General features: G+C 41.3%; 1 protein-coding gene and 3 non-coding genes across 7 annotated transcripts; 2 read left to right on the top strand and 2 right to left on the bottom strand.

Annotated features, from left to right (window-relative positions):
* Positions 1 to 69,926: 69,926 nt before the first annotated feature.
* Positions 69,927 to 221,831, top strand: SGK1 (serum/glucocorticoid regulated kinase 1). Of its 4 annotated transcripts, XM_064360662.1 has the most exons (14): positions 69,927 to 70,652; positions 115,540 to 115,755; positions 181,478 to 181,553; positions 216,475 to 216,550; positions 216,980 to 217,055; positions 217,504 to 217,608; positions 217,713 to 217,796; positions 217,915 to 218,046; positions 218,297 to 218,409; positions 218,753 to 218,876; positions 219,324 to 219,419; positions 219,891 to 220,046; positions 220,154 to 220,243; positions 220,635 to 221,831. In XM_064360662.1, the coding sequence occupies exons 1-14, from the start codon at positions 70,584 to 70,586 to the stop codon at positions 220,800 to 220,802; spliced, it is 1,581 nt and encodes a 526-aa protein (XP_064216732.1). In that variant the 5' UTR covers positions 69,927 to 70,583; the 3' UTR covers positions 220,803 to 221,831. The 4 variants fall into 4 exon arrangements, with proteins under 4 accessions (XP_064216732.1, XP_012329811.2, XP_012329809.2 ...); XM_012474388.3 differs by lacking the exons at positions 69,927 to 70,652; positions 115,540 to 115,755; positions 181,478 to 181,553 and adding an exon at positions 213,523 to 213,709; XM_012474386.3 differs by lacking the exons at positions 69,927 to 70,652; positions 115,540 to 115,755; positions 181,478 to 181,553 and adding an exon at positions 215,320 to 215,490.
* LOC135268601 (small nucleolar RNA U13) lies at positions 182,072 to 182,175 on the top strand. The gene has a single exon (XR_010336904.1). It is a non-coding gene; the product is annotated as a small nucleolar RNA U13 (small nucleolar RNA).
* Positions 221,832 to 231,094: 9,263 nt separating the features above from the next.
* On the bottom strand, positions 231,095 to 231,235 carry LOC135268440 (U4 spliceosomal RNA). Its single transcript, XR_010336768.1, has one exon. It is a non-coding gene; the product is annotated as a U4 spliceosomal RNA (small nuclear RNA).
* Positions 231,236 to 263,272: 32,037 nt separating this feature from the next.
* Positions 263,273 to 263,339, bottom strand: LOC135268560 (small nucleolar RNA SNORD58). Its single transcript, XR_010336865.1, has one exon. It is a non-coding gene; the product is annotated as a small nucleolar RNA SNORD58 (small nucleolar RNA).
* Between the last annotated feature and the right edge of the window lie 25,019 nt (positions 263,340 to 288,358).

Here is a 288,358-nt window from a genome sequence, read left to right on the forward strand (position 1 = left end):
TACAACACTTCGTATATGTAGACAAAACTGAATACCTCGTTTGGTAGAAGAAAATGGGCATAACTAGAACATTAGCATTCCTCAATTCCAAACTTGTTCAGTCAATAGTAAGCAAGAGTGTATGAAGACACAGAGAGGTATTTAGCTTAAATTTGCATAAAGAAAAAGACTACTATGCTTTTAAATTATTGGCCTTATAATTTTTGAAATACAAGAAGAAAAAAGGAAGGAAGAGAAGAAGAGAAGGAGAAGGAGGAGAAGAAGGAGGAAGAAAAAGGTTGTTTCAAAGCATGGAAAGAAGCAGATGTGAATCAGGTAAAAATTTCAACTGCAGTAATCCGAACATGCACTTCTGTGCCCATTGCATATTTGGAAGACAGTTACCTTGACTTTCACATTTTCTAGTAAAAAAGGGCTGTTCTGTCTTAGCTGTCCTGGAAACACCTGCATCTCTTGTGTAATATTAATGAGCTTGAGTTTGGAGTGCTAGCACTGTACCTCTCTCTATGCATAATAGGGCACATATAAATGATTAAAACAAGGGAACCAGAAACCTCCCTAGGATCAAATTCATTTATCAGCCCACCAAGGTCACTGACCTCAATTACCTAGGGCCTAGCTACTAAAATGATTAATTGATCTATTCTTTCATTTCACTTATTTAATTTGAAGAGGGCTGAAGTGAAAATATTTTCAATGAATTAACCTGTAAACAATTGTTTTTAGCTTGCTGGATCGTCTAAAACACACATTAGTGGTAGTGAGAAGCATCAATACATGTTACTACAGAGATAAAAGTGAACAAAGAAACCACAGTGAGGCAGGAGAATAGGGTCTGGAGGTGGGGAACCTAAGGCCGATTTGTGCTGACTTCCTAGAACTGAATCAAAAGGAAAACCCTACCTCTCCACATCGAAGTAACAAAAGGATCAGAGGCTACTCCCTTTGCACTGTTTGGCAAATGATAAAATGGAAAGTATCTCTGATTGGTCCCCTCCTCAAACCAGTCAGACTGGTTGTGGGCCTAGTCTTCATTTGCATAAGACTGTAACTTTGTAACTTCACTTCAGCATCTGATTGGTCACCTTCTGCAACCATTCAGACTGGTTGCCATTCCTTCATTTACATGGAGTGTAACCGGGTAACCAATAGGAAAACTCTAGAGGGTATTTAAATTCCAGAAAATTCTGTAACAAGCACTCATTAACTGCTTGCTCCTGTGGCTTCCTCTCTGTGGAGTGTACTTTTGTTTCAATAAATCTGTGCTTTCATTGCTTCATTCTTTCATTTCTTTGTTTGTGGATTTTATCCAATTATTTGTTCAAAATGCCAAGAGCCTGGAAGACTTGCAGTCAAGACCTTCCATCAGTAACAATAGATTTTCTTATACATCTTCCTCATGTTACTTAACTTGTTATCCCTAGTTTAATCCTCTCCTTACAATTCTTTGTACTATTCTAACCTTAAAAGGTGTACTGATATACAAATTGAAAGAATATACTAGCAGATTTAGAGGTTAAATTGGACTTCTATAGAGGAAATATTTAAGAAATTTTAAAAATGTGTTTATATTTAGTTGTTAGTGAAGACTGATGCCTAATGTTGAGTAAAACTACTTACTTCAAAATTGCTGGGTTAAAGTTTTTTGTTAAAAGTTGGCCAGGCATGGTAGCTCATCCCTATAATCCTAGCACTTTGGGAGGCTGGGGTGGGAGGATCCCTTGAGGCCAGGAGTTTTAAGACCAGCCTAGACCCTGTCTCCACATAATTTTTTTAAATTATGTTTTTGTCCAGGCCTGGTGGCTCATGACTGTAATCCCAGCACTTAAGGAGGCCAAGACAGGTGGATCACCTGAGGTCAGAAGTTCGAGACTAGCCTGGCCAACATGGTGAAACCCAGTATCTACAAAACATACAAAAATTAGCCGAACATGATGGCACATACTTGTAGTCCCAGCTACTCAGGAGGCTGAGGCAGGAGAATCGCTTACACCCGGGAGGCAGAGGTTACAGTGACCCAAGAACTCCAGCCTTGGAGACAGAGCAAGATTCCATCCCCCCCGACCCTCCAAGAAAAGTTTTCTGCAAATGATACTGCTTTATTATCTTATTGTTTTTCCTTGGATCTACCTCATCTGTCATATATTGCTTCCTTCATGTCATGGGAGTGCATAGAGAATAGTATACATATATACTAGTTTATTTTCATTGTAGTGATCAAATAACCAGAGTGTCAATCTGTTCTAAGCATCTAGACAGCATCTTACAATATTGTTGAAATGATTCAAGTGTATGTACACTTAGTGGTATATTGACAAATATTTAACAACTGGTTGAGAGGTAAAAGCTCTGATTTACAGTATGTGCTGATTTCTGTGGAGTAAATACATCTACCGTGACTGATTTCAAGCCACCAATATGAAGTCACTGAAAATGGAGTTACAAAGAGACGTGCTGTAATGCACTATTATATAGTATTTTCTCCATACAGAATCTGTTAGAATTCACAAATAAAAATCCAGGATGTCATCTAGGCACAGTGGTATGCCTGTAGTCCCAGCTACTCAGGAGCTGAAGCCAGAGCACTACTTGAGCCCAGGAATTCGAAGCCAGCCTAGGCAATATAGGGAAACCTCATCTCTTAAAAACAAACAAACAAACAAACAAAAAACTAGGATGTCCACTTAAATTTTTAGATAAATGACAAATAATTGTTTGGGTAAAAATATTTCCATGCAATATTTGGACATAGTTATATAAAAATATTATTTGTTGTTTATGTGAAATTCAAATTTAATTGGACATCCCGGATTTTATCTGGCAATTCTAATACAGATACCATAGACACAACTTTGAGTATATAAATAATTAAAATGTAGTGATGAGTTTTAAGTGTTCATTACTTTTCTTTTAAATACAATTTAAATTTTAAATTTGAATAATTTTATTTTTAATAATGACTGTGTTTGACAACTGTCTCACAAAAATCATGAAAATTTAACAATCAGCTTTTGCAAGCCCGTTGGAGCACAACAGTGACATTATACTTAACAGCTCTACACCACAGTTAGACCTTGAAAATGCAATGAGAGGACAAACTCTAAAGTGTATCTCATCTTATAATATTACTGTGATTTTAAAAGAGCTTATAAATATAGCTTCATTAAATTTCATATGAAGTCAATTTCAGTGTGATCAAACTCTCCCAACCTTGCATCCCCCGACCCCAACGCTGGTGACATTTCTTTGTACCAAGGAAGAATACGTGTTTCCATATCTTCCTTTCTATTTTTAGGGATTTGTAAGGTTGTCCAGCCCTCCTTAGCATTGGGTGATTTTAATTTAAAAAAGTAAAAGTTTCTGCCATGTTTACGTGGAATTGGAATTTATGTTTATGTTAACTGGAATTTATGTGGGGTGTGAGACAAAGCAACGAGTAAACAAGTTTGCTCATTTCCACATGCCAGCGTTATTTCACAAAGCCCTGACTCTGTAAGGACGTTTAGCTCTCTGGAGGGATGCTTTGAATAGAGAACAGAGGACTCCACACCTCATGTCTTTTTTTTTTGAGATGCGTTCTTGCTCTGTTGCCCCAGACTGGTCTTGAACTGGCCCCTCAGCCTCCTGAGTAGCTGGGATTAAAGGCATGTATCATCACATCCAGCTCCCCAACCTCTCTTGCTTGAGTCACTCTGTTCCTTAAAAGATAAATGACCCGGGGTCTGTTGGGGGGGAAATTGGGGAGGGACAGCAGGGGGCGGGGAGCTAGGGAGGGATAACATGAGGAGAAATGCCAGATATAGGTGATGGGGAGGAAGGCAGCAAACCACACTGCCATGTGTGTACCTATGCAACCATCTTACATGTTCTTCACATGTACCCCAAAACCTAAAATGTGATTAAAAAAAAAAAGATAAATGACGCTTGCTGCCTTTTTCTACATGTAACATCTAACGACGGGGTTAGTGATTATGCCTCTGTGCACTATTACAGATGGACTCACAGACAAACTTAGATGTGATTTGCACTTGCTAAATCTTCACCACCTGTGTATAAACTATGAACTGAAATCCTGTGTTGGAGCAGTCTGACAAAACCTCTCTGAAAGGCTGTTCCCAGACTACAGGTCTCAGTCCACAGTCCTCAGACTTCTGAATAAAACTAATCTGAATTCTAGAAAAGCTTGAATTTTTTTTCTTCAGTTGTGGGGTGGAGGGTGGGGTTAGCGAACTTGAGTAGAAGGTCATTTTGTTTTTGTGTATAGCTGACAACTTTCATCAGATATTGGTAGGACAAAGATAAGTCTGGAATTTTGTTTAGAGTAATGGGAAAAAATCTGCAGTGATCAGCAAAGTCATCAAATTAGGAGCATGTAGGCTTATGGTTAGGGGAAACAAACATTATTAAGATGAGCTTTAAAGAAGAGGCTATGAAGAGGAAGCAAATTTATTTAATTTTTTAAAATTTCATAAATAAATAAATTGTTAAATAAATGAAAAAGATGTCCTTCACTTTAGTTAAATAGTATGTTCAAAAGGACTTTCAAAATCAATTTTCTTTTTGACATTTGAGACATTCCTATTTCATGAAAAAAGCTTGATATCATCCTATGTATTTAAATATTTTTTATCAAGGTGGGTTTTATTTGGGGTTTTCTTCAAGTGAAATAGAACTTGTATTAGAACCCCTAATACAAGTTCTATTTTACAATATAAATGTTTGTATGTTTTAGTCTAATTTGCAGTGAACATTTGCCCTAAATAAGAACATAAAATGTATATTAAATGTAGCATTAAAAACAATTGTTCGCATTTTATGTCACAGCTTGTCCTTGACAAAGACATTTGCATGAAAAGTAGTAAATCTGGATATCAATAGCAGTAACCAGCTACAAAGTTCTGTAAATTACTTCCTCTTGTGAATTCCTTGATTTTATTTATTTATGTATTTATTTAGAGATGAAGTCTCCCTCTGTCACCCAGGCTGGAGAGCAGCGGTGCCATCTCCGCTCACTGCAACCTCCACCTCCAGGGTTCAAGTGATTCTCCTGCCTCAGCCTCCCGAGTAGCTGGGATTACAGGATTGCACCACTATACCTGGCTAAGTTTTGTATTTTTTAGTAGAGACAGGGTTTCTCCATATTGGCCAGGCGGGTCTCAAACTCCTGACTTCAGGTGATCCACCTACCTTGGCCTCCCAAAATGGTGGTATTACAGGCATGAGCCACCATGCCCAGCCCCTTCATTTGTATTAGAAAATTATATCACAAATAGGAATTTGAAGTCTCTGCTATTAATTTAAACAGTAACTCAGTAAAATATTGAGTCTTTAAAATTATTTGTAAACATTATTTACTTTTTAAATTGAGTTCGATTATACCAGCAAGTTGTTATGTTATTGAAAGTAATTGAGCTAGATAGAATTAAATTATTTCACTGTGTAACAGAGTCTTAAAAACTTCTTTTAACTACTTGATTGAACTGGTATTGATTAGCTCAAAGGAGCAATCTGAAATTATTATTAAACATTGCATCATTTGTCAAGCTCTATTACCTAGGATGCTAAGTGATCAAAATTCATCCTTCCAGGCTTTCCTTTTATAAGATAAATTAAATGTACTTCCATTTTCTCAGTGAAATTGAAATAATTGTGCCAAACAGAAGCGCAAAACTAAGTCAAAACTTTAAGTAAAATGTATCATAGATGATGTGGAGAAAATAAAATGGTAAAAATACAAGAGAAAAAAAAGAAATTATTTTATTTGGGACATTCTCTCACAAATACAGTATTATAATTGTTGCTGTTATTTACTCTCACAAATTTTTATCTAAACCTACTAAAGAGCATTTCCTATCATGCAATAATGAAAATTATGAAAATGTAACCAAATCATAACCAAGAAGCCCAAGTTCACCAACCAGCTGCATGACTTTGATAAGCGCCTTGCCTGCCTGGGTCTGTTTCTTCCCCTGGATTTCTTTCTAAAATTCTAAGATTCCTACTTAAAAATCCTGTGACACTGAACTCCGACATCCAAGCAGAAGAGTCAATGCCTTAAATGACTCAGCAACTTGCATGCAGGAAGAACGCTTGCTGAATGACAAGATTCAGCATTCCTTTTTCAGTTCTGTTTCATGAAATGAAAATCTTACTGTTTTTTTCCTCCAACAAGAGCTTCATAAGAAATCAGAATATTAACTGCAAATCAACAGGAAGTTAAAAAAATGATTTTAAAAAAAGAGAAATCAGAATGTTAACAAATGCTAATTCTTGTTCTGAGTCCCTTCTGGCAAAAAACACCAACACACAAATGTTAATGTAATAGGGTCGTTAGGGGAAAGTGTTCCCTATTTAGAAGAACTTTATCACGGTTTCTACTTTAATCCCAGAGCAATGGATTTGTTACCCAGTCACAAACACTAAACATTACATCCTTTGCAACAATTTAATACTTTGATTTTAAAATAATATGTCAATCAAAACATATGCAAGGGGGCATGTAGTTTTTCAAAGTTACTTCAAGGAGTGTACCAGAAAAAAATCGAAGACTGCTGATTGGAAGAGTCTTGTTCAGTGCTTTATTCCTAGAGGCAAGCATAACTAGCCAGCTACATGGTAAGCTCTTACTAAATTTATTAAAATAAAATTGATAGAGTATCTGATTTGTCTGAATGACTTGAGGGATGTTCACAATGACATAATTAGCATAACACATAGCCAGGTACAGTGGCGTGCACCTGTAGTCCCCGTTACTTGGGAGGCTGAGCTAGGAGGATCCCTTGAGTCCATCAGTTCAAGACCAGTTGGGCAACATAGTGAGAACCTCATCTCTAAATTAAAAATAAGAATTAGTATATAGATTAGAAAATTAAGCAAGTAAGACACTTACTTATGAAAGAACAGAAAGTAGTGTAGGTAACATAAAAGTAGTAATACCCAACAAATTGTATAATTTTCAAAAAATAAGAATATGCATAGCATATTATAAAAGTGGTGAGAAGAAATACAATAATAAGGCATTGTAGGACATAAGGAAAATATGGTTAATTTAGATTTTTAGATCTGATAAAACAAAGGCAGATGGTAGAGTATGATTCCAAAAATGCTTCTCCTTCAAGTACTTATACCTGTGGATACAATGTCTATCACCATAACTTTGACTCCTGAGCAAAAGGAGAGAGATCATAAGTGGAATCCCTGGTAGATGTATCAATCAGGGCCCCAAAGCAAGTGGCATACTCCAGGAGGGTTGAGTAAAGGGACCGTTGAGAGGGTGTAGGCAGACATGGGAAAACCCCAAAGAAGAGTGAGATGTTCGGGCTAGACACAGCAGATGTTACAACCCTGAGGTCTAAAGGAGCAAGAGGAGAGAGTGTGGAAAGGGTCACCTTGAGAGGAGTTATGGTCTTTGCTTGTGATCATGCAGCCAGCCCAAGCCAGCTCTGTAGGCAGGAAGCAGGGGAATGTGGGACATGACCTCACTGTGTTCTACCTTCTGACCTCTTTGTCCTCTGGTTGACAAAGCCAACCAGAAACCAGAGGACAAGTGAGCTTGTTAAAGTAATTATACAAGTCTGCCTCCAAGGCAGACAACTTTGGTCCAGAAAGCAGCAAAGAGGCAGAGGCAGGAGGGTGGAAATGCAAGCTATTTGGCACCATGAACACTTCATGTACTAGTCCATATAATAACTTTTATCCCACTTTGTTACCGCTAATTACCACATTAAAAAAAAAAAATACCTTGGCCTGGCATAGTGGCTCATGCCTGTAAAACCAGCACTTTGTGGGGCCAAGGCAGGAGGATTGATTAAGGCCAGGAGTTTGAGACCATCCTGGGCAACATAGTGAGACCTTCCATCATCATGGAAAATTGTCCACTTTAATTTGCTTCAGATATAATGAAGCCTAATAATAATAATAATAATAAGTCTAACTTCCTCAAAAACATTGCAATGAAGCATTCTTTGGGCACATTCTGATCACATTTGGAAATAAATAAAAATACTTATGAAGATCATTAATTCATTGCCTTTTGGATGTGACTACAGGCAGAGAAGACAACATAGCATAGAGAAGGAGCATGAACAAGAGAAGCTTTTAAAATGCATTTGAAGGACCTAATTAAATATCCTTTGGGAAGGAAAGGAAGTTGTTTGGTTTGGTTTTGCAATTGGATTGAATGGATGGAAGAAATCCTCATCATATTGTAGGTAATGCTACCAACACTGTGGGTAGTGCTACCAACATTACCTGCAATAGGACAGCTTCACTATTTTCTGATTCTGAAACAACAGAAATCTGACCCTAGCTTTGTAAATATGAGATCTTTGCCACAAGTATGTTACTATTTATAGACACCATTCAACACTCAGTGCCAGGCACCATTCTAGGAGCCATTGATACTGTAACCAATAAGATAGACACTATCCAAGCATAGTATAAGCTTTGTTCAGACAAATCCTATGCAGAAATTTACTATATTTACATAAAAGTTAGAAAGTGAATAATGAAAAAAGTAGAGCTGCTATGGTTTAATTACTTACCTGGAGCCTGGAGCCCTCTTGGCTTTCCCATTCCTTCTGCCCTTTGGACCTAGTACAGTAGTATGAAATCACCGTCATGAGCTTCCCACAATGTATCATCCTCAGGGTTACGGGATCTCAGTGTCTCCTGGAAAGACTAGGCTCAGATCTCAGAAAAATGTTTGCCTATAATTCTCATTTAAAACTTTTAGAGAATTATTTATGTCATTAAGTTTGGAATACTTTAGCTTTACCATTAATTCATTCAATCATTGACTGCCTTCTACACGTAAACACTAAGAACCCAGTGGTGAAAAAGACAAGAGTCCCTGCCCTTTTGTAATGTCCAAGCTAGGCTTTAGACATGTAATAACACAGTTATTTAATTGCTGTTGTGAAGAGTGTTATGATGGGAAAGTGTAGGATTTTTTGTGGAGCTACGAAAAGTTTCCATGAGGAAGTAGCATTTGTGCTTTACTGGTTGATTAGTAGAAATTAATTAGTCCAGAGATTGCAAGCTCAAATTCCTTTAAGAGATCAGGCAGGTAACACAAATGTGTGCATCTGGCAGGGGTAAGAGAGCAAGAAATATTAGAACTGAAGGCCCGCTGGAGGGAGTCTACTGGCCTTAAGGCATACACATTCAAACTTCAGTAATCTCTTGGCTGGCCAAACAAAAGAAGCCTGCAGTCAAAGACAGCAGAAGGGCTGGCAGTCTGCAGCGATGATTCGGGCAGGAGGACAGCAGGAGCAATGGCCCTGAGGCAGGAAGAAGCCCATCTGTTTTGATGAACTAAGATCATAACGGCAGGTGAAGTACAGAGCCCTTGGGAGAGAGAGTGACTCCCACAGGGCAGGTGAGGGCTTTGGTCTTTATCTCAAGTCCCCTTGGATGCACTGAAGGGTTTCAAGCAGAAAAATGAATTAATTAGATTGGCATTTTTGAAAGCTCACTGAGCAGCAATGTTGGAAAAGTTGGAAGCAAATAAATCAATTAGGAAGCTGTGGTGGCTCCTCATCTCTTCTTCAGTTTTTTTCACTTACGTTATTTACATAACTGGGTTTGTCTTGATGCAGTCTCAACCCTGTATTTCTCACTCCAGAAAACCAAGATGGATATTTTCTTCTTAGTTCCTATCTCTAAGGAAGGAAGTAGAGCATGGGGGTCTGTGACCTGGAACAAAAAGAAGTGAAATGCAAACTCAGTACCCCATATACAGAACCTTCTGTCTCCTGGCTATTATTAAGTGCTGAAGTGTCGGCAATGATAATGTAAATCCTAAGTATTATGGTAGCACTGAGAACAGTTCCCAACCTGCTGGAGGTGGGAAATCAGGTAAGGCTTCACCCACAAACCTAAAAACATGTGGACTTTATCATTTGGTTTAGCATTTTAAAATTCAATTCTGGCCAGTCAGGGTGGCTCACACCTGTAATCCCAGCACTTTGGGAGGCAGAGGCGGGTGGATCATCTGAGGTCAGGAGTTTGAGACCAGCCTGGCCCATATGGTGAAACCCCTCTCTATTAAAAACAGAAAAATTAGCTGGGTGTGGTGGCAGGTGCCTGTAATCCCAGCTACTCAGGAGGCTGAGGCAGAAGAATGCTTGAACCCAGGAGGCAGAGGTTGCAGTGAGCCAAGATCGTGCCACTGCACTCCAGCCTGGGTGACAGAGAGAGACTCTGTCTCAAAAAAAAAAAAAAATCAATTCTTATTTAAATTAATTCTTAATTAGCTGGGTGTGGTGGTGTGTGTGCCTGTAGTCCCTGCTATTCAGGAGGCAGAGGCAGGAGAATCACTTGAACCTGGGAGGTGGAGGTTGCAGTGAGCCAAGATCGAGCCACTCACTTCAGCCTGGACGACAGAGTAAGGTTCCATCTCAAAAAATAATAATAATAAAATAAAATAAATAAAATAACCCTTATTGTTTAGGGATTATCTTGTTCAGACTTTTGTCAGTTAACATAAATGTATACAATTATATTACTTGTGTGTATAAAAAACTTACATGGTTAGCTTGTTCACCCTCCCAGGAGCATCACACTTGGTTCTTAAAGAAGTAAAGAAAAGGGAAGTGCTGCCCCAGAGGCTGACTGTGAGTCAGCAAGTCTCCCTGATGGTTACATAAACATGAAACTTGAAGTTAGGAAAAAAGTGGAGTCGGCTAGACACATTTGCTTCTCCTTTTAAAAATGGAAATGACAAGCTCTTGCAACTTCCATACACAGCCGGACACGATGTATTTGCGTTTTTGAGGTTATTGTACAAGACAAAGTGGGTGAGTGATTTGAAGTTAAAATTAGCTCATTCTTTTTTCAACTTATTTATTCATCGGTATGTTTAGGCTCGAAATTAATTTCTTCCCTCTTTTTATCTCCCTGCAACTTTGTATAAAACAGGTTCATATGACATTAATTCCACAAATAAACCATTTGGATTAGAAGTCATTTCCTTTGTGAAAATTACCTTCCTTGACATAGGAATCATTACTTTTTATGATGTCTCTAAATCTAGATTCAAAATATTCTCTAGGCTGGAAATAAGATTTCATTTTAGAGCTATTTTGTCCTTGGTTATTGACACAGAATCTTGTGGTGCTGAGCAAGGCAAAGGCTGTGTGCTGCAATCTCTGCTGGGGAGGAAGATTGCCGGTGCTCTGCATCAGGAAGTGATCACATCGAAGTTTCTTTAACACAGGAATGTGCATTCAGGTTTCCCTGAACAGTAAAGTACAGTGGTAGAATGGCAGATCAGTCCAGAATTCGGTCAAACAAGAAAGGTTACCATCATGCTGACTGATTCTTTTTCACAACGTTGCTCTGATGCCTCAGACACGAGCCCAAACATCTACCAAACTGCTTCCTCCCTCCAAGTGACAAAAAGAAAAGAAAAGAAAATGACAGTTATCATCAGCCCACTTTTTACCCTGATCTATGCAGTCCTTAGCAACCAGAGTACCTACACTGAGGCACGTTGCAGTGGTTGTCATAACTTTGAAGAAAACAAATCTTCAAAGATCTTTTTGATCTTTTCCAGGAAGACGTGTCAATCCTTTGATGGTAAAAAGCATTAAAACCCCAAATTGAGAGGCAAAATATATCATATCCCACTAAAAACTCCTTGAGCCAGATAACTGACAGCATGTACAGTTAGAAGGGTAATAATAGCTAGTGACTGCTGTGTGGAATGTGTTAAGACTTCTAAATATATTATTTCATTTAATCCTTGCAACTATAAATAGTAGAAAATAAGGGGACTGATGTTAAACATGTTAGTTTCACCTGCACTAAAAGCTTAAAAGAATTAATAATGAGATATGGGACTTTTAGTATAGTATCTATCATATACAAAGTATCCGATGTATTCATTTATTCAAAAATGCATTTGTAAATGAATATCTCAAAGGTGTCTTTGAACTGACATCTCTTCTGATATGGCTAGTTAGTTGTCTTTAAAGCAAAAAGTAAATGTCGAGTGGTATTAAGTAAGGTAAGAGTTCTCCTTCCTAGCTCTTGCAGGCCTATACATTTAATCTGACAAATGCACTGTTCCAAAAGTAAGCCATGGGAGCTGGGCATCATGGCATGTACCTGTAGTCCCAGCTACTCAGGAGGCTGAGGTGGGAGGATCCCTTGAGTCCAGGAGTTCAAAGCTGCAGTGAGCCATGATCATGCCACTGCACTCCAGTCTGAGTGACAGAGACCTGTCTCTAAAACAAAATAAAACTAAAATAAGCCACGGGAGGTAGATGTGGCAGAATGGGAAAAATGGAAATACTAGCTTTGAAGCCCACACTTACCTTCTACTCATGAGTCCTAGCTAGCAATGAGGCATTTGGATACAGGAGAGAGAGACAAGAATATTTCTCCAAATAAGAGCAAAATGGAATGCTAAAATCGTAGGCCAGTGGGCAGAGATTGAAGGGGGAGCTTCAGGCACCCAGATGGTACATGTGGGTGTATGGACCTTCAGAATAGGGCTCATGGCAGCCAGGGGTCAGGGGCTTACCACAGGCACACCAGGTCCAACCTAGAGAAGGCCAAGGCTGTCAAGGTATTCCCTGTCCTAAAAAGACTTCGCTCAATGTCTCTCTGGACCTAGGCATCTAAACTGGTAAAGTTCAAACTCCTTAGCTTGACACTAAAGGACTCTTGGGATCTTGCTAAAATGGTGTTGTGAGTTGAATAGTGTGCCCCCAAATGTCATGTCTACCTGGAACCTTAGAATGTAACCTCATTTGGAAAACGAGTTTTTGCAGATGTAATTAGTTAAGTCATATGAGGTCATACTAGATGGGGGTGGGCCCTACCTCCGATTTCACTGGCATCCTTAGAAAAAGAAAAAAAGACACACCGAGGTACACAGACATACAGGGAAGAAGGTCCTTCGAAGACAGAGGTGAAGCCTGGAGTCATGTAGCTACGAGCCAAGGAGTGCCGAGGATTGCCGGGAGCCACTAGAAGCTGCTGGAGGAGACCAGGGTGTGTTCCTCCCTAGAGCCTTCAGACGGAGCATGGCCCTGACTAACGCTTGGATACCAGGCTTTCAGCCTTCCAGCTCCGTGAGAGAATATGTTTCTGTTATTTTCAACCACTTTGTTAAAACAGCCCTAGGGAACGAATACAACTGGTGAAATTCAAACTGGTGTCACTCCTTAGTGACACCAAAGGACTCTCAGGATCTCGCTGTAGTAGAACTTAATTCTCACAACTCCACATCACAGCCAAACAGCCTGTTTAAGGATCCAGATGCCATATCTTGTCAATTGGTAAAATAAATAAATTTTTAAAAGGTCCAGAAAGTGCTCAGCACTTTTCCAGGGGCCTTATCCCACCTCCTGGGGTGCCCCATCTCCACCCACCACTACGTGTCCAAAGCTCCCTCCCTCTGAGCTCAGTGCAGAAGGCATCCCACAGAACACTCTCTGATCCCCCAAATCAGACATAATCTTACTGTCTTCAGAAACCTCGAAGCGCTTTCTTTGTATTTCACACTGATGGTTTCTACTTTGAATTGATCATGTGTCTCTGTAGCTTAATCTGCTTTCGTAGACTAGAAGGCCCTGGGAGAGTGATCAGGTCTTATACATTTTTATATTGACCACAGTACATGGTATCAGTGCGTTAAATGAAATTGTTACCTAGTACATGCTATTGAGGTGATCACTGTCTATTTTGCTGGCTTGCCTGTCTTTTAATCTTTGAGAATGAATAAGTAACCATAATCTAATTGTGTGTGTGTGTATATATATAAACATATACACACCAGTTTATTAGGGAAGAATGACAAAAGTGGAGAAAGCAGACCCTTATACTACAAAGTCTAAATGGAGATACACACACACACGCGTGCACAGACACACGCGCTCACACCAAATACACAGTATATGTGTTTAAATTGATATAAAATGTCTCTAAATAATATGACTCTTACTAAAAGGTAACAATACATCTATTTATTATTAACCACAGTACTGATTTTCTGAAAATCTGAAAGGTATAAGAGGAATGAAGTGAATGGAGGGCTTGAAGACAGTAATTTCAGACTCCCACTGGAGTGGGCGTGCTGAGAGGCAAGGCAGCCCGATTCTCTTCTGCAGTGGAAATGTGTCCATATTATCCTATCATGAAATTCACTGCTGCGTGGCTCCAATCATTCCTACTCTACTGAGAGCAGCAGAGTGAGAGATCACAAGGAGCCTGCTGCCTACTTTACCCCTGTCCTGGGGCCTCCACGGGAGCCACACAGGGACTGCCTCCCTCTCTCCCCTGGACGTTTCCTTGCTGGCACAGGCTGCCCTGCCACACCTCTACTTTCAATGGAGAGAAACATCAAGGCAAAGGGACATTCAGATATGTCAGGAGAAATTCACCACGACATCAGCCTAGCTAATCATCAAGTCTAACTAGTAGGCTCCATTTATCCGGTTTCCGTGATTTGCATAAAGTTCCTTGTATGATTGTGCAAAACGGATTTTCATTCTGGAAATGACGATTTCCTTGTTGTGGGATATGTTGTCAAAGTCCTCCAGGCTTTTGCCTTTGGGAGTGTCAGATGCCCTTGAGAAGCTATGTCCTGCGGCACAGGTAATGAAGGCTCTCATAGTTACTCAGAAAGCAGAGCCTAGCCTACCCTGCTGCTAGGGAGAGGACCAGGGCAGTGTGAGAGCTTTAAAAGTCCCCTCAGGTCCTCCTGTTCTATGACTCAACCAACCAGTGAAAGAGATTGCCTTTGGAGGGACCTGGGTCAGTTGACCCTGGCTGACGCAGAAGCTCATTTTTACCCTGGCTGACGTCGAAGGCTCTGAAGGAGAAATGAACAGATCTCCATTGCTTCATACAAGGAGAATTGCTGAACCCAGGAGGCAGAGGTTGCTGTGAGCCAAGATTGCCCCACTGCACTCCAGCCTGGACAACAGAACAAGACTGTTGCCTTAAGTACAGAGAGTCAAAGCACACATGGAAACACAGATAATTTAAATGAGATCATCTAAAGTATAAGTCTGATTAAATTAAATAAACCTAATCCCACGTACTTTCATTCTAAAACTCTATATCCATTAAATCCAATTACATCCCCCTGTGGCTTTGACTTTAAATGGATGTTAGCAATGATCACATTGGATTCCTGCTCTCTGCCAACCTCCAACAGCTTTTATGGCAAAGGTGCAGTTATTAAGTGATTGCAGCTGCCAAATGCAAGTGCCCAGTTTCGTAGGACAAGGTACAGGGGCAGGACATAGATAAGGACACCATCTAAATGAATGCCTTTTAAAACAGAGTTTCTTTTGTTCTTTTTTTCACTCTTATTCCCCTTGTCCCTTACCCTCCAGGAAAGGTTGATATACCTGTGTTCCTTGGGCTCTCCAAGAAGTTCACAACTTTCTCTCATAAATTATTTACATTTATCTTCCACCAACATCAGAATCTAGCAATTGAACTCACAAACTCATTACATGAAACTGAAGAGAGAGAGCAGCCATTAGGCAGAAAGATCTCGCTACAGCCCTCCTTGCAGCTGAAGGTGTTCAATGAATCTGCCCTCTATCAAATGGAACCTGGTGGAATCATTATCCAAGGCAGTCATTGTCCACAAAAGCCAAACCAGTCTCATTCTTGCCTGCTCTCACTCTCATGAAAGTTATTAGCTTAGCCAGGTGTGGTGGCAGGTGCCTGTAATCCCAACTGAGGCGAGGCAGGAGAATCTCTTGAACCCAGGAGGCAGAGATTGCAGTGAGCCAAGATTGCCCCACTATACTCCAGCCTGGACAACAGAGGGAGACTATCTCAAAAAAAAAAAAAAAGAAAAGAGAAGAAAAGAAAGTTATTAGTTTTATTAAGTTATTAGCTTTATTTTATTAAAGGACATAAACATGTGACAAGACGAAGGTTTCACAGCTTCAACTGGTTCTGTGGGCATAGATCTGCTGCAGGCTAAAGTCCCCAAAAATCAATTAAATGTAACCTAACTGCAAAGATATCACAGCTGATGTTGTTACACTTGCTAGATTTCATAGAGGCTAAATCCTGTAAAGCTTTGAGTTTAGAAATTCTATGAACAAATTGCTTCCTCTAAGCAATTTTGTTGACTGAATTTCCTGCTGAATTCTGCTAGTCAACAATATGAATATATAAATTTGGGGGCCGGGTGTGGTGGCTCATGCCTGTAATCCCAGCACTTTGGAAGGCCAAGGTGGTCAGGAGTTCAAGACCAGCCTGGGAAACATGGAGAAACTCCATCTGTACAAAAAATTTAAAAAATTAGCCAGGCATGGTGATGGCCACCTATAATCCCAGCTTCTCAAGAGGCTGAGGCAGTAGAATCGCTTGAACCTGGGAGGCAGAGGTCACAGTGAGCTAAGATCACACCACTGCACTCCAGTCTGGGCCACAGAGCTAGACTTTGTCTCAAAAAAAAAATACATATATATAGGGGGGATTGTTATTACTCTGTCACCAAAGTGTGATGGAAAATCTGGAATTTTGTGTCACCTAAATTGTGGAATATAGTCAAATCTCCCAAAAATCTCAAGACAAGAATAATGCCTGCACAAGCTATTCAGCTAGTAGGATACTGTCAAATCAAAGAGTTTTGTTTGTTGATGGTGGTGGACAGTTTTAATAGAATTGACTTTTATACATCTTATATCATAAAGCAAACAGTGGTTCTCCTCTTTGGCTACACTTTGAATCACCTGGGAGATTTGAAAAATATGATGCCCTGGCTCCACCCTAGACCAATTCACTTGAACTCTCTCTAGGGGTGGGTATGGGTGTTAGAAATTCTCAAAGGTCCCCAGATGACTATGATATTCAGCCTGGGTTAAAAACTGCTTTGCTGTAGCCTGAAATGCAAATTTAAGAGGGGTTATATGTGAAAAACAGGAAAGACAGCATAATTAACTGTACTTCAAATAAATTCCTACATATCCAAGTCCCCAAATTGATATTTTTGGGGACAAAAAGAGAGCCAAAGCATTTTGTTTGTGTGGATTATGTGGTGGCAGAGTGAACATGTTAGAGAGCTAAGTGAGGCCTTCTATTCCAAGAAGACAACCGGCATTCCCTTATCCAGTTTTCTCCTTCCAATGTTTGTTAGATCTCAATGATGAGCGGGAATTAGGAGACTCTGGTGAAGTGGTTAAGACCATCCCTTGACTTGGGATGACTCCATTTGTGGAAGCTCCTCCATTTCGGGCAAGGTCATAGTTACAAATGAGGGCTTCATCTGCTTCCAGGAAAGGGTTGAATAGCATCCACAGGATTTACCTGAGGAGTTGCTGTTATTTCTTATTTTAAGAGAACTCCTTTTAAAATTACTCATTAATCACTACAGCTATAAAAGTCGATTTTGAGAAATGATAAGACAACTGAAAGTTTAGGTAACATTATGGATGTATGTGTAACATCTCATTGTAATGGTATAGTCAGCCCTCTGTATCCAGAAGTCTTGCGTCCAAAGATTCAAGATCAAAAATATTTTTAAAACAACAACAATAAAGAGTAACAATATGACAATAAAAAAAACAAATAAAAAATATAAAAACAACATAGCATTTACATTATATTAGGCATAATTTAGAGACTATTTAAAGTATATGGGAGGATGGCATAGGTTATAAACAAATACTATACCATTTATATAAGGGACTTGACCGTCTGCAGATTTTGGTTTGGGAGGGGGCCCTAGAACAATTTCCTCACTGATACCAAGGGACTACTGTATTTGAGCAACTCCAACTTTACTGTATGGCACTCTCAGATAGGGAATGGGCCCTGTTCAGGCCCAAACGCCAAAGGGCATTGACTGTCTAACTCTAGGGTACATCAGAATCACCTGTTGAATTTGAATGTTCATTTTAGAGTCATACCCCAGGTATCCTTGATGGAGTAGACAGTTCTCAGATTCTTGTTTTAGAAACCTATAAAGGAACTTTGGGCATTTTGAGCACAAGGGCAATGACTGTAATATCAGTTACCTCTGTAAATGATCTCCTAAAAATGAATAGAATTCTTTGTCGGGACTTATTAATATGGCCAGGTACAGTGGCTCATGCCTATAATTCCGGCACTTTGGGAGGCCAAAGTGGGTAGATCACCTGAGGTCAGGAGTTTGAGACCAGTCTGACCAACTTGGTAAAACTCCATCTCTACTAAAATAATAATTTAAAAAATAATATGAATACATTTCATATTCATATTATTATGAGGCATCAGAGGCTGGCTTAAATCTCCAAGGGAAACAGTAAGAACCGTGATCTTCAACCAAGGAATGCCTACAAGGCCCTTCCTTCACTACTACAATTACTACGGTATTCCATGTCTGACTCCTTTAGCTATTTGATAAGAAATTATAACAATATGTGGTGTCATTAGAGTTTTCCTTTACTTTAACGGTTTTATTGACATATGGGTCACAAACACAGTGTTAGAGATTTTGTAATTTGCATTTAAAAACCCATGTCTACATATATAGTAGTTTAATGGAATTTTTATTATTATTATTATTATTATTATTATTATTATTATCATGGTTGTCTTGACATGTTCCTTTTGTGGAGGCAACTAGAGTGCAGTTCCTGAGGGCTTGAACATACAAACACTAATACAAATGTTCATGCATTGATTGCTTGTCAAGTGAGAGATTTGACTAAATGTTTTATCTGATATCTGAAGGGACTCTACAGACCAGGAACTGCAGAAGTTCAGGACCTGACTGTAGGAAGGATCAGGAGGTGAAGAAAAAGTGCATGGTGATGAAGAACATTTTCATGAAGAAAGAAGTTACTTGTGAAGTCGAAAGACCTAAACAGGAGGCTAAGGGTGCTCCAGAAACCAAAAAGGTCATTTTTCCTAATGAAGAGGGAATAAAATGGGGTCCATGAAAGCCACTCAGGGCTCATTGGCAGTTCAGGAGGAAGCCTGCTTCCCTCAGCACATCCCTGACAAGTGGATCTGAGGAAAATAGGTTTGGGAGATCAATAAATAAAGAAAGAGTTGAGCTACAGATAGAGATGTGAGAGAAAGGAGAGAGAAGGATGGTTGGTAGATAAAATAAAGATTCTAGAGCAATACAACTAAACCGATTGCATTTTACTCTGGACACTAATAGTCACATGACGCAGGAACTTGAAATAAGGTGCAAAAAGCTTAAGCAATTTGCCCAAAGTCCTACTGAGCTGCAATTCTAATAAGCCAGGAGATCTGACTCCAGAGACTACTCACTTAGCTGCTCTGCTTTAGGACTGAGGAAAAGACAGCTTGCAGAGAAGGAATGCACTACTACATGCTGTATTATGGTACCCCAGCTACCAAATGTATCATCATACCTACAGCACAAATAAATGGGGAGGATTTAAAAACAGTGATCTGCTTTAAAATATGCAGAATGATAGGATCCAGCAGCTATTAATTAAACAAACAAAATAAAACAAAACAAAAAGCCTTCTTCCTGCATCCCAGTAATTTTAAATAAGGGAACAGGCCGAGGTGGTGGCTCACGCCTATAGTCCCAACACTTTGGGAGGCTGAGGAGGGTCAATCGCTTGAGTCCAGGAGTTGGAGACCAGGCTGAGCAACATGGCAAAACCCTGTTTCTAAAAAAAATACAAAAAAATTAGCTGGGCATGGTGGCCGAAACCTGCAAGGGTTGCTTGAACCTGGGAGGTGAAGGTTGCAGTGAGCCAAGATTCTACCACTGCACTCCAGCCTGCACTAGTGAGACCCTGTCTTAAAAAAAAAAAAATAACAAGGGAACAGATATTAAGCCATGAAGTGGTGATGCTTTGTTTACCCAGACATCATCAAGACAGTTAAAACTGGCCCTGATTGCTCTCTTTCTGAGTGTTCTCTGTATCTATGATAAATAAATACTAACAGATCATGTTTGTTTATTCTAAATCAGTAATCCATGGAGTTGATTTATGTGATTTTTTTCTTAACATTATAGAAATTTTCAAATATACAGCAAGTTTAAAAGAATTTTTCATCAAACCTCTGGTATACTCAGCACCTAGGTTTCTGATGCTGATTTATCTAGCACAGACCTTGGAAACAACCTTCTCAATTGATCCTCAGCTTCATCTCTGAGTCATCTCACTGTGCCCAGCATGATGCTTCTTATTAGTTGAGTCATTTGGATGGATGCTGACAATTTACTCTGCCTTAGGCAGAGAGGTAAGTGATGAGCAACTGATCAAGTACAGAATCCAAAGAAGCAAAACAAAGAATACTTTGTATGCTGTGCATGTTATTACTGGTAAGCTTTCGGTACATACTTACGATCAACAATCACCTGGTGGTACAAGTTTTGAAAAGTTATCAAAGTTATAACATTTGCACATCAAACTGAGATTTCTTAGAACTCTTTTTCTTCCTTAATTTCACTCTTGCTCTTGCTTTTAGGTCACACTGGGTAATAGAATGGAATGGAACTCACGTGGTGCATAAAGAGACATTAGCTTACACATGCACTGGCCAAGTAATCCCAGTGCACTTGAACTTTTATTCCAATAATAACCGTATTAGTCCATTCTGACATTGCTATAAAGAAATGCCTGAGACTGGGTAATTTACAAAGAAAAGAGGTTTAATTGGCTCATGGTTCCACAGGCTGTACAGGAAGCATGGCAGCATCTGCTTGGCTTCTGGGGAGGCCTCAGCAAACTTACAATTATGGTGGAAGGCAAATGGGGAGCCAGCACTTCACATGGCTGGACCAAAAGGAAGAGAGAGCAGGTGGGGGGTACCACACACTCTTAAACAACCAAATCTCACAAGAACTCTATCATAAGAACAGCATCAAAAGGGGAAATCTCTCCCATAATTAAATCACCTCCCACCAAGCCCCACCTCCAACACTGGGAATTACAATTTGACATGAGATTTGGGTGGGGACACAGCTTGAAACCATATCAAATACTCCAGGCTTGCAGCAGCCATTTGAACATGGATGCCATATTTACAGACATCTCAATCTCCTCTCTTTGGGGGTTGACATGATCAACCTCACTGAGATACTGGATATATTGCCAGGATGACACACACTACGGACCACAGTTCTGAGAGCCATTGGCTGTCATTTAATGTGATCATTGGCTAGGTGTAGATAAAGATTGTTATAAGTTGAATTGTGCCCCCGCTCACCAAAAATATGTGTTGAAGTCCTACCCTCTCATACTTTAGAATGTGGTCTGATTTGAAAATAGAGTCTTTGTAAATTTAAACAAGTTAAGATGAGGTCAATTGAATGGATTCTAATCTGCTATGACTGTTGTGCTTATAAAAAGGGGAAATTGGGATGCAAACACAGACCAGCAGATAAGGAGAATGGCATGGGAAGGTAAAGGCAGAGATTGGGGGATGTGTCAGCAACTACCAGAAGCTAAGAGAGGCTTGGAACAGATTCTCCCTTACAGCCTCCGAAGGAACCAACCCAGTTGACACCTTGATCTCAGATTTCTAGCCTCCAAAACTGTGAATCAAAACATTTTTCTTATTTAAACCACCCGATCTGTGGTACATTTTTGTTGTCGTTATAGCAGCCCTAGCAAACAAATATGAGAATGTTGGCAGGAGCTCAAAGAAAATCACCTTTGAGGATATCACATATGGGGTTAAAAGCAGCAGTGAGGAAAGGAATCAGTTAGAGAAAATGTAATTGTACAAATTTCCTTCCAATGATGAACCGGCATTCTGAAGATCATCTTTAAAATGAAAAATTTTAAAATATATTTTAAAGTGAGTTTAAGAGACCATATGCAATAAGTGGGGTGTGTTTTTTTTTTTTTTTTTTTTTTTACCTCTTTAGCATTTTGTGGCTTATTTCTGTTTTATCTGAACAGGTGAATGTTCAGTGTTTTCTCATAGGGATAAAAGACTAAGTCCCGCGAAGTAGAGATGTATGATGGGTAAGCTGATCTGAGTAAGACATTCTGCATTCTTCCAGCTCAGCAATGTCCCTGTTTCTTTCTTAAGGTATATGCATTAGCCTTAGCAGGAGGCAAGGTGCTAGACATTTTTTAAATAGATAATTCTTCACCAAAAAGCTTCGGATGATAGTAGAATGTAATTTTCAGATCTTCCTACATCTACACCTAGAGATTAGGTAAAACAGAACAATTCTAATGACCGATGCTTCAGAACTGGAAGGCTTCGTGATCCTTAGTTACTACCAACTATTACAGAGGAATCAGAATCCTCTAGAATGGCTCTTTCTTTCAGGTTCTTTATTCTTTTGCCTAAAACTGTATTTGCTGTTTAGTCTCTGTCCCCTTCCTCTCTCCTGTGTGCTCCAGTCCTTAAATACTGGAACTTCATTCAAAGTCATCCAGCTCATGAAACAGCTCTAATTCTGCTGGGTCCGGTGGCTCATGACCATAATCCCAGCACTTTGGGAGCCTTTGGCGCGCGGATTACAAGCTCAGGAGTTTGAGACCCACCTGGCCAACATGGTGAAACCCCATCTCTACTAAAAACACAAAATTTAGCCAGGCATGGTGGCACACGCTGGTAGTCCCAGCTACTTGGGAGGCTGAGGCAGAACAACCGCTTGAACCCGGGAGGCAGAGGTTGTGGTAAGTTGAGATTGCACCACTGCACTCCAGCCTGGGCAACAGAGCAAGACTCCATCTCAAAAAAGAAAGAAAGAGAAAGAAAGAAAGAAAGAAAGAAAGAAAGAAAGAAAGAAAGAAAGAAAGAAAGAAAGAAAGAAAGAAGAGAGAGAGAGAGAGAGAGAGAGAGAGAGAGAAAGAAAGAAAGAAAGAAAGAAAGAAAACAGGTCTAATTCCACGGGGTGCTCTAAGATAACTGGATTTTGACTGTGGAGAGCCAGTAGGGGAGCCCGGAGCCGGTTACTACAGGCACTGATGCTGTCCTAGCAGCCATCACAGTAAGGATGTGTCCTAGGGACAGTCAGAACCTCTGGCACCGAGAGCCAAGACTGCATCACACACATAAAGGGGGACACTCCTGCAAACTCCTTCATCCCCAAATGTTACATAAGCTGGGTCAGAATTCACTGAACTTCTGTTGAGTTTTCTACAACAGTGAAGAAAACTTCAATAATTGATAATTTCAGTGATTATTTGCCTTTGTGTCTTTTTTCTTTTCTTTTTTTAGAAGACAGGGTCTCACTCTGTTGCCCAGGCTAGAGTGCAGTGGTCCAATCACAGCTGACTGTAACCTCAAGCAATCCTCCCACCTCAGCCTCCTGAGCAGCTAGGGCTACAGGTGCATGCTACCATGCTGGGCCAATATTTTTTAATTTTTTTTTTTTTTTTTAAGAGACAGGGTCTCCCTATGTTGCCCAGGCTGGTCTTGAATTCCTGACCTCAAGAAATTCTCCCTCCTTGGCCTTCCAAAGTGCTGGAAGTATAGGCATGAGACACTGTGCCCAGACTATGTCTATTTTGAAAGAATATAAAATTATACTTAGTGACTGGGCTTAGTGGCTCATGCCTGTAATCCCAGCACTTTGGGAGGCCAAGGCAGATGGACCACTTGGGGTCAGGAGTTTGAGACCAGCCTGGCCAACATAGTGAAACCCCATCTCTAGTAAAATAGAAAAATTAGCTGGATGTGATGGTGTGCACCTGTAATACCAGATACTCTGGAGGCTGAGGCATAAAAATCACTTGAACCTGGGAGGAGGAGCTTGCAGTGAGCTGAGATCCCACCTCTGCACTCCAGCCTGGGCAACAGAGCAAGACTCCCTCTCAAAAAAAAAAAAAAATATATTTCATTTAGGTGTGTGTATGCACGCATTTTATTTTTAAAAATAAAGAGCTCAGCATTTTGCTTTTGATTGTCACGTGACTGTTGATAACAGTCACATGATGAGGAATGATGAAGAAAAGACAAGAGTCAAGGATAACAACTAAGTTTGGGGTTGAGCAACTAGGTGAAGGGTGGTGGCATTTACTGACATGGGCAAGCCTGAAGGAGAAGCAGACCCATGTACACAGCCCAAGGCTAGGTGTGGTGGAAGATACAAAAGAAAAAAATAAAGAACCATCCCTGACCCAAAGGAATATTCACACTTATTGAATAGACAAAACTAATTCTCTTGTCACAGTCAAAGTCACATTATTGCCAGAAGCTATGGCATGTACTGTATAGAAGTATTTAGCTATAGGTAGAACAGAAACCAAAAGAAAGAAGTTGGCTTGACTTCAACAGAGAGTACGAGTTCTACCAAGGACATCAGATGTGAGCTGTCTTAAAAGAGAAAATTATAAAGATAGGCTGAGGGAATATTACATGGTGCAGAACAAAAAACAAAGACATGGAAATGGGGTTGGGCACCATCTGTGCTGAAGGATTAATTTATTGGATCTGAGAAGGCTCCAGATATGGATGGAGGCAAGAGGAAACAGGTGTCTCACAGACAGACGTTTGTCTTTCTTTTATCCTTCATATTCTTTGTTTCCTTCAACAAATACTAACTGAAGGCTTGTTAAATGCCTGGCACTTTTCTAGGAACTGGGGATAGGAGACATCATCCTCTGTCTTACAGCCTGCATTCTGGCCAGGTAGACAAGCAATGACAAATATACAATGTTAGACAGTAGTAAATGCTATGAAGAAGTTATCAGGGTAAGGTGATGGAGACAGGGTCTGCTCTTTTATAGACAGGATAGTGAGAAACGGCCCCTAAGAAGAAGAGACATTCAGTGAGAAAATGAGGAAGCAAGGATATTCAAGAATCTAAAAGAAAAGTATGTTAGTCAGGGAAAATAATATAGAAAAAGAACATAATATAGAAGAGAATTTCTGTGTTGAGGGAGCAACAGTAAGTCCAGTGTGACCAGAGTTGAGTGATCAGGATAGAGGAGGTAGGAGATGAAGTCAGAGAAACTGACAGGGGCCTGATTACGCAGGAGTTTGGAATTTGTTCTGAGTATGATGTGAAACCATTAGAAGATTTTATTTGTTTTACAATCTTATTTTTATTTTGAGGCAGAATTTGCTCTTGTTGCCCAGGCTGGAGTGCAATGGTGCAATCTCAGCTCACTGCAACCTCTGCCTCCCGGGTTCAAGCGATTCTCCTGCCTCAGCCTCCCAAGTAGCTGGGATCACAGGCATGTACCACCACACCTGGCTAATTTTTGTATTTTTAGTAGAGGCAGGGTTTCACCATGTTGGTCAGGCTGGTCTCAAACTCCTGACCTCAAGTGATCCGCCTGCCTTGGCCTCCCAAAATGCTGGGATTACAGGCATGAGCCACTGTGCCTGCCTTGTTTTACAATTTTCAAAGATTGCTTTAGCTGCTTATCTAAATAATTTATTTCAAGTTACAAGATATCATTTTGGAGGTTTTTTCCAACATTCTAGGTGAGAGATGATGGATTCTGGCACTAGGGTAGCAGAGGTGTAGGTGGTTGGCTGAAGTCAAGGTAATTTTTTTTTCCTTTTTTTTTTTTTTCTGACACTATCTCCACCTGGAGATAAAGGTAAATTTTAAAAGTCAACAGGACTTGTTTATGAATTGGATGAGGAGAATGATGAGGAAAAGACAAGAGTCAAGGATAACAACCAAGTTTGGGGTTGAGCAACTAGGTGAAGAGTGGTGGCATTTACTGACATGGGCAAGCCTGAAGGAGAAGCAGACCCAAGATAATGCAATTAGGGTTAATTTTGAAAAGAAAGGCTCTAGAAGCTTTCCTGTATTCATGGAGAGCTCCACCCAAGATGCATCTAAATGGACCAGCACTAGCAAACAGACAGGCTACCCCAAGAGAATGAAGCCATGTCCCAAAATTTTCAAGTCTTCTCCTCACTAACTCCTCCAAGCTTTTTATTTTTTGCTGCTTCTAAATTGCTAAAAGTAGGTAATTATTTGCAAAAGTTAAAGTGCATCCTAAGAAAAGGAATTACTGCTCCATACACCAAGCTCTTCAAATGACTCTTCCACTGGACCATAAACTACATTACCTAAGTATGAGACTTATACTGAGTAATCTACAAAACAGTACAGTCTATTCTTTACAGACTCTCATATGCATTTATCTTATTCAATCATCACAAGAATCCAGTGTGAATAGGCAGATGGAGAAACTGAGGCCAGGGAGTTAAGTCGCTTTCTCAAATTCACATAGACCCACAGATAGATAGCCTGAGAAGCTAATGAAAGTTAACTATCAGGACAGTCTTCCTGAATGGCTTCTTCTAAGCTCCTGGAAAGGGAAGAGGCCCGCCAATGTGTTCACATCATCATAAGTGTCTATAAAAGTTGTAAGAGTGAGACATTCTATTCTCAATTTATGATTATATCACAATTGGTAAATATTATTTTTCTTTCCACTCCAATTTTACCCCCCCATCAGATTTTTCTTCACGTTGGATGGCCTTGAGCATTTTAAGGAGCCAGCTAATGAAGTGTTCATTTGAAGGTAATGTAGTTTTATAAGATCCATTTAAGTGGCCCGAAGTCATTTATATGTATAGTTACCAAATTGTAAGCCTTTCTGGTATAGGGCCGGCTTTGAAGAATTGTACTTCCCATCACTCTATTCACTCTGACCCTTTCTGTGTCAACTCTTCTGGCTTCTACACAAGATTGTAGGGCTACAGGTAGTCCTATAGCACCTGGCACCAGAAGTGTAAGGATATGGGTAGTGGGAAAGAAACAAGGTTTTACTGACTTCTCATTCCATGCCATTTCCTGTAAATAAAAACATTACCAAATTGGCCGGGCGCCGTAGCTCACGCCTGTAATCCCAGCACTTTGGGAGGCCAAGGCAGGCAGATCACCTGAGGTCAGGAGGTCAAGGCCAGCTTGGTCAAGGAGAAACCCCAGCTCTACTAAAAATACAAAATTAGCCTGGCATGGTGGCACATGCCTGTAACCTCAGCTACTCAGGAGACTGAGGCAGGAGAATCTCTTGAACCTGGGAGGCAGAGGTTGCGGTGAGTGGAGATCACACCATTGCACTCCAGCCTGAGCAACAAGGGCAAAACACATTCTCAAAAAACAAAAACAAAAACAAAAAAACCAAACTATTACCAAATCATTATCTTTTGAAGAGGCATTTAAGAGTATGCAGCCAAAAATGATGGGAAAAGAGTATTATAGAAGTGTGTCTCCAGGAGCAGTGGCTCATGCCTGTAATTCCAGCTGAGGTGGGTGGCTCACTTGAGGTCAGGAGTTTGAAACCATCCTGGCCAACATGGTGAAACCCTGTCTCTAGGAAAAATACAAAAATTAGCCAGCCGGGTGTGGTGGTGAGTAATCCCAGCTATTCAGGAGGCTGAGGCGGAAGGATCGCTTAAACCCAGGAGGTGGAGGTTGCAGTGAGCTAAGATAGCACCACGGCACTCCAGCTTGGGTGACAGAGTGAGACTCCATCTCAAAAAAATAATAAATATAAAAAACAACCTGGGAGGCGGAGGTTGCAGTGAGCTGAGATGGCGCCACTGCACTCCAGCCTGGGCAACAAGAGTAAAACTCCATCTCAAAAAATTAAAAAATTTAAAAAATTAAATTAAAAATTAAAACAATAAGTGTGTCAGGCAGTTACCTAATAAAAGTGTTGTGTTGTTTTTATGGATTTTATGGATTTAATGATATGGAAATGTGATACACATGGCATTTGCCAGCTTTAAAAATAATTAGATTTCTTTTCTCATTTTAAATAGATATTTCATTTCATATCTAATTTTGCATTTCTAATTTATATTCTTTCTCTTAAAGAAGACCTTCCCCAAGTTGTATAAGCCTTCACAATACTTGAAAAGAAACCAAGTATTCTACCTCCTACTTGGACAAACTTGGGGCTACCCAGTCCATCTACACGGTGTTAGAACCAGAAGTTACGGTGGAGAATCTGAGTGGTAATTTCCACTAAGAGTAGGCCTTTTCTTTTTCTTAATGATTTATCCATGTTGAGCATTTTGATGCCATGAAAAGATTGAGAAATTCTCCCTTCCCTACCCTCAAACCACCACCCCAGTAGTTTTCCCTTTCACACACGCCTCTTCATTTCCTGATTCTGGCCTGGACTTGAAGCAAAGGTACCTGAGTCCAGCCAGAAACACTGTTATTACAGTAGTTTTGGCCTAATAGGGGCAGGAAATACCAACAGGCTTATGTGAGCTCTTCCCCAATGGAGAGCCAACCCAAATGCATACACTCAGGGTCCTTGCATAATTCAGACGATGTTCAGATAAGAGCTGGGCATTTGGAAACACTTTTCCTCCTTAGCGTCTGAGGTCACTGGGTAGATAAGGAATCCTCATGATGAAATTATGAAATAAGAGACTGTAGTAACATTTTTTAAAAATGTAAGTCCCTGAGGAACAATAAATAGCATTTCTACTAGGAATATTGTTCCAAATACTGACTTTTTCAAACATATAGAAAAAAATTAAGATATTCAGCAAAAATAGAAAAGATTCAGGTTTCCCTACTTAAGAAAAAGCATCAGATTTATTATCCAGTCCATACATAATTATGTTTACTTCAGTCCCTGTCTCCCAAGTAAAACAAAATAGAGTTCCTTTTTCTGGTGCATTATAAAGAAGAAATTCAAAAAGGGGAAGAGAGAGAGAGAATTTACACATACAAACTCCCTGATCCCCCCTCAAAGACCATAAGCCAATTCATAAAGTACATACCGCAAGGGTATGCATCTTTCTTTCAGTCAACCATGTTAATGACAAACTGAAGTTCCCAATATCTGTGTTATAAAGTCTGAAACATAATCCTGCTTTTTCAACATTACATTAAATACCTGATGCAGGTGTTTATGATAAGCTCCCTCTTACTTCTACCTTAGGCAATGTTGAAATCCTGATTGTCATTTGGACTATTTGACATAGTTGTTTTGTAGTTCTCTTTACTATGCTAGTAAATATCATTCTGGTGAAACAAACATTTCAGAATTTGAATTGGCTTTGTTGTGACCTGCCTAATGAATCACGCTGGATTCCCAGCATTCACACAGGGCTATTTCCTGCATTAATTGGGGAACCCTGTTTACACAGATTCAAGTACATGCCTGGGCTGGGCTATTGGAACTGCTTCAGGGAAGAGCACTAAGGTAAGGCCTGTAGGTAGGTTAGACTCCCTCCTAGAAGTCTAAATGGTAGGAGGAGGGGGGGGTATGGGACGGGATTTTCAAAACCACTCCCTCCACAGGAAGCCAGTGCCTTTTCTCCTTGTATGGTTAGTTCTGAGTATAATTCCATGACTTCTATTTGCTTAACTCCAAATATTTTGGAGCTGATGCATCGACCATTGGGGATGGTCACAGAGCAGACAATGGGACTGACCAGAGGGATGCCTGGTGACCGGAGGTGGCCCAGCTATTATCCATCTCTTGCAAAGTTCCTTGTGCAGAATAAGAACCCAGCTCCATGTCTGTGAATAGATGATTGATTGAATAAATGAATGAACACACTAAGGAATGAGCAGAAATAGAATAAGGAGTTAAACTTTATGGGCAATGAGGCCCTGCCAATTCCAGAGGCTCATTTAGACGAGAGCCTGCTAATCCTAATGATATCTTGGTGTGTGATCAGGCCCCACCAAACAAGCCAGGTCAGAAGTAAAGAAGGACATTTCTCTTCTTAATTGTATTATGGTTAAATCAATACAACTATCACTGACCATCAGTTCTACTGAAATCACTATATGATTCACTTCATAATTGTTAGCCCCTGGCTGCTATTCCTCTACCTTCCCACTACCTACCTTTCATCCTTTTGACGATTCATTCCAATCTCCTCCCAAGTTAAAAGGGTTAGGGAGGGGTTTTGAAACCAGTTTTCCTCTTCATTAGAAACTCTTATGAAAATGAGACCAGGAAACGGAGCGGGTAGGGGAAGGCAGTGGTAAAGAAAAGAGGTTGTAAAGCAATTTTGATGTAGCTATGAATCTCAGGTTGTCATAGGGCAACTTCTCTCTAGATGCCAAGTTAATTGAAAATAGAAGTGGCTGGACATGGTGGCAGAATGCTTGAGCTCAGGAAATCGAGATCAGTCTAGGTAACATGGCAAAAGCTTGTGTCTACAAAAAATACAAAAATTAGTCAGCCATAGTGGCATGCACCTGTAGTCTCAGCTACTCTGGGAGGCTGAGGTAGGATTGCTTGAGCCCGGGAGGCAAAGGTTGCATTGAGCCACGATTGCACCATTGCACTCCTGCCTGGGTGACAGAGCAAGACCCTGTCTCAAAAAAAAAAAAAAAAAAAAGAAGAAGAAAAAGAAAAGAAAATAGAAGAAGAGAAGAAGTAAGGAATATCAATTCATTTACCTTCTTTAATAAACCTTGAGTTTATCCATCGGTCAGGCTCAACTTGGTTATAATCTGAATTCTTCTAAATCTGTTGGTGGGATGGGGTGGGGAAATGACCGGAGGCAAATGGAACTCACTTTATTACAAATGAATAACAAAACCAGGGGAAGAAAAGAATTAACCTGAGTTAGGAAATAGAATTTTGTCTATATACTAAATAGATAAAGACAAAAGAACTATACAGAAACATTATACTCAGCAGGGTGTGGGCTCACGCCTGTAACCCCCACCCTTTGGGAGGCCTAGATGAGCAGATCACCTGAGGTCAAGAGTTTGAGACCAGTCTGACCAACATGGTGAAGCCCCCTGTCTACTAAAGAACACAAAATTAGCTAGGCGTAGTGGTGAGTGCCTGTAATCTCTGTTACCTGGGAGGCTGAGACAGGAGAATTGCTTGAACCTGGGAGGTGAAAGTTGCACACCACTACACTCCAGCCTGGGCAACAAGAGCGAAGCTAAGTCTCAAAAATAAACAAATAAATATTATATTCAAGTAAATTTGTGTTTTTCATGGGTATGAGTTAACAGTTCTGAAACTATTTTATGTGTATACTAGGATTGAACAAAAGTAAACCTATTGTAGATAAAGAGGACCAGGTTTCTCACCGTGAGAGAAAGGAGTTACAAATTAGGAAAAAGAAGGGGAAGCCAGAATAAATCCTGTGGATCAGAAACAGGTATCAGGATCAGAATGAACTGGTGGATTTAAGTGTGTGTGTGAGTATGCACAGGTGGACTATTTTAGCAGTGATGACCCACAGCCCAACTCCCTTACTCCACCTCTTTTTGGAGGACTCGTCTAGAATCCTCAGACAGAGAAGAAAAACATATTCTGTCAGTGTTTTTAAAGGAAGTAGATACCAGGCTCACACTGAGAAATGCTACTTCAGGTGGGGCCGCCAAGGCACAGGGACTGGAGCAGAACTGAACAAAGGAAGAGGAAAGCTGGAAAATGCCAATCATAGATAGGAAGGACTCTGCTCCCAAGACATCTCCATCCAGGAACCATGATCGAGGCACTGCAAACTGCATTAACTGCATTTCAACTCTCACAAACAGTCTAAGTTCAGAGACTACAGCTTAAATACTCTTGGTCTGTCAAACTTGAGTAAAGAGGAAAAGTCTCCTGTTTAAAATTTGTGGGAGAAAAGCAAACTTCAATGTTTAGGCCACACTTAAGCCATTTTTTAATTAATTAATTAATGATCAAGATGAAAAGCACAGCTATGGCCAGGTGCCATGGCTGATGCCTATAATCCCAGCACTTTGGGAGGCCAAGGCAGGCGGATCACCTGAGGTCAGGAGTTCGAGATCAGCCTGACCAATATGGTGAAACCCCATCTCTACTAAAAATACAATAAGCTGGGCATGGTGGCTAATTGTAATTACAGGGCACCTGTAATCCTGGCTACTGGGGAGGCTGAGGCAGGAGAATTGCTTGAACCTGGAAGGCAGAGGTTGCAGTGAGGCGAGATTGCGCCACTGCACTCCAGCCTGGGCGACAGCGAGATTCTGTCTCAAAAAAAGAAAAAAAAGAAAAAGAAAAAAGAAAAGCACCACTATTCAGAAGCAGATCTCAGAGATTCCTCAGACAGGTAGACTCAAGAAACTCACAAGAAACCAAGTTACTTTTTCCGGGGAACCTTCCCATCTATTAGCCACTTGCACATCTTAAATGAGAGATTAGTCAAAGAGCTTCGATGCCACATGGAATGACCCACTTTCAGTTGCGTAGAGTCTCTGAGGGGTACTGACAAGCAATTCACTCCTCTGTTCCAAAGAAGAACTTATTTATGCATGAGTTTAAGAAGAGAAGATAACTTCACATCAAACTGAGACTTGAATAAGAGAATGGGCAGGTACCCAAAGACCTGTGTTGATGGAGAGTGTTATGGCAGTTACTCCCTACCACTGGAACACCATTATTTCTCTGACCTAGGATTTTCTTATTTCGGATTTACCACTGTGAGAAGTTCCTACTCTACAAAGTCTCCCTGTCCTGTAACTTCTCAATGTGACTGGCAGCTCCAAGAGACCACAGGGTTTAAAGCAGACTTCAATGTGTTTATTCCGTTTTCCTGATTGTGGTTAAGCTGTCTAAGCGGTTGACAATAGAAATATAATGGGAATTCAAAAGATATAATCATACCTAAATTGCAGGGTCAAAGACTTAGCCAGGAGCTAAAGTGATTGTGCACAGCCCTGTTTTAGATCTCAAAGCTACAGATCTAGGAAGAGCATCACTACTTACAAAGTTTACTCTACAGTGCAGCTGGGGGTTCAGATTTTGGAAATGTACTGACAAATTAATTTCAATGAAATACATGAAAATTTATTGAGCATAGAATAATTGCTAAACCTAAAATCTAGGATTCACTAACCCAAAAATATTGATTGATTATAATGTACCAGACTCTATTTAGTTGCTAGGGAAAGATAGAAAAATCAAATGAGCTTAAGAATGGGAAGAGGACACATAAATAAAATGAACCAATGATCTGATATAGCACAACATGTGAGAAAGATCCAGAACACTTTAAAAGAAGAGGTTTTAACCTGGGGGTATCGGGTGTGATGAAGAGAGGGCCCTGCAGAAACTGACACCTGAGCTGCTTCTCAGGAGGAAATAACAGTCACCAGGCAGCCTTAGGGGAAAGGAGAGAGGAGGGAGGGGAAGCCACAAGGCTTTCTTGGAAGCAAAGAAAACAGCAGGTGCAAGAGAGGCATGAAACAGTATCTTGTCCTATAAACTTGAAGTCAGTGTTACTGATGAGTTGGATGAGGAAGCAACAGGCAGCAAAGAGATGACTGGGATAACGGGAGTAGGTGCGGCTGGAGGGCCAGGAGCTGGCCAGGGCCCCCTGTGTCACACCCACTCTCATGCTCAACCTTGATTCAGCAGGCAGTGGGAGGCCAGGAAGGGGCTTTCAGAAGAGCCATGGTCAGACTTGCATTTTGGAGGGATGTCTCTGGGTGAGAAACAAAATGAGAGAAACTATGCTGACAGCATGTAGCTTTTATAGTCTGATTAGAAATGTCTCTCACCAGTACCGTTTTAGTCTTCTAAGTCATGTTTAAGAGCATTAGCCTGTCTTCAGATCCTTCGTGTCCCATGCCAATTGCTAATTATTCCCTCAAACACAATCAGCATCAGTGACATGGAGTGGAGGGAGGAGGTTTTAGACGACCACCAGCTCCAACTCCTTTTTACTTACTTCTTCAATTACCCCAAGTAATCATTTCTTCTCAATAAAGCAATTGTGCTTGCTCTGCAGTGGCAGCTTCAAGACAAAGTTCTGAGCCCTCTTTCCAGCCACTGGCAGCTCTGAGTCCCTTCAACAGAGTATAGAAATCCTGGAGCATCCGCTGACTCTCAGCAAATGACTCTTAGACTCACAGGTAATAGTTAGGTTCTTCAAGAAAGAGAGGTTTTATAATGTTCTTGTGCAAGGCTCTAAGGGAAACTTCTCATCAGAACCCCACTAGTATAAAATGATTGGGAGAGGCCTCAGCAGGTACAGCCTACACAGAAAGTCTTCATTCTTCAACAGTTAGTACCATTGCTCCTGAAATTGGCAACAAGTGATTTGGCCATTGGCTAAATCCTTAGCTGAATTCCCCAAGAGTCATTTCAGGTATCAGCTGCCACATAATCATATTCTATCTGAAAAGCCAAAAGTATAAAACACAGTGTTAATGACTAGCTGAAAAACCAGAATGAATTTCCTGTAGTGCTTTCAAAACATAAAGCTGTTACTCATAAATACCTTTCTTTGTTATATAGCTTTATTTATTTATTTATTTTTCAGACAGAGTCTTACTCTGTCACCCAGGCTGGAGTACAGTGGCGCGGTCTCTGCTCACTGTAACCTCCGCCCCCGGGTTCAAGCGATTCTCCTGCCTCAGCTTCCTGAAGAGCTGGGATTACAGATGTGTGCCTCCATAGTCAGCTAATTTTTGTATTTTCAGTAGAGACCAGGTTTCACCATGTTGGCCAAGCTGGTCTCGAACTCCTGACCTCAAGTGATCCGCCCACCTCAACCTCCCAAAGTGCTGAGATTACAGGTGTGAGCCACCAAGTCCGGCCTGTTATATACCTTTAAAATAATTTTGGCTAGATGTAACATCACTTCTATTTATTTTCTGAGACTGTGAATACCTTATGTCAGTTTACCTTTTCTTTCCTTCTTTCTCATTCATTTTTTCACTTTTATTTTCTGCTTAGCTGTTACCAAGTGGTAGATTATTAATAAAAAGTTATAATGACTTTCTGTTTTGAAAAAAATTAGTAACAGACAAAATAAACAGGTCCCCTCCCTTTTTCAAATCTCACTCATAGGGTTGCAGATTTAGCAAATATAAATACAGGCCCAGTTAAATCTGAATTTCACACAAATAATATTTTAGTATAAATATATCCCATGCAATGTTTAGGATATAGTTACATTTTTAAAAATTCTTGTTATTTACCTGAAATTCAAATTTAACTGGAGATTCTGTATTTTATTTGGTAACTCATTCAAAAGGACCTTAGTTTTATTATTATTTTCATTTTTTATTTTCAATGACTCTGTGTATAAAATGGAAAAGGACCTTTGTTTTATTTCATAATATTTTGGTTAGAATATCTGACCAGAAAAGAAATTTTCTACTCAGCTTTATAGAATAAAGTATGGAAATTTTTTATTAAAAATAACTTGGCCGGGCGCGATGGCTCATGGCTGTAATCCTAGCACTGTGGGAGGCTGAGGTGGGTGGATCACCTGAGGTCAGGAGTTCAAGACCAGCCTGTCCAACACGGTAAAACCCCATCTCTACTAAAAATACAAATATTAGCTGGGCATGGTGGCACATGCCTGTAATCCCAGCTACCCAGGAGGCTGAGGCAGGAGAATCACTGGAACCTGGGAGGTGGAGGCGAGATCCTGTCACTGCACTCCAGCCTGAGCAACAGTAACTCCGTCTCAAAAAAATAAAAAAATTTAAAAAACTTGATAACGGCCTGTAATCCCAGCACTTTGGGAGGCCGAGGTGGATGGATCACGAGGTCAAGAGATCGAGACCATCCCGGTCAACATGGTGAAACCCCGTCTCTACTAAAAATACAAAAAATTAGCTGGGCATGGTGGCGCGTGCCTGTAATCCCAGCTACTCAGGAGGCTGAGGCAGGAGAATTGCCCGAACCCAGGAGGCGGAGGTTGCGGTGAGCCGAGATCACGCCATTGCACTCCAGCCTGGGTAACAAGAGCGAAACTCCGTCTCAAAAAAAAAAAAAAAAAAAAAAAAACTTGATAACGGTAGAATATTTGGCGGCCATTGCAAAAGATGTTTTGTGATAAGTATATCCTAAAATAGAAAAATGCACATTAAGTAAAAAGAGCAGAATGCCTATATATAATATGTGTTATTATTGTATATAGTAGTATATAAACGATATATGTAGTACTATTACTATTATATACTGCTATATATGCCATATTATAATTATACTATATAGTAATACTATTATAATTCCTAGTATAAAGATGAAAACATTAAAGCCCCAAGCAGATTTTTGTGCCTGCTAAATATTATATATATATGCATACATATAAACAGTATGTTACCAAAAAGCAACACAAAGAAAAAAGACTAGAAAAAAATATAAGCTGTAACACTAATGTTTTGTATAGGAATATAATGACTTCCAAAATCTTCTTCTTGTATTTTCTGTATTTTCCATAAGGTATCCATTGCTTTTCAAATAAAACAATAATATAATTTAAATGAAAAACAAATGTTTAATTGGAAAACTCAGTTCCCATATTTTAATGCCCTTGGTGCCTGCCTACATCACACATTATAAAGATAGTTTAAAGGGGATGTGTCATTCCAAATTCTTTCTTTTTTTTTTAAATGGAGTCTCATTATGTTGCCCAGGCTGGAGTGCAATGGCATGATCTCAGCTCACTGCAACCTCTGCCTCCTGGGTTCAAGAGATTCTCCTGCCTCAGCCTCCCAAGTAGCTGGGATTACAGGTGCCTGCCACCACGCCTGGCTAATTTTTGTATTTTTAGTAGAGACTGGGTTTTACCTTGTTGCCCAGGCTGGATTCAAACTCCTGACCTCGAGTGATCCACTTGGCCTCCCAAAGGTTACAGGTGTGAGCCACTGGGCCCAGCCTCATTCTGAGTTTTGACCCCCCAAGTCTTCACTGGGCAGATATAGGCCTCTGTCTTATACTGTTTCTTTTTTGAGAGGGAATGTGATTTTCACCACCTACCTCCTGTCTTCTGTTGAGTTAAACTCTGTTGCTCAGGCTGGAGTACAATGGACATGATCACAGTTCACTGCAGCCTCAACTTTCTGGACTCAAGTGATCCTCCCACCTCAGCCTCGCAAGTAGATAGGCATGTGCCACCATGCCCAGGTAACTTTTTGGTCTTTTGTAGAGATGAGGTCTCATTATGTTGCCCAGGCTGGTCTTGAACTCCTGGGCACAAGTGATCCTCCTGCCTTGGCCTCCCAAAGTGCTGGGATAAGAGGAATGATCCCCTTTGCCTGGTTTGGACCTCTGTCTTTTAAATTGAGGCTCTACCTTTGTAATTCATCAGCTAATTCAGTTCCATACTCTGGTCATTACACATTCCAAAGTTCTCTCAAGCAAGACCTGCGGCAGAAGATGAAATAGAAAATATATCAGCCTAAAAAGAAAAAAAAATGGAGTTCTGTGGCTTTTTGTAGACATTGCATTAGATAGAGCAATGCTGGCTTTACAGCCAGCAAGGAAAAGTACAAGCAATTTATACATGCCTCTAACTCATCCCCTCAGCGTGTTTTGAAGAATCAGTCAGCCTTCAGAGACTCATAAGCTCATCCAAGGTGAGGTCATTATGTTGATGTTGGCGCACAGGGAGCTGATTTTGTCAGCATGTATCAGAGAAAGGGCCTCGGAAGGGCATGGGGCAGGCTCCAAGCTAACCATGAGTGGAGATGGGTTTCAGTGGCTCTTATGTCATCCCTAATAAGAGAGTTATTTTTACAGGAGACTGTCACCAGCAAAACTTAAGCTGCCTTTTACTTTAAAGGAAAGATGCCAGCTTCTAAGCTCATCATTTAATTGCCTTGTACGTAACAGAAGATGTTGTTAGTGTAGTGAACACACCAGAACAGGGATGTGGGAGCCAACTGTCTCTATTCCAGCGATGGAAAGTTCAATGGGAGGTGTGGTCTGAAGCCAGCCAGAGGATGCAGGAGATTGGAGAAGAGCCCTCCTTCCGTTCAGGCCCACGGCAAAGCAGGTTGCCTTCTTTCCTTTGCAAAATAACCACTGGGTACTTCTCAGAGAGATGCTATGGAGATGCTTCAGCCTTGGACACCAGTGAGTCACGGTTTGTACAACTCAAGGGTGCTGCCAGCCCGCCATTGCTCTCCCTCGCGGTTTTTGTTTTCTTGGTATGATAATTAGCTGTTGGCTCTATGAATGTGTCTCCTGAGGAAGAAAAATGTGGGCACCTGTTATTTCTGGAATGAGTGTTCTATGTGTTCTATTGAGGTAAGCTATTCATTCAGAGTCCAAGAGGCAGCTGGCATATGGTCGCCTAACGCAGACCTCCACTGCCCTCACGCTACGTATTCACTGGACCAAGAGGAGAGAATGTGATTTTCACCTCCTACCGGCAGTCTTTGGTTGAGTTAAACAGAGCACAACTGTCTTGATGGGTTGGGGGAACCTGGGGGAAGGAGTTTTAGAATTAGCAAAATCTTTCAAAAAAAAGTACCAATGCCTGGGCCTTTCTCCAGAGCCATGAGGCCAGCTAGGGCATTGGTGTTGTTTAAGCTCCCGAGTGCTTTCAATGAACAGCCCAGGTTGAGAAGCACTCAACTTGTCCATCAAGGTCTTTCCAGATGAAACAGAGCCCAGAGTGGCTGAAAGACTGCCCTAGGGCCCCACATCTTGTTAGCTAGTGTACGTTTATCTGTGTGTCTGTCTTCTCACAGACTACGAAATCCTTAAGCACCTAAACCATGATGTTGATATCTAAATCCACAGCGCCTCCAGCTATAAATGTGTGATGAGGTCAAAAGGCTAGAAAGGAAAGGAAAACCAACCTCTCTTTTTCTCTTGCTCCACAAAGTCTCCCAAGGACAACTATTGCAGAGACAAACTTACTGTGAACTTTTTAACCCCAAAACTAAGTCATTAAATATCAGATTCCCAAAATTTATGACCCATTCATTACTGGAAAAACTGCATGAGTCAGAAAGCCCCCCCAAATCCCAACCCAAAGACTTTACCCTAATCAATCCAGCTGTTTTAAGCTAAGTGACCTTGTTCAATACTTCATGCCTCACTAAGCTCTCATTTTGAGGAGTCTCATTTATTTCCCTAGTTAAACTTGACACTTTCAAATTAATAGGCTGCTCAAAGTGGCATGTCTTCCTTTGGTATCAAGACTCTGGAGTGAAGGAAAGAACTATGGGAAGTGCATGCTGTGAATGAGATGTAGGCTTAGAGCCTGAGCTATTGCCAGGGCCCCAGCATAGAGTTCTAGAATGTTCTTTGACTTTTCTACCTCTATCCACCACCAAGTGAGCATCTTTTACCTGCTAGTCAGGTGGGATTCAAGTCAAATCCAGCCAGTGTAGTGCAGTGTAGGAGCTCAGAATCAGGGTTGTAGAACTTTGCAGCAGATAACTCAGTGCCCGGCTCATGTCCTCTTGCCCTGACCACTCAATGCAAGCCGACCACCATTCCAAATGCCCAACTTTCCACACTTGCATTCCTTCACCTGAGAGCTGTCTCTGCACCCACTGTACCCACGCAGGCAGCAGACTAGAGGTGCCAGAGAATGAATATCACCTCCCCACCCCTACCATGGCCTTCAACCCAGTACTAATAAGAGGAACTGAGTTTCATGTGCCCTTTCTCACTTCTTTGCTGGCGTTTCCTAAGCCAGTCCCCAACATAATTGAATCTTTCTGTCATGATCTGCTTCTGGGGAAACCCAAGGAAGACACAGTGGCCCATCAATGCAGACATTTGATTTTTGATTTATGTGTTTATTTTTGAGACAGAGTCTTACTCTGTTGCCCCAGGCTGGAGTGCAGTGGTGCAGTTACAGTTCACTGCAGCCTTAACCTCCCAGCCTCAAGTGATCCTCCCGCCTCAGCCTCCTGAGTATGCCAATACACCTGGCTAATTTTTTTATTTTTTGTAGACACAGGACCTCCCTAGGTTGCCAGGGTTGTTCTCAAACTCCTGGTCTCAAGCCATCCTCCTGCCTCAACCTCCCAAAGTGTAGGGATTACAGGCATTCCAGGAATGAGCCACAATGCCCAGCCTGATAGTTGATTTCAGGAAAGTCAGTTAACCTCTCTGACAGTCGCTGTCCTAGAGTATAAACTAGGGAAAGAATTTTGAAGGCCCACGTCATCATAACAGCACGTAAAGGGCTGCATCACATGGCTGCTAATGCCCTCCTTCACTGACCCTTCTTTCTCCCTGGCCTCGCCTCCCAGTGTGCCTCGCTCCTGCACTCCTCTCCAGCACAGGAGTTCCTTTGAATTCTTGTAGCATGGCCCATTCCCACTTGCCTTTGGGACTCACTCACGCTGTCCGTCTGCCTGGAACACGCTTCCTCCTTCTGCTTGCTTGGCTCAGTCTTACGTATCCTCCAGCTCTCAGCTTAAATATCAGTTCCTGTAGGGAAGCCTTTTCCGACACTCAGTCTAGGATATGCTCCCAAATATAGTGCTCCCCTCATGGCGCTTGGCATGCCTAGTGCAATTCCCGTTTACTCTCCTGAGTCCACCGCGCTCCCCAATCATTGTCATCGCTGGTCTTTAAACTCCTTGAAAGCATGAACCCAATTTATTATGTTGCTCTCAGCTGCATCTCTGATACCCAGCCCAATGCCTTGCCATAATTGTTGAAACAAAATGCATGCTTGTCTATTGAAAATCTGAGTTGGAGAATAAGAGGATTTTGGAATAAAAATGAAAACAAAGCTCCCCAACGTAGGCTCCGCTTTATGTAGCTTGTATCTGTGGCAAAGTACGGAGTTGTCTTCCATCAACTCTGCTGCCTGAAGCCCAGGGAAAAGAGTGTCTGTAAAAGACGTGCTTCCCTGTAGCTAGGAGCAACTTTATCTTTTTATCCTAGTCTGGGATATCATTTTTATTTTTATTTTTTTTAGTCACGGAGTTTTACTATGTTAATGTTGCCCAGGTTGGCCTCGAACCCTTGGCTCAAGTAATCCTCCTGCCTCAGCCTCCTGAGTAGCCAGGGATCTATGCATATACCATCACACCCAGCTTATCATTTCTAACATGAATATTTAAAAGTTAGACAGCACTGAGTTAAAGTAATCCAACCCAGTGCTCATAAAAAGGTAAAGTTGGGCTGGGCACGGTGGCTTATGCCTGCAATCGCAGCACTTTGGGAGGCTGAGGCAAGCTGACAGCTTGAGCCTGGCAGTTCAAGACCAGCCTGAGCAACATGGCAAAACCCCATCTCTACCAAAAAAAAATAATAATAACTAGGTGTGGTGATGCGCACCTGTGGTCCTAACTACTCTGGAGGCCAAAGTGGGACCATCACTTGAGCCCTGGAGGCAGAGGTTGTAGTAAGCCAGGATTTCACCACTGCACTCCAGCCTGGGCGACAGAATGAGACCTTGTCTCAAAAAACAAAACAAAAACAAAAACAAAAAAACAAACAAACATGGAGTTGGAATTTGGAGAAGAAAGTAGCTATTCAAGCACAGTAGCTGATACTTCTAATCCCAGCACTTTAGAAAGCTGAGGCAGGAGGATCACTTGAGGCCAAGAGTTTGAGACAAGCCTGGTCAACATAGCAAGACCCTGTCTCTACAAAAAGTTTTAAAAATTAGCCAGGTGTGGTGGCATGCACCTGTAGCCCTAGCTGCTCAGGAGTCCAGCAGGTCAAGGCCGCAGTGAGCCATGATTGCACCGCTGAATTCCAGCCTGAGTGACAGTGCCCAAGACTCCATCCCTCAAAAAAGAAATAAAAATTAAAATCAAATTTAAAGACTGGGAGTGTTGGCTCAAGCCTGTAATCCCGGCACTGTGGGAGGCTGAGGTAGATGGATCATTTAAGGTCAGTTCAAGACCAAGCTGGCCAACATGGTGAAACCCTGTCTCTACTAAAATACAAAATAGTGAGCCAGGCATGGTGGCGTGTGCCTGTAATCCCAGCTACTCAGGAGGCTGAGGCAGGAGAATCACTTGAACCCTGGAGGCAGAGGTTGTAGTAAGCCAGGATTTCAGTGAGCTACAGTGAGCCAGATCATGCCATTGCACTCGAGCCTGGGTGACAGAGTGAGACCCTCTCTCAAAAAATAATAATAACAATTAAAGCTTTTAAAAAGTGAAAAAAAATTTTAAAACTTTTTCTAATGAATGGTTACTAGCAAACATATGTTTTAAATTGTTTTATGTTTATTTTATAATTTTTAAAATTTTGAGATGAGTCTTACTATGTTGCCCAGGCTGGTCTCGAACTCCTGGCCTCAAGTGATCTGCCCTCCTGGGCCTCCCAAAGTGCTGGGATTATGGGTGTGAACCAGCCACCATGCCCAGCCAAAGGATGAGGCTATGTTCAAAATCCCTCTTTCAGCCTTTTCCAATCACCAATAGACCCAAAGTCCACATTTCTCAGCATGGCACAGAGGCCTCCCGGGGCCTAATTTTGCCTACCTTTCTCTCCCAGCTCATCTTCCTCCATAGTCTGCCTCAGACTTACCTTGTGTATTTATTTGCCAGCATAATATCATTTCACGTCTCTGTGACGTTGTCCCTCCTATTCACCCAACCACAGAACTCTTCCCCACCCTTCCGTCAACTTTGCTTGCCAACTCCCATTCATCCTCTGAGACTCAACCCAAGCCTCAGGGCAGGCGTCTCTGACTTCCAGATTCGGAAGCTCCTCTCTGGTTCCCACTGCCTCTGCTTTTTCATCAGCATATTTCTGTGTTGAAAACATTCATTTGCTATGCCCCCCCTGCTCCATCCTGAACCACTCTCTAAGCTTTCAGAGGACAGGATCCAGATCTTCGTCTTATTAATGCCAAGCACAGCACCTATTACTATTCAATAAATGTTTGCTCAAATATACTTATTTTGGTATAATCTAGCCCTTGCTTGCCTACCAGCAGACACACTTTCAATAAGTAACCGATGATTAATTTACTAAGAGATAATAAAAAAAAGTTTTTGCCGAATGCTTTTTATTTTACGTGCATTCAATACATTTGCACAGATTGGAAAAAGAAAATGTCTTGGCTTAAAAAAATGTCCTATGATGTGCACTGGTCTTTCATTTTGAATGCCGTTTTCACGGACAGCAGTCCTGATATAAACATCTGGGCAAACGGCAAGCTTTCCAGGCATTGCACTACAAATCCTAACTTCTTTCGCATGTATGCGAATGTGTGGCAAGTATGTATGCTGATCATTCCTAAGAAGTCTGTATTCTATTTTAATCAAACTGCATAGGAGTAGTTCCTTGTTAAGATGAATGAAATCTGCAGTTAGGCACTGGAATTCATTTCCAAGGGAGGGGTTCTCCAACAAGGCTTGCGCCAGCTCCACCCTGGCGCCTGTCCTAAGGGCGCCTGCCCGAGGCCAATGTGTCCACACCCCGGCCAGGAAAGGGCAGGTCCCATTCAAGGTTCAGCGGCAGCCCCTGGGGACCGGAGGCTGCTAACACCACTGGGCTAGTCCCAGGCTCTCTGCACAGCTTGAGGTTGGGTTTCTGAAACTCTGGCGTCTACAAACCTGGCACACTCTCCACATCCCAGGTAAACTGTAATACTACTATCTAGTGAGCTGCGATCAGACAATTGCTGCACATTTGCATAATAACTACCCTCCTTGCACAGGTGAAGTAACTGAAACAATTTTCCCAAAGATGGTGCATAGCCATCCTGGGGTAACACCTGGAGGAGCTGATGCCAGACCTGCACAGGTGATGAGCGATGTATTAAAGCTGTGCTAATCATTATAGCTTTTAAGTTCTTCACATATATCAGCTCATTTTATCCTCACAAAACCACTACTAAGAAAAAGGTGTCGGCTGGGTGCCGCTTTGGGAGGCCAAGGTCGGTGAATCACAAGTTCTGGAGTTCAAGACCAGCCTGGCCAACATGGTGAAACCTCGTTTCTACTAAAAATACAAAAATTAGCCGGGTGTGGTGGTGTGCGCCTGTAGTCCCAGCTACTTGGGAAGCTGAGGCGGAAGAATCGCTTGAACCTGGGAAGCAGAGATTGCAGTGAGCCAATATCACTGCCACTGCACTCCAGCATGGGCGACAGAGCGAGATTCTGTCTAAAAATACAAAGAAACAAACAAACAAAAACAAAAGAAATAAAAAGATGTTCTCCTCTTACTGATGAGCAAATTGAGAGAGAGAGACCAAGTGAAGGCTGGAGAGGGCACTGCCAGTAATCATGTAGTGAGATGGGGACAGAGACCCATGTCTTGTCTTGATTCAGAACACTGTCTACCCCTTTTCACACACACACACACTTTCCTGCACACACGTAGACATACAAACACACACATAGAAATGCTTCACTCCTGGGGAAAAAGGGAAGGGACAGGTAGGAAGAGAATCTGTGAAGAACCAGAAGTGTGATTTACATAAAACGAGTTTTTCCTAAATATACCAGGCACCATAAGAAATAAATTGTAAAATCAAGCCGAGTGCAGCAGCTCACGCCTGTAATCTCAGCACTTTGGGAGGCTGAGGCAGGTGGATCACTTGAGGCCAGGAGTTTGAGACCAGCCTGGCCAACCTGGTGAAACCCTGTCTCTGGTAAAAGTGCAAAAATCAGGCCAAGAGTGGTGGCCTGTGCCTGTAATCCTAGCTACTCTGCAGGCTGAGGCAGGAGAATCACTTGAACCCGGGAAGCAGAGGTTGCAGTGAGCTGAAATGGTGCCACTGCACTCTAACCTGTGGGAGACAGCGAGACTGTCTCAAATAAATAAATAAATTATAAAATCACTCACCCATATTTTTATTACCAACTGAAAAATCTGATAGATCCCTAAATTGGCACACCATAAAGATGGCTGAGTTTTACCCTCATTTCTATTCTAGTTTGCTCTAATGCATAGACTACAAATATAATATAATAAGACAAATGTGTTTGCAGTTTTAAGCCAGGCAAGGTAGTTTGTACCTGTAATCCCAGCTATTGTGAGGGTCCAGGAGTTCCAGGCTATGTGAGCTATGATCCTGCCACTGCACTTCAGCCAGGGTGACAGAGCAAAACCCTGTCTCTTAAAAAAATTAATAAAATAATAAAATAAAATATGGGCCAGGTGCAGTGTCTCACACTTATAATTCTAGCACTTTGGGAGGCTGGGGCGGGGGCGGGTAGATCACAAGGCAGGAGTTTGAGAACAGCCTGTCTAATATGGTGAAACCACATTTCTACTAAAAAATACAAAATTCAGCAGGGCATTAGACCAGGCATGGTGGCTCACACCTGTAATCCCAGAACTTTGGGAGGCCACAGCAGGCGGATCATGAGGTCAGAAGTTTGAGACCAGCCTGAACAACATGGTGAAACCCTGTCTCTACTAAAAATACAAAAATTAGCCAGGCATGGTGCCATGCACCTGTAATCCCAGCTATTCAGGAAGCTGAGGCAGGAGAATCGCTTGAACCTGGTAGGGGGAGGTTGCGGTGAGCCAAGAGTGTGCCATTGTACTTCAGCCTGGGCAACAGAGAGAGACTCCATCTCAAAAAAATAAAATAAAAATTTAGCCAGGCGTGATGGCGCACACCTGTAGTCCCTGCCACTTGGGAGTCTGAGGCAGGAGAATCACTTGAACCCGGGAGGCAGAGGTTGCAGTGAGCTGAGATCTTGTCACTGCACTCCAGCCTGGGCAACAGAGTGAGAATCCGTCTCAAAATAAATAAATAAAATAAAATAAAATATGTTTGCAATTTTAGAAACATGAATAAAAGCATTCAAACTGAATTCTCCACTAACACCAGAAATTCGGCCTTAAATGAAGACTCACTGTCTCTTGCTGTGAAGATGATATGATGTCTTAGATATAGGAAGATCTCAAATGTCCACTTAGTTGAAGACTCAACTGTTACTGTACTGTAGTAATAAGAGAGAGGCTGAGGAAAGAGTTTAAAGATGATAGCTCTTGCAAAATGAGCTACTGGTCTCATAAGACTTTCACAGGAAGTGAAAGGCATAAGGAATGACTTAAGCCTGCATAGAAAATGTCACCTTCATCTATGAAGCAACTTCGTTGGCTCCTATCACTTGCCCTGATATGACGGGTGTTCATCGTGGATTAACATCACGTTGATTAGTGGTGCCAGTTAAAAGTCAAGGCATGTTGAATGTTGACCCCATTGAAGATTGCAAAGTTATGTATATTTAATAAGGGACATTAGAAAGGGTGCAGAACTCTGAAAAGAGTTGTCTTGATGCTCTTGGTAATCAAGTATTTACATCAGCAGGAGGTCAGGTCATGACAATTTCTGTCTTAATTTGTCAATAGGCAATCACAAATTGTAATCACTGGCTGCTTCACCACCAACTTCCTAGGTGCCAGTTGGCACATCCCTTTGCAGTATTAAAGAAATTGCCAATCAGGCTGGAATGACTTAGTACTCTATTTTCAAAGAATAACATAATACTACATAGAAAAAACTTAGGTCAATATTTAGCTTAAGCATCTTCTGGCAGAAAATAATCTTAAACACAGAGGGGATGTATATTTTACCTTAACCAAAGGCTCATCATGTGTCATTTGCCATTACAAATTGATCAGCCTTTACGTGCCATAAAGTAGCTCAGGGTCTTTGCCCCTGCCATAGCCGTGTGGGAGCTCTTCCCCAGTTAGCCACGTGGTCATGCATGGTCCTTCAAGCCTTCACTCCAAGTCACCTTCCCAGAGGGGCCTTTTCTCCACCAACTCTAGCACTACCCATGCTGCTTTCTCATTTTCTTTTTCTCTGTAATCTACTCTGCTTATTTTGTTATCTTGCTCTCCTCACTAAACCATAAGCACTATGAGAGCAGGGATTTTTGTCTTTGCTCCCCACTGCTAAATTTCTGCTCATAGATAAATTCCTAATACGTAGCAGTCATTCAGTAAATATGTGTTGGACAGATGGATGGATGGACAGGTGGGATGGATGGATGATCGCTGGAGCCAGGAACTCTCTCAGTTGGCTGGAATCCAACTCTACAGGTCCAGAAGTAAGTAAAGAACAAGCATATTTCTCAATTCTTCTTTCTCTGCTTATTGGCAGTCATTAAACCATCCTCTGTACAAGCCAACCCTACCATTTCAATCCTGAATCCCTGTGTTGGTCATATCCCTGCATGGTAATTTCTTCACTTATCTTGGACAGACATGTGGTAATGATCCTTTGAGGAAATCCTAAAAGAATAGCATTTTCTGATTTGGTAAAAGAGATTAGAGGGGTTACTGAAGATGTGTCTATGTGCAATCTTAATCCTTTACATGTGGTTGAACATAGTATCTGCCCTCCTGGGCAAAACTCTGCATATGGGTTAACAGTTCAATTATCAGTGGCACTTTTTATGTGCTTAAGAACTATTCAAATTGGCTCGTTCTGGCCAGGCGTGGTGACTCACACCTGTAATCCCAGCACTTTGGGAGGCCAAGGTGGGTGGATCACTTGAGGTCAGGAGTTCGAGACCAGCCTGGCCAACATGGCAAAACCCCATCTCTACTAAAACTACAAAAATCAGCTGGGCGTGGTGGTGTGTGCCTGTAGTCCCAGCTACTTAGGAAGCTAAAGCATGAGAATTGCTTGAACCCGGGAGGAGGAAGTTGCAGTGAGCCAGAATTGGGCCACTGCACTCCAGCCTGGGCTACAGAGTGAGATCTGTCTCAAAAAAAAAAAAAGTTGGCCCATTCTAAATATATTTGATTCTAGTTCTTTCTATATATACCCAGGGACAGTGTGGCCACCAATGTCCTCACTCGAAGGGGAATTCCCAATTGGTTGTATTGGGTCTTACTTTGATCAAAGGTTCCTTCTGGATATCACTCCTCCTCATAAGATGTTCGTGAACCCCTTACTCTACTGGAGGTGAGGTAGACTATGGACTTGCAGGAGTTTAGCACCCAAACGTGGCAAGCAATCACAGGCACTGAATAGGTGGGGAAAGAATGAGCCATTATTCAAAGATTGTCAGAGAGTTGCTCTTGGTAGGTCCTTTTTAGACAACAACCTGTGCCAAATCTGCTTCTGCTCAGCTCCCCGGTTCTGGGAGTGGTGTGTCCCTCTTTTGCTCTCCACCCCTCTCTGGCCCTTCCCTCTGTAGTCCCAGTGTCTCATCAGCCCTCTCCTCTCCCTTTTCCAGACCTAGTTTTATTTAAACAGTGAGGTAAACTCTGCTCTGTGAACCCTAAAAGTTCCCATTTAGGATGTGTTTTCTTCTTTTTTATTTTTTTATTATTTTTATTAAGGAGCACTGATAGGACACTGTTTTCTATGAGCCTTTGTTTCTGTTTCACTGTAGCTGCAGGAAGAAGAAATGGCACACCTAGAAATGCACAAATTAATATTGAAAATATAATACTTCACCATGCTTAATAAAATCATCCATATCCTTTACTCTGAGACCTGTGTCTTCCTTGAGCTCTGCTCATCCCACTCCAATATGTGCCAGCCATTTCCTACACAGAATCACCTTGTCTACAACACTCATTTGTCTCCATGTACTAACCACCCCTGCCCTTGCTATAGTTTTTGTTTATTCCTTTTTAATATATTTTTATTTATTTTAGTTTATTTATTTATTTATTTTTAAGACGAGGTTTCACCATGTTGGTCAGGCTGATCTTGAACTCCCAACCTCAGGTGATCCGCCCGCCTTGGCCTCCAAAGTGCTTGGATTACAGGCATGAGCCACCGCGCCTGGCCTTTAATATATTTTTAATCCAGGTTTTGTTTAGTCTTTTTAACTACGTTATTAGCTCCTTCAGAACAAAGAACATCTCTAAAAATACTTTACAAGCAACTCTGCCTTATGCACAGTAAAAATATGCTGATTGATTGAGTCCCATTCTGGAAGAATCTGTGAGGTACACCTGACTAAGGGAGGAGAAACAGTAGTCAAAATGGAATTCATGATGGTTAATTTTATGTGTCACTCAACTGGGCCACAGGGTGCCAGACGTTTGATCAAACATTATTCTGGGTGTGTACATGAAGGTGTCTCCGACTGAATAAGGTATATTATCCTCTCCAGCGTGGGTGGGCCTCATCCAATCAGCTGAAAGCCTGAAAAGTACAAAAAAAGGCTGAAGCTCTTGCAAAGTAAGAAGGAATTCCCTCCTGCCTGTCTGACTTCAGAACTGAACTGGGGCCAGGTACAGTGGCTCACACCCACAATCCCAGCAATTTGGGAGGCCTAGGCAGGCGGATCACTTGAGCCCAGGAGTTTGAGACCAGCCTGGCCAACATGGTGAAACTGTATCTCTACATGAAAAGAAAACAGGCTCTTTCTGGGTCTTGAGCCTGACGGCATTCAGCCTGGAACTCCATCATCAGCTGTCCTAGCTCTGCAGCTTGCCAACCGTAGATCTTGAGTCTTGTCAGCCTCCATAACTGAGTGAACCAATTCCTTATAATAAATCTATATCTATGTCTATGTCCATATCTGCATCTACGTTTATCTCTTATTAGTTCTTTTTCTCCGGAGAACCCTAACTTACACAAGACTTTATATTTAGAAGAACCTTCCTATCCTGAGTATTATCTTTGTTGTTTTTTTAACATTCAAATATTGTTCTTTTTTTCCTTTTGAGCACACCCTGATATTATTCTTTATTTTGTTTGTTTGTTTGTTTGTTTGTTTGTTGTTGTTGTTGTTGGAGACAGAGTTTTGCTCTTGTTGCCCAGGCTGGAGTGCAGTGGCACGCTCTCGGCTCACCACAACCTCCACCTCCCGGGTTCAAGCAATTCTCTTACCTCAGCCTCCCGAGTAGCTGGGACTACAGGTATACCCCACCATGCCTGGCTAATTTTGTATTTTTAGTAGAGATGGGGTTTCTCCATGTTGGTCAGGCTGGTCTTGAATTCTTTTTTTTTTTTTAATTAATTAATTTTTTTTATTGCATTTTAGGTTTTGGGGTACATATGAAGAACATGCAAGATTGTTGTATAGGTACACACATGGCAGTGTGATGAGCTGCCTTCCTCCCCATCACCTATATCTGGCATTTCTCTCCATGCTATCTCTCTCCAATTCCCCACCCTCCGCTGTCCCTCCTCTATTTCCCCCTGACAGACCCCAGTGTGTGATGCTCCCCTCCCTGTGTCCATGTATTCTTGACCTCAAGTGAGCCGTCTGCCTCGGCCTTCCAAAATGCTGGGATTACAGGCGTTAGCCACCACGCCCTGCCTATTTGCTTAATTTTTTAATGTTTTTATTATTATTTTTTAAATTCTTCTGGGTACATAGCAGGTGTATATATTTATGGGGTACATGAGGTGTTTTGAAACAGGCATGCAATGTGAAGTAAGCCTGAATATTATTTTTGGAGGTCCAGATACAAAATGCAAGGTAGGAATTACATAGCCTAAAGAACCAGAGGCAAAGATCAAGAAGAAAGATTACATTGATTATTATTGGTTTTTTTTTTTTGAGACGAGGTTTCATTCCTGTCACACAGGCTGAAGTGCAGTGGCGTGCAGTGGTGCAATCTCAGCTCACTGCAACCTCCGCCTCCTGGGTTCAGGCGATTCTCCTGCCTCAGCCTCCTGAGTAGCTGGGATTACAGGCGTGCACCACCACACCCAACTAATTTTTGTATTTTTAGTAGAGATGGAATTTCACCATGGTAGCCAGGCTGGTCTTGAACTCCTGGCCTCAAGTGATCTGCCCACCTTGGCCTCCCAAAGTGCTGGGATTACAGATGTGAGCCACCATGCCCAACTTGATAATGATGATTATAAAGATTTGACAATTCATGTTCCAGATATTGTTCTAAATCCTTTATGTATATGAGCTCATTTAACCCATACAATAAATAGTCTACATGATCTACATTCATGTTGAGAATGTTCATATGTAGCATAAACTGGATATACTCACAGTGAATAATGTTGGGCAAAATAAAAATTGAAAGATTAACTTTTTGAGTGCAATTTTCCTATTAAAGGTCTTAATACTCACCCTGGGGAAACAGCATATTGCATGATATTAAAGGCATTTGCATTTTGTTGTCGTGCTCTAAAGCTCTCCATTACTGGAAAAAAGGATTTCCACTCAATTAAATCATGAAGCAGAAGATTATGCAGTTTGAGTCTCAAGATATAAAAGGTTTGAAGAGACTGCATATAGGTAAGAACTAATTGAAAAATAAGAAGAAAGGCTGTGCTATGATACACGTTGATACAGGGGCAGTCAGGTTATTTCTTTTCCTTTGTTCCTTTGTGTGTTTGCCCTGAATAGTACAACTTATTTTCAATAGAAATAAATCATGCATCCTCAAATTGGATGTGGCCAATTGGATGTAGAGGGTTTTGGTCCATGAGTAGCATACAGTCTAACATCTGCTGTTGTACTTTGTTTACTTAGAATATAAATTAAATTCCTGAGCTGGTACACAAGCCAGTGGATAGAGAGCAGGCTGAATTTGTTATGGTTGAGAAAAGTAAAACGTGATGTATCCTCAAAAAAACTTGTTAAGATGTAAATTTGGGTAGGATAAATGCTAGTGTATTGATTAGTAAATGTTGTTATTTAATCTGATATTTTCAATAAATTCCAGTTGGTGGAGTTTAAGTGCTCAATGGAATAAGGAGAAATTGAAGGAATAGTATTAAATTCTCAGCCTGCTTTGATTGTTGATTTCCTTTTAGCTCAGGGAAAATATAACCTCTAGGTGGTTCATTTTATTCTATATTTGAAAAAGAGGCTGGGTGTGGTGGCTCACATCTGTAATCCCAGTACTTTGGGAGACTAAGGCAGACAGATCACCTGAGGTCAGGAGTTTGAGACCAGCCTGACCAACCTGGAGAAACCCCTCTCTACTAAAAATACAAAATTAGCCAGGTGTGGTGTCGCATGCCTATAATCCCAGCTACTCAAGAGGCTGAGACGGGAGAATCACTTGAACCTGGGAGGGGAAGTTTGCAGTGAGCCGAGATCGCGCCATTGCACTCCAGCCTAGACAATGAGAGAAACTCCGTCTCAAAAAAAAAAAAGAAAGAAAGAAAAGAAGAGAAAAATAAAGGCCCTGCATAATGGCTCATGCCTATAATCCTGCACTTTGAGAGGCTGAGACAGGAGGATCACTTGAAGCCAGCAGTTCAAGACCAGCCTGGGCAACATAGCAAGATCTCATCTGTACTAAAAATTAAAAAACAAAATTCTGTAACAATTCAAGCATTTTTTAAAATTTAAAAACAAAAGAAACAAACAAAGTAATTAGCTTTGTGTGGTGGCACACACCTATGGTTCCAGCTACTCCAGAGGCTAAGGAGAGAGTATAGCAGGAACCCAGGAGTTTGAGACTGGCAGTGAGCTACGATCATGCCACTGCCCCTCAGCCTGAGCGACAGAACAAGATCCTGTCTTTTTTTTTTTTTTTTTTGAGACAGAGTTTTGCTCTTTTAGCCCACACTAGAGTGCAATAGCATGATCTTTGCTCACTACAACCTCTGCCTCCCAGGCTTAAGTAATTCTCATGCCTCAGCCTCCTGAGTAGCTAGGACTACAGGCTCGAGCCACCAAACCCAGTTTATTTTTTGTATTTTTAGTAGATACGGGTTTCACCAGGTTGGCCAGGCTGATCTTGGACTCCTGACCTCAGGTGATCCATTGCCTTGGCCTCCCAAAGTGCTGGGATTACAGGCATGAGCCACTGTGCTCAGCCTACCCTGTCTTATAGTAATAACATTATGGTTAATTATGGTGTTTCATTTTCCAAGTGAGGCTTTGGTGATTAGCTCATTTGATAAAGCCATGGAGTTCATTAGGACGAGTGTACCCCCCAAACCCATCTGAGCCCCTTTGCCTTCACTGAATATGTACCCAACATATTCACACTGATCGTCACAAGGCGGGTTGATAAGAGCATAAACAGAGCAGTGTGTAGCTGATGCTCATAAAATAGTTGTTGAACAAAACTTGTTCATTTTATTTTTTGAGAAAGGCTCTCACTTTGTCACCCAGGCTGAGTGCAGTGGCGTGATCAAAGCTTACTGCAACCTTGAACTCCTGGGTTCAAGCAGTCCTCCTTCCTCAGACTTCCAAGTAGCTAGGACTACAGGCACTCACTACCCAATTCATTTTGCTTCTTTGTTTTGTAGAGACAGGATGTTGTCATGTTACCCAGGCTGGTTTCTAACTTCTGGCCTCAAATGTTGGCCCTGCCTGGGCCTCCCAAAGTGCTGGAATTACAGGGGTAAACCACCATGCCCAAGAATGTTGATTAAAAGTACAGTCTCAAATGTTACATTTTTAGCTGGGCTTGGTGGCACGCACCTGTAGTCCCAGCTCCTTAGGAGGCTGAGGCAGGAAAATCGTTTGAACCCAGGAGGCGGAGATTCAGTGAGCTGAAATACCACTGCATTCCAGCCTGGGCAACAGAGCAAGACCCTGTCTCAAAAAAAAAAAAATTTTTTTTTTAATGTTACATTTGGCAGTAGTTAGTGATAACCATCATTGTGTTTTAGCTAAATTTGGTTCTTTTACGTTGTAGAATATATCTGAGTATAAAACAATAGGAATCTGAATGATAATAAAAATAGTCATTCACATGTGTAATTGATCTGAAAAGTTCCATGATGCTTAAAATGTGATAAATGCTGTTCAATTCCCAGCCCTCCCCGTCCCTCCCCACAGGCTTCCAGGCCTAGAGGGAACCCCCATCCAGGCTTCACTACACAGCAAAGCTGCCCATTTTGCACCACCTGGGACCCAGACTTGAGAAAAGCACAGCCTGTTTGAAATTGGCTCCCAAGAGCCTAACGATTTCTTTCTTTCTGCTGTCTTTTTGGTGGGGAATTTAAAAGAAAAAGCTGTTATCTATCCCTGGAGGCAATGGAGAGCCTAAAGGAAGACTCAAAAGGCTTCATTGAGCCACAGATGACTTTTTTTATAGCTTTTAAAGTTTTTTAAATTGGGACATTTTACATAAATATATAGTTTTGCAAATTCTCCTGAAATATCAGAGAATCTGGCATCACTGGACCAATATTCCATGAGGCAATGCTTGGTTGGAACTGATTTGCAGCCACCCTTTTCAAAGGTCCCCATTCACCTCAGTTTCTTATAGTGCCTAGCTGTCTCACTCATTTCCTTTACCCACCCAGCCCTTAACAAGTTTTTGTTGTTGTTGTTGAGACGGAGTCTCGGTCTGTTGCCCAGGCTGGAGTGCAGTGGCACAATTTTGGCTCACTGCAACCTCTGCCTGGCAGGTTCAAGCAAGTCTCCTGCTTCAGCCTTCTGAATAGCTGGGATTACAGGCGTGCACCACCATGTCCGGCTAATTTTTGTATTTTTAGTAGAGATGGGGTTTCACCATGTTGGTCAGGCCAGACAAGTTTCAAATTGCTGACCCACCCTAGACACTGGCGGCGAGAGTGGGCGGTCCATAACAGTGAGAAAAACCTCAAAAGTGTCAGTTAATTTATCAATGTGATTATAGCATCGGTTCCTACAATGTCTAGCTATTTGCACTCACAACTGCCCTCTCTTTCAATTTCCCATAGCAAGAAGCAAATAATCGCATATAATTTATTATTGACTTGACATTGTTTCAAAATTCATATATTAACTCATTTCAGTCTCCAGAACAACCCTATAAAGTAGGTACTTTTTAATCTCCATTTTCAGATGAGGAAACTCAGGGGCAAAAGTTAAGTAACTTGACCAAGATCACATTGCCAGTAAGTAGCAGGGCCAGGAATGATTCTGTGTAGTCTGACTGCAGAGTCTTGGCTTTTAGCCTCAACAGTATGCCTCCATGTTTCATATCCATTCAGGGTTAAAAATTCAATTATTGGCCAGGGATGGTAACCCATGCCTGTAATCCCAGTACTTTGGGAGGCTGAGGTGGGATGATCGCTTGAGCCCTGGAGTCTGAGACTAGCCTGGGCAAGATAGTGACACTCTGTCTCTACAAAAAAAAAAATTGATTTAATTCTTCAAAATCTCTCTCCATGTCTATGAAAAGTACTCTGGATACCCAGAGCTGAACTGTTTTTTCCTCCTCAGGGTTCCCAGACACTCTGCGCTTACTGCCACCACAACACTCATCACATAGCCCTGAAATTGCCAGCCAGACTTCCAGTCTAACTTTTAAGCAAGGTGAATATCTTATTCACCAGCACATGGTATACAGCCCACATCCAGTGTTTATTGAATGACAAAATAAAGTGTGTGCTTTTTCACTTTTGTATTGCCACCCTCTTGGACCAAATGGTCATCATGTCAACATTGGACCAATTAACAGGATATTGAATGGTCTCATTGCCTCTGGACTTCCAGCTTTCCAAAGCAAATTATCCGCAAATGCGGATAATAATAGCTTGTTCTCAAAGATGTTGTAAAAATTTAATGAAAAAATGCTTATAGAGTGCCTAACCCAGGTGAGTGCCTGACACTTAAAAGTAATTAACAATATAGTGCTTACTATTGTAGGTAATACTGGAATATTTCATTCAATCTCTTTTTTATGGAGTCACCCCCAGGCCCAACTTAAACTCCTCCCTGTAGTCCTGTACATGTGACTCCTTTCTCATCTTCAACCTGTGTTCCTCCGTCTGGCATAAATGAGAGAGTGCCAAAAGCCACAGAATAAGTAGGTTTCAGCTCCCCAGGAGCAGAAGTTATACAAGGACTTGGGATGCAATGTGAAGGGGGAACATTATTCTATGTTAATGCTTATAAGCATACATTATGGAGTCTACTGCAAAATTTTCAAAAGGTAAAACATAAGACTTAAATTCTTACTTGCAGATGACTGCTCCAGGTTAACACCCCTGGGCTCCTCTGGAAACTAGGTCAACTGCCCTATGGAAGTACTGTCTAGCACCCAACAGATGCCCAAAACTCCCCACTTGCCAAGTCTGCATGTTCCTTTGAAGCCTCTGGTTTCAATGAGAACTTCCTCTATTCATGTTTTCAAGTAAGAATAAGAACAATAATAACAGCAGTAGCCAACCCTTACTGATCTTCTCCCGTGTACCATGCTCCCCGCTAGGCAACTTGTATATGCTACATCTTTAATTTCTAAGAACTCAGAGACATAGGTACAACTATTATCTCCTCTTTATAGATAGAAAACAGGCTTGGAAGACTCAAATAACATCCCAGTTTACATAACATAGCTGTCTTCCGGTGAAGAGAGATTCAAACCCCAGACATGATTACTTTTCGCCATTAGGCCACATTGCCTCTAGTCCTATAACCCACTGTTTCATTTTTTTTTTGAGACAGAGTCTTGCTTTGTTGCCAGGCCCCAGGTTGGAGTGCAGTGGCATGATCTCGGCTCACTGCAACCTCTGCCTCCCGGGTTCAAGCAATTCTTCTGCCTCAGCCTCCCAAGTAGCTGGGATTACAGGCACACACCACCATGCCCAGCTAATTTTTGTATTTTTAATAGAGATGGGGTTTCACCATGTTGACCAGGATGGTCTCGATCTCTTAACCTTGTGATCCACCCACCTCAACCTCCCAAAGTGCTGGGATTACAGGCTTGAGTCACCCTGCCCGGCCCCACTGTTTCATTATTATTCTTTTTATTAAAAATTTTTTTTTGTTTCTACCATGAGGAAAGGATATTTCACTATTATTCTTATGTTTATTTAAATATGCATGTTGAATCCTTGATATAAAGAGGTAAAAGCCTCATGTCCTTAATTTAGACTTTCTCCTTCCTCACCCACTCATTGAGGGTATACATCTAGTAGACTAAATATGGGTTAGCATATATACCATTAAAAACAGAAGGAAGTTTTAGTTTAGATTCTTCTTTTTTCCTGAAGACTTCATGTTTGTGCACTATCTAGGATGCCTTGCAACAAAACAAATTTATTTAAGGAATTTATATATTTATTTACTTTTTGAGACAGGGTCTTGCTCTGTTGCCCAGGCTGAAATGCAGCGACACCATCTCGGCTCACTGTGACCTCTGCCTCCTGGGTTTAAGCAATTCTTCTGCCTCAGCCTCCCAAGTAGCTGGGATTACGAGCATGCACCACCACACTCAGCTAACTTTTTGTATTTTTAGTAGAGCAGGGTTTCGCCAGATTGGCCAGGCTGGTCTCAAACTCCTCACCTTGTGATCCACCCGCCTCGGCCTCCCAAAATGCTGAGATTACAGGAGTGAATCACCGTGCTCAGCCCAAAACGTAAATTTATATTTCAATAGTCCATTTCATTATAAAAATAGTATACACGGGGTAAAAATAAGAGTATTCTAGCATAAATACACTTTAAACCCTTACAGAAAGGCTGAAATATTGGCACTCTGTTCCGCTAAGGACAAGGAATACTAAGCAGCACTCTCTAGAAAAATCCTATATTAAATATTTTAAAAGAATTATAAACTGATAGGCTAGATAAGCAATAAGTATGTTTAAATATAAATAAATAATTAAAAGAATTTTATAAGAACGTTTCATCTTCACTCACCCTATTCAATAGCTTCTGTTCAAATGTGAAGTCTGTACTTCAGTGACAAGAGAGTGTGAAAAGTAAAGCGAAATCAGATAGGAACAGTCACTTCAGTGGGCTTAACCATTTACAATATCTGACCTTTCACAATTCGAACAATTCTGGGTTTTACACAACTTTCCAAAGTAACCAGCTTCTATTCAGAGTACACAATTATATTTTTAACTAAAAATTATTTTTCTGCTTCCATATGGAAAAGTTTAAATTTTTTGTTCAAGTTTTTATAGATCTCTTTGCTTTAGGAACTGATGGAAAGTTTCATGAAAATCCTGTGATGCAAATTCAAATTTTTCTAACCAATAGCAGATTCTGTTTAGATAAATTTATCTCTTAACTAAGAAGTTTACTTTATAGGGAGAGGCTACCTGACTGATATCGCAATCAGTAATGGAAAAGAAAAAGAAAAAGAACAGTCACGAAAAAGAGTAGCTACAATCTCTTATGCAAATTTTGTATATAAGCTACTATAAAAATAAGCACTGAAAAATTAGTCAGAATCTAAAGAAGTGTGACAGACACTTAGCCCTGAACTCAGTGCCTAAGGAATAATTGAGTTCCCAACAAATACTGGTTGTTCTATTGATTCATGAGTACATTTCACCATGTTTTCTGTTTGATTTTGGCTGGATTTCATGTATCTCGTGATTGGCTAAATTCAGAATGGAAATGTTATTCACTATGATGTAACTTTGAGCAAGTCAGTCTCTGTGGGACTCAATTCCATCATCTATAGAATGAAGGGTTTGAATGAGAAGACCCTCAAGTTCCTTGCAGCTCTGCTACATTCTGCAATTCTAGATACTGGCTGTGGTCAAATACTGTTCTTTGTAAATTTCCTAGTACAAGGCATGGTGCCTAAAATTTATCAGATACACAATCAAGGATAAAAGAATAGAAGCTTTCAAAGGAAGAAGTAAAATACCTGGTGAAAATGAGACGGTAGGGTGCCTAAGTAAGCTATAAGATGTTAAGTGTTTTTCAACTTTACTGTAAGACATGCTTGTTTTGATAAATACATTATAGAAACTTACAAAGAAAAAAAATGAGGCTGGGCATGGTGGCTCCCATCTGTAACCCCAGTAGTTTGGGAGGCTGAGGTGGGAGGATCACTTGCACCCAAGACTTTGAGACCAGCCTAGGCAACATAGGGAGACTCTGTCTCTATAAAAACTTGTGTTTTTTTAAATTAGCCCAACATGGTGTTTGTAGTGCCAGCTACTTAGGAGGTTGAGGTGGGAGAATATTTTGAGCTCAGGAGGTTGAGGCTGCAGTGAGCCATAATTGTACCACTGCACTCCAGCTTGGGAAACAGGGTGAGACACTGTCTAATAAAAGGAAGAAAGAAAGAGAGAGAGAGAGAAAGAAAGAAGGAAAGAAAGAAAGAGAGAGAGGAAGGAAGGAAGAAAAGAAGGAAGGGAGGGAGAAGGGAGGGAAGGAACAAAGGAAGGAAGGAAGGAAGGAAGGAAGGGAGGAAGGGAGGAAGGGAGGAAGGGAGGAAGGGAAGGGAGGAAGAAAAGAAATAGACTTCTCCATCTACCTCCTCCTGAAGTAACCAGTTTTATCATTTTGATATATAACCTTCCATTCCTTTCTCTATGCTCATATAAAATAAAACGTTGTAGGGTTTTTTTTTGGGTGTTTTTTGTTTGTTTTGGTTTAATTTTTGTTGTTTTTTTGAGACAGGGTCTGGCTGTGTTGCCCAGGCTGGAGTGCAGTGGTGCAATTATAGCTCACTGAAACTTTGGTCTCCTGGGCTCGAGTGAGCCTCCCACCTCAGCCTTCTGAGTAGTTAGGACCACAGGTGCACCCTATCATGACTAATTAATTTTTGCATTTTGTGTAAAGATGGGGTTTACCATGTTGCCCAGGCTAGTCTGAAACCCCCAGGGCTCAAGTAATCCACCCACCTCAGCCTCCTAAAATGCTAGGATTATAGGCGTGAGCCACTGTGCCTGGCCATAAAATGTTTTTTCTTTAGAAAACATTAGGATTTTGAAAATGTTTAAATTCATACTTTTTAATAGCTGCAAGATATTCTTTAGTATAGTTATACAATGTGTTAAATCATGACCTTATTTTTCCCTAATTCTTGCTGTTCCAACCAATCCTATAGTAAGTATTCCTATACATAGAGTCATGCATACTGGTATTTATATTTTCAATTTATTCTCGAAAGTAAAATTACCAGGTCAGTGGATAGGCACATTATAATTTTGTATAATATTGCTTGATTATTTTCAAAAGTATTTCTACTACTTCCAGCTATAAGCAGAAATACTGCAGAGTTTTGCCTATTTTGAATGCATAACTTTTTAATATTTTCCAGCCTGATAAGTGAAAAAATGGTATCTCACCATTTTAAATTGCATTTTCCTAACCACCAGAAATGTTAGCATCTCTACATATATTTATTTGCATACGTTTTTGATATTCTGCATTATGCCCTTTCTGATTTGCTTTTTATATCCTAGGCATACTATTAAGGTAGCTGGCTTTTTCTTATACATTTATAGGAGTTTTTTGTATAGTAGTTCTATCAACCCTATATCACATGGGTTGACATAGATTTTTAAGACTTTTCCCAATTGTTACTTACTGAGGAAGCAATATAACAATATTCACTTTTGATGTGGAAATTAAGAGTGCCTCAGTACCAGAAACAGTTCCACATGACAAAATGACTGCTACGGACTGAATTATGTCCTCCCAATATTCATATGTTGAAGCCTTAACCCCTACATGTGATGGTGTTTAGAAATAAGGACTTTGAGAGAGAATTAGGCTTAGATGAGGTCCTGAAGGTGGAGTCTTCAAGATAGGATTAGTGACCTTATAAGAAGAAACAATCTTTCTCTCTCCCTGTCATGTGAGGACACAGTGAGAACACAGCTATATACAAGCCAGGAAGAAAGCCCTTACCAGAAACCAACCATGCTGACACCTTTAAATTGGACTTCAGCCTCCAAAACTGTCAGAAAATAAATTTCTGCTGATCCAGGCTATGGTATTTTGTTATGACAGCACAAGCTTACTAAGACAATAATAAGATACAGAACTCAAAGATTATATTGCCTACAAGAGAGCAGCACCTCTCAGCTTCTTCCCCGATTGTTGATTTCAATTTGAACTCTTTCAATCTAAACTATTAGCCGTTACTAATCGAATATGTTTTTTGGTGTCCTTGTACTTTCATGTGTTGAGCATGAACCATGTTCCCAGGAATGAGGAATGGGGCATGAGAGAAGATATAGATGGATGGATGGATAGATACATAGATAAGATAGATAGGCAGATAGACAGATAACAGGCAGACAGACAGACAGATAGATAGATAGGATATATATAATCTAAGTAATGAACTACCTCAAACTTTTTTTTTTTTTAAATTTTATTTTTTGAGACAGAATCTCACTCTGTCACCCAAGCTGGAGTGCAGTGGCATGATCTTGGCTCACTGAAACCTTCACCTCCTGGGTTCAAGTGATTCTCCTGCCTCAGTCTCCTGAGTAGCTGGGATTGCTGGTGCCCAACACCATGCCCAGCTAATTTTTGTATTTTTAGTAGAGGCAGGGTTTCCCTATGTTGTCCAGACAGGTCTTGAACTCCTGACCTCAGGTGATCCACGTGCCTCAGCCTCCCAAAGTGCTGGGATTACAGGCCTGAGCTGCCGTGCCCAGCCTCAAACTTGGTAACATAAACAACACCATGTTATTAGACGCACAGACTCTAGTTTTACTTCACAAAGTCTGGAACTTCAGGTGAAAAATCTCAAACAGCTGGGATGACTCAAATATTTCGGGGCTAGAATCATCAGGTTTTCTACTTATATATCTGGTGCCTGGGCTGGCATGACTCAAAAGTTGGGTTCAGCACAGACTGCCAACCCATCAACCAAATGCCTACTCCTGACCTCTTCATGTGACTTGGGCTTCCTCACATCATGGTGGTTTCTGGCTAGCCAAACTTCTTGCATAGCAGCTCAGGACTCCAAGTGAGAATGTTTTAGTGAATAAGACACAAACAACATGGCCTTTTATAACCTAACCTCAGAAGTCACACAGCATCACTTCCATTCTACTAGATTGGTTGAAGTGGATAAGCCCACATGGATTCAAGGGGAGAAGACACAAACTTCTTCTGTCAACAGGAACAGAATTAAAGAATTTGCAGACATGTTTTAAAACTGTCACATATCCCATATAGTCTAGCATTAAAATAAAAAAAATAAGAGGAAAGAATGAATTTTTATTTATAAAAAAATAATAAAAAATAAAAAATAACTGTCACATATAAATATATGAATAGATATTCATACACATTCACATATGTGTGTATATTAAATCCCTTTGTAATTCCCTTTAATTCTTACAACAAGCTAAATGTTAGGAAGTATTTTGTGATTTTGTTTATTTTAGCTTGCTCAGGATCACATAGCTAGTAAGTAGGAGAGGTAGGATTCAAATCCATTTATACTGAACAACATTGACTTGAGGGGAGAGACCCCATTAGTTCTAATGCTCTTTATTGCCACTCTAATAATTTTGAGTTGATACTATATTTATGGTATCTAATTTCCCTTGAAAACAAAGTGGGCCAGATGAGATTAAATTGTGCTCAATTTAAATAAGCTTATTTTATAAAACAGATAAACCTCAGGTAGAATTCCAGAGAGTTTCAAATGGAAGCCAATCATGTTCAGGAACCAATTCACCTTAAGGCACAGCATTTTCTAGAATAACAGGATGTGAGGCTCCTGGGTAGGTTGTCTCTTTGCTGGGGTGGCTGTCACTACTGGACATACCTGCCCAGCTCATGCTCCCTTCTCTGCAAGTCTCAGCCGATTTGAATTATCTGAGAATTTGACTCAGCTCTTTTGTTTCGTGGTGCACATGGAGAGGTAGCCAAAGATCATGCCTGCAGAGTGGAGAAAACAGGACTCCAGCTACTAATTTCTCCCTAGAGTCTTTCAGTCAATACCAATCACAATAGCCTATTCCATCAGTACACAGCATGGTGAGACAGTTGACAGGAGCAACCCACCCACGTCATGGTTCGTTTGTGCTGTACATAGAAAAGTAACTGATGAACACGTTTTGGACAAGTCAAGTTAAAAATATAACCTTCTATCCTATCAGTTAAGAGATTATTTGAACCTAATCTCAAAGGTTGAATGTTGAAAGAAAAAAGAGAGGAGTAACTAATAGTACCCCCCAAAATGCATCTTACAAAAAGGCTGTAAAATCCACTACCATCTGTAGTTTCTACTTTATTTCTCAAGGTCATTTACAAGGCAGTCCAATTCATAGATGATAATGACCTTAGCAGAATGCTCTGTTCACCTACTTTATTCAAACTGCATGTGTACACATATGTGTGCGTTTATGCATTGGAATGCATGTCTGTATGTTTTCTAGGTCTCTATCAGTGAGATTTACACAATGACAAAGTCTTGCTGCAACACTGAAAATTCCCTGACTGACGAGACAAGAAGTCACTATAATAAGGAAGGTCAGATCAAAAGGGCGTTCAAATGAACAGATTTTCTTTAAAATAAACAATGCTTGCAAGTTCTAAATCCTTTGTACAATTTAAGCAAGGGAATAGAAATAACTGTGCAGATGTGAAATCTGGGAAAGCTGTAAAATTCATTGTTGATGTTGAATGAATTATCACTAACATTCAAATGAGCAATTACTAACAAATTGATTTATCCCCTTGAGCTACATGTTGTCACGTTGCCATAAGAAAGAGCGGATTTCTTTATAGCTTGTATCAGAGAAGGTTATGTCATAAACATATTTGACACCATTTTATCATATAGAGCCAAGGAGAGAAAAAAGAGAGAGGTGTGTGTGGGTGCCTGCGTGGGTGAGCAAACCCAGGTAAAAAGCGAATAACGGAGATATAGGGAGGCGGCATGCATTTTTAATCAGCTGCTACAGTTTCTCTTGAACTGAGGAACTAAATTTTCTAATTACATAAAAAAATGTTTCAGGCAAGAGAGATAAATAAAATCCAGTTTATTATATGATCTGGTTAAGACCGTATTTCTGGAAAAAAAATGGAATGCTTTGCACATGGATTAAATACTATCATTAGATGAAATTTGCCAAGACAAATGCAATCTGTTTCATTGGTTTGTTCTTTTTCTTGTAAGTGTAATGATTAGAACATTCTTCATATTCAATAAAGTGTCCAATTAACACTAGAGATATTGTCTGACCTTTTTGCCAATTAAAATAATAAAATAATTGATAAATGCTGACTCTATATGAAAGCTGTGTATCTACAAATTGCACCGTTTTTGCTAATATAGTGAAAATTGAAACAAACCACAAGTATGGAACACTTTAAGTCTTACGTAGTCTCTTATACACAAAAGGAACATAATCCTTTGCTTCTTACATCTTTTTGCAAAATTCCATGAATCAATTCTGGTATTGATTTTTGTTTTTTTTTTTAACAGATGGAGTCCCGCTCAGTCAGCCAGGCTGGAGTTCAGTTCAGTGGTATGATCGTAGCTCACTGCTTCCTTGAACTCCTGGGGTTCAATCGATCCTCCTGCTTCAGCCACCTGAGTATCTGGGACAACAGGTATGCATCACCATGTCTTGCTTATTTTTTTAAATTTTTGTAGAGCTAGGATCTTGCTATGTTGCTCAGGCTGGTATTGAACTCCTAATCTCAAGCAATCTTCCCACCTCAGCCTCCGAAAGTGCTAGGATTATAAGGATGAACCACCATGTCTGGCTTTTTTTTTTAAATAATAAAAATATTCTTTCATCACCAAAATCCTTCAATGGCTTTTTTATTATTTTGGTTTTTATATCAATATTTCTGTCAAAGAAAACTATATAATGAACTGTTTTAGGGTTTTCTTCTGTAATGTAACATTTCCTCTGATACATGCATAAATTAAGTGAAAAGAGATATAATTTGGTAAAACCAAAACATTTTGAAGTTTTTTAAAAAGGGTCTTTTGGCCAGGCTTGGTGGCTCACACCTATGATCCCAGAACTTTAGGAGGCCAAGGTGGGCAGATCACTTGAGCTCAGGAGTTTAAGACCAGCCTGGGCAACATGGTGAAACCCCATCTCTATAAAAACTATAAAAATTAGCTGGGCGTGGTGACGTGCACCTGTAGTCCCAGCTACTCAGGAGGCAGAGGTGGGAGGATCACTTGAGCCCAGGAGGTTGAGGCTGCAGTGAGTCATGATCAAATCACTGCACTCCAGCCTGGGTGACAGAGCAAGACCCTTTCTCAAAAAAACAAATAAAATAAAATAAAAAAGGGACTTTTGCATGCACACACACACACACACACACACACACACAAACCCATAATCTCTACAAGGGTTTCCTAATTCTTAATTAAATATATCACCACTGTGACTGGAGTTTTAAGCACATGATCAAGTCACTCAGGCCAAAAAGGAATGTAAAACATTTCTCATGAGGTGATCTATTTTTATTCCTTTCTCCTTAGGGACATTTGGGATGCTATAGAAAAAAACTGCATTCTATTCAACAACACAAAACGCTTTGATCTATGGGAAGATAGGCTTTCTTTTTTTTGAAGTAGAGTCTCACTCTGTAGCCCAGGCTGGAGTGCAGTGGCACAATCTAGGCTCACTGCGACCTTTGCCTCCCGAGTACCAGTTCAAGCAGTTCTCCGCCTCAGCCTTCCAAGTAGCTGTGACTACAGGCATGTGCCACCATGCCCAGCTAATTTTTGTATTTTTAGTAGAGACAGGATTTCACCACCTTGGCCAAGCTTGTCTTGATCTCCTGACCTCATGATCCGCCTGCCTGGGCCTCCCAAAATGCTGGGATTATAGAAGTGAGCCAATGTGCCCAGTCAGGAAGATAGACTTTCTAAAAAGCTAAAAAGTATTACAGTACCATATGTCTCTTGCTTTAGTGAAACAAACCAAAAAAAAAAAAAATGTAGAGTTATTTATTATTTTGCAAAGCTCTATCTTTTTTTGGGGTGGGGGACAGAGTCTTGCTCTGTAGCCCAGGCTGGAGTGCAGTGGCACGATCTCACTCACTGCAACCTCTGCCTCCAGGGTTCAAGTGATTCTCCTGTCTCAGCCTCCCGAGCAGCTGGGATTACAGGTGTGAGCCACCACGCCCAGCTAATTTTTTTTTAATAAAGACGGGGTTTCACCATCTTGACCATGCTGATCTTGAACTCCTGACCTCGTGATCTGCCTGCCTCAGCCTCTCAAAGTGCTGGCATTATAGGCATGGGCCACCGCATCCAGTCTGCAAAGCCCTTTCAAATATAATTTGGTACTGACAATTTCTTTAGGACGTAGGTGAAGAAGCATTTTATTATTATTATTTTACAGATGAAGAAACTGAAGTGTTAGTGCATTGAGGGAACTTGTTGAATATTGCACAATTAGGGAATGAACGTTGGGTACAAGATGTTTCAGATCAATGCGGCAGTCTTTTCACCCAGGTACATATTGCTAGTTAGTCCTACCGAGCTGCTTTATTTTATTCTTTGTGTGACAGCCTAAACAATATTGTTAGGATAAAAAGTAAATATACCACAAAAAATTCAAATAGAGGTTCAAGGGATTCTTTTTATTTGTTTGTTCGTTTATTTATTTTGAGATAGTCTTGCTGTTGCACAGGCTAAAGTACATGGAACAACCGTGGCTCACTGCAGTCTCAACTTCCCAGGGTCAAGCAATCCTTCTACCTTAGCCTCCTGAGTAGCTAGACCACAGGCTTGCATCACCACACTACCTAATTTTTTTTTTATTTTTATACAGATGGGACCTTGCTATGTTGCCAGGCTGATCTCAAACTCCTGGGCTCAAGTGATACTCCTGCCTTGGCCTCCCAAAGTGTTAGCATTATAGGCATGAGCCACTGTGCCTGGCCCAAGGGATTCTTTCGTTTGTTTCTTTGTCTGTTTGTTTGAGATGGAATTTCTCTCTTGTTGCCAGTGCAATGGCATGATCTCGGCTTACCACAACCATCGCCTCCCAGGTTCAAGTGATTCTCCTGCCTCAGCCTCCTGAGTAGCTGGGATTATAGGCATGTGCCACCATGCCTGGCTAATTTTTTGTAGTTTTAGTAGAGATGGAGTTTCTCCATGTTGATCAGGCTGGTCTCAAACTCCGAACCTCAGGTGATCCACCCTCCTCGGCCTCCCAAAGTGCTGGGATTATAGGTGTGAGTCACTGCGCCCTGCCAGGATTCTTTTTAACATTGGGATTTTCCATTAAAAAGAAGTGTCATTCCAGGGCTACAATGTCATTGAGACTTAAAGAAGAAATGGTGAGGACTAAGGTCATTTGCTCTGGCTGAAGCTCAGCATATTGACTATCATGGTAGAGAGCTTCATGACTGAAGAATCTTAAAGGTATTTAATGATTCCTGCAAATGGTCTGGTGCCACGATCACTGATGTCAGCTCTACCTACTTTTTTATTTAATACATTTGAGAACCATTTGTTGAGTGCTAGAATGGCCCAGGCACTCCACTGTGTGCTGGTGCTACAAAAATAAATAGGCATGTTTACGGGAATAAGAAGTAAGTTAATTAAATTAAAATAAGTTTGATTTATAACAGGATGTTGCAAGAGTGCAGAGTGGTTTTCTTTTTTAGTATAAGCCAGAACCTATGCTCCTTTCTAAGTATTAACAATGGACCTGTCAAAGGAAACACTTAGTAAATAGTTGTCACTCTGGGTTTACCGAGGGCAGCTTTATTTATGAAAATAGAGGTCAGAGTGAAATAAAAGATGCCTTCTTTTCCCTGAGTAACCAACACAGCACAGTTAATGGATTTCTCTGTTATCGCACCAACCAAAAGTTAGTCCAAAATAATTGGCTGTCAGATATGGTCAGAATCCCTGCCCTATATTGCTCTTCCTTCATCTGGCTGACCTACTCATTCCTTAAGGCCATGCACTAACTTCATCCCTTTAGGTAAATTTCCTGGACCTCTTACCCATCCAGTCCCACCCTTCCCCCCTCCAAACCAAGACAGGCTTTATACACCCACAGACACCCACAGACACACACACACATACACACACACACACACACACACACACACACACACACAGAGTAGTACCCTCTTATCCATGGGGGATATGTTCCAAGACCCCCTGTGGATGCCTGAAACTTCAGATAGTACCAAACTACATATACACTATGTCTTTTCCTGTACATACATACCTATAATAAAATTTAATTTATAAATCAAGCACAGTAAGAGATTAACAACAACAATAACAGAATAATTTTAACAATGTACTATAATAAAAATTATGTTACTGTGGTCTCTCTCTCTCTCTCTGTCTAAAAATATCATATTCTATTGTGCTCATTGATTTTCAGACCATAGTTGACCTTAGGCAACTGAAACTGTGGAAAGTAAAACTTCAGATAAGGGAGGACTACAATATATATTATTCTTAACACACTGTGTATTTCTCTACTAGGCTGTGAGTTTCTTGGTGACAAAAACCATTGATGCTAGGCTGGGCATGGTGACTCACGCCTGTAATCCAAGCACTTTGGAGGCCAAGGTGGGTGGATTACCTGAGGTCGGGAGTTCAAGACCAGCCTGACCAATATGGTGATATCCCATCTTTTTTTAAAAAGTAAAAAATAAAAAAAGTAAAAAAAACCATTGATGCTTGTATGCACCAGACCTTCCATGGGATCTAACATAGATGAAGTGACAGTGGCAGCATCTTAAAGAGGTTGCATGGAGTGAGGGAAAGAGATAGAATTTAGCTTGTCTTTATTTCCTCCCTCATAATCTCTATTCATCATCCCCCTTCACCCCAAATAAATATACATCCTACCTAAAACCAGCGTATTAGTCTGTTCTCACACTGCTAATAAAGGCACACCTGAGACTGGGTAATTTATAAAGGTAAGTTTAATTGACTCACAGTTCAGCATGGCTGGGGAGGCCTCAGGAAACTTACAATCAGAGGGGAAGGGGAAGCAAACACATCCTTCTTCACATGGCAGCAGGAAGGAGAAGTGCTGAGCAAAAGGGAGAAAAGCCCCTTATAAAACCATCAGATCTCGTGAGAACTCACTCACTATCACAAGAACAGCATGAGAGTAATCACCTCCATGATTCAATTATCTCCCACCAGTCCCCTCCCACGGCATGTGGGGATTATGGGAACTACAATTCAAGATGAGCTTTGGGTGGAGACACAGCCAAACCATGTCAACGAGTATGCATGCTAGGCCAATGTGGGATTAAGGAAGAGCCCCTAGCACCTCCTTCTTAGCAGAGTGCTTGAAGGTCCCCTCCTATATATATCACTCAATCTCAATAAATGCCTATTAAAACACTTTTTGGGGAGCAGCAATAGGAGGAACAAGAAAGAGCTTGAATGACCATCATTTTTTAAAATGAGGTCCATTGAGGTATAATTTACATGCAGGAAAAGTTTCCCTTTTCCTATATAAAGTTTGATGAGTTTTTACAAACGCATAGTTATATAACCACCACCATAATCATGATAGAGAACATTTCCATCATCTCAAAATAATTCCCTTTGAACTACCATAATTTTAAATGAACTCTTTAGAAGAACCACAAAAACTTATCAATGTTGTAGATTACATAACATATACTTGCATCTTGGACAACTGAACATGTCTTTCCAAAATGAATAGTTTGTTTTCCCTTGGTTATCATTCCATCATTTAGTTGTATTGCATTTTGTTTTTGGAAACCTCAAGGCATTTAGCAAACAGGATTTCATGTTATTCCCCAAAACTCTGGTCCAACTGTAGAGATTTATAATCCAATTCAATGAAGCCCATGCATTTCTTTCCCAGTTTAAACTGATGTTTCTCTTCTTATCAGAGACTGCCATGAAAATACTTTAACAATGCTAGGCATGTTATATTTAATGAGGTCATAATCAGTTTCAAATTAGCAGTGTGCCTTTCACTTATTTATCAATTATATTCCCTGTGATGACTATGAAAAGCCTCCACATCCTGAGGATACTTGTCACAGATTTATTAATGGAATGAAACAGCAAATAATGAATGACTAAGTAAATGAATGAGTGAATGAATGAATGAGTGGCTGCCTCCATTTTATGGATGAAGCAGTGTCCGAAAGGCACAGTGAGGTCAGGGGATGGCAGAAAGCCACACACCGATGTTGGTGGCTTTCTGCCAGATCAGATGCCAAGTTTATTTTCTTTGCTTTCTTGCTTTGCTCTATGATATAAACTAATCTTTAAAATCATTTCCAAGAAATATCAACATTAAACAGTAAAACTTTAAAAATGAGCCGCGTACAATTAAGTGACTTTTTTAAAAAGAAGCTCAATGTGCAAAGGATAACATGAGTAAGGATTTTTTGGGAAATTTTTCACCTAATAGGAAGAATGCTTTATTCTTTTATTTACCAAACCTTCCTCATCATTAAATGGATTCAGTAATACTTTTTGGTAATAACTCGTGTGTGTGTGTGTGTGTGTGTGTGCGTGTAATAAAATACTTTGTATATGTTCATTGTGTTCTTTTGTAACAAGCTTTTTTAGTAGAAAAAAGACACAATCACCTTCACCATTGCCCACTATATAATGACAAGTAGGGGAGGGGAGGCTAGGAGAGCTTCTGCATAGTGAGAGATCTTCCATTGTTATACCTAGGCTTGCACTTTATTTCATTTTTTTCCCACATTTGGACAGGTAGTGATTAAATGTGATTACATTTCCGTTGAGAGTCTTTTATTCTGGAACAGAATTCAAAAGAATGTCAATGAGCATAACATAAAAACGGTGTGCATTCATATACAACTCTGATTTAAATGGTCTAACTGGAAAAAAAAAGAAAGAAAGAAAGAGAAAAAGAAGCTATTTAAAGTAGCCCTCCCAAGGGGAGTCAACTGCTCTTCAGGGCGTCCTGAGCTGGCTGTGCCTTCTCTCCATCCGCTGCTGCTCAGATATTCATGAATCGTTGCTTCTTCCAGCCTCGCTTTCTCTCTCCCTCTGCCTTTCTGGCGCGGCTCTCCCTCCCTCCCTCCCTCTGGCTTCTGCTCGCTCTTACTCCTTCTCTCAGCTGCTTAACTACAGCTCCCACTGGAACTTGCTCAATCAAAAACAACTCTCCTCTCAAGCAGCCTCCAGGAGCGCATCACCTGAAGAAGAGCGACTGGCTCCCCGCGCCGGCCGCCGAGGAGCAGCCAGGTAGCTGGGGGCGGGGAGGGGTACCCTTCTCCCGCTCGGTCGGAGACACAGCATCAGCTCCCCGAGGTTGGCCGTATCCCACCGTCCGGCCCCCAGGGACCTGCAGCAGTGATGCATGTGTTTCGGAGCAATGATGGAAGGAGAAATGCCGCTGCCGGTGGCCACTGAAAGTGGGGAGAGGTTGCTGCAGTAGCTGGTGCTGCAGAATGCGCGAGTGAAGAACTGAGCCCCGCTAGATTCTCCATCCCGCTCAGTCTTCATTAACTGTCTCCAGGAGGTAAACCGGGGAAACAGATGCACTAACCAGGCGGGTGCCACCCTGGATCTATAACTGCGAATTCCCCACGTTGGAAAATGGTAAACAAAGACATGAATGGATTCCCAGTCAAGAAATGCTCAGCCTTCCAATTTTTTAAGAAGCGGGTAAGGACAGGTTTTGATTATTTCTTTTGTTTTCTGTGCTTCTCTTAAATGCTTTTCAATGTTTGCATGAAGTAAGCCTAAGGTTTGGTTGCTAAACCCTCAATGTAAGCCGTGCTTCTAATAGCAGTGGTAAAGCTAAGAACTATACCTGCCTTGATTCGAATTTGTTGGAGGAGGGGCGGGGGGCTTATGAAGAGTTGCATTGGGAGGAGGGGGTTGGGCTGAGATGCATTAAAAAGGGTTTGAGCTGGGAATGGGGATTTTTCTCTCTTAAGTCACAACAAAGATTACAAGGCAGTTGCAAAGAGAATTGGCCTGAGTACAGTTATGGCTAGTAATTTAGTCAGGGGCTAATTTAGCAGCTTCCTCTCTCTTATCTTTGAAGGGTTCAACTTTTCCACACCTTTCATCCGCTCAGTCTCAAGTGCTGCATTATCATCTTCATTCGTCAGAAGCAGCAGCTTCTGGCTTCCCAAATCCATTCAGCCAATAATTTGCTGTGTCTCTATCTATGGTATAAATAGCAAAGGACTAGAATGACCTTTTGCAGAAATGATGGAATCCAGCATTTAAAATTTTCTATTTTAAGTTGCCTCAATTTTGCTTTTGCTTGGTGTAACTGCCTCATTTTTTATTTTTAGAAGGAGAGAGCAGTAGGAGGTCTGTATTTGAGTGATAATTCAAGGTTATGTTGCTGTATGCATTTATTTCTTAAACTATTTATTCTTCAACTCAAAGTATTAGTAATGTTGCATTGATTGTAGGTGAGAAAAAATGATTTTTTGCATGTATATTTCACAATAAACTCAGTTCACTGGGATGGCCACACTGGTGGTCTGTGTAAATCTGCAAATTTATACACAAGTAGGAGGTAAGAAATGAATGATTGTTAAAGGAATGATGACTGACACTCTTCAGGATAGCGTTTCTTAAGCAACCTTAGGAAAAGGAACATCCTCCAGTCCCCAACTGCCCCATCCTATTTAATACCCTAGGGCAATTTCACCAAAATGGTTTCCTCCATTCATTCGTCCTTCCCTTCATTCAGGTCCTTTCGGTGCCACTCTTGAAACACAGCTCTTCAGTTAACTCATCCGCAGAACCCAGTGAATTTCAGGGTGGGTTATACTACCTCCCTGCACCAAATGGGCAAACTGGGAAGGCAAGGGCTAGAAATGCAGGTAACATGTCAGGCCCAGCCAGAGGGCCAGCGAGGGCTCCCAAGCACCCTGGACTGAGTTCTCATCAATAAAGCAAAAGCCTTCTCAAAGTCTGTGGGCCAAAGCATATGCATTAAAACCGAAACAAAACCAACCTGTCTGGCCGGGTCCCTGGTCTTGGAGTGGGAGTACCATGTGAAATCTCTCACTAGTGGAGCTGCAAGCTGAATGAAAGCAAGTCAGTGTAACCTCACAGAGCTCCACAATGCTTCTGAGTTTTTCTCTGCAGTCAAAATATTTCTTTCCAAGGGAAGAGCCCTTTGTGAAAATTAATTTTCTTTTTTATTTATTTTTATTATTTTTTTATTTATTACATATCTATTTGCTCTGTCCCTCTAGAAATATTTATTTTTTTTAGCGACGATGTCTCTGTATTGCCCAGTGCGGTCTTGACCTCTTGGGCTCAAGTGATCCTCCTGCCTCAGTCTCCTAAATTGCTGGGATTACAGATGTTCACCACCAGGCCCAGCCCCAATTTTCAATTATCCAATTAAAAAAAAAGTCATAGCATTTCAGTGCTTTCAGTATTTAAGCTCTCTACTCCTTTTTAATTACTGTATTTATTTCATGGTATTGGGGATATTCTAAAACTCCTCAGTCAGATGTTCTTAAGCAATGTAAATTTAAGTAACATAAATTTTAAATTATCTTTTATTTTCTTTGCTATCAAAATAAGCTAACAGAAATACTAATTTACCATTTGGTTTTGTTTTGCTTAAAAGCATAATTTACCAATAGACTTCAGTTGGTGACTCTGCAGACCTTGAATTTTGCAAAGAACAACTCAGGGTTACTGATGTCTTATCTGAGTACATGTAGAAAGAAGTTTCTACCAAGATAACTGGCAGGCAGCTTCATCTACCTTCTAACCTGCACCTATCAGTCGCTGGAGACAGGATCAGACATCTCTCCTGCCCCTGTGCTCTCCTTACCCCTCAAGAACAGTTAATTAAGTAGAAGGTGACCTTGTATCAAGTCATTGAATGCCCCAGGGATAAATTCTTTGATTCTTGTCTACTTTGGTTTATTTTACAAGTTCTGTATCCTAAATGTTTATTTCAGTTTGTACCATGACTTTGCTTTTGGTTTGCTTTTTTTGTTTGTTTGTTTTTAATTAACAACACGTAAATAAATATATAAAACATTAAAACAATAATAAGGTATATCCCACCTCCTCTCAAATCCTTCTCCCTTCCCCAGATGTAGCAACTGTTAACATAGTGCTGTTTGTACTTTCCAGACTTTTATTTTACGTACACATTCATATACTAAAATGCCTTTGTTTTCAGTTAAGAATTCATTTTCTTATATTCTGTTGTTGAAGTTCCACACATTTCTGCATATTTTATTTTTAACCTAGTTAGACAATCTTACCAAGTGGATCTTTGTCTGTAGCCCACATTAAACTATGAATAGATTTTGGAAAAAAAAAAACCCATAGGGTCTATTAGGGCTCATTAAAAAGAATGAATTTTGATTGCAGGAGGCTTAAACAGTGCTTCCTATGCTTCTGAGACGTTCCAGAGGGAGCATAAGAAGCTAAAAGGGAATATAGGTTATCTGCCTTGTAGCTGTCAGTCACCATCTATTAGAGCTGAGTATGTTCTAGGTAGAAGAGGCCAAGTGCTTTACATGTATTAGCTCATTTAATCATCACAGTAACCCTGTAAAGTAAGAAACATTACATGTGCAAAGTGTGACTTAGAGAGATTAACCCACTTGCCCAATGCCACATAACTAAAAAGTAGCAAAGCTAAAATTTAAACCTTGTTTGACTCAAAGCTTGTATATATAATCCAGACTTTTTGATTTCAGACCACTCTCCCTTTTTTTTTTCTTTTGTTTCCACAACAGAATCTTCTATCCTCCCCACCACCCCTCACTAAGTGAAATCTTTATGCCACTACTGAAAACCTATAAAGGCGGCCAAGCCTCTTCCAGCTCCTTTCTAGTCCACAATACTGACAGTAATGAGAGGCAGCTCCAGGGAACCCAGATTCTAGGAACATAATCTGAAGAAAGACCGTCCGGATGCTAGTTCTACAAAATCCTTTGGATTTAAGCTTTTCCCCCTCATATTTTAAAAGCTCAACTAAATCAGCTTAATTTCATTTAGCAGAGAATTGCTAAACTAAACTAGATAACAACAGTTCTTTCATTCTTTAAGTGCTCATGATAAATTAGCGTTAGATGTGTATGGATTATATTTTACTCTTGAGAGTCTCCAAAATTTCATTTAAGATGAATGGGAAAATGTCCCTATCAGTTTTATTCTCCCAATCCAAGAGCTTTAAAAGTTATCAGAAGAGCTAAAGGTAATCCATTTTCATGGATTTAAAGATGTGCTCTGTTCATGGCTCAGATTCGTACATAATGATTTAGAAAACACAAACAAATGAGATTGTCTCCAATTTGATAATCCTTTTTGGAAATACACTAGGTATGTGAAAAAGACTTCCATAGCCATGATTACATTACCTTTTATAAAACTATCTAGCCCTGCAGAACTTATGATGTGGAGTGAATCTCAGAAATTCTCCCTCTGCCTTCCCTCTTTCAAAGATGAGGAAACTGAGTACCTGTGGTAAATCACCTGTCAAATTAGAATGAGGCTGAGCCAAAACTCATGTTTTGGGTTTTCACTTCCAGATCTTGTATGCTTTCCTCTTCATTAAGCCATCATCATCAAACTAGTCAAGTTCTTCATGCCGCATTCATTCATTTTTCAACAAATAGAGTAGGAACAAAATAACTACTTTTTATCTTCCTAGTGGAAGAACTAACCGCCTCATGACTACCAACTTTGACAAGACTCTTTCATTTTGACTCTGTATTTTTGTTGTTATTATTGTCTGTTTGTTTGTAGAGACAAGGTATCACTATGTTGCCCAGGCTGGTCTCGAATTCCTGAGCACAAGGGAGCCTTCCAGAGTGTTGGAATTTCAGACGTGAACCACTCAACGTGCCCAGCCTTGACTCCATATTTTATGATTATGCGCATTTGAACAATTCCTTGCGTTGTTCTTTAATAACAGTAGCTTTTCTAATAACTGTCACTTAAATGGCATTAATATTGCTAGGCATGGTTCTAAGAGCTTTAAGTATATTACACATTTTAAATCATCATACACAGCCTGGGTGTAGTGGCTTATGCCTGTAATCCCAGAACTTTGGGAGGCCGAGGTAGGCAGATCACTTGAAGTCAGGAGTTTGAGACCAACCTGGCCAATATGGTGAAACCCTGTCTCTACTAAAAATACAAAAATTAGCCAGGTGTGATGGCAGGTGCCTATAATCCCAGCTACTCAGGAGGCTGAGGCAGGAGAATTGCTTGAACCAAGGAGGCAGAGGTTGCAGAGAGCTGAAATCGTGCCACTGCACTCCAGCCTGGGCGACAGAGCAGACTCCATCTCAAAGAAAAAAAAAATCATCATATATAAAAATAACTGAAGTAGGTAGTTTTATGATTGCAATTTCATAGACAAAGAAACTGAAGTATACGGAAGTTGAGGAACTTGCCCCAAGTCACATAGCTAGTTAGTGGCAGGGTCAGGGTTTGAATCCCAGCACCAGGCTCCTGGGTCTGTGTCCTTAACCTCTGTATATCCTGCCTGCCTGACAATATTAAATAATCCAGGACGAAGGTCAGAGAACTGAAATGATATGACTTCTCTGGCCTCCTCCTTTCTCTAATAACTACAGGAACAAAGGAAATGTTTTTAGCCTAGTTACAGTGTTTACTCTAGCAGAGATGAGAAATTAAATTAAGCTCCTCTGAAGTGCTTATTCTTCACAAGTGTTCCATGAACCGCATCCCTTTACATTTGATTTCCTTTTACTGTTCTATTATGCCTGCTTAAAGTATCCAAATTGGAATAACAAAGGTCCTTTCTTATGGGAAACTTTCGATGACTTCTCAGAGGGAGGACATTGTTGAGCTGTACCCGTTCAAAGCACTCTACTCAGGTCACTCTCACAATCCTTCATTATGCCCACTATATAGCCAAGGAAACTGAGGGTCAGCGGTTAACTAACTTGTTAAAGATCATAGAGTAGGAAGAGGTATAGCCAGAATTCAAATTCAGGGAGTTCGTTTAAGATCGCCAATCTTTACATTTGCGTCACTGGGGTGCACTGAGATGATGCCAACACTGTCGCAGGATTGGCTTTTCCTAATTGGAAACTACTTGTGAGGACAACCCAGAGAGGTGTTTGTTGTTGTCGCTGTTGTTATGGCCTTAGCTACTAAGAGGCAGATTTTCCAAGTGACTATTGAGAGCGGTGGGAATGCTTTCTAACATCTGAAGTCTACCTTAGATTTCTTCAAGATATATTTGATCATACTTCCCAGAACATGGCGGAGACTCCAGTGGCTCCTACTGTGCTTTCTGCAGAATGTTTAAAAGCTAAGCTGTTGAATCCCTCCTGAGCCTGCGCCCACAACACGGCACACGGCCCCTGTGACACTGCACTGTCATATTATTGCCGCTTAATCCTTTGGAGCTCCCACAGGGCGGGAAGGTCTTTTTTTCTTTTCTTTTTTTTTTTTTTTTTGAGACAGAGTCTCACTCTGTCACCCAGGCTGGAGTGCAGTGGCGCCATCTCAGCTCACTGCAACCTCTGGCTCCCAGATTCAAGAGATTCTCCTGCCTCAGCCTCCCAAGTAGCAGGGATTACAGGTGTGCACCACCACGCCCAGCTAATTTTTTTTTTTTTTTTTTTTTAATAAAGACGGGGTTTCACCATGTTGACCAGGCTGGTCTCAAACTCCTGACCTCAGGTGATCCATCCACCTCAACCTCCCAAAGTGCTGGGATTACAGGCATGAGCCACTGCACCGGGCCAGAGGGTCTTTAAGGATGGAAAACCAGTTACCTTGTTCACTACATCCCCTACTTGTCAAAACATATTTGTTGCATTAAAGAATGAATAAAATAAATGAATGAATCCTTCTATTGACTTGCCCTTAAGTCATTGCCCTCTTCTTTCTCCTCCTTCAAACAGGCTTCAGTGGCTTAGAAATCTAATGCATTTTATTTCTATGCTTAGATATGGATTCGATAGAAATTAAGACTAAAAAGTCACCTAAATCTGGCTTAAAGACAAGCTGTCACTACCCCTTCACAGCTGGTGGGTACTTAGGGAATCTTGGCTTCAGCTTGTTTGCTAACCCAATGCCCATACCACACCTTCTCTTCTGTGACACTTTTCTTGTCAGACCAAACAAGACAGGTGTAGCTGTGTTTCACACTAATCTCCTTTTATTTTACATTAATATAAATCGCTAATTTCAATACTATATAGTAGGCTGGACACAGTGGCTCACCCCTGTAATCCCACACTTTGAGAGGCCGAGGTAGGCAGATCACCTGAGGTCAGAAGTTCAAGACCAGCCTGGCCAACATGGCGAAATCCAATCTGTACTAAAAATACAAAAATTAGCCGGGCATGGTGGCAGGCACCTGTAATCCCAGCTTCTCAGGAGGGTCAGGCAGGAAAATTGCTTGAACCCGGGAGGCGGAGGCTGTAGTGAGCCGAGATTGCACCATCACACTCCAGGCTGGATGACACAATGAGACTCCATCTCAGAAAACAAGAACAACAACAACAAAAACTTTATAGTATCTGCATTATGTATCCTCCCAACTAGAATCCTAAAAATGTCTTCTAATTGTTATTTATCCTCACTTTTCAACACGGTCTTAGGAGCCAGAGAGTGTAAGACTGATGCCTTTTCACTTTGACCACTAAGTCTTACAGAGTTTGGATGCGGGAGTTCAGCAGACTGGGTTTGGCAGTGCTGGGGAATTAGTCTCGGTACCGCAGAATGTAGATGATGAGCCATTTTCGTGAAATAGATATTTTGCCTCCCCAGCAGCTCTCAAGAAAATCCTGAGATAGGCTCTTAGCTACAATGCTTGGGAGGGATTTTGAATGGAAATTGTAGCTGAGTTCCTTGAAATTCTGCACCATTTTTTAAAGGGCTGGTGCTGAAATGTTGGTGCCATATGTAACACTGGAGTAAGAGATATTCTGAGCTCACCCATATTTTACGATCCGTAAGTGCTTAAGAAGGTAAAGCAAAACCAAAATGAGGGGGTGGGAGTGAGGAACGTTGTGGGGGGGTGGAGCCATCAAAATGCATGTTGGAGATTTCCAAATATGAAAGCATAAAGGCAGAAACAGTAATAGGAATTGGATCAATAGAAAAGTTTAATTAGTAATTTAGGTCAAGCTAAAGATAGTTTGCTAGAGCAAATATTGTAGACGTATATTTTTAAAGTGTGATTTTTTTTACATAGTAGTTAATTTTTTTTAAGAAATAAGTCCAAAAAAAAGGTAAATATCAACATTCCTAACATTGGCAGAGAAGACTCCTGACTTATGAGTGGGATGCTGTTTCGTGCCTGCTAAGGAAAGCCAGGCTTCCTAGCTTGTCAGCTTGTTTGAGCGTGAAATCATTGGCTCCTCACCAACGCGGGGATGAAGATTTTTTACCCATTCCGTGGGGCTCAAGAAAGTTCAGCTCACAGGGTAAACAGAGTAGAGTCTTCAAAGAGCTTTAACTGAAGGAATATGTACTGTCTCTATAGAGATCCACATTCTCTCTATCAGGAAAGCAGACGGTTCTGGACCTCACCTTCAGTGCTTCCTCCTGGTCCAGAAATGAGGACAGCAGCAGTGACCTACCCTGGTCCTTGGTCTAAGAGCAGGCTTACCCAGCAAGTGGCCAGGTTTCTCCGGCAAACTGCACAGTGATGCTGGCAAGTTGATAAAAGATGGTGTGTGGGAGGTGGAGGAGAAGGAGGTGGAGGAGGTGAAGGACGTGGAGGAGGAGGAGGGCAGGAAAAGCAGACCGCAAGGCAAGCTCGGGGCTGTGCTGGCATCCTCCTGAGGCTGCCATGGCATGTGGAGAAAGGATTATGATTACAGTTTATTTACTCTCACACCTATTTCTTTGCAGCATTCTGAAATGACATTATAAGTATTTACAACAAAGGGAAATGAAAATAAAAGATGTAACTAGAGCAGTAGGAGAATCTTCTATTTGGTAGTTGAAGGTGCCAAAATACTGCTCTAATTGCTTTCTAGAGCCCACTGTGACATTTTTCTGGGAAGAATTCACTTAGCTACTTCTGTAACATTAGAGTAACCTTGGCCTCTTTTTCCCCTCCTAGGTCAGGGCATTCACCCAAAATGCCATTTGCTTCGGGAAATGACTGGTCATGTGGTTCTTCTACTTCTCTCTCTCTGTTGTCTCTGGAGGATAAGCTCACAGCGAGGCAAAAGAGAAAAGCATGAAGTGAAATATTCCTAGGCTTGCCAGGCATGGTGGCAGACGCCTATAATCCTAGCACTTTGGAAGGCTGAGGCAGGTGGATCACCTGAGGTCGAGAGTTTGAGACCAGCCTGGCCAACATGGTGAAACCCCATCTCTACGAAAAAATGCAAAAATCAGCCAGGCGTGGTGGTGGATGCCTGTAATCCTAGCTACTCAGGAGGCTAAGGCAGGAGAATCACTTGAATCCAGGGGGCAGAGGTTGCAGTGAGCCAAGAGGGTACCACTTCACTCCAGCCTGGGTGACAGAGCGAGACTCTGTCAGAAAGAAAGAAGAGAAAGAAAGAAAGAGAGAAAGAGAGAGAGAGAGAAAAAGAAAGAAACGAAGAAAGAGAAAGAAAGAAAGAAAGGAAGGAAGGAAGAAAGAAAGAAAGAAAAGGAAAGAAAGAAAGATAAATATATCCCTAGGCTTGTGCCAATAGAAAACAGAGGATTCTTGTTCTAACCCAGTGGCTTAAGGAACATCTTGCTATCTCTGAGTTTGTGAGAGTGACATCAGCCAGTATGAAAGACTTCAGTAGCTTGAAGATTTTTAGTCTCTAGAAATAACAAGGTTAAAAAAAGTCCCCCGAGTTGTTAAAACATATTTAGACTCAAGTTCCTGTAGGACCAAAATTAAAATATGGGAGGGAGGGGAAAAAATAAAAGTTAATAGTTTGAGAATTAAAAATAAATCAGAATATGTATTTATAATGTTTATTACTCAGAAATGTGATCTTTTCCATAGAATGATCTTTCTGAAAGCAGCTGAATTTTCTTTGAACTCTGAATCTTTCTGGGCCAGTATTTATTTAGGTTATACTATAGAAAAAAATTACAGGAAAAAAAAAAAAAAAAAAAACTATAGCTTCCAGTGTGGTTTAAAAGATTGGGGTAAGGCTGTGGAGGGGCAGTATAAAAATAAAGACATTAAAAGAGAATCCTCTTCAGAGCCTCATATAGCTTCTCTGAAACCTGGAATATACACGTGCTGGGCGCAGGACTTTGTCTGTCTTGTTCACAGCTCTGCGTGCCTGGCACATAGTAGACACTCAATAATATATGCTTGATGAATCAACAGAAACAATGTACTCAAGGAGCTTGGGGAAGAGGTATCATGTATAACTGGGATATCATTACTTGGTTGAATAGAGAGAGTACTGATGAAGTGAAGAAGTAAGAATTTAAAGAAAATCTTGGAGTGATTTTACCTGCTTCCAGGTATCCGTGGATTCTACATCTATGGATTCAACCAATTGCAGGTCAAATATTTGGGGTAAAAAAAAAGGATGATTTCATCTGTACTGAACACGGACAGATCTTTTTTCTTGTAATTATTCCCTAAGCAATACAGTGTAACAACTCTTTCCATAGCATTTATATTGTATTTGATATCATAAACAATCTACAAATCACTTTAAATGTTAGGGAGGTTATGAATCGGCTATATGCAAATGCTATGCCATTTATCAGGGGCTTGAGCATCTATGGATTTTGGGATCTCCGGGGGTCCTGGAACCAATCCCCCGCAGAGACTGAGGGACAATTGTAATAGCAGTCTGTAAATGAATGTCTCCAACGAACGTCAGTATAATTGCTTTCTCCTTCAACCACTTGCCTTCAAAGATTAAATGTTACGTAGAAACAACCAGGACTTGGCACTCTTTGTATACAGGGCCTTAGTTATCAGCTTTGGCAAAACAGTCATATCTAATTTATTTGTGTATTAGTCAGATTTTACGTAAAAGGGCCCACACCTTCTCTGTATTGTCACTAATAAGTCGGTGAAGCCATTGCTAATGATTATTCTTTTGGTGCAAAGCAAACATATTAAATTAGGCAGTTGAGATTAACCCTTCAGAATTTATCTCTATCAGATGGAATTTCAGAATGTATAATTTTTTTTTCCATCTAGTACCTTGGCAGTTACATCTTGCATTATACATTTTATTCTTTTACAAAAATCAGAACAATGCAAATTTCTAATGTGTCTTCATTTCTAAAGTTAATATCCTTCAAATAACAGATTCAGAATTTATTTCAGAATTAATGTTGAAATCCCCCCTTCCCACCTTGTTTTTCTTTGTATTCTCAGCATAAACAGCCAACATGAATGGAGCACTTTGATGTGTCAGGCTTTAAGGTGGAAAACAGAAAATAAGGAATCACAGGCTTCCAGGTCAAGCTCAGAGGCTTATGTCTGTAATCCCAGCACTTTGGGAACTTCGGGAGGCCGAGGTTAGCAGATTGATTGAGTCCAAAAGTTCGAGACCAGCTGGGCAACATAGCAAAACCCCATCTCTACAAAAAATAAAAAAAGTTAGACAGGTGTGGTGGTGAGGGCCTGTAGTCCCTGCTACTCAGGAGGCTGAGGTGCCAAGATCACTTGAACCCAGGAGGTGGAGGTTGCAGTGAGCCGTGATGGCACCACTGTTGCACTCCAGCCTGGGAGATAGAGTGAGACCCTGTCTTAAAAAAAAAAAAAAAAATTATAAGCTTCCTTCACTCCACCACCTCCTTCCCCAGAAACTTGCACTGTGACCCTCGATGATATGCTCATTATAGCTCCCTGTGTTATTTTTTATGGTACTGGTCAGTTTGCAATCGCATATTGGTAAAGATTTTTAATGAAATGAATGTCTTCAGCATTAATTAATGTCCTCCTGGACTATGATCTCTATGAGGGCAGGGACCTTTCTTCTCTTTTACATACAATTAAACACTCAAGATCTGGTCCCTGGGAGGTTAACAATAGTACATGTTGAAACTGAAAACCAAGCCGGGCATAGTGGCTCACGCCTGTAATCCCAGTACTTTGGGAAGCCAAGGTGGGTAGATCACCGGAGGTTAGCAGTTTGAGACCAGCCTGGCCAATATGGTGAAACCCCGTCTCTACTAAAAATATAAAAATTAGCTGCGCATGGTGGCATACACCTGTAATCCCAGCTACCCAGGAGACTGAGGCAGGAGAATCACTGGAACCCGAGGGGCAGAGGCTGAAGCGAGACAAGATTGTGCCACTGCACTACAGCCTGGGCTACAGAGAAGACTCCTTCTCAAAAAATAAAAAAATAAAAGCCGGGTGGAAGCAGTGGCTCACACCTGTAATCCCAGCACTTTGTGAGGCCAAGGCAAGAGGATCACCTGAAGTTGGGAGTTCGAGACCAGCCTGAACAACATGGAAAAACCCCTTCTCTACTAAAAATACAAAATAATTCCAGCTACTTGGGAGGCTGAGGCAGGAGAATGGCTTGAACCTAGGAGGCGGAGGTCGAGGTGAGCCAAGATTGTGCCATTGCACTTCAGACTGGACAACGAGAGTGAAACTCCATCTCAAAAAAAAAGAACCAGAAAGCCAAAAGATTGTGAAATGCCAGCATGGAGAAGAAACAAGGGAGTTAATCCGAAAACCCATATAGAAATCAAAAGTTCTTGCAATTTGTTCCATTTGGTTTATGTTAAAGTTCCATCATGTGCTGTACGTGATGTGTTATACCTGTAATTCCAGCACTTTGGGAGGCTGAGGTAGAAGGATCACTTGAGTCCAGGAGGTGGAGGCTACACTAAGCCATGGTCAAGCCACTGCACTCTAGCCTGGGCAACAGAACAAAACCCATCTCTTAAAAAAATAGGAAAATACATTGAATAAATTTTTTAAAATTCAATCATCTGAGACACATCTTATTGTAAATAACATCTTTTTTTTTTTTTTTGAGACAGGGTCTCACTCTGTCACCCAAGCAGTGGCGTAATCTAGGCTCACTGCAACCTCTGCTTCCCGAGTTCAAGTGATTCGCTTACCTCAACCACCTAAGTAGCTGGGACTACAGACACACGCCACTATGGCGGGCTAATTTTTGTATTTTTAGTAGAGATCAGGTTTCTTTTCTTTTCTTTCTTTTTTTTTTTTGAGATGAAGTTTCCCTCTGTTGCCCAGGCTGGCTGGAGTGCAGTGGCGTGATTTTGACTCACTGCAACCTCCATCTTTTGGGTTCAAGTGAATCTTGTGTCTCAGCCTCCCAAGTAGGTGGACCTACAAGCACCGGCCACCATGCCCGGCTAATTTTTGTACTTTTAGTAGAGACAGTGTTTCCCCATGTTGACCAGGCTGGTCTTGAACTCCTGACTCCAGGTGATCCACCCGCCTTGGCGTCTCAAAGTGTTTTGGCATTACAGGCCTGAGCAACCATGCCTGGTTAAATAACATCTCTTTTGAAGTCATTGTCTCCTCTACCATTCACTACTCCCTGTGAATGATCCATGTAGTAAACTGCTCTTATAATTTAGTAATAGGTTAACAATTTTTCTTTTCTGAAGGAAATCACATTTAGCATGATATAACCTCTTAGGTTTGCCTCATTTGGCAGGAAATCAAAGCTAAATTCAAAGGTAAATTTCAGTGAACAAATTAGACAAATCTTTAAACATAACTTTTTTTTTTTTGGCTAGTCAAGTGGGAGTGGAGAAGGAACAAATAAATCTGTAACTGGTTGTGATCAATTAGTTGTAAACACCACTGCACTCGGACCAGCCTAGAAATAACTTCTTAGTCACTGAATTTGGTTTTAATCTTGTAATTTTATTTTCTTATTTTCACTCTCCTCTTATGTGTTTTTCATTGTAAACTGCCTTGTCTTTTTCTTTTTTTTTTTCCTTCTCTCTCTCTCTCTCTCTCTCTCTCTCTCTCTCTCTGAGACAGGATCTTGCTCTGTCCCCCTCGCTGGAATGTAGTAGTGTGATCATAGCACTTTGACCTTGAACTCCAGGACTCAAGTGATCCTCCCTATTGCCCAGGCTAGAATGCAGTGGTGCAATCTCCACTCACTGCAGCCTTCACTTCCCAGATTCAAGCGATTCTCCTGCCTCAGTCTGCCACTACGCCTGGCTAAATTTTGTAGAGTAGAGATGAGGTTTTACTATATTGGCCTGGCTGGTCTCAAACTCCTGACCTCAAGTGATCTGCTGGCCTCAGCCTCCCAAAATGCTGGGATTATAGGCACAAGCCACTGCATCCAGCCCATATTTCTTTCAAATTGTGTCCAATTCGACTAAATTTATGTTACTATTATTGCAGAGCAAACTACCCAAAATTTGGTGACCAAAAGTCACTGTCATTTATTTGCTCATGATTCTGTGGATTAGGAATTCAGTTTCACTCATTTGGAGGGTTCTGCTCCCTGTGACATTAGCTGAGTCTTTCCTTGGCTGCATTCAGCTGATGGTTGAGCTGAGCCAGAAAGTCCATGAAAGCTCCATGGCTGGTGTCTTAGTGCATCGCTATTGGCCTCTTTCTCTCTCCCTCTAGCTTGGGCATCCTCACAGTATGATGGTCTTAAGATAGACTTAGATGGCTTCTGGCTTCTAAGAGGAAGGGTTCAAGAGAGCATGTGGAAGCTGGAGATCTCATAAGGCCGAGCCCTGGAAGTCATATAGTGTCACTTCCGCTGCATTTTACTCACAGAAAGAAAAAGAAAAAGTCATACGGCCAGCCAGCCCAGATTCAAGGGAAGGGAAAATAAACTTCATCTCTCAATATGAAGAGTGGCAAAAAGAAACTATGTGAAAGTTTCTTTTCTTTTTTTCCCCATCCACTTAGAGACAAGATCTTGCTGTGTCACTCAGGCTGGAGTGCAGTGGCTGGATCATAGCTCATTGCAGCCCTCACCTCCTGGGCTTAAGCCACGGTCCCACCTCAGCCTCTTGAGTAGGTAGGACAACAGGCACCCAGCAACACACCTGGTTGAAAGTTTCTATTTCACTAAAATATAAAATAATTTTTCAAATTGTATTCAACTGTACTGAATTTATGTATGTCCTTTTTTAAAATCAAAACATTTACAGGAGAAGAATATTAAGGACTCCTAATATAAGATCAGACAAACACTGTTGGCCTTTTAACTATATTATTTCCCAGCAAGGTAACATTGGGCAAGGCATTTAATATTCCAAGCTTTATTCTCTCTAAGGCTTATCTGTAAAATGGGTTTAATAATAACACCTCAGGCCAGGCACGGCGGCTCATGACTGTAATCCTAGCACTTTGGGAGGGTGAAGTGGGCAGATCACTTGAGGTTAGGAGTTTGAGACCAGCCTGGTCAACATGGTGAAACCCTATCTCTACTAAAAATACAAAAATTGCTGGAGATGATGGCATGCATTTATAGTCTCAGTTAGTGGGGAGGCTGAGGCAGGAGAATCACTTGAACCCAGGAGGTGGAGGTTGCAGTGAGCCATGATCACCCCACTGCACTCCTCCCTGGGGACACAGCGAGACTCTGTCTCAAAATAATAAAATAATAATAACAATAATACCTCAAAGAAATGCTGTGAGGATTAAATGACATAATACATGTAAAGTATTTAGCCCCAATGCCTGGTACACACTAAGCACTCAAAACATGTTTAGATATTATCAAAAGAGACCTCAAAATTATGACCTACCTCTATAGATTACTTTGCTGAACTTTTTATTGTGCTCTAAGTTGTGATTTTACTGATGAGTCTGCCTGAAGGCAAGCTGCTATGAAATCTCTATGCTCTGGGATTTCATTGATTAAAGGTCATTTCTCAAAAGACCTGCACATGGTCAACAGGTTGATACTCTCATTTAGTTATTTAGTTGTTTCTATAGGCTTAGGAATGAGTGAATATAATTAGTTTATCTTCTATAGATAGTTGTCCCTGGAGCACTGCAATGGTCTAGCTTCAATGTTAAAATGGTATTTCATTTGCACAGGATCTCATTAAATCAAATGACACCAAATTACTCTGCTTTTTTAGTTACATATGCACCAGGCACTGAGGGACGAAGAGATATCAGAATATTTATGTCCAATGTATAATTAATTAGTTATTAATGAGTTTCAACCTAATTTAATAAATTTAATATGAAATTTTGTTTTCTAATCTGCCTTACATCAAGACTTAAAATCCATTTGAAATTCAAAATCATAATCCATGTAACTCATCAACACTCTGAATGATCTTTAGAATCTGTTTATGACTCCCCATTCAGTAAATATTTCTCATTAAAGTCTCAGAAACTTGGAGGCATCCCATCCCTCTGTTTTCTTTAATATCAAGATCTTTTGTTTTGTATTTCTTTTGCCATGTTGACACTTATCCATCCATATCTTAACTTTCTTTTTAGTTCACCAGGACGGTGGTGGTTCATGTCAATGATCCCAACGCAGACGGGATGATTGCTTGAGCCCAGTTCAAGACCAGCCTGGGCAACATGGCAAGACCCCCAGGTCTCCAGGAAATTAAAAAAAAAAAAAAAAATTAGCCAGGCATGGTGGTACATGCCTGTATTCTCAGCTACTCAGGAGGCTGAGGTGGGAGGATCGCTTGAGCCCAGAACGTCGAGGTTGCAGTGAGAAATGATTACACCACTACACTCCAGCCTGGGCAACAGAGTAAGACCGTGTCTCAAAAAGAAAGAAAAAAAAATGTGGTCATTCTTGTGATCCACTCCTCCTTGGAATGCTCAGTTGTGGCTTCTGTGGCCAAGCACTCCAGCCTCTCCTCCTACTTATGGATGATTTCTTAGTTTCCTTTCAGGCCTTCCTGCTCTGTCCTACCAATAATGTGGGCATGGTTCAAACTCAGCCCATGGCTAACCAGCCTCTCACCACTTCCTTGCCTTTTCCCTCTCACTGTAGTTCTCCATCTTTCTCACTTTCTCATTAACTCTCCCTTCTCCTCCACACATTGGTAGGGTGGTGTTTATTCATTCCTGTGCTTTAAATGTAATCCATTATTCAGAAATTTAGTTCCCTGAATGCCAGACCTCTTTTCTCAATTATTTACTAAACATTTCCATTGAAATGCCTCACACACATCTTGAGCTAATCCTGTTCAAAACCCAACTCTTGATTTTTCTTCCTATTTTTCTCTATTTCAGTAAATGATACTGCCACTTCACGCATTTGTAAGAGTGAGAAATTCAGAAATTATTTCTCTTTCTTTTCTCTCAACATCAGTGCAATTCATCAGCATATTCTATTGCGTTTACTTCCAAAATACGTTTCTTGCCTGGGCATGATGGCTCACACCGGGTATTATAGAATCCTAGCACTTTGGGAGACCGAGGCAGGCAGATCATCTGAGCTCAGGAGTTCAAGACCAGCCTGGCCAAGATGGTGAAACTCTGTCTCTACTAAAAATACAAAAATTAGCCGGGCATGGTGGCATGTGCCTGTAATCCCAGCTACTTGGGAGGCTAAGCAGGAGAATTGCTTGAACCCGGGAGTGGGAGGTAGAGGTTGCAGTGTACCCAGATTGGGTCATTGCATTCCAGCCTGGGCAACAGAGTGAGACCCTGTCTCAAAAAAAAAAAAAAATTACTTTTTAAATCCCCTTCTCTTTATCTCCAGGGCCCATCCCTTGGTGCAAGCCACCAGCAGATTTCACATGGACTCCTTAGTAAAATCTCTTAATTCATCTCTCCTTAATCTTCTTTTTCCCCCACCTTTCCTTCCTTAACATCCCTGTGAAAAAATTATAGCACTTTAGACAAATTAACATCTTTCTCATAGTAGTAAGGTTTTCCTGAGGGAACAAGGAATTGAGAGAGAAAAGTACTTCCCTTGAGTCACATAGAGAAATGGCAAATGTGATGTTAGAAGCCAGTATCCTTCTTTAGTGGCAATAAACTCTCTTATTTTCTCAGTTATTTGCTGTGATTTTTTTTTCTTTCTTGCTCTTCTTGACTTTCCTTTTTTTTTTTAAATTAAAGAAGCATTTTATTTTGTGAAGAATTGAGGTATTTGGACCCTCTTGAGTATAGGTGATGCTAACATCCTTTAGCTTAAATTTAATTATCTAACTCCACCAACCCTAGGGGAAAAAAAAGTCACAGGGATTGGAAAAGCTACCAGAGGCTCTAAAACTCTGTCAGAAGGAAATGCCTAAACTAGAATAAGCAGGCATATCCAAACATTGGAAATCCTTTTTCAAAATGGTTTACTAAACCAGAGTATAATAATTATGCTAATAACCATACTTGCTATGAGTTTTACTGTATGTCAGCTAACCACTTTGCATAGTTTTCAAAGTCCTCCCTGTTTTGCACACATCAGCATACCTTGCCTCACCTCCTTTACTCTCAGCATAACTTCCCACCTCTGATCTCTCAGGGACCTCCTTTTGCTCACAACCTCATCCTTATTCCACACTTAGCTAAATTCTACATACTTTTCCAGAGCCAGCTTTAGTTCCACATGATCTATGACACTTACCCAGCTACTACTATTTTGTTTTGTTTTGTTTTGTTTTGTTTGAGATAAGATCTAGCTCTGCTGCCCAGACTAGAAGGCAGTGGCACAATCACAGCTCACTGCTGCCTCGACCTTGCTGGCTCAAATGATCCTTGCACCTCAGCCTCCCAAGTACCTGGAACCATAGGCATGAGCTGCCATGCCTGGCTTTTTTTTTCTTTAATTTTTTGTAAAGATGAGGTTTCCCTGTGTTACTCTGGCTGCCAGCTACTGTGAATTGCACAGATTTCTTTCCTTAAATGTAATTAAATTAAGAGCTGAATCCTTCTTCAACTCCTAGTAAATACTGATTTCTATAATAATCATCCTTTCTTGATTGAGTATAATGAACAAGTAGCATTTCCAAAACATTTAATTGACAAAATGGGCCAGGCATGGTGGTTCACACCTGTAATCTCAGCACTTTAGAAAGCTGAGGCAAGAGGATTGCTTGAGACCAGGAGTTTGAGACCAACGTAGGCAACAAAGTGAGATCCTGGGGTTGGCAATATAGTGGTGAGCATAACTGGCTTCCAAGGTGAGATCCTGTCTCTACAAAAAATGAAAAAGTTAGCTGAGCACAGTGGCCTGTATTCCTAACTACTTGGAAGGCTGAGGCAAGACGATCGCCTGAGCCCAGAAATGGGAAGCTGCAGTGAGCTAGAATTGCCCCACTGCACTCCACCTTGGGCAGCAGAGCAATACCTTGCATAAAAAAAATGAGATAATAAATAAAATAAAAAATTTACAAAATGTCCAGTGATCGTCTCTCCCTTGTGACTCACAATTCAGAAATGCTGGTGTCCTTAGCCTTGCTTCACCAATGAGGATACCAGTCATGGGAAAGCATAAGTAACTTCCCCGTGGTCACACAGATAAGAAGACTCACGTCGACTGATGACATTTGAGATTCTCTTCCCATTATATCATATGACTTCTCTGGCAACTACTTCCCATTATATCACATGACTTCTCTGGCAACTTCTCTGGTGGTTATTCGCTGAGCATTCTATACTGACCATCTATTACAGTAGGAAGTCAAGAAAATTGAAATGAACTTCTTTGTTCTCATGTTTACATTTCAGATTCTTCAGCCTAGGAGTAGAAGGGAATCCATTCTTAATTCAACCTTCTAAATTGCTGTAGGTTCCCACTCCCATGTCCTTACTGACTGTCTGCACTGCCATTTCCCAAGCTCAGGCCACCTTGAACCTTACCTGGAGAACTGCCACCATCTCCTTACTGGCCTCCTGCTACTGTTCCCCATAGACTCCTCCAGGCTGCCATCTAGAAGGGCTTTCTAAAACACAAGTGGGAGCTTGACATCCCTCTGCTTAAAACATGTCAGTGGTTTATCTTGACTCTCAAAACAGAGCCCTAACTCTTCAGCCTTATATTTATATAGCTGAGATGGGGCCCTGGCGCAGCTCTCTGCCCCCTCATCTCTTCTCCCTTCTCCTCTTTCTCCTTCCTCATCCACTGGACTCCATTCTCCAGCTATGCTGAAGAGCTTAATCTTCCCCAACTGCACCATCCAGCTACTTGGCCAAGGGCTCTTAACCCAGCATCCACAAATCCCTTGGGGGCAGGAGGATATCAATGGAGGAAATTCAGAACTTGGATGGCAAAAACCATTACATATTAATTTTCACTAATCTCTGGTTAAAATCTAGTGTCTCTCCAATTATAAAGGTAGCCAAAAACCACAGTAGTTTTACCAGTACCTGCACTTTTGTCACTAATAAAAATTATAGATATTTTCATGTCACATGACCATTGTTCAAGGCACCATAATCCTGCACATTGCTTATGCTCATCATTACTGAGAAATTGACAGTAATTACTAGCTTTCCTCTAGACCTTTTTATCTAACACACACTGGCTGGGCGAAGTAGCTCACACCTGTAATTCCAGCACTTTGGGAGGCTGAGGTGGATAGATCATCTGAGGTCAGGAGTTTGAGACCAGTCTGATCAACATGGTGAAATCTCATCTCTACTAAAAATACAAAAATTAGCCAGGGTGGTGGTGCACGCTTGTAATCCAAGCTACTGGGGAGACTGAGGCAGGAGAATGGCTTGAACCGGGAGGTGAGGGCTGCAGTGAGCTGAGATAGCACCATTGCACTCCAGCCTGGATGACAGAGTGAGCCTTCTTCTCAAAAAATAAAATAAACACAAATTTATAAGTAAAATACTTGGTCACAAAAGGACAAATGCTGTATAATTCAATTTGCATGAGGTACTTAGCTATTTATAGGCAGAAAGCAGAATGGTCCTTGCCTGGGACTAAGGAGGAAGGGGGATGAAGAGTTACTATTTAGTAGGTATGGAGCTTCAGCTTGGGAAGATGAAACAGTTCTGGAGATTGGGTAGTGGTGATGGTTGCCCAACAATGTGATTGGACTGATGCGACAAACTGCACACTTCAAAAATGGTTAAAGTGGTACATTTTATATGATGTATATTTCATCACATGAAAAAAGAATACAGCACAGTATATTAGATGGGAAATGTGCTGGAGAAAAATAAAGACAGAAGGACCAAGGGGTCAGAGGCCAAGATAGGCTTCTCTGCCAGAGGGTTCTTTGCTGTTGTTTTTGCTCAGGATCTGAGATATCTGCACAGCCACATGTTCAGAAAAACTTTGAACATGACGTGAATCTTTCATCTGATTGCCGGTGGGTGCAAAAGTGAAGCTTTTGTTTTGTGTGTTGCTAAAATCCTGAAAACTGAATGCCTTTCATTCCCCTAGCACCTTTTGGATGTACACCGGTGAAATCCTCCAGAGGAATAATGGGATGTCAAACCGTTGCTTGGATGGGGCCGTTTATCTTTCCATTTGTCTGCATTTTAGTTTGACATGAGCACTTTTCTGCCATGCATCATCAAGGAATTATGAGGCCATTTGAGGAGGTGAAGATGACTAGTTTTTGAAAATCAGATAATTATATCTGATTTATGTCTTCAGTGTCTCCATAAATCATTTAAATATTCAGGCTTCCTTGAGTTTGGCTTTATACTATTAACTTTCTCCTAACTCACAAAAAATAACCAATGTGGATTCCAGGTCTTCTTGTAATCTTTTAGTAAGTGGTCTGATTTCTGTTCTTTCTGACATTTAGGTAGAAGTTCTTATTAAAGTAAATATTATCAAATCTTAAGGTTTAAAGGTTTGATATCAAAGTTTAATCTACACAATATCAAAACCTGTTTGTAAAGTGAAACTACTATCTAATCAAGGCTGTATAAATGTCAATCATACAGGCTAGATGTTTTTGCTTTGTTTTTCTTTTTAATAGCAGTTTGGTCAATTAAGAAACACAGATCTAATTCTCTTGTTTGCCCCTATCCTAAAATTTTTACTATCTGGGGACATTGACCAGCAAAGCCTCTTGAAATATTAAGTCTAATACTCCTTTGCAATGTTATCTGAGTAAGTCATAACTATTTAAGACTTTTTTTGAAGTGTACAAATTCTTTTTAATGTAATAGTGAGATTTGTATGTCTGATTAGAAACTGGCAAATTATGAACAATTTTACATTATCTAGATCCTAAAGTATAGATTGCAAGAGCTTAATTCTTCAGAACTTAAAAATATTCTCTCCCTCTTCATGTCTTTCATGGCACTCAGACAAAAAACAGAGTTTATCTGAAATCACAGTCTGGAAACAAGAGAGTTATCCAATTATGAAGATGACATACGACTTAGAGAATCACCTTCCGTGCCCATGGTGCTGTCACTTAATTTCCCTCTTTCATCTTTTTTTATTCTGTCAGATAAGAACTCTGACATTTTGATCATTGTGAAGATGTATCAGTAGTACTTCCAGTCTTCTTTAAAAGACGGGAACATTTAAGTGACTGTTCAGTCAGAACCCTTGATAGAGTAAGTGACCAGCTTAAGTGTTTTTGGAAGGTCAGTCATGTCTACTAACAAAAACTTTTACAGCCATTTATTTCCTATTCAAATGCATTTTGGATTCCTCTTGTCTTTTTCTCTCACCTTTCTACATCTACTTAAATCTAATTTTTGTAAAATGATTGCTTCTCCTAAAACATGTAACCTACTTCTGGGCTTCATTTTCTTTTTTCTTTTTTTTTTTTTTTTTTGAGACAGAATCTCACTTTGTCGCTCAGGCTGGAGTGCAATGGCACGATCTAGGTTCACTGCAGCCTCCACCCAGGTTCAAATGATTCTCATGCCTCAGGCTCCTGAGTAGCTGGGATTAGGGACACCTGCCACCACATCCAACTAATTTTTGTATTTTGGGTAGAGACAGGGTTTCACCATGTTGGCCACGCTGGTCTTGAACTTCTGACCTCAGGTGATCTGCCCACTTTGGCCTCCCTGAGTGCTGGTATTATAGGTGTGAGCCACCAAGCCTGGCCCTGGGCTTTATTTTCAAAACAAATTCCATTTGTGCAGGGTAATGAAGTCTTTAAGGTTTCACTAAAGGAACTTCTCTAGGTGACATTTTCCTCACCTGTAAAATGAGTCTCACTTTCTTTGTCTATGAAAGGGCAAAAGTCTGTTTCACCTCTAAAAGTGTACAAATTCTGCAAAATGATTTGCTCTCTTGCCATAATGTATGTCAAAAAAAAAAAATTTTAACAAAGTAGTTTTTTGTTTGTTTTTTGAAACAGAGTCTTGCTCTGTCACCCAAGCTGGAGTGCAGAGATGCGATCTGGGCTCACTGCAACCTCCGCCTCCTGGGTTAAGTGATTCTTGTTCCTCAGCCTCCTGAGTAGCTGGGATTAAAGGCATGTGCCACCACATTTGGCTATTTTTTTTTTTGCATTTTTAATAGAGATGGAGTTTCACCATGTTGGTCAGGCTGGTCTCGAGCTCCTGACCTCAAGTGATCCACCCGCCCTGGGCCTCCCAAAGTGCTTGGATTACAGGCATGAGCCACTGCGCCTGGCCACAAATGTAGTCTAAAGATTTCAACTGGCTTTATTGCAATCTTAGAATCAGGCAACAGTTCATCCCATAAAAAAGAATAAGTGTTCCAATGAGCTGAGCAAAGGGGTTGGCTTTATATAGAAAGAAGAAGGCCTGAAGAAAGAAACAAATAACAAAGAGTTCTCCGGGTGCAGTGGCTCACGCCTGTAATCCCAGCACTTCAGGAGGCAGAGGTGGGAGGATCACCTGAGGTTGGGAGTTCAAGACTAGCCTGACCAACATGGAGAAACCCCTTCTCTACTAAAAATGAAAAATTACCTAGGTGTAGTGGCGCATGCCTGTAATCCCAGCTACTCAGGAGGCTGAGGCAGGAGAATCGCTTGAATCTGGGAGGTGGAGGTTGCGGTGAGCCGAGATCGCACCATTGCACTCCAGCCTGAGCAACAGGAGTGAAACTCCAGCTCAAAAAAATAAAAAAGAACAAAGAGTTATTAGTCATTTTAAAGCTACTTTCCTTGTGAGGCAGGACAGGGAGATAGAACAATAGAAAAACAACTGATTAACATCAGGTGTCTTCAGGCCACCTTTCTTGCATGAGGATCAAAGCAGAGGAGACTTTATTATCATGCCAACTGAAGATTGAAACTGGCCTGTGTGGGAAATTGGCTGTTAGCTCTTTTTGGATTTCTCCTAAGGTCAGATAACAACTTACTTTGGGTTGTTTAAGTAACTGTTGGAACTTCAGCATGAGTGACTCCATTTTGATTTATGGTCTGGTCTATTGAGGCCTAGTGCAGGAGCTTAGTTCAACAGCCTCCTATAATTTTTATTTTACATGTGTAACTAATGCCTACACCCACCACTCTCCTACAGTAAGGGGATGTGATTAATTCTCCTCTGGACTCCTTCAGAGGGCTCGTAACAGGACGCTTCACTGCCTACCTATCACTCCAAAACATCCCACACGTGGCTGAGCTGCAGCTCAGTATCTAATATGCAAGTCCTGTTAAGACGTAGATCAGAGGCATGGACCTGGTTTGCTCACTGAATTCATTGCAAACCCTTAATGTGGCACCCAAGGCTGTCAGCAACAAGCCCTCAAGCAACCTGTCTTGCCTTCTTATCTTCTTCTTCCCTACCTGACTCTCCAATCACTCATCCATTCACTCCAACATATTTTTTGACAACTGACCATGTGCTGAGACCTCTGCTAGGTGCTAGAAATAATGATGGGCCAAACCTGGTAAGTTCCAGGCAGGGCCCTGGGTTGGAAGACATGAGTAGTGTATTGGAGGTGGCACAGAGACCTCTGTGACTCAGGCAGAGAGCCTGAAAATAGGGGATACGTTCAACAGCAAAGTGGAAAATAAACTAGCTAGGACTTCGCAGGCCTCTTTAAGGAGTTCTGTCACAATCTGAGGCACAATGAGAAGCTCCATGTATTGAACCGAGCTGCAATGCCCTGCCATTTTCCTCCCCTAAGTTAGAGCTTCTACAGGTCCTTCAGTGTGAACTACACTCCTCATGTTTACTGTCTCTGCTTGCTTAACGCATAACCATTATTTGGAACATTAATTTCTAGTGCCATCTCTTCCATGAAAAATGTCCTCCTCTTCCCAGCTTGTATTGCTGTCATGTGTCTTTTTTTTTTTTGATAGAACAGCACAGATTTATTGAAATGAAAGTACACTCCACGGAGTGGGAATGGACTCCAGCAAGTCTTTTTCTTTCTTTCTTTTTTTTTTTTTTTTTTTAGAGGCAAGATCATAGCTCAGTGCAGCCTTGAACTCCTGAGCTCAAACAGTCCTCCCACCTCAGCCTCCCCAGTAGCTAGTACTACAGGTGTACACCAACATGCATAGCTAGTTTTTTTTTTTTTTTTTGAGTTGGAGCTTTGCTCTTGTTGCCCAGGCTGGAGTGCAATGGCACAGTCTCAGCTCACTGCAGCCTCCCACTCATGGGATCAAACAATTCTCTTACCTCAGCCTCCCAAGTAGCTGGGATTACAAGTACCTGCCACCATGCCTAGCTCATTTTTGTATTTTTTTTAGCAGAGACGGAGTTTTACTATGTTGGTAAGGCTGGTCTCAAACTCCTGACCTCAGGTAATCCACCTGCCTCAGACTCCCAAAGTGCTGGGATTACAAGCGTGAACCACTGCACCCCGCCACATAGCTAGTTTTTTGTTTTTTGTAGAGACAGGGGTCTCACTATGTTGCCCAGGCTGGTCTTGAACTCCTGTGCCCAAGTGATCCACTCGCCTCAACCTCTGTATGTCTTCTTCTCTGCTACGTATGAAACCGCCACCAGCTACACCTGACTGTTGAACATCTGAACTGTGGCTAGTCTGAATCGAGATGTACTTTAGATGTAAAATATACACCAGATTTTAGACACTCAGTATGGAAAAAAAGAGAATACAAAATATTTCATTAATAATTTTATATTAAGTATACTTTAGAAAGATAAATTATATGTTTGAAGTTAATTTCATGTTTCTTTTTACTTCATTTAATGTGGCCATTAGAACATTTAAAATCATGTGTTTGGTTCATATTCTGTTCCTATTGGAATGAACTCCTCTAGACTATATACTTCCTGAGTAGTGATGGTTTACCCAATTATTCATCTGTTTATCCCCCAGGGAACACTAGCTTGTTCATAGTGGAAGAATCAATGAATATTGTTTAAATTCATTGCCAATTTTTTGTTCAAATTCATTGCCAATTAAAAAAAATATTTTGCAATTTTAGCACACTACCTCCTTCCCACCTGAAATGTTCGGCTGAACTCCACAGTGAAAATGGGTGGATGAGGGGCCAGAGTTTCTTCCAGCCCCTGTGAAGGCTAAAGATATGGAACATGTGGTGTGGCCACAGAGGACACCGCAAGCCAAGATTGCTGATTCAGACAGGTTTCTCTATTTCCAAAACAAGAACTTTTATTGCAGGGTATGGAGGGAGCATTAGGACAAGAGGATCTTTGTGGTTTCTCACTGTATCTGTGGAAAAAAATCTGAGGTTAAGGTTTAAATTAAACTGACATTTAAAAGAGCCTTTGTAGGCTCTTACTATGTGCGTGTTAGCATCTGTTGCTATAGCTAAACTGACAGCGATTATAACGAATGATGGTTTATGAGTGATGGAATAAAATGTGGTTTCCTGCTTATGGACATTTCCTGGTGTTGGTTTCATCTTGTTTCATGGTGAGATCAAGACTGGGGAGATTGACTAAGAGTATAGAAAATGTATCACAAAGAAAATATTACTAGGATACCAAGTATTTCTGTGATGGAAAAAAAAAGTATTTAGAACTTCCCCGTACTGCCTCTGTAATTTTATGAATTGTTTTGTTTCTGCTGGCTTCTGGTTTTGCAATCAGTTCTCCTTATGATTCACAGAGGCTCCCTCATGACTACCTTCTCATGCGTTCTCCTTTTCGTTGAGACCTCTGAGGATGAACAAATGTATTTCTCATCATAAAATGGATGGGAACGTCTCTTTACCAATTAAAAATCCTAATTTCAAAGAGTTTGTATTTTACCCTTGGAAAAAATGTTTAGTTTTAAACAGGCTTTTCTCCAGGCGTAGTTTCTACTGATTTCACTAAAGAACTTCTGCTTCAACCAGACCTGTCTCCTCACTGTTCCTGGAAATGCCTGCTTCTTATCTGTGTTCATCGCAACCTCTATCCTGTTACTGACCAAGGGTTCTCTCTGAATGTTTTACAGTCAGACTCCACTTAAAAACTTGTCAGATTACTACTGAAGATTATGTATGGAAAGAATTCTCATAGTAGCCCTCTGCATAGGGCAATAGCTCTTTTTTCTATAACCAAGGCACTCCTGTTTTAGCTTAGGCTAAACTTAATTTACCTTCATTTTCCTCAGCTATAAGAAGGGTCTAAATGATCTTTTGGGTCTTGTTAAACACTAACCTTCCTGTCTGAGTCATGCTTAGCCCACATGATCTGAAGGCATCCCAAAAGATCTCTTGTCTTAGTTTATGTTCCTTATCTTTTTATCTGTTAGAGTCACATCTTTAGGTTAGGTAATGAGATGGCATCTTTGTGTAAGATAAAATAACAAACTTGAAAAGCTATGTTTACTCATTTCTGCTTGCCAATGAATTTCACAAAGCTCCTGACTGTGACATCATGCAGCTCTCCAGAAAGATACTTTAACAGCAAAACAAAATAGAGTGCAGGGTCCCCTATGTCTCTTGCATAGTGCAAAACTACTTTCCATAAAAAAACTTTAATAAATGTCAATACAAAAAAATACAATTAATCTTAAAATATACACATTTGTATTCTAATTTGATTAAGTCATTATCACATTTTCCAATCTGTAACTCGCTGGAGGTCTATAATCATCAGTCCCTATTCTTCAATAAGACTCTTAAAGAAAACTGACTTTAATTCTTTAAACACTTATTTTTGTTTAGTTTGGTTTTAGTCAACATTTGTCACAAGAAAATTATTGGTGAAGTCCGACAGTTCACCTTGGAAGCCAAATTAACAATCCCTTCTTCTCAGCCAATGCTAACCAGTTGTTCCTAATATTTGTTTCCCAGCAAATTTTATCTTTTTATCCCTTTAAAAAAATTCTGTCCTTTAGTACAAGTTAATTGTCTCTTATTTTACAGACATCTTTATCCTTAGAGAATAGAGGTGTTATAAGGAAATCAAATCAGAAAAAAAAAAAAAAATGCCTGTAGTCCCAGCTACTCAGGAGGCTAAGATGGGAGGGTCATTTGAACCCAGGAGTTTAAGGCTACAGTGAGCTATGATCACATCACTGAACTCCTGCCTGGGCAACAGAGTGAGACTCTGTCTCTAAAAACAAAAAAACCAAATTGGTAGCCAGTTTCATCTTTGGAAAGCTAACTGTGAATAATTACAACATTAAGTAACCCTTATATGTGTATTTTTCTTTTAAATGCTTGCAGAGGATTCAGATGCCTCCCTGTTACTACCACCTGCTCATTCTTACCACTTGTTACATAGATATACTCATTACTCTTAATGGTTGAGAACATAGATTTAGAGGTCAAGTTAGTTGCTCAAGACCACAATCTAATAGGCGGTAGAAATAACACTTGAAATCAGATCTTCTAACAGTACTAAAACACTGAGATAAACACCAAAATGACCAAAAACTAAGTTATGAATGGGTAGGTGGATGAGAAAGTTGGAATAGGGGCTTTAAAATATGGTTATAATCCAGATTCCAGGAAGCTAGAACAGATGAGCCTGTGAAATTTCCAAAGATTGCATCTGCTATTTCATTTTTGGTTTTTTGGAGATGGAGTTTTGCTCTTGTCACCCAGACTGGAGTGCAATGGCCAATCTCGGCTCACTGCAACCTCTGCCTCCCGGGTTCAAGTGATTCTCCTGCTTCAGCCTCCAGAGTAGCTGGGATTACAGGTGCACACCACCATGCCCAGATAATTTTTTGTATTTTTAGTAGAGACTGGGTTTCACTATGTTGGCCAGTCTGGTCTTGAACTCCTGACCTAAGGTGATCTGCCTGCCTCGGCCTCCTAAAGTGCTGGGATTATAGGCATGAGCCATTGCACCTGTCCTGGATCTGCTATTTCATTCAGACTTCACAGGGTGACAGGTACACACTTCCAATTAATACAACAAATATGTGTTGAACAGTATCATCCATGCAAGACATGGTGCTTGGCATTACAAGCAATATAAAGATGTCCAGTGAAATCTTTATCCATAAAGAATCCGTAAAGAATTTACAATCTAGTGAGGAACACAAATGAAGAAGCTAAATTGACCAGGCAAGGTGGCTCATGCCTGTAATCTCAGTACATTGGGAAGCCGAGGTGGGAGAATCGCTTGAGCCTGGTAGTTTGAGACTAGCCCAGGCAATATAGTAAGACCTCGTCTCTACAAAAAATTTAAAAGAATACACATAAAAAAAAAAAAAGAATACACATAAAATAAAATAATACATTTTTTAAAAATAAGCTAAATTGCCACCACAAAGCATCTAGCCACTCCTTTACTCATCTATTTATTCAACAAATACTTAGGAATTTCTATTTGCCTTCATGAAATATACCCTATATGGAAGATATGTTTTTCTACAGAGAAAAGGCACTTTGAAGATGGAATGAGTCAGGAAGAAACAACTTTTTTTTTCTTTTTTTTTGAGACAAGGTCTCATTCTGTTTCCCAGGCTGGAGTGCAATAGTGTGATCACGGCTCACTGCAGCCTCACCCTCCTGGGCTCAAGCGTCCTTCTACTTCAGCCTTCTGGGTATCTGGGACTACAGGTGTGCATCACTATTCCCAGCTATTTTTTTTTTTTTAATCTTATTGTAGAGATGAGATCTCACCATGTTGCCCTGGGTTGGTCTCAAACTCTTGGACTCAAGAAATCCCTCCACCTCAGCCTCCCAAAGTGCTGGGATTGGATTGCAGGCATAAGCCACCACACCCAGCTTTTCCCAACACTAGGCTTTCTAAGCAAAGCTGAGTGTTTATGTTTTATTTACCAGACTGTAGTATAGTGCTTACTGAACATCTGCTCATTTCAAATTTGTATGTAGAACCAATACCTCATTCATTTTGAGTGTTGGTTTTATATTAAAAGAATGACAAAAAGCATAATGATCAGAAGTTTCTATAATCACCTATCCATGTAAAATTTCATATATGAAGTTCTCCCATATAGCAGAAGGACTTGCAATTTTGGGGGGACAGGCTTAATGAGGGCCATATTAATGTAATGCATTAAATGCATATTTTTGGATTATATACTCCATTTCCACTGTCTTTCTTTAACAAGTCTGTTCATTGATATCTTTTAGAAGAATATAGCATATCTGTAGGGTGTGGTATTACCAAGGATAATGTTGCAAGAATGTTTCTTTGATTTTGACCCTAGGCTTGATTTTATTTATTAATTTATTTTTAGGCAGGATCTCACTCTATTGCCCAGGCTGGAGTGCAGTGACACCATCTCAGCTCACTGCAATCTCCACTTCCTGAGTTCAAGTGATTCTTGTGCCTCAGCCTCCCTAGTAGCTGGAACTACACACATGTGCCACGACACCCAGCTAATTTTTGTATTTTTAGTAAAGATGGGTTTTCACCATGTTGGCTAGGTTAGTCTTGAACTCCTGACCTCAAGTGATCCGCCCACGTAGGCCTCTCAAAGTACTGAGACTATAGGCTTGAGCCACTGCTCCCAGATAGTAACCTTGAACTCCTGAATTTAAGTGATCTTCCTGCCTCAACCTCCTTAGTAGCTAGGACTGCAGGTGCATGCCACCACACCCAGTTAATTTTTTTGTAGAACCAAAGTCTCACTACATTGCCCAGGCTTTTAAATTTATTTAGATTATTTAAATGTAACTGTCCTGAAACATCTTTTATCTTTCTCCATTTACACAGATTCATGGTAACAGTCATTTTCCTCTGTCTCAATTGTATGGAGGTCACAGCGAGTTTTCTTTTCCTTTTTTTTTTTTTTTTTGCTTTTTTTTTTTGCATGTGCTTCTGATTCTATGGTTGAAAACAGTGAGTTTTCTGATTCCAGCAATTTCCATAGGATCGTTGAACATTTGTAATTTATTCTCAATCCATTATTTTATCTTTCATAATTTCAGAACTTCACACAATCCTTGGACATAATAAGCACTTCATAAATATCTTTTTATTAGCTTTGACTCTCTTCCTGTTTTCAGGGAGCAATTAAATCTTACCATTTTCTTCATTTATAAAACATGAAGTGAGAAAAAAATAGAATACAGAAATAGAAATCATTACCAATACAGCAGAAGCATAATTTGGAGGAAAGCTGTTTTTGTATAAAACTGAAATTGAGTGTACTGTGCAATTTCTTTTATAAGAGGACTCAACGAACAAGCAGAAACATCAGAGAGTGGTAATAAGACCCTAGTTTGGATGCTAATCATCTTCCCTTTCATTTACCACTTTCAATTTAATTAAGCAATGTACAGAGCTTTAATAATGAGACTTTCTTTCACTCTTTATCTTTGTGTTTTAAATAGATTTTTAAACAACTGCCCTTAAGAGCATAAAATTATGTTAAAAGGCTTGTGGGGTTTTTGTGTTTGTTTATCTAATGGAGGAAATGCAAAGTTATGCAAGAATGTGATTGGAATGCCAAGCAGGGAAGGGCAAATGTCATTTGATCATTTGGTCATTCAACAAACTTGTGCTGAGTGCTGCACACCACAGAAACAGAGAGTTCCAGCCAGGCACAGTGGTTCACGCCTGTAATCCCAGCACTTTGGGAGGCCAAGGCAGGCGGATTGCCTGAGGTCAGGAGTTCGAAACCAGCCTGACCAACATGGAGAAACCCCGTCTCTACTAAAAATACAAAATTAACCAGGCATGTTGGCACATGCCTGTAATCCCAGATACTCAGGAGGCTGAGGCAGGAGAATTGCTTGAACCTGGGAGACGGAGGTTCCTGTGAGCCAAGATCATGCCATTGCACTCCAGACTGGGCAACAAGAGTGAAACTCAGTCTCAAAAGATAACAAATTAAAAAATAAAAAAAGAAAAGAAATAAGGAGTTCCAAATCACAGTAGTAGGACTTCAGTGAGCAAAGAGCGCTGAATCTGTGACACTGTGACATGGCCAGAGAGGACTTCTTGGATGCTCCAAGATCATCATTTTACAGATAAGCGCCTTCAAGTTCAAATGAATTAAGTGTCTTGCTCAAGGTAGTTACAAAGCTAGAACTAGAATCCAATTCTCTTAATTCAGTTTATTATCCATTTCTGTAGAAAATCCTCTTTATATCTTAGATTTTCTTCTTTGTTCAATAAATTGTCAGGAAATCCAAATCACCTGTAAACCGACTACTTAACCTCAGAGTAAGAGAAAAACAATATTATACTTGCTGCTTAGTAACCCTTTCTGCTCCACACTTAACATTATTCTTACCCATAGAAATTTATTTAATTCATAATATACCCAGGTTATTATGGAGTTTAACAGCTACGTGGTGTTATTTTAGATTGGAGGGATTTGGAGGAGTGGAGAAAGGAAGAAAGGAAGATGTCTTTGAGGAACAGTACTGTAGAGAGCTCCAAGTGGGCTGGGGAATGGCATTTCCACTCTGCCTTATTTATAGGGATACCTCCTCCAGCTGCCCATGCCTGGGTCTGCCCAACTCTCACACCTCCAGGGCCCTGGTCATTTCATGCTCCATTTAGCCTTCCCTGCCCTTCATCCAGGTCACATAGAGCTTGAAAATAAAATTTCAAGATGTTAAAAGCCACTGGTAAGACCATACTCTTATTTTTATTTCCTTCATTTGGTTTTTGTTCGTTTGTTGTTTGTTTGTCTGGTTGGTTTTTGAGATGGAGTCTCGCTCTGTCACCCAGGCTGGAGTGCAGTGGTGCGATCTCAGCTCACCACAACTTCCACCTCCCAGGTTCAAGCAATTATTCTGCCTCAGCCTCCTGAGTAGCTGAGATTACAGGTGCCTGCCACCACACCAAGCTAATTTTTGTAGTTTTAGTAGGCTTCACTCTGTTGGCCAGGCTGGTCTCGAACTCCTGACCTCAAGTGATCTGCCCGCCTCGGCTTCCCTAAGTGTTAGGGTTACAGGCGTGAGCCACTGGGCCTGGGCCTGCCCTAGGTGTTTTTTTTTTTTTTTTTTTTTTTTTTTGAGACCGGGTCTCACTCTATCACCCAGGCTAGACTGCAGTGGCACAATCATAGCTCACTGCAGCCTCAACTTCCTGGGCCCAAGCACTCCTCCCACCTTAGCCTTCTGAGTAGCTGGGATTACAGGCACACACCACCACGCTTGGCTAATTTGTATTTTTTGTAGAGATGGGGTTTTGCCGGAATCTCAAACGCCGGAGCTCAAACTATCCACCCACCTCAGTCTTCCAAAGTGCTGGGATTACAGGTGTGAGCCACCGCGCACAGCTGAGCCTGCATTTTTAAAGCTGTCCTGTGTTACCTGGGTTTGGAGACCCCTGGAATAAGCACTGTCTACAGAGAGGCCTCAAGAAGGCCCATCTAACCCACCTCATCTGTGGGCAGTGCTTATTCCTCTAGACTAGGTTGCTTCTCCCCTGGGCCCAAGTCATTTAGAAGATAGCAAATCTGATCAAATCATGCTAACATTTAGAATCCTTCAGCTTACCCTCCCTGTGAGTTAAGGATGACATTTCAGTATCCAAACATTCAAGTCATTTGATGTCTGACCCACTTAGCTTTTTGGCTTTCTGGCTCACCACACATACCCCAAGGTTGGCCCTTTCTATGAGCATGCTTTGAAAGACGCTTTCCTCTGTCTCCAAAATGCTGCACCTCACCTATCCCCATCACAGCCCCTTCCTACATCCCCAGAGATGAACTCATGCTCGCTTTAACACTGTCTTCCAACAGGTGATTTCCTTGTTGGTCTTTCTTGTAAGGCTCTGAGTTGGTAAAGACAGAATTGCCTCTTATGTGTCATTCTCTGTGCCCTGAAAAATACTTAGCATGGAGCCAATCAGCAAACATTTCTTCAGCATTGCCTGTATGCTGGAAGTTGTGCTAAGCTCTGGGAATGTAATAGTGAGTCTGTTTCCTTGTGAGCTTCAACTCAAAGTGAACACAACAGACCAGCCTGGGCAACACAGCGAGACCCCATCTCTAAAAAGTAAGGAATAGGCTAGGATGAGGGAACACACAGGAGAAACTGTAAATGCCCCACTACTGAATATATTAGAGAAAATAATATCTCAGTCCTTGTGAAGCACATTCTAATAAGGGAAATAGATAAGCAAAGCAATGAATGTGTGCTCCCATTTAAACAAATGAACACCCAAATGGATCAAAGCATGGGTAAGAGGCCAGACAATGGCTTTTGTGACTCAGAGCAGGAGTTTCCAGGTGGACAAGGATGGTCAAGGGAATACTTTGTACAGAATCAAAGACTCAGGAGACCAATCTTTAAGAGAACTGCAAATTAAATCATATAATGGATGTCTGGATGCATTTGAGGCACAGCAGAAGATAAGCAGCTAGACCCTTGGAGACTTGGTCTCACAGGCCAAGATACTTAGGTTTTACCATTTAGATGAGTGTTTTTCAATTTATGTGGCACCCATTAGTGGGTCATTATATCAGTTCAATAGATTGCAATCAGCATTTTGAAAGAATAGAATAGGAGATGTCAGTGCATTTCATGTAAAAAGATAGGTTTTAGTGAGGAACCAACTGTTTCGGTCATATGAGCTTTCTTACAGTACATCAATCCCAATGAAACAAGTTTGAAAGCCACTGCTGCTAGAGATGGGGAACCAACTGAAGAGTATAAAGCTGGATAGCAACAGGACATCTTTTGCATTTGGAAAGATGCTGTCATTTCAATGAGATTAAGATTAAAAAGGCAGCCATGTGTGGTGGCTCACACCTGTAATCCCAGAACTTTGGGAGGCTGAGGCAGGAGGATCATGAGGTCAGGAGTTCGAGACCAGCCTGGCCAACATAGTGAAATCTCATCTCTACTAAGAATACAAAATTTAGCCGGGTGTGGTGGCGGGTGCCTGTAATCCCAGCTACTCAGAAGAATTGCTTGAACCCAGGAGGTGGAGGTTGCAGTGAGCTAGCTGAGACCGTGCCATTGCGCTCCAGCCTGGGCAACAGAGCAAGACTCTGTCTTAAAAAACAAAAAGAAAAAGAAAAACGATTAAAAAGGTAGGCTGGACATGGTGGCTCACACCTGTAAACCCAACACTTTGGGAGGCCAAGGCGGGCAGATGAGTTGAGGCCAGGAGTTTAAGACCAGCCTGGGCAACATAGTGAGACTCCAGCTCTACAATCAACTGATCAATTTAATTAACAAATTACTTATTTTATTTTATTTTTAGAGATGGGGTAAGCCAATGCACCCAGCGACAGATTATTTAAAAAAAAAAAAGAGGGCCAGACGCAGTGGCTCACATTTGTAATCCCAGCACTTTGGGAGGCCAAGGTGGGTGGATCACCTGAGGTCAGGATTTCAAGATTAACCTGGCCAACATGGTTAAACGCTGTCTCTACTACAAATAGAAAAATTAGCTGGGTGTGGTGGTACACACCTGTAATCCTAGCTACTTGGGAGACTGAGGTGAAAGATTCACTTGAACCTGGGAGGCAGAAGCTGCAGTGAGATGAGATCATGCCACTGCACTCCAGCCTGGGTGACAGAGCAAGACTCTATCTCAAAAAAAAAAAAAACAAAAAAAAGATTAAAAGGGGCAGAATCATTTAAGGAATGACTTTAGGAACTGAAAATATATAAGTTGAGTATCACTTATCAAAAATGCTTGGAACCAGAAATATTTCATATGTGGTTTTTTTTTGTTGTTATTGTTGTTTTCAGATTTTGGAATACTTGCATTATAATTACTGGTTGAGCATGCTTAATCTGCAAAGCCAAAATGCTCCAGTGAGTATTTCCTTTGAACATCTTGTCCACACTCAAAGAGTTACAGGTGTTGAAGCATTTCAGATTTTGGATTTTCAGATTTGGGATGCTCAACCTGTACTTAGATGGAGAAAAGGATGTAGTCTTGAGAGCTAAATGTAGATTTGTTGATTGGTTCCTCCTTTCCATTTCCAAAGCTACTATTCTTGTTTGGCCCTTATCATTTCTAATCCATCCCTGACTCATGTAGCTCCTTTGGTCTTGACCATCTTAAATCCATCCTTCACACTGTATTGAAACCACATTTGACCATTCTCCTCTCCTGCTTAAAATGCTTCAGTGAGCTGGGTGCAGGGCTCGTGCATTTAATCCCAGCACTTTGGAAGGCTAAGGCAGGAGAATCACTGGAGCCAGGAGGTCAAGATCAGACTGGGCAACATAGCAAGACCCTATCTCTAAAAAGTAAATAAGTAAATACATAAAAATAAATACTTCTGTTGCCAACGCTTTTGGTGTTTTGGTCATGAAGTCCTTGCCTACGCCTATGTCCTGAATGGTTTTGCCTAGGTTTTCTTCTAGGGTTTTTATGGTGTTAGGTCTTATGTTTAAGTCTTTAATCCATCTGGAGTTAATTTTAGTGTAAGGTGTCAGGAAGGGGTCCAGTTTCTGCTTTCTGCATATGGCTAGCCAGTTTTCCCAGTGGGGGATGGGGAGTTGGGGAGAGATAGCATGGGGAGAAATGCCACATATAAGTGAAGGGGAGGAAGGCAGCAAATCACACTGCCACGTATGCACCTATGCAACAATCTTGCATGTTTTTCACATGTACCCCAAAACCTAAAATGCAATTAAAAATAAATAAATAAATAAATAAAATAAATACTTCAGTGGCCCCTCATTGCCCCATGACCTAAACTTTCTATCCAGCTTTAGTTTTTGCTTCTCCTTTTTGGAGCTTCTTTTCTACCCATCTCAGCAGATTCTTGCCTCTGTATTTTGGCTTCTGCCATCCCCTCTACTGGAAATATTTTTCCCATTTTTCTTCACCTGGTTTCCTTTAACTCAGCTTTTAAGATTCAATTTAACCATCACTTCCACCAGAAAGCCTTCCCTGCTTTTTCCTGACTGGACCAAGTACCCTCCATCTTTTCTCCAATGGCCCTTTGTATAAAACTCTTTCATGGAATGAAGCCATAACTATAATAGCAAATATTTACCAAGGATTCACCTGGTGTCAAGCACTGGGCTTACTTGCATTACCTAATTTAGTCCTCACAAAACCCTAGTGAAGTAGGCATAATTATTATCTCCATCTTACAAGGGCAGAAACTGAGCACTGGGTGTGACACGCTATGATAAACCACAGGCTCCCGTGTCAGCCCGTTCTGAAATGCAAGTGTCTTCACTCAACAGTCAACATTAAATTTCTTTGTGTCCCTACCACATAACGCCAGGCAGACAGTTTTTGAACCCTTGTGAAAGCTTTTAAATGAAGCAGAGTATATGCAAATGAAGTAAGCACAGAGAAATGTCTATTGGATTTGGCAATGAGGTTTATTGGCATCTTTGCAAAAACTCATTTTATGAAATGAGACTTTTGTTATTATGTTCTTCACTTTAGTCCTCGAAAATAGTAAGCAATCCATAAATACTGTTTAATGAATAAATTGCAATGGGTTGAGGAGAAAATGTAAGATGAAGAAATGGAGATTTTTTTTTTTCATGAAGCGTGGCTAAGAGAGAAGAGTTGGGTGGTGGTGAAAGATGGCTGCGGGAAAAAAGAAGAGTTTGTGGGTGTAAAGAGGATCTTGCACTTGCAGTCTGTTCACTAGCTTTTAGAGATATTCCAAGAACAAGGTGTTTAATATGCTGAGAGACAGTAGCCGAGAGAGAGATTTAAAAAAAAAAAACACTGTAACGAGGCCGGGCACAGTGGCTCATGCCTGTAATCCTGGCACTCCGGGAGGCTGAGGTGGGCAGATAACCTGAAGTCAGGAGTTCAAGACCAGCCTGGCCAGCATGGTGAAACGTTATCTCTACTAAAAGACCAGTAAAAATACAAAAAAAATTAGCTGGGTGTGGTGGTGCACTCCTGTGATCCCAGCTACTGGGGAAGCCGAGGTAGGAGAATTCCTTGAACCCAGGACGGGGAGATTGTGGTGAACTGAGATCGCGCTACTTCACTCCAGCCTGGGCAACAGAGCAAGACTCTCCACCTCCTGGGTTCAAGTGCTTCTCCTGCCTCAGCCTCCCAAGTAGCTGGGATTACAGTCATGCATCACCACGCTGGATAATTTTTGTATTTTTAGTAGAGATAGGGTTTCACTGTATATTGGCCAGGCTGGTCTTGAGCTCCTGACTTCAGGTGATCTACCTGCCTTGGCCTCCCAAAGTGTGGGGACTACAGGCATGAGCCACCGCACCTGGCCATGTCCTACAATTTAAAGAAATGAGAAAAACTTCACCTCTATTTCCAAAGAAAAGCTTATGTTGATGAATCCCTGTGCTTTATCTGTTTGACAACTGGCAGGGTCGGATGGGGTGGGGTGGATTCCTCAATGGGGAGGATGAGGAGGAAGACTTTATAGTTACTGAGCTAGAAGAACAGGCAAACACTGTCCTCTGAAGAGATGAGGCTGGGGTGCTGCCTGCTGGGAGCGGCAACATTAAATAGGGTACACAGACACGTCCCCTGTCCTTTTTCCCTCTTCCCCAGAGTCCTCCCCACCACTACATCCTCCGGAGTAGGCCTGGAGAAACAGGCTGGACCCTGAGAATCTAGAAGAGGCTTCAACTAGGTCAAGGTGAGAGGAAAGGACTGGGAGATCCCAAGGGCAACAGCATAGAAGGTCAGAGAATTCCAAAAGCCACTCCATCTTCTCAGGAGGCCTGCTCCAGGATAGGTATTGCAGTGTTTAAAAGAAATATTTAAATACAGCATGTATATCACCTTGATAGAGGATGTTAGCAAAGCATGTTGAGATCTATAAGTAAATACGAAAAGTAATCAAGGTGTTCCTATTTTTATTACCTAGTTTATCTGTAAGACCATACATTCGCCTCTGGGAATTTTTTTTTAAAGCCTAAGAAGCTATTCTCACACTTACAATCCATTGGAAAGATGACATAGGCTTAATAACAAGACCAGCTAGCATAAAAGTCCTGTTGTTTTATATAAGCAATAAACACTACACACACTTAGAGAAAAGACAGTTACATGATGACCATATATAGGTGAGGTGAAGATACCAGATTTATATCACTGAATATTACAGCACTGTTGTATTTTAGGAGACATACTATGAAGCAGCTTCCGGCACCAGTGTGAGATGAATTCGCTTCCAGGAGCCTTCTAAATGACACCCATGTCATAACTAACCTGCTAGCAGGTACCCTCTGGAAGAGGCATAGGGATTCAGGTCTCTCACTCTCTGTTTTTTGAGACAAAGTCTCACTCTTTCACCCAGGCTGGAGTGCAGTGGCATGATCGTGGCTCACTGCAACCTCCAGCTCCGGGGTTCAAGCAATTCTCCTGTCTCAGCCTCCCTAGTAGCTAGAATTGCAGGCATATGCCACCATGGTGGCTAATTTTTGTGTTTTAGTAGAGAGGGGATTTCACCATGTTGGCCAGGCTAGTCTCAAACACCTGACCTCAAATAATTCACCTGCCTCAGCCTCCCAAAGTGTTGGGATTATAGTGGTGAACTACCACGCCTGGCCTCCCTTTTTATAATCTATTGAATTATGCAAGTAATTTCACTAGAAAACTGGGCTGACTATACTGGAATTGAAAGTTATTGAGGTATCACGTAAGCAAAGTCAGTTCTCTATAATAAAAAAAAAAATGCCTCTTTGGAAATTACAGAAGTTGTGTCCAACTTCAACTTCTCTTGGCTTTTTAAGAGTCAGCTCTTCCCGCTGAAAAGAAGGGACGGATGAGAGTAGGTGTTGCCATCTGAGTTCACACCTAAGTACCTAAACACTCTACAATTTTCCTGAATCAGTTGATATCATTATCAGCTCAACTATTTTAAATTAACAGTAATATCTGTTTGCTTTTACATATTAGGAAAAAACCACAAGTGGAAAACCCCTAGAAGTCAGCCAATCTCTTTAATCCCATCTGGCTGCTTTCTAGACTGAGGGATTACTGCTTTTGGACAAGCTTTTTTTTTTTTTTTTTTTTTTTTCCACATAAAGACATTAATAAAACCAAGGTGGAATGGATTTAGCAGAGAATTTGGTTGAGTATTTTGTTTACTCACTGTTCACTCAGAGTTTCTGTCTGGTTAAATGAAGGGCCTGGTTCACCCCGAGGTATGTAGAGGTAGTTGCTTCTAAAAGTCTGGTGTGGTTTGGAGAGCAGGCGCCTATAAACCCCAGGCGAGGGAATTTTTGATTTCTTCAGGATAAGGAGGACGTCTCACTCCATCTATGTTTGTTTACAATGCTCTTCACAAACAGTTGTGTAGCTCTGAATAAAACTGGGCCCAGGTGGCCCAGGAGCCCCGGCTGACATCCGGGCATTCTCGTTTGTCGCACACACAGCTGCTGCAGCTCCCCTCCAGCCATTGTTACTGGTCTCTGAGGGGCTCCCAAAGCCATTCACAGTCGGGACTCCCTCCAGCAAAGCAATTCGCGGCCTGAGGAAGCATAATGGGCCAGTTGTAGCTTGAATTCCCTGAGGGGCCGTGGGAGGGTTTCTTTACTCAGCAGTTTTGGCGGGCACCTTGCTTAACCCCTGTGCACTCGGTCCAGCCACTCTCTCAAAGTAAGTAAATATCGTAAACTCTGTCCTTAATTGGGCCTGTAAAAACCACTTGTGAGGCTACAAAGCCGGTGAAAAGTGTCACGGAGTCACAAAGAAGGGACGCACTGAAGCCAGTATGAGGACTTGGCCAATGGAGATAAAACATTTCAAAACAAAGCATGCAATAAAATTCAGCAACAGCCCTGTTAGACATGTGTTGCAGGATTCGTTTTTGTAAGTAACACCTCTTCCTTGGCGCTTCTGGAGAAAGGGAATATTTCCCCATAGCCCTTGCTACATTCTCTGTGGACAGAGAGGGAGTATCCGATAATATTCTGGTTCAGACTGTTTAGAATTGAACCTTCCCCCACCAACAATCCTGATTACCCGTCTGCTTTATTTTCCTTCTTACTTATGACAGTTTACTCATTTATTTTATTAAATAAATATGACCTTTTATTAATTTTATTTTTGCCGGGTGTAGTGGCTCATCTCTGTAATCCTAGCACTTTGGGAGGCCAAGGCAGGAGGATCACTTGAGGCCAGGAGTTGAAGACCAGCCTGGGCAACATAACGAGACACTGTATCTCCAAAAATAAAAAAATAAAAAATTAGCCGAATGTGGTGGCGCACATCTGTAGTCCCAGCCATTTGGGAGGTGAGGTGAGAGGATCATTTGAGCCCAGGAGTTCTAGGTGGCAGTGAGCTATGATCATGCCACTGCCCTCCGGCCTGGGCAATAGAGTGAGACTGTGTCTCTAAAAACAAACAAACAAAAAAGTCACTATGAACATATTCCGACTGTAACATATTAAAAAAAGAAAAAGAAAAAATAAGAATAAAAAAGAAATAAAAATAACATGAAAAAAGAATATTTTTTTAAAAAGTCTATTCTGTTAGCCATAACTCAAGCTCTAGAGTGCAGGTTTTTAGGGGCTAGGAAGAGATATACATTAAAAGATACAAAGATTCTTAATCAGTCCAGGCTTACAACTTACACATATATTTCAATAGATTTATCATCTACTTAAATTCTGTTTGAAGTAGCCCCAAAGTTAAATCTACTTGGCAAAAGAGTTGTTGAAAGTAAGCCAGGGTAAAACGATGGATTTTAAAATACAACACTGGAAACAAAGCAGTAACAATTACCAAACTTCGAGCCCAAAACCATCTGAATAAGAATAATAAAAAACATTTTCCATCTCTAAAGAAATTAAATACTTTTTAGATTGATCCAAAACACATTTAGTACTAACAAACATTAAGAAGATATGTTCTATTGTAGTCTCAAACTTTCAGAGTTTTATTTAGACTTACATTAATGAATCAGCAAAAGATTTCTTAATATACCTGCTAATGTTCTTAAGAGGCCCTACAGTGCCAGAAATATTTATGGAAACCCACAAATTTTAACTTTAAGATAGTAAACTCAAAAAAGGTATTTTATTTTTTTTGAGACAGAGTCTCCTGTCACCCAGGCTGCAGTGCAGTGGCACGATCTCAGGCTCACTGCAGGCTCATTGCAACCTCTACCTTCCAGGTTAGCGATTCTCCTGCTTCAACCTCCGGAGCAGCTGGGATTACAGGCGTGTACCACCACACCCTCCTAATTTTTTGTATTTTTAGTAGAGTCAGGGTTTCACCATGTTGACCAGGCTAGTCTCAAACTCCTGAGCTTGGGTGATCCACCCACCTCGGCCTCCCAAACCAAAGTGCTGGGATTATAGGAGTCTCTACTAAAAAATATAAAAATTAGCCAGGCATGGTGGTACTTGCCTGTAGTCCCAGCTACTTGGGAGACTGAGGCAGGACAATTGCTGGAACCTGGGAGATAAAGGTTGCAGTGAGCCAAGATGGCGCTACTGCACTCCAGCCTAGGTGACAGAGTGAGACTCCCATCTTGGAAAAAAACAAAAATGAAAACATGATTGCTTTTGCAATTTTAGTTTGTCTTCAGTGTTATTTAAAAAGTTGATTGTAGGCTGGACATGGTGGCTCACACCTATAATCTCAACACTTTGGGAAGCTGAGGTGGGAGGATCGCCTAAGGCTAGGAGTTTGAGACCAGTCTAGGCAACACAGCAAGACTCTGTCTCTACAAAAAAAATTTAAAAATATTAGCCAGGCATGGTGATGCATGCCTGTAGTTCCAGCCACTTGGGAGGCCTGAGGGGGAAGGATCGATTGAGCCCAGGAGGCTGAGGCTTCAGTGAGCCATCATCATGCTACTGGACTCCAATCTGGGGAACAAAGCAAAACCCTTTATCAAAAATAATAATTGTAGCATTACTAACTAAAATTCAGTACTGTGATTTTATTTCTTTGTCCTTTTGCTATAGACTAATTTCACTAATTGGTTGAATATAAAACAATCCTCAGGAGTTTTGAAGAGCATGGAAGTGACATAGTAAATCAAAATAAATTTCGAGCATTAATGACCATAAGTCTTAACAACACTTCAACACTTCTTAGAAATTGCATGCTTATAAACTCTGGATTCAAGGTGCCTGGATCCCGTCTTTACTCCATAGCAACACTGCGCCCTGGGGAAATTTGCTTGACATCTCTGTGCCTTTGTTTTTCCATCTGTAAAATGGGATTTAAAATAGTACCTTTCTTGTAAAACTGTTCTGAGAACTAATTAATTAATTTTTTAATTCTTTATTTACATATTTATTTTCTTTTGTAGAGATAGGGTTTCACTATGTTGGCCGAGCTGGTCCCAAACTCCTGGCCTCAAGTGATCTGCCCGCCTTGGTCTCCCAAAGTTTAAAGTGCTAGGATTACAAGTGTGAAACACCTCGCCATACCTGTTCTGAGGATTAAAAACTGTACACATCAAAACCTTTTTTTTTTTTTGAGATGGAGTTTCGCTCTTGTTGCCCAGGCCGAAATGCAATGGCGCAATCTTGGCTAATGGCAACCTCTGCCTCCTGGGTTCAAGTGATTCTCCTGCCTCAGCCTCCTGAGAAGCTGGGATTACAGGTGCCTGCCACCACAGCCAGCTAATTTTTTGTATTTTTAGTAGAGACGGGGTCTCTCCATGTTGGTCATGCTGGTCTCAAGCTCCTGACCTCAGGTGATCCACCCACCTTGGCTTCCCAAAGTGCTGGGATTACAGGCATGAGCTACCTTGCCCGGCCCCATTAAACACTTTAAAAAGTGCTTTGCATTTTTGAAATGCTATATAAATATTATACCTGTTAATATTAGAATAATGTTTTTTTCTATATTTTATAGGAATTTTACAAGCAAGCAAGATAAGTAGTGAGTTTTAGAACTTTAAAAACAAACTTGAGATAATTTTTTAGCCAGAAGCAATTTCTTTTATAATCAAGGTTTTGAAGAAGTGTATATGGGCCAGACTCAGTGGTTCATGCCTGTAATCCCAACACTTTGGGAGGCGGGAGAATCACTTGAGCCCAGGAGTTTGATACCTCAAACTTAGTGAGACATCATGTCTACCAAAAAAAAAAAAAAAAAAGCTAGTGTGATGGCTCAATCCTGTGGTCTCAACTACTCTAGAGGCAAAGGTGAGAGGATTACTTGAGCCCAGCAGGTCTAGGCTGCAGTGAGTCATGATTACATGATTAGACCACTGTATTCCAGCCTGGGTGACAGAGCAAGATCCTGTCTCCATCATAATAATAATAGTGAATATGATTGTAAACTATGGGATTAGTATTTTCCCTTGTAAGAATAACTAGCAATTCACCTTAGAAATGTGTGAATTAAATTTTTGTCACCATAATCATAATAATAAGGATCAAAGTAAAATAGTCACTATCTATTGGGCATGAAGCATGTGCCAGGCAAAATACTTGAACATTGTAAAACATGGTAACATTTTCACAGCATGGGAGGAAATACTATTACCTGAATCTTACAAATGAGGAGACAGGTCGGGCACAGTGACATACACCTGTCATCCCAACACTTTAAGAGACAAGAGGATCTTTTTCTTTCTTTCTTTCCTTCTTTTGAGATAGAGTCTGGTTCTGTCACCCAGGCTGGAGTGCAGTGGTGCGATCTCAGCTCACTGCAAACTCCGCTTCCCAGGTTCAAGTGATTCTCCTGCCTCAGCTTCCTAAATAGCTGGGATTACAAGCGCCCACCACCACATCTAGCTAATTTTTGTATTTTTAGCAGAGATGGGGTTTCACCATGTTGGCCAGGCTGGCCTTGAACTCCTGAACTTAGGTGATCCACCTGCCTTAGCCTCCCAAAGTGCTGGAATTACGGGCGTAAACCACCGCGCCTAGCCGGATCTTTTTCAAAAAAAAAAAAAAGATATTTTTTGCATAGAGACAAAGTCTCACTATATTGCCCAGGCTGGTCTCAAACTCCTGGGCTAAAGCAATCCTCCTGCCTCAGCCTCCCAAAGTGCTGGGATTATAGACATAAACCACCTCACCTGGCCAGGATAATTATTTTTGTTTTCTATTTTGTTTTGTTTTGTTTTGTTTTTTGAGACAGTCTTGCTCTGCTGCCCAGGCTGGAGTGCAGTGGGGTGATCTCAGCTCACTGCAACCTCTGCTTCCCAGGGTTCAAGGGATTCTCCCAAGCGGCTGAGATTCTAGGCATGCACCACCGTGACTGGCTAATTTTTGTATTTTTAGTAGAGATGGGGTTTCACCTTATTGGCCAGGCTGATCCAGGAGAATCTTTTAATACCAAGACCAGCCTGGGCAACATAGTGGAAACCCTCCTATCTCTAAAAAGAAAAAAATTCTAACCCCACTGGAAGCAGGAGGAACATGAAAAGAAAAAAATAAATGTGAAAAAAAATAAGGAGACAGATTCAGCAAAATGAAATGGCCAGCCATGTAATGCATGCTCTAGGAAAGAGACTGAACAGCACTGACCAATTCGAATTGTGATGAGTTTGAAAGAGAGAGAGGTTGTGAGACTGAGTTCTCCTTTCATGAGCTCCTGTCCCACTAAATTTCCCACCAAATTCCCATTAAACATCAAAGGGAGTCAAACGCATTTGTTTTTCTTTCCTTTTGCACCTTGTAGGTACGAAGATGGATCAAGAGCCCAATGGTCAGTGTGGACAAGCATCAGAGCCCCAGCCTGAAGTACACCGGCCCCTCGATGGTGCACATCCCTCCGGGGGAGCCAGACTTCGAGCCTTCCTTGTGTCAAACATGCCTGGGTGAACATGCTTTCCAAAGAGGGGTTCTCCCTCAGGAGAAGGAGTCGTGTTCATGGGAAACCCAATCCGGATGTGAAGTAAGTTCATGATTGCTCTGGGTCTATACTCCTGGAAAAATTCTGGGCCTTTGTTTTTCTTCTATATCTGCCATAGTGTACCCAAAAAATAATTTTTTAATGCACATTTATAAAGCTTCTGACGAGGACCTCGAATTGTGGTCTTTGTTAGCACATTATATTAATTTTTTAAAAATAGACTATATTTTAGAGCAGTTTGGCCAGGCACGACAGCTCACGCCTGTAATCCCAGTACTTTGGGAGGCCAAGGCAGGCGGATCACGAGGTCAAGAGATTGAGACCATCTTGGCCAACATGGTGAAACCTGTCTCTGCTAAAAATAGAAAAAAAAAAAAAAGCTGGGAGGTTACAGTGAGCCGAGATAATACCATTGCACTCCAGCCTAGCAACAGAGCAACACTCGTTTCAAAAAATAAAAATAAAAATACATATTTTTAGAGCAGTTTTAGGTTCACAGCAACACTAAGCAGAAGGTACAGAGATTACCCACATACCTTTGTCCCCATGCACACATAACCTACTTCGCTATCAGCATCCCCCAGCAGAATGGTATATTTGTTATAACTGAGGAACCTACATAGACATGTCATTATCACCCAAGTCTTTAGTTTATGTTAGCGTTCACTCTTGGTGTTGTACATTCCATGGGTTTGGACTAATGTATAATAACATGCATCCATCATTATAGTATCACACAGTTAATTTTCACAGCCCTAAACATCCTCTGCCCTCCACTATTCATCCCCTCCTTACCCTGATCCCTAGCAACCACTGATCTTTTTACTGTCTCCATAGATTTACCTTTTCCAGAATGTCATCTAGCTGAATCATGCAGTATATTGTATTATTTTTTATGCTGGTACAAGACCAACACAACAATGTGTTGGTAAACTGGCAATTTCTCAGAAGTGGTGTGATCACACAGAAGATCAAGTCTTAGATGATACAAGAAATAGATTGTAATAGTCATTTACAGGTTTGCAGCTTCCACTAAAATACTTAGTTCAGCTGGGCGGGGTGTGGCGTGCCTGTAGTCCCAGCTACACAGGAGGCTGAGGTAGGAGGATCACTTGAGCCAAGGAGTTCTGGGCTGTAGTGCGCTATGCCGATCAGGTGTCCGCACTGAGTTTGGCATCAATATGGTGACCTCCTGGGAGCAGGGGACCACGAGGTTGCGTAAGGAGAGGTGAGCCGGCCCAGGTCAGAAACGGAGCAGGTCAAAACTCCCGTGCTGATCAGTAGTGGGATGGCGCCGGTAAATAGCCACTGTACTCCAGCCTGGGCAACATAGTAAGACCCCATCTCTAAAAAAAAAATAAGAAAAATTTTTAGTTCAACACAATTGTTGCATTTACAGAGCACTATATATACTTTTCACTATTTTTCTCAAGCTCATATATACTCACATTTTTACTAAGACTGATTTTTCCCTGCTACTCCAAGAGTTGTTTTTTAGAAATTCTGTTAATCCAAGAAAACCAGATAACTGATTTATCTTGTAGTTTCTAAGATTTCAAAAATTTTAGATTGTATTTTTAACTTACAACTTAATTAGGCCCATGTTTATTTTGATTTTTAAAATCATTATATAAAAATGCTTATATTATTTTTACCATTATACTAATATAAAAATACAACATTTAGAAGATAGAACATGTTATTACAAAGTGCAGTTTAGTAAGTGATCTTCCAAGTCAGTGCATCATAAAATGATAAATGTTAATAACCACTCACTTTTTCCTTTTTTAAGCAAGGTAAGCATTTTCCAGAGATAAAAGAATTATTTTAGCTGCTAAAAGAAAAGACTGAAGACATTGAATCTGAATTCCCTTTCACTCTGGGTTATCATGCAATGTCTCTGAATCGGATTCATACTTATCTGAGTGCTTTCTTTTTTTTAGTTGTTTTTTTTTTTTTTTTTTGAGACAGAGTTTTGCTCTTGTTGCCCAGGCTAGAGTGCAATGGCACAATCTCAGCTTACTGAAACTTCCACCACCTGGGTTCACGCAATTCTCCTGCTTCAGCCTCCCGAGTAGCTGGAATTACAGGCATGCACCACCACGCCTGGCTAATTTTATATTTTTAGAAGTGACGAGATTTCTCCATGTTGGTCAGGCTGGTCTTAAGTTCCCGATGTCAAGTGATCCGCCCACCTCAGCCTCCCAAAGTGCTAGGATTACAGGCGTGATCCATAGCACCGTCTTTTTTTTTTTTGGTGAGGGGACAGAGTCTTGCTCTGTAATCCTGGCTTGAGTGCAATCATAACTCACTGTTACCTCAAACTCCTAGGTTCAAGTGATCTTCCCACCCCAACCGCCCAAGTAAATGGGACCACAGGCACATGCCAACAAACCTGGCTAATTTTTTTTTTAATTATTTTTTTTGCAGAGACAGTCTTGTTATACTGACCAGGCTGGTCTTGAACTCCTGGCCTCAAATGATCCTCCCAAAATGCTGGGATTATAGGTATGAGCCACCATGCCCGGCCTCCCTGTCTGCTTTCTAAGGTTATTGGAAAAATCAAATGAGATAGATATGAAACGTTTCATAATCTATAGAATGCCATGCAAATATAAATCATTATTGCTTATGTTTGCTAATTTACATAGTAGCTAAGCCCGTGACTCTGTAACACTATTAGACTTCCATGACTGGGTTAGCACTTTGCTGATGTGTGAACATTTGTCATAGTGCATTTGTTTTTTAGCCAGATGCTGACTCGACTCTAGGTTTGTCATGAAAAACGATAAATAGACGCTAAATGCAAGAGCATCTATTTATTGCTCCTGATGCAAGGGTTAGGGCCAACTTTTTATCTAAAGGGCCAGAGAGTAAATATTTTAGCCTTTGCCTAAACTACAGTGTGTAACTTCTTTTTAGCTCTGTCCCTTTAGGGAAAGCAGCCATAGAGAATATGTAAATGAATGGACACAGCTCTCCCACACTGGAGTGCAGTGACACAATCTCGGTTCACTGCAACCTCCACTTCCCAGGTTCAAGCGATTCTCCTGCCTCAGCCTCCCAAGTAGCTGGGATTACAGGCACCTGACACAATAGTACTAATTTTTGGTTTTTGTTTTGTATTTTTAGTAGAGATAGTGTTTCACCATGTTGGCCAGGTTGGTCTCGAACTCCAGACCTCAAGTGATCCACCTGCCTCAACCTCCCAAAGTTCTGGAATTTCAGGCCTGAGCCAGCATACCCAGCCTGAGTTTGCCAATTTCTTAGACTTTAAAGAACTATTTATGACTTAGAAACAGAGGGAGGGTTCTACATATCCTATACGGAGCACACATGCCTAGTCCTAAATGTTTACTTAAGGGCCTACTCTATGTCCCATTTGGTAGGAGCTGGGTTTACATCAATGCACAATGAGATTCCACGCAAAAGGAAACAATAAACAAAGAGCCAGAAGGAATTTAAAGCAACATTGTGATTTACCCCTTTTCTTTATCTCAGATAGCAGGTAAATCATTCTCCAATTTGCAGTCAATTACCCGGTTCTCAGACTTTGCTGGTTTTTTTTCTTAAGGTTATCACAAATCCAAATGACACATACTTTATTTTATTATTATTTTTTTGAGACAAAGTTTTGCTCTGTTGCCCAGGCTGGAGTGCAGTGGTGCAATCACAGTCACAGTTCACTGCAGCCTCGCCTCCAGGGCTCAAGCAAAGCTCCCATCTCAGCCTCCCAAGTAGCTGGGACTACACGCATGCACCACCATGCCCAGCTAATTTTATTTTATTTTTTTTGTAGAGACAGGTTGATCTCAAACTCCTGGGCTCAAGCAATCTGCCCCCCCTTGGCCTCTCAAAGTGTTGAGATTACAGGTCTAAGCCTTTTTTATTTATTTTATTTCATTTTATTTTATTTTTGAGATGGAGTCTTGCTCTGTCACCCAGGCTGGAGACTGCAGTGGCATGATCTCAGCTCACTGCAACCTCTGCCTCCCGGATTCAAGCAATTCTTCTGCCTCAGCCTCCTGAGTAGCTGGGATTATAGGCGCCCGCCACCATGCCTGGCTAATTTTTGTATTTTTAGTAGAGACAGAGTTTCACCATGTTGGCCAAGCTAGTCTTGAACTCCTGACCTCAGGTGATTCACCCGCCTTGGCCTTCCAAAGGGCTGGGATTACAGGCATAAGCCACTGTACTGGGCAGGGTTTTGTTTTCTTTTTTATCATTAAAATATGCATCAGCAGGGTACAGTGGCTGATCATGCATGGAATCCCAGGGGACCCAAGGGTGGGGAGCGGATGGCTTAAGCCCAGGAGTTCGAGACCAACCCGTGTCTACAAATAAATAAAATAAAATTAGTTGGGCATTGTGGTGGACACCTGTGTTCCCAGTTACTTAGGAGGCTGAGGTGGGAGCATTGCTTATGCCCAGGAGGAGGAGGTTGCAGTCAATCGAGATGGCACCACAGCACTCCGGCCTGGGTGACAGTGCCAAACCCTGTCTCAAAAAAAAAAAAAAAAAATCTACATTTTTTTGTTTTTACAGGGATTAAACGATGACATAAATCATTGAAAAGGCAACTCTGGCCTTTTAGAAATTGAAGTTACATGGTGAGAAGATGGGGAGGCCATGAGATGCAGAGGCCAGTAATAAAGACCTCAGGTTGTTCTCCTGGCATCTCCTGATATAGATTATTTTAGGAAAATCATTAATTCATTTCTCCTGCTCAGTGTTCTCTCCTATAAAAATTAAGGTAATATGTGCTCACCGTCAGGTTTCTTTTCAGTAGTTTTTTAGTAGTTTGTAGATGAGATTGTATTTTTAAAAATCTTTTGTAAAGGTAAATTTATGTGCCTGTGCTGAGTCAGGCAGCCCATATTCTTGTGCCAACTCTGCCACAGGTCAATGGATGAATTCAGGCAAGCCACAAAACCTCTCAAACATCATATGATAGGCCTCAGCTAGTTAACCTGAAGCCCTTTTTCATCTGAGATCCTATGGTTGGCAGTTAATGACCTATAAGTGAAAATAAACAAAAAAATGGGGGTGAAGGGAAAAGTACAGTTAAATTAAATAAACTCTGTATTTTGTGTGTAAAGACAAAATATAGAAAACGAGATGAGAATGTTTTAAATAAAATAAGAAGGCAGGCTGGGCACAGTGGCTCACGCCTATAATCCCAGCACTTTGGGAGGTCAAGGCGAGTGAATCATGAGGTCAGGAGTTCAAGATCAGTCTGGCTAACGTAGTGAAACCCCATCTCTGTTAAAAAATACAAAAAATTAGCTGGTGTGGTGGTGTGCACCTGAAATCCCAGCTACTCAGGAGGCTGAGGCAGGAGAATTGCGTGAATGCAGGAGGCAGAGGTTGCAGTGAGCTGAGATCTCACCATTGCACTCCAGCTCAGGCAACAGTGCGAGACTCTGCCTCAAAATAATAAATAAATAAATAAATAAATAAATAAGAAGGAAAATAAAGTGCAAGTCCTTTATGAATTAATAGTGAGTTTTTTTTTTTTTTCAAATTAAAACTAGTACATTCTAAATGCTATATTTAATGGTCACATATTGCTCAGAGTTACATTGCACTTAGTTTGTGCCAGTCCTTGCCAATAGTCTAGTTAGTGGCCTTTAAACATGTTTTTTATGGAAGAAACAAGAGTGTTCATATTGCCAACAAATCACCCAGAAGAATAGCAATATTGTGATGTCACCAGGAGAGCTATCTGAAACAAACTGCTTATAAATTAAACAGATCTTCCTGGGGATGAGATGGGAAAGATGATAACTTAGAGCTGTGTAAGCTGTGGCTAAATAATGCATGCTAGTGGAACACAAGTTGTAGTATTCAGCCTGAAACCAACTTGTAGGCCACAAAGAGATGGAGACCAAAAGTAGTTTTTTGAGAGACACATGGTGACTAAATGTATTCACAAACTCTATTCTCTATTGTATCTCTCATAGCACCTTTAATACCTAGATCAACCAAGCTGGAAGGAAAGGAAAGAAATGTTTTGAAGTGAAGGTGGAGAAGGAAATCTGGTTAAGGAAAACATAGGATTGTAGCAAGACAGCAGCCTGACCATGAATGTCATCTCTACTTTCTGCCTTAAATGACAGAACACACACACACACACACACACACACACACACACACTTTAGCTTATAATTGTGCTAGAAGACAAAGTATACCATTGTGTAGATAAGGGATAAGCAAGTATCTCTGAAAAACAGAAGGCAGGTAGATGATCAGGTTGATGTGGAAACCATAGTCCAAAATGTCACAGCAAAAGCTAGGGACCTTGCAAACTGTGTTTGTAAAAGGATCTGGCAAGTTAGAAAATAATGATGTTCCAGGTAAAGTCTAATACAAGGAAAGTAGTTTTAGCAATATAAATATCAGACAAAATACAAAAAAAAAAAAATTGAAAAGGACCAAAGAGGAGTATTTCATGCTGATGAAAGATATCTACCAAAAAGATAAAACATTCACAAATCTTTATGCACTCAACATAACATGAAAATATTTAAAGCAACAACTAATAAAAATAGAAAAATGTGCAAATTCGTGTCAGAGAAGGACATTTTTCTCATACTTTCTAGTAATAGCCAACTCAAGAAGACCAAAGACAGGGCAAGGCTCACACCCATAATCCCAGCACTTTGGGAGGCCGGAGTGGATGGATCACCTGAGGTCAGGAGTTCGAGACCAGCCTAGGCAACATGGTAAAATCCTGTCTCTACTAAAAATACAAAAATTAGCTGGGTGTGGTGTCAGGCGCCTATAATCCCAGCTGCTTGAGAGGCTAAGGCAGGAAAATCTCTTGAACCCGGGAGGTGAAGGTTGTTGTGACCCAAGATCATGCCATTGTACCCCAGCCTGGACGACAAGTGTGAGGCTCCGTTTCAAAAAAAACAACAACAAAAACAAAAAAAATTTCAAAATCTCTTACCTTTGTTTGTTTTTGAGACAGTCTTGCTCTGTGGCTCAGACTGGAGTGCAGTGACATGATGTTGGCTCACGGCAACTCGAACTCCTGGCCTCAAGTGATCCACCCATCTCAGCCTCCCATAGTGCTGGGATTATAGGCATGAGCCACTGCGCCTGCCTGGGCATCTCTTACCTTTTAATTTAGCAAATCTATGTCTCCACGTCTACCCCAGATTAATACTTGCTTACGTGATAACAGAGATGGGTACAATAATATCCATTGCAATATTGGAAATGGTGAAAAAATGGAAACATCAGGAGATAACAAAATTATAAACTTGTAGGAAGTTATTAATTATGACATATCCATACAATAGAACACTATGCAATAATTAAAAACAACGAAATTTGTGTATATTGACATATCCCAAGGTATATAAGCTAGAATAGCAAGTTAAGATGAACATGTATTAGTACCAAAATCTGTATCAGAAAAAAAAAAAAAGATGAACATGTATATAGCATTATCACATTTTTTTAACTTTGTATTTCTTTCTTCTTGTCTGTATATATGTATGTTTATCTATGAGTGTGAGTGTATATGTGTGGGTAAATGTAAAGTAAAAGACCTGGAAATATATATCAAATGACAGTGGTGATTACCACCTTCCAAGGATTAGAATTGGCCAGTGATTAGGTGGAGGAGACGAGTCAAGGAGGACATTAGCTTTGTTTATGTTGCTTAAATGTTTCAATACCATATTAATATATTACTTGTGGATTTGGGGAAAATACCATGCCCACCAGGAGCCTCACTTGTAAATGAATAGGTTCCTATTGATAGGAAACCAGGCAGCATCACAAATATGGTTTTGCACCATGAGACCATTCCCTTGCTACAAATAAAGGCACTTGGAGGAAAACGGAAAACACACAATATTTATGCTTCCACAGCACCTTGATTGTATTTCTGCCTGTCACTTCCATCCGTTTGCTCTGCCTGTGGGATATTTGTGTGCATGCCCATGTATTCTCTAAGCTCCTTGCAGTTGTGAATCTAATGTGTTCCTTTTCTTATCTCCTCCCGGGACCTTGCAGACATGTGCTAAAGTTAGTGTGCTCTTTTTTCTTTTTGCCTTTATTAGCTAAAACTGACATTTTGTTCATGCAAATCTTTTTTAACATGAAAAGGAGAGACTAGGACAGAAAACTCTGCAGCCCATGCTGGCTGTAAATCACGCACATTCCAGAGGCACTGCATGCCAGGGACTGATTCTCATTAAGTTTGCCCTCTCATATGGGATACATTTGGCTGAGTAAGGATTTCCTTAGAGTCTGCTGTCTGTCTTTCAATTGAAGGCAGCTTGAAAGGTGCTTAGTCAGCGACCAATTGCTGAAGCCAAGGCACCGTGTGCTGTTTTCAATGCCTAGTGAAGCCAGAGTCCTCTGGAAGGAGCCACGAGATTTGAAGTTATTAGCCACGTTACTACAAACAGAAGAATTAACACTGAGTCGTTGACATGATTAAATATAAGGCCACTGCCTCTTCTTTCTCCTCAGTAAATTCAAAAACAATAATACACTTTTATTGTCTAAATAAGGCACTTAAACAATTTTTTTTTATTTTTTTGAGACAAGGTCTCTTTCTGTTGCTGAGGCTGGAGTGCAGTGGCACAATCAGGGCTCACTGCAGGCTTGATTTCCTGGGCTCAAGCAATCCTCAGCCCCCCAAGTAGCTGGGGCTACAGGCTTTCACCACCATGCCAGCTAATTTTTGTTTTCTTTTTTAAATTTTAGTAGAGACAAGGTCTCATTGTTTCCCAGTCTGGTTTCGAACTCCTGAGCTCAAGCAATGCTCCTGCCTTGGCCTAGAAAGCGTTTTTAATTAAGCAGACTTCATACAATTCTGGGATGGATTCCGACCCATGTCGCTGGTTCAGCATTTCAGATGTCTTAACTCCATCTGTTAGGCTCAAGAAGGTGTGTCGTTAAGCCCAAAAAGCTTGGAAGTAAAATGATCAGGTAGGAATAGTTTCCATACTGACTGACTTTTATATTGTCTTGAGTTTTTCTGATCTTTCTTAAAAAGATGCTATAAAAAATATACTTATATATCCGCCAGATGGCTTTATAGATTTCTGGTTTCTTTTAATTTATATCAAAAAAAATTTATATAGGCTTAGAAGATTAAAATAACCATACTTCAAATTGCTCTTTTCTCCCAGTTTTCTGCTCTTGGCATGATGTATTATGGTCTCTGGAGAGAGGAGTCTGGTGATTCCTAACCTTATCACCCATAACAGTCCTTATTTTTCCACTAAATTTTCAACCATGTTATCCTTGAGAAAACACATAAAACAAATGACCAGACTAAATCAACTTAGATTAATTATTTCTACATAGATTTAAATTCCTTTTCAATCCTATCTATGGCAATTTTTTTTTTTTTTTTTTTTTTTGAGACAGAGTCTTACTCTGTCGCCCAGGCTGGAGTGCAGTGGTGCGATCAATTTTTTTTTTTTTTTTTAAATCTGAGTCTTGGTTGTTAAATTTATGAAAATGAACCAGATTTGTTTCTTGTGCTAATAGAGAGAATATCTTTCTCCCAAAAAGATCCTGACCAAGCCTTTGTTCTCAAGAGAAGAATTTCATGTGAAAGCGTTGGAATATAACTGACTTACTGTCTGTGCAATGTGTGCATCGTGTGACCAGCCAGATAACCTGAGAACCAGGAAGCTGGATCCTTCTCCTCCAGGAGTACTTCCATGTTTCCAATCCTGTTTCCTGGGGCTCTTAGAGCCAGGGGGTCACCTCCATTTAAATCAGCGCTGCTCTTCTCTTCCAGAGGTGAGGAGCAGGAATCTAAGGATTTATATCTCGGGATTTAAAGTGTGGAAGGAGATAACATGGACTCCCTTTCTCCCCTCTAAACACCAACCAAATAATAGCTTACCTACCATGAAGTGCATGCTTCTGCCGTATTTAGAAATATAATTTAGCTGGGCATGGTGGCTCACGCCTGTAATCCCAACACTTTGGGATTGTAGACTGAGGTAGGGGGACTGAGGTAGGAGGATCACTCGAGCCCAGAAGTTCGAGACCAGCCTGGATCACATAGAGAGACTCACATCTCTACAGAAAATATTTAAAATTAGCCAGGTGTGGTGGCACCCGCCTGTAGTCCCAGCTACTCAGGAGGCTGACATGGGAGGATTGCTTGAGCCTGGGAGGTTGAGGATGCAGCGAACAGTGGTGATCCCACCACTCACTCCAGCCTGGGTGGCAGAGCAGTACCTCATCTCTAAATAAATAAATTTTAAACAGAGAGACATAATTCAAGTCACAAACATTAAGTTTCAGTGTCAGGACTTTGGGGTAAAGCAAGTTTATGGCTGCACTCGTAGCTCACTTGATTTTTATTTCGTAAGCTCTCCAGTGAATTACATCCCACCAGTGTGCCACGTTCCCAGTGATGAGTCTGGATGGGAATAAGGGACTCCATCCCGGCTATTTAGGACATAAAATGTTCTAGGAAAACTACTCCCTGTCCTCTCCTGGAAATCTCTAACCAGCAGTTACACTTACCCTTGGGGTTGAGCATATTTTGTTGGCTTTTGTTGTATGTAACCAAATCTTTCCTGCTTCTAATTAAATTTATTCCTTTAGTAAAATCCTTCCCAGAAACCATATGGCTATTTTCCATTAAAATAATATCCTGTTTTAGTAGTTTTGAGACTTTTAAAATTTTAAAAGAAGACTTTGTATAAACTACTAAAAATCTATAAGCAAGAACAGAATTTAAAGGATACGCAAAGTTAAACTGCATGCCAATTTTTTTTGCAATTATTTCTCTTTTTCCTCAAAGTTTATCGTTATACATATGTTTTCCTTGGGCTGTTTATTGAAATGGTAGAATTTAATTTACCAAGTAATATCCCTATGGTGTAAACTACTTTATAAAGAACAAATTAAACAAAAATATGAAGAATCTACTGGCTGAGTACAATGGCTCACACCTGTAATCCCAGCACTTTGAGAGCTCAAGGCAGGACGATTAGCTTAAGCCAGGAACCCAAAACTAGCCTGGGTAACATAGTGAGACTCTGTCTCTACAAAAAATAAGATGAAATAAATTAGCTGGGTATAGTAGTGCACACCTATAGTCCCAGCTACCTGAGAGGCTGAGACAGGATAGCTTGAGCCCAGGAGGTCAAGTCTGCAGTGAGTCATGATCCTATCCCTGCACTCCAGTCTGGGCAACAAAGCAAGACCCTGTTTCAAACAAAATTTTTTAAAGGTTAAAAAAAATGGGGGAAAGATTTAATGATAATTTCTTAAAACAGTATAATTTAATCCTAAAGTTCACCTTTGGGGACCTGAAAAGACTCTTCTTACAAATCTTCTACAGAAGCCGGGCACGGTGGCTCATGCCTGTAATCCCAGCACTTGGGGAGGCCAAGGTAGGTGGATCATGAGGTCAAGAGATCGAGACCATCCTGGTCAACATGGTGAAACCCCGTCTCTACTAAAAATACAAAAAAAAAAAAAATTAGCTGGGCATGGTGGTGCGTGCCTGTAATCCCAGCTACTCAGGAGGCTGAGGCAGGAGAATTACCTGAACCCAGGAGGTGGAGGTTGCGGTGAGCCAAGATCACGCCATTGCACTCCAGCCTGGGTAACAAGAGCGAAACTCCATCTCAAAAAAAAAAAAAAAAAAAAAATCTTCTACAGAAAAGGGAAATAAAAATGATTAATATTACCTTGATATTTCTTATTCACATATAGTAAACTGCTTCTGGTTCATTCTGCATACACAAAGAGCCTTGGATAAACACCTAAATATGCTGAGACACACATTTGTCCATAGTGTTCAGGATAAATAAATCTTTCTATTTGGGCCAGGCATGGTGGCTTATGCCTGTAATCCCAGCACTTTGGGAGGCTGAGGCGGATCATGAGGTCAGGAGTTCGAGAGGAGCCTGGCCAACATGGTGAAACTCCATCTCTACTAGAAGTACACAAAGTTAGCTGGGCATGGTGGCGGATGCCTGTAATCCAAGCTACACAGGAGGCTGAGGCAGGAGAATTGCTTGAACCTGGGAGGCAGAGGTTGCAGTGAGTCGAGATTGTGCCACTGTACTCCAGTCCAGGAGACAGAATGAGACTCTGTCTCACAAAAAAGAAAAAAAAATCTTTCTATTTTCACTTGTCATTGATGTTAGAGCCTCTTGTCTTTTTGACCTAGTAAATAAATCAAACTATTTTTAGGCAAGATTCAAGCAAAACTCAATTTGTGTGACATCATCTTTTGGAAGAATCATCACAATCAACCGAAATAACGCTGGTATTATATAAGTGACTCAGCTCTGTTCCATAAGAAAACCAAAGTTTTCTTATTGACCTTGAGTAGCAGACAGTGATATAAGAGCATATTAAAACCCTCTTTAAAGTCAAGCCAAATTCTGCAGCTTGCTATCTATCATTTTAGTTTGCTTTTCCAATGTTCATTGGCCTTGAGAGTTGTAAATACACAAGTCTGTCCTCGATTCACTTTTCTCTTTTACTCTGGTGAGTATTTCCTGTTGTTTTCCTTTTGGCTTGATTTTTTTTTCTATATTTCTTGCTGTCAATAAATACTGGCTTGATTTTTAAATGACCATTTCAGGGGGTTCATCTAGATTTCTATGTGAGAAAAAAATGCAAGGACTCAGCACCTCTGGCTGGGTTTGATGAGTAGCAGATAGGTAGCTCTCTAGTTAAGTAACACAGGGAGCAGGGGTTATAGGTCCTTTTAGAATAGAAAGCATTGAATGCATTAACTTGGTGGTAACAAAAAAGAAAGAAGGAAATTGATGATCATTACGGTTCTCTCCTTGGCTTAGAATTGTATGTATCAGCAGTCCTGAGTTATTTTTAAATCAGGCAAATCTGACACCAGCAGGAAAGTGGACTTTTCAGGTAGTGACCACCTATGTAACAGGGTTACAGACTCCAGAATGCTGAATCCTCTCCCACCCACAGCAGATCCTTGGTTTATTCTCTCAGCTGGTGTTTATTGAGAGTTTCTATCATAGGCTGGGCAGTAAGCACTCTAGGTTGTGCTTCCAGGACAGGGGGAAAAGCCAAGCAACCAGGAAGTTACAACACACTGTGACGAGTGCTAGAAGAGGGGCAGATAGAGACTGCACATAAGAGGGTTCCCATAGCTGGCGATGTGGGGGCCAGTGAATGCTTCTTAGCAGAAGAGAAATCTAAACTAAGAAATGAAGGATGAGTAAGTTAATGAGGTAAGGAAGGGTGAGGAAGAGAAGCCCAGACAGATGGGACAAATAACCAAAGGCCTGGAGGCCTGGAATGACGTAGTAAATTTGGAGCAAGGAAAATATAGCTCAACTGGGAAAGAGAGTTTGGATTATTAAGGGTTTTCACAAGGCATTTAAAACAATTTCTATATGCCATCTTCAGGAGATGAGGATCCATTTCCTGTTTCAATCACAGGAGTGGTATTAGTGAAAACAAATAATAGATGAGAGAGAGTTGAATTCCAGAGATTTTTCCATGGGAGATTTATGGCTTTGGATTAAGGTTTATGGCTCTGACCTCGTTAAGGATAAATATGCTTGAGATTTAATATGATACACTTGATTCTTCTGCAAAGAAAGACGAGGATTCCAGATTTGTGAAACCATAATATTAACTCAGGATCTCTCATTAGCAACATGGGAAAAATGATTAAAAAGAGGAGTCTGAAACCATGTACAATCATGGTTATTTACCGAGTTTGTTCTTGTTGAGGAAAAAAATAAAATTAAGATTTGGGAGAATTGAAAATCTTCAGCGAATAGTAGTTGAAGGAAGAGGGGATAAAGAAAAAAAAAGAGGAAGCACTTTGGTTGTGAGGCAATGGCTTACAGGCTGCAGTTCATTTGTAGTTCATTTAACTTCAGAACTCTTAATCTCTTGATGAGGCAGAGCCTACCAGATCAGAGTTAGGGAGTTCTCTCTGTTGAGATTGGTTGTATAGGAGGAAACAAAACTTGTAAAAAAAAAAAAAAAAAAAAAAAGGGTGGAGGAGCCTGTAATCCCAGCACTTTGGGAGGCCGAGGCGGGTGAATCACTTGAGTCAGGAGTTTGAGATTAGCCTGGCCAACATGGTGAAACCCCATCTCTACTAAAAATACAAAAATTAGCTGGGTGTCATGGCACATGACTGTAATCCCAGCTACTTGGGAGGCTGAGGCAGGAGAATCGCTTGAACCCAGGAGGTGCAGATTGCAGTGAGCCGAGAGTTCATCACTGCCCTCCAGCCTGGTGACAGAAGGACACTCCATCTCAAAAAAAAAAAAAGGCAGAGGAGAGCAGATGTTTCTAAGATGCTCCTGCAAGTGCGTCGTCTGTCTTTGTATGAGAAGGTGACATTATTGACCTTGTATTAATATTGGCTGTGGTTTGAGTTACATTTTGCTGGCATTAAAGACTAGATTTGTACTGATCTGTTTGTACTCTCTTGCCTAATTTTGCTGAAGACTACTAATAGAACAGATTTTCAGTAGACTTGGAAAGTTAATCTAACTGACCTTTCCCGAGCTTTAACAAGGACCCTTTGCCTTTTAGCACATTGCTCTAATAAACTACACTAATCAGACCCACGACTCGTGATACACATAAGGGGAAGAAAATAGCTTATGTGAACAAGTGTTTTTTTAGGAGTGATTTTTAGCCACTGAAGAATGCAAAATTCCAATTTTCTTCATAATTGAAATCATAACAGCTGTGAGAACTTGGCCGTTTATCAAAGATGCAAGCAGAAGCCATAGGCTTTATTTCGTGAATTAAGTCTAAAAGCTGTATATATTTTCATGATGTCACATAGTAGATTGGTAATGGTTATTATGAATGATAATATTTATTTAGACAAGTCGGAGAGACTAAGTATGAAAGACGTTTAAAGCAAAAATGGCATAGACTATTTTACAAATCCACAAGCTGAAATTATCTATAATTTTAGTGAATGGCATACATTGTATGACATAGAGTTGGCTCTGGCTTCCATTTTCATAGCAAGGCCAGCTTGTAAATCAGTGACAATGACTCATGGGTCTCAGGCATGGTGCATCAATCTAGCACCTGTTTTCCCAATCAGTCAAGTTACATTCATATCCAAACACGAAAAACTGTGTTATTAACCTCAGCCACCAAAATTAATCTTTCCGTGTTGAGAGGATGTGCAAGTTCAAGCTCATAGGCTTCATTTCCTACTTGTGACCTAGACTGTGCACTTGATTTCTCAAAACAATGCCATTACTTCCTGTTCAGCATCTCAGAAGCGGTGAATGCCATTTTGAGTTCTGTGTTTGTGGCTTTGTCAGGGGCCATATATAGGTAAATTTTACAGGAGGCCCCAGCAGGTGTGACTTTGAACTGAAGTCATGTGACAAGCAGCAGCCTGCTAGTCTAACCTCATCCTGGGGAAATCCAGGCTTCACAGTTGCTATACAGGATGTTTCGTCAAAAGAGGGATTTTCCCCTCTGCTCTGGAAGACTTTGTTTCCTTCTCCTTCCTCAATTTTACCAAAGTATTCTGAAAACAGTTAGTGATTTACCCTGTCTTGGGCGACTTTATTAGGGGTGGAATGGAGGGACAAGGAATGGGTTATGGGGAAGTTGAGCCCTGGGGCATGGAAGGGACAGTAAGAACAGTAAGAACAAGACCCTTGAATACTTTGGTCAGCCCATCACATCTCTGGGCATGTTAATTGCTATTACCTAATATTAAAAAATAAAAATAAATCACTGGCCCTTGCATGCGTCAAACATGGTTTTGGTGTTAGATCTTAGTTCAAAGTCCAGCTTTGATATTTGCCAGCTGTGTCTTTAAGTTTCCCATTTATAAAATGAATCATAATACAAACTTGGCCAGGCACAGTGGCTCACACCTGTAATCCCAGCACTTTGGGAGACCGAGGCAGGCGGATCACTTGAGGTTAGGAGTTCAAGACCAGCCTGGCCAACATGGCGAAACCTTGTCTCTACTAAAAATACAAAAAGCAGCCTGGTGTGGTGGCACATGCCTGTAATCCCAGCTACTCTGTAGGCTGAGGCAGGAGACTTGCTTGAACCCGGTAGGTGGAGGTGCAGTGAGCCAAGATCACACCACCGCACTCCAGTCTCGGGGATAGAGCGAGACTCCATCTCAAAAATAAATAAATAAATGTGAGAATACAAACTTAACAGGGTGCTGAGAGGTTTAAGTGAGAGAATGTATAAACATTTACTTCATTTCTCTCTGCTTCTGTCCTCCCCCATCTTCATCCTTGCTTCCCATGCCTAAAAGAAATCAAACAAGGGCTGGGCATGGTGGCTCATGTCTGTAATCCCAATACTTTGGGAGGCCGAGGTGGGCAAAGCACCTGAGGTCAGGAGTTTGAGACCAGCCTGACCAACCTGTAGAAAACCCGTCTCTACTAAAAAAAAAAAAAAATACAAAAATTAGCCAGGCGTGGTCTCACATGCCTATAATCCCAGCTACTTGGGAGGTTGAGTCAGAAGAATCGCTTGAACCCGGGAGGCAAAGGTTGCAGTGAGCCGAGATCACACCATTGCACTCCAGCCTGGGCAACAAGAGTGAAACTCCATATCAAGAAAAAAAAAAAAATCAAAAAGCCTCCACCATGAAAATCATATGGTGATTCTGAACTTCTGAACTATGTATAAGGTATCCAATCTACTAGTACCCTTTCTTTGGTCATTTGTGTTCATTGGACACCATCACCAAACTTATTAATTTAAATGTGTTTATTAAATATTTTTGTTCAGCAAAAAGAAGCAAAAAAGGAAGTAGAGATTGCAAAGCCAGTATATGATTAGATGAGCTTGTGCCAGTGTAACTTTTGTAGAACAAGTGAGAACAAGTCAAAGTACTTATTTCTAGCCTTAGTTGTTATGACTTGTTTTGTATTTCCTTTTTTTTTTTAAAAAAAAAAAAAAACGGGGTTTCGCCATGTTGGCCAGGCTGGTCTCAAACTCTTGACCTCAGGTGATCCTCTTGCCTCAGCCTCCCAAAGTCCTGGGATTACAGGTGTGAGCCACTGCACCCGGCTTTGTATTTCTTTTTTCTTTTTTTTTTTTTTGGTAGAGATGAGGTCTCACTATGTTGCCCAGGCTGGTCTAGAACTCCTGGGCTCAAGCTATCCAGTTGCCTCGACCTTCCAAAATTCTAAGATTAAGGCATAAGCTACAGAGCCCGGCCATTTTAAAATATTATTTGTAGAGACAATGTCTACACTATGTTGCCCAGGCTGGTACCAAACTCTTGGACTCAATAATCCACCCACTTTGGCCTCCCAAAGCACTGGGATAACAGGTGTGAGCCGCCATGCCCAGCCCATTTTCATATTTCTTTAGCTAAACCAGCAGGAAAAGTGAAGTAAAAATCTTCAAGTTTGCCCTTCTCTAGGAAAAAATTTTTAGGATTCTTACCCCTGGTTTTGAAGGTTATATTTCCCCTGACTATCTATTGTTGACAAAACCTCAAAGATATTATTGGTCTAATCCAGAATGTAATCTGAAATATTCTCACAGAAAAATAATTCTGGCATTTTTTCCCATTGAACTGCAGCCCTTTCTGGAAGGGCAGATTGGCTATATAATCTCAGCAGAAGGCATCTCAAGCAGGTGTGTCTTTATCTTTAATTCTAAGACATACTCACTTCCTGGAATGCTAAACTATTCCAGCCTGCAATGTAAATAAGCCACGGGGGTAGCATGGTGGCTCACACCTTTAGTCCAAGATATTCTGAGGCCAGATGATCTTTTGACTTACAGGCGTTTGAGACCAGCATAAGCAACATAGTAAGAACTCATCTCTAAACAAACACTACAGGGCCTGGTGCACTGGCTCACACCTGTAGTCCCAGCACTTTGGGAGGTCAAGGCGGGCAGATCACCTGAGGTCAAAAGTTGGAGACCAGACTGACCAACATGGAGAAACCCCATCTCTACTAAAAATACAAAAAATTAGCCAGTTGTGCTGGGGCATGCCTGTAATCCTAGCTACTTGGGAGGCTGAAGCAGGAGAATCTCTTGCCTCAGCTCCCCAAGTAGCTGCGATTACAGGCATACCCAGAAGCGGAGGTTGTGGTGAGCCAAGATTGCACCATTGCACTCCAGCTTGGGCAACAAGAGAGAAACTCCATCTCAAAAAACAAACAAACAAACTACAGGTCCTACAGGTTTTTAAAACTGTTGTTTAAGGCAGGGCACAGTGGCTCATGCTTATAATCCCAGCATTTTGGAAGGCCGAAGCAGGTGGATCACCTGAGGTCAGGAGTTTCAGACCAGCCTGGCCAACATGGCAAAATCCTGTCTCTACTAAAAATACAAAAATTAGCTGGGCGTGGTGATGGGTGCCTGTAATCCCAGCTACTCAGGAGGCTGAGACAGGAGAATCACTTGAACCTGGGAGGCAGAAGTTGCAGTGAGCCAAGATGGTGCCACTGTACTCCAGCCTGGGTGACGAGAAAAATAAATAAGATTTCATCTCAAACAAACAAAAAATAAGATTCCCGGACAAGATGGCCAAGAATAGGGACAGCTCCAGTCTTCAGCTCCCAGCAAGACCAATGCAAAAGGCAGGTGGTTTCTACACTTCCAACTGAGGTACCTATTACATCTCATTGGGACTGGTTAGATAGTAAGTGCAGCCCACAGAGGGCAAGCTGAAGCAGGGTAGGGTGTCGCCCACCCGGGAAGCACAAGGGGTCAGGGAACTCCCTCCCCTAGCCAAGGGAAGCCATGAGGGACTGTGCTGTGAAGGATGGTGCTATCTAGCCCAGATACTATGTTTTTCCCATGGTCTTCCCAACCCACAGACCAGGCGATTCTCTCAGGTGCCTACACCACCAGGCACCGGGTCTCAAGCACAAAACTAGGCAGCTGTTTGGGCAGACACCAAGCTAGCTGCAGGATCATACCCCAGTGGCGCCTGGAATGCCAGCGAGACAGAACCATTCACTCCCCGGTACAGGGGGGTGAAGCCAGGGAGCCAAGTGGTCCTGCTCAGTGGATCCCACCCCCAGGGAGCCCAGAAAGCTAAGATCCACTGGCTTGAAATTCTCACCACCAGCACAGCAGTCTGAAGCCAACCTGGGATCCTCAACCTTGGTGTGGGGAGGGGCATCCACCATTACTGAGGCTCAAGTAGGCAGATTTCCCCTCACAGTGTAAACAAAGCTGCCGGGAAGTTCAGAATAAGCGGAGCCCACCACAGCTCAACAAAGCCACTGTAGCCAGACTGCCTCTCTAAATACCTGCTCTGGGCAGGGTATCTCTGAAAGAAAGGCAGCAGCCACAGTCAGGGGTTTATAGATAAAACTCCCATCTTCCTGGAACAGAGCACCTGAGGGAAGGAGCAGCTGTGGGCACAGCTTTAGCAGACTTAAACCTTCCTGCTTGCTGTCTCTAAAGAGAGCAGTGATTCTCCCAGCACAGGGCTTGATCTCTGCTAAGGGACAGACTGCCTCCTCAAGTGGGCCCCTGACTCCCATGCCTGCAACGGGAAGACACCTCCAGCAGGGGTTGACAGACACCTCATGCAAGAGAGCTCTGGCTGGCATCTTGCAGGGGCCCCTCTGGGACAAAACTTCCAGAGGAAAAAGCAGGCAGCAATCTTTGCTGCTATGCAGCCTCTGCTGGTGATACCCAGGCAAACAGGGTCCAGAGTAGCCCTCCAGCAAACTCCAGCAGACCTGCAGAAGAGGGGCCTGAGCTTAGAAGGAAAACTAACAAACAAACAGAAAGGAATAGCATCAACATCAACAAAAAGGATGACCATGCAAAAACTCCATCCAAAAGTCACCAACAGCAAAGACCAAAGGTAGATAAATCTATGAAGATGAGGAAAAACCAGCACAAAAAGAGTGAAAATCCAAAAACCAGAATGCCTCTTTTCCTCTAAAGTATCACAACTCCTCACCAGCAAGGGAACAAAGCTGGATGGAGAATGAGTTTGACAAATTGACAAGTAGGCTTCAGAAGGTGGGTAAAACAAACTCCTCCAAGCGAAAGGAGCATGTTCTAACTGAAGGCAAGGAAATTAAGAACCTTGAAAAAAGGTTAGAGGAATTGCTAACTAGAATAACCAGTTTAGAGAAGAACATAAATGACCTCATGGAGCTGAAAACACAGCATGAGAACTTCGTGAAGCATACACAAGTATCAATAGCCGAATCAATCAAGCAGAAAAAAGGATATCAGAGATTGAAGATCAACTTAATTAAATAAACTGTGAAGACAAGACTAGAGAAAGAAGAATGAAAAGGAATGAACAAAGCCTCCAAGAAATATGGGACTATGTGAAAAGACCAAACTACGTTTGATTGGTCTGCCTGAAAGTAACGGAGAATGAAACCAAGTTGGAAAACACACTTCAGGATATTATCCAGAACTTCCCCAACCTAGAAAGACAGGCCAACATTCAAATTCAGGAAATACAAAGAACACCACAAAGATACTTCTCAAGAATAACCCGAAGACACATAGTCATCAGATTCACCAAGGTTGAACAAAGGAAAAAATGTTAAGCGCAGCCAGAAAGAAAGGTCAAATTACCCACAAAGGGAAGCCCATCAGACTAACAGTGTTTTTTTTTTGCAGAAACCCTACAAGCCAGAAGAGAGTGGGGCCAATAGTCAACATTATTAAGAGAATAATTTTCAACCCAGAATTTCATATCCAGCCAAACTAAGCTTCATAAGGGAAGGAGAAATAAAATCCTTTACAGAGAAGCATATGCTGAGGGACTTTTTTCACCACCAGGCCTGCCTTACAAGAGCTCCTAAAGGAAGCACTAAATATGAAAAGGAAAAACCAGTACCAGCCACTACAAAAATAGACCAAAATGTAAGACCATTGACACTATGAAGAAACTGAATCTTCTGTATGAAAGTCTTAAATAATTAAAAAAAAAAATTCATGAAACAACTTCAACCTGGTCCGTGAAAATTAAAAAAAAAGAAAAGAAAAGAAACTGCATCAACTAATGGACAAAATAACCAGCTAGCATTGTAATGACAGGATCAAATTCACACATAACAATATTAACCTTAAAGGTAAATGAGTTATATGCCCCAATAGGCACAGAATGGCAAATTGGATAAAGAGTCAAGACTCTTCAGTGTGCTGTATTCAGGAGACCCATCTCACATGCAAAGACACACATAGGCTCAAAATAAAGGGATGGAGGAAGATTTACCAAGCAAATTGAAAACAAAAAAGGCAGGGGTTGCAATCCTAGTCTCTGATAAAACAGACTTTAAACCAACAAAGATCAAGAAAGACAAAGAAGGGCATTACATAATGGTAAAGGGATCAATGCAACAAGAAGAGCTAACAAATGTAAATATATATGCACCCAAAACAGGAGCACCTAGATTCATAAAGCAAGTCCTTAGAGACCTACAAGAAGACTTAGACTCCCACACAATAATAGTGGGAAACTTTAACACCCCACTATCAATATTAGACAGATAAACGAGACAGAAAATTAACAAGGATAGTCAGGATTTGAACTCAGCTCTGGACCAAACAGACCTAATAAACATCTATAGAACTCTCCACTACAAATCAACAGAATATACATTCTTCTCAGCACCACATAGCACTTATTCTGAAATCAACCATGTAATTGGAAGTAAAACATTCCTCAGTAAATGCAAAACAACTAAAGTTTTAACAGTCTCTCAGACCACAGTGCAATCAAACTAGAACTCAGGATTAAGAAACTCACTTAAAACCACACAACTAGATGGCAACTGAACAACCTGCTCCTGAATGACTACTGGGTAAAAAACAAAATCAAGGCAGAAATAAATAAGTTCTTTGAAACCAATGAGAACAAAGACACAATGTACCAGAATCTATGGGGCACAGCTAAAGCAGTGTTTAGAGGGAAATTTATAGCACTAAATGCCCACAAGAGAAACCAGGAAACATCTAATATTGACACCCTAACATCACAATTAAAAGAGCTACAGGGCCAGGCACAGGGGCTCACACCTGTAATTCCAGCACTTTGGGATACCAATGTGGTCAGATCATGAGGTCAAGAGATGGAGACCATCCTGGCCAACATGATGAAACCCTGTCCCTACTAAAAATACAAAAATTAGCTGGGCATGGTGGTGTGTGCCTGTAGTCCCAGCTATTCGGGAGGCTGAAGCAGGAGAATTGCTTGAACCCGGGAGGCAGAGGTTGTAGTGAGCCAAGATCATGCCACTGCACTCCAGTCTGGAGACAGCGTGACTGTCTGAAAAAAAAAAAAAAAAGAGCTACAGAAGCAAAAGCAAACAAATTTAAAAGCTAGCAGAAGACAAGAAAATAACTAAGATCAGAGTACAACTAAAAGAGATAGAGATACGAAAAACTCTTTAAAAAAATCAATGAATTCAGGAGCTGGCTTTTTGAAAATACTAACAAAATAGCTAGACTGCTAGCCACACTAATAAAGAAGAAAAGAGAGAAGAATCAAATAGACACCATAAAAAATGACAAAGGGGATGTCACCACTGATCCCACAGAAATACAAACTACTGTCAGAGAATACTATCGACACCTCTATGCAAATAAACTGGAAAATCTAGAAGAAATGGATAAATTCCTGGACACATACATCCTCCCAAGACTAAACCAGGAAGAAGTCAAATCCCTGAATAGACCAATAACAAGTTCTGAAACTGAGGCAGTAACTAATAGCCTACCAACCAAAAAAAGCTCAGGACCAGATGATTCACAGCCGAATTCTACCAGAGGTACAAAGAGGAGTTGGTATGATTCCTTCTGAAACTATTCTAAACAGTAGAAAAAGAGGGATTCCTTCCTAACTCATTTTTATGAATGCTAAAAACACTCAAGAAACTAGGTATTGATGGAACATATCTCAAAATAATAAGAGCTATTTATGACAAACCCACAGCCAATATCATACTGAATGGGCAAAAGCTGGAAGCATTCCCTTTGAAAACCAGCACAAGACAAGGATGCCCTCTCTCACCACTCCTATTCAATATAGTATTGGAAGTTCTGGTCAGGGCAGTCAGGCAAGAGAAAGAAATAAAGTGTATTCAAATAGGAAGAGAGGAAGTCAAATTATCTCTGTGTGTAGATGACATGATTGTATATTTAGAAAACCCCATCATCCCAGCCCAAAAGCTCCTTAAGCTGATAAGCAACTTCAGCAAAGTCTCAGGATACAAAATCAATGTCAAAAATTACAAGCATTACAATAATAGACAGAAAGCCAAATCATGAGCAAGCTCCTATTCACAATTTCTATAAAGAGAATAAATACCTAGGAATACAAGTTACAAGCAACATGAAAGACCTCTTCAAGGAGAACTACAAACCACTGCTCAAGGAACTAAGAGAGGACATCAACAAATGGAAAAAAATTTCATGCCCATGGATAGGAAGAATCAATATCATGAAAATGGCCATACTGCCCAAAGTAATTTATAGATTAATTGCTATTCCCATTATGCTACCATTGACTTTCTTCACAGAATTAGGAAAAAACACTTTAAATTTCATATAGAACCAAAAATGAGCCCATATAGCCAAGACAATCCTAAGCAAAAAGAACAAAGCTGGATGCATCATGCTACCAGACTTCAAACTATACTACAAGGCTACAGTAACCAACAGCATCGTACTGGTGACAAAACAGAGATATAGATCAATGCAACAGAACAGAGGCCTCAGAAATAACACCACACACCTACAATCATCTGATCTTTGACAAACCTGACAAAAACAAACAATGGGGAAAGGATTCCCTAATTAATAAATGGTGTTGGGAAAACTGGCTAACCATATGCAGAAAACTGAAACTGGACCCCTTCCTTACACCTTATACAAAAATTAACTCAAAATGGATTAAATATTTAAACCTAAGACCTAAAACCATAAAAACCCTAGAAGAAAACCTAGACAATACCATTTAGGACATAGGCATGGGCAAACACTTCATAACTAAAACACCAAAAGCAATGGCAACAAAATGCAAAATTGACAAATGGGATCTAATTAAACTAAAGAGCTGCTGCACAGCAAAAGACACTGTCATCAGTGTAAACAGGAAAGTTGCAGAATGGGAAAAATTTTTTGCAATCTATCCATCTGACAAAGGGCTAATATCCAGAATCTACAAGGAACTTAAACAAATTTACAAGAAAAAAACTTCACTGGAACAGAGTCAAAAAGAAAAAAAAGAAAAAAAAAACATCAAAAAGTGGACAACAGATATGAACAGATGCTTTTCAAAAGAAGACATTTATGCAGCCAATAAACATATGGAAAAAAGCTCATCATCACGGGTCATTAGAGAAATACAAATCAAAACCACATTGAGATACCATCTCACCCCAGTTAGAATGGCAATTATTAAAAAGTCAGGAAACAACAGACACTGGAGAGGATGTGGAGAAATAGAAATGCTTTTACACTGTTGGTGGGAGTGCAAATTAGTTCCACCATTGTGGAAGACAGTGTAGCAATTCCTCAAGGATCTAGAACTAGAAACATCATTTGACTCAGCATTCCCATTACTAGGTATATGCCCAAAGGATTATAAATCATTCTACTATAAAGAGACATGCACTCATATGTTTATTATAGCACTATTCACAATGTTAGACTGGATAAAGAAAATATGGCAGATATGGCTGGATGAGGCTGCTCACGTCTGTAATCCCAGCACTTTGGGAAGCCAAGGAAGATGGATCAACTGAGGTCAGACCTTCAAGACCAGCCTGACCAATGTGGAGAAACCCTATCTCTACTAAAAGTACAAAATTAGCTGTGTATGGTGGCACATGCCTGTAATCCCAGCTACTCAGGAGGTTGAGGCAGGAGAACCACTTGAACCTGGAAGGCAGAGGTTACAGTGAGCCAAGACCGTGCCACTGCACTCCAACCTGTGCAATAAGAGCAAAACTCCATCTCAAAAAAAGAAGAAGAAGAAAGAAAATGTGGCAGATAGACACCATGGAATACTATGCATCCATGAAAAATAAGGAGTTCAAAGATGGCTGAATAGGAACAGCTCTGGAGTGCAGTTTCCAGTGAGAATGCAGAGGGTGAGTGATCACCACATTTCCAAATGAGTTTTTACTGCCCACAGACCAGGAGATTCCTGGGCAGAAAAGTGCCACGAGTCTCCAGCACAGCTGTTTCAGCCAGTGCAGCGAATCTCCACACAAACACTTACACAAATCTGGGCAGCCATTTCAACTGGCACCTGGAATGCCTGGGAGACAGAGCTGCCCATTCAACTGAAAAAAAGGGAGCTGAAACAGGGAGCCAGGTGATCTCGCTCAGCAGGTCCCACCCCCACAAAGACCAGCAATCTGAAACGCTCTGGATTGAGAGTTTCGCAGCAAGCACAGCTGGACCCGGGACGGTCCAGCTCTGTGGGGAGAAGGGAGTCCACCATTACTGAGGCAGTCCACCATTACCAAGGCAGTCCGCTATTACAGAGACAGTCCACCATCACTGAGGCAGACCGCCATTACCGAGGCAGTTCTAACTATACCTCTATAAACAAAACCACAAGGAAGTTCACACAGCAGCTGGGCAGAGCCCACAGCAGCTCAGCAACACCTCTGCTGGCAGACTGTGACTAGGCTACCTCCTCACTGGGCAGGGCATCTCTGAAAAAAGGCAGCATCACATCAGGAACTTATAAATAAAGCCCCACCTTCCCAGGGCAGATCATCGGGGAAGAAAAGGTGGTTAAGAGTTCTGCTGCAGCAGACTTAAATGTACCTGCCCAGCAGCTCTGAACAGAACAATGGAGCTCACAGCTTAGCATGTGAACTCCTATAAGGGACCGACTATTTCCTCAAGCAGCTCCCCAATCCCCATATATCCAAAGACACCTCATAAAGGAGAGCTCAGGCTGACATCTGGTGGGTATCCTTCTGGGACAAAAAGAAGAAGAAACTGGCAACAACCCTTTCTGTTCTGCAGCCACCACAGGTGAACCCCAGGCAAGCAGGGTCTGGAGTGGACCTCCAGCAGTCCTACAGCAGAGGGGCCTGACTGTTAGAAGGAAAACTAAAAAACAGAAAGAAGTAAATTCATCATCAACAAAAAGGACGTCCACTCAGAGGCCCCATCCAAAAGTCACCAACTACAAAGACCACAGGTAGATAAATCCACAAAGATGGGAAGAAACCAATGCAAAAAGGATGAAAACACCCAAAACCAGAATGCCTCCCCTCCTCCAAGGGATCACAACTCCTCACCAGCAAGGGAACAAGGCTGGATGGAAGATGAGTTTGATGAATTGACTGAAACAGACTTTAGAACATGGGTAATAACAAATTTCTCTGAGCTAAAAGAACATGTTCTAACCCAATGCAAAGAAACTAAGAACCTTGAAAAAAGATTTGATGAAATGCTAATGAGAATAAACAGCTTAGAGAAGAATATAAATGAATTGATTGAGCTGAAAAGCACAACATAAGAACTTCACAAAGCATACACAAGTTTCAATAGCTGAATTGACCAAGCAGAACAAAGGATATCAAAAATTGAAGTTCAACTCAATGAAATAAAATGAGAAGGCAAGGTTAGAGAAAAAAGAGTAAAAAGAAATGAACAAAGCCTCACAGTGGATTTCTCGGAAGAAACCCTACAAGCCAGAAGAGAGTGGGGGCCAATGTTCGACATCCTTAAAGAAAAGACCTTTGAACCTAGAATTTCATATCCAGCCAAACTGGGCTTCATAAGCAAAGGAGAAATAAAATCCTTTATGAACAAGCAATTGCTCAGAGATTTTATCACCACCAGGCCTGCCTTACAAGAGCTCCTGAAAGAAGCACTAAATATAGAAAGGAACAACCAGTACCAGCCACTCCAAAAACATACCAAATGGTAAAGAGCATCAACACAATGAAGAAACTGCATCAACTAATGAGCAAAACAACCAGCTAGCATCAAAATGGCAGGATCCAATTCACACATGACAATATTAACCTTAAATGTAAATGGTCTAAATGCCCCAATTGAAAGACACAGACTGGCAAATTGAATAAAAAGTCAAAACCATTGGTGTGCTGTTTCCAGGAAACCCATCTCATGTGCAAGGATACACATAGGCTCAAAGTAAAGGCACGGAGGAAGATTTACTGAGCTAATGGAGACCAAAAAGGAGTTGCAATCCTAGTCTCTGATAAAATAGTCTTTAAACCAACAAAGATCAAACGAGACAAAGAAGGGCATTAAACAATGGTAAAAGGATCAATGCAACAAGAAGAGCTAATGATCCTAAATATATATGCACCCAGTACAGGAGCACCCAGATACATAAAGCAAGTTCTTAATGACCTACAAAGAGACTTAGACTACCACACAATAATAGTGGGAGACTTTAACACTCAACTGTCAATATTAGACAGATCAACGAGATAGAAAATTAAAAAGGATATCCGGGACTTGAACTCAGACCTGGACCAAGCAAACCTAATAGACATTTACAGAATTCTCCACCACAAATCCACAGAATATACATTCTTCTCAGTACCACATCACACCTACTCTAAAATTGACCACATGGTTGGAAGTAAATCACTCCTCAGCAAATGCAAAAGAGTGGAAATCATAACAAACAATCTCTCAGACCACAGTGCAATCAAATTAGAACTCAGGATTAAGAAACTCACTAAGAACTGCACAACTTCATGAAACTGAACAACTGGCTCTTGAATGTTGACTGGATAAACAATGAAATGAAGGCAGAAATAAAGATGTTCTTCAAAACCAATGAGAACAAAAACACAACATACCAGAATCTCTGGAACACGTTTAAAGCAGTGTCTAGAGGAAAATTTATAGCAATAAATGCCCACATGAGAAGCAAGGAAAGATCTAAAATCGACACCCTATCATCAAAATTGAAAGAGCTAGAGGAACAAGATCAAAAAAACTCAAAAGCTAGCAGAAGACAAGAAATAACTAAGATCAGAGCAGAACTGAAGGAGATAGAGACACAAAAAACCCTTCAAAAAATTAATAAATCCAGGAGCTGGTTTTTTGAAAATATCAACAAAATAGACACACCACTAGCCAGATTAATAAAAAAGAAAAGAGAAGAATCAAATAGATGAAATAAAAAACAATAAAGTGGATATTACCACAGAGTCCACAGAAATACAAACTACCAACAGAGATTACTACAAACAACTCTATGCACATAAACCAGTAAACCTGGAAGAAATTGATAAATTCCTGGACACTTGCACCCTCCCAAGCCTAAATCAGGAAGAAGTTGAAACCCTGAATAAACCAATAACAAGGGCTGAAGTTGAAGCAGCAATTAAGAGCCTTCCAACCAAAAAAAGCTCAGGTCCAGATGAATTAACCTCTGAATTCTACCAGACATATAAAGAGGAGCTGGTACCACTCCTTCTGAAAACTATCCCAAACAATCCAAAAAGAGGGAATCCTTCCCAAATCATTTTATGAGACCAACATCATCCTGATACCAAAACCTGGCAGAGACTCAACAAGAAAAGAAAACTTTGGGCCAATATTCATGATGAACACAGATGCAAAAATCTTCAATAAAATACTGGCAAACCGACTGCAACAGAACATCAAAAAGTTTATCCATCACAATCAAGTAGGCTTCATCTGGGATGCAAGGCTGGTTCAACATACACAAGTCTATAAATGTAATTCACCACATAAGCAGAACCAAAGACAAAAACTACATGATTATCTCAATAAACGCAGAGAAGGCCTTCAACAGAATTCAACAGCCCTTTGTGCTAAAAACCTCAAGAAACTAGATATCAATGGAACATATCTCAAAATAATGAAAGCTATTTACGACAAACCCACAACCAATATCACACTGAATGGGCAAAAACTGGAAGCATTCCCTATGAAATCTGGCACTAGAGAAGGATGCCCTCTCTCACCACTTTTATTCAAGATAGTATTGGAAGTTCCAGCCAGAGCAATCAGGCAAGAAAAAGAAATAAAGAGCATTCAATTAGGAAAGGAGGAAGTCAAATTGTCTCTATTTGCAGATGACATAATTGTATATTTAGAAGACCCCATCGTCTCAGCCCAAAATCTCCTGAAACTGATAAGCAACTTCAGCAAAGTCTCACGATACAAAATCAATGTGCAGAAATCACAAGCATTCCTGTGCACCAGTAACAGACTTAAAGAGAGCCCAATCAAGAACGAACTGCCATTCACAATTGCTACAAAGAGAATAAAACACCTAGGAATACAAATCACAAAGAATGTAAAGGACCTCTTCAAGGAGAACTACAAACCACTGCTCGACCAAATAAGAGAGGACACAAATAGATGGAAAAACATTCCATGCTCATGGTTAGGAAGAATAAATATTGTGAAAATGGCCATAGTGCCCAAAGTAATTTACAGATTCAACACTATCACCATCAAGCTACCTATGACCCTCTTCACAGAACTGGAAAAAAAAAACCACCCTAAACTTCATATAGAACCCAAAGAGAGCTCGCATAGCCAAGTCAATTCTAAGCAAAAAGAACAAAGCTGGAGGCATCGCACTACCGGACTTCAAACTATACTACAAGGCTACAGTAATCAAAACAGCATGGTACTGGTACAAAAACAGAGATATAGACCAATGGAACAGAACAGAGGCCTCAGAGGTAATGCCACACATCTACAACCATCTGAACTTTGACAAACCTTACAAAAACAAGCAATGGGGAAAGGATTCCCTGTTTAATAAATGGTGTTGGGAAAACTGGCTAGCCATGTGCAGAAAGCAGAAACTGGACCCCTTCCTGACACCTTACACTAAAATTAACTCCAGATGGATTAAAAACTTAAACATAAGACCTAACACCATAAAAACCCTAGAAGAAAACCTAGGCAAAACCATCAGGACATAGGCATACGCAAGGAATTCATGACTAAAACACCAAAAGCATTGGCAACAAAAGCCAAAATAGACAAATGGGACCTAATTAAACTCCAGAGCTTCTGCATAGCAAAAAAAGCAATCATTAGAGTGAACAGGCAACTAACAGAACGGGAAAAAATTTTTGCAATCTACCCTTCTGACAAAGGGCTAATATCCAGAATCTACAAAGAACTAAAACAGATTTACAAGAAGAAAACAAACAAACCCATTCAAAAGTCGGTGAAGGATATGAACAGACACTTTTCAAAAGACATATATGAGGCCAAAAAAGATATGAAAAAATGCTCATCATCACTGGTCATTAGAGAAATGCAAATCAAAACCATATTGAGATACCATCTCACACCAGTTAGAATGGTGATCATTAAAAAATTTAGAGACAACAGATGCTGGAAAGGATGTGGAGAAATAGAAACACTTTTATACTGTTGGTGGGAGTGTAAATTAGTTCAACCATTGTGGAAGACAATGTGGTGATTCCTCAAGGACCTAGAAATAGAAATACCATTTGACCCAGCAATCCCATTACTGGGTATATGTCCAAAGGATTATAAATTGTTCTATTATAAAGACACAAGCACATGTATGTTCATTGCGGCACTGTTTGCAATAGCAAAGACCTGGAACCAGCCCAAATGCCGATAGATGACAGACTGGACAAGGAAATTGTGGCACATATACACCATGGAATACTATGCAGCCATACAAAATGATGAGTTCATGTTCTTTGTAGGGACATGGATGAACCTGGAAACCATCATTCTCAGCAAACTGGCACAAGAACAGAAAATCAAACACGGCATGTTCTCACACGTAGTTGGGTGTTGAACAATGAGAACACATGGATACAAGGAGGGGAGCATCACACCCTGGGGTCTCTTGGGGGAACTAGGAGAGGGACAGCAGGGGATGGGGAGTTGGGAAGGGATAACATGGGGAGAAATGCCAGTTATAGGTGATGGTGGGATGGAGGCAGCAAACCCCATTGCCATGTATGTACCTATGCAACAATCCTGCATGATCTACACATGTACCCCAGAACCTAAAGTGCAATAAAATAGATTTTAAAAAAAAAGAATGAGTTCATGTCCTTTGCAGGGACATGGATGAAGCTGGAAACTATCATTCTCAGCACACTAACACAGGAACAGAAAACCAAACACCACGTGTTCTCACTCTTAAGTGGGAGTTGAACAATGGGAACATACGGGCACAGGGAGGGGAACATCACACACTGGGGCCTGTCAGTGGGTTGGGGGCTAGGGGAGGGATAGCATTAGGAGAAATACCTAATGTAAATGGCAGGTTGATGGGTGCAGCAAACTACCACGGCACATGTATATGTAACAAACCTGCACATTCCGGACATGTATCCCATAACTTAAAATATAATAAAAAATAAAACAAATAAGTAAATATTATTGAAATAAATAAATAAAACTATTGTTTAGAGTTTTCTGAACTTTGATTTTATTATTCAACCTTAATCTTATCAAGACTTAATTCTCTTTCACCTAAATAGATGAAAATGCAATGGAGCTTAAAAACCATAAATAACAATTATCTTGAGCTTTCTGAGAATAAGCCAGGCAGTACAATACATTAGTACAATTCATTCAGGGTTAATGAATAATGCAGGTTGGAAAATTGGTAACAATTTAATTTCATCAAGGATGATACTTTTAAACTGCAAGTTACAATGAAAAATGTTTCCAAAGGGCGTAATGAATTGTCCCTATTATACTTTCATCATTTATGTTTAATATGCTTCCATCTCAGACAATTTAGAAATAAAACTGACCTTTTTGTATATTAAAGATATGCTAATTATTTTTTATTATTATCTTATTGATTCATTATCATTGATTCTGTATTTTCTATAGCCAGAGACTGCCGGGCATGGTGGCTCACGCCTGTAATCCCAGCACTTTGGGAGGCCAAGGCGGGTGGATCACGAGGTCAAGAGATCGAGACCATCCTGATCAACATGGTGAAACCCTGTCTCTACTAAAAATACAAAAAATTAGCTGGGCATGGTGGTACGTGCCTGTAATCCCAGCTACTCAGGAGGCTGAGGGAGGAGAATTGCCTGAACCCAGGAGCCGGAGGTTGCGGTGAGCCGAGATCGCGCCATTGCACTCCAGCCTGGGTAACAAGAGCGAGACTCCGTCTCAAAAAAAAAAAAAAAAAAAAAATAGCCAGAGGCATAAGCTAAATAGGTGAAAGTACTGACAAACATTTTAAAGTATTTTTGTTTGGAAGACAAGAGAATCATTTTCAGATTTGTTTGGGGGTTTTTTATTTGTTTGTTTTTAACGATTAGTTGAGATATCTATTCAGACTGTCAGTACAATCTACTTCACCCTCAAGGACATATTACCGTTTTGAAAATAAAAAAAAAATTACAGGACAGGCACTGTGGCTCATGCCTGTAATCTCAACAATTGGGGAAGCCAAGGAGGGAAGATCATTTGAGGCCAGGAGTTCAAGACCAGCCTGGACAATATAGCAAGACCCCATGTCTAAAATATATATATATATATATTAAAATTTCAAAAATTTAAAATTCTAAATGCCTGAAGGGCTATAAAGCAACAGTGGGTACATTTCACATGTTCCCAACGACTCTGCTACTGGCTCACCTGGCCTATTTCCCTCACTGTTATTCGTAACTTTTTTTTTTGAGACAGTGTCTCACTCTGTTGCCCAGGCTTGAATGCAATGGTGCAATCTCAGCTCACTGCAACCTCCGCCTCCCAGGTTCAAGTAATTCTCCTGCCTCAGCCTCCCGAGTAGCTGGGATTACAGGCGCCCACCACCATGCTTGGCTAATTTTTGTATTTTTAGTAGGGACATCATTTCACTATGTTGGGCAGGCTAGTCTCGAACTCCTGACCTCAGGTGATCCATTCATCTCAGCCTCTTAAAGTGCTGGGATTACAAGTGTAAGCCACTGCATCCAGCCTTATTCCTAATTTCAAAATTTCTAGCTGCTCCCCTTCTTCCCTCTGCTGTTCATGAGCACTAATACACTGGCCATCGCTTCCACTTGCTCAACCCCTTCACCTAGTTTTAATCCCACCTGTCTCTGGCCTATCCTGTTTCTTATTTAGCCACACCATTAATCCCCTTTTCTCCCTTTCCTCTGGGACTGTTGACAGTAAACGCCATTCAATCATTAAGCTTTCCTCAAAATCCTCCCTTGCCCTCCCATCTTGTGATACAGGATTGTAACTTCATTTAACTACATGTGCCTTCAATCTAAGAAGATAGACTTCTGAGAGCCTGCAATTGGGTGTGTACTTTACAAATTCCCAGGAGGGAAAGGCTCAGCATTTCCCAGATAGATTGAACCAAAAGCATCTTTGGGCTGGGTGTAGTGGTTCATGCCTGTAATCCCAGCACTTTGGGAGGCAGAGGTGGGAGGGACTGCCTGAGGCCAAGGGTTTGAGACCAGCCTAGAAAACAAAGCAAGACTCCAACTCTAAAAATAAAAAATGAAAAAAAAAAAAAAAAGAAAAAAACATCTTCGGAGGCTGGGCCCATTGACTCACACCTGCAATCCCAGCACTTTGGGAGGCCGAGGCAGGCAGATCACTTGAGTCCAGGAGTTCAAGAGAATCCTGGGCAACATGGTGAAACCCTATCTCTACAGAAAATACAAAAAATAACCGGGCATGGTGGTGGATGCCTGTAGTCCCAGCTACTCAGAAGGCCGAGGTGGGTGAATCGCTTGAACCAGGGAGGCTGAGGCTGTAGTGAGCCGAGACCGTGCCACTGCACTCCAGCCTGAGCGACAGAACTGGACCCTGTCTCAAAACAAAAGAAAAAAGAAAAGAAACATCTTCAGCAAAATTCTGCCTTAATTGAGATTTGACTTTTTACTAAAGATGACGCATTTCCTCTGACACCCTCAAGCAGAAATGGCTTCTCCAGTCTTGTCCGGCTCAGAGCCAAGAGTTCAGCGGGCACTAACTTGACTTTCAAGAACTTCACCAACTTTGCTCAACCACACCCACCTTCCTCTGCCCCCACTGTCATAATCTACTAACCTCCAAGACACTTTGTTTCATCTTTTTGGTGCCTGACGTAATTGTTTTTCTCTCTACTTGTTTATAAACAACCAACCACTCTAGGCAAATTCAATATTCATCCTCATGATTCAGCTAACAAGAATAACAGTACTTAGAATAATGACAACTAATATATCATTTTCGAATGTCTACTTTGCACAAATATCTTCATCACTTGACATGCATTATCTCATTTAATGTCCACAACCACTGTATGTAAGAGATTGCATTATTTCCAGTTGCTGATGAGGAAAATACATTATTAACAAGTCCTGGGATATACAGGATATTCAGCAGCAGAGCCAGGATTCTGAACAATATTTAACTGGCCAAAATGTCTTTCCCCATGTTTTAGTGATTCAGACCCTTTCACCATACATCTCTAGCTCTTTTCTTCCATAAATCTACTGACATGGTTATTTGTTGGATCTTATGATTATCCTAAATTGCTCCTCCTCTAGGTGTTTAAACTCTCCAGTTCCCTTTTTGCTTTTCTTTTCTTTTTCTATTTTTTTTTTTTTTTTTTTTTGAGACAGAGTCTCACTGGAGAGCAGGGGCATGATCTCAGCTCACTGCAACCTCCGCCTCCTAGGTTCTAGCGATTCTCCTGCCTCAGCCTCCCCAGTAGCTGGGACTACAGGCGCCATCCATCACACCCAGCTAATTTTTGTATTTTTAGTAGAGACAGGATTCACCATGTTAACCAAGCTGGTCTTGAACTCCTGACCTCAAGTGATCCACACACCTCAGCCTCCCAAAGTGCCGGGATTATAGGCGTTAGCCACTGTGCCTGGCCTGCAGTTCTCTCTTGACTAGGGCTTTCTGTCCCCTGATGCCCTGGATTCCCATCCCTGTCATGCCTTCCTCCCTCTCATGACCTTCAATCACTTCTGTCATCCACTGCCCCACCATCGAGGTCTGCTGAAGCCGCATGTCCGCTTTTCATCTACTTGAGATTCCTGCAGTGTGTTTAATGTAGGGCAGACTCAACAAGCTGTGCATAGTTTCCAGATAGCTTAGAGCAAAGATGACACAGGCTTAATTTGCTCGCATGATGATAAAACACATTTATAATCATTTGCGAGGTCATCTTTGAGTGCAGCCTTCTCCCCTCAGTGATTGACGACATCAAGCAACATGCAGGGGCCACCTTCAAATGTTTGCTGTCATCCCGTGCTCTTCGGTAGTCCATTCTTTCTGTGCTACAGTATTTTCTGTAAAATCACTAGCTGATGGGATGTTAGAACTACAAAGGGTCATAAAATTTGTGTAGCCCAATCTCTTAATTTTACAGATAAAGAACTGAGGCCTGGAAGAGCCCATAGGCTGATATTATCAACATCAATTGCTGAAAGGTTAGACAGAGGTAGCAGAATTTGCTGACACCCTTTCAAAAAGGGATTTATTTCTCAAATATATATATCTCTGACTGCGTCTTATCTGCCAGGTTGGCATGGTTTTAGATCCAGGTCAGCTAGTGAGAACTTTGTACACATAGTGGATTTCTGTTGATTGCTCACCAGTTGAGTAGCTGGTGTATTATCAGAGGGAAGTGGGGCCAGCTGCTTTTCACAGCAGCACAATGAGGTACTTTCTGTGGGGTGGGACACTCTGTCCAGACTTCCTTTGCACCAGATGGCTGTCCCTCCAATGCCCAGAAGCTCCTGGGATCATTAGGATTCCAGATGTGCTAGCTACTGTCGGTCTGAGGTAACGTGACAGCAGCTCTCTTCTTGCCAAGTGTGTGTTCAGCTGTCGGACTGTTCTGAAATGCTATTTAGCATGCTTCTAATATATTTGACAATTATCATCTTCAAGTCTGATCCACAAATAAACATTATGAAGCATTTTAGGAAATTTACGGTTTAATAGTATGGATGATGCGTTCTAAAAAATACATGAGTGGACGTCTGAGACGATCGAGTTCCCAGGTCCCACAAGTCATGGCGTCTCCTTTCTTAATACATTGCACTTGTTCTGAATCCAATTACACTCTTTCCATTTTGCAGAGTAACTCATTTTGTGTTAGTGAGTAAAATGCACTTTGATATTAGGGGAAAAAAATGTTTTTACTTTAATGTGTTCCACATTGGAGACCCTTATTAAGGCCGGTATGCCTTATTTCCCAGTTGTACTAATTAAAAGCACTAATTATTTCCATGCTTATATCTCAGGACTATCTTTTGATGCATGAAAGTTTTGAGAGAATTAAAAAAAAAACAGACTGACTTTGGGAATCATGTGAGAGAATTAATAATCTTTTTTTTGAGAATTAATATTCTTTAGTTCCAATTAAAGAAAGAGTTTTATGTCAGTTCATTAGACTTTCGCCCCTACTTCTTTGGTTTCAAGTGTGTCCTGGATTTCCGCCATGTGGAGAGCAGTTGCCAGAGTCCCCTTTCTTTATACAGCAGTTACCGTAATTAATGCTGAAAAGGGACTTACCTCACTCCTGATGCTAATAGGCCTCTCAAAAGCAGTTTTTGTATCTAATCCTCTTCATTTATGAGGGAGTTAAACTAGATTTCCAAGATCCTTCCTACATCTAAAGTCAATGATTCTCCACGACCTTATGGTCACTTTTCTAATACATAAATCAACCCATATCTTGTTCTCCTGAGAAATAATCCAGGTGTATTTAGACAGGAAGTCGGTTATTCACTTTTCTGATGCAAAAGGTGGGAAAATAGAAAAGATTATCTTTCCAGCTGGAAGTCAATCTTTTCCCAGAGATATAGGTAATCTCTTTCTGAACTCTGGAACAAATATACTCTAAAAAAAGACTCATTAAGTCATACAAATGAAGGGAATCATAATTTTGGGGAATAAGATGTTTTTTACACAGTTTTTCTTGTATAAAATTTTGTGACATATGAATTACTTAAAGTATATTATTCTCAATGACAAGTTTTTTCTAATTTAAATCCTATGGGCTTGCGAATACATAACTTACTTGTTCTCTTCGGTATGCTATTGCTTGAGAGAAGAGAATATTTTGGTGGAAAGCTATTTCAGTGAAATCAGACTGATGCAATAGGACAGAAAAAAACAACGCTACAAAAGAAAAACATTTACCTAGAAAACTGTGTGTAACTGAAATTGAGTTTATTTTGTGAAATTATTTTTGATTGATTGATTTTTGAGACAGAGTCTCACTCTGTCCCCCAGGCTGGAGTACAGTGGCGTAATCTCGGCTCACTGCAACCTCTCCCATCCCAGGTTCAAACAGTTCTCCTGCCTCAACCCTCTGAATAGCTGGGATCACAGGCACACGCCACCACGCCTGGCTAATTTTGTATTTTTCATAGAGATGGGGTTTTACCATGTTGGCCAGGCTGGTCTCGAACTCCTGACCTCAAGTGATCTGTCTGCCTTGGCCTCCCAAAGTGCTGGGATTACAGGCATGAGCCACCGCACCCAGCCTTGTTTTAGGAAAATAAACCAGTGAGAATTAATTTCCGGCCGGGCACAGTGGTTTATGACTGTAATCTTAGCACTTTGGGAGGCCAGGGTGGGTGGATCACCTGGACTCAGGAGTTTGAGACCAGCCTGGGCAACATGATGAAATCCCGTCTCTACCAAAAATAGAAAAAATTAGCCAGGCAAGGTGGCCTGTGCCAGTAGTCCCAGCTGTTTAGGAGGCTGAGGTAGGAGGATTGCTTAAGTCCCGGAGGTGAAGGTTGCAGTGAGTTGAGATGGCACCACTGCATTCCAAACTGGGTGACAGAGTGAGACCCCATCTCAAAAGAAAAGAAAAGAAAATTAATTTCCAAAGTGGAATATATTCACACAAAAATGAGTTCATTTATAAATAATACAGCAGCAGCCTTAGGGATGATTGTTGTGGATGTTTTGACGTTTGGATGTAATGTTGATGGGAGATGTGGGAAAACTTAAAATAGCAGTGATGGCCTCTACCTGAATCTGGTTAGCACTTGCAAGTTCATAGCCTCCTGGTTTTTTGAGAACGGGAGAATTGGAACTCAACAGGTAGCAAACCATTTCATTCTGCAATTAGTCTATCTAAAGTAAAAGACTTTAACATTCAGTGATTAGGATAAGGCTATTTTAGATATTTGAATTGCTGGCAAGACACCCCAAGGTAGTCATCTCTTAATGTTGTGTGTGTGTTTAAAATTTATTATTTATTTATTTTTGAGACAGGGTCTCGGTCTGTCATCCAGGCTGGAGTACAGTGGGGGTGTTCACGTTTCTATGCAGCCTCAACCTCACAAACTCAGCTGATCCTCCCAACTCAGCCTCCCAAGTTACAGGGGCTACTGGCATGTGTCACCATGCTCATCTAATTTTTGTATTTTCCATAGAAATGGGGTTTCACCATCTTGCTCGGACTGGTTTTTTTTTTTTTTTAGACAGAGTTTTTGCTCTCGTCGCCCAGGCTGGAGTGCAATGACACGATCTAGGCTCACTGCAACCTCTGCCTCCTGGGTTCAAGCAATTTTCCTGCCTCAGCCTCCCAAGTAGCTGGGATTACAGGTACCCACCACCATGCCTAGCTAATTTTTTTTTGTATTTTTAGTAGAGGCAGCGTTTTACCATGTTGGTCAGGCTAGTCTTGAACTCTTGACCTTAGGTGATCCACCCATTTCAGCTTCCCAAAGTGCTGGGATTACAGGCGTGAGCCACCACGCCAGCCTCCCAGACTGGTCTTGAATAGCTGAGCTCAAGCATTTGCCCACCTTAGCTTCCCAAAAGTGCTGGAATTACAGGCATCAGCTACTGGCTTCTCTTAATGTTTTTAAAAACCACTTATCTAGGGCTATTGATGAAAGCAAATGAAGCATAGAAGCAATTATAGGAAGAGAAAGTACCCAATATTATGTAAAATGTGTTAGAACTGAGTCATATGTAAATTTGTGTTTAACTTCCTCACTCTTAAATTCTAGTTCCTGGAATCCCCCTCCTTCATAACTGACTCACTATCTATTTTGAGACAAACCTGCCAATACTACAATCCCTTTACTGTACATTAAAATGGATACAGAAAAGTCAAGGACTAATAGAATCATCAAACAATCCCAACTAAGGGACCTCACCCGCATGTGCTAACACTGGAGCATGTGGCCTCAAAATCAGGGCTAACTTAAACTCTCTAGGTGTTAAGAGTCATATTTCCTAAGGCTGTATTTGAAAAAAATGAGTCAATGAGAAATACCTTGTTCACAGTTTAATGCTTGATCTTGTTCTTTATTTAAAATATCTATGGCTGGGTGCAGTGGCTTATGCCTGTAATCCCAACATTTTGGGAGACCAAGGAGGGCAGATCATCTGAGGTTAGGAGTTTAAGACCAGCCGGGACAAAATGGTGAAACCCCCCTCTCTACTAAAAATTAAAAAAAAATTAACTGGGCCTATGCCCAACAGCTACTCAGGAGGCTGAGGCAGGAGAATAGCTTGAATCCAGGAGGCAGACGTTGCAGTGAGCTGAGATCATGCCATTGCACTCCAGCCTGGGCAACAAGAGCAAAACTCTGTCTCCAAAATAGTAATAATAATAATAATAAATAAATAAATAATATCTATTTTTCCACTTCCCGTCAAAACTTCTCTAAATTTTTAATAATGAATTTTATTATTTTAATGTAATCTCATTATTATTTTTTTCTAAACAGGATTTGGAGTTACGTTTTCTTCTTGATTCTAGTTGCTTCCTCCTCCACTTTCTTTACTATATTCCAGTAATTTGATTTCAGAGTTAGCATTAACTCCCTGAATTCAGGAAGATATTCTCCAAGGACCTGAATCTTAACCCTGGAAGCGGCATGAAAGTTTACATAGCACACCTCTCACCTTCAGTCAGAGCCACACAAAGAAGTTGCCATCTTATTATTCATGGCTTTAGAGAAGACTGCACACTCTCCACCTGCATCCTGTTTTGATATTTAGTTAGCCTTACTGTGTCGAGCAAAGCCTTTGTGCTACAAATCCAGCCTGTTTCCCCTTGTTTGATACTCAGCAATGATAACCAACCGTCTCTATATATAAAGCTCTCTGTAAATTCACAGAATGTATTCAATTGTCATTTGGCCTTTTCTTCAAGAGAATTAATTATATCTTGTTTACCTCTCCTCATTGATCTTTTTTTCAATACGTGAATCATTTTGCCATCCTTGAAGTTGTCTTTTAAATAATTTCGAAGTTTTCCAATTAGTTTTTATTATTTATTTATTTTTTGAGACGGAGTTTCACTCTTGTTGCCCAGACTGGAGTGCAATTGTGCGATCTCAACTCACTGTAACCTCCACCTCTCAGGTTCAAGCAATTCTTCTGCTTCAGCCTTTGGAGTAGCTGGGATTACAGGCATGCGTCACCAGGGCTAATTTTGTATTTTTAGTGGAAACGGGGTTTTACCATGTTGACCAGAATGGTCTCAAACTCTTGACCTCAGGTAATCTACCCTCCCCGGCCTCCCAAATACTGGGATTACAGGCATGAGCCACCATATCCAATTAGTCTTTAAACGTGAACTCCAGAAGTTCACATTTCTGAGCACCATTAATTTGAGATCACCTAACAGCTCCTTCACATCATACTCTCATTACATGAATTATTTTTAAATTGGTATTTTCTTCTCTTCTAGTTACAAGCTAGAAATATATTGGTTTTTAATTTTCTTTTCTCTTTTGAGACAGAGCCTTGCTCTGTTGCCCAGGGTGGAGTGCAGTGGTGCAATCTCAACTCACAAGAGCGATTCCGTCTCCTCGGTTCCAGCGATTCTCCTGCCTCAGTCTCTCTAGTAGTTAGGATTACAGGAACACGCCACCACACCTGGCTAATTTTTTGCATTTTTTAGTAGAGATGGAGTTTTGCCATGTTGGCCAGGTTAATCTTGAACTCCTGACCTCAGGTGATCTACCTGCCTTGGCCTCCCAGAGTGATAGCATCATCACAGGCATGAGCCACCAATCTTGGCGAGAAATACATTGGTTTTTTAAAAGTATTCTATTATTAAAACAATTTTTCCTTGCTTACATTTGGACTTGTTTTTAATGCAACTGCTTGGTTTTAGAAAAGGGTGCTATATAGAATAAAGGTTGTTTTACTCTGACACTGATATGTTTCTCTAAATTCAAAGATGAATTTACAGAACTTTATAACTAAAACTAAAATAGGTTTTTCATTCCTCTATTTAATATTTTTTTCTAATATTCTTCCTCTGTTTAATCTTGGATGGATTTTCCAGTTCTGTGTTTTTCCAGCAAATTTCTGTCCAAAAAAAAAAAAATCAGAATCTAGCTGTATAATACTAGTAGAATAACTGTGCCAATTTAATTTGGCATCAGTGTGATTAGGAACAAATTTAGAGTCTTTAGGAATGTTTTGGGCTATTTCTGCATGAATTATATTTAAATCCCATATTTATTGCTTTTTTCTTCTTTTTCTTTTGGGAAATAGGGTAAAAATGATTACAACATACGCAACTATGTAATTTAGAGTTTATTAATACCTTTATGAGGATTCAGGCCTTCAAAATGGTAGCCGAAGATAACCTTGTCTGACATATTCAGTATTGGTCTTTGAGAATTTCAACATAGCGGTGCCCTGGCATGTGGATTTTCATTTACTTTGGGAGAAAACCAAGTCAGTGGGGAAACTAGTCAATAGAAATAATGATTGAGGCCAGGAGTGGTGGCTCATGCCTGTAATTCCAGCACTTTGGGAGGCCAAGGCAGGCTGATGACCTGAGGTTAGGAGTTTGAGACCAGCCTAACCAACATGGAGAAACCCCGTCTCTACTAAAAAAAAAAAAAAAAAAAAAAATCAGCTGGGTGTGGTGGCGCTTGCCTGTAATCCCAGCTAATTGAGAAGCTAAGGCAGGAGAATCACTTGAACCCAGGAGGTGAGCCGAGATTGTACCATTGCACTCCAGCCTGGACAACAAGAGTGAAACTCCATCTCAGAAAAAAAAAAAAACAAAAAAAACAAAGAAAGAAGTAATGATTAATGCTCATGGGACCTAAAGGAGAATCCTGAGAAGGGAATTTTGACACTCTCTGTTCTTCTTTACCCAGTGACACAACATGAACCGTCTCTAGAATTAGTACAGGAGAGCCTTCGTTTTGCAAAAGTCCAGGGAAACTCTACCAGAACACCAAATCAGAATTGAAGACTGTTAAGTGGATACAAATGCATTCAAGTTCATCGGTAGTTTTACACTGAAAGAAGTATGAGATTGAGGCCTCAAATGCATATCTTTCTTTTTTAATAGTAATATGACCTTTTCTAATCATGACATTCATCTCTCTACTCCATTTCCCAAACATTCACAAAGCCATTCTTTTTATATTAAAGTATAGAGATGGAGGTAAAATAAAATGAAATCATAAAGTATGTAGACAGATAAATTTATAGATGCTAGATAAATTTTAAATTATGAATATATTAAAATTTTATTAAAAATTGAAGAAATAGAAAACAAAAGCATCCATACTCCCACTACATGAACACAATCAACACTGTTTACTACATTGATTTATCTGTTCTGTATGTAACTGAAATATATATTTTTTCTTTTCTTTTTTTTTTTTGAGAGATAGGGTTTCACCATGTTGGCCAGGATGACGGTTTCAATCTCCTGACCTCATGATCTACCTGCCTCAGCCTCCCACCTCGCCCTGCCCGAAATACATTTTTTTTGTTTGAGATAGAGTCTCACTCTGTTGCGCAGATTGCAGTGCAGTGGCACAATCTCAGCTCACTGCAACCTCTGCCTTACTCTCCCAAGTAGCTGGGATTACAGGCCCCTGCCACCACACCCAGCTAATTTCTCTAGATTTAGTAGAGATGGGGTTTCACCATGCTGGTCAGGCTGGTCTCAAACTCCTGGACTCAAGTGATCTGTCCCCTTCGGCCTCCCAAAGTGCTGGGATTACAGGCATAAGCCAGAGCACCCAGCCTGAAATACATTTTTTTTACTGTGATTTCTTTTATTTAACATAGTATAAGTACTGTTTCTTCATACTATTTTTTTTTTGAGATGGAGTCTCGCTCTGTCATCCAGACTGGAGTACAGTGGCATCATCTTAGCTCACTGAAACCTCCACCCCTGAGTTCAAGCGATTCTCCTGCTTCAGACTCCCAAGTAGCTGAGATTATAGGCTCTCACCACCACACCTGGCTAATTTTTGTATTTTCAGTAGAGACAGGGTTTCACCATGTTGACCAGGCTGGTCTCCAACTCCTGACCTCAGGTGATCCACCCACTTTGGCCTCCCAAATTGCTGGGATTATAGGTGTGAGCCACCAAGGCTGATCCTCCATACTATTAAAAACACCTTATAGGTAGCAGGTGAATAGTGGATATGCCATACTATACTTAGCCATTTCTCCATTAAGTATTAGGTTGTCTCCAGTGTTTTGCAGTTATAAATAATGTCAAGATGGCTTTGTGCATATAGATTTATGAATTATTTGAGATAAATTACCTAAAGTAAGACAAATGAGATGCATTTAAAGCTGTTAAAATAATTTGTAATAGCTTTCAGATAATGTTTTAAAAATTAAAATTCAATGAGCAACCTATAAGAATACCAGCTTTACTGAACCCTTGCCAGCATTGAATATTGCCATTAAAACATTAGCTCTGTGTGATTATTATGAATGTCCTTTTCCTTTCACACATGCATATTCTAACCAAATACCATTATTGCTAACTCTCTTTTTACAGGGAGGACAAAAAAAATGTATTATTTAATATATGTGGACAAAGCATTTTCCACTTTAGGCTTTCAATGAGTAGACTGGATCATTTGAGGAATGTAATAATAAGCCACTACACAGTCCTAAGTTATCTTTTGGGGTTTTGGACTTTTTTTTTTTTTTTTTTTTTTGAGATGGAGTCTCTGTCACCTAGGCTGGAGTGCAATGGTGGGATCTCAGCTCACTGCAACCTCTGCCTCCTGGGTTCTAGCGGTTCTCCTGCCTCAGCCTCTCGAATAGCTGAGCACATGCCACTATGCCCAGCTACTAATTTTTTTTTTTTTTTTTTTTTAAGTAGAGACGGGGTTTCGCCATATTGGCCAGGCTGGTCTTGAACTCCTGACCTCATGATCTGCCTGCTTTGGCCTCCCAAAGTGCTGGAATTACAGACGTTCTGTTTTTGTTTTTTGTTTTTTTGATACAGATTCTTACTCTGTCACCGAGACTGGCATACAATAATATAATCACAGTTTACTGCAGCATCAACCTCCCCAGCTTAAGCAACCCTCCTACCTTAGCCTCTTAAGTAGCTGGGACCACAGGTGTGTACCACCACTCCTGGCTAATTATTTTATTTTATTTCATTTCATTTTTTTGAGTCAGAGTCTTGTTCTGTTCCCTAGGCTGGAATGCAGTGACGTGATCTTGGCCCACCACAACCTCTGCATCCCAGATTCAAGCGGCTCTCCTGCCTTAGCCTCCCGAGTAGCTGAGATTACAGGCACATGCAGTAGAGGCATGGTTTCACGTTATTGGTCAGGCTGGTCTGGAACTCCTGACATCAAGTGATTTGCCCACTTCAGCCTCCCAAAGTGCTGGGATTACAGACATGAGCCACCTTGCTCAGCTTATTTTATTTGTAGAGATGGGTGATATGATTAGGCTTTCTGTCCCACTGAAACAGAAAACCTAATCTCATCCTGAATTGTAATCCCCCTAATTCCCATAATTCCCACACATCAAGGAGAGACCAGGTGGAGATAACTGAATCATGGGGGAGGTTTTCTCCCTGCTCTTCTCATGATAGTGAGTGAATTCTCATCAGATCTGATGGTTTTTATAAGAGGCTCTTCCCACTTCTTGGCACTTCTTCCTGCTGGCTTATGAGGAAGGTACCTTACTTCCCCTTCACCTCCCGACTTGATGGCAAATTTCCTAAGGCCTTCCCAGCCGAGATGAACTGTGAGTCAATTAAACCTCTTTCCTTTATAAATTACCCAGTCTTGGGCAGTTCTTTATAGCAGTGTGAAAACTAACACAATGGGGTCTGACTATGTTGCCCAGACTGGTCTCAAACTCTTGGACTCACATAATCCTAATGTCTCAGCCTTCCAAAATGCTGGAATTACAGGTGTAAGGTGCCATGCGTGGCTCTAAATTTTGATCTGCCTCAATAATCTTTGAGGCAGATTTTTCATAGCACCAAGGGATAAAGTCTAACTCTTCTCTAGGAGCGTTACATAAACTGTTGTGTTCTGAGCTGTTGTCCTTCAGTCTTTCTCAGCATCTAATTATCAAGGTCAAGTCCTGTTAATTATCACCCAGCTGTATATCAAATTCTTATGCCTTGAGATTTTTTATTTTTATTGTTTGGATATAGGCTTTTTAGTGGCTTTAAGTTGAGAAGAAAGTGTTAACAAAAGAAATATTAAGCTTAAGAAAGACATTCCAAAATTTCCAAACAAGATGTTTTCTTTTCCTTTTTTGTTTTTTGAGATGGAGTTTTGCTCTTGCTGCCCAGGCTGAGTGCAATGGTGCAATCTCGGCTCACCACAACCTCCGTCTCCCAGGTTCAAGCAATTATCCTGCCTCAGCCTCCCGAGTAGCGGGGATTACAGGCATGCACCACCACACCCGGCTACTTGTGTATTTTTTTAGTGGAGATGAGATTTCTCCATGTTGGTCAGGCTGGTCTCAAGAATGTTTTCTTTTTAAGAAAAAAAAAAGATGCTGTGGGAGCTGATGGCCAAGGAAAAAAAAAAGATCTTTTCTTTTTACCTGATATTTCCATTCCTGACCCTGGAACCTCATTCTGGCTGTTCTCTACAGAAAATACAGTCCAGAGAGGTACGTGTAAGCACCTGGGCGTACATGCAAACAAGGAAGACCTCATTGCATATATATTCATGTAATATTATGTGCATGTGAATTTTCTGAAAGGACCCACCCGAAACTGTTGGTGGTGGTTAGGGAAGCATGGGAGCAGATCTTTTCTTCCCCAGCTGCTTCTTTGGTAATCAGAAATTACCTTACCCTTCAAAAACTGATTTTATATAAAAATGGATTACATGCAGGTTGGGCATGGTGGCTCACGCCTGTAATTCCTGCACTTTGGGAGGCTGAGGTGGTCAGATCACGAGGTCAGGAGATTGAGACCATCATGGCTAACACGGTGAAACCCTGTCTCTACTAAAAAAGACAAATAATTAGTGGGGCATGGTGGCACGTGCCTGCAGTCCCAGCTACTCGGGAGGCTGAGGCAGGAGAATCGTTTGAAACCGGGAGGCGGAGGTTGCAGTGAGCGGAGATGGCGCTACGGCACTCCAGCCTGGGCAACAGAGTGAGACGCCACCTCAAAACAAAACAAAAAAAGGATTACTTCCATGAGTGTTCAGAAAAGATATTCATTCATTTTCCTTTAAGACACTAAGCATATGTGTCCAATATAAATGGAACTGGCACATTTGTATGGTCATGGAGAAATGCAACAAGGATGAATGACTTTCGCAGCTGTTTAAGGAATACACTGTTCAGATCCATTTTCCTTTATGCACTTGAGTGCTACAGGCTTATTCTTTTTTAAATTTTTTTAACTTTTTATTTTGACTTCAAATACCTTTGCCACTTAATCCAGGATACAGGCTTATTCTTGTTAAGTTTAATGGGAAGAGAAAGGGACGTTTGCAGACCAAGTCAAGATGACTAACAAGAACAATATCTGTGCGACAAAGCCTTGCTGCAAGTCTGTCTAGTATCTCTCTTCTGCAGGCCCAGTAATTTGTAGCAAGAACAATTACAAGACCTGAATTGTCTTTCCTTTCATAAACAGCATTTGAAATTCTCCATGAGGGATCTCAGGGTACATTAAAAATAAGGTATCATAAGCAAACACCTGTATGTGTTTACATACGATCCACTTCTGCCTTTGAGCAGAGCCCAGTAATAATTTGATCTACAAGTAAAACACATGTTTGGCCGGGCGTGGTGGCTCACACCTGTAATCCCAGCACTTTGGGAGGCCAAGATGGGTGGATCACCTGAGGTCAGGAGTTCAAGACCAGCCTGGCCAACATGGTGACACCCCATCTCTCCTTTTTATAAAAAATAAAATAAAATAAAGAAAGAAAACACATGTTTATCATTCACTCACTTAACAAGTCTCCACTGATCAACTACTATGGCCAATGTTCCTATGCTATTATGCTAAGGCACAAAAATTGGCTTCTGAATAATTCAGGACACAGTCCCTTCTACAGAGTTTACAGACTGGGGAGATCTAAGTTATAAAAAGCAATAGAAATGCTTGTTTTATTCAAGAAGTATATTCTTTTGCCTTCTCTGTGCCCCTCTTATCTTTTTAAAATTTTATGTTCTAGAAATGAAGATTTACCCCTAATTAATATTAACCATAGCTTTGTGGAAATGTTTCCTATTTTATCTTCATTTTCCCACAAAAAATTAATAATTAAAACAGTACTATGTACTATATAGGAAGAAAGCGAATACTGATGCTATCAAGAATGAATTCCAGCCAGGTGCAGTGACTTATGCCAGTAATCCCAGCACTTTGGGAGGCCAAGGTGGACGGATCACCTTACGTCAGGGATTCGAGACCAGCCTGGCCAACATGGCGAAACCCGGTCTCTACAAAAATACAAAAATTAGCTGGGTGTGGTCGTGGGCATCTGTAATCCCAGCTACTCAGGAGGCTGAGTCAGGGAGAATTGCTTGAGCCTGGAAGGTAAAGGTGGCAGTGAGCTGAGATCATGCCACTGTACTCCAGCCTGGGTGACAGAGTAAGACTCTGTCTCAAAAAAAAAAAAAAAATGATAATAATAATGAATTCCATTTAGTCTTCTATTTCAAACAGGTTATTAAGGCAGAAATAAATTCTAGAGTTAAAAGAAATATATTTAAAATACAAAATTCAAATAAGATTTATTACTCATTTACTAGATGTGTATTAGTTGTAGTCTGGCTCATTTTGATGTTAGTTTGTGCATATTTGGAGTTAATATGATGAAATAATGAAAAGCCAAAGCCTGGGTTTGCTAACTGCATTTACTTTTCCCAAGTTATTTCAGTTTCCTCATCTGTAAAATGGGGATGATGACAGTTTTACCTTTCTCTAGGGATGTTGTGAGCATAAAGTGAGTAAGTAAATGTAAAGCACATTAGGACATGCTTTTCCTTCTTAGCTTCAGGTGTAATCTTTTGTCCCAGCCAGCTTCAGCTTGTATATCTGCTTTAAATGCTTTTCCAGCAATGCCCTCCACTCTTCCATCCTGAGTGACAGGCACCTTGCATTAGTCCTTCAGATAGCTCCAGATAGCTTAAAACAGACATACATGTCACAGCCGGGTGAGGTGGCTCACGCCTGTAATTTCAGCACTTTGGGAGGCCAAGGCGGGCAGATCATCTGAGATCAGAAATTCAAGACAAGCCTGGCCAACATAGTGAAATCCTGTCTCTACTAAAAATACAAAAATTAGCCGGGCGTGGTGGTAGACGCCTGTAATCTCAGCTACTCAGGAGGCTAAGGCAGGAGAATCACTTGAACCAGGGAGGTGGAGGTTGCAGTGAGTGGAGATTATACCACTGCACTCCAGCCTGGGCAACAAAGTGAGTGAGATTCTGTCTCAAAAGAAAAAAAAAAAAAAAAGACATACATGCCGGAGCCAGGTACCGGGGACTAGCCATGGAGGCTAACTCCTAAACTGGGCAGGAGGTGGGGAAAGAGCAAGTGAAAACACCACAAAGCTGGTGGTGTTTTTCACAAATGTCTTTTTGGGAACTGGGCGAGGTAGCTCCTTCCTGTAAGTCCTCCCTTGATAAGATTTTCTCTCTTTTTTTTTTTTTTTTTTCCTTTAGACAGGGTCTCTCTTTGTTACCCAGGCTAGAGTGCAGTGGCGCAATCTTGGCTCACTGCAGCCTCGACCTCCCTGGGCTTAGGTGATTGATCCCCCCACCGCAGCCTCCCAAGTAGTTGGGACTACAGGCATGCGCCACCACACTCAGCTAATTTGAGTCGGGAGAGGTTGGTAGAGATGGGGTTTTGCCATGTTGCCCAGGCTGTTCTCAAACTCCTGGGCTCAAGCGATCCTCCCACCTCGGTCTACCAAAGTACTGGGATTACAGCTCACCTCGCCTGGCCCACTTTTCTTTTTACTTATTTTTTTCTTTTACTCCTGGCAAGCAGTAACTGGATAAGATTTGAAAGGTTAACTTGTTCATGACTCCCTTTCCCTACAGAAACGGGACTACTGAGAGTACTCAGTCCTGAGGATCAACTGAGATACTGAGATAAATGTGCCTGGCCTGTTGCAAATATGCCATTAAAAATATTAGTAGTAATTATTATTCTGAACTTCAGTGTAAATTGAAATGCTTGAAATTCTAGATCTAGGGAAACCTCAATACCAGATTGCAGTGGCATTTACTTCCTTTTTTTGGAGATAGCTAAATGTAGCATCATTCTTCCTGAGTAGCACCCTCCTGCCCTCAAATATCTTAAATGTCTGTTTGATCCTTGACCAGAGTCTGGATCCACCATTATACTTCTTTTTTTTCAAGATGATGTCTCACTCTGTCGCCCAGGCTGGGGTGCAGTGGTCTGATCTCAGCTCACTGCAGCCTCTGTCTCCCAAGTTCCGGTGATTCTCCTGCCTCAGCCTCCTGAGTAGCTGGGATCACAGGTGCGTGCCATCATGCTTGGCTAATTTTTTGTATTTTTAGTAGAGACAGGGTTTCACCATGTTGGGCAGGCTGGTCTTGAACCACTGACCTCAAGTGATCCATTTGCCTCGGCCTCCCAAAGTGCTGGGATTGTCAGGCATGAGCCACTGCATCAGCCCGCAATTCTATTTCATAAATATTATAAGATTACTAAGACTAAACCTAGAAAAAAGGAACAATAAAATATAAATTCAATTCATGTAAAGAGAAAAGACACTTGCAGTATATTGCAGTATTTCCCACTGCCCTCTAAAAAGACATAGAAAAGAAAATATAGACTGAAAGAAAAGGCAAAAGTAAAGCTGTGTACGATGCCCTGCCAGAGCACCTAGAGAAAACACACGGAAATGCCGTGGAAAATACCTGCAAAGGGAAGCAACTAATACAGGATCTTCTTGAAACACTCAAAGACTCAAAGACTTCTTGAAACACTCAAAGACTTCCCAGTTAAGAATAACTGGGAATAAAATAACTGGGAATAATAAGAATAAAGACTTCCCAGAAGTTAAGAACTCAAGTGATCTAGCTGGGATCAGAACCTGCACCTCTTAAAGTTGAATACTTAGTAAATCTATCCGCTTCTCCACATGTTATATAGATGGTTTTCATTCCCTGGACAATCTCCCACTTATTTCTTCACAGCCCTAATGACCTGCCCACTGAATACTAAAGAAATGTTGGATAAAGAATCATTGTCGAGATGTATGATTAACTTGCCTAAATGCTAACCCAGTTTTGCAATGAAAATCCTGTATCTCTGCCTTTCAAAACTTTGTAAAAGCTGTATTCATGGTGTTTTTGCTTACGCAGAAAAATGCATTTCACATTTGTCAGGTATTGTTTTTAACATGTGTTTCACATCAAATACAAGAGAAGCCAAATATAATCTTAAAAAAATATTGGCAAGACCTGCTAAGAGTGAGTCTTCCAGCACATCTGGGAACCTCTAAAAAATTAACTCAACATTCTGGACTCTTGGGATGGCCAGATTATTAACTGGTTTAGCAGAAGCACATTTTATGCAAGCCAAGGCATATAAGAAATATTTGAGACCTGTAGATCATTAAATACTGTACAGTTAGCCTACTGCATGAGAAAAACAGCAAGTGTTTTAATGGAGATGTCTAGTTCCATTCGTCATAAAGAAAGGAAACCATGCATTTATTAACAATTGCATGTGGCAGTCTAGACTCTATGGCTAAAGTGTTAATGGAAGATTGAGTATCAGACTTTTTTGCTAAAACAAAGTTAAACATTACAAATTATAGCATAGAGCAAATTATAATCACATTGGCCTTGAATTATTTGACTTAGCTCCTATATAGGAAAGAGTAGGAACATTTCTCCTAGAACTTCGCATAAAATCCAAATCCAGATTTTTGTTTTCCTCTCATGTCGAGTACCTTTTTGGAGTTAAGTCCAAGGAGAAAAACACTAAGGAATATAGCATCATTTGCAATGAGAGATATTTAAAATGTTTCTCTTTTCCCCATACAGCCTAGGAGTGGATGTTTGGATGTTTGTTCATTGTTTAACCTAGGACTAAGAATTTTTTTTTTTTTTTTTGAGACAGAGTCTTGCTCTGTTGCCCAGACTGGGGAGTGCAGTGGCGTGATCTCAACTCACTGCAACCTCCGCCTCCCGGGTTTTTTACTCACTGCAACCTCTGCCTCCCAGGTTTTTTACTCACTGGAACTTCCACCTCCCGGGTATTTTAAGCGATTCTCCACCTCAGCCTCCCAAGTAGCTGGGATCACAGGCTCCTGCCACCATGCCCAGCTAATTTTCTGAAAGTTTAGTAGACACAGGGTTTCACCATCTTGGCCAGGCTGGTCTTGAACTCCTGACCTCATGATCCACCCACCTCGGCCTCCCAAAGTGCTGGGATTACAGGCATGAGCCACCATGCCTGGCCCAATAATCATTTCTTATATTATTCTTATACAGCATAGTGACCCTAACATAGCTGTATTTGGGATCTCGCCTGTACCTAGTGGATAAACACTGCTCAATTTGTATTACGTTCATTCGGCAGAAGTTGGTTTAAGCAAATTAGAGATTTCTGGGGAGCTTGAAAATACATCGATTACCCAGTCTCCCTACTCCCTTTGGATGGGATCTATCACTGTTATTTCATTTTTTAAGTTCCTCATTGTAATGGGTAGCTATGATTGAGACTACTGGAAAGAAATATGCTTTTGATGAGGGCAAGAAAATCTAGTCATAGTTTTAGAACAAATCCAAATAACTTATTGAATTGAACTTGAATCTTTGAAAAGAATTTTGGCTGGGCACGATGGGTCACGCCTGTAATCCCAGCACTTTGGGAGGCCAAGGTGGGTGGATCACGAGGTCAGGAGATCAAGACCATCCTGGCCAACATGGTGAAACCCTATCTCTATTAAAAAAAAAAAAAAAAAATAGTTTTGAAGACTATTTTTTTCCCAGCCCCATACTATGTTATGGTCATAAACAATAATCTGAAAGGTGAAAACAGCCAGTCATTAGACATTTTGTCTAAAGCCGGATGTGGGGACTCAGACCTGTAATCCCAGCACTTTGGGAGGTTAAAGCGGGTGGATCACCTGAGGTCAGGAGTTTGAGATCACCCTGGCCAACATGACGAAACCTGTCTCTACTAAAAATACAAAAACTAGCTGGGTGTGGTGATGGACACCTGTAATCCCAGCTACTTGGGAGGCTGAGGCAGGAGAATAGCTTTAACCTGGGAGGCGGAGGTTGCAGTGAGCTGAGATCATGCCATAGCACTCCAGCCTGGGCAATAAGAGTGAAACTCTGTCTCAAAAATAGAGAATTTTTTTTCTAATGAGTACATTTGGTAGTAGACCACAGCTTAAACAGTTTTCTACATCTTTATGCAAATAAAAAAGTGGCATTGAATTGCAATGTCAGAAGCTACACAGGAGGCCAAGTTGCAGCCTTGCTGCCAGGTTGGGGATAGCTTCTTTCACCTCTAGACATTTAAAGAGGCACCTACTTCTCTGAGGTAACCCCACCCTGTCATATTGTTGCCCCAACACCAGGAATTCAAGAGGATTAAAACACTAGAAGCAATGAAGACACGTGTGTTAAAATACAATGTTTTGGCAGAATAATTATCTCCTTCAATTCTAGTAGTTCAAGTATAGTGTGACTTATGATTCACATTTTTTATTGTTTAGGGATAAACAACAAAAATTTATTGAATGCCAACCAGGTGCAGTGGCTCATGCCTATAATCCTAGCACTTTGAGAGGCCAAGCTGGGCGGATCACTTGAGGCCAGGAGTTCAAGACCAGCCTGGCCAACATGGTGAAACTCTGTCTCTACAAAAAATACAAAAATTAGCCAGGTGTGCTGGCCCACACCTGTAATCCCAGCTACTTAAGAGACTGAAGCATGAGAATCACTTGAGCCCAGGAGTCAGAGGCTGCAGTGATCAGAGATGGTCCCTCTGCATTCTAGCCTGGGTGACAGAGTGAGACTGTCTGAAGAAAAAAAAAAGTATTTTATATGTACCTAGCACCTGTTTAGGACTCATGAAATTCATAAGAGATCATAAACAAAGCAAATAAGAAAATTACTTATTAGGAAGTAAGTGTCATGGAGAAAAATAAAGCAGGAAATGGGAACAAAGTTTCCATTAAAATGTCAAGCAAAGTTTCACTGAGAAGGTGCCATTTGAGCAGATACCTAAAAGAGATGAGAACTTTATGGATGGCTGGGCAAAAAGCAGTCCAGAGTGAGGGCTCCCTGAGTACAATGCCAGGAAAGAAGTCTTTTTACTCTTGCTATAATTATTTGCAAATAGATTATTCAATTGATAGAGCAAACTTTTTCTTTTCTTCAGACGGAGTCTCACTCTGTCGGCCAGGCTGGAGTGCAATGGCAGATCTCAGCTCATTGCAACCTCCACCTCCCAGGTTCAAGAGATTCTACTGCCTCAGCCTCCCGAGTAGCTGGGACTACAGGCGCCCACCGCCATACCCGGCTAATTTTTGTATTTTTGGTAGAGATGAGGTCTCACTATATTGGCCAGGCTGTGCTCAAACTCCTGATCTTGTGATCTGCCCAACTTGGCCTCCCAAAGTGCTGGGATTACAGGCATTAGCCACCTCACCCAGCATTTTTTTTTTCTTTTTTTTAGGCAGAGTCTCACTCTGGCTCTGTTGCCAGGACTGGAGAGCTGTGGCACAATCTTGATTCACTGCAACCTCCCCCTCCCAGGTTCAAGCGATTCTCCTGTCTTAGCCTCCGGAGTAGCTGGGATTACAGGCTCCTACCACCACGCCCAGATAATATTTGTATTTTTAGTAGAAACGGGGTTTTGCCATGTTGGCCTGGCTGATCTCCAACTCCTGACCTCAGATGATCCTCCCACCTTGGCCTCCCAAATTGCTGGAAATACAGGCATGAGCCACTGCGCCCAGCCAGGATCTGTCTATCTGTTCACACCTATGCCCGTGGCTCCTAGGACTGTGCTTATTGTATAATAAGTTATCCACAAATATCTATTAAATGAATAACTGAATAAATTTCAAGACTGAGCATAAATTTTAGTTTTTAGAAACTAGTATCAGTTCTCAGCTGACATCTTAAAATGTAACTCAAGACATGGACTCCAGCCCTTAGTTAGTCCCTAACATAAGTTACGTCACCCTCTGGTCCTCGGTTGCCTCAACCATAAAGCAAGGGGGGAGGTAATAAAAGACCCTTCTCAGGTCCCCAAATCTCTGATCCTCTGAACTCTAGAAGTGGTGTAGAACATAGAAAACATTTGATTTAATAGACGTTTGACCTGAATATCTTGACCTTATGTAGACCAGAGTTTAAATTCAAGGGCTTGCTGTGCCAGGCAGGAAACATAAGTAAGTGAAGTGGGTTGGGTGGCAAATTGCCTTAAGCAATTTGCAGTTTCAAAGGCCAAACTGAAAAGCATCGAAACCAAAAAGAATGCAAATGAAATAAAACCACAGAAGGAGGAACATTTGTCTAGTTGTTTGGCATCACAATCTCTTGAGGGGTCAAGAATTGTTCCTAGGGCTCATGTTATATAAATGTGATTAATGTTAAGCAATCGAAGAAGGATAAATCATTAGCTTGCAGAGATCAAGATGATAAGACTCCTGATCTCTGACCCTGCATTAATCTCTTGACCAGACTCCCACTATCCTTGTCCAAACCATCATCTTTATGAGGGTGGCGGTTATGATACCAAATTTGCGAACTATGGGCATGTTTGCTGTAGTGAGATAATGTGGCCACATTGCACCCTGCGTGTGTGGTGTGAAGTAGGGGACTGTAGCCCAGGGACAGAGGCATGAGAAACCCACTCAACTGTGCAAGTGAAACCCACCACCCAGGATCCAAAGGCAGTATGGTCCGGTGAGTCAGAGATGGAGCAAGCGCTCTCAGGACGCCCTCAGCCGAGCACAGGAACAAGGGCCCACATGCATTCTACAGGCCTGCCACACTAGCTTGAGCACAGAACACTGTGCTTCCTCAAGACATGGACTCTAGCCCTTAATTGGTCCCTAACATAAGTTACTGGAGCTCCTGGAGCTTGTGGACAGCTCTGACCCTCTATGAGCATCCTCCTGGTCACCGCGTTCCAAAGCTATGAAATATTTTGGACTCCATCTTCCCTAGTTTTCAGTCATTCATCGAGTCTTGCAAAGCATTTTTCTAGCCGCTCTCCATACCCATCCCTGCCTTTTCACTTTCATAGCCCCCATCTCAGTTTATGCTCTATTAACTCGCCTTTGATGTTATAGCAGCTCCCTGATGCCCTCAGCTCCTGTATTCTCCAACTCCGTTCTTTCCTGCAAACTGCCAAGCCTTCTGAGTTTCCACGGCATGAAGGACACATTGATATTTAAAGCCTTCCACCACGTGGCTTCCAATCATTTCTCCCATGAGTCTTCTACCCCCAGTGGAATTGTTCAACCAAGTGTTGCCCAAATATCCCTTGTCGAGTTTTGTTCCCACACCTTTGTTTGTGCTGTCCCATCCAGAGAGGACACCCTTCTACCGCCTCCTCACCAATCCAAATGTTGCCAGTGTTTTTAAAAGCCTGTTCAGGTTCTACTTCCTCCCTGAAGCCTTAGCTCAACAACTGTGCCCACATTATTGCTTCCTCCTTTGTTTAAACTCTGACAAAACATTAGCTCTGTTGCATACTTCACATTTAGAGGTATGTGATATCAAGTTCCAGATCTGTTTTGTTGATGTCTGTGTTCTGCTCCTCAATTCAAATGTAATGTCTAGGAATCAATGAGTTAACAACTAGGGTAATAGCTTCTTAAAACAAATGCTCAGTAAAGACAATCTGTGTATTTATTTATTTATTTTGAGATGGAGTCTCGCTTTGTTGCCCAGGCTGGAGTGCAATGGCATGATCTCTGCTCACTGCAACCTCTGCCTCCCAGGTTCAAGCAATTCTCCTGCCTCAGTCTCCCAAGTAGCTAGGCTTAGAGGCATGTGCCACCACGCCTAGCTAATTTTTGTATTTTTAGTAGACAATAAAAATACAGTATATTGGCCAGGCTGGTCTCAACTCCTGACCTTGTGATCCCCCCCACCTCGGCCTCCAGTGCTGGGATTATCGGTGTGAGCCACCAGCAAAACAAATGCGCAGTAAATACTGTTGACTGTGATAAGCCCATCTAAGAGAGTCAATGGAAGACTTTTTTTTCTTCTAGATACAAAGGACAGGATTCAAAATTAGCATTTGCAAGAGGGTATTATATCCTATGATACCAGCCAGCCAGGGGCCATTTCCTAAAGCCTCACTAAAGCAGTTTGAGAAGCAAGCTTTCACTTCCCTAAAGTATTTTTTCTACTTTTGATCATGCAACTTGAAATATGAGAAAATCAACTTCCCTGGCTAATAGGAAACAAACATTTTGAGAATTTCTGTTGTATCTTAGGAAGAACTAATGACTTTAGCACAAATTGCTAAAGTGATTCATGGAAAGTCATGCAAATATTATAAACCAAAAAGGAATCAGAGAGAAACACATAGTTTATATTTTAGTTCTTCTCTATCATCATCAGAGTTGATTTTAAAATTTCAACTTGAGAAAGCTGACTTTTTTTAAAAAAAAAGGAAAAAAGTTTAAAAAATTATGTATATATGAATATATTTATTTTGGTGAAATTTTATATATATATATATATATATATATATTTTTTTTTTTTTTTTTTGAGACAGAGTCTTGCTCTGTCACCCAGGCTGGAGTGCAGTGGTGCAATCTCTGCTCACTACAGCCTCCGCCTCCCAGGTTCAAGTGATTCTCCTGTCTCAGTCTCCTGAGTAGCTGGGATTACAGGCGCGTGCCACCACGCCCAGCTAATTTATTATTATTTTTTTCAGATGGAATTTTGCTCTTGTTGCCCAGGTTGTAGTGCAATGGCATGATCTCGGCTCACCACAACCTTTGTTTCCCCGGTGTAAGGAATTCTCCTGCCTCAGCCTCCCGAGTAGCTGGGATTACAGGCATGTGCCACCATGCCTGGCTAATTTTGCATTTTTAGTAGAGACAGATTTCTCCATGTTGGTCAGGCTGGTCTTGAACTTCCGACCTCAGGTGATCGGCCTGCTTGGGCCTCCCAAAGTGCTGGAATTACAAGCATGAGCCACCACATGTGGCCTGGAATAATATCCTTTAAATAAGGATGAACTGGAATGGAGAAAAATGACCATAACTGCTTTTTCCCTCTAGCAATTCCACCACTATTCAACTGTTCAGTAACTGAAAGCAATTCATAGGCACAGTGGCTCACACCTGTAATCCCAGTACTTTGGGAGGCTGAGGTGAATGGATCTCTTGAGGTCAGGCATTTGAGATCAGCCTAAGCAACATGGTGAAACCCGGTCTCTACTAGAAATACAAAAATTAACCAGGCATGGTGGCAGGCGCCTGTAATCCTAGCTGCTCAGAAGGCTGAGGCACGAGAAACGCTTCAACCTGGGAGGCAGAGGTTGTAGTCAGCTGGCTACTGCACTCCAGCTGGAGTTAGTTGTGATAATGGCACGATGGTTAAACAACAAAAAAAAGTTGTCAGAAACACATTCTGAAGAAATTATAAGCCTCGTGTGGTGGCTCATGCCTGTAATCTTAGCACTTTAGGAGGCCGAGGTGGGAGGATTGCTTGAAGCTGGGAGTTTGAAACCAGCCTGGGCAACCAAGTGAGATCCCCATCTCTACAAAAAAAAAAATTTTTTTAAAGAAATTATAGATGAATTGTCATGATGTCTGAGATTTGATTTAAAATATTCCAGCCAAAAATAAGGCAAGATAGGTAAAAATAAGATTAGCAAATTATTGATAATTGTTAAAGCTAGAAAATAGGTACATAGAGGTTTATTGTACTGTTTACCATTGTGTATGCTTGAAGTCTCCTACAATAAAATATTTCATTCTTTCTTTTTTTTTTTTAATTTGTTTTTATTTTTTTAAAGATGGGGTTTCACCCTGTTGGTCAGGCTGGTCTTGAACTCCTGACCTCAGGTGATCTGCCCGCCTTGGCCTCCAAAGTGCTTGGATTACAGGTGTGAGCCACCATGCTTGGCCTACAATAAAATATTTTTAAATTGCATGTTGTCATTTTACTCTTCTTCTTATATCATCACTCAATCGTACTCCCATGGCATATATCCTATTGGAGAAATTCTCCTTGAATTTTCATTCCAGGGAAACAAAGAAGGAAAGATAGAACCAAAGAACCCATATGGGATTCAGCCAGGAGTCAAACTCCAGGTGCTGGTCACTTCTTTAGCTTCCAACTTCCTGCTAAGCCACAGGTGTCTCATGGAGACTTCATTTATTTATTTATTTATTTACCTTTTTTTTTTTTGAGAGAAAGAAAGAAAGAGAAAGAAAAAGGGGGAGAGAAAACAGGATTCTTGCTCTATTGCCCGGGCTGGAATGCAATCTAAAAATAGGTATTAAAAATCTCTTTTATGCCGATAATTGCGCTTAACAACGGAGACAGGAAGGAATAAGGGAAGAAAATAACAAACAAACAGCCAACCAATATTTCATTTAAGTCTGTGAAATGCTATGCAAATGCTGAAAAGTGATTTACTTCCAATTATGTAGTCACTTTCAAAATAGGTGTAATATGATACTGAGAAAAATGTATGTTCTGTGGACCTGGGGTGGAGAATTCTATAAATATTCACTAAGTTTACTTATTCCAGGTCTAAGTTCAAATCATAGATGTCCCTATTAATTTTCTATGTCGTTGATCAGTTGAATATTAACAATGTGGTGTCAAAATCTCCCGCTATTATTGTGCGAGAGTCCAGGTCTCTTTATAAGTCATTGAGAACTTGTCTTATGTATCTGGGTGCTCCTGTATTGGGTGCATATATATTTATAATCATTAACTCCTGTTGTTGCATTGATCCTTTTACCATTCATTATGTAATATCCTTCTTTGTTTCTTTTAGTCTTTGTTACTATTAAAGTCTATTTTGTGAGAGACGAAAATTACAACTCCTATTTTTTTTTTTTTTTTTTTTGCTCTCCATTTAATTGGTGAATCTTCCTCCATCCCTTTGTTTTGAGTCTTTGTATGTCGTTGCTTGTGAAATAGATCTGGATACAGCGTACCGATGGGTTTTGACTTTTTATTCAATTTACCTGTCTGTGTCTTTGATTGGGGCATTTAATCCATTTAAATTTAGAATTAATATTAGTATTTGTGAGTTCAATATTGTCATTTAATGCTAGCTGGCTATTTTGCCCATTAGTTGATGTAGATTCTTCATTATAGAGTTACTCTTTACATTCTGGTACGTTTTTGGGATGACTGATACTGGTTGTTCCTTTCTGTTTGTAGTGCTTCTTACTTATTGAGGCAGAGTCTTGCTCTTGTTGCCCAGGCTGAAGTCCAATGGCATGATCTTAGCTCATTGTAACCTCTGCTTCCTGGGTTCAAGTGCTTCTCCTGCCTCAGCCTTCTGAGTAGCTGGGATTAGGGGTGTGCACCACCACACCCAGCTAATTTTGTATTTTTAGGACAGGCAGGGTTTCACCATGTTGGCTAGGCCGGTCTCGAATTCCTGACCTCAGGTGATCCACCGGCCTCAACCTCCCAAAGTGCTGGGATTACAGGCCACTGCACCCGGCCAGGACTTTATCTGATAATAAATTTTCTCACTTCTGCAAAGTACCTAAAGCTTTACGAGTTAGTTATAGAGCATTCCCTTTAAACAGTTGGAGTATATATAGTTATTCAAGGATTTCTATAAACCTGTGCTTAAAATTTACTATATGGGCTCGCCAGGTAATTTGCTATGGATGCTTTGGTTCTTGAGAACCATGAAGAATGGTGTGATACTTGAATGATAATGACACAGAGAACAAGCATTCTTGAAGACCCTGATTTTATCAGGAGCAGCTTCAACATGGGGAAGATTTTTTTAATAAACAGTGATAAAGAATCATTCACAAGTAAATGAGACCTGTAAGAATGGCATTTGTTTTATACAAGAGACTCAAGGAGCCTGGCATGTTGGCTCATGCCTATAATCCCAGCACTTTGGGAGGCCAAGGCAGGTGGATCATGAGGTCAGGAGTTTGAGACCAGCCTGACCAACATGGTGAAACCCTGTCTCTACTAAAAATACAAAAATTAGCTGGACGTCCAGCTACTCAGGAGCCTGAGGCAGGAGAATCACTTGAACCAGGGAGGCAGAGGTTGCAGTGAGCCAAGATTGCAGCACTGCACTCCAGTCTGGTCAACAGAGCGAGATTCTGTCTCAAAAAAAAAAAAAAAAGCCCCAAGGAAACAAGGCAATTGGAGCTTAATGCAGGAAAAAAACCTCACATATGGCAATTTTCCCAAATAGGCATATAGTTACTGTAGAAAATCAATTAAAACTTTTTGGCATTAAAAAGTATTAAGAAGTGGCTAAGTCATAAAGCATTCTTTACTCTCATGGTATGTTAGATTTACAGGTGCTTAGGAACATTTTAATTACTCACATGTGGAAATAATGCTGGCTGTCCTCCCTAAAAGCTGTCCCTCAAAACTAGCTCCTTAGTTTGGTGACTATTATCTGGACCTGGCTTGGGAGCCCCTAGAGGACCAGTTCACTTGCCGAAAGGGATATATTCTGCGGCAGAGTGACCTCAATAAAAAGACTTTGAATCATCTTATTGGGAGCAGTGACAGGGAAGAGGGCTGGTTAACTCAGAAATGAAAAGCTAAGGTGAGACATAATAGCTACTTTGAAATATTTGAGATACTATTTTATAGAAGAGAGAGTAGACCTGTTCTTTGTAATTTAAGAGTGAGTTAGAACCAGGAACCAAAGTTTCAAGGACCCAGATTTCAATTCAACCTGTGAAGAGCTTTCTAACAATTGAAGTAGAACTTCAGTGGAGTATCCGGGACGGGATTCTTACTGAGCTTCTTAGTCAGGTAGGAGGGACATTTTACAGTGCTGCTCAAAATGTCATCCATGAAATGTTGCTGCTCCACACATTATTTTTCTTCTTCTTTCTTTTCTTCTTATTATTTTCATTATACTTTAAGTTCTGGGATACATATGCAGAATGTGCAGGTTTGTTACATAAGTATACACATGCCGTAATAGTTTGCTGTACCCATTAACCCATCATCTACATTAGGTATTTCTCCTAATTCTGTTCCTCCCTGAGCCCCCCACCCCTCAACAGGCCCTGGTGTGTGATGTTCCCCTCCCTGTGTCCATGTGTTCTTATTGTTCAACTCCCTCTTATGAGTGAGAACATGTGGTGTTTGGTTTTTTGTTCCTGTGTTAGTTTGCTGAGAATGATGGCTTCCAGCTTCATCCATGTCCCTGCAAAGGACATGAACTCATCCTTTTTTTATGGCTGCATAGTATTCCATGATGTATATGTACCACATTTTCTTTATCATTGATAGGCATTTGGTTTGGTTCCAAGTCTTTGCTACTGTGAACAGTGCTGCAATAAACATAGGTGTGCATGTATCTTAATAGTAGAATGATTTATAATCCTTTGGGTATACTTTCTTTTCTTTTTAATTTCTTCTATGTACAAAGAGCTAGCACAGTTTCTTTCATTGGGTGGATGACTTTGGTAATCTTTTCAAGGAAGATCACTTAGCCCAACGTAATGAAGTCTACCTCTAACTCTGAATACTAATGGAATTAGTATCCTTGCACAGATTCTGGATCAGATCATGCTGGTTGGAGCAGAAGCAACAAGAGTGAGAACCCTGGCCAAATTTTCATGAATGGCTCCTCTAGAGCTGCTATTGACTCATCTTGCTTTCAGGATTTCAATGAGGCAAAGAGGCAAAAGGCCTTTCCTTTTTTCTTAAGATTTAAATTTTATTTTATTTATTTCTTTATTTTTTGCCCTATTCTACCATGCTGTCAAGTTCAAGAGATTTAAATTTTAATAACTTTTTTCTTCAGTTTTACATCTACGATCATGTTTCCTATAAATGAAAAATGTATTACAATTACCAAAAAATTCCACTTGTAAAATGTAGACCACTTACATATGTATGTATCAAATATCTTCTGTTCCTATTCTGACAAACATAGGATGGCAATCTATTCTAGATTTTGTGAGATCTATCCATTTAACTTTTTTTTTTTTTTTGAGACAGAGTCTCCCTCTGTCACCCAGGCTGGAGTGCAATGGTGTAATCTCTACTTACTGCAACCTCCGCCTCCCGGGTTCAAGCGATTCTCCTGTCTCAGCCTCCTGAGTAGCTGGGATTACAGGCACGTGCCACCATGCCCAGCTAATTTTTGTATTCTTAGTAGAGACAGGGTTTCACCATGTTGGCCAAACTGGTCTTGAACTCCTGACTTCAGGCGATTTGCCTGCCTCAGCCTCCCAAATTGCTTGAATTACAGGCATGAGCGTGAACCACCGTACTCTGCCCTTTCAACAATTTTTTAAGTGCACAGTATAATAATGTTCTATAGGCACAATGTTGTATAACAGATCTCTAGAAATTAATCATCTTGCCTAACTGAAGTTTTATACCCACTGAATAGCAACTCAAGCATTTTCCCATTTGCCTCTTTCTGCAGCCCCTGGAAACCACCATTCTACTCTCTGTTTCTATGTGTTTGGCTATTTTATATACCTCATGTAAGTGGAATCATGCAATATTTTTCTTCTGTGACTGGCTAATTTCACTTAGCATAACATCTTTCAGATTCATCTATGCTGTCACATATGGTGTATTTCTTTCTTTTTTAAGGCCAAATAATATTCCATTGTATGTGTATACTGCATTTCTTTATCAATTTATCTGTCAGTAGACATTTATGTTTCTTCCTCATCTTGGGTGTTGTGAATAATGTTGCAATGAACGTGGTAGTTAAAATATCTCTTTGAGATCCCAATTTCTCTGATTTCTACATATTCCTTGATACTGGTCCACAAGAGAAGCAGCTTGTTGTGCCAGACTGTAAATTCATGCGCTGCTTCCTTAATCAATAGAGCTTTGCAGGCCTGGTACGCTGGCCCACACCTGCAATCCCAGCACTTTGAGAGGCCGAGGTGGGTGGACCACCTGAGGTTTGAGACCTCAGGTTTGCTGGTTCAAGACCAGCCTGACCAACATGGGAAAACCCTATCTCTACTAAAAATATAAAAATTAGCCAGGTGTGGTGGAGCACGTCTGTAATTCCAGCCACTCAGGAAGCTGAGGCAGGAGAATCACTTGAACCTGGGAGGCGGAGGTTGCAGTAAGCCAAGATCGCACCATTGCACTCCAACCTGGGCAACAGAGTTTTCTTTTCAAAAAAGAAAAACAAAAGCCTTGTTATAAGGAGAAAATGTCAGTGAAACTAAACAATGACTTAGTGTCATTCTTAAGTATTTTGATTATTGTTGTAATGGAAGGAATTTATCCACTAAGTAGTTAATAAAACTATAGAATATTCACAGTAATCAAATGATCACATTACAAAATATATATAAATGGAAAAGCAGGGTTTTTTTTGTTTTTTGGTTTTTTTCTAAGGCAGGGTTTCACCATGTTGGCCAGGCTGGTCTTGAACTCCTGACCTCAGGTGATCCGTCTGCCTCGGCCTCCCAAAGTGCTGAGATTACAGGCGTGAGCCACCATGCCCAGCCGAAAAAGCAGTTTTAACACTAAGATCTATATTTTATTTTATTAGAATATATTTGAAATCTAATATCACAGTAGTATAAAGTTGTTAAAAAAACATGGATCACTGCTGCTCTGTGGAAACTATTATATGAAATCAATTAATTGTATCTCAGTACAACCACTATGGAAAACAGTATGGAGATTCCTTAAATAACTAAAAGTGGATCTACCATTTGACCCAGCAATTCCACTACTGTGTGTTTACCTAGAGGAAAAGAAGTCATTATATGAAAAAGACACATGCATATGCATGTTTATAGCAGCTCAATTAGCAACTGCAAAAATATGGAACCAGCCCAAATGCCCATCAATCAATCAGTGAATAAAGAAAATGTTATATATATGTATATATATCATAGCCCTGTGAAACTGTATCATGTGTAAGGTGGCCAATTGTCCCGGTTTGCCCAGGACTAAAAGGCTTCCCAGGATATGGGACTTTCAATGCTACAGCTGGCACAATCCTGGGAAAACCATCCTAATTAGAGCACAGACATGCCATATGTACTAGCTTCATTTTACTGGAGTGCAATGGAGAGATATATATATTCTGTGGAATACTACTCAGCCATAAAAATGAACTGGAATCGGAGACCATTATTATTCTAAGTGAAGTAACTCAGGAATGGAAAACCAAATACCGTATGTTCTCACTCATAAGTGGGAGCTAAGCCATGAGGACGCAAAGGCATAAAGATGATACAGTGGACTCTGGGGACTCAAGGGGAAAAGCGAGGGGGGAAAGGGATAAAAGACTACACACATTGGGTCGACTACTACTATGGAAAACAGTGTGGGGATTCCTTAAAGAACTAAAAGTAGATCCACCAAGCTTGGGTGTTGGGTGCACCAAAATCTCAGAAATTACCAATAAAGAACTTATCTATGTAACCAGATACCACCTGTCCCCCAAAAGCCTACTGAAATTTTTTTATAGGCAGGTAGGTAGTGCCAAGAAAAAAAAGAAATTTCTTTAAAAATGAAAAAATACCTGACAGAAAAATGCTCAATAAATATTACTTATCATTTAAAAAAAATGGTCTCTGCACTAAGAGCCCCTAAGTTGACTAAATAATACATGTTCCATATGTACATATGCTGCTGTTTGAAAATATAAAGATTCTATTATGATTATAAAATAAGAATGCAGGCTGGGCGAGGTGGCCTACGCCTGTAATCCCAGCACTTTGGGAGGCTGAAAGGGGGCAGATCTCCTGAGGTCAGGAGTTCAAGACCAGCCTGGCCAATGTGGTGAAACACTGTCTCTGCTAGAAATATAAAAATTAGTCAGGCGTGGTGGTGCACACCTGCAATCCCTGCTACTCAGGAGGCTGAGGCAGGAAAATCGCTTGAACCTGACAGGCAGAGGTTGCAGTGAGCCAAGATCGTTCCACTGCACTCCAGCCTGGGCAACAGAGACTCTGTCTCAAAAAAAAAAAAAAAAAAAAGAATGCATTTAAAGTGCTACTGAATTAAAAGTAGCTTTTAATTAATATGTATTTTCCCAAGCAATATATACTAAAAGTATCATTTCTGTTACATGGAGATTCAAACACTTTTTATGTAGGGAGTGTCTTTACACTGATAAGTTTGCTAATAATCCGGGGCCTCTTCACACAGCTGTGCAGTTTGTGCACTGCACATAGCGCTGGGTGAGCTCCAGCCCTCATGTGCTAACCCAGCCATCAGCTCAGTGAAACTGCATCATGTGTAAGGTAGCCAACTGTCCCGGTTTGCCTGGGACTAAAAGGCTTCCCAGGATATGGGACTTTCAATGCTATAGCCAGCACAGTCCTGGGAAAACCATCCTAATCAGAGCACAGACATGCCATATGTACTAGCTTCAGCCTTGGAATCCTTTCTTTAGAACTATGAGCCTAAAATAGCTGAAATGGTGAAGCCATTTTTATATCACTTCTTTTCTCTTTATGTTTTAAAGGTGAGAGAGCCGTGTAATCCTGCCAACATCCTGACCAAGCCCGATCCAAGAACCTTCTGGACTAATGATGATTCAGGTATTATTGGAAAAATACAATTTGTTTTCTGTTATGTACAGGATGCATTCTATAGTAAAGCTCTACACAAAGGCAAGGTTTAGGGGAAAATTTTATTTGTTTGTTTATTCTTACCTAACCCAACACTTGAATACACTTTGCAATTATTATTATTATTTTTTTTTGAAACAGAGTCTTGCTCTGTTGCTCAGGCTGGAGTGCAGTGGCGCTATCTCGGCTCACCGAAACCTCTGCCTCCCAGGTTCAAACAATTTTCCTGCTTCAGCCTTCCTGAGTAGCTGGGACTACAGGCATGTGCTACCATGCCTGGCTAATTTTTGTATTTTAGTAGAGACAGGGTTTCACCACGTTTTTGCCAGGCTGGTCTTAAACTCCCGATCTCGGGCAATCCACCCGCCTCAGCCTCCCAAAGTGCTGGGATTACAGGCATGAACCACCATGCCCGGCCTTGCAATCAATATTATCCTAAAAGTCTTTTCATTATATCTTCTTTTTAGTATCTAAATCATATATATTAGAGCCCTTTGTCCTTTGTAAGTATGATGATTGGGTTTTCACATTTCTGTGTGAGACATGCCTCCTTCAAACCTTGTTATAATGTTGGCACATTACCTGCCTATCATTAAAATATATAGTAAAATCAGGTACAGCTTTGTGCATTGTGAAGCATACTTAAGTGTTGGGAAGAACGAAGGAATGAGCCTGTTTGCTGGAGTAGAAGATAGAGGAGTAGAATAAAGTGGGCAAATACCTGAGTCTAAGTTTGTCTTCTAGGGGAAGGAAGGGATATGAAAACCTAGGGTGAATCATATTTCAGAATACTTACAGGAGGTGGGGATGTCTTGCACTATTGATATCAGGGCCATACATCTAATCAGAATCAGAGGAATGCCACTTTATGAGATCGGAGAATATGCTTCAGGTTATAAGATTAGAAATTACACTTAGACAAAAGGTAGGGAATGCTCTCATAGGAAATAGAAGCTATTTAAACATTCTTTTTCATGCTGGGCGCAGTGGCTCACACCTGCAATCCCAGCACTTTGGGAGGCTGAGGAGGGTAGATCGCGAGGTCAGGAGATTGAGACAATCCTGGCTAATACAGTGAAACCCTGTCTCTACTAAAAATACAAAAAATTAGCCAGGCGTGGTGGTGCACACCTGTAGTCCCAGCTACTTGGGAGGCTGAGGCAGGAGAATCTCTTGAACCCGGGAGGCAGAGGTTGTGGTGAGCTGAGATTGCGCAACTGCACCCCAGCCTGGGCGACAGAGCGAGATTCCATCTCAAAAAAAGAAGATTCTTTTTCACAAACATACATAAGCCATGAGGCCTAATTGCACAAAGTAGACACTAGAAATAAAAGGGGAGGTGAAGCAAAAAGGAGCTAAAATAATTAAGAGAGTGATAGTAGAGCTTTCACCTTTTCTAATGAAATAGAAAACTTGTGCTGATATCTGATATTTGTATTACGCCTCACACTTTTACAAACGGTTCAGCAGAAATCTAATGTAGTGTTTACAGCAATCCCTTGAAATAGGAGGGACAGCCTTTTCCTTATTATGCCTCTATTAGAAAGGAAACAATAAGCTGAATAGGTTAGCTGCCATATCCAAAGTTCCCAGCCGGAAAATACCAAGGCTGGGAGAATGGAGAGCAGACTGCCCAGTTCTATAGCACACTTCCTAGGAAGAAGCAGCTTTCCTAGCAGAAGCAGCTTGGGCTAAATCTGCACTTTAATCTGTTCTTCATAAAAAGGAGTCAGAGACTGTGCCTATTAGCAGAAACAGGAGGACTTGAGAAGGAAAGTGAGAAACTCTCTGATTTTATTTTTTCAAAGACCAGGCAGGCTCGTGGTCTAAACGTTATCAATTTCATCTGTCAAATTTTTTTTGGTCTTGTTTTATTATGCCTTTTGAAGAAAAAAGAAAAACATAAAAGCAAATTAGCCTATTTACGCCATCATTTCAGCCCATTCGAAGTACACCACCACAATAAACAAGCCATCTGCTATTAAGATCTACAGCACATGTGTTATGAAGAACCAATGTAGAATGAAACATTACCCAAAAAACGTAAATGATTTTTGATATTATGTAAAGAAAATGGAAAGGGAGGGAAATCTGTACAGGACGGGTCTAGAAAATGGTGCTTCACCAGTGGCCCTTCAGGCTGCTCTGTCTATAAAATAGCCATTCTTTATTCTTTTACTTTCTTAATAAACTTGCTTTTACCAAAAAAAAGAAAGAAAGAAAGAAAGAAGAAGAAGAAAGGAAGAAAGAAGGAAAGAAAAAGAAAGGAAGAAAAGAAAGAAGGAAAGGGAGGGAGGGAGGAAGGAAGGAAGAGAAAGAGAAAGGAAGGAAGGAAGGAAGGAAGGAAGAAAGGAAGGAAATAGCCCGCCGTGGTGGGGCATGCCTGTAATTCCAACTACTTGGGAGGCTGAGGCAGGAGAATCACTTGAACTGAGGAGGCAGAGGTTGCAGTGAGCCAAGATTGCACCACTGCACTCCAGCCTGGGCAACAAGAGTGAAACTCCATCTCAAAAAAAAAAAAAAAAAAAAAGAAAAGAAAGAAAGAAAGAGAGAGAGAAAGAAAGGAGAAAAAATAAAATGTTGCTTAGACACTTTTAGAAGCCCAAAGAAATTATATTACAGCTGAATGCGGTGGCTCACACCTGTAATCCCAGCAATTTGGGAGGTCGAGGTGGGCAGATCACCTGAGGTCAGGGGTTTAAGACCAGTCTGGCCAACATGGTGAAACCTCATCTCTACTAAAAATACAAAATTAGCTGGGCATGGTGGCAGGCGCCTGTAATCTCAACTACTCTGGAGGTTGAGGCGGGAGAATCACTTGAACCCAAGGAAGCGAAGGTTGCAGTGAGCCAAGATTGTGCCATTGGACTCCAGCCTGGGCAATAAAAGCAAAACTTGGTCACAAAAAAAAAAAAAAGAAAGAAAGAAAGAAAAAGAAAAAGAAAAGAAAAGAAAGAAAAAGAAATAGGAGTAGAAATATTCAGATCTACTATTCTTTTTTTTTTTTTCTGAGCTGGAGTCTTGCTCTGTCACCCAGGCTGGAGTGCAGTGGTATGATAGATTTACTCATTTCTAAAACATTATTACTTTTCCTTCATTAGTAGGGTTACAAAGAACGGAGTGTCCCTCCTACAAGAGCTCATCTCATGAAGAGCTTCCCAGTCACCAACTTAACCAACTCATAAAGTAGGATCTATGTCTAGAGTAATTTTTTTCCCTTTTTTTTTTTTTGGCCTAGTTGGTCAGTCCATTACTATGAGGTTTTCTTTTTCTTTTTTTTTTTTTTGAGACAGAGATTTGTTCTTTTTTTAAAAAAACGGAAGAAAGAGAGAAAGAAAGAAAAAAAGAATGAAGAAGAGGAAGAAAAAGGAAGAGAAAGAGAGAGAGAGAATGGGAGTATTGCTTTCTTGCCCAGGCTAGAATGTAGTTTAGAAATGGGTATTGAAAACCTCTTTTATACCAATAATTATACTTAATGATGTAGACAGGAAGGAATAAGGGAAGAAAATAACAAACAAGCAGCCAACCAATATTTCATTTAAACCTATGAAATGCTATGCGATTACTGAGGAGTGATTTACTTCCAATTATGTAGTCACTTTTGGAATAGGTGTGAGGTGGTAATGTATGTTTCGTGTATTTGAAGTGAAGAATTCTATAAATGTTTATTAAGTTTTCTTGTTCCGGGTCTGAGTTCAAGTCCTGGATGTCCTTGTTAATTTTCTGTCTCGTTGATCTATAGAATCGTTAGCTCTTCTTGTTACATTGATCCTTTTGACATTATGTAATGTCCTTCTTTGCCTCTTTTGATCATTGTTGCTTTAAAGTCTAGTTTATCAGAGGCGAGAATTGCATCTCCTGCTTTTATTTATTTGTTTATTTTTACTCTCTGTTTGGTTGGCAAATCTTCCTCCATCCCTTTGTTTTGAGTCTGTGTATCGTTGCATGTGAGATGGGTCTCGATGCAGCATACCGATGGGTTTTGGCTTTTTGTCCAATTTGAATATATATGAGTTTAATACTGCCATTTGATGCTAGCTGGCTGTTTTGCCCAATAGTTGGTGTAAATTTTTCATTGTGTTGATGCTTTTTGCTTTTTGATATATTTTTGGAAAGGCTGATATTGGTTGTTCCTTTATATGTATAGTGCTTCTTTCAGAAGCTCTTGTAAAGCAGGCCTGGGGGTGGTGAAATCTGTAAGTACTTGCTTGTTCGCAAAAGATTTAATTTTTCCTTCGCTTGTAAAGCTTAGTTTGGCTGGATATGAAATTCTGGGTTGAAAGTTCTTTTCTTTAAGGATGTTAAATATTGGTCCCCACTCTTTTCTGGCTTGTAGGGTTTCTGCTGAGAGATCTGCTGTAAGCCTGATAGGTTTCCCTTTGTGGGTAACCTGACCTTTCTCTCTGGCTGCCCTTAGTATTTTCTCCTTCATTTCAACCCTAATAAATCTGGCAATTATGTGCCTTGGGGTTGGTCTTCTTGAAGAATATCTTTGTGGTGTTCTCTGTATTACCTGGAGTTGAATATTACCCTGCCTTGCCAGGTTGGGTAAATTTTCCTGAATGATATCCTGAAGAGTATTTTCCAACTTGGATTCATTCTCTTCGTCACATTCAGGTACATCTATCAAACGTAAATTAGGTCTTTTCACATAGTCCCATATTTCCTGGAGACTTTGCTCATTCCTGTTTATCCTTTTTTCTCCAATCTTGTCTTCTCCTTTCATTTCACTAAGCTGGTCCTCGACATCTGATATCCTTCCTTCTGCTTGATCAATTCGACTGTTTAAACTTGTGCATACTTCGCGAAGTTCTCGTGTTGTGTTTTTCAGCTCCGTCAATTCACTTACATTCCTCTCTAAATTGTCCATTCTCATTAGCATTTCGTCAAACCTTTTTTCAAGGTTCTTAGTTTCTTTGCATTGGGTTAGAACAAGTTCTTTTAATTCACAGAAGTTTCTTATCACCCATCTTTTGAAACCTGCTTCTGATAATGGAACACACTCGTTCTCCATTAAGCCTTGTTCCATTGCTGATGAGGAACTGTTCCATTGCTAATCCCCTGTAGAGGGAGAGGCATTCTGATTTTGAGTATTCTCTGCCTTTTTAGGCTGGTTTCTTCCCTTCCTTATATATTTATCCCTCTGTTGTCTTTGTAATTACCAACTTTCTAACTAGGTCTCTGAGCAGATGTCCAACTTGTTGATTCCCAGCGCAGAAATCTGAGCCATCCACTGCGCTGGCCAAAACAGCGGTGTTAAGATTGATGGTGCTTTTCTGCCCGGGAATCTCCGGACTCTGCACTAAGAACTGCCATGCTGAGGCGCCAGCAAAACTGCCGTGTCGGCCACAAGAGTCGCCCTGGCGACCCGTGGGGCTCCTCCACTGGGAATCTCTTGGTCCGTGAGCAACAAAAATTCGTCTGAAAGTGTGGCGTCCTCTCGTTCTCTGTGCTTTCACTGGGAGCTACAATCCTGAGCTGCTAATGATCAGCCATCTTGGATCTCTCTCTCTCTTTTTTTTTAATCTCCACCTCTAGTGGTCTTTTGGTTCTTTTAATCAATTTTTGCTTTATATATTTTGAACATATTTCATTATTAGGCACCTATGTCTTTATGATTATTATTATTTCCTGATGAACTGATCATTTTATCATTAGGAAATTTTTTTCTTTATCTCTGGTAGAAGTCTTTGTTTGAACTCTATTTCTTCTGATAGATTTAGCCAGTCCAGTCTTCCAAAACCTTGTTTTCACATGGCATATATTTTCTATCCATTTTCTTTCAACCTGTGTCTTATAGTTAAAGTGCCTATCTTATAGACATCATGAGGTTAGGTTTTCCTTTTAAATCCTATCTAACAATCTCTGTTTTTTACTTGGGATGTTTAGACCCTTTGTACTTAATGTAATGACACAGTTAGATTTAACTTTACTATTTTGCTATTTGTTTTCTATATGCCCCTTATCTTCTTTGTTTGCTATTCTTCCTTTCCTGACTTCTCTAGAATTATTTGAATAGGTTTTAGAAATTAATATTAATTTACCTGTTGACTTTCTAGTTATACCCTTTGCATCATATTTTCAGTGGTGCTCTGAAGATTATAATAAATGACTTTATTTTATTTTATTTTTGAGACAGAGTCTCAGTCTCTTGCCCAGGCTAGAGTGCAGTGGCACAATCTCAGCTTGCTGTGACTTCCACCTGGGTTCAAGTAATTCTCCTGTCTCAGCCTCCCAGGTAGTGGGATAACAGGCACATGCCACCCTGGCTAATTTTTGTATTTTTAGTAGAGACGAGGTTTCATTATGTTGGCCAGGTTGGTCTCGATCTCCTGACCTCAAGTGATCCACCCGCCTCGGTCTCCCAAAGTGCTAGGATTACAGGCGTGAGCCACTGCACCTGACCTATAATAAATGACTTTAAATTTTCATAAACTATGGTAAAAATTTTCAAACAATGTAGGTGTATCTATCCCCACTCTACTCTCATCTTTTATATTATAGTTGTCATATATATTATCTATATATGTACTAAACCCCTATATATATATACTAAACCCTACAGTACAGTGCATTTTTAAAAAAATAAGAAGAAAATTATCTTTTATATTCATCCAGATTATTACCATTTCCGACGTTCTTCATTTCTTACTGCAAATTTGTTTCTCTCTGGTATCATTTCCCTTTAGCCTGGAAATTTTCCTTTAAGATTTCTTTTTATGTATGTATGTATGTATGCATTTATTTATTTGAGATGGAGTCTCACTCTGTGGAATGCAGTGCAATCTCAGCTCGTGGCAACCTCTGCCTCCCAGATTCAAGCAATTCTCTTACCTCAGCCTCCCAAGTACCTGGGACTACAGGTGCGCACCACCACGCCCAGTTAAGTTTTGTATTTTTAGTAGAGATGGGGTTTCACCATGTTGGCCAGTGTGATCTCGATCTCTTGACCTCGTGATCTGCCCTCCTTGGCCTCCCAAAGTGCTGGGATTACAGGCATGAGCCACCATGCCCAGCTGTTTTTACTATTTTTTTGAGACAGAGTCTCGCACTGTCACCCAGGCTGGAATGCAGTGGCAAGACCTCAGCTCACTGCAACCTCCACCTCCCAAGTACAAGCAATCTTCCTGTCTCAGCCTCCTGAGTAGCTGGGATTGCAGGTGCAAGCCACCATGCATGGCTAATTTTTTTTTTTTTTTTTTTTGAGACAGAATCTCGCTCTGTCGCAGGCACCAGGCTGGAGTGCGGTGGGGCGATCTCGGCTCACTGTAACCTCTGCCTCCCGGGTTTAAGCAATTCTCCTGCCTCAGCCTCCCGAGTAGCTAGGACTACAGGTGCACGCCACATGCCCTGCTAGTTTTTGTATTTTTAGTAGAGACGGGGTTTCACCATGTTGGCCAGGATGGTCTTGATCTCTTGACCTTGTGATCCACCTGACTCAGCCTCCCAAAGTGCTGGGATTACAGGCATAAGCCACCGCGCCCGGCCTAATTTTTGTATTTTTAATAGACACAGGGTTTTGCCATGTTGACCAGGCTGGTCTTGAACTACTGACCTCAAGTGACGCACCCACCTCAGCCTCCCAAAGTGCTGGGATTACAGGCATGAACCATCGTGCCCAGCCAGGATTTCTTATAAGTCTTCTGGCAGTAAAATATCTTAGCTTTTTAAAATCTACATGATATGTCTTTATAAATTAAAATATCTTTATTTCATTCTTGAAGGATGTTTTTGCAAGATATGGAATTCTAGGTGGTTACTTTTTTTTCTTTCATCACTGTAAAGATGTTGACTCTTGTCTTCTGGCCTGTAGAGTTTCTGATGAGAAGTCAACAACGTTTACATTATTGCTATGCTGAATGTAATGTGTAGTCTTTCACTGGCTGCTTTAATATTTTTTTATTATTTGTTTTTTATCAGTTTGACTATGATGTGCCCAGAGTAAAATCTATCCTTCAGGATGTAGACCTCTCAGGTTTAGGAAGTTAAATATTCTTCTAGTTCACTAGTAGCATTTTCACAATTTGAATCTAGGTGATGCAATTCTTCTGTCTGGTGGTTTCTACACTGCAGTATGCCCTTTCTTCTCCAGCTTATCAGCACTCGGAAACTCTTCCTAACTGATTTGAATTCTGCTAAGTGCAAACACAAGCTTGAGCAGCTGCACTGCCATCCATCTGCAACACCTAGTCTTATGAGCCTGTAAATGGATTCTTTACAAAGCCCATGTTCTAGTCATTGCTGCAGTATGAGTTTTGTTATTGTAACTTTTACAAATTCCTGAAATGATTTTAATAATACAAGAAATAATAGGTCAGGCACAGTGCCTCATGCCTGAAATCCCAGCACTTTGGGAGGCCGAGGCAGGTGGATCCTGAGGTCAGGAGTTCAAGTCCAGCCTGGCCATCATGGCTTAACCCTGTCTCTATGAAAAATACAAAAATTGGTTGGGCGTGGTGGCTCACGCCTGTAATCCAAGCACTTTGAAGGCCAAGGCGGGCAGATCACCTGAGGTCGGGAGTTCAAGACCAGCCTGACCAACATGGTGAAACCCCGTCTTTAAAAAAAAAAAAAGAAAAATAAAGAAAAATACAAAAATTAGCTAGGCCTAGTGGTGCATGCCTATAATCCCAGCTATTCAGGAGGCTGAGGCAGGAGAATCGCTTGAACCTGGGAGGCGAAGGTTGCAATAAGCCAAGACTGGGCCACTGAACTCCAGCCTGGGCAACAAAGCAAGACTCTGTCTCAAAAAAATAATAATAAATAAATAAATAAAGGAAATAATACAAAAAATGACAATGTTTTTGTCTTTTTTTGGTCATTTTTTAAAGAATGAAGTATTTTCTTTCAAAATCACTCATCATCGGAGAGTATTTTATTTATTTAATGTAGTGTGTAGTCTTTTTTTTTTGAGATGAGTTCTCACTCTTGTCCCCCAGGCTGAAGTACAGTGGCATGATCTCAGCTGACTGCAGCCTCAACTTCCTGGGCTCAAGCAATCCTCCTGCCTCAGCCCCACAGGCAGCTGGGACTATAAACACATGCCACCACACCCAGCTAATTTCTTATATTCTTGTAGAGACAGGGTTTCTCCATGTTGCCCAGGCTGATCTTGAACTCCTGAGCTCAAGTGATCCACCTGCCCTGGCCTCCCAAAGTGCTTGGATTACAGGTGTGAGCCAGCATCCGGCCTGATCCACAGTTTTTAAATAGAGTTAAATATTAGGGGTGGTTAGTCCACATTGCTTGGTAGAAACAGAAGTTATATATAAACATGATTTTGTGAAGAATTAAGGAATTACTCAAGGCAGTTTCATTACGTGAAATCTGGTAGAATTGCCTAGATTTTTACATTCACTGTCTTTTTGTGTGAGTACCAGAGGACGGGACTAGCATGCTCACGTGAAGATAGATATGGTATACAGTTTGAAAAACAAAACTCATTTTTTAAGTCTTTCTTTTTCACGATTACAACATAAATGTGGCCTACACTCATCATAGGGAAAAGATGAAAAATAAGAGAAAGGAAGAAACTTGATCACCCGAAATCTTACTGCTCACACTTTTGTTCACTAGGCTTAGAATTTCTCGTGCATTCCCAGCATTTGTTCAGACAACAAGCAAACAGGCCGCACAAGTTTAGGTTCTTTCCTGTTATCTTTGTTTTTCGGCTTTGAAACCTGAGTTGTTTGTTTTTGTACACCTTTGATTTTCAATCGCTGGTCCTGCAGTGGCCTGTAATTTCCTCTTGAATTAGAATTTCAAGGTAGAATGAGTTTCTTCATACTTTCAAAATGTGTGTTTTTCCCCAGTACTATTATTGGCAACCCAGATAATGTTCTTTGCTTAGAGAAAACCAGATAATGAAGTGGTTAAACAACATTTATTTGCAAGGACATTATTTTAGCTAGGCACTGGTTTTGCCAGGTAAGAAACATAACTCTTTGATGTTCACCCTGGGCCTTTACTTGATGTCCCTTTTTAAGAAGACAATTCTACCACTGGTTTTTTTTTAAATGTCTAGATTTCTTTCAAGTAAAAATTTAAGAGCAAGAATCATTACTGCATAAATTTTTCCCAGAGAAGAGAATTGAATTTTTCTTTATATTTTCAGGATTGTGCATTGTTCGTGTATGTACACACACATACACACACACACACACAATTTATTTTTCTTTTTTTAAATTTTGTTTTAGGTTTGGGGGTACATGTGAAGGTTTGTACATAAGTAAACTCTCTTTTTTTTTTTTTTTTAAAGAGAGGGTCTTTTGCTCTGTCACCCAGTCTGGAGTGCAGTGGTGCGATCTCGGCTCACTGCAACCTCCACCTTTTGGGTTCAAGCGATTCTCCCGCCTCAGCCTCCTGAGTAGCTGGGTTTACAGGCACCCACCAGTATACCAGGCTAATTTTTGTGTTTTTAGTAGAGATGGGGTTTCACCATGTTGGTTAGACTGATCTAGAACTCCTGAGCTCAAGTGATCTGCCCATCTCGGCCTCCCAAAGTACTGGGATTACAGGCATGAGCCACCATGCTGGGCCAGCATAGACAAGCTCTTGTCACATGGGTTTGTTGTACAGATTATTTCATCACCCAGGTACTAAGTCCAGTACCCAATAGTTATCTTTTCTGTTCCTTTTCATCTTCCTATCCTCTATCCTCAAGTAGGCCTAGTGTCTATTGTTTCTGTCTTTGTGAAGTTCTCATTATTAAGATCCTATATATTTTATAATGGCTCATCACATTAAAAAAATCAGTTCAAGCTGGGCGTGGTGGCTTGCACCTATGGTTGCAGCTACTAAGGAATATGAGGCAGCGGGATGGCTTGAGCCCAAGAGTTGGAGGCTGCAGTGAGCCATGATCATGCCTTTGCATTCCAGCCTGGGCTACAGAGTGACACCCTGTCTTAAAAATAAATAAATACAAGAATAAATAAATAAGGAAAAATCATGCCAGGTGAGGCGGCTTACACCTGTAATTCCAGCCCTTTGGGATGCCAAGGAAGGCAGATCACCTGAGGTCAAGAGTTCAAGACCAGCCTGACCAACATGGAGAAACTCCATCTCTACTAAAAATACCAAATTAGCTCGGTGTGGTGGCACATGCCTGTAATCCCAGTTACTCGCAAGGCTGAGGCAGGAGAATCACTTGAATCTGGGAGGTGGAGGTTGCAGTGAGCCGGGATCGTGCCATTGCACTCCAGACTGGGCGACAAGAGTGAAACTCCATCTCAGAAAAATAAATAAATAAAAAATAAAAATCAGCTTAAATTCCGGGGACTTAGGAATCTCTACTGGTAGCTCACACCTATAATTGCAGCTACTTAGGAGGCTGAAGCAGGAAGATCACTTGAGGCCAGGAGTAAGATGCTGTTTCCAAAACAAAAAGAAAAAGAGAAAAAGAAAAAAAGAATGTATATATATATATATAAAGTAGTATATCCCTATTTACTCAGGAGCAGTAATAGTTTATGTACCAAATGTAGAAATAAAATGATTCATAATTTGAAAACATATGGACTACAGAAATATTTTAGTATTTTATATATTCAGAGAATATATAAAATTGTATGATTGGATTAATGTAAGCAGAGGAGGGACTTCACTACATGAATTTTTTAAAGTAAAGAAAACAATTTCTAGATTTTTTTTCTCTTGAAAAACAAAACGCTCATATTTATAGCTAGAAAACAGTTGCTTGTCTGCTGAAGTATGACATTATCTAGCAAAAAAGAGAAATATATGAAAAGGTAAACATCATCTGCTTACACAAAAATTTTCCATCTGATACATGTTGGCCAATATATTCATGGTAGACTTTGCCTCCTGATATTACAGACAAATTATCTAGTAAAAATCTGCGGACACATGAAAATCCTGTAAGTCGACTAACCTCGTTTACTCAGGTGATAACTACAAAAAGGTATTTATCTCAGTAATAAAATCATCTTCCCCACAGTGAAGAATTCCAAAGTCTCATAGTGTCATCAGTGGGAGCACAGATGAAGCTAGGCTTTGAAAAGAACGAGGACACAGTCATAAGAAGCTAAATTGGCTGGGTGTGATGGTTCATGCCTGTAATCCAAACACTTTGGAGGCCGGGGGGGGGGCAGATCACCTGAGGTCGGGAGTTCAAGACCAGCCTGACCAACATGGTGAAACCCCGTCTTTATTATTAAAAAAAAAAAAAAAAAAAGGAAGCTAAAGCTAAATTATCCTTTGGCCTACATCTTGTATACCCTCCACCTCATTAAACAAAAATTCTTTGCAAAGACTGGCTTCCCGAGAGGTCACTTAATGTTTCTTATGGATGTCCGCCCATAAATTTGGTCCTCCAATTAAACGATATTTGGACTATTTTTGCTATTTTATTTTATTTTTTGAGACAGAGTCTTGCATTGTCGACCAGGCAATGGCTCAGAGTGGCACGATCTCAGCTCACTGCAACTTCCACCTCCCGGGTTCAAGTGATTCTCCTGCCTCTGCCTCCCAAGTAGCTGAGATAACAGGCACTCGCCTCCATGCCTGGCTAATTTTTGTATTTTTAGTAGAGATGGGGTTTCACCATGTTGGCCAGGCTGGTCTCGAACTTCAGATCTCAGTGCTAGGATCACAGGCATTAGCCACCGCGCCCGGCCTATTTTTGCCTTTTATGTGTTGAAGTTTGATAAATAATGACCTCAACATAACAATAACTGCATATTCTTGACCAATTAACTGAACTGGAGATGGTTGGTCATAACTTTTCATGCCATCAAATGAAGGGCCCCCTTAATAGAATGCAATAAAAACATAACACTTTGAGGCAGAAAGAAATGAGAAAAAAATGTACAAATAGTAGTAATACCACATCTCAAGTTAGAGTCTCCAACTCGATAGCTATCTTCCACTACTCCCCTTAATAATTTCCTGTACATTTAGGGGTTTTGTTGTTGTTGGTGGTGGTGGTTTTTTGAGACAGGGCCTCATGTTGTCACCCAGGCTGGAGCAGTGGTGCGATCACAGCTTACTGTAGCTGTAGCCTTGACCTCCCAGTTTCAAGTGATCGTCTTATCTCAGCCCTCCAAGTAGCTGGGACTACAGGCATGAGCCACCACACCCAGCTAATTTTTTTGTTTTTTGTAGAGATGGGGTTTCACGATGTTGCCCAGGCTGGTCCCAAACTCCAGAGCTCAAGTGATCTGCCCGTCTCAGCCACTCAAAATGCTGGGATTAGAGGTGAGAGCCACTGCACACGGCCTTATACATTCAGTTTTTAACAGACTTCCTTGCCCATGGTACATGCACAATCAAATGTGTTGAAAAAATGAATACAATTAGGACTCTCCAAAATTAAGGTAGCTAGAGATTCATTCTGAAGGTCTTTTTGAATATTTAATCCATCAGAAAGAGACCCACTCACTCTATCACTCATTGGATTTTGGCATCTCCTACTTCAACTCGAACTTTTAAAAATCAATTTCTGTATCTTAGAACAGGTAACCACAATCATTCTCAGCTTCCTGAACCACATCTCTTTTAGTCCAGTGACCTCACATCAGAGTTGGCCAGTAGGCCATGCATGGAGCAACAGGAAACTGCCCAGCAGGGTACAATCTGTTGTGGTCGTGTTGTGAACTCTTGAGGCAGGCCTTCTCCAAGCAAGAGTTTGCCACAGATTTCAATGCTTGCTACCTGTGTGACTTTGGACAAATTATTATTATTTATTTTTTATTTTATTTTAGGGCAAATTATTATTTTTTCTTTGTTTTCTTTGTTTGAGACAGAGTCTCCTCTGTTGCCCAGGCTGGACTTGAACTCCTGGGCTCAAGTGATCCTCATGGCCAAGCACAGTGGCTCATACCTGTAATCCCAGCACTTTGAGAGGCCGAGGCAGGTAGCTCACTTGAGCTCAGGAGTTCAAGACCAACCTGGGCAACATAGTGAGACCCCACCTCTTTTTAAATTAAAAAAAAAAAGTGGCCAGGCATGGTGGCTCACACCTGTAATCCAAGCACTTTGGAGGCCAAGGTGGGCGGATCAGAGGTCAGGAGTTCAAGACCAGCCTGACCAACATGGTGAAACCCCGTCTTTAAAAAAAAAAAAAATTAAAAAAAAAAGTGATCCTCCCACCTCATCCTTCAGAATAGCTGGGATTACAGGCACATGCCTGGTTGGGCAAATTATTTAACCCTTCTGTCTTTCTATTTCTTTCACCTGCAAAAAATGAAATAGTAATAGTAGATCATAGAATTTCATGAGGATCAAAAAAGATAATGCAGTAAAGGTACTTATAACTGTGTTAACATATAATTAGTGGTCAGTTTATGTTATGTTAGCTCTTTTTACTTGAAGAAAGAATTATGTCATTTACATGGGATTACATTTACCTAAGATTATACTTTCATGGGCTTTACAAACTATGGTTTGAAACAAGAATGAATTTTATCATTATTGTTACTATTTGATACATTACTGGACCTCAAACTTGTTTTTTCTGCTGAACCATGAAGCTTATAATTTGCTGTGTTCCATTATCTGGGGCCCCAGACACAAAACTGATAAGCTTCCTGGAAATAGACATATGGCTAGACTTAAAATCCTCAAATTGGAGAGAACCTTAGTTGCCTAGTCATTTAGATAAAATATTGCATTCTTAAGCTAAGATCTGTAAAGCAAAAAGCACTTTGTTTTGCATGACTTAAACCATCTACAATGGTTTAGAGGGTTCCAAGTTCAAGGATGGGTTATTTATTCCAGTGAGTAGTGAAATGTTATTTCTAAACTCCTCTGTGTAAAGATACTTAGAGTCATGCTCATCTAGCATCTGAGTTATGTTTGGCAGTGAAAAGTTTGTCAGATCCTATCCTCGCAACTGTCCTAGTGCCAAATGTGTGAATGTGTGACTATAGGCTCAGTTTAGCTCAACACAGAGAGGCCCCTCACTCTGCTTTGGATTATGTAAATGAAGGGTTTAGCTTTCTGAAGCTTTCCAATTGGAGCAAAATCTGTTTCTGCCTTTGTGGAAGTTAAAATTTTCTCTTTCTCTTTGTTCTAACCAAAATTGCTTGTTATTTCTGCTGTTTTACTAAAGGCTAAATTAACAGTGTTTCACAATAGCTCGTTTTGCTAATTCCCCAGGATTCTTTTAAAACTATTTTCATGCAATATTTTCTTGTGCTCATTTTATCCAAATCATTCATTTTATGTCCAAGATCTTTTTTTTCCATAGCCCTAAAAGGCATCTTATTATAGCTAAAATGATACCAGGAAATTTTTTCACTTAAAAAATACTAGGAAAATAGGTGAAATGCAACTTCATGTTTTAATGAATCTACTCTCATTACTTTAAGTCAGACTAATATGGCAGCAGATCAAAAAATTCTAGTGGATTTTAACTGTAGCTAAAAAAAGTCCTAAATTTTATTAAGTTAAGCATGCTGAAATATTCAGCCTTTAATGGCTTTCTTTTTGCCTAAGAATGTTATCTCATAACACAGGATACATAATACTGTGAAAAGAAAAGCTTTTGACAAATTGAATTTAACAGCTTATTTGAACAAAGAGTGATTCTCCAGTCCAGCAGCCATCAGAACCAAAGGAGGCTCAGAGAGTTCCACTGGGCAAATAGGTGGGCAGGGAGCATTTATAGACAGAACTGGAAGTGAGGTACAGAAACGGCTTGATTGGTTAAAGCTCTGAATTTGCCTTATTTGGGCATAGTCTGATCAGTTGGCAGCTTGTGATTGGCTGAAGCTCAGTTGCTGTGATTGGCTGAAGTTTGGTTACTGTGATTGGCTGAGACTCAGCTAGTTGTAACAAAAATATATATAGCATGTTGCTATAACATTGATAAGAAAAAAGAAAAGATTTCCAGCTGGGGCCACCGTCTGTGTAAAGTTCACACATTCTCCTCACGTCTTTGTGGGTTTTCTCCATGTTTCCTCTCACACCCCAAAGATATGCATGTGAGGTTCATTGCCACGTCCACGTTGTCCCAGTCTGAGCAAGCATGAGCGTATGAGTGTGAGTGCACCTTGAGGATGGGACAGTGTCCTGTCCAAAGTTGGTGTCACCTTGTTCCCTGAGCTGGCATAGTAGGCTCAGGTTGTCTACCACCCTGAAGTGGAAGCATTAGGTAAATACTTTTCTTTCTTTCTTTTTATTATAGAAATTGGCTCACATTGGTTGGGCATGGTGGCTCACATTGGCTGGGCGTGTTGGCTCACGCCTGTAATCCAAGCACTTTGGAGGCCAAGGCAGGCGGATCACCTGAGGTCGGAGGTTCAAGACCAGCCTGACCAACATAGTAAAACCCTGTCTTAAAAAAAAAAAGAAGAAAGAAATTGGCTCACATGATTGTGGATCTTTCTTTCTTTCTTTCTTTCTTCTTTCTATTTTCTTTTTTTTTTTTTAAGATGGGGTTTCACCATGATGGCCAGGCTGATTTTGAACTCCTGACCTCAGGTGATCCACCCACCTCGGCCTCCCAAAGTGCTAGGATTACAGGTGTGAGCCACCACGACCGGCCTTCTTCTTTTTTTTTTTTTTAACTGCTCCTTGCAGAGCAGAGCTAACTCAGGCAGTGTACCTGGGGTCAGCTATTAATCCCTCCAGCCAGGGTGTGACTGAGGAAGAAGACCTCACTCAAGTAAACAAAAAAGAAAAACAGAAAATCTAAAACAACAGCAACTTCAGTGTGCAGGAAGGAACATAAGAAAATAAAGAGAGAAAAGAACAAAGAAGAAAAACAATAGCAACTCACTCTAAGTACTGTGGAAACAAACTGGAAGTGCAGCTAGAAAAAAAAACAAAGGGAGAAGATCCCTGTAGTCCCAGCTACTTGGGAGGCTGAGATGAGATCACCTGGGCGAGACCGGGAATTTATTTCAATGTTTAGTGTTTGGAGTGTTTTGGTCTTTATTTAGAAGTTATGTGATGTTTTTATGTCCATAAGTATGCCATGGGAAGTTAATTCCTCTTTATATCAATTAGCTTGTGGTGGAATTGGTTTCCTTATACTTTATTTTGCTTAAGGTTACAATGTCTAAGAACCTAGCTTCCATTTTTAGTGAGGACTTATAACGTAGTCCTAAATTAGGTTTTCAGTTTGTGGACATACCGAGCTAAGCTGCAGTCAGGTAGGGATTCAAGGAACAGAGGTGACCTCAGGTCAAATTTAGTTTAACAATATGAAAGACATGATATCAGCTTATATGCCTGACTTAAGAGAAAAGAAGTAGAAAAGAAGATTTTTGAACACATGCCCTTAATAACAAGTGTTTTATTTGGTTAAATGTAAACACAATTTTTAATATTGGAAGAAAAATTATGTTATGACTTTAAAATTGTACATAGTAAGGAAAATAGGCTCATAACTAATAATGAAAACAGGCTATTCCAGGAATGAAATGCCCACAAAGAGGGGCAGTGAGGGGTAGGAAGTAAGGAGTTAAGAATAGTAGGTGGGCCGGGAGGGTGCAGTGGCTCCCACCTGTAATCCCAGCACTTTGGGAGGCCAAGGCAGGTGGATCATTTGAGGTCGAGTTTCAGACCAGCCTGGTCATGGTGAAAATACAAAAGTGCAAAAATTAGCCAGGCGTGATGGTGCATGCCTATAATCCCAGCTACTTGGGAAGCTGAGGTGGGGGAATCACTTGAACTCGGGAGGCAGAGGTTGCAGTGAGCCAAGATCATGCCACTGCACTCTGGCCTGGACATCAGAGCAAGACTCCAACTCAGTCTAAAAAAAAAGAATAGGGAGTGGGATGGATGGAAGTGGGAGGGGGGTAGGGTAAAACCAGGAATGCCAGAGACAAGAACAGAATTATATTTTAATGCAGAAGTCCCCCAGCAAACTCATGAGAGTTGATTGAAGTAAATCAACTCTAAGATTCTTACTCTAAAACTGCTTTATTTTGTTAAGGTGTAAATTGAAAGTAAAAAGAAAATGCAAAAGGATTTAGGAAAAGATTAGCTCAGGCTGCGCTGGAGTCATTGAAGTAGACAACGATGAACAACGTAGCTCATGAAATCCTGAACCTTCCTCTTCAGAAATGAATGTGGCAGCCAGCATTTCCTACTGATCAAAATTTTGGCTCGTAGGCTGGGCGTGGTGGCCCACGCCTGTATTTCCAGCACTTTAGGAGGCTGAGGCGGGTGGATCACCTAAGGTTAGGAGTTCCAGACAAGCCTGGCCAACATGGCGAAACTCCATCTCTACAAAAATACAAAAATCAGCAGGGCATCGTGGCGCACGCCTGTAATCCCAGCTACTCTGGAGGCTGAGGCAGGAGATACGCTTGAACCTGGAGGCTGAGGTTACAGTGAGCCAAGGTAGTGCCACTGAACTCTAGGGGACAAAGACCCTGTCTCAAAAAAAAAAAAAGAAAAGAAAAGAAAAAAAATTGCCTCTTAGAGGAAAATTTTGTATTAATAGTTAGGCCATGATGTTCCTGTGGATATGAAATTACATAACGCACTTGAGTTTTCTCCTATAAGTAATTTCATCTGATCTTTCCAATCACTCTGTGAAATTAGCGAAATAGCTGTTAACTCTGAGAATACTTGAAGTACTTTGCCCAAAGCTGAACGTTGAATCATAAGTGCTGAAACAGAACTCATAAGTCGATTCTCTTGGAAACTTTTCCAATTCTCTTTTCGCTGCTTCAAAAAGACAAGAGTGGAACTATGCCGTGAAAATCCACTAGCTTAAATGTGGACACAAGTGTTTGTGGCAAGTGAGTTAGCAGAAGATGAGATTCAAACTGCAGTGTGATCTTGCCAGTGGGCACAGTGCTGAAAGGAAAGACATTAGACAAGTACAAGGTTTGTTTTACAGGAGTTAGATACATTGTCTCCCTTTCAGCCCAGCACTTTGCTAGGTTCTGTGGAGAAGAAGGCAAGTTTTCACCCATGAGAGCTCAGGCAGGTAAATTGGATAGATGCAGGTAGAATACAAATAAAACAGTGTAAACACAAGTTAAAATAATGGCAGTTAGCCAGGCACGGTGGCTCACGCCTGTAATCCCAGCACTTTGAGAGGCAGAGGCGGATGGATTGCTTGAACTCAGTTCAACACTAGCCTGGGCAACATGGTGATACCCCATTTCTACAAAAAATACAAAAAATAGCATTAGGTGCATGCCTGTGTTCCCAGCTACTTGGGAGGCTGAGGTGGGAGGATGGCTTGAGCCCAGGAGGTCAAGGCTGCAGTGAGCTGTGATTATGCCACTGCACTCCAGCCTGGGTAACAGAGTGAGACCCTGTCTCAAAAAATAAAATTAAAAATAAATAATAGTAGTTGCCTACAAATAGGTGATGAGCTGTCATTTAGAACAGGTAAGGATGAAGATTATTTCACTGATTAAAAGCAGGATTTTTGGGCCGGGCTTGGTGGCTCACACCTTTAATCCCAGTACTTTGGGAGGCAGAGGCAGGTGGATCACCTGAGGTCAGGAGTTTGAGACAAGCTGGACAAACATGGTGAAACCTTATCTCCACTAAAAATACAAAAATTAGCCAGGCATGGTGATGTGTGCCTGTAATCCCAGCTACTCGGGAGGCTGAGGCAGGAGAATCGCTTGAATTTGGGAGGCAGAGGTTGCCGTGAACCGAGATGGCGCCATTGCACTCCAGCCTGGGTGACAGAGTGAGACTCCATCTCAAAAAAAAAAAAAAATCAAAAAAACAGAAAAAAAACAAAAAAACAATGCTTACAATGTGGTAAAGAGAGAAAAGAGAATACTTTTACTTTTAAAAAGTAAAGTCAGGGCCTATTAAATGCCTTGCTAAACTGGATTTATGTTAGCATATAATAAGGTATATAAACAACATGATTTAAAGAATGAACTTTAAATAGGTCTATTGTGATGATCTGTGCTTGTGTTCTAAGGTCCCCTAGATTTTTAAGCAACACTTTATGGGTTGTGAAATAGAATAACTGTAGATACTAACTGATGGAAATAGTCTTGTCTATTTGGCACAATCATTTGCTCCAAATAGTTATAGAGTACAATGTAACTTTAAGCAAGATGTCATAACAAATAATAAGTAATAAGTAACATCATAGTAGTAGCTTCTTGAATTGACTATATTTATGTAGTTTATAAGGTTAGACATTATGTATGATTCCCATCTTTTGCTCATATCCATTTCATTTCTTCTCTGCAATTTTATTGTGGTCTTATACAAAAGCTTATTTTCATTATTTTAGATTCCATTTATATTTTCTATGAAATGATGATTAGGAAACAAAGTTGATGTTATCAGACACACAAAAATATATGTGTATGTTTATATACACAAACACATATGTATACACACACACCTGTATAACAGAGGTAGTTAATATGCAGTATCTGAAATGCTAAGCCCCAAACCATCAAACAATCCTTTGGGGACAACTAGTCTTATTTGTTAAATAGATTTTATAATCACAACTGAGAAATAAATAGTTTTATAAAAAGTGTCTGGGTTGCATGAGTGACTCACACCTGTGGTCCTAGAACTTTGGGAGACCAAGGTGGGAGGATTGTTTGAACCCAGGAGCTTGAGACCAGCCTGGGCAACACAAGGAGACCCTGTCTCAAAAAAAAAAAAAAAAAAATTAGCTAGGCATGGTGGCATGTGCTTGTAGCCCCGGATATTCAGGAGGCTGAAGTGGGAGGATGACTTGAGCCCAGGAGGTGAAGGCTGCAGTGAGCTGTGATAACACCACTGTACTCCAGCCTGGGTGACAGAGCAAGACCCTGACTCAAAGAAAAAAAAAAAAAAACGTTGTCTGGGTATGGTGGATCTGAAATCTATGTGCTAAGAAAGCAGCAAATGAAGGTGTGGAATCCTCAAGAAATAAAAATCTTAGTGTTTATTGCTGAGTATGAAGTTGGTGGATCACTGCTTTTGATGTCTCTGTGTGAGGTGAAGCCTGTGTGTCACACCCTCGTGCCGTGGGTAACACCACTGAGTTACTGATACTATCTATCATGCATGTATATATCTGTATATATAAAATCACAAAATCACACAAGTGGACAGCTGCAGCACTATGGTCTCTTTCTGGCAGGTCCCTGAAGAACAGTGCTGAAAAGATATCCTCCTAGTAAGTAGAACTTCGAGCAACTGGTTGTTCATTTTGCTTGTAAGGAAAAAGGCCAGATATGTGATTATATACCAATTTATGGGCTGTGGCCAAATGGTTTGTCTGGATGGTCAGAGACTTGAAAGGAACATGATTGGAAAATTGGTGACAAAGAAATTTGGGAAAGCGATCTGTGAATAGACCTCTCTGAATGAGCACCAAAAAAAAAAGTAAAGATATTTGTGTCTGCATGAATTCTCACCAAAGGGTGACCTCAGTAGAGGGGTATTTTAATAATCAAGTGGATAGACTGGGCGCAGTGGCTCACGCCTGTAATCCCAGCACTTTGAGAGACTGAGGCAGGTGGATCACCTGAGGCCAAGAGTTTGAGACCAGCCTGACCAACAGGGTGAAACCCAGTCTCTACTAAAAATACAAAAATTAGCTGGGCGTGATGGCGTGCACCTGTAATCCCAGCTTCTCAGGAGGCTGAGGCAAGATAATTGCTTGAACCCAGGAGGCAGAGGTTGCAGTGAGCCGAGATCGCACCATTGCACTCCAGCCTGGGTGACAGAGCGAGACTCCGTCTCAATAATAATAATAATAATCAAGTGGATAAGATGACCCATTCTATGAATACAAGTCAGCCTCTTTCCCCGACCACCCTTGTCATCCAGTGAGCTCATAAACACAGTAGCCATGGTGGCAAAGATGAAGGTTATGCGTGGACTCAGCAACATGGGCGTCCACTCACTAAGGCCGACCTGGCTACGGCCACTGCTGAGTGCCCAGTCTACCAGCAACAGAAACAAACACTGAGCCTCTGATATGGCACCATTCCCCAGGGTGATCTTCCAGCCACCTGGTCGCAGGTTGCTTATACTGAACAGTTTCCATCACAGAAGGGACAATGTTTTGTCCTTACTGCAATAGACACTTATTCTGGATATGGATTTGCCTTCCTTGAACACAATGCTTCTGCCCCAGCTACCATCTATAGACTTATAGAATGCCTTATTTCCTGTCATGGTATTCCACACAGACACAGCACAGCACTGCTTCTGATCAAGAAACTAGTTTTATAGCCAAAGAGATGCAGCAATGGGCCCATGCTCCTGGAATTCATTGGTCTTAACCATATTTCATTTCATCCTGGAGCAGCTGGCTTAACAGAATGAATGATATAATGGCCTTTTGAAGTCACAGTGCCGATTCTTCTCCGAATCAGCATCCAGTGCTGCTTCTCCCATAGCCAGGCTCCACAGGTCCAGGAATCAAGGGGTGGAAATGGGAGTGGCACCACTCACTATTCCCCTTAGTGACCCATTGGAAACTTTTTGCTTTCTGTTCTCATAACTTTATGATCTGCTGGCCTGGAGGTCTAAGTTCCAGAGGGAGGAGTGCTTCCGGAGACACAACAATGATTCCATTGAACTGAAATTAAGACTACCACCCAGCCACTTTGGGATCCTCATGCTTCTGAATCAAATGGCCAAGAAGGGAGTTATGATGTTGGTTGGGGTAACTGATTCAAACTACTAGGGAGAAATGATACTACGACTCCACAATAAAGATAAAGAAGTGTATGTTTGCCAGGCACGGTGGCTTACGCCTGTAATCCCAGCACTTTGGGAGGCCAAGTCGGGCGGATCATGTGAGGTCAGGAGTTCGAGACCAGCTTGACCTACATAGTGAAACCCTGTCTCTACTAAAATATAAAAATTAGCCGGGCATGGTGGCAGGCACCTGTAATCCCAGCTACTTGGGTGGCTGAGGCAGGAGAATTGCTTGAACCCAGGAAGTGGAGGTTGCAGTGAGCTGAAATTGCCCCATTGTACTCCAGCCTGGGCGACAGAGCAAGACTCTATCTCTTAAAAAAAAGTGTATGTCTGAAATACAGGAGATTCCTTCGGATATCTCTTAATATTACCATGTCCTTTGATTAAGGTCATAGAGAAATTACAACTCAATCCAAGCAAGACTGCGAATGGCCCAGACTCTTCAGAAATGTAGGTTTGGGTCACCTGCCACATAAAGAACCACAATCAGCTGAGGTTCTTGCTGAAGATAAAGAGAATACAGAATGGGTAGTAAAGGAAGGTAGTTATAAATACCAGCTATGAACAGTTAAAGAAATAAGCACTATAACTGTGGTATTTCCTTCCTGTTTTGTTAAGAATATGTTTGCGTGTCTATGTTCATATATTAATATATTTGTTTTCATTCTTCTCTTTTTTAAATAATATAACACATTCGTCATTTGTTGACTTTATGTCAGTATTTACAAGATTTATTGACTTTATGTCAGTATTTAAGTATTGTTAATTTTATATCATAGTGTTTAAGTTATGGGATATCAGCAGAAGAGTAAATATCACTCAAGGACTGTACCTTGCTTTCTGGGGAAGGGATTAGTATGTTTTTGGTTGTACACAGAACAGGTGCATCATATTAGGTGGAATTATCATTATGCTGTTGTCTTTATTTGGAAATTAAGCGTGATACAAAGAGATGTGTATGGCTATCAAGTTGACAAGGGGTGAACTTGTGATGGTTAATTTTAAGTGTCAACTTGACTTGATTAAGGAATACGTAGAGAACCAGAAAAGCATTATTTTGGGGTGTGCCCTTGAGGGTGCCTCTAAAGGAGATTGATGTGTGAGTCTGAGTGGACTAAGTAGAAAAAGACCTGCCCTCAGTAATGTAGGGGGCAGCGAGCAGGGGTGTGCAGGGGGTAGTGTCCAATCACCTGGGGCCTAGATAGAACTACGGAGAGGTCACTCACTCTCCTGGAGCTGGGTTACATGCTTCTTCTCCTGCCTTTGGACTTCAGGTTCTCCAGCCTTTGGCCTTTGGACACTAGGACTTACACCAGCAGCCCCCAGAGTCTCATGTCTTCAGACTTGGACTGAGCCATGCTAGTGGCATCCCAGGGTCTCCAGCTTGCAGATAGCCTGCCATGGGACTTCTCAGCTTTCATAATTATATGAGCCAATTCTCCTAATACATCTCCTCTCTTCTTTCTCTTTTTCCATCTCTTTCTCTCTCTCTCTCTCTAGATATATCCTATAGGCTTTGTCTCTCTGGAAACTCTAATACACACACACACATAATCATGAGGTAGGAAAGTATAGCTCTGAATCTTAACTTGGCACTGAGCATTTGCACCATTTGTACATGTGCTGTGGCTTTTGCCATTTCTGACAACCTGATGGCCATTCTGCCATGGCTTTATGACTACTTTGTCCAGGCTGGCACATAGGGGTCCTTTTATCAAGTCTTTATCATTGTGTAGAGAAGGCTATTTTGAGAGAATGTAAAGGGATATAAAGTAGAAGGGGTTTGTGCTAAATATTCATTCAGGGTTTCTGGCAATACAAAAATTATGGGGAACTGAGTGGCTGCAAGAGAGGAAGAAAACACTCTGTGAGTTGACTGTGTCATCCCCTGGCAGGAGGAACGTTTCTAAAGTTCTTGAGGAAAGTTGGTTGGACGACAAAAGTAAAACAGGTTACAACTGCATAATTTTCTATAAGCCAGATTCATATGATATCATCCCTAGAGAGGGTTTAACAGTGCAAACCATTATGAGATCACTTTATTTCTCAAGCACTTCCTGTGGGCTAGGCCCTCTCCTGGGCACCAGGGATAATGTGGCAAATAATATAGGTAATCATTCCAGCAGCGGACGGTGGCTCACGCCTATAATCCCAGCACTTTGGGAGGCTTAGGCGGGCAGATCACTTGAGCCCAGGAGTTCGAGACCAGCCTAGCTAACATAGTGAGACCTCATCTCTACAAAAAGTACAAAATATGAACGAGGCATGGTGGCGTGCACTTATGGTCCCAGCTACTCGAGAGGCTGAGATGGAAGGATTGCTTGAGCCTGGGAGGTGGAGGTTGTGGTGAGCCGTGATTGCACCACTGTACTCCAGACCGAGGGACAGAGCAAGACGCTGTCTTAAACAAACAAACATGATATCCCTGTCTCACAGAGACTACTTTCTAGTTGGGTAAACCAACAATAAACCCAAGAAAAAGTCACATAATAAAACTAACATGCAGATAGTTGAAATAGAGTAAATGACAAAGAATGGCCAACTGCTGGCTACTTTTGGTCCACTGTGTCACTGTAAGTGATATTTAGTGGGAAATCTCAATGACAAGGAGGAGCCAGCCATGTGAGCATGAGGAGGAAAGCATTCCAGGTGGAGGGCACAGCAAAGACAAAGTCCCTTGGGCAGACACTAGCTTGGCCTGCAAAGGGAATGGAGAGCACCAGAGTGGTGCAAACCTGGAAGGAAGGAGAAGGTAGGAGAGGTCAGAGGGGCAGGCAGCGACCTGATGAGAGAACGTTAGGCAGGTGAGAGACACAGATTGTGCTGCCTGGCCTTTAAGGAACTCAAGATCCAGCGAAACACCTGAGATTTATTTATTTATTTTTATTTTTATTTTCTTTTAGACGGAGTCTTGCTCTGTCCCCCAGGCTGGAGTACAGTGGTGTGATCTCAGCTCACTGCAACCCCTGCCTCTCGGGTTCAAGCGATTCTCCTGCCTCAGCCTCCTGAGTAGTTGGGATTACGGTCGCACACCACCACTCCTGGCTAATTTTTTTGTATTTTTAGTAGAGATGGGGTTTCACCATGTTGGTCAGGCTGATCTCGAATCCCTGAACTCATGATCCGGCTGCCTCGGCCTCCCAAAGTGCTGGGATTATAGGCGTGAACCACTGCACCCGGCACACCTGAGATTTAAATTAAATAACTAAGCACACAAATTCCTGACTGAAGGATCCATTGGGGGTGGGTTGTGAGGGGACAGGTTCTTCTAAAGGATTAGCTGGGTGTGGGGCATTATTATAGGAAACCATGCCAAGAGAGTAGTTCTGGGCCTCCAGAAGTTCCTTTGGATTTATTTTTTCCCAGACATCATATAACTGTACAGTATCAGAGCTGCAGAAGACTTTCTAGCTCATTCCTCACTTGAAAAACTAGATAATCTAAATGATCAAACATGCCCAAGGCTGTACTTTAAGGACATTAAGGCATAGCTGGGCCTGAGGAGAATTAGAAATGTTTGTAAGCTCACCTTTGCTTTTGGGAAAGTGCAATTCCATTTAAGAAAATATAGCCCATGCCTTCCTTGAGTCCAGCAGCGCCACCCATCGTGACATCCTTGTTAGGTCCAGGACTTAGCACAGTGCCCGCCAAGAACCCATTCATAGTAATGGGTACAAAGATACAGCTAGATAGGTGGAGTAAGTTCTAGCATTCGATATGGCAGTAGGGAAAGTAGAGTTAACAATAGTTTATCGTATATTTCAAAATAGCTACAAGGGAAGAGCTGGCATGTTCTCAGCACAAAGAAAAGATAAATGAGATGTTTGAGAAGATGCATATCCCAATTATTCTAATTTTATGATTATAAATTGTTTACATGTTTCAGAACACCACATTACACCAAAATATGTTCATCAGTAATAAATAAGTATGAATAAAGCAATACATGAACGTGGTGCGCCACAGAGATCTGAGTGATTAAAAATAACAGAGGCCAGGTTCAGTTGGATCTTGTTCCTCTTCTCATTCCTGCAGGATAAGCTTATTGACCTAGAAAAGGCATGCTAAGCACTGACTGGCCTCTGATCTTCTTTCAATGACTCCACCCTCTCAATAGGCCTGTATTTGCCTTCTGTTGTTTCCTTGAGCAAGTACAGACTTTCTTGAGTTAGTTTTGATTTGCTCTCCGCTTTTCCACGCTAAACTTCAGTCTTCACTGCAAACGCTTGGTAAACAAGACTTTATTCAGTAATCATGCATTTCATTCCTTGACACAGCACATTGAGGAGCACTGTCTGTGAGGGAGACAGAATGGAGGAGGGGAGGCTAGAAGAGCTAAGTGGACAGTGGTTCAGGACTTTCACAGAATTCCTATCACATAGGCCTCGCCTTGGTGCAGCGGATTAAGTGGCCATGCTGTGCAAGTGCCTGACTCACAGCCCATAATCGCTTGATGCCTTGTTTTGATGTGTTGGAGCCCTTTGCACTGTGCAACAGTGTTCTGTTTGTACTCGTGATGTGCGTAGGATGGGGCTGGTGAATAAACAGATCATATTTTCTATTTGAAACTCCAACGTGAGAGAGGCGCTACTAAATTCTTTATTTCCATTTTTTCTTTTTTTTAGACAGAGTCTTGCTCTATTCCCCAGGCTGGAGTGCAGTGGCATGATCTCGGTTCACTGCAACCTTTGTCTCCCAGGTTCAAGCGATTTCCGGCTAATTTTTGTATTTTTAGTAGAGACAGGATTTCACCATGTTGGCCCGGCTGGTCTCAAACTCCTGACCTCAAGTGATCCGCCAGCCTTGGCCTCCCAAAGTTCCAGGATTACAGGTGTGAGCCACCACGCCCAGCCTATTTCCATTAATTTTCACAACTTATATTAGGCAAGTATAACTCTCCCCACTCTACAGATGACAAGATTAAGGGTTAGAGAATACCTTGTCTAAAATCTCATAGATATGGCTAGGCATGGTAGCTCACGCCTGTAATGTCAGTACTTTGGGAAGCTGAGGAGGGTGGATCACTTGAGCTCAGGAGTTTGAGACCAGCCTGGGTAACAAAGTAAAACCCCGTCTCTACTAAAAATACAAAAATTAGCTGGGCATGGTGACACCCACCTGTAATCCTAGCTACTTGGGAGGCTGAGGCATGAGAATTGCTTGAACCTGGGAGGCAGAGGTAGCAGTAAGCCAAGATTGTGCCACTGCACTCCAGCCTGGGTGATGGAGTAAGGCTCCATCTCAAACAAAAACAAAAACAAAAACAAAAGCTCACAGGTAACAAGCTTCAGTTGTCACCAACTAGACTGACATCCCCATAGCTGGTTTTTCCATTGCTCGTTATTATTACGTGTGTCTTTTGCTGTTAGAATCGCATGGAGTATTTACAGGAAACAGTCCTTAGGGGTGGCCTGAGTTTATTTCTGTTGCTTCCTTCTAGGTTGATTATAGGCTCAGAACTGGGAGAGACGTGGACTGGGCATGGTGGCTCATGCCTGTAATCCCAGCATTTTGGGAGGCCAAGGCTCAGGGATCACTTGAGGTCAGGAGTTTGAGACCAGCCTGACCAACATGGTGAATCCCTGTCTCTACTAAACTAAAATTAGCTGGGCATGGTGACACATGCCTGTAATCCCAGCTACTTGGGAGGCTGAGGCAGGAGAATCACTTGAACCTGGGAGGCAGAGGCTGCAGTAAGCTGAGATCATACCACTGCACGCCAGCCTGGGTGACAGAGCAAGACTCTGTCTCAAAAAAAAAAAAAAAAAAGAAAGAAATGGGAGAGACTTGGGGAGAGATTTGTACTGAGCAAATTAAAGCTTTCAGGCTTCACTTTAGTTTGACAAAAGATGTCCACTAGAAATCCAGACTTCTTTTTTGTTTTGTTTTGTTTTTCACCTTCAACTGTCTTGATCAAGTTATAGAAATCCAGACTTCTTATTTACTACTGGCCCTTTGTAAATAAAGTGGGGGTGAAAGAGAGCCCTTTATATTGTCATTATGTCCGTTACAACTTTAACATGTGTGTCCTAAGAAGAATTCCTGCTGCCGGACTTGTAGGGGAAGTAGATGCCCATGCAGGTTTACCTTGGAGAGAATGAAGGGGGAGGAGGCCGACCAGACCAGACGTGGCGGGAGGCCTCTCACCCCAAAGCTCTCGGACCTATTTCTTGTTTGAATGCTTGACATTTTATCATTGCAAATTAATTTTTTTGTGTTGACCAGTGGCCTTTTAAAATGCAAATGCCTAACAGTAAAGGTATGCCAATAATATACAAGGCTTTCAGTAAGGTCACAGTATTTTTTTTTTTTTTCTTTTTGAGGTAGGATCTCACTTTGTTGCCCTGGCTGGAGTGCAATGGCAAGATCTTGGCTCATTGAAACCTCCAACCTCCTGGGCTCAAGCGATTCTCCCACGTCAACCTCCTGAGTAACTGGGACTACAGTTGTACCACCATGCCTGGATAACTTTTGTATTTTTTGTAGAGACAGGGTCTTGCTATGTTGCCCAGGCTGGTCTCAAACTCCTGGGCGCAAATGATCCTCCTGCCTCGGCCTCCCAAAGTGCTGGGATTATAGGCATGAGCCCTTGCACCTGGCCACCACATTCCTCTTGAGTTTACCAATAGTATTAAATGTTGACTTACAAAATTTTCCAATTTACTCCTATATTCAGACCAATGAATCATTTCTCATAATATGGGAAGTTAGCTGGACATCATTTTCCAGGTCAATCCTGAGAACCAAATATAAAGTTGTCACATACATACTATTCCTTACATATTATATTGCATTCTAGTTGGTGTTTTGATTTTTTATTTTTTAATCATTCATTGGATTATGCTAAATCAGACATTGACAACATTGCCAAGATGAAGATGGGTAAGTTTTCAGTCTGAGAAAGATCTGTTGGTTTATTGCTATTTAGCTTCTCATTCCTCAGGTAATGCACAGTGGCTCACACTTATAATCCCAGCACTTTGGGAGGCTGAGGCAGGAGGATCGCTTGAGCCCAGGAGTTCAAGACCAGCCTGGGCAACATAGTGAGACCATGTGTCTACAAAACAGAAAAACGTTAACTAGACGTGGTGGCATGTGGCTGTGGTCCCAGCTACTCAGGCCTGAGGTGGGAAGATCACTTGAGCCCAGGAGATTGAGTCTGCAGTGAGCTATGACTGTACCACTGTACGATAACCTGGACAACAGAGTGAAACTCTATCTCAAAAAAAAAAAAAAGAAAAGAAGAAGAAAAGCTTCTCATTCCTCCTATGTCAAGGACTCCCACTGGCTTCTTCTCTTTACTTTATCCCCTGAATGACATAAAAAAGCTACTACCAAATCATTCTCCTACCCTCCCACAAACTTTCGTATGGGTTTGCTTTCTAGAAGGAATGAGTGTAGAATATTATCACCTCTGTCTTGGAAAAAATAATAAGCCCTACAATAAGTAATTAGTTTTGTGGGTCTTAATAACTTTTAACACTATGATTATAGATAGTGTTCTCTTAGTTATCTACTATATCACATTCTTATCTTTATGCATATCAATTTTGACAATTATGAATATGGTAGATAATAAATACTATAGAACCTGTGTCTATAAATAGACATTTAAATAACCACCATTACTAGCAACTTGTCTATAATAGCTATCATGAAGAAACTCATTTGTCATCATCATTTTCTACTGGATGAATATTGTAAAAAAAAAAAAAAGACATGCGTTTGCTGACAACCTTCAACAAAAACTGATCTATTCCGTTTCTCTCTAGAGTAATAATTATGTTTTCTATAATTATAATGATTATGTTTTCTGATATTTCTATGTGCTTTTTTGAGGGTGTTCCAGGGAAAGGTTTCTATTTGCATCAAACAATGAATCAAAAAGTACGGGAACTTAAACTGTGCATAGGATTGTTCTGAAATTGATGGTACTTTGAACAATATGAAACAATTATATTGTCTTATCAATGGACGATAACATATACGGGGAATCATGACCATTAAAGCCAACACATTTAAGAAGTTATCTAAGAGTAGAATATAGTTAGTTCCTTATAAAAATGTTTTTCAAAATATTTTCTCTAATATGTTGAGAAGTATCAGTAATTTGTAAGCCTTTTAAATTAAATGGAAAAAGTCGTATCTTTGTGCAGTTCTCAGGTTTTAGCATTTGTAGTCTGTCAGACTATGGAGAAATAAAATAGAAGAGCGAAAAAAATTTCTGAAGCATTAAAATGCGTATATACTGGGAAATATTTAGTTTTAGTGCAAACTTTTTATCTTGGTCAATCATTTCCATTTGAGGGTTTGATTACAGTTTTCCCAGCACTGAGACATAAATGTGAGACAATTCGCTTGGAGGAGTGGGGAGGTAATTAGCCTATCTCATATCAACCCGTCTGTATTTTCTATGTCTGCACAAGGTGTTGTAGATAAATTCTCTGGACCAATAGAAAGAACCTCAGGAGACAAGTGGGGGAAGTCGCTTATATGGAGCAAGTTCTCCCAGAGAACTCGATCGCCCTCTAGGTTGTATTTACAAGCGGAGTTAGCCTAGGCAACTCTGACCACTTCGCCACCAGGGAGTAAGAGGAAAGGGGCCGGATTCCTCCCGGTGGGAGGACTATCTGGACCAAAGAAAGAGGCTGGCGACAGGAAGGAAGGACAGATCAAGCATTTGAATAGCAGCCACAGGGCAACCTAAAGCCTGTGCAGTGCTAACAGGCGCGCATCACACACAGCTCCCCCGTCTCCCCCTCCCCTCAAGCACCCCTCCGCCGTGTGTCACCTTCCTGTTCGGAAGTCTTAGTAGGTTGCTGGGACAGAACAGGGGGCGCCTGCTCCACCCATCAGGTATCCGGTTGGAAGAAAAGCCAGTCTCAACAACTTGATTCTCTCAGTTAAATGATAAGTTTAGCCGACCATCCGTCTCCAAGTGCTGAACACTGGGGTAGGGGGAGGAAGGAGCACATCAGACGTTCCTTTTCTTTTCCAACCACAAATCATATGGTTGCATCTCTTCTGTGTTCCGCGTAGAGTCCTCCAACTTGAATTCCACGTTCCTCCCGGAATGCATGCCACAGAGCCTCTTTGAGAAAATGAACCCTGTGCATGTGTTTTGAATTTTTTCTGGACTGATTTGTGATGATCATCAGTTGAGTTACATCTCTTGTGTGTCGTGCTGGGGGTGTAATAAAGCTAGGACACTGATGACTGTAATTTTCTGAGTGATGTTGCAATGGGGAAAATAAATGGCCCAGTGTTGAACTTTGCAGCTTGCTCCCTTCCTGTATTTAAATTGCCTTGATATAAAGTGGGGTTCATAACAGAACAGGGACAGCCTCCTCTCATGTCGTCTCAGAGTTTCCAGCTTGTCAGAGGCATATGCAGGGAGGCTTACTCCAGCCATAACTGAGCTCTATTGCCAGCCTCCAGAAGCAATCCCCAACCTGCATATTCTTGGGCAACACAAAGAATGAAAGATGAAACTAAAAAATCTCCTTTAAAAGGTTAGTACTTACAGTACCATATTTTGCAGATGCCTTGGAGGATTTGGGGTTACTTGGCATGGGGAAGGCACATAAGGTGCGGTGTAGGAGAGTGTCTTTGGTTGTAGGTTTCTTAATTATGTTTGAAAACAAACATGCAAAAGTCTGTGTGCAGGTTGATGTTTCTGGGCAGTCTGAGAAAATTTGCCCTCTCAAGAGGGGAAGGAACCAGGTAGGAGCAGGGCTAGGCTGGGCTAGGCTAGTTGAATGGTGGGACATGACATGGGTGGCACTGGCAATAACGAAGTCATATTCTATGAAGATTCTGTGCAAGAGGAAGCAGACATGGGCCAGTTGCTGTGATTTGCAATTGCCTAAACATTGCTTTACGTTGGCGTGTCAATTTCAGGTACTAGTTTAAGTGCTTTTTAAAAGTGTGGGCACTGAGCAAAATTTCCCAGCCAGACTCCAGGAGAAAGAATGTGTGTTTCCCTTCTCTCAGTTTGGGACGGTTGCAACAAAGCTAACAGAAAAGCAGTTGAGACTAGAGATCACTTTAGGGCAAGTGGAGTGGTTGTGCCTGCAAAACAAACCCCTGCCCGAGACCAAGGAAAAGGCGTTTCACATGCTATTCCTGGTTTGACAGCTGGTATTTCGGGACTTTGCCAGATCCAGTAGGCAACTTTAAAATGGCAGAGCCCTTGGCAGCAAGAGGTCATGGCAGGGCAGCCACTGCAGACAGCACCAGCGAGCGCCAGGTACCCGGCCCTGCGAATGGTGGTAACTTGTAACTGTCTGCCCGCTCCCGGCCAGGTCGCTGTGCTCGCGGCTTCCCAGCCAGCACTGGCGCGCGTCCCCGCGCCGGCGGTCAGGTTGCGGCTCCCAGACACCCCCCCAGCCGCGGGGTTACTGGAAGGCACCGGCAGAGCCCGGGCCGCCGCCTCCAGCTTCCCTTCAGTCCCTGTCTTCTGCAGCGGAGTTACCCGGCTAATCTTTCAGAATAAAGTCAGTTTATGTGGGACTCGAAAGAGCGAGGTGGCAAAACTAAGACGAGCCCTGGGGCAGCGTTGAGTTAAACCCAAGGAGGGGTAGGGACGGTTTTAAGACCGTGTATCGTGACCTGCAGGGTTTTCAGGTGGGAGAACGCGAGAGGAGCAGGCTCTCTAGGGGAATCGAGGATGCCCGGGTCACGCCAGGTCGGCCCCCCCGGCAAAGCTACCGCTCCCTTCACATGTTACCTCCTCACGTGTTCTTGGCATGGCAGAGATTAAAAATGCAAGGAAAAAAAATTATATGCGGAACGGACAAAATGTTCTCAGAGATTACTTCAGGAAAAAAAAAAGTGAAATGCAGATTGTGCTTTTTTTTTTCCTTTGGTGCAGAGACGACTTTTATTTCCGCCCCCTCCCCTCCACATTCTTGACCTCTCCCTCCCCCCCTTCCCTCTTTCTTTCCTTCCTTCCTCCTCTTCCAAGTTCTGGGATTTTTCAGCCTTGCTTGGTTTTGGCCAAAAGCACAAAAAAGGCGTTTTCGGAAGCGACCCGACCGTGCACAAGGGCCATTTGTTTGTTTTGGGACTTGGGGCAGGAAATCTTGCCCGGCCTGAGTCACGGCGGCTCCTTCAAGGAAACGTCAGTGCTCGCCGGTCGCTCTCGCCTGCCGCGCGCCCCGCCGCCCGCTGCCCATGGGGGAGATGCAGGGCGCGCTGGCCAGGGCCCGGCTCGAGTCCCTGCTGCGGCCCCGCCACAAAAAGAGGGCCGAGGCGCAGAAAAGGAGCGAGTCCTTCCTGCTGAGCGGACTGGGTAAGCGCCGCCGCCGGCCCGCTGGGGACTTGGCTCACTTCCCCAGGGCGGCTCGGCTCCCAGCTTGGCTCACTTCCCCAGAGCGGGCTCGGTGGCCCGGGCCGGCTTTCGCCGGAGTGCTGGGGGGCCGGGGTCCCGGCGGCGGGGGCGGGCGGACCCGGCAGGCGAGGTCGCGCGCGCCGCCTCGCGCCCCAGAGATAACCCGGGCGGGTGGCGCGCGCCGCGGGCTCGGGCTGGGGAGGAGGGTGGGGGTCCGGTCGCGGGTCGGCGCCAGGCCGCCAAGAGGGAACTTGCAGGGAGCGGGTGAGCGAAGCCACCGTGGCTGCCGCACACCCGTAGGGAAGCGCTTCGGCGCTGCGACACCGGCTTCCTCGGGCGGCGGAATAAAAGAGAGGTGGAAAACTACCCCGGGCTCTCCGGCCCTCCCCGAGCCCTCCGCCGGCGCGTTCCCTCGCTCCCGCCTCCGGGCCGATGGAGGCCGATAACGGCCCCGCACCAGGCCCTCTCCGGGCGGTCCTCCCCCCGCAACCCCCGCCCGGGGCTCGCCCTCTTAATGGGGACAGAATCGCCCGCCGCGGGCAGCGACGCCGCCGGCAAACCGGGAGGCGGCCGGGACGGGGGAGGAGGGCGGGGCCGCTTTAATGGTCGCGCAGGCCCCGCCCCGCGGTGGAGCCTCGCTTATAAGGCCAGGCGCGCATCTCAGCTCAGCAGACGCCGAGCGGGTCTCCGGGCACTAACGTCCTTTGGTCTCCCCGCGGTGGTGATGACGGTGAAAACCGAGGCTGCTAAAGGCACCCTCACTTACTCCAGGATGAGGGGCATGGTGGCAATTCTCATCGGTGAGTGCAGGAATCAGGCGGGACTTCGGTTCCAGGAGACGCAAAGTGGACAGTTTTTGAAAGTCCCGGATCAGATTAGTGTATGTGGCGCCGGACGTTATGAAGCCGTCTAAACGTTTCTTTATTTCTCTTCCTTAATCCACAGCTTTCATGAAGCAGAGGAGGATGGGCTTGAACGACTTTATTCAGAAGATTGCCAATAACTCCTATGCATGCAAACAGTAAGTTTGACGGGATTTGAGGAAATAAATGACTAGTATAGTTGGAATTTGCCAGCAGTAAACACTCCTCACTGCGTTTATCGGGAAGGCGAAGACTTCTTCTGGGGTGGGGATCTCTTTTCTCCTTAAATTCTAATATGTTTGACACATTTTAAACATTAAAGTTAATTTGCTGATTTGACTTGGAGATATAAGATAAATGGTTCGTATCTGCCAAATTCACGCCCTTTCTCCTCGGACAACAATCCTTATTTCTGTATTTAACGGGGTTTAGTATTTTCTTTAACTGAATCGCAATCTATTGATGTGTTTTCAGTTTAAACACTGAATTATCCGGGTAGAAGTCAGTAGAGCCAGAAACTCACTAGTGATGTTAGTGTGCCCCCTAGTGGCGAACTGGATTCTAAATCATCACTTTATTCCCTGCAGCCCTGAAGTTCAGTCCATCTTGAAAATCTCCCAACCTCAGGAGCCTGAGCTTATGAATGCCAACCCTTCTCCTCCAGTAAGTATTCTCTATGTGCAGTGCATCTCTGGAGAACTAAGGGAGCTCAGTTAGTATTCCTACATTGATGGATTAAAATAGGATTTCCAGAGATTAGTATCAAGGCAAGAATGCTTCATTACTTTATGGCATAACAAGGGATAACAAACATTTAAGTATTGAGTTAGAGTATTATTTGATTGTATTTTTTCTTGGGCATACTTTACCTCCAAAGTGGATTTTAAAAGGCATATTTTATTAAAATGTTTTATCTGTCTGAAACAACATGACTGTGTACAGTTTCCATACCCATTTGAAATGGCTTGTGATGCAGTATTGAATATTTATAGATGTACAGTCATTTGCCTCAGTCATTTGTAGATGTAGCATCTTCTACATTGTCTGTATTATAGATGTCTTCCTTTAAAGCAATGATATTAAAAAAAAAAAAATCCTTCTGTTTTTCTAGCCAAGTCCTTCTCAGCAAATCAACCTTGGTCCCTCGTCCAACCCTCATGCTAAACCATCTGATTTCCACTTCCTGAAAGTGATTGGCAAGGGCAGTTTTGGAAAGGTAATTTCAAATCTGAAGATGTTTCGATATACTCCTTCATGCATTAATTTTACATTCTCCCTGGATAAGGACAGAAATAAAATTTTTTAAAATTGAAATTTCAGGTTCTTCTAGCAAGACACAAGGCAGAAGAAGTGTTCTATGCAGTCAAAGTTTTACAGAAGAAAGCAATCCTGAAAAAGAAAGAGGTATGAGATGTGCTTGATGGGCTGGCATTGGAGGTAGACACAACTTGAATAATCTTGACCTCGGAATTTTGGTGCCAAGTCGATATTTGCCACTAAATCTGAATTGGTGTTTTCCTAGGAGAAGCATATTATGTCGGAGCGGAATGTTCTGTTGAAGAACGTGAAACACCCTTTCCTGGTGGGCCTTCACTTCTCTTTCCAGACTGCTGACAAATTGTACTTTGTCTTGGACTACATTAATGGTGGAGAGGTGAGCAGGGGGAATAGAAGTCAACTCTTAGTGTCTCTGCACAGCCTGCCTTGTTTTAGTTTGAGAAGAAAGTTTTCAAAGCTACTTGGTGGGGGGAAAGTTACCAGAATTAGCATTTCCTTCAACATGTCAGATTTAAGTAGTTAATAGATTACTTGGGGGCTACTTTCTGCAGTTGTGCTTTTGCTGTGTATGTCAAAACTAATTAAATGCATTTGCAACCCAGACTGACTCTGTCTGTCTCCTGCAGTTGTTCTACCATCTCCAGCGGGAACGCTGCTTCCTGGAACCACGGGCTCGTTTCTATGCTGCTGAAATAGCCAGTGCCTTGGGCTACCTGCACTCACTGAACATTGTTTATAGGTAAGCCAGAGAGCTCTAAGGCTACCTGCTTGGTGTAAAGGAGACTGTAGCACTGGCTCTTTGATAGGACCTTAAATTAATCTGTGTTTATGTGCAACTTGTTTGCCTAAAACCAGATCCCCTAGCATGTGAGCTGGCTTGACTTCATGCCACTGGGGAACCAGCCAAGTAGGATTGTGCCTAATCCAGAATAGATGAGCAGAACAAGGCCTCCCTTTTTTCTTCACTATAGAACTACAGTGAACCTAAAATGCTTCTAATACCTTTAGCAGTTACTTTGCAGAGGATATCTTATTAAGTGAAATTAACTTGTGCAACGACTTCTCTCTTCACTTTTTTGCAGAGACTTAAAACCAGAGAATATTTTGCTAGATTCACAGGGACACATTGTCCTTACTGACTTTGGACTCTGCAAGGAGAACATTGAACACAACAGCACGACTTCCACCTTCTGTGGCACGCCGGAGGTAGGCGCTATTTGGTTTGGTGCCTGTTTTACCCCCGCCTTCCAGGAGAGAGATGTGCAATCAATCATGTCTTTAACTCCCAAAAGAGTAAACTCCTCTCAGATTTCTTAGTACAATTCAATGCAAATAAAATGCATTTGTTGTTTGATGTAGCATGAGAAATCCCAAGGCCTTCTGTGACTTTACTGAAAACTAGCTGTAAGATCTGCATTCCAAAAACTTTCTAAATCCCCAAGTAAGATATGTTGAGTGCCCAGCAGTTTCCTAAATATCAGTATACAAAGGTAGCCAGTCACCCTCAAAAAGTCCAGCAGTTTTATCAGGAGGTAATCTAAAGATACATATCCTCCAAGCTGACTCTGGGTCTCTCAGCTTTTTCGAACTGAATCTGTGGGTGTGGAATGCATTCTCAGGTTCTGAACTCCATTTCTCTGGTCTGTGTTTCAGTATCTCGCACCTGAGGTGCTTCATAAGCAGCCTTATGACAGGACCGTGGACTGGTGGTGTCTGGGAGCCGTCTTGTATGAGATGCTTTATGGCCTGGTGAGTGGCCCACTGGGAATCATGAAACACCACCTGCTGTTTAGAATATTGTCTTAGCACAGCTCATGCTTGGCCATGTGTCTTACCCTTACCAGTAGGCTTATCAAAACAGCCAAGAGGCATATTGGTTGTTTTCTATTTCATAAGAATAATCACTTAACTAGTTATTTTGTGCATTTCACATTTCACTAGATAGGACCACACTTAACCTGTGTGGTGGTTAAAAAACTACCGCTTATTATCTATCCCCTCACCCTACATACGTGTACACACACACACACACACACACACCCATACACCCATAATGGTTGCAAAGTAGACGCTTAAATAGCAAGGGAAAAGAACACATCGAGTTGGGGGGAGTCTCAAATCCAGCATCACATTTATTGCAGTTTACATCTTTTTCTCTATGGGTAATATATGCTATCCAAAACTTCAATTAAGTCTAAAGTAATTTTCCCCTTCTTTCAGCCTCCTTTTTATAGCCGAAACACAGCTGAGATGTACGACAACATTCTGAACAAGCCCCTCCAGTTGAAACCAAATATTTCAAATTCCGCAAGACACCTCCTGGAGAGCCTCCTGCAGAAGGACAGGACTAAGCGGCTCGGGGCCAAGGATGATTTTGTGAGTGATGTTTTCCTGCTCTCCTGGGCGGGCTGGGACAGGCACTGGACCTCCCTGCCCTTATTGAATGCACCTGTCTAAATGAATCTTGGGTTTCTTACCAACAGATGGAGATTAAGAGTCATATCTTCTTCTCCATAATTAACTGGGATGATCTCATTAATAAGAAGATTACTCCCCCTTTTAACCCAAATGTGGTGAGTATCTGTCTCTCTTCTAAGTATAGGGAAGCTAAAAGGGCATTTCTTTTCATTCAGAATTGGCTGGGGGAGGGGAGGAATGAATAAATTGGCAGATGTTTTCTCCATAAACCCATTATTTTACCTACAGAAAAAGTACATTTGTATGTCCCAACAAGGCTTCCATAATTTTTAAACACATTTGTCAATTAAAAGTATCAAAAGGCAAAAAGTGAACATTAGTCTTCTGTTTAAAATGTGTGTAGCCTTTTGAGAGTTTGTGCTTGAAATGGGTGATTATGGAAGTTGATGTTAGGCTTAAACTTGGAATTTAAAGTCTGGCCACGATTGCCCCGTTCTGTGTCCTTCGTGAGTTCTTGACCACAGTGTTTTTTCCTTCCCGTCACAGAGCGGACCCAATGACCTGCGGCACTTTGACCCTGAGTTTACCGAAGAGCCTGTCCCCAACTCCATTGGCAAGTCCCCCGACAGCATCCTCGTCACAGCCAGCGTCAAGGAAGCTGCCGAGGCTTTCCTAGGCTTTTCTTACGCGCCTCCCACGGACTCCTTCCTCTGAACACGGTTAGGGTTTGGTTCTAAAGGATTTGATGTGTGTTTCTGAATGTTTTAGTTAGCCTTTTGGTGGAGCCGCCAGCCAACAGGACATCTTACAAGAGAATTTGCACATCTCTGGAAGCTTAGCAATCTTATTGCACTCTGTTTGCTGGAAGCTTTTCGAAGAGCACATCCTCCTCAGTGAGCTCATGAGGTTTTCATTTTTATTCTTCCTTCCAACGTGGTGCTATCTCTGAAACGAGCATTAGAGTGCCGCCTTAGGCAGACAGATGCAGGAGTTCCGTTAGAAAGAAGGCGGACGCTGTTCTCGGAACGATCTTCTGCGGGTCTCTCTGGGCTGATGATGAATATTATGAAATGTGCCTTTTCCGAAGAGATTGTGTTAGCTCCAAAGCTTTTCCTATCGCAGAGTGTTTCAGTTCTTTATTTTTTCCTTGTGGACATGCTGTGTGAACAGTCGTGTGAGTGTGGTATGCCTGATCGCAGATGGATTTTGTTATAAGCATCAATGTGACACTTGCAGGACACTACAACGTGGGACATTGTTTGTTTCTTCCATATTTGGAAGATAAATTTATGTGTAGACTTTTTTTGTAAGATATGGTTAATAACTAAAATTTATTGAAATGGTCTTGCAATGACTTGTATTCAGATGCTTAAAGAAAGCATTGCTGCTACAAATATTTCTATTTTTAGAAAGGGTTTTTATGGACCAATGCCCCAGTTGTCAGTCAGAGCCGTTGGTGTTTTTCATTGTTTAAAATGTCACCTGTAAAATGGGCATTATTTATGTTTTTTTTTTTTTTTTGGCATTCCTGGTAATTGTATGTATTGTATAAAGAGAGTCTGTACATTGGGTTATAACACTAGTATATTTAAACTTACAGGCTTATTTGTAATGTAAACCACCATTTTAATGTACTGTAATTAACATGGTTATAATATGTACAATCCTTTCTCCTATCACACAACTTTTTTGTGTGTGATAAACCGATTTTGGTTTGCAATAAAACCTTGAAAACTATTTACATATATTGTGTCATGTGTTGTTTTGTATGTTTTGGTGAAGGGGGCAATCATGGGTTAGTTTAAAATTGAGAACCATGAAAATCCTGCTGTAATTTCCAGCTTAGTGGTTTGCTCCCAGCAGCAGTGGTTTCTGACTCCGGGGGAGTATAGGACGGTCTTAAAGCCAATCTAGATTCCAGGCCTTTCTATAAGCATTTTATGGTGTCTGTCTGTCATTGTAAATCCATTTAAAGATATCCTTGGCCGGGTGTGGTGGCTCACACCTGTAATCCAAGCACTTTGGAGGCCAAGGCAGGCAGATCACCTGAGGTCGGGAGTTCAAGACCAGCCTGACCAACATGGTGAAAACCCTGTCTTAAAATAAATAAATAAATAAAAATAAAGACATCCTTTTCAATTTACTCATCTTGCAAGGATGGCTATGAAGTAATGCCTCCTGTATTTATTGCTCGTCCTGTGAAGTTGGACTGTTTGTCCTGTCATTTGACTTGTCTTCAGTAATAGGTAATTCTTTCCAGAAATATTTGATATTTGAAAGCCTACTCTGGGCCGGGCTCTATTCTGAGTGAGTGCTCAGGACAAAGCAGACAACTCTTTGCCCTTACAAAGCCTAATGAAGAAGGCAGGCTTGAAGCAGTTTGTTGAGATGGAAATTGAGAAACAGTCTGTAAGTTTAGGAGACTGCCACTCAAGAGGCTGAGAATTTTTTTTGAGACACGATCTCTGTCGCCCAAGCTAGAGTGCAGTGGTGTGATCTTGGTTCACTGCAGCCTCCGCCTCCCAAGTTCAAGTGATTCCACCACCTCAGCCTCCTGAGTACCTGGGACTACAGTTGGGTACCACCATGCCTGGCTGTTTGTATTTTAGTAGAGACTGAGTTTCACCATGTGGGCCAGGCTGGTCTCAAACCCCTGGCCTCAAGCGATTCGCCTGCCTCGGCTTCCCAAAGTGCTGGGGAGAATGTTTTAAGTAAGTGGATATTTTCCAAAAAAGCTGACCTGGCTGGACTTACAGTTTCAGTTGACCCAAGTCCAGCGTGGGCTCAGAAAAGGGACCTGGAAGGAGCTCATCCCTGGCTTGGACTGAAGCCTCTTGAGCCAGTGTCTACCTAGCACCCTAAGGGCCCAGCAGGCTCTGGGACTGCGTGGCAGAGCGCACTCCTAGAGCTCACCCCACTGTGAATATGCTGTGCGGGAGAAAGCAAGGTGGCACCATCCTAGGAGATCTAGAATCCAAAGCCTTTGGACTTTTTTCACTCTTCCAGGCCTTCCACACAAAGACCTAACAAATAATCAGGGAGTCCCCAAACGGTGGATCTTGCTGCTGCCTTAATTGCACAAGCACCCTCTAAGCCCGCTGCACCTGCGCTACCCTGCCCTTCCAGTTTGCACGGGGATTTCCCCAAGAGAAAGCTGGGAGCTTTTTTCCTCTTATCCTTGCTCTTGGGTCTCACCTCACTTTCCCTCAGTCCCTCTCTCCTACGCTACCAGGTTTCCAAAAGCCAAATGGGTTCGGAGATAACGGAGTTCTTCTCTCTCATAATCCAGTGAAGGAATAAGATGAAAGAGAGTCGATCACTTCTTGCTCAAGGTGGGCCACAGGTCATGCTCTGCAGTTGACTTTCTGCTCTACTCTACAGGCATTAGCTACGTATTAAGTTCCCTACCAAACCCAGTTGACAAATAAGAGTTCAAAGCACGTATTTTCCTAGTAAAGATTGATGCTGGCTCTAACAGAGAGACTCATTGCATATTCCCACTTATTCTCATTCTCAATAACAGTTAATGATTTCCTCCTTGAACAAAAAGTGCTTAAATCTCATTTTTATCTGAACACAGTTCAAGCAGGCTTACGAACCTGCAATCTAATTATAGATAACTCAGATGGGCCAGTCAAGAGTTACAAAGCATTTTTTTTTATTTTTTGAGGGTAGAAGTCTGGTTTATTGGATTATAATCCATCGCTATAGAAGATCTGAACTGTGTTTCTCCAGAATGGAAAGGTGCCAGAGGAGACCCAGGCATTGTCACCCAGACGGGAGATAACATCAAGCACAAGTGGGTGGGAAGAGAACAAAGCAAGACCAGGGAAGTTAAGAAAGAACAAGAGATCAATAAACAAATGACAAATATTTACTAAGCACTGTGCTGTCAGATAATGTGCGTGCAGAGGTATCTTTTACCTAAGGGAGTGGGGCATAACCCTGCCAGCACATTCCCGGAGTCCCAGCCAGACTGCCTTTGAGCATGACAATTGATTGGACCAGCTGTAAGTCTACTCAATATGGGTTTGCGGGAACCCATTCAGCTAAGATTCTCATAAGCTAAAATATGACTCTAAAACCACTGCAACCAAAAAGAATAAGTCAGTCATTGTCCTTACAGAATTTGCCATCCACTTGGGGAGACAGGGCACCTACCCTTAATATGTGACAGGAGGTGAATGAAGGGTAAAGGGAACATCAGAAGTCCAGAGGCTCTCTGTGGGGTCAGTGCCTAGGGTGGGCTTTACTAAGTGGAGGCCCTAAGATTCTTCCTAACCAATTCTAGGAATTCTAATGGGATGCAGGCCCTGAGAACTGGATTGAAATAGTAATAGTTAATTTCACTGAGCTCTTACTATGTGTCAGACATTGTTCTAAATTTGTTTTTGTTTGTTTGTTTGTTTTTGAGATAGGGTCTATAGCGTCTGTCTCTATCATCTGGAGTACAGTGGTATATTCATGACTCATGGCAGCCTCAACCTCTTAGACTAAGGTGATTCTACCACCTCAGCCTCCCAAGTAGCTTGGACTACCAGCATGTGCCACCATGCCTGACTAATTTTTTTTTTTTTTTTGTATTTTTTGCAGAGATGTGGTTTTACCATGTTGCCCAGGCTGGTCTTGAACTCCCAAGTGCTGGGAAACAGGCGTGAGCTGCCATGGCCAGCTGTTCTAAGTATTCTGGACTCAGGTGTTCAATTTTCATAACAACCCTGTGATGTCAAAAGTGAAGAAACTAGCACAGAACGGTCATTAGCTGGTCAGGAAGTGGTGGGATTGAAAGTCAAATCATGTCAATCTGGCCCAAAGCCTATGCTTGTAGCCGTTACTTTATCCTGCTTCAGAGGTGACAAGAGGACAGAAGCAAACAGCCGTGTGCTTGCTAGTCATCCATTTGTTAATTCACCAGACTTTTACAAAGATACCTTCTAGATGTCATGCTAGGCAAAGAGAGGGGGACGGAGAGGGAGAGAAGGAAAATTTACAATTACAGACACTATCAGTGATTGATGATGAGAAGCAGCTGCGAAAACATACATTGCAGTGGACGTATAAATTTGTGCACCATTTTGGAAAACTGCTTGGCAGTATCTACTAAAGATGAAGATAGTTATAACTTGTGGTCCAATAGTTTTCTTTCATGGTATAGACCCCAAAGAGTGCACATATATGCAATAAAAAATTGTCTTGGGAGGCCCAGGCGGGTGGATCACGAGGTCAAGAGATCGAGACCATCCTGGTTAACTTGGTGAAACCTCGTCTCTACTAAAAATACAAAAAATTAGCTGGGCATGGTGGCGCGTGCCTGTAATCCCAGCTACTCAGGAGGCTGAGACAGGAGAACTGCCTGAACCCAGGAGGCGGAGGTTGCGGTGAGCCGAGATCGCGCCATTGCACTCCAGCCTGGGTAACAAGAGCGAAACTCCATCTCAAAAAAAAAAAAAAAAGAAAAGAAAATTGTCAATAGTGTTCACAGTAATACTATTCAAGATGGTCCCAAAATGGGAACCATTCAAAATGTCCACCTGTAGGAAAATGAATAAAGAAATTATCATGGTGGCCGCGCGCAGCGACTCACGCCTGTAATTCTAGCACTTTGGGAGGCCAAGGCAGGCAGACCACCAGCGGTTGGGAGTCCGAGACCAGCCTGGCCAACATGGTGAAACCCAGTGTCTACTAAAAATAAAAAAATTAGCCGAGCGTGGTTGTGGTTGCCTGTGGGTGCCAACAATCCCAGCTACTTGGGAGGCTGAGGTGGAGAATCGCTTGAACCTGAGGGGCGAAAGTTGCAGTTGTGACATTGCACTCCAGCCTGGGCGACAAGAGCGAAACTCCATCTCAAAAAAAAAAAAAAGAAAAAAAAGAAATTAGTGTGATTTCATATACTAAAATACTACACAATGAAAATGAGTGAATAATTGCTATATGCAAGTAATAGATTTCACAAAACTCAGACTATATGATTTATTACATTTATATACAATTATTTATATAAAATTATGTATTATATTTACATAAAATGTAAAAGCAGGCAAACAGCATGAATCGATCTGGAAGTTAAGATGTGATTACCTTTGGGGAGGAAGGCAGAGCTCACAGCTGAGAGGGTGCATGAGGGAGACATCCTACCAGGTGCTGTGAATTTCTTGATCTGATCTTGAGTTCATCAAGCCATACATTTATGATATATGCATTTTTCTCTGTATGTGTTATATAACAAAAATGTGCATTACAAACATGTGGTATGGTGAAAACAGGATGTTTGTATACGTAGGAGTGACACCTTACCCAAATTGGGGGTCAGGAAAAGGGAGGACATTTTTAGGTGGTTTAGGAAAGAGACGCTTAGGGAGATCTGGAGGACCAGGTAGGCTGTCTTGGAAAAACTGGATCTTGAAAATGAGGCAGAAAGGACATTCCAGGTGCAGGCTGGTAATGGGAGATGGGGGCGGGAAGGACTTGCAAATAAGGACAATGAATGGGAGGCTGGCAATAGAAAGGGATCAGACAGACCTACGGCAGAATCTCAGCTCTACTCACCTGCTTTCCCTCCCTCCATCCCTCCCTCCCTCCCGTCCTTCCTTCCTTCCTCTCTTTCTCTCTTTCTTTTTGAAATGGGGTTTCACTCCAGTTGCCCAGGCTGGAATGCAGTAGCGCAATCTCGGCTCACTGCAACCTTCGCCTCTCAGGCTCAAGCGATTCTCCTGCCTGAGCCTCCCGAGTAGCTGGGATTACTGGCACCCACAGGCAACCACAACCACGCTTGGCTAATTTTTTTTATTTTTAGTAGTTTAGCCAGCAGTGATCTCCCGATGCCTTACTGGAAACTTTGTTTACTTATCTGCTATCTTCTGTTTTGTTTTTAGTTAATTTTCATTGTGAGCACACATAATACCTAGTTACATCTTAAGATCAGGTTTACAAAACTGTGGAGTGGAGCAGTGTAGTATGGAATGACTTGGAATGTAAACTATTGGGGAGAAAATGTGGTTATACTTTTGCTAAGATCTGGGGGGTTCTTCATATCCCTACTGTTGGAAGATATTGATCAGAAATGCTTGCCAGGACTGCCAAAGCACTGCTGTGAAATGTGGAGTACTTTTTTTTTTTTTAATGATTTACTTCCTGTTGTTAATATTTTTCTCTGTTACTTCTTGCATGGTTTGGTGTCAGAAGTGCTTACCTCTTTATATTGTTTGCAGGTTGAAATAAAACAGTGTGGTGCCAAAAAAACCTGCTTCCCAGGTTCAAGCAATTCTCCTGCCTCGGCCTCCCTAGTAGCTGGGATTACAGATGTGAACCACTACACCTGGCTGATTTTTGTGTTTTTAGTAGAGACGGGGTTTTGCCATATTGGCCGGGCTGGTCTCAAACTCCTGACCTCTGGTGATCTACCTACCTTAGCCTCCCAAAGTGCTGGGATTACAGGCCTGAGCCACCATGCCTGGCCCTGACCAGCTTTCTAGCTTTGGGCAAGTAGTAACTTGGGTAAATCTTGCCTAACTTCAGTTTCTGCAGGGGCAGAAATGCAGCCAGTTCCTATCTATCTCTTCATAAAACAAGGCCAGAAGGAATTAGAATTCAAAGAATGCTCGTTAATTTCTTCCTTTCTCACCCGTTGCCTTTTCCAATGTCCCCTACTCTTTACTAGATTATAGAGAAAAAAATTAAGCAGCAGAAAATAATTTTAAGTAGGGAGATGGACCATGTCATTCATGTTCTTGCTAATCCCATGAGGGAGATGGTAAGATTTCATCAGACAGCAGAGTACCATTTGAAGGTTTTCCATGAGGAAAGTGAAGTGATTCAAAGAGTGTTTTGCTGGCTATCACTAAGAGGTGTGAGAGTAGAGAAAGCTTTGAAATTAAAATAAAAGAAGCCCCTTAGGAGACTCCCAACAGTCGTCCCAGTTGGGGTGGACAGAGAAGAGATGTTTCAACAGTCCCACATCAATGAGACTTAGTAAGTTACTGAGAATGGAGGAAGACAGATGAATCCAAAGCAAAGCACATTTCATGTAACTTGCTTCTTTAATGTATTTGACAATGTATTGAAGCAGTTATCACAGCTGCAATAATACTTTCTAGGACAAAGACCGCCCGCCAGTTTCTTCAACATCCCCAGGATATAATGAATCAGTCAGTCAATAATCAATCAGTTTAATTGGCAAGGCAAGACGTTACATCCTGTAGTCAATCTCTAACTTATCCTGTTAAGTAATTTCTCTCCTCATCCATCAAAAAGCCCCTAAAATCCTATGTAACATTCCTCGAGCCTTGCACTGGGAGCACAGCAGTGTTAACACTTTTCCTGGTGTTAATCAGAACAATACTTCTGTTAACAAAAACAACAAACCTGCACATGTATTCCGTGGATCTAAAATAAAAGTTGAAAAAATAAATAATACTACAAAAAACAAAATAGAAAAATGCAATCATTCAGATAAATTAAGCCAAATTTGAGAGAAAGTATTTAAATGTTTTTCTCATATTGCATGAAAAGTGTTGACTAATTATTCAAACCAAAAATTAGTTTATTACTTAGACCTCACTGTGGCTTGGAAGTGATCTTTTCTAGTCTTTTTTTTTTACATTTTCAATAATTTTTTGTACAGATGCTCCTTGTGAAGCAGGGTTAATTCATAGGGCGTGTACCCGCAATCAGCCCTTTCCCAGTCTAATTTGGCCACTGCAAACAAATGCACTCAAGAACACACTTAGTTTACGTGTTTTCTCTGCTTGCCACGTTTTCCGTAAAAGACTTTATCAGCGAGACTAAGAGCAATCATTCAAGTTTTTGGCTTGTTTGTTTTTATTTTGAGACAGGGTCACCCAGGCTGGAGTGCAGTGGTGCAATCACAGCTTGCTGTACCCTCTGCCTCCTGGGCTTAAGCCATCCTCCCACCTCGGCCTTCTGAGTAGCTGGGACTACAGGCATCCACCACCATGCCCCACTATTTTTTTTATTATTATTATTTGCAGAGATAGGGTCTTGCTGTGTTGCCCAGGCTAGCCTCAAACTTCTGGGCTCAAGTAATCTGCCCACCTCGGGCTTCCAAAGTCCTGGGATTACAGGCGTGAGCCACCTCAGCTGGCCACTCCTTAAGGTTTACTCAGTGTGTGCCTATAACATTGTGTTCAGACAGATATCTTTGTGTATTTGGATGCCTTGGAAACCGTGGACTCTGATGGGCAGGGTTCTGGGTTTCTTCTTTTCTAGGTCCTCTGTCCTGTGCTCCACCTAGTAGTGTGTCACAGGCAGCATGATGGCAGTGCTATAATGACAACATGCCGAGTACAGACTGTTCAAAGAAAATATACAAGCAGACAAGCACCTCTTGGGAACAGTGGACCAAAGGTCATCAGCACAAGGATGCAAGTCACTTGACATTCACATCCATGCAATAGATGAGTGGCTGCCGATTTGTTCACACTTCTCTAACACGATTCTGCTCACTCCTCTTTTCTTGCTACTTTTGATAGACTCTTCCTTTTTTTTTTTTTTTTTTTTTTTTTTTATGGAGTCTTGCTCTGTCATCCAAGCTGGAGTGTAGTGGTGCGATCTCGGCTCACTGCAACCTCCGCCTCCTGGGTTCAAGTGATTCTCCTGCCTCAGCCTCCTGAGTAGCTGGGACTACAAGTGTGCACCACCACACCCAGTTAATTTTTGTATTTTTAGTAGAGACAGGGTTTCACCATGTTGGCCAGGATGGTCTCTATCTCTTGACTTTGTGATCCACCTGAGCCTCCCCAAGTGCTGGGATTACAGGCGTGAGCCACCTTGCCTGGCCTTTTTTTTTTTTAGATGGAGTCTCGCTCTGTCACCCAGGCTGGAGTGCAGTGGCTCGATCTCGGCTCACTGCAACCTCCACCCATCGGGTTCAAGAAATCCTCCTGTCTCCACCTCCCGAGTACCTGGGATTACAAATGCATGCCACCATGCCCAGCTAATTTTTGAATTTTTAGTAGAGATGGAGTTTTGCCATGTTGATCAGGCTGGTATTGAACCTGACCGCAGGTAATCCACTTACCTCGGCCTCCCAAAGTGGTAGGATTACAGACATGAGCCACCGCGCCCAGCCTGATAGTCATAGACTTTTAATGTAGCATTCCAGAAGCCAAAGTCATTGCCCTCCCTAACCCGAATGAACCCATTTCATCCCAAGTGTGTAACAGTGCTGCCAGCAAAGCTCAGCACAGATCTGTCTGTTTCAACAACAATCAGATAAGTTTATTTAATTAAATCAATTAACATTATGCTCAAAATGATTTGGCGTCCAAACTGAAAACTGTGATTATGTTTTCCTCTGAAAGATCGTTAAAAAAAAAATCATACAGAAATGATCTGATATTTGAATTAAATCACATGCTACCTAACAATGAGCACTTTGGGGTAAATTTAGAGAAAATACAATATTTCAAATCAAACGTATATTACAGTTATTTTAAAATAAGGTAAATAAATAAAACAATAATGAAATAAGGAAAAATAAAGAACATGAATAAAATAAAGTTTCCTTAAGTTTTTCTTTTATTTATGTATGGATAACACGCTCACGTTTAAAATAAATAAAACAAAATATGACAGGTCAAAAGTGGGTAAGGTAATAATTTCACAATCGCCCTTTCAGCCATTCCCATCTCAATTTCTTCTGGCTGGAGATAGCCAACGTTAAGCTTTTCTGGTATAAACTTTCAGAAATTTTGTATGCAAGTACAAGCATGAAGCCTTCCAGTAACACAGATGCTTCTAAGTTAGAATTTAAGGGAATCACTTCTCAGGCTTTTGGCTAAGATTAAGTGTAAAAATTTTAAAGGAGGGAGAAGAGGAGGGATCTGGCTGATTTGTTTTTAAGAAGTCATCCCAATTGTTCATATTTTTTAAGAGTCCAAAAGCTTGCTTGTGTGACTCCAGTGCTTAAAGATTTTTGGAGCAACATTACCCTTATCAATGCATGCTGGGTTTTTCTTTTTCTTTTTCTTTTTTTTTTTTAAATTCAGTATCCATAGAGACTGTCAAAAATTGCCAATGCCGACTATATTTCAAGTTGTCATGGCGCGGTATTGGGAAAAATTTTCAATTAGCAATAATCACACCTCGGATAAACCTCATTGGCTACAATACTGCCACTGCGCAAAGCTGCATGCTGGGTTTTTCATCTGCTGTGGAATGCAGACACAGGGATTCCCTTTCCTGCAACAGGAAAACAACCACCACCAACAACAATGAAACCAACCAAACAGAAACAAAAAAACAAAAACAAACAAAAAAAAAGTGATAGATGCAGAGACACAGCATTGACTTTCAAGGTTGCTTTCCAACTACGTACAATTATTACCTTGCCTACACAGTCTTCAGAATCTAGCAGCTCACCTTTCAAAATGCAACTTACCCCAGCTACAATCTTTGTAAAAGGAAGTGGAAACCATCTTGATTTTCCTGTTACTAAATAGCTCTTCTGTGCCTAAGGCATACCTGAATGTTTTCCCAAAACCTTCCTGATTAGGGGGTACTTTCCCTTCCAGCCATTCCAGTGAGTCACTCTCACTATGAACTATCCTGTCCTTTCCAATTTCATAGAGTCATAAAAATGCCAGAATAGGAAAGATCTCTAAGTCCAGGGGTCATAAACCTAATGGCTTTAGGAGCCAGACCTTTAAATCACATCAGAATAAGACAATCAGAGACATGGGCAATGCATGTTCTCTTAAATGCACTGAAATTGAAATAATAATGAAAATCAAAAACAAAAACCACTGTCTGGCCAAGGAAAATGAATCTGTAGCCAGAAACATCTGCAAAATTTCCAGCCTCAGCTCGTATGCAATTATGTAAAATTCAGTGAGGGCTCCTCACCCCCCAGCTTTGGCATTCTCATTCCTTCCTTATCTATCAGCAACACAACAGAAAACAAAACCCCTAACACTGGGGACTGAGAGTTCTTTTCCTCCCAGCTTCACGCCTTTGAGGAAGGAATGGGCTTAGGAAAAGGGCAGTCATTTGGCTTGGATGACGCAAAGTCCATCTCTCCAAGATGATGGTCAATAAAGATTGCCCCCAGCACAAGCCATATCCACGCACCTGGCGGGTCCGGCTTCCATCAGAATCCCATTACCACTTTTGGAAAGAAAGCAGACAGGTTCTTAGTCATCAACAAGGAGCATTTGACAGGCCCCCTTTTAAACAGACCATTCACTCACTCACAAGGTAAAATAGATCACACATTGTTTATAATAATCGGAAGAATTTTCTGTCTTTCCATAAAGGACGAGGTATCAGCTTGGCCAATCATCCGGAGTTACTATGAACAGGACCCCGAGGAAAGTCATGGTGAGGAGGCAGCATGGTGAATTAGGAGGACCTCTGACTTTTGAAAACTGACTCCACTTCTCAGTCTCTTCTTTCCCAAATTGGGACTAAATGCACCTGTTTTGTACCCTTGAGGATCTGAGGTAACTTACATGCCAGGGACTCAGAAACAATGTTTTGTAACTTACTAAGTAAGAAAGTAACAATGCTTTTAGCACTTGACCCCAGAGTGGAGTCTGGGATTATTCTGACCTTCTGTTTGTTTCATAACTTAAAATAGTGTTTCCTGTGAATTTCTCCTGTGGGGCATCTTTACAAGCACCGAGAACCGCTATGTACCCTCAGATCCTGGATGTGCACACCTTACCAGCTTCCACAGGCAGATCAAGAATAATAAGATATTTAAGTAAATAATTCCATGTCTCGGTTTTATGGATCTTAAGACTTGAAGCCCATAGGAATCTTTTAAAACTTTGTCTAATGGTATGCTTTTGAGAGTTTTGTTATTTGGTAGAAATCAGTTTTTACATACACCTCAATGTGCTCAACTGTCCCTTGGTTCCAAGGTCCTCACAGATACCAAACCCCTTGAATGCTCAAATCCGTTATATAAAATGGCTTAAGATTTTCACGTAACAGATGCACACCCTCCCGTACACTTTAAATCATCTCTGGATTATTTATAATATGTAATAAATAAAATGTAAACACTATATAAATAGTTGTTCTACTGTATTTTAAAATTTGTATCATTTTTTAGTCACTTTTTTAAAATTGCCTCTGGGTTTTCAAAAAATATTTTCTTTCTTTCTTTCTTTTTTTTTTTTAATGGAGTCTTGCTCTGTCACTCAGGCTGGAGTGCAATGTTGTAATCTCAGCTCACTGCAACCTCCGCCCCCCAGGTTAAAGCAATTTTCTTGCTTCAGCCTTCCAAGTAGCTGGGATTACAGGCACCTATCTGCCACCATACCCAGCTAATTTTTGTATTTTTAGTAGAGACAGGGTTTTTACTAAAATAAAAAATAGCCTAAGATCACATTTGATTTTTGTGCCAGGTTGGTCTCAAACTCCTGACATCAGGTGATCTGCCCGCCTCAGCCTCCCAAAGTGCTGGGATTACAAGCATGAGCCACCATGCGTAGCCTCAAAAAATATTTTCAATTCATGATTGATTGAATCCATGGATGTGAACCCTGTGGATACAGAGGGATGACTGTAAACGTTTATTTAAATTCACTTTGAAAATGTTTCACATTGCCAGGACATGGTGGCTCCCATCTGGAGTCCCAGCACTCTGGGAGGCTGAGGTGGGATGATAGCTTGAGCTTGGGAGTTTGAGACCAGCCTGGGCAACATGGTGAAACCCCATTTCTACCAAAAATGCAAAAATCAGCCAGGCGGGTGATTCGCACCTGTGATTTCAGCTACTCAGGAGGCTGAGGTAAGAGGATTGCTTGAGCCCCAGATGTTGAGGCTGCAGTGACCCTATCTCAATAAATAGGTAAATAAATAAATAACCTATATTCACAAAACACTTCTCTCATGTTGATTCATTTTATCTTCTTATCATTCTAATAAGACAAAGAGGGTAAAATATTTTCTTTTTTTTTTTTTGGGACGGAGTTTTGCTCTTGTTGCTCAGGATGGGGTGCAGTGGTACGATCTTGGCTCATCGCAACCTCTGCCTTCCAGGTTCAAGGGATTCTTCTGCCTCAGCCTCCCGACTAGCTGGGATTACAGACACGTGCCACCATGCTAGACTAATTTTTTTGTATTTTTGGTAGAGACGGGGTTTCTCCTCTTGGTCAGACTGGTCTTGAAGTCTCGACCTCAGGTGATCCGCCTGCCTCAGCCTCCCAAAGTGCTGGGATTACAGGCATATGCCACTGTGTCTGGCCAAGGTTAAAATATTTCTCTTCAGTATGTGAACACCAAAGCTATGAAACGTTCAAATGACTAGACACCTATGGAGAAAGTGGAAGGGCAGGAGTTGGAATCCACTGCTTCTGACACCGGAGCCTTCTCTTCCTCTCAGCCATCCTTTGAACCTCATGTCATATTTACGGAGCATGAGCAAAGGAGCCACTGCCTGGAATATATAGGCCAGCTATTTTAGTCTGTCTTCCACAGGGATTGCTTTTTTATGACGCAGAATCTTGAAACTGTAGAAAAGAACCAAAGGTTACCAGTTAATAACTTTGGAACATGTAGTTCAAATATTAATGGACTGTTTTAAAGTGAATAGCTCCATTAAAATTTATTACAAATCTCCTGAGAGGCCTCATCTTATATTTAATGGTATCTAAGGTCTGTGTTTAAGGGATAATAATACATACTGTACATTCCTCACAGAGCTATTGTGAGAATTAAATTTTAAAAAAAGGAACTTTTACATATAAGGAGTTACTAACTTGTTTTATTTTCTATCAGGGTAGCAATTTGTGGATATCAACATCAGTCTGCAGCGCCACCCAGTGGACGCAATGATACATAATACTGTATTTTTCTTGTTTCCAGATATAAATATGACCTGTATTATTTACCTGTCTGGTATTCACACTCAATATATTTCTTTCAGGATTTTTATTTATAAAACTTTTTTTGTATGTGGTTTTGCTGATAAGTTTTATTTCCACAAGTCATGACCAAAAAAAAAAGGCCAAATTTTAGAGCAAGAACCCATATTTTACCTGGAATGATCCACCCTATAGATGTCCTTGTCAGAATTTTAATCTGGGTGTTTATTTTGTAAACCAACAGTGATGTTAACACAGGATAAAAAGCTGGGGGACATTGTCGGAGAGCTGTTTCCTTCTTGGTTTCCCCATAACTTGCACTTAAAATTCAGCCTATACCTGAAACTTTTCTTGTTATAGTTTACTCATTCATATACATATGATTGCTTCAATAAAAATCTATTAACTATTTCTCAATGTGGCCGGGTGCAGTGGCTCATGCCTGTAATCCCAGCAGTTTGGGAGGCCGAGGCGGGCAGATCAAGAGGTCAGGAGATCAAGACCACCCTGGCCAACATGGTGAAACCCCACCTCTACTAAAATATAAAAAACTAGCTGAGCATAGTGATGCAAACCTGTAATCCCAACTACTCAGGAGGCTGAGGCAGGGGAATCACTTGAACCCGGGAGGCAGAGGTTGTAGTGAGCTGAGATCACACCACTGCACTTCTGTCTGGCAACAGAGCAAGACACTGTCTCAAAAAAAAAAAAAAAAAAGTATTTTTCAATGTTAGGCACTGTGCTTAGTGCTAGGGATGCAATGATGAACAAAAGGGAATGTGATCCTTATCTTCATAAGGTTTGCAAAGTATGAAGATAGATGAAAAATAATTAAGTGACTATACAAATATTGGTGCCTCACTTAGCTCAGAAAATGAGAATATTTTATTTTTTGCAAATCAACTGGATTAGAGTTTATCCTAATGTATATGTGAGCATTTGGAGGCAATGAGTTTACCATGTGAAACTTTGAGGCTCTTTCATTTATTTTGTTTACTCTTTGAGACAGGGTCTCCTTTCGCCCAGGCTGGAATACAGTGGCATGGTTACAGCTCACTGCAGCCTCCATCTCATGGGATCAAGCGATCCTCCCACCTCAGACACCTGAGTAGCTGTGACTACAGGCATGTGACACCACACCAGGATAATTTTTTTTTTTTTTTCCAGACAGAGTCTTACTCTATTGCCAGGGCTGGAGTGTAGTGGCATGATCTTGGCTCACTGCAACCTCTGCCTCCCCGGTTCAAGCGATTCTCCTGCATCAGCCTCCCAAGTAGCTGGGATTACAGGTACTTGCCACAACACCCACCTAATTTTTTGTATTTTTAGTAGAGACGGGGTTTCACCACGTTGGCCAGGCTGGTCTCGAACTCCTGACCTCAAGTGATCCAACCGCCTCAGCCTCCCAAAGTGCTGGGATTATAGGCATGAGCCACCGTGCACCAGGCTAATATAAATTTTTTTTTGTAGAGACAAGATTTCACAATTTTGCCCAAGTTGTCTCAAACTGCTGAGCTCAAGTGATCCTGCTACCTTGGCTTCTCAAAATGCTAGGATTCCAGGTGTGAGCCACCACAGCCAGCCTGAAACTCTCGTTTAAACCTGACAACACGAAGAAGAGAGATTTCTTCCATGTTGCAGCATAACATATGAAACAGTGAAATTTAGAATCAGAAACATCAGGATTTGAATTCCATAGTCCCTTATTGTTCTTGTGACTTTCAGCAAATGATTATATTTCCCTGATACAATCATTTGTATCAGGTGCAAATGCAGAAAGTGAGAGTGCAAATGTAGTTTCCGAAAATCAAACACACTCTTAGGCTGACTGTTTTTTATTTTCCGTAAAATAGAAATAATACCTAACTTAAAGAGGGAAAGCCTTGACTGTTTCAATGTGTGATAAACAAGTGATTAATAAATACTTTGCCTAAATGGTCAAAGGCCACGATTTTTAACATATTGCTCATATTGCACTGACTCCCCTAAATGATACTTAAAGTTTAAAACATGAGAAAAACACATAAAAGTGGACCAAAACTAAATAAATAGTAGTTTTGAGAACATAGCCTATATCAGTTTTATGTTTGAAGGCCAATACAAGGTATTCATATTTCAAGGACAATCAGTGACTATCTAAATTCTTATTTAATAGCCCAAAGCATTGGGTCAAGGCACGTTATAAATCCAACTGGCTACATAAAGGAATAATTTTTTTTTTTTTTTGAGACGGAGTTTTGCTCTTGTTACCCAGGCTGGAGTGCAATGGCGCGATCTTGGCTCACCGCAACCTCTGCCTCCTGGGTTCAGGCAATTCTCCTGCCTCAGCCTCCTGAGTAGCTGGAATTACAGGCACGCGCCACCATACCCAGCTAATTTTTTGTATTAGTAGAGATGGGGTTTCACATTGTTGACCAGGATGGTCTCGATCTCTTGACCTCGTGATCCACCCGCCTCGGCCTCCCAAAGTGCTGGGATTACAGGCTTGAGCCACCACGCCTGGCCCAATAATTTTTTTTTCTTTTAATTTTAAGGCAGGGTCTCACTCTGTCTCCCAGGCTGGAGTGCAGTGACACAATCATGGCTCTCTGCAGCCTTGACCTCGCCGGCTGGTCTCGAACTCCTGCCTCAGCCCACTAAGTAACTGGGACTACAGGTGCGTGCCACCACACCTGGAAAATTTTTGTATTTTTAAGAGATGGGGTTTCACCATGTTGCCCAGGCTGGTCTTGAACTCCTGAGCTCAAGTGATCACCTGCCTCGGCCTCCCAAAGAGCTGGGATTTCAGGCATGAGCCATCATGACTGGTCAGAAGTAAAGATTAATTGGCTATCTTAGGTCTCATGACTAGTTAACAGGACAAATGGAGCTAAAACCCATGATTTTAATCCTCTGGGTTGTGACTTTTTAGTTAGACACCATCTAAAAGAAAGGATACTTCTGATTATCTAAGTGATATTAACAGAACAGTTTCATCAATACTGCTGGAAGTCTCACCATGCAGTCTTTCAGATCATTCCCCTAGTATATGTATGAGCAGAGGGAATGTATCAAATGGTGTGCCAATTTTCTGTTCTATTAAACACATACACATTTGTAAACACAACTCAAAATAAAAAGGGAGGGGAAATATAAACAGCTGGCATCTGTGGAAACCTGCGTATGTCGAGGCACTGTGGATACATTATTTAAGCAGGTTAAGTATTGTTGTCTAGAAGTTATAGAAGGGACAATGAGGCTAGCAAGGATAAGTTACTTTTCCATTGAGCTAGTGAATGGCACAGACAGAATTCAATTCAGGTCTTACTGACCCTGGAGGCCCTCATATGTCCATCACTTCCCAGGCAGAAGAATGACTGACAGAACAGAACATGCTCCTCCTCTCTGATCTGAATATATGTCATTCTTTACAATATCCAGTCAACTGGGAGTAAAAAACTATATCTGGCCTCAGAAAATTGAAGGCTGCTAATGTCAATCCCTTTTTTTTTTTTTTTACAGATGAAGTTAGGAAGGTTAAGATCCTTCTCAGGATATTACTAGAATCAAAGCAGGTCTGGTTTTTTTGTTTGTTTGTTTTTTTTTTTTTGAGACAGAGTTTTGCTCTGTAACCCAGGCTGGAGTATACTGGCACGATCTTGGTTCACTACAACCTCTGCCTTCCAGGTTCAAGTGATTCTCCAGCCTCAGCCTCCCAAGTAGCTGGGATTACAGGTGCGTGACATCATGCCTGGCTAAGTTTTGGTATCTTTAGTAGAGACAGGGTTTCACCGTATTGGCGAGGCTGGTCTCGAACTCCTGACCTCAAGGGATCTGCCTGCCTCAGCCTCTCAAAGTGCTGGGATTACAGGCATGAGCCACTGCATCTAGCCAAAGCATGTCTGTTAAATTAAGTGCACATTATTTTATACTCTCTGCTTTGAGGGAAATACATGTTTACTAAACTTTTATTAATATTTCTTTGTTCTAAAGCTTATTGTGACTAAGTCATTTTTCTCTCTGCGTCGAAGACTTCTGAGAAGGGCCCACTGGGCATTTCCTTCTTGGCTCAAGTTTTCATTGTTTAATATGATCTGGAAAGAATGAACGTTGGAAGGCAAAGCTAATCTGGGCAAGCAGTGTCACTCGGCCTGGAGATTAATTTTCCAGACAACTTTGCAGCTGAGCTGGCATTCCTGTGTGACATTAGAAGATTGAAAGCAGGTAAGAAGGTTAACGCAAGGACCACGGCTGCAAGAAGAGGCACACTGTAAAGCAGGAATAGTGTACGGCACTCGCATTCACATACCTGCACACCCTGAGCTCTCACAGCAACGGGGACTTGTCAAAAGGAGCTGCTCTGCATCGTTTCTGCACCTGCTCAGCCTGTAATTCCTGAGTCTATGTGGTCTACGTGCCCTTTCAAATGAAAATCCTATGAAGTGGCCTATAAAAGACCACCAGTCCCCGAATTTGCTAGGTGAGGCCTGGTGGGGGTCAGGTTAATGGGTCAGGGTTCTGCAATCAGAAAATTGAAGGCTGTGCTCTGGGAGAAACTTCTCACTGTGCTGTGCAACGTGAAGCTGGGAGCAAACACGAGAAGTCCTGTGCTGGGGACAAGGTCAGAGTCAGAACCAAACCGATGGAAACAACCTTGATCCTGAACATATTGGTTAAGCTCTTTCCTGTCTCAGTGATTTTCCACATGCTCTTCTCTCTTTCTGAGAGACTGCCTCACCTACTCTTCGCATACAATTTTTGGTGATTGTATTAGTCTGTTTTCACACTGCTGATAAAGACATGCCCAAGACTGGGAAGAAAAAGAGGTTTAATTGGACTTATAGTTTCACGTGGCTGGGGAGGCCTCAGGATCATGGTGGGAGGCAAAAGGCACTTCTTACATGGCAGTGGCAAGAGAAAATAAGGAAGAAGCAAAAGCAGAAACCCCTGATAAACCCATCAGATCTTGAGACTTATTCACTATCACAAGAATAGCACAAGAAAGACCAGCTCCCATGATTCAATTGCTTCCCCCTAGGTCTCTCCCACAACACATGGGAATTCTGAGAGATACAATTTGGGTTGAGATTTGACTGGAGACACAGCCAAACCGTATCATTCCACCCTGGTCCCTTGAAATCTCATGTCCTCACATTTCAAAATCAATCATGCCTTCCCAACAGTCTCCCAAAGTCTTAACTCATTTCAGAATTAACCCAAAAGTTCACAGTCCAAAGTCTCATCTGAGACAATGCAAGTCCCTTCCACCTATGAGCCCTTCAAATAAAGAACAAGCTAGTTACTTCCTAGATACAATGGGAAAACAGGTATTTGGTAAATACAGTAATTTCAAATGGAGAAATTTGCCAAATAAAGGGGTTACAGGGCCCATGCAAGTCCAAAATTCAGCAGGACAGTAAAATTTTAAAGCTCCAAGATGATCTCCTTTGACTCCAGACCTCACATCTAGGTCACGCTGATGTAAGAGGTGGGTTCCCATGGTCTTGGGCAGCTCCACCCCTGTGGCTTTGCAGGGTACAGACTCCCTCCTGGTTACCTTCACAGGCTGGTGTTGAGTGCCTAGACAGGTAACTCCTATATTTTCTTTGAGTTCTAAATATTTTATGCTTTCAAGGGTCTCTCAGAGATCCAGGGAGTGCAATTGTATTTGGGAGTGTATAAAAGTGCCTTACAGGCCAGGCGTAGTGGCTCATGCCTGTAATCCCAGCACTTTGGGAGGCCAAGGCAGGCAGATCACAAGCTCAGGAGTCTGAGACCAGCCTGGACAACATGGTGAAACCCCCTCTCTACTAAAAAATATAAAATTTAGTTGGGCATGGTGGCGTGCACTTGTAGTCCCAGCTACTCAGGAGGCTGAGGCAGGAGAATTGCTTGAACCTGGGCGGTGGAGGTTGCAGTGAGCCAAGTTTGCACCACTGCACTCCAGCCTGGACAACAGAGCAAGACTCTGTCTCAAAAAAAAAAAGAAAAACTGCCTTACAGGCATAACCCTTATTCTTTTTTCTTTTACTCTTGTCTTCCTCTTCTTCTTCTTTTCTGACGTGGGGTCTGGCTCTGTTCTCCCAGCTGCAGTGCGGTATCATAATCTCGGCTCACTACAACTTCCACCTTCTGGGCTCAAGAGATCCTCCCTCAGCCTCCTGAGTAGCTGGAACTACAGATGTGCACCACCATGCATGGCTAATTTTTGTATTCTTTTGGTAGAGATGGGGTTTTGCCATACCTTGAACTGGTCTTGAACTCCTGGGCTCAAGCGATCCACCTGCCTTGGCCTCCCAAAGTGCTAGGATTACAGGGGAGAGACTGCTCCCGACCATAACCCATTATTTTTATCTACCATTAAAATGTTACTGCATATACTTTATTACTTTAACATGAGTTTTAGTTCTTTGAAATAGCTAAGAAAGGTATCTAAAATAGGATTATAATAAGAAAATGAAAAATATTCAATTGATTCTTAATCATAGTAAATGATGCCATGTTTGTAGTTCACTTGCTTGGAGAGGCTACTTGCAGGGGAAACAAAGAAGCCAAACCCTGCTCTATTGAAAGTCTGACAAGAGTACTGTTCATTTCAGCAGCTGATGTTTCACAGCAGAATCCTCAGGGAAATTAGGACTGAGTTCTTAGGGGAAAGTCTTATAACATTCATTTTAAACCAGGATGAAAACAACTGCCAGATCAGCTTGGGACACATCCTAGAAATAGATATTCCCTCAGCCTTCTTCACTTCAATCCTCCAACCCCCTCAAATTCACAAGCGGGAAAGTAGGGGTCTCATTACACAGAACTTTCCAACAGTGTGAATTGTGGGTTAATAAACTTTGGAATGTGTCCTGGGGGATGGATGAAGATAAACTCCTTCCTTAGACGGGATCATTAAAATAAATAGGGTAGATTCTCATTTGTTGGGGGTGATTTAAGGCAGGCAAAGAGGGCTGGACCACTTAGCACCCAGGATGCTCCTACTACTCGCGTCCACATCAGGGTTGCTCAGGGAAAACTTACCAAAACCAAGGATCACCCTGCTGTGATCAAATAAATCACTGCCAATGCAAAGCCGCGTTGATGCTGACATCAGGCAGCTGCTAGACTCAGGTGGAGATCAAGCCCTCTGCATTTTATAGCAGGTGAGTACTTGGCAAGACTGTGATGTCACAGTCTTTCTGGAGGCAGTTCATGACAGCCCTTGCACAATCCTAAAACTACAGACCAAAGGTGCTAAGGTTCAACCAAATTCTAGATGGAAAAAATAAAATAAACTGGTTGATAACTCTTAGCTGATGGGAACTGATGTAGTTTGTTTGTGTCCTCACCCAGATCTCATCTTGAATTGTGGCTCCCATAATCCCCATGTATTGTGGAGGGACCTGGTGTGAGGTAGTGAATTATGGGGGTGGTTACCTCCGTGCGGTTCTCCTGATAGTGAGCGGATTCTCATGAAATCTGATGGTTTTATGAGGAGCTTTTTCCCCTTTCACTCTGCTCTTCTCTTTCCTGCTGCCATGTGAAGACCAGCTTGTTTGCTTCTCCTTCCGCCATGATTGTAGGTTTCCTGCGGCCTCCCCAGCCCTGCGGAACTGTGAGTCAATTAGACCTCTTTCCTTTATAAGTTACCCAGTCTTGGGTATGTCTTTATAGCAGCATGAGAATGGACTAATATAGGACCTTCCAAATCCAAATCTTTCAAATCCCAGTTTTCCAGGAGCAAACTCCCAGGAATCTAGGATAGTCCCTTAGGGTCATGGAGGGGTAGGGCTACCAGATCCTGGACACAGCATCATCGTTTCCAGATCCCCTGAAGAGACTGGCCGTTGTCCCTCGGCTCCTTTTTTCTGAGGCCTATTGTGAGTGGATTATGTCTGCTTTATGCTGAAGGCCCTGTATTTTTGCTTCTCCCACTGTTTTCTCCCAGGGGACCATCAGGAAATCTAGCCTTCTCAGGTGTCTGTAATTCTACTGTTTAACTTAAAACAGTCTTATTTTAAGGGATTTGATTAAACAGATATAAGTCTTGTATTTTCTTTGACATCAGCCCTTTTAACTTTGTTCTCGGAATATGGACAATTATTTTATTTTGCTTTCCTCCATTTACAAAAATAGGTAGAAGTTTGATAGAGGTTTGATTCTGAACGTTCTGTGCCTTAGAAATACAAATGTAAGCAGCATCTACAATTGTGTTATCTCCATTGTATTTGGCACAAATTTTGAGGTCTCGTAACTAGTAAAAATGTTATTAGTTTAACTTTTTCAAAAGAAGCCTATTCCTGGTCCATTATTCCAGTAATGCAGAGGCATTTTCTAATTTTTTTTTTCTTTTTAATCCAAGAATGCTGAGTCAGTGTGGCATTGTGTTACATTTGTTGGTGCTATTATCAGTCCTATTTTACAACTTGAGAAAGGGAGGGTTAAATGTCTTAGAGATAAAGAGCAAATCATCTCCCAAGCCAAGTGAGGCCATTGCTGTGGCTCTCAGCAGTTCCATTTTACCAACAAGGCCAGGCTTCCCCTTTTCCTGGATACAAATGAACTGCTGCTATCGGGGCAGAACCTGCAGAATGTCAGCAGCTGGGCACACCCTCACAGCAAGAAAAGGTCTGAGCTTTAATCCTTCATCACCAGAGGATTGCTCCAATTCTAAAATGCATACTCATGCTGCTCTGCCTATGAAGTAGCCATTCTCTATTCCTTTACCTTTGTTAGATGTAGTGAACTCTTAGTTTCTCTTCAAAGACTCAGTATGTCAGTATCTTCAGTTCTCTTATTCTTTAATTCTCCATTTTAAAGTTTAACTTCCTTGTAGTTTCAGTACACAACATTTTCCACCAATTCTAATCAGTAGTTTACATCTGTTCCCCCTGTCGCCTGCTCCATCCTGACTCATCCTGGTCACCTGCTTCAGTCACCTGCTTGGGTCACCTGCCCTGGTCACCTGCTTTGACCTGAGTCACCTCTGGTCACCTGCTCTGACCTGTCCCATAACTGTCCTTCCTGCAAAACTATCCACCTCGCCACTTCAGCTTGTACCCCTGCTCTCTTTAAAATAGCCAATCAGAATTAGCTTAGACTGTGCGGCCTAACCATAGCCAGTAGGGGAATGGCACAGCAGTAGGGGCTACCTGCATCAGAAATAAGAACCCCTTCCCTTCCCTTGTCCAGATGTGCACTTGCCACTGTTCCATCTGTGAGCTGCACCCTTCTATAGAAGTAAATTGCCTTGCTGAGGAAATTTATATCCAAGTGCTACTTCTTTTCCAACACTGAAAATTTACATATCATACCTTCTTAATAAAAAAAAAAAATAAAAGCAGAATCTGAGGTGAGGATTAGTAAAAAATAAATAAATAAATAAATAAACAAAATGCTTACTCACAGGGACAAGAAGCAGATGGAAGGGAAAGCCCAATCTATTTAAAAGTCATTTAACACAACCAGCCCTGAAGATAAAACATTTATTAGGTCTAGTGGCTCAGATTGTGACACCAGCAGCAACATAAAAGAGCAAAGAAAGACACTGTCACCTTTCAGCAAAAGCTTGTGGATAATCTACCGCATGTCTTACCACTCCTGGACTAGGGTCCCTTCCCAGTGGGGATAGAGGTTGGCTGCTGCGTATGGTTAAGAAAAAAAAGACAATTTTCATTCTTACTGTCTATGAAACACAAAGCTAGTAATCATCTGGAGAAAAAGTAAACAAGCAAATGACATTTATTATCTCCCAGAGGAAAATATGCTGACATTAATTTCCAGCTCAACGTTTTGGATTGAAGTATTTTGTTCTTTTCCCTTTGTGACACAAATCAATAATTAATTATGTGCTTGTATTTATTTATTCTTTATTCATTCATTCAGACAGGGACTCACTCTGTCACCCAGGCTGGAGTGCAGTGGCACAATCATAGCTCACTGCAGCTTTGAACTCCCAGGCTCAAGTGATCCTTCCTTTTCAGCCTCTCAATTAGTGATATGGCAGGTATCACCATGCCCAGCTACTTTTTCTTATTTTTTGTAAAGATGGGGTTTCACCATGTTACCCAGGCTGGTCTTGAACTCAGCCTCCCAAAGTACTGGGATTACAAGCGTGAGCCACCATGCCTGGCCTAGGAAATTTATATCTATAGCATAAAAGTACTTTAATGTGGTTTTCACTACCAGTCTTTAATTATATAGATAACATACTAACATATTTTTCTTGTAGAAAATTAGGATCACAAGTAAAGCTTAATTCCCTTCGATCATATCTCTAATCTAGTTCCTTTTCCCTCAAAGTAACAAATGGTTATTAATTTTTTTGTTTATGCCAGGTACAGTGGCTCATGCCTATCAGCATTTAGGGAGGCAGAGGCAGGAGGACTGCTTGAGCCCAGGAGTTTGAGAGCTGCCTGGATAATATAAGGAGACCCTATTCTCCACAAAAAAGGAAAAACAAAAAACAAAAAGTGTAATTTTTGGTTTATGCTTTCAGATATTTTTCTAAGCCCTACATATATTTATGTGGAGTCATAAAAAATATACGATATTATTTCATGTATTTTTCCACATAAATATTATCATGGTATGTATACCAATTTGCTTTTTATTTCAAATGTGACATGAAGCTTACTCTTTATAATTTCAGTATAGACAATCACATAGGTGTCTTAGTTTGTTTTGCTCTGCTATAAAAGAATACCACAGACTGGATAATTTACAAAGGAAATTGATGTAGCTCTTACAGTTCTGGCATCTGGAAAGTCCAAGAATATGCTAAGGGCCTTCTGGTTATATTATAACATGATGGGCGGCATCACACGATAAGACAGAGCATGTGTGTCAGCTCAGCTCCCTCTTCTTCTTTTTTTTTTTTTTAATTTATTTTTTCGAGACTGAGTCTCGCTCTGTTGCCCAGGTTGGAGTGCAGTGGTGCAATCTCAGCTCACTGCAAACTCCGCCTCCTGAATGAAGCAATTCTCCTGTCTCAGCCTCCCAAGTGGCTGGGATTACAGGTGCGTGCCAGCACACCCAGGCAAATTTTTGTATTTTTAGTAGAGACAGAGTTTCACCATGTTGGCCAGACTGGTCTCAAACTCCTGACCTCAGGTGATCCACGGGCCTTGGCCTCCAAAGTGCTGGGATTACAGGCCTGAGCCATGGTGCCCAGCCCCCTCTTCCTCTTTTCATAAAGCTGCCAGTCCCATCACGGGGTCCTCACCCTGGTGATCATATCTAATCCTAATTACCTCCCAAAGGCCCTACCTCTAACCAACATATGAATATGGAAATCAAGTTTTCAATATATGAAATTTGGGGGACCCATTCAAACTGTAGCAATAGGGAATATGTCATTGTGTTTTAGCTAAACTTTGATATATGGACATTTAAGCTGTTACATATTTCTCTATTACAAACATTGCTGCAAAGGACATCCTTGTACATGGGTGTTCCTCTGTTTCTCTGAGGTGAACCTTAGAGAGGGAACTGCTAAGTCATAAGGTATGATTATTCAACATGTTAAATAGTAGCCGGGTATGGTGGCTCACGCCTGTAATGCCAGCATTTTGGGAGGCCGAGGTGGGTGGATCACAAGGTCAGGAGATCGAGACCATCCTGGCCAATGCTGGCCAATGTGGTGAAACCCCATCTCTATAAAAATACAAAAATTAGTCAGGCATGGTGGTGCATACCTGTAGTCCCAGCTACTAAGAAGGCCGAGGCAGAAAAATAGCTTGAACCCAGGAGTTGGAGGTTGCAGTGAGCCAAGACCGTACCACAGCACTCCAACCTGGGCAACAGAGCAAGACTCTGTCTCAAAACAAAATAAAACTGAATGCTAAATAGTAATAAAGTAATAATAGTAGGTAATAGTTACTAAGGAAATACTACCTACCAGTGATTCTAAGTGCTTTACACTTACAAACTCTATTAGGAGAGTATTTTATCTTAGACCATTTTACAGATGAGAATACTGAGACACAGTGAGAGTGAGTACCTCACTCCAGGTCACATACTAGGAAGTGGCAGAGCCAGGATTTAGGCCCCAAGCAATTCTGAGACTCGCTTTCTTATCCACGACACTACTGCCTAGAGTACCGTCTTCATTCTCTTCTAACGCATTAGCATTTGCTACTTACAAGTGGAAATCTACTCACTTGGAGGTCACCCAATCTTATAAAATTGTACGTGCATTTTTAAAATTTTTAGTCTGAAGAGTTGTGTTCATACTAATGATTGATCATAGCCTGGCCTTAGCAAAGCAATTCATATAACTTGGCAAAAGAAGACAAATTGTTCTATTGTTGCCCATGTGAAATAGAATGAGGTAAGGTGATGAAAACTACAAAAACTTTTAAGAGAAGGGAATCAGTCAGGCTCTGAGCAAGTCTTTTCTCACTAGACAGCTCAATCCCCAGTCTTTAAAACCGGGTACTTAATCTATAATATTTGCTTAAACTCATTTTATTTTATTTATTAATTTTTTTGAGTCAGAGTCTTGCTCTGTCGCCCAGGCTGGAGTGCAGTGGCATGATCTTGGCTCACTGAAACCTCTGACTCCCAGGTTCAAGCGATTCTCCTGGCTCAGCCTCCCAAGTAGCTGGGATTACAGGTGCGTGCCACTATGCTTGGCTAATTTTTTGTACTTTTAGTCAAGACAGCGTTTCACTATGTTCGCCAGGATGGTCTCGATCTCTTGACCTCATGATCTGCCTGCCTTGGCCTCCCAGAGTGCTGGGATTACAGGCATGAGCCACTACACCCCGCCTTCAAACCAATTTTAATCAAGCTTCTCTGCTTATCCTCTGGGCAGTCCTTGGAAAACTAAAAGAGAGAAGAGTCCTCTTTGTATGGCTGTTGTGTGCATAATTCTGCTTTATTTTATTTAATGCTTTTGAAACAATCTCAAACTTAAAGAAAAGTTGCAAGTCAGTACCAAAATTTTCTTTCTGAATTACTTGGGAGTAAACGACTGGCATGTTGGCCCATCACCACCAAATACATTAGTGTATATTTCCTACAAACAAAGCAATTCTCCTTCGTAACCATGATAAAACATCAAAATCAGAAAATTAATACCAATACATTACTATCATCTCATCTTAAGACCTCAAGCAAGTTTTGCCATTTGTCCCAATGTCTCTTGCAGCAAAAGGACCTGGTTCAGAATCGTGTCTTGCATTTAGTTGTCAGGTGTCTTTAGTATCCTTCAATCTGGATAGAGATTCTCAGCCTTTCCTTGCCTTTCATGAAAGTCTTGAAGTATAAGATTTCAGGCCAATTTATTTTTTATTTTTTGGCTTCCTTTTTTGTAGGGTGAGGGGTCAGTTGTTTTGTAACTTCATGTGTCAGTTTGCCTGATGCTTTTTCTTTTCTTTTTTTTTTTTGAGATGGAGTCTTACTCTGTTGTCACCTAGGCTGGAGTGCAGTGGCCCAATCTCAGCTCACGGCAACCTCTGCCTCCCGGGTTCAAGATTCTCCTGCCTCAGCCTCCTGAGTAGCTGGGATTACAGGAACGTGCCACCATGCCTGGCTAATTTTTGTATTTTTAGTAGAGACAGGGTTTCACCATGTTGGTCAGGCTGGTCTTGAACTCCTGACCTCATGATCCACTCGCCTCAGCCTCCCAAAGTGCTGGGATTATACACTTGAGCCACTACGTCCAGCCCAAGTCTGATGCTTTTGCTTAATTAAATTCAGATTATACCTTTTTGGCAGAAATATCACATAAATGATGTTATATCTCATCATATTCCATTAGGTGACATACAATTTCAAATAGTTTCATTACTCATAATGTCATCTTTACTCACTTACTAAAATGGTTCCACTAGGGGTCTCCACTATAACGTCATTACTTTGTATTCTCGATAATCAGTAAGTATTGGAGGTATGGAGTTTGAGATTATGTAAATGTCCCATTCCTCATCACACTTTCATTCTTTCCTCACTCCTTGATTTCAGTTTGTAATTATTGTTTTATTTTAAAATTTAGTATGTTATAGCCTTTCATTATCATTATTTATTCTTTTCTCTTTTTTTTTTTTTCAGAGGGAGTCTGGTTCTGTCACCCAGACTGGAGTGCAGTGGCACAATCTCTGCTCACTGTAACCTCCGTCTCCCAGTTAAAGTGATTCGCCTGCCTCAGCCTCCTGAGTAGCTGGGACTACAGACATGCCCATTCACGCCTGGCTAATTATTTTGTATTTCTAGTAGGGACGGGCTTCACCATGTTGCCCAGGCAGGTCTAGAATGATCCTCCTGCCTTGGCTTCCCAAAGTGTTGGGATTACAGGCGTGAGCCACTGCACCTGGCCATCATTATTTATTCTGATGTTCACGTTGTCCCCATGTGAGTCCCTTCAATCTGATTTCTAGGTACTTTTGATAGTTCTCCATATTCTCTGAGCATTGCTTTACTTTCTGGCAAAAAAAAAAAAAAGATATGTTGATCTAGACCTGAAATCCACCATTTTTCCAAGGAGCGCTGGTTCCTTTTAGAGGAGAGTGGTATCCAGAGACTAAGATTGAGTGCTAGGGGTGCTCATTCCTTTGCTGGGTCTTAGGTGTGACTACTCCCAGGATGACTGTCTCTCTTTCCCTCTATATTTTATCTATCTACATAAAAATTATGAATTTACACCGATGTTTCTAACTCCAGTTGAATTTATTCTTGTTTTCTCTCAGTTCATAATTATAAATGTTTTTCAGCAGTGAGAAACTTGGTCTCTTTATCTTTCCCAAATTTATTCATTTGTCAACTCCCTGGATGTAACCTACATCCTGTTGCTCCTGCTGTCTCCATCCCAGGACACCTTCTAATTTCACACAGGCCCCAACACTCACACCAAAGTGGCCACTTGCTCATGGGGACACCCTGCACCCATGGTCACACCCTGCGCACATAGGCTCTGACTCCCTGCTGTACATCCCTCCCCTGACTTGTGTAGACACCTACCTTTTTAAACCTCACCTGATAGTTTTAGATCAAATTATTGGTCTAAATAATTGAACCAATTTGACCAGGTGGAGAAGAGAAAGAGGAAGGGTGAGTATGTCATGTTAAGAATAACTCGGAGGCCGGGTGCAGTGGCTCCTGCCTCTAATCCCAGCACTTTGGGAGGGTGAGGTGGGCGGATCACCTGAGGTAGGAAGTTCGAGACCAACTTGATCAACATGGAGAAATCCCATCTCTACTAAAAATACAAAATTAGCAGGGAGTAGTAGCACATGCCTGTAATCCCAGCTACTCAGGCAACTGAGGGAGAAGAACTGCTTGAACCCAGGAGGCAGAGGTTGTGGTGAGCTGAGATCTAACCATTGCACTCCAGCCTGGGCAACAAGAGAGAAACTTAGTCTTTAAAAAAAAAAAAAAAAAAAAAAAAAGGAATAACTTGGTTTGTCTATTTTGATTTTTGGTTATTCTCTCTCTTTAAAAAACATTTTTTTTGGTTATATGAAAAAAGTTGCATTTATTTATTTATTACTTTTTTTTCTTTTGAGACAGAGTTGTGTTCTGTCACCAAAGCTGGAGTGCAGTAGTGTAATATTGGCTCACTGCTACCTCTGCACCTCTGCCTCCTGGGTTCAAGTGATTCTCCTGCCTCAGCCTCCCAAGTAGCTGGGCTTACAGGCGTGTGCCACCACACCTAGCTAATTTTTGTACTTATAGTAGAGACGGGGTTTCACCATGTTGACCAGGCTGGTCTGGAACTCCTGACCTAAGGCGATCCACCCGCCTTGGCCTCTCAAAGTGCTGGGATTACAGGTCTGAGCCACTGCACTTGGCCAAAAAGTTTCACTTAAATTAGCCAAAGCTGCAAATGCTGATGTTTTGAATTAATTCAGTTATATAAAATAATTCTTACATTTTTTGGAGTCATGGACTTGGTTTTTTTTTTATTTTTTGAGATGGAGTTTTGTACTTGTCGCCCAGGCTAGAGTACAGTGGCATGGTCTCGGCTCACTGCAACCTCCACCTCCCAGGTTCAAGTGATTCTCCTGCCTCAGCCTCCCAAGTAGCTGGGATTACAGGCACCCACCACACCCAGTTAATTTTTGTGTTTTTAGTAGAGACGGGATTTCACCATGTTTGCCAGGCTAATCTCGTGCTCCTGACCTCAGGTGATCCTCCCACCTCAGCCTCCCAAAGTGCTGGGTTTGCAGGCATGAGCCACTGCACCCAGCTGGACCTTTCAAAATGATTCTAACAACAACAGTCCCAGGCAGTCCAAACAATCAGAATTCAGTCTATTTTTATCACTGTGGGTTCTCAGAATCTTGCTTCTTAATGTCTTTATCCTAAACACTTCAGTTTTCCCATGGAGGTAATGTAATCTCCTTTCATACTACTCACTTCCCAGCATTTCCAGGATTCATTCCTGTCCAAGTATTTATACGTGCCACCCCCAGTTTGTTTTCCAGAACTCTGCCTTTGCGTCCCACGGCATAAATATTCTTGTGAAGCCATTAATCTCAGAACGTACAGTTGGAATGGTTTATGGAGTGTCTGAGAAATGTAGGTCACTCAGTTCCATGATTCACTAGGGAAAGTCAGTAATTCACGGTTTATAAGCTGGAGAGACAGTCTATGACATACTGGTTGCTTTTTTGCTCCTCACAGAGAGGCTGTTTTATTAGCTCAAACTAATATATGCCCATGATCCCCTGGTACAAAGACATCTGGTCTCTCTGGAGTGTTGCCTGCATCTCGGAGGAGAGCTGTGGTCTGGGAGTCCCCATTCTCAACATAACGTCCTTGTTATCTTCCAATGAAAAAAAAAAAACCTTCCAGAAAACCAAAAAGAACAAAAATTCCAATCAAGAGCATCATATGATCTGAGTCTATGCCAAAACTGAGAAAAGAAATTGGAATTGTTACTAAAAGTCACCAGTAACTGAATGTTCAGCTTGGGAGGATGTGGCATTCAGTTGAGTCAGGCTGCTCATCACTGTGAACTCTCAGGTTTATACTCTAATGGCCAGTTGCAGATGCAAAAGTGAAATTAGATTTCTTTTTTTTTTTTGAGACTGAGTCTCGCTCTTTTGCCCAGGCTGGAGTGCAGTGGTGTGATCTTGGCTCACTGGAACTTCTGCCTCCCGGGTTCAAGCAATTCTCCTGCCTTAGCCTCCTGAGTAGCTGGGATTATAGGTGCCTGCCACGATGCCTGGCTAATTTTTGTATTTTTAGTAGAGATGAAGTTTTACCATGTTGGTCAGGCTGGTCTCGAACTCCTGGCCTCAAGTGATCTGCCCGCCTTGGCCTCCCAAAATGCTGGGATTACAGGTGTGATCCACCACACCGACATTTTTTTTTTTTTTTGAGACGGAATCTCACTTTGTCACCCAAGCTGGAGTGCAGTGGGGTGATCTCAGCTGAAGTTAGCATTTTTCTTCCATTATGGAGATTTCTTTCTGCTGGAAAACACTAAATGGGGCAGAATCACATACATTTTCAAAGAACTTGCTGAAATATTCTTCAAATGCAAAGTGCTTAGAGGAAGAATTAGCCCAATGAAAATAACTGGAGCATACACAAGCTGTGCACATGTGGCATCTGAGCATGGCAATGGTATGCAGTTCTTTGCTGAATTTGCTCTACGAGTCCATTAGATAGGTCTGGGCAAGGATAAATGTGGGTGCTCTGTTCAGTAGAACTGCAAAGCACTGGGTTAGAGAAGACCTTTCAGAGATGTACTTTGGAAATATTTAGTGTTATCAACAATTACTTTTTCTATGAAGGGATGAGAAAGAGTGTATTAGTTCATTTTCACACTGCTGATATAGACATATTTGAGACTAGGTATGTATAAAGAAAAAGAGTTTTAATGAACTCACAGTTCGCATGGCTGGGGAGGCCACACAATCATAGCGGAAAGTGAAAGGCACATCTTCATTGGCAGCAGGCAAAAGAGAGAATGAGAACCAAGCGAAAGAGTCTTCCCCTTATAAAACCATCAGATCTCATGAGACTTATTCACCAGCAGGAGAATAGTATGGGGGAAACCACCCCCGTGACTGACTGTCTCCCACCGGGTTCCTCCCACAACATGTGGGAATCATGGGAGCTACATTTCAGGATGAGATTTGGGTGGGGACACAGCCGAACCACATCAAAAAGAGTTTCTTTCCATGTTTTGGGGAGAAAGAAGGAGAAATGGGAAGAAGGGAGCACCGATCAGGTCAGGGCTGGATAAAGGGAATGCTGCCCTGGGGTGAGAAAAGTGCCTGGTCCTTAGGAATGTTGAGGGTACTTTTGTGCCACCACGTGAGAACAGTCACAGGATCTTCGAGCTAAAATCACTCGTTTTTTTGAGATGGAGTTTCACACTGTCACCGGGGCTGGAGTGCAGTGGCAAGATCTCAGCTTACTACAACCTCTGTCTCCTGGGTTCAATCTCCTGCCTTAGCCTCCCGAGTAGCTGGGATTACAGGCACCCACCACCACGCCCAGATAATTTTGTATATTTTTAGTAGAGGGGGGTTTCACCATATTGGTCAGGCTGGTCTTACACTCCTGACCTCATGATTTGTCCACCTGGGCCTCCCAAAGTGCTGGGATTACAGGCGTGAGCCACCACGCCTGGCCTAAAATCAGTTTTTAAATTGGCTTCTTCACCTCAAAGGAAGTTCCACTAAATTCAGTTCTTAAAGTGCTTCCTCAGTGTCTGCTCCCCTTAGGAGACCCTAACAGACGATTTACTCTTTCCATATGGCTTCCTTCTGTAACAGGCCAGTGTATTTGCATGATCTTCCCTCTACTTGCAGTTTCTGAGGGCTTTTCTTCAATCCCTTTGACAAGTTTTTAGTATTACTGCAGTAACAAAGTAGGCAGCTAATTTCCCACGAGATTATTTAACTGTTCTAAGAGGATTTCGCTCCTTGCATTTTGAGGAGACCACATAATTTGTGTAAATCCTCTTAGATTTCCCTTTTAGGCCATTGCTGCTGTTCTACCAGCCAGGACAGGAGGCAGCCTGTATGTGCAGGAGATAAACAGCAAGGGATTGAAGTCGAAATGTCTCTGTTAGGATGGCTCCTGAAAAAGCATTTGCCTCCTTCTGTAAACAGTGCTGGGTACTTTGTACATAGTAAGTCCACAGTAGTGATTTTTAGTTTATTTATTGAAGAATACTGTCTTTAAATTGGACCAAAGATGAAATTGAGGAATTGGTTTCTCAACAATTAAATACAGGTGTGGTGAACGAGATCATTATAGCCAGTCTCCTGATTTCACGTGCAAGGCTGTTCGTCAAAACCTAAACATTTGTAGGACACTTGCATCTTGCTTTCAGACACGATGATGTAGCTCTGGCCTATCATAAATATTCTTCAACTTTCTTTTCATTGATTAATGAAGTGCCATAGGTCAATGCATATCTCTTCAAAACTAAAGATTCAAGTAAACAGTTTTGGCATGGCCAAATTTTCTTCTCTGCTCCACAGGTTTTATTTATAAGGTCTATCCTTTTTTGTTTATAAATGGATCTCCTGACTTTCATATTTTCATTTTCTATTGAATTTATAAAATACTGAGGCTGGATGTGATAAAATCCATCCTGCTGCACACAGATTGCAAGGAGTCTAACCCCACCAGTTGGCTGGCGGGCAGTGACCCAGTGCAAGAGCTCAAAATGTTTGTTGCTCAGCTGAGTCCACAACAGTCTAAAGCCAGCATTAGTATCCCTGGACTGAGGAAGAGTTCATTGTTGCCTTTATACAAAAGAGCATCAGCATAGTCTCCCAGCTGGACAAGGGGAAGAAAACAAATGTCTATTGCCTGTTATATACCAGGCATTGTTACAGTGTTAAGACATTTCAACTTTCAAAAACCTTGAAGGATATGTTTTCTATTTTTTTTAGTGATGGGGTTGCTGTGTTGCCTGGGCTGGAGTGCAGTGGCTATTCACAGGCGCCATCCCACTACTGATCAGCACAGGAATTTTGACCTGCTCCCTTTCTGACCTGGGCCGGGTCACCCCTCCTTAGACAAGCTGGTGGTCCCTTGCTCCCTGGAGGTCACCAAATTGATGCCGAACTTAGTGTGGACACTGATTGGCATAGCGCACTACAGCCCAGAACTCCTTGGCTCAAGTGATCCTCCTGCCTCAGCCTCCTGAGTATCTGAGACTACAGGCTCGCACCCTCACACCCAGCTGTTTTCTCTGTTTTATAGATGAGAAAATTTAAGCTGAGAGAAGTTAAGTAACTTGCCCAATATTGCGTAATTAATAAATACATGGATAATCCAGGAATGAAACCCGGTAATATTTAGGTTTAGAAATTGTGCTCCTCCCAAGCAGAAACGAAGTACTCCAAAGCAACCCCCCTTTCCTCCTTAAATGACACTCCTATCCTAGAATTTGTTGCTAAAGTGATTACTATTATTTGGATAGTTACACTGAACAACTTAGGATAGACCAGTGACTCTGATGCTCTACATATTTAAAAAATCCCTGGCAGCTCTATGACAGATATAAGCTGTTGGAAGATGCAGAAACATTATATCAAAGATTAGCCATCTCGGTCTTTCTAGTACCTTTTTGACTGGGTTCATTGGCATCAAACCTGATCTCCTTTAATAAATTGTCAGACACTACAACAACATGAAGTACATCTAAAAAGAAAGATGAGGGCAAGAGACGAGGTATTTGATAAAAAGGACAATTTTTAGAAACCTGTAAATTAAGAAACACAAACCAACCAACCTAGTTCTCCTAAGCAGTTGTTTAGCCTTGTGATAGCAGTCAGCTGATGAAGGATCTTAGCAATGTTTTTGAACAATTAGAAATGTGGGGCCAAGCCGGTGGCTCACGCCTGTAATCCCAGCACTTCGGAAGGCCAAGGCAGGTGGATCACGAGGTCAGAGATCAAGACCATCCTGGCTAACAAAGTGAAACCCCGTCTCTACTAAAATACAAAAATTAGCTGGGTGTGGTGGCACACACCTGTAGTCCCAGCTACTTGGGAGGCTGAGGCAGGAGAATTGCTTGAACCTGGGAGGCGGAGGTTGCAGTGAGCTGAGAGCGCACCACTGCACTCCAGCCTGGCGCCTGGTGACAAAGGAAGACTCTATCTCAAAAAAAAAAAAAAAAAAAAAAAAAAAAAAAAAATTAGAAATGTACTGAGCTAGCTTTATAGGTGAACTAGATATGGTCAAATGTGGCATGGTTCTAATTCTTAGCTGACTCAGGGAGATTCTACATTGGGCCAGTTCTTACAAATGAGATCAGTTTATATCAGCAGTGCAAATCTTCAGCCTCTAAGCTCCCTAGTTTTTTCTTGGAGTTCTCCTTTTCAAACATTTTTGAAGAATTCCCAGTTCTTACGAGTGTCTGTGAGTCAAGCCAGGAATTCTTTGCCTCTCACTGTGAAATGAACAATTAGAATTTCCTATTAAGGCCAGACTCCTTAAAGCAAGATGCAAGTTTTATGAAATTTCCTGTTGTCCTCAGCTTTCTAAATTTTATTTTTTTTTTATTTTTTAAGGTGGAGTCTCACGCTGTCGCCAGGCTGGCGTGCAGTGGCGCAATCTCGGCTCACTGCAAACTCTGCTTCTCGGGTTCAAGCAATTCTCCTGCCTCAGCCTACTGAGTAGCTGGGACCATAGGCATGCACCACAATGCCTGGCTAATTTTTTGTATTTTTAGGAGAGACAGGGTTTCACCACGTTGTCCAGGATGGTCTTGATCTCTTGACCTTGTGATCTGCCTGCCTCGGCCTCCCAATGTGCTGGGATTACAGGTGTGAGCCACCGTGCCCAGCCTGTTTTATTTTTATTTTTATTTTGCCAGGCATGGTGGCTCATGCCTGTAATCCTAGCTACTTAGCAGGCTGAGGTAGGAGGATCACTTGAATCCAAGAGTTTGAGGCCACAGTGATCTCTAATTGCACCACTGCACTTGGGCAAGACTGTCTGTTAAAAAATATTTGTTTTCAACTTATATACAGTAAATTGCACAAGTCACAAACACACACAAACACACACACGAACATACACATACTTACATGTTTCTATCAATCTAGATCTAGAGGGACCTATTGGTAGAGAGACAGATAGGAATGTATGTGTGTATGTGTGAATGTGTGAAACCACAGCACAGATCAAGATATGTAATGTTTCAGTGCCCTTGAAGCCTCCCTGGGTTCCTCCCATTCTCTAAGAGCCTGAGTTTAGGTCACTAGACTGGACCTGCCCCCACACACTTGCCCCTCCTGCCTAACGTCCTTATTTGTGTTGTTCCACATAGGGCAGTCATGATTTCTGACTTGGTCAATGAAAATCAGTATTTGTTGTGTCAAACAGCTCCTTCTTTAGTCATTCTTCTTTTTCACTGTATCAGCAATAATTATCATTATAGTTTTAAGCAAAGTTATGAAAGAAATGTTATTCATTTTAGAGTATTTAAAATATTTGAATTCTATACAACTTCTGATAAAGGGAGTCCTTGTATAAACAGGGCAGGTCTATTCTGACCTTTGATGTGATCATGATGGGTGCCTTGTGATGAGAATTGCACTGTGAACTGAGTACAGATTGCTCTCGCAGAGCATGGAGGTATCGCAGACCAGGGGCTGATGGCTCAGGCTTCATCTCAGGACAGGACCATGGATGAGTCACCAGCGCTCAGCTTTAGGCTCTCAGTCTCATGGGCTCCTTTTCCAAATTCAAGTAACTACCTTAGGTTGAAACATTTTTGGTTTTAGACTGATGTTCTGTCAAGCTACTGGCATCGATTTCTGAAACTATAACTGTATTAGTTCATTCTCTCACTGCTATAAAGAACTACCGGAAACTGGATAATTTACAAAGAAAAGAGGGTTAACTGACTCACAGTTCCACAGGCTGTACAGGAGACACGACTGGGGAGGCCTCAGGAAACTTACAATCATGGCAGAAGGGTGAAGGGGAAGCAAGCATGTCCTCACATAGTGGCAGGAGAGAGAGAGTGAAAGGGGAAGTGCCACACACTTTTAACCAACCAGGTCTCATGAGAACTATCATAAAAACAGCAAGGAGGAAATCCATCCCCATGCTCCAATCACTTCCCACCAGACCCCTCTGCCAGAATTGGGAATTACAATTCAACATGAGAGTTGGGTGGAGACACACAGCCAAACCGTATGAATAACCTTTAGTTTTTTGGGTCAGAATTTGGTTAATTTAGTCATTCATCACATAGTATTGCTTCAGATAAGGGTTTCTCAAATTCTGCACCATGAACATTTGGGGCTGGATGATTGCTACAGGAGGTATCTTGTGCATCGTGGGATATTTGGCAGTATCTCTGGCCTCTATCCACTAGATGCCAGTAACATCTCGAGCTGTGACAACCAAAAATGTCTCCAAGCTTGCCAAATATTCCATGGGGAACAAAATTCCCTCTAGCTTGAGACCACTGCTTTACATGACTAGCTTTGACCAGTTTTCCATCCATACAGTTTCATTCTGGACAATCTATATCTTTTAGTCTGAGAGATAGAAATGAGAGCCATCCTCTAAAGCTCTATGCACTGGTCTCCCATTGTTTGCCACTTGAATTCAAGGTGGAAAAAGAACATTAAGTGACCACCACCACCAAAAACAGAGATCCTTTAAGTGTCTGTATCTGGATCTGTGATATACACCCAGATATCACAGACGCTTTGTCCATTTTGTGTTGCTCCAAGTGCCTGAGGCTAGATAATTTATAAGGAAGAGAGGTTTATTTAGATCGCAGTTTCACAGGCTGTTCAAAATGAAGTATGGGACTCAGCCTCTGCTTCCGGTGAGGGTCTCAAGCTGCTTCCACTCGTGATGGAAGGTGAAGGGGAGCTGGCATGTGCAGAGATCACGTGAGGAGAGAGGAAGCAGGACAGGGAGAAGGTGCCAGGTTCTTTTTAACACCCAACTCTCATGAGAACTGATAGAGTGAGAACTTACTCACCTCTCCCCACAGAGGAAGCAGTAATCTGATCATGAAGGAGCCACCCTCGTGACTCAAATGCCTCCCATTGGGCCCCACTTCAAACACTGGGGATCAAATTTCAAAATGAGATTTGAAGGGGACAAATAGCCAAACTATAGCAGCCTTATAAATGAAAAACAATCATAAATAATTATATGTGATTTCCTTTAAATACACACACACACACATTGCTTTAATAAAAAGTAAATCAACCAAATATTTCATAAATTGTGCATATCTTCCAAATAACAAATATTACTAGTAGTGACAATAATCCTTGTTTAGCTTCTTGTACTTTCAGCACTCAACAAAGTGATACTGTTTTTTGAGGTCACTTTGACTTTAAAATTCGTAACAAATTGAACTAAAATTCATGTGTAAGTTTTCATCTGCTCTTAAAAAAATACAGCACTTAGACATTTCTGTTGGATTTTGAGTACTCGTAGAAGAACTAAAAGAAACTTCAAGACCACTGCATGGTAGAAAGAACCAGTTTTACAGATAAGTTATCTCCTCTACATGATTTGAGCTGGCAGAGGAGGCATCTCTGTTAGTAAAACTGTTTACTAAAACTGTTAGTAAAACCTAACAGTTTTACTCTAGCTGCCTGAAATTAAATCTTTACTGCTTTGTTCCTGTAGGTTAACCAGAGAACTCTTTTAAAATATAAGTACTACTTAGAGAAATAAAAATGTAAGCGATAAGGCCAGGTGTGGTGACTCATGCCTGTAATCCCAGCACTTTGGGAGGCTGAGGCAGGCAGATCACTTGAGGCCAGGAGTTTGAGACCAGCCTGGCCAACATTGCAAAACCCTGTCTCTATTAAAAACACGGGAATTAGACGGATGTGGTGGCACACACCTCTAGTCTCAGCTACTCAAGAGGCTGAAGCAAGAGAATTACTTGAACCTCGGAGGCAGAGGTTACAGTGAGCTGAGATGGCACCACTGCACTCCAGCCTGGATGACTGAGTGAGACTCTGTCTAAAAACAACAAAAACATACATTGAAGATCATTTTTCTCCCTTTTGGTTTTGGTAAACATGGTTCATAAGCAAGCATCCTCTTTGACAAACTTGGAATAGTTTTACTTCAGTGCATCTGGCTTTGAGTTTTATTGGATTTACCTTTGTATTGCAACATGTTTTTACAGTGATTTTTCAAGCCCAAGGTAATAAAAAAACAAAAACAAAAAATACATTTGAATTGGTCTCTCTGAGGAAACTATTTGCAATGATAGATAGAGCCCATTTCTCATATCAGAGTTCAGAAGCCTAATTTTCTGTCCCTATGTGCATATGGAGATTCCATCATCTGAAATACATGGTTTCAAAAATATTTACATAATGAAATTTAGTATCTAGGTGGTTTCATGTTATGTATAGACAGTTTTAAAGCTTTATTAAGATATATTTTACATACCATAAAACTCATCGTTTTAAAGTATACAATTAAACGGTTTTCAATGTATTCACAGAGGCATAAATAAATTGATGCCACAATTACCACAAGCTAATTTTAGAAAATGTTCATCACTGCAAAAAGAAAGCTTGTATTTGATAGCAGTCACTCCTCCTCCCCACCCCACAGCCTCTGACAGCCACTAACCTAATTTTTGTCTTCATGGGTTTACTTATTCTGGGCATCTCCAATAAATGAAATTATGCAATATGTGAGCTTCTTTTACTTAATATGTTTTCAAGATTCATCCATGTTATATCAGTACTTCAGTCCTTTTATGGCAAAATCATATTCCATTGTGGAATATGGTATGAAACCACATTTTTTTTGTTTTTTTTTTTGAGACGAGGTCTCTGTCACCCAGGCTGGAGTGCGGTGGTGCAATCTTGGTTTACTCCAGCATTTGTCTCCCAGGTTCAAATAATTCTCCTGCCTCAGCTTCTCAAGTGCCTGGGATTATAGTGCATCACCATGCCTGGCTAATTTTTGTATTTTTAGTAGAGATGGGGTTTTGCCATGTTGGCCAGACTGGTCTCAAACTCCTGAGCTCAGGTGATCCGCCTGCCTCAGCCTCCTAAAGTGCTTGGGTTACAGGCGTGATCCACTGAAACCTGCCAAAAACCACATTTTGTTTATCCATTCAGCATTTTATGGACACTTAGGTTGCTTCCAGTTTTTAGCTATTATAAATTAATGCTGCTATACACATTTCAGAACAAGTTTTTGTGTGGCTATGTGTTCATTTCTCATGGGTATTTATCTGGTGGTGGAATTGCTGGGTCATATAGTAACTCTATGTTTAGCCTTTTTAGAAACTGCTGAACTATTTCCCAAAGAGCCTACACTGCTTTATGTTTCCACTAGCGATGTTTGAGGGTTCCAGTTTCTCCACATGTCTGTCAATAGTTGTTACTGTCTTTTTATTTTAGGTGCCCTAACAAGTATTTCTTTGTGTTTTCATTTGCACTTTCCTAATGACTAATATTGTTGAATCATGTTTATTGGACATTTCTATATTTTCTGGAGGGATTTCCATTCAAATCCTTTGCCCATTTTTAAAATAAGCTATTTGTCCTTTTATTGCTGCGTTGTAAAAGTTCTTTATCTATTCTAGATACAAGTCTCTTGCCAGACATATAAGTTGAAAATATTTTCTCCCATTCTGGCCAAGCACAATGGTTCACAGGTAATCCCAGCACTTTGGGAGGTTGAAGTGGGCAGATCATATGAAATCAGAAGTTCTAGACCAGACTGGCTAACATGGTGAAACCCCATCTCTACTAAAAATGCATAAATTCGCCAGGCATGGTGGCACATACCTGTAATCCTAGCTACTCAGGAGGATGAGGCATGAGAATTGCTTGAGCCCTGGAGGCAGAGGTTGCAGTGAGCCAAGATTGTGCCACCATACTCCAGCCTGGATGACAGAGCAAGACCCTGTCTCAAAAAAATAATAATAATAATAAAATAAAATATTTTCTCCCATACTGTGTGTTACCTTCACTTCCTTGATGGTGTCTTTTGATGTACAAAAGTTTTAAATTGTGATAAAGTTTAAGTTATCTATAGTTTTCTTTTGGTGCCTATGCTTTTGATGTCATGTCTTAAAAACCATTGCCTAATCCAAGGCCACAAAGATTTACTCTTACATTTTCTTCTAGGACTTTTATAGTTTTGGCTCTTATATTGAGGCCTATATCCATTTTGTGTTAATTTTTATGTATAGCTTGAATAAGGATTCAATTTTATCCTTTTGCATGTGAAGATCTACTTGTCCAGCATCATTTGCTAAAAAACTATTTTTTACCCCATTGAATTCTCCTGGCAGTCTTACCAAAAATCAATTGAGTATAAATGTGAGGGTATGTTTTTAGACTCTTAATTCTGTTCTATTGATCTATATATCTATCTTAATAATAGTACCACACTGTCTTGGTTACTGTAGCTCTGTAGTTAAGTTTTGAAAACAAAAACTATAAATCTTTCAACTTTGTTCTTCTTTCTTAAGATTGTTTTGGTTATTCTGGGTCCTGGATCTTTTGTGTTTCCATATACCTTCTAATGTCAGCTTGTCAATTTCTGCAACAAAAAGAAAGAAAACCTGGGATGTTGACAGAAATTGTGTTGAGTTTATAGATTAATTTGGAAAAATTGCCATCTTAACAATTTTAGTTTTCTAATGCATGAACGTCAGATTCTTTTCATTTATTTCAATTTTTTAAAAAGTTCCTTTAGCAATATTTTCTAGTTTATAGTATACAAGTTGTACTTCTTTTGTTAGATTTATTTCTAGATATTTCATTCTTTTTCACTGTTTTTATAAATTTAATTGTTTGATTTGTGCAGCAGCAACAGAAAACAATAACAAATTGAATTGTTTTCCCAATTTTATTTCAGGTTTTTCGTTGCTAGTACACAAAAATACAATTGATTTCTGTGTATTTATCTGTTATGCTGCCACATTCCTGAACTTGTTGATAAATTCAAATACAGGCGTACCTTGTTTTATTTTGTTTCGCTTTATTGCATTTCACAGATATTGTGTTTTTTACACTAGACTGTGGCAACTCTGTACGGGGCAAGTGTGTTGGCACCATTTTTCCAACAGCATGCACTCCTTTTGTGTCTCTGTGTTACATTTTGTTAATTCTCACAATAGTTCAAACTTTTTAATTATTCTTATATCTGCTATGGTAATCTGTGATCAGTGATAATTGAGGTTAATATTGCAATTATTTTCAGCCTTTGTAAACTGTACCCATGTAAGACAGCAAACATAATTGGTAAATGTGTGTGTTCTCACTAATCAAACAACCATCCATTCCCATCTCTCTCCCACTCCTTGGGTTTCTCTATTCTCTGAGACACAACAATTTTGAGATTAGATCAATTAATAACCTTACAATAGCCATTGAATGTCAAGTGAAAGGAAGAGTCACACATCTCTCACTTTATTTTTTCCTTTTTTTTCAAACAACTGCTCAGAGAGTATTTATTTTTCGGGAATAATCCAAAGGTGTCGTAAGAAAAGCCATTGTTGTAGATGTCTCACTTTAAATCAAAAGCTAGAAATGATTACACTTAGTGAGGAAAGCATGTTGAAGGCTGAGATAGGCTAAAAGCTAGCTTTCTTGCACCACAGAGTTAGCCAGCTTGTGAATAAAAGCACAAGTTCTTTAACAAGAAAGCAAAACAGCTCATTGCTGTTTCAGTGGTCTGGATAGCAGATCGAGCCACAACATTATCTTAAGCCAAAGCTTAGTCCAGAGTAAGGCCCTAAACCTCTTCAATTCTATGAAGGCTGAGAGAGGTGAAGAAGCTGTAGAAGAAAAGTTGGAAGCTAGCACAGATTGGTTCATGAGGTTTAAGGAAAGAATTTATCTCCATAACATAAAAGTACAAGGTGAAGCAGCAAGTGATGATGTAGAAGCTGCAGCAAATTATCCAGAAGAGCTGGCTAAGATCATTGATGAAGGTGGTTATGCTAAGCAACAGATTTTCAGTGGAGATGAAACAGCCTTCTGTTGGAAGAAGAGGCTATCTAGGACTTTCGTAGCTTGAGGGGAGAAGTCAATGCCTGGCTTCAAAACTTCAAATGACAGGCTGACTACCTCATTAGGGGCTAATGCAGCTGGTAACTTTAAGTTGAAACCAAAGTCTCATTTACTGTTCTGGAAATCCTAGGGCCTTTAAGAATTGCGCTAAATCTACGCTCCCTTTGCTCTATAATGGAAAAACAAAGCCTAGACGACAGCACATTTGTTAACAGCATGATTTACGGAATATGTTAAGCTCACTGTTTTCACCTACTGCTCAGGAAAAAAAGAATCTGTTCATAATATGACTGCTCATTGACAATATACTTGGTCACCCAGGAGCTCTGATGGAGATGTTTTCACGCCTGTTACCACAGCATGCATTCTGCAGCCCATGGATCAAGGAGAAATTTCAACTTTCAAGTCTCATTATTTAAGAAATACACTTTGTGAGTTTATAGCTGCCATAATGAGTCCTCTAAGAGATCCAGGAAAAGTAAATTGAAATACTTCTGGAAAGGATTCACCATTTTTGATGCCATTAAGAAGATTCATAATTTGTGGGAGGAGATCAAAATATCAGCATCAGCAGGAATTTGCAAGAAGTTGATTTCAACCCTCATGGATGGCTTAGAAGGGTGCAAGACTTCAGTAAAGGTACTAACTTCAGATGTGAAAATAATTCATGACTAGAATTAGAAGTGAAGTCTGAAGATGTGACCAAATTTTTGCTATCTCATGATTAAACTTGAACTCATGAGGAGTTGCTTCTTATAGATAAAAGCAAAGAAAGTTGTTTCTTTTTTTCTGTTTTTGAGACAGAGTTTCACTCTTCACTCTGTTGCCTAGGCTGGAGTGTAACAGTGCTGTCTTGGCTCACTGCAACCTTTGCCTCCCTGGTTCAAGCGATTCTCTTCCCTTAGACTCCTGAGTAGCTGGGATTACAGGCACACGCCACAATGTCCAGCTGATTTTTTTGGTATTCTTAGTAGAGATGGGGTTTCTTTCACCATGTGGGCCAGGCTGGTCTCGAACTCCTGACCTCAGGTGATCCACCCACCTCGGCCTCCCAAAGTGCTGGGATTACAGGCGTGAGCCACCGCACCTGGCCGAAAGTGGTTTCTTAAGATGGACTCTGTTCCTTGTGAAAATGCTGTGAACATCATTGACATGTCAGCAAAGAATTTAGAATATTACATGAACTTCATTGATAAAGCAACCGTAGGGTTTGAAAGGACTGACTCCAAATTTGAAAGAAGTTCTACTGTGAGTAAAATGCTATCAAACAGCATCACATGCTATAGAGAAACGTTTCATGAAAGCAAGAGACAATCAATGAAGCAAAATTTATTGTTTATTTTAAGAAACTGCCACAGCCACCCAAACCTTCAGCAACTACCACCCTGATCAGTCAGCTGCCATCAGCATGGGGGCAAGACCTCCACTGGCAAAAAGGTGACAATTCACTGAAGACTCAGATGATCGGTACCATTATTTAGCAATAAAGTGTATTTTAACTAGGGTATGTACTTTTTTAAAAGATAAGCTATTGCACACTTAATAGACTATAGTATAGTGTGAATATAACTTTTACATGCACTGGGAAACCAAAAAATTCATGCGACTCACTTTATTGTGATCCTTGCTTTATTACAGTGGTCTGGAACACACTGAGATATGCCTGCAGTTTTTTAGTGGATTATTTAGGATTTTCTGTATCCAAGATGTTATAACCCACAAAAAGCATTAGTCTTACCTCTTTTTCAATCAGACTATCTTTTTTGCGGGGGTGGGGATGGCTAAATTTCCCTAGCTAGAATCTTCAGTTTATGTTAATGGAAGTGGCAAGAATGGATATCTTTGTTTGTTTGTGATTTTAGGGGGAAAGCCTTCAATCTTTTACCACTAAGCATGATGTTAGCTGTGATTTTCTTTTTTTTTTTTAAGACGGAGTCTCACTCTGTCTCCCAGGCTGGAGTGCAATGGCGCTACCGAGGCTCACTGCAACCTCTGTCTCCTGGGTTCAAGTGATTCTCCTGCCTCAACCTCCCAAGTAGCTGGGACTACAGGTGCATGCCACCATGCCCAGCTAATTTTTTTTTTTATATTTAGTGGAGATGGGGTTTCACTGTGTTGGACAGAATGGTCTCCATCTCCTGACCTTATGATCTGCCTGGGATTACAGGCGTGAGTCACCACACCTGGCAGCTGTGAATTTTTAATAGACTTATGTGTCTGTTTTAACTTAAAATAAGAAGAATCAATTAATTTCAAAGTTTTAATTGTATTAAATGATCTCATCAGCAATTTCTTTAAGCTATTAGATTATTTCAGACCTTTCCAATGTACTTTTTAGGGCATGCTGATGTTTTGGAATGTAAGAAGGCTCATACAAAGCATTTGAAAGAAGCCGTGTCAATTACATTTATTATAAAGTAGTACTGCGTTAAGTCTCTTGAAAGAATCTCAGGAAGATTCTTATCCACATTGAAATAATAAATATACATTCTACAGTTTACTCAAACTCTCCCTGTCTTAAAGACTGAAAAACTAAGGAAATATATAGATTTTACAAAATGACTGTCTTCCATTTATAGTGATCACAGATATAATAATATCATAGCAAATTTTATGACTTAACACATAAATGAGTTTTAAAAAACCTTGACAGTCAATAAGATGAAGGTCATTTATAAATATGGAAGGCAGACCCTCTATAATTTGATGAAGCAGTTTCTAAAAATCTCTCTTCTCTTGCATATATTTCACACTGACTTTCCTAAAATGATCACCATTTATCTTTTCTTTAAAACAATGTACCAGGCCTGGCACAGTGGCTCACTCCTGTAATTCCAGTATTTTGGGAGGCCAGCGTAGGAGGCTCACTTTACTTGAAGCCAGGAATTCAATCAAGACTAGGCTGGGTGACACAGGGAGACCCTGTCTCGACAAAATAAATAAATTAATAAAATAATGTATTAAAGATTTCTGGTAAAAGTAAACAATTTAGCTGTGAGATATGATATGCAACACTATTATCATAATTTATAGGTAATTAATTTATTATATTAGTTAACCACCAGAAGAACTGGCTCAAAGAATGAGTAAACTTTTCATTATAAAAAGTCAAGCGGTTCAGATGAATTTAAAATTATTCTCAATGATTACCCCTAATCCTAATCTCTTATCAGAGGTAATTACTATTAGCTTGGCATTTATCATTTAGGGTACATCACATTTATGTTTATATTTGTGTCATCCATAGTATATTACATATATCTATAGTTATATGTATATGTATATGTACTTTTTGTTTGTTTTGTTTTGAGACAGTCTCACAGTCACCCAGGCTGGAGTGCAGTGGCACAATCTCTGCTCCTCCCTGGTTCAAGTGATTCTCCTGCCTCAGCCTCCTGAGTAGCTGTGATTATAGGCACCTGCCACTATGCGTGGCTAATTTTTGTATTTTTAATAGAGATGGAGTTTCATCATGTTGGCCAGGCTGGTCTCGAACTCCTGGCCTTCCACCCCACTCAGCCTCCCAAAGTGCTGGGATGACCAGTGTGAGGCACAGTGCCCAGGCAGTGTATGCAGTTTTATGTTTGTTTGTTATATAGGGATGTTATTATGCCATATATTCTCTTCCGTGACCCACTTTTTTACTTAACAATGTCTCTCGGTGATCTTTTCAAATCAGATACTTAAATGTAATCCTTTTAAAAGCTGCTTTATAGTTATGGCATGTGATACACTCTTTCTGAAATCTTTTTAACTTCTGTTATTAGGCATTTTGGCTGCTTCCAATGTTTTTGTATTACATAGAATGCCGCAATTTAACAATCTTAAACATGCCTCATTGTGCACATGTGCAAGTGTTTTCCTAGAATAAACACCAAAAATTTAAATTTCTGGGTCATAAGGTATGAAGACTACATTTTATTTATTTATTTATTTATTTATTCATTTATTTATTTATTTTGAGTTGGAATTTCACTCTTGTTGTCCAGGCTGGAGTGCAGTGGTGTGATCTAGTCTCACTGACATCTCCGCCTCCCGGGTTCAAGTGATTCTCCTGCCTCAGCCTCCCAAGTAGCTGATATTACAGGCGTCCACCACCACACCCACCTAATTTTTTTTTCTTTCGTATATTTAGTAGAAACAGGGTTTTATTATGTTGGACAGACTGGTCTCAAACTCCTGACCTCAGGTGACCCACCCACCTCAGTCTCCCAAAGTGCTGGGATTACAGGCCTGAACCACTGTGCCTGGCCAAATACTACATTTTAAAATTGCACTCTGTAATGTTATGAAATTTTTACTACCACCAATAGTGTATGAGAAAGTCCCTTTACAAGTGTACTTTCTAACTATTAATATTATCAAATTTTGAAGTTTTTTGAATATTATGGGTGACAGAGGCTTTTATTTCATTTCATAGAAATTTTCATAAAAATTTATGTTTGGTATCACTCTGATAAGTGGCAAGATTGAGCATCTTTTATATGTTTGTTCAACATTTATAACACCTCTTCTGTGAATTGTCTATTCTTACTATTGTTTTTCTCTTATTTATGGATTACAAGTTCTTTGAAGATTTTGATATTAATCCATTGCCACACATGGTGGTTCACACCTGTAATCTCAGCACTTTGGGAGGCCAAGAAGGGAGGATCATTTGAGCCCAGGAGTTCAAGACAAGCCTGAGCAACATAAAAGACTCTGCATCTAAAAAAAATTAGCCAGGTGTGGTGGCACAGAGCTACTTCAGAGGCTGAGGTTAGGAGGATCACTTGAGCCTGGAAGGTCAAGGCTGCAGTGAATTATAATTGCACCACTGCACTGCAGCCTGGGTGACAGAGGGAGATCCTGTCTCTAAATAGATAAATAAATAAATAAGGTATTAATCCATTGATTGTTATATATGTTGCGAATATTTCCTCCCAGTCTACAGTTGTCTTTTAGCCTTATTTATTTACTTATAAGCTTATTTATAAAACCAATGATGTCAGTTATGTAAAAGTTCAGAAATTTAATAAAATTGCATTTATTCACCATTTTTAAGGCATTAGCATTTTATATAATGTTTAAGAAGATCTACTTTTAACTAAAGTATATTATCTTTTTTTCCTTTTAATAGATTTGTTTAGTCTTTTGATTCATTTGGAATTTGTAAATGGTGTGAAATATAGATCTATCTTTTTCAACATGGATTGGCAAATGTCTGTTTTTAGAAAACTTATTTAATTTTATTTTGCTTAAGTTTCCTTAAAGGAGAGGAAGGACTTTTCCTCCCAATATCAGATTAATTAATCTTGAGGAAGTGCTGAGCCTGGCCTGGCTGGATAATATGCCCACCTGGGTGGCCAGACCAGCACAATGCCATGATTGGCAGCTGCCCCAAAGCTCACAGAATCAGTGTCTGGGAGAAATCCTCAAAAGAAGGAACAATACTGTTCCCTAAGTCAGAGAGAGAAAAACACTGAGTGGGGTGGGCACAATGGCATATTCCTGTAATCCCAGAACTTTAGGAGGCCAAGGCAGGAGGCTCACTTGAGGTCAGGAGTTCGAAACCAGCCTTGGCAAACTCACCAAGACCCCATCTCTACAAGACAAAAAAAAAAAAAGAAAAAAAAGAAAAGCAGGTCAGATCAGATAAAAATCACAGATGCTCACCATAGCCCTAAACAATCTCTTCTATCTTATTGATACCTTTCTTTCTGATCTTTTTCTTTGCTTCCATATAGATGAAGATATTAATAATTTTAATAGGTAGTGCTTACAGAGCACATCTCTGTGCTGGGCTTTGCTCGCTGTTTTATAGGAGTTCTTTCTAAATATATGTCTTTGATTAAAGAAAACTTCATCAAGTATTTTGAATACAGTTTGTATGTGAGAGAGAAGCTTGGGTTTTAAATTTTTAAAGTTCATTCATCTTTTTTTTCTAGTTAAAAAATAATGTACCAATCTAATTCACATGAGAGATGCTAATCAGAAAATTGAAGGGCATGAGCCCATTCTTTGAGATTTTCACTGAAGAATGTGAACATGTTGGTTGGGCGAGATGGTTCACTCCTGAAATCCCAGCACTCTGGGAGGCTGAGGTGGGTGGATCACCTGAGGTCGGGAGTTCTAGACCAGACTGACCAACATGGAGAAACCCCATCTCTACTAAAAATACAAAATTAGCCAGGCATGGTGGAGCATGCCTGTAATCCCAGCTACTCAGGAGGCTGAGGCAGAATAATCACTTGAACTCAGGAGGCAGAGGCTACAGTGAACAAAAATCATGCCATTGCACCAAGAGCGAAACTCAGTCTCAAAAAGAAAAAAAAAACAAACAGGAGTGAACATGTTAAAAAATTCACTTTGCAAAACATATTATTAGTGATAAGCAAACATTGGCACTTAGGTTAAAAATTTAGCAAAATGATGTTCACAAAAACTGTGTAATGAGACAGAAAAAAGCTTAATAACATGCTAAAATTGGTAAAATTTTCAAGTTTGAATTCTGATTCTGTCATCTTGCAGCTGTGAGATTTTTGACTAAGTTACTTAATGTTCCTCAATTTCCTCAACAGTCAAATAGGGGTAATAACAGTTCCTACCTCACAGAGCTGCTAGGAATCTCAATTGAGATAATACACAGGAAGCGCTTAGCTCTGCAGCCAGCACATCGTCAGCCATGGCTGTTGCCACCACCGTCATCATCTGTGAGTATAGCAAGCAAAAAACTGCACGGAAAAGAAATCAGAAGTGCACCATTGGAGACTGGCTCAGGAACTACTAAAAGCATAGCAGATGAAATTCCAGAAGTTTACAATAACATAAGGAAGAAATTTACAGTTTGAATATATATATATATAAGTTTAATAGTTAAGCTAAGTCTTAAATGTAATTACATTTATTAAAATCTTAAATGTAAGCCTGAAATTTAGCGACATCTGCTGGAAGAAAGGTGAATTATTCAACTCATGTATTAAGCACCTGTTCTAATTGATTCAGTTCAATACTTTATTGAGCAGGAATTTGGTATCAAATGCTTTCCTAGATTCTGTGGACAAGGTGATTAATTCCCATGCTCAAGGAATTTAGTCTTTCAGCTCTGGTATAAACTACCTGTGCTTAAGAAGAAAAAAAGTGGACATTATCACCATTGACCTTTCAATTCTGTTAAAAAAAAAAAAAAAGATCTGTCAATCGGGCACGATGGCTCACTCCTGTAATCCCAGTACTTTGGGAGGCCGAGTTGGGCAGATCACGAGGTCAGTAGTTCGAGACCAGCCTGACCAACCTGGTGAAACTCGTCTCTACTAAAAATACAAAAATTAGCTGAGCGTGGTGGCAGGTGCCTGTAATCTCAGCTTCTCGGGAGGCTGAGGCAGGAGAATCACTTGAAACTGGAAGGCAGAGGTTTCAGTGAGTCACACCACTGCACTCAAGCCTGGGCAACAAGAGTGAAACCCCATCTCAAAAAAAAAAAAAAATGAGATCTACAACCAAGAATAAATTAAGTAGCAATACACAGCTGGTGTATGATCAAATACTAAAATGAAAATTATCAATAGTAGAGCCATAAGAGTTTTGGGAGAGACAGGACGTAGCAGCTAAGGGAACACCTGGAAAGTCACTCAAAGGGGTGAGTCTGGAATTTCTTTTAATGACCAGGGGGAGCTCTGAATGTTTTTGAGCAGAGAAGTGATGATAGAACTAGTACATTCATGTCTCATGTAACCAGAGGAATATGCTTTGAGAAATGCGTCATGAGGCGATTTCATAGTTGTTTGAACATTGGAGAGTGCAGTTACACAGACTGATGGATGGCCTATGACACACTTGGGCTATATGGGTGTAGTCTGTTCCTCCTAGGCTGCAAACCTGTACAGCATGTTAGTGTACTGAAGACTCAGGCAATCGTAACACAGTGGTAAGTATTTGTGTGTCTACAGATATCTAAACATAGAAAAGTGCAGCGAAGATACAGAAGAAAAAAGAAAAATATGGTACGGTGTATAGGACCCTTATATAAATGGAGCTTGCAGGACTGGAAGTTGCTCTGGGTGAGTTAGTAAGTGAGTGGGGAGTAAGTGTGAAGGCCTAGGACATTACCATGTGCTAATGTAGACATTTAAACACTGTATACTGAGGCTATACAAAATTTATTTATTTATTTTTAGACGGAGTCTTGCTCTGTTGGTCAGGTTGGAGTGCAGTGGTGCGATCTCAGCTCACTGCAACCTCTGCCTCCCGGGTGAAGCAATTCTTCTGCCTCAGCCTCCCGAGTAGCTGGGACTACAGGCTCATGCCACCGCACCCTGCTAATTTTTTGTATTTTTATTAGAGATGGGGTTTTACCACATTGGCCAGGCAGGTCTTGAACTCCTGACCTTGTGATCCACCTGCCTCTGCCTCCCAAAGTGCTGGGATTACAGGCATGAGCCACTGCACCCAGCCAGTCTATACTAAATTTATACAAATATATTTTTCTTCTTGTTTATTTTATTTTATTTTTTTTATTGGAGACAGAGTCTCATTCTGTTGCCCAGGCTGGAGTGCAGTGGCCCTATCTCACCTTACTGCAAACTCTACATCCTGGGTTCAAGCGATTCTCATGCCTAGGCCTCCCAAGTAGCGGGGATTACAGACGTGCACCACCAGGCCCAGCTAATTTTTGTATTTTTAGTAGAGACGGGGTTTCGCTATGTTGGCCAGGCTGGTCTTGAACTCCTGCCCTGAAGTGATCCGCCTGCCTCAGCCTCCCAAAGTGTTGGGATTACAGGTATGAGCCACTGCACCCAGCCAGAATATATTTTTCTTTCTTCAATTATTTCTTATTATTATTCTTATGATCTCTTCAATAATAAGTTAACATTCGCTTACTCTTTTTTATTTTATAAAATTTTTAGACTCTTTTATAGGTAACACAGCATAAAACACACATTGTATAGTTGTACAAGTACATTTTCTTTTTTAGTATTTTTATTCTACAAGCTTTTTCCATTTTGAATTTTTTTTGTTTGTTTTTTACTCTTTAAACTTTTTTTTATTAAGCACTAAGACACAAACACATACAATAGCCTAGGTCTAGAGCGGGACAGGATCATTGATGCCACTGCCTTTCATCTCCACATCTTGTCCCACTGGAAGGTCTTCATGAGCAATAATGTGGGTGAGCTGCCACTTTCTTTCTTTCCTTCTTTCTTTCTCTCTTTCTTTCTTTCCTTCTCTCTCCCCTTCTCTCTCTTTCCTTCCTTCCTTCCTCTCTTTCTTTCTTTTTCTTTTTCTCTCTCTTCTTTCTTTCCTTTCTTTTCTTTCTCTTTCTTTCTTCTTTCTTTTTCTCTCTCTCTCTTTCTTTCCTTCTCTCTCCCCCCTTTCTCTTTCTCTCTCTCCTTTCTTTCCTTTTCTCTCTCCCCCCTCTCTTTCCTTTCTTTCTTTCCTTCCTTCCTTCCTTTCTTTCTTCCTTCTTCTTTCTTTCTTTCTTTTTCTTCTTTTTTTGACAGAGTCTTGCTCTGTTGCCCAGGCTGCAGTGCAATGGCATCATCTCAGCTCAGTGCAACCTCCATCTCCTGGGTTCCAGCAATTCTCCCCCCTCAGCCTCCCAAGTAGCTGGGATTACAGCTGTGTGCCACCACGCCCGGCCTGGAGCTGCTATGTCTTATAATACCAATGTCTTCTTCTATAATACCTCCTAAGGGACCTGCCTGAAGCTGTTTTGTAGTTAACTTTTTTTTTAAGTAGGAGTACATTCTAAAACAACAATAAAAAGTATAATATAATAAATACATAAACCAGTAACATGGTCATTTGTTATCATTGTCAATCATTATGTACTATTGTTAAATTGGTGTCCTTGTTGTGGGGATAACCTGTGGAGCCTTTCTATACTGCCATCTTGCTCCACCCCTCCCTGGAATTTGTTTTAAATCTAAAGATCAATTTGGGAAGAAAGAACCCCTTAAGTGTCTTTAGGTCTACTCTAGTCATTCTGAAATGTTTACTGCATGTACATAATTGAAGTCTACACTTCTATATGACTGACAGTTCAGTAGGCTTGTTTACACCAGCATAACCACAAACATGTGAGTAATGTGTTGTGCTGCAATGTCACTAGGTAATAGGGATTGTTCAGCGCCATTATAATCTTAGGAAACCACTGTTGTATATGAGGTCTGTCATTGATCGAAACAATGCAATATGGTGCATGACTGTATTCTAGGACAATTAGCCTTCTGGCGCTATATAGGATGGATTGGTTTGGGGATGAACTGATCGGGATGCTGTAATTATAAACAGCTAGGATGATAAGGACCTGGACATAATCGACTCCAAAGTAGTCAGGATCAAAAGTCAACTTGGCAAAAGGTATTCTATCAGACTTACTTCTACTTCGTAACATGCACATGAAGATAACAATACATGTTTCTATAAAATGGACAAATGAGTGTGTGTGCCCACAACCAGCATTTGCTCCTGCTCACTGGCAATCTCAGTCATTCTTTGTGTTTAACTTAGGATGTTATGAAATCACACTTTTAAATATTTTATTTCCACCTATTGAAAAATTGTCTTTTTAAATATGAAATGAGTTCAAGATATCACAAATATTTGACAAACAATAAGAACTTGTATCTACTTCCAATCTCATACAGAATAGAGGTTCAGAACAGAGTTTTGGTCCCTGTTATGGATTGAATTTTATTCTCCACAAAATTCACATGTTGAAATCTAATCCACAATGTGATGGTACTTGGAGGTGGGACTTTGGGAGGTAATTAGGTCACGAGGGTGGAGCCCTCATGAATGGGCTTAGTGCCCTTATAAGGAAAGGCCAGTGACCTAGCTTTTTTCTTTCCATAATTTGAGGATACAAGAAGTCAGTGTCTGCACCGAGGAAGAAGACCCTCACTAGAACCTGAATCTGCTGGCACTCTGATCTTGAACTTCTAGCCACCAGAACTGTAAGAAAGAAACATCTGTTGTTTATAGGCCATTCAGTTGATGACATTTTGTTATAGTAGCTTGAGTGGCTAAGAAAACCCCCATGACACAAATGCAATGGACTCATTTACTCAGTCTGCAGAAACACAAACCGAAATGCTCAAGAAATGTAATTGTTCTAATTGGTTCAACAGTCTGCTTAAATATGGACCAAACCTTTTACTCTTTAAACTTACATCATTAATAATTTTCCAAAAGATACTTTTTCTAAATGTAGTTTTATGTTCTTGTTATAAAGAAAAGTATACTTTCTCTTCCCTCAATTTGTTAATTAGCAATACCTCAGGTTATTGACCATATAACCTACTGTGACGGTTAATTTTAGGTGTTAACTTGACTGGATTAAGGAATGCCTGGAAATCTGCTAAAGTATTATTTATGGGTGTGTCTGTGAGGGAGTTTCCAGAGCAGATTAGCAAGTGAGTCTGAGTGCACGAGGTGGGGAAGGTCCACACTCCATGTGGGCAGGCACCATCCAATCTGCTGGGGGCCCACAAAGAGCAAAACAGGGAAAGGTGAGTGTGTCCATCCGTTCCATCTGCTGCTGGAGTTGGGATACACTCTTCTCCTGTCCTTGAACAACAGCTCCAAGTTCCTTGGCCTTTGAATTCCAGGACTTATACCATTGACCCCCATGACCCCCAGGTTCTCAAGCCTTTGGCCTTGGACAAAAAGTTACTCTATCAGCTTCTTTTTTGAGGCCTTTGAACTGGGACTGAGCCATATTACTGGCATCTCAGCGTCTCCAGCTTGTAGATGGCCTGCGGTGCGACTTAAACTCCATAATTGCATGAGCCAATCTCCCCAGTAAATCTCCCCTGATAGATCTTTTTCTTTTCTTTTTTCTTTTTTTCTTTTTTTTGAGATAGAGTCTTACTTTGTAGCCCAGGCTGGAGTATAGTGGTGCCATCTCGGCTTACTGCAAACTTTGCCTCCTGGGTTAGAGCGATTCTTCTGTCTCAGTCTCCCAAGGAGCTGGGATTTCAGGCGTGTGCCACCCCACCTGGCTAATTTTTGTATTTTTAGTAGATATGGGGTTTCACCATGTTGGCCAGGCTGGTCTTGCACTCCTGACCTCGGCCTCCCAAAGTGCTGGGACTATAGGCATGAGCCACCGTGCCTGGCCATACATCTATCTATATCATCAGTCTACATCTATAACCATATATCTATATCCGATTACTTCTGTCCCTCTTGGAGAATCCTAATACAGCTATTGTTCAAATTGGGACAATATTGAGAGTGAAAGGAAGTAGAACAAATGTTAGACTGGAGGAACTGCAAGAGTCCTCAAACCAGTGGGGAATTGTAATTGTCCTGGTCATGATAGGACTCCCTTGGGGCTCCTCTGATTAAATCCACTATGAAGTGCCATACCGGCATCACATCCTTCATTGGTTTGGTTTCCCCTTCGGTTCAATTTGGCCCACTGTTCTTTTAACTGCTTACCTCTGGCTTTGAGGATTTGCTGTAATATACAACTCCCTGAGCTTAGGAATCTCAAACTGGCCCTTTGACCTTGTATACATCATCAAATCTATATCAGCCACAGAAGGGGAATCTGTTTGTTGCTCTGCTGCCTCAAAAACAAAAACAAAAAAACATAGGAATCAAATGAGATAACGGTAGCATGAAGGTGTTTGAAACCATAAAGTGTTATACAAATAAAGAGATGCTGATAAGGGCAGTAGAGAAAACATGAGGGTAGATATGGTTTTCTTGAGCTACTGTTTAGGTGAGGCAGTTAAGCCTGTCTGTAGGGTGATAGGAGTAAGCTTCCCTGCATCATTCAAACCAGTGGTGCTCTTAGGATAGTGTGTTAATTACATACTTCCAATTCTCTAGAGGCAAAGGCATATTCTGGCTAACTTAGTTCACAAGGTCTGTTATAAGAATGCACTGAAAAGTGAGGGAGATGGGAGGCCTATGGGCAGCTGCACAGCCAGGTCCTCCAGAGAAAGAAGCCATCGTGGAGCACACAACAGAGCTCTAGTGGTCTGTCAGCCTCTCTGGAGCCAGATGCAACTTCAGAAGACATCCCTGTGGAAGCTGGTGTCAGCTGCTTCCTCCCCCAGCTTTTTGCTTCAGCCCTCACTCCTCAGCCACTTCTACTGCTCCTGTGGTTAGTGATCGCCTCTGCCTCCTCCACTGCAGCATGAGTCTTGTTTATTCACAGATTCTATGCCCCTTGGTTTCTGTTTACAGCAGTTCTTTGTGTGCTTGATTTCTGTGTCACTGTGACATTTCTAAATGTCTCTCATTCAGGAGCTTCAAAGGAAGGGCTCTGGTGGGCTATGTCACTGTCTATTATAGAACACTTTCTCTTGGCCAGAGCTCTGGTACCAAGCATTTTTGGAGATTATTGGCTAGATAATAGATAGCTGACTCCTGGTATGTCAGTCATTAAAAAAAAAAAAAAGTTACTTACGTGTTAAAAATCTTTGACTATTTCCTTTAAGGGTGGTCTTGTGCAATGGAACTCTAAGCAGTACTAATTCACGTTACAGTAATTCATTTTCCTTTAAGACTCTAGTTATATTACTTTATCTCATTGATTTTAAACTTGTAACCTTTTTTAATTTTAGGTAGCATTTTCATACTTTTGACATACTTTATAGCACCTAAAGTGATCAATATGTCATCTTGAATCTGACCATCCTTTCTTTATTAAAAAATCTAATTATAATTGATTTTCTGCTGTATCAAACATTTTATATATATTCATCTCTCGTTTAATTTTCATAACCTAAGTAGAAGGTAGGTGTGATTAACCTCATTTTGCAGATGAAGAAAGCGAGTCTTACAAAAATTAAATAACTTAAGACTATAGAGTTTTCAACTCAATTCTGATTTCACAACTCATGACATTTCTTTTTTATCATGGTAACTTTCAGTTGTTATATCCCAATCTCTTTTATCTTTTTTTTTCTAATGTCTTCTAAGATCTGTGTTTTGTTTTGTATTATGGTGTCAGACTATATGTAGTGCTGTAATTCTATACAAACAGTTTCTGAGGCCGGGCATATGTGGCTCACACCTGTAATCCCAGTACTTTGGGAGGCTGGGGCCGGAGGATCACTTGAGGCCTCAAGTTCGAGACCAGCCTGGACCACATAGCATACAAATAACAACAGCAAAACAAACAAGCAAACAAAAAAACAAAAAAACCTGAGATCTTGTCTTAGTTTAATACTGTGATAGTTAATCTATATGCTTTTGGCATTTCACTTTTATTTCTCAATTACAATTTTTCTGCAAAATATAAATTAATGATCTATTTTATCTCCTCCTGTACCACCACCTGCATCCTATTTCCTCTTTACCCTATAGGGACAGCTGGGTGAATACTTCCAGGGAAAATTCTGTTTGAATTCCTCTGGTGGCACGCACATAACCGTTTCCAGATCTGTGCGCCTTTCCCAGTACTCCACCGTCCTCAGGGCCACAAGAGTCTCAATTGCTGGATATTGTCCAAGTCCTCATCATGGCAGCTGCGATGGCTACATTGCCAGGCCTGGCTCGGAGGCACAAAAAGGGTTTTTGTTTGTTTGACCACAAAAAGGTCATCCCCACACTGAATTTTATCACCCCTTGGGGAGAGGCTAATGTAGGAGTCAAAATAGCGAAAGTTTAAGGTGAGAGGCGCGCTCTCCGGTTGACAGGTACCCATGATCATTCTCTTGAATCTCTAGATATCAGGTATCCATGATCCTTCTTCTGAATCTCTAGAACTCGGACTCAGGCGCTGCTCTCATTGGGGCTCCCCGCAGGCGTCTGCAGTTGCCGCGCGGCGCGGCCAGGCGGGTCCCCAGCGCCGGCACCGCCCTTGGCATCCCGGAGCGCGCAGCGCAGCCACCGCTCTTCACTTTCACCTGCTCCGTGCAGAAGGGAAGACGCGCCAGTCGAGCTGTAAGTCCCCCCCCACCCCCGGCCCGTGGCCTCCAAGCGAGAAAAGGACGGCACTGAGAAGCGAGGCAGAGGCAGCTCCATGTCTGAAGGGGCCCAGAACATGCCGACACCTAAGACCCCGGGCGACCAAAAAGAAGCAAGCCCCAGGACGCTGCCACGGCCCGGAAAACCACCACAACTCCAGGAGGGAAACCAAGGGGCTGGCCCAAAAAACTGGGGAAGGAGGAAGAGGGGGGCATCTCGCAGGAGTCCTCACGGGAGGAGTCACTTCCTTCTGGGCCTGGACAGCTTTACTCACCCCCCATTGCCCCTGTCCTTCCCCCAGGCCACCATCGCCTGCACCGCCCACCTGCGTTCTCACCACCGCGGCGGGGCCCCTGTGGGCCCAGTGGAAGCAGTGTCCCTCTGGTCGCAGTTCCCAGCCACCCCTCCCACCCAGGCACACACTTGCCCTCCTGGACCAAGCTAACGGCCCACTTCACCCTGCGGCACCTTCTGCGTCCCCACTCCCTTGTTGGTGAGGAAGTTGTTCTCTGGGTTTTTGCTTTGGGGGCACCTTCTCAGCTCCTCCACTGTTTCCTCTGGCTTCCCATAGAGGGGTCTGGGAGGGCTCCTGGTTCTTAAAAGGGGCCCAAGCCCCATCTCATTCTGGCATGCCTCACTCCACTGTCCTGGAGGCAGCACCTGTGGCCATTGGAGCGGGTATGTGGCTCCCAGAATGCCCCCAGCCAACCTGTGTCTTTGTCACCACATGGGGCTCACATTCATCTTTCATTTTTCCCCATCTTCCCTAGTTCCTGCACTAGGTTGGACAGCCCCCTTTGTAATACAGGAAGGTGGGCAGGATTTGAGATCCCTACCCCTTCTTCACAGGGGCCCCAGCCCCCTGGCCCTCAGCCTGGGCTCTGAGTACATTGCAGTGATGGAGATGAAGAGTCACCGGTTGTCCAGGCGAGGCCCAGGTTTCCTGTGGCAGCCAACTGAGGTGGCCTGTGCTGTTCACCCAACCCCACCTGTTGCCACCACCCAGCCTATGTCCCCTGCTCAGACAGGACACTAATAACAAGGAGCTTGCTTTGCCGGCTCCGAGCCCGCCTGCTCTTCCCGACCGCACAGGGTTCTGATTCCATCTTTCCTCTGTTTACAAACTACCACTGGATAGTTGTGTTGTCTCTTGTTCAGTGTTCCATTCTTCAACATCCATTGTTGATGCTGCTACCAGCACCAAACATTCATCCTCATTGCCGCATGCCCTGTCCACATTCCCCTCCCTCAAGATGGCCTCCATGACACAGGGCGTCTGGGGCTTGGCAGGCTGGCTGGGTTACCAACTATCCCAGTCCCAGGGAAGGTAGGACCCGTCTCTAGGATGCTGCAGCAGAGAGAGGAGGGGCTCAAACTGACCATAAAGGGTGGAGGGGCCACCGTGTTCGGCTGGGGAATGGGTAGCTATTATTTGTCTCAGCCCGGGGCTCTGCCTCTTGCTTTCTACTTGCAGTTACTCAAATTAAAAAAGAAAATCTTTTGCTGAAAAAAAAAAAGAAAGAAAAAGAAATTAACTCAAACTGGCCTAAATGGGACAAAAAAAGAGAATAAAAGAATGTTTACCTCATGTAATAAAAAAGTTATCAGATGGCTTTGCATCAGACGCTTAAAGAATGTTCTAAAGTCAGCCCCTCTCCAATACCCAGCTCTGTTCTAGCAGTGTGGTCTTCACTCTTTTTTTTTTTTTTTTGGCAGAGGCTTGCTCTGTCATCCAGGCTGGATTGCAGTGCAGTGGCTCCATCTTGGTTCACTGAAGCTTCTTCCTCCCGATTCAAGCAATTCTCATGCCTCAGCCTCCCTAGTAGCTGGGATTACAGATGCACACCACCATGGCTGGCTAATGTTTGTATTTTTAGTGGAAACGGGGTTTCACCATGTTGGCCAGGCTGGTCTCAAACTCCTGACCTTGTAATCCACCCGCCTTGGCCTCCCAAAATCCTGGGATTACAGGCATGAACCACTGTGCCCGACTTCACGCTTAAGCAAAGTATCTCCATGTGTGATGAGATTCAGGCTCAGGTTCTTGGCTGTAGGTCCAGGGAAACGAGAGAACTTCTCTTCCCCAAAATGGAAACAAAAGTCTGGTTTTGATTGGTCTGAATTACTTGCCTACCAATGAGCAAATTGCTGAGGTTAGATGTTTGGGCTGTTTTGATGAGCAGACTCTGACCCTTCTTTATGCCTTTCTTCTTGTGTTGGAGCATGCTTAAAGGGGAGCAATGTGTCAGAGAAAACCAGGGGCTTTCTGAAAAGCGGGGGGGGCAAATCCTGCAGCTTTTTCTCTCTGAGACTAAGTTATCTCCCAGGGTGGACACATGGCCTTTGTACAAAAGGTTACCACGGCCCTCACATGGGAAGAAATCTTGAGGGGAAATTATGACCTGGCTCACATGTAGGGCCTGGAGATTTGTGGCCAAGCATTGACAGCCCCTCTGGACTTCAGGATGTGTTGAGGGACAGTGGCTGAGTGAGGGGTTCTATGTTGGAGCCTGTATGCGTTGAATTGTGTCCTTCTGTCTCAGTCTGTTTTCTGCTGCTGAAACAGAGTACCACAGACTGGGTAAATTGTAAAGAAAGAAGTTTATTAAGCTCACAGTTCTGGAGGCTGGGAAGTCCACAGTATGGCACTGGCATTTGGCAAGGTCATCCTGTGGTGGAGGGGTGGAAGGCAGAAGCAAGCACAGAAAAGCGAGAGAGAAAACTGAGCAGAAATCATTTTATCAGGAGCTCCCTCCCTCAGTAACTAACTCACTCCTGTGATAGCAGCATTACAGCCTTCACGAGGTATATTAATCTGTTCTCACGCTGCTGTAAGGAACTCCCTGAGACTGGGTAATTTATAAAGGAAAGAGTTTAATTGACTCACAGTTCAGTGTGGTTTGGGGAGGCCTTGGGAAACTTAGAATTATGGCAGGAAGTGAAGGGGAAGCACCTTCTTCACAAGGCAGCAGGAAGAAGTGCTGAGTGAGGGGGAAAGAGCCCCTTATAAAACGATCAGATCTGGTGAGAACTCACTCACTATCACGAGAACAGCATGGGGAAAACCACCCCCAAGATTCAGTTACCTCTACCTGGTCTCTCCCTTGACACGTGGGGATCATGGGAATTATAATTCAAGATGAGATCTGGGTGGGGACTCTAAGCCTAACCGTATCATGAGAACAGGGCCCTCATGACCTAATCACTTCTTAAAGGTCCTATGCCTTAATGCTGTCATACGGAAATTAAGCTACCAACACATAAACTTTGGGGGACATATTTAAACCGTAGCACCCTTCCTCAGAATTCACATGTTTAAATCCTAACCCCCCAGTATCCCAGAATGTGACCTTATTTAGAAATAGGGTAGCTGCAGATGTCATTAACTGGAGTCATATTTGAGTAGAGGGGATCTCTAACCCAATCTGATTGGTATTCTTATAAAAGGAATATTTGTGGAATTAGATATGCACACAGGAAGACTGCCGTGTGAATACTGTAATTATGCAGTCAAAAGCCAGGGAGCTACCAGGCCTGTAACAGATTCTTCCCTAGAGCATGCAGAAGGAGCACAGCCCTGCTAACACCTCTGACTTCTGACCTCCAAAACGATAAGACAATAAATTTCTGTTCTTCTAAGCCATGCAGTTTGTGGTAATTTGTTATGGCAGTCCTAAAAACTAATACAGAGTCTAGAGTTGGTACACGACTGTGACCTGTGAGAGACTGAAATTAAGCATCAATAGGCATCATTGCATCGGGAGATAAAAGTCCTATGATTAATGCTTGAACCCAGGAGCGGAGGTTGCAGTGAGCCTGGGCAACAAGAGTGAAACTCCACCTCAAAAAAAAAAAAAAAAGTCCCATGATTATATGCAAGATTGGCTGGCCACAGTGGCTCATACTTGTAATCATAGCACTATGGGAAGCTGAGGCCAAGGCAGGAGGACGTTTTGAGGTCAGGAGTTCAAGACAAGCCTGGATAACATAGTGAGACACGTGTCACTACAAAAAAAAAAATGAAAGAATTAGCTAGGCATGGTGGTGTGTGCCTGTAGTCCCAGCTACTCAGTAGGCTGAGGTGACAGGATCACTTAAGCCCAGGAGTTTGAGTCTGCAGTGAGCTATGTTCACTCCACTGCACTTCAGCCTGGGTAACAGAGCAAGACTCTGTCTCAGATGAATGAATGAATGAATGAATGAATGAATGAATGAATGCAGGATTGGTGCTCAAATGTGAAAGAGCCTTTAATGCCTGTGGGCTGACCAGCGCCACCTGGTGTTTGAAAGATGGATGACTTTCATAATTTAGGAGGAAAGGAGGGGAGGTGATTATATAGGATCGTATGAATCTCAAATTATTAATTGGAGAATTACATATCTTTGTCAAATAATTTTTTTTGAGGCAAAGTCTCACTCTGCTGCCCAGGCTGGAGTGCAGTGGCATGATCTCCGCTCACTGCAACCTCCACCTCCTGGGTTTAAGTGATCCTGCTGCCTCAGCCTCCCGAGTAGCTGGGATTACAGGTGTACACCACCACACCTGGCTAATTTTTTTTATTTTTAGTAGAGGCAGGGTTTCACCATGTTGGGCAACTTCTGACCTCAAGTGATCCACCCACCTCAGCCTCCCAAAGTACTGAGATTGGTTACAGGCATGAGCCACTGTGCCCAGCCTCTTTATCAAATAAATTTTGAATAACCAATATGAAACATTGTTCAAGGTTCTGAGAATATGTTTTTGAATAAGATAGATGAAGTTCCTGCTCTGGTGGAGCTTGAGCAATAGGACCCTGTTTCCTCAGTAAGCTGTACAGTGGGTCATGTGCTACATGGGCTCTTCCAACTCCATAGAGGTCATGGGCCTAGGGATTTGTAATAGTCTAGAAAGCCTGAATCAGATTTGGATTTGTTGCAGTTTCGAAAAGTAAAGTCATTGATGTTAGCTGTAATGTTTGTCATTTCTCATTATAGGATGAAGTAAGGAGTTTTCATTCCTGGTTCACAACTAATAATTATTATAATCAAGAAACATCTTTAAAGTTTTTGATCTGATTAGGTTACCTTTAATCAGTCTAGGCAGTAAGAAGCAGGAAAATCCTCTGTGGTCTTTTGTTTTGAGATGAACTCTCACTCTGTCACCCAGGCTGGGGTGTAGTGGCACGATGTCGGCTCACTGCAACCTCCACCTCTCAGGTTCAAGCGATTCTTCAAAGTAGCTGGGATTATAGATGGCCACCACCACGCCCAGCTAAATGTGTATTTTTAGTAAAGACGGGGTTTCGCCATGTTGGCCACGCTAATCTCAAACTCCTGACCTCAAGTGATCGGCCTGCCTTGGCCTCCCAAAGTGCTACTAAAAATACAAAAATTAGCTGGGTGTGGTGGTGAGTGCAGTGGCACATGCCTGTAGTCACAACTACTTGGGAGACTGAGGCAGGAGAATCTCTTCAACTCAGGAGATGGAGGTTACAGTGAGCCAAGATCACAAACTGCACTCCAGCCTGGGCGACAGAATGAGACTCCATCTCCAAAAACACATTCTTTCATACCATATTTTTATTGTACCTCTTCTATGCTTAGATATGTGTAGATGCACTAATACTTACATTGTGTTACAGTTGGCTGCAGTATTCAGTACATGCTGTACAAGTTATAGTTGGGGAGCAATAGACTACCACACATACCTAGGATACCATCTAAGTTTGTGTAAGTACCTTCTACATTCTATGGTGTTTGCACAATGATGAAATCACCTAACGACACATTTGTCTTAATGCATCCCGTCATTAAACAATGCATGACTGTATTAAAAACTACTGATGCCTTGGTGGCGTGTGCCTATCCTAGCTACTTGGGAGGCTGAGGCAAAAGAATTACTTGAACTGGGATGTGGGAGGCAGAGGTTGCAGTGAGCCGAGATAGTGCCATTGCACTCCAGTCTGGGCTACAGAGCGAGACGCCATCTCAAAAAAACAAAAACAAACAAACAAAAACTAATGGCTGGGCATGGTGGCTTATGCCTGTAATCCCAGCACTTTGGGAGGCCAAGGCGGGCGGATCACCTGAGGTTGGGAGTTTGAGACCAGCCTGACCAGCATGGAGAAACCCCATCTCTACTAAAAATACAAAATTAGCCGGTGGTGGTGGTGCATGCCTGTAATCCCAGCTACTCAGGAGGCTGAGGCAGGAGAATCGCTTGAACCTGGGAGGTGGAGGTTGCAGTGAGTCGAGATCGCACCACTGCACTCCAGCCTGAGCAACAAGAGCGAAACTCTACCTCAAAAAAAAAAAAAAAAAAAAATCTACTGATGCCTGGGTCTCATTACCACCCCACTTCATTCCAGCCCAAGGTTCTCATTTAATTAGATTGGAGTGTGGCTTGGGCATCAGAATTTTTAAAAGCCCTCCAGCTGATGCTACACTTAAGAACCATTATTCTAAGCCATGAAAATCCATTAAGTATTTTTCGGTTGTGGTTGACAAGATCAGAACTTGGTGTTAGGAAAATTAATTTGGCAACAATATAAAGAGTGGATTGAAGCCCAAAGAATTCTCAGAGAGAAATCAGATAGGAGACTTATGCAATAGAATAAAGTGAGATAATAAGGGCCTAAGATAGAAGATAGGTAGAGTTGAGAACACAGCTGTATTATTTAAGTAACAGAACTTCAGGGCTGATTTCAGGGAAGAAACAAGTTTGAGAATCTAATGACCTTGACCAAACAATACTAAAATAACCTGTGCATCTAAATAATGAGTTGCTTTTCCAGTTGATAAGCTGGTGCATCTCTTTTGTAAAAAAAATTTTATCAGCATTAATGCATATGTTAAATTTCACATTTCATAATGCAATTCATAGAATCTGCTGTTGTTTACTATTTTATAATTTTATTGCTGAATTCTCAATTTAAATCTACAGGTATTTCTATTATCAGTGATGTGAATTATGATATAATAACTATTGATAATTGGCCGGTTGTGGTGGTTCATGCTTGTAATCCCAGCACTTTGGGAGGCTGACAGGTGGATCACCTGAAGTCGGGAGTTTGATACCAGCCTGACCAACATGGTGAAACCCCATCCCTAAAAAAATAAATAAAAATGAATAAATAAAAAATAAATAACTATTGACAATTGATATAGTCTGTCTGTGTCCCCACCAAAATCTCATCTTGAATTCCCATGTGTTGTAGGAGGGACCCAATTGGAGGTAATTGAATCATGAGGGCAGGTCCTTCCCATGGTGTTCTCATGATAGCAAATAAGTCTCATGAGATCTGATAGTTTTATAAAGGGGAGTTTCCCTGTACAGGCTCCTTTCTTTTGTCTGCCACCATGTGAGACGTGCCTTTCACCTTCCCCCATGATTGTGAGGCCTCCCCAGCCACGTGGAACTGTGAGCCTATTAAACCTTTTTCCTGTATAAATCACCAAGTCTCAGGTATGTCTTTATTAGCATTGTGAAAATGGAAATACAAAATCAACAAAATGAAAATTGTAGACATAAACTAAATATTTTAATATAATGATAGGCTAATTATATTATAGCCATTGTTTTTGTTGCTATATATATATATTTTTTTCTTTTAGACAAGATGTTGCTCTTTCACCCAGGGTGGAGTACAGTGGTGCAGTTTCACCTCACTTCAACCTCTGCTTTCCGGGCTCAGGTGATCCTCTTGCCTCAGCCTCCTGAATAGCTGGGGACCACAGGTATGTACTACCGCACCCGGCATTTTTTTTTTTTTTTGGTAGAGACAGGGTTTTGCCATGTTGTCCAGGCTGGTCTTGAGCTCCTGGGGTCAAGTGATCCTGCTGCCTTGGCCTCCCTAAGTGCTGGAAGAAATTTTATAATTAAAAAAATTAACTGAAGTTAAAATTATTTAAAATTGAAAAATATTGGGAGGAGAAAATGGGAAGTTGTTGTTTAGTGGGTATAGAGCTTCAGTTTTGCAAGATAAAAGAATTCTGGAAAGCCACACAGCAATATGAATATAAATAAACTACTATACTGTACACTTAAATGGTTAAGATGGTACATTTTATATATTTTTACCACAACAATTGAAAAATATAACAAAATTTAAAATACGAAATTTTCATATTAATCTCCAATGTTGGAAAGAAAAATCTAAATACATATATGTACACACACAGAGAGGTTATTATATGGAGAAGATTAGAAAACAGAAAATAAAGAAAAAGAAAAAAATTATTTTTATTACTGAATAAAGTTTTGGTAAGAAATACTGAATTCAAACGGTGGCAATCAGTCTCCAAAAATGGCCTCCAAGAAACGACACCTCTTGAAGCTTACTCCCTTACTTAGTTTCCCTTTCACATTGAATCTGGGCTGGCCTGGGACTTACTTTGACCAATAAATCATGACACTATGTCAATTCTAAAACTGGGCCTTTAAGTGATCTGCAGCTTCTTCTGCTTTCTCCTCTTAGAATGTTTCTCTTGGAACCTGGCCGTCATGCTGTAAGGAAGCTTGAGTTAGCAGGGGAGGGAAACGAGGAGGGGGACAGAGGTTCGCAGCTGACAGCTCTAGCTAAACTCTCAACCAACGGTCAGCACCAACAGCCAGCCCCAACATCCAGCCATGGGAAGGAGATGGTTTGGGACCTTCCCCTCATCTCAGCACATCAATTGACACCACATCAAGCAGAAGAACTATCTGGTTATCACAGAATGGTAATAAATGATACAGTTTTATTTTAAGTCATTAAATTTGGGGATAGAGTGTTATATATCAATATATAATTGACATAATTTGCTGCTTAATACCCTACTCCAAAACTTAGTTGCTTAAAATAAAAAAATTATTATTTCTCATAATTCCATGGCTTAACTGAGCAATTCTTTTGTTGGTCTTGCTGGGGGTCTCTCATGTAATTGCAGTTAGATAGCTTTGGTTCAGAATGCCCCAAGAATTGCATTCACATGATTGGCTGTTGGAACTGGCTTCTGGCTGGGTACTCAGCTGGGGCTGTCAGCTAGGGCCATCATTCTTTTCACCTAGATGCTTGACCTTCCTCTCTCCATAGTGGCTGAATTTCTTGATGGTTTTTGTTTATTTTCTTTTGAGACAGGGTCTGCTCTGTTGCTCAGGCTGGAGCACAGTGGCATGATCACAGCTCACTGTAGCCTTGACCTCCTGGACTCAAGTAATCCTCCCACCTCAGCCCACCAGCAGCTAGGACCACAGGTGTGAATGACCACACTTGACTGATTTTTGAATTTTTTTGTAGAGACAGGATCTCACTATGTTTCCCAGGCTGGTCTTAAACTCCTGGGCTCAAGTAATCCTCCCACTTTTACCTCCCAAGTACTGGGATTACAGGCGTGAGCCACCACACCCAGCCAGTGTCTGAATTTTAAGTAAATGTTTCAAGAGGAAAGATGAAGAATTTGACAGTCCTCTTAAGGCTTGGACTTGGAGTCACAGAATGAATCTTGCTCCACATCCTGTTAGTCAAAGTAGCCAGTAGCCCAGTTCCAAAGGATGTAGAAAACACTTTACCTCTTGATGGGGATAGGCGTGGAATGCTTCTATGGTGAGGGGAAGAATTGAGGGTAATAATCTTTGGAG

The sequence above is a fragment of the Aotus nancymaae genome, unplaced genomic scaffold, assembly GCF_030222135.1.
Source record: "Aotus nancymaae isolate 86718 unplaced genomic scaffold, 86718_ANA_hifiasm-v0.15.2.pri h1tg000040l, whole genome shotgun sequence".
Classification (NCBI taxonomy): domain Eukaryota; kingdom Metazoa; phylum Chordata; class Mammalia; order Primates; family Aotidae; genus Aotus; species Aotus nancymaae.

Excerpts from the sequence above, each read along its gene's own strand:
- SGK1 (XM_064360662.1), top strand. The coding sequence starts at position 70,584 with ATGGTAAACAAAGACATGAATGGATTCCCAGTCAAGAAATGCTCAGCC. Across the intron at positions 70,653-115,539 it reads TCCAATTTTTTAAGAAGCGG|GTACGAAGATGGATCAAGAG; the intron begins GTAAGGACAGGT and ends TGCACCTTGTAG. Across the intron at positions 218,410-218,752 it reads TCACTGAACATTGTTTATAG|AGACTTAAAACCAGAGAATA; the intron begins GTAAGCCAGAGA and ends ACTTTTTTGCAG.